At 33.8% G+C, this 286979-nt stretch overlaps 7 protein-coding genes across 9 annotated transcripts; 3 read left to right on the plus strand and 4 right to left on the minus strand.

The window, feature by feature from the left end:
• Positions 1-2802: 2802 nt before the first annotated feature.
• On the minus strand, positions 2803-28353 carry MS3_00002892 (uncharacterized protein). Its single transcript, XM_051210546.1, has 9 exons — positions 27960-28353; positions 25926-26076; positions 23521-23667; positions 20826-20935; positions 19102-19323; positions 14053-14200; positions 11523-11662; positions 5280-5803; positions 2803-3357 (listed from the first exon to the last, which is right to left on the minus strand). The coding sequence occupies exons 1-9, from the start codon at positions 28239-28241 to the stop codon at positions 3201-3203; spliced, it is 1881 nt and encodes a 626-aa protein (XP_051070552.1). The 5' UTR covers positions 28242-28353; the 3' UTR covers positions 2803-3200.
• An 11393-nt stretch (positions 28354-39746) lies between these two features.
• On the minus strand, positions 39747-135045 carry PDE4A (cAMP-specific 3',5'-cyclic phosphodiesterase 4A; the record flags this gene model as incomplete). 2 transcript variants are annotated; one of them, XM_051210547.1, is made up of 14 exons in its annotated part: positions 134489-135045; positions 107820-107975; positions 102827-103039; positions 80970-81025; positions 71151-71263; positions 70174-70267; positions 66652-67052; positions 61847-61948; positions 58786-58950; positions 56520-56619; positions 48515-48669; positions 46873-46995; positions 45012-45194; positions 39747-42038 (listed from the first exon to the last, which is right to left on the minus strand). In XM_051210547.1, the coding sequence occupies exons 1-14, from the start codon at positions 134503-134505 to the stop codon at positions 41817-41819; spliced, it is 2100 nt and encodes a 699-aa protein (XP_051070553.1). In that variant the 5' UTR covers positions 134506-135045. The 2 variants fall into 2 exon arrangements, with proteins under 2 accessions (XP_051070553.1, XP_035587082.2); XM_035732558.2 differs by lacking the exons at positions 107820-107975; positions 134489-135045 and having other exon boundaries at positions 41817-42038; positions 102827-104381.
• A 23871-nt stretch (positions 135046-158916) lies between these two features.
• On the minus strand, positions 158917-185908 carry CBLL1_1 (Cbl proto-oncoprotein, E3 ubiquitin protein ligase-like 1). Its single transcript, XM_051210548.1, has 10 exons — positions 182469-185908; positions 177948-178153; positions 175642-175939; positions 172609-172822; positions 169548-169869; positions 167788-167877; positions 166010-166439; positions 165312-165516; positions 161056-161210; positions 158917-159944 (listed from the first exon to the last, which is right to left on the minus strand). The coding sequence occupies exons 3-10, from the start codon at positions 175832-175834 to the stop codon at positions 159775-159777; spliced, it is 1779 nt and encodes a 592-aa protein (XP_051070554.1). The 5' UTR covers positions 175835-175939; positions 177948-178153; positions 182469-185908; the 3' UTR covers positions 158917-159774.
• A 3933-nt stretch (positions 185909-189841) lies between these two features.
• MS3_00002895 (uncharacterized protein) lies at positions 189842-192032 on the plus strand. Its single transcript, XM_051210549.1, has one exon. The coding sequence runs from the start codon at positions 190783-190785 to the stop codon at positions 191398-191400; it is 618 nt and encodes a 205-aa protein (XP_051070555.1). The 5' UTR covers positions 189842-190782; the 3' UTR covers positions 191401-192032.
• An 11949-nt stretch (positions 192033-203981) lies between these two features.
• Positions 203982-223775, plus strand: CUL3 (Cullin-3). Its single transcript, XM_051210550.1, has 5 exons — positions 203982-204016; positions 211281-212896; positions 215670-215985; positions 220823-221062; positions 222257-223775. Exons 2-5 carry the CDS (start codon positions 211290-211292, stop codon positions 222536-222538), a joined length of 2445 nt encoding a protein of 814 aa, XP_051070556.1. The 5' UTR covers positions 203982-204016; positions 211281-211289; the 3' UTR covers positions 222539-223775.
• Positions 223776-243148: 19373 nt separating this feature from the next.
• Positions 243149-262424, plus strand: EIF4A3 (Eukaryotic initiation factor 4A-III). Of its 2 annotated transcripts, XM_051210551.1 has the most exons (9): positions 243149-244180; positions 250303-250471; positions 250506-250578; positions 250632-250761; positions 253997-254132; positions 255112-255364; positions 256661-256915; positions 258266-258630; positions 262328-262424. In XM_051210551.1, the coding sequence occupies exons 2-9, from the start codon at positions 250360-250362 to the stop codon at positions 262345-262347; spliced, it is 1344 nt and encodes a 447-aa protein (XP_051070557.1). In that variant the 5' UTR covers positions 243149-244180; positions 250303-250359; the 3' UTR covers positions 262348-262424. The 2 variants fall into 2 exon arrangements, with proteins under 2 accessions (XP_051070557.1, XP_051070558.1); XM_051210552.1 differs by lacking the exons at positions 243149-244180; positions 262328-262424 and adding an exon at positions 251196-251374 and having other exon boundaries at positions 246009-250471; positions 258266-260155.
• A 109-nt stretch (positions 262425-262533) lies between these two features.
• Positions 262534-275057, minus strand: MS3_00002900 (uncharacterized protein). The gene is made up of 2 exons (XM_051210556.1): positions 274244-275057; positions 262534-265651 (listed from the first exon to the last, which is right to left on the minus strand). Exons 1-2 carry the CDS (start codon positions 274257-274259, stop codon positions 264678-264680), a joined length of 990 nt encoding a protein of 329 aa, XP_051070559.1. The 5' UTR covers positions 274260-275057; the 3' UTR covers positions 262534-264677.
• Between the last annotated feature and the right edge of the window lie 11922 nt (positions 275058-286979).

A 286979-nucleotide genomic window follows, 5' to 3' on the forward strand; every position in this document is an offset into this window, starting at 1 on the left:
TTCAATAAATAAGATTTTTTAAATTTGTACAACTTCGTTCATAGTAATTTAAGAAGTATATTAGCTTTATGTACAACAGAATGACAGTACATCACCAAGTATTCAGAGTCCAAGTATCAAAAGCTAGTTTGAAAATGGTTTAAAAGTTGAAAATGAAAATAATTTACCCACCATTAGTGTGTTACGTAATTGCCCACTTGATAGATATGAAGAAGAAATGAAAAGTGTGCTTGGGGATTGATGGTAATTGCAAGTGGATAAAAATCATGAAGAACTGTAATGACATCTGATGACTGAATAAGAGATAACCTGAAGTAAAAATTACAACCAAACTACTGTCAAGAAACACAAGAACAAGTGCGAACCGCACTCACTAGGTAAATACTAGTGGAATAAACATGAGTTACCCATGATTGTCTTTGTTTCCAGTAAAGCATATTATTCGTCTCTCTATTTAAGTATACAACTATCTTGACTAAACTGGTTATAAAACCTGTTTATGAGTTCTACATTCATGGATAACTTGGGAAACCAATGTTTCTAGTATCATTTAAAAGTAATTATACCTACATCAAATAATAATAAAGAATTAGGTTGGCACATTTACAAATCTTGCTACCTAACTTTATCTTTGTCTACAGGCAAGCCTAAACAATGCATGAGCTAAGTGAGATTAAAAACAGACATTTCTTTTCACATACATATAAAGAATAAATATAAAAAGGTTCTTTAAGCATTGGTAAAATATTCGATCTTAACTTTTTAATTCATATATACATTGGTTGTTTGGATAAGTGAATATTTTATCTTGTTATAGAATACCCCAGAAAAACATACTTATGACGTTTATTTCAGTAAATAATTGTATGTACACTGGAAACACATATCAGGGTGGAGACCTCGGTAATCTTATGAAAATTTATGATCGACAGTCACCCCAACCCAGGGCACAATATTAACTAACCTATAACATTGATTCTGTTAACATTTAATGTTGTTTGCAAATGTTTATCACTGTTCAAAAGTAGCATATTTATTTATAGACATGAAAGCTCTTCACTAAATCTGCTATAGGTATTGGGGTTATGCAATGTGTATATTTCTGATTTATTATTAGTTCTTCATGTCATGTCTATTTCCATAGATAGCCCCATTTGAGCTATGCAAAACAATTCTCTTTACGTATAGAAAAATATGATAAGAATTGAGTTTATAATCAGGTATATAGTCAAACAAAAGGATCATGCAATCAGGTCAACACGAAGTTACCACGGTAACACTAGAATGATTGTTATCTTTCTTATACATAACTTACTTTTAAACTGTTCCATGGTAATCGCAAATAACAATTACAATAATAAAAATACTGATTTTGTGCATTTTAATTAGTTTAAATGTAACATTCACATATCTGAAAATGTTGTAGATTGATTAAATGCCAACAGACTGCAAATGTTAGTGATCGAAAGCTTCTTTCAACCTCAAGGCTCTCAGAACCTATTGGGAGAAAGGTATATTAATTCCTTCATGCACTCTCTACGATAGGCGAAGATGACTTTTCTGACTCAACTGTGAGTGGTTTGCTAGTAAATATTCATCCATTTTCGGCTGGTAGACAACGTGAGTAGCAGTTTGCACTTTAGCAGTGTTAGTAGTTGGGGTATTTATGTATGGTAATTTGTTGTTTACATTCTGAAATATATTTTCACCAAAAGACAAGTTTAAGTGAATAATGTTCTCAATTGAATTAGTACTTATTTGCTCGCTATGCTGTTTTCCACATCTTTGTCGACAAACTTTTTCAACTACCCACGTGTAAACACATTTTGAAGGGCTTTACCACAAGTTTGTCATTCAGTGAAACAAAATAACTTGATCAATGCCTAGTCGTAACTAATTTAGATATAAGGCAGTATTGGTTTTTAATTACTGACAAATCCCGGTATTATTATTACAGCCGCTCTGTTAAACTACAATGTGCCTGGAAATTTGTTAGTAGAAAAATTCTTTCTCTCGCTTTTGATGCTATCTCTTATTCACCAGATTTCTGTACAGTATTACCTTAATGTAATGAATTCGTTAAAAAAATTGTATGATAGATCTTTTAATGTGTTAATTGCTATTGCTTGTTTAAGCCCTTAAATGTTCTGTTACCACTCAGGATGAAGAGATTTCACTCTTTCTATCTAAGTGCTCTTGTAGGTATGTTGATCAAGAAAATAGTTTTAACAAAAGCAGATTTCCGGTGCTTTAACCAGGTTGGTAGATAATGAAAGGTCTCTCTAAAAGAGTTGGAAAACCCTGATAGCAAATGATTGGTGTACGTGATCTCACGGATCCTGATTAAACAAACAACTTGTGAATCTATTCTATTTGTCTGATACCATGGGACACCGTCTACCAACCTTGCCTTATAGCCTTATGGGTCACACTTCTTGGTTAAAGACCTAGGAACTAGCTGCTTGAGAAAACCACATACTTCGATTTGAGTGTCCCAATAGAGACGCAGCCTATATATAAATCTGATAGCGATTATTGGTAACGAAAATGATTTTATTTCTGCATGCTAACAGATTATGTCCATCACAATGAAAATTTATAATTAGATTATACAGGAATGAAATTGTACGAGTTAATCTAAAAACCACTGAATCCCTATAAACTTTGTTACTAACAGATTGTCGAAATTTGTAACGGCATACTAAAGAGGTAACATGGATTTCACGTGATTGAGTAATGATTTTTAATAAATATTAAATGTAAGCTTAATATAAAAAGAAATTAACGAACTATCATAATTTTCGTATCCCAATATTAACATCATACAAAGATTTAAATGAAGTAGAATTCAGCTGTCATGTTTAAATCCTATAAACGTAATAATGTTTGCATCAACAAATAATCTACATCATCTTTCTATCACATGCTTATCAAAAGTGTCGAAAGCTAACAGATAAAGAAAACTGTATATTAAAAGAAAATTAACAATATTAATGGTAGTTCTAAAGTACTGACTATTATTGAACATAATGAATACTAATAATTAATTTGCCTAACATGATTTACATTAAGAACAGGTGTAATCACATTTTACAACTGAATGGATCAAGAAACATTTTCATGATTTATTGTACTGAATAGTTTGTTTGCTTTCAAAAGTGAAATTATAAAGTCGAAAGGCATTTCTTATATATATAGTTTCAGCCCATCATCAAAGATAACTGTTGCCAATTTTCATGAATTATATATTTGGCTAACTGATTTCCAATAGCCATTATAAGTGAAGCTGGATTACCAGTTGGAATTTTTGAAATAACCGATGCATCTCCAACACGAACATTGCTCACACCGATTATTCTGTAACAGGAATTGGAGATAATAAGAAGATAAAACTTTAGGACAAGTACATATGTTAACAAAATAAAAGTGATCTTTTCCATTGTAATATGTGGATTAATATTTAGTTTTCAATTTGCTAAACCGAGCTGATTGATTTTTATTAGTATAGGGGTTTTGTAAGGATTGTTAAATTTGCATAGTTTATATAAAGAAATGATTTGTCAGATAACCATTAAAAGTTAGGATGTGCCTTACAGCTATTTCGTCCTGGTATATGACTTTTTAGAAGTGTGCATCTATAACCCCTCTGTAAAGGATTTAGACCAGGACCAGTGGTTTGGTCGTAAGTCCTTGACCTCTAGGCCACTAAGCCGATATATGCAATTATATTTTGTATGTATCAAACTTCAATTAATTCAGGATATCTCATGGCCATCTTTAATTGCTTGAGGTTAATAACTGTTTTGCGTTCAACATGGTTGAACTCCACTAGTTACAGCTTCTCACTAAAACTCATCGTCACGAATTAGATTTCAGAGTTGTTATATATACATTTATATCAACGAAGAAAACATTCTCAAATCACACTGCACTAAACACTCAAACGAACTCTGTCGTAAAAACCATGAACTGTCGAAATTCCGAAATTTCTTTGGGTTTTGTAAATGTTTATTAAGATAACTAAGTCACGTTGAGACAGTAGGAACAATTAAATTTACGATACCACACTAACGAATCAAATTTAAGCGATCTATCAACCGGTATTACTTAAATAAATTGTTCAGATCACGAAAGCTACTCCGCTGATTAAATATTGTATACAGAGATAAATTTTTTACATTTTTTGTAGGTTCGTTTCTCTATTTATGCTGCGTTTATTGCAAAATATTTAACTACACTATAGGTTATTTGAATTCAACTAACATTGTTTAAAACGACTGTAAATGTCAAGTGCATCATTTCTCATTTTCTGTATTCGGTAGTACAATCTTAGTAATATAAATAATCTCATAAGGTTTCTTATCGAATAAGAATAATTTCGATAGATGGTTAATGATTATAAATGGTTATTTCATACATTTAGTCATGGGAAAAATATTTTTAAAAGTGTAAATGAGTGTTATTATTCATCACGACTTGGTGGTGTGAAGGAATGACTTAGGTTGTTGACATAAGGACTGCGTGACTGGATGCTTCGTTAACGTAATGATAATACTAGAATGAAGGTACTTGTATTTGACGAGTCCCAAAAGTTACCAAATTCACTCTTTAAATTTCACTTTTAGACAGTATTCAAAAATATGGAAATTAGAATCTTCCAAGACTATCAGAGGAAATAGAATTCATTGTTTGTTTCTGGATTGCCTTCGAAGAATATTAACAAAAAATTCATCTTACATATCAAACCAAATTGAAAATGGTCCACAGATTGATAGTGTAAGAAAACTAAATATCCGAAATAAACGAGAACACTAAATTAACTACAATATGCTTGTAAATTAAGGCAATATCGAGGCATATGCACAGTATGCACATATGCCAATAAGAGACTGATCAATTTCAGTCCTAAAACATCAGTGGGAAGATTCAAGTAAAACAATATCAAGTGAATTAAACTTCACCCCATTGCACAAGCAAGTGGCTATCAGGACTCAGTAGCTAAGTGGGTAACGCGATGGCGTTTGAAGCGAACGGTACTGAGTTCGAGTCCCAGGGTGAACATCAACTCTGAGATGCAGGTACATCCAGCTGACGAGTCCCAAACAGGACGAAACGCGCATCCTGGATTCCACTGCTAGCCACTATCCATCTTTGCTTTTAACTACAACATGGTTTGTATGTCATGCAAATTTTCTAAGTTTAAACGCTTTATATGCATCAAACATTTTATGAAATATGTAACATAATCATCTGACTATAATACCTCACTTCAGACATACTTTAGGTTCTTGTCTACAACAGCTGAATTATTTTTACTAGGTAATTGCATTGAACATGTTCCAACTAGATGGTAGTTAGACAGAGTTATTGACTTGATCAAACATTCAATGGCTATTTTCAATTTCTCAATAAATTCAGCCTGTTCAAAACAGTGTAAATATTCAGCTTTAGGAACTTCGGGACATCCAGAAAAATGAGGGAGATGAAGTTTTATGACAATTTGCCGTTCTTTATTTAATTCTTTTAGATTGAGTTTATCTATCTTCTCATTGATATAGTGCATAGTTTTGTAAATCCAAATAATACCTTCAACTAATCGATTAACATCACTTAATTCACGAAAGTATGATGGATTAATTTTCACATTTCCAGTTGGTTGACCGCTGTCATCGTATTCCATAGTGATTGTTCCTCTGGAACGCGGATTAAGTAAACTAATCAATAGAACTATGGGATTTTCAAAATCTTTAGAATTTTCATCCTTCATGTATTGATACCAAGTTGATGGATTGAAGTTACCTAACTATTAAAAAAATCAGTGTATTTTAAAGTTTTGTGTATAATAAATGAGTTACATTCTTATTTACTTAATGACAAAAGAATTTATAACCTAACACAAATTGAAAAATGGAGACTTGTTATTATTTGTCTTTTGCTCAGTAAAAGTGTTCGCTATCCAAGGTTACGTTATGATGCACAAATACTCATTCATATGTACGTAAATCTCTATCTCTTAGAGTATCGATCCGTGTCTTAGCCAGTGATATCCACCTGTCTTACAGGTCACTAATGGATGCCATTGATTGACCTTCTCATTTGGCTACTTTTGATTGGCTAGCCAGCTCAGGTTAATTTTTATTAATTAAGGTCAACATAAAACGAAGAACATGTAATAATAAATATTTAATTAATTGTGCATATTTCGCTGAATTTCTAGTAATGGAATTCTATTTGAGAATCATTAGTTAAATGTATAGGCATCTTGGAGTTAAGAGAACAAATTACCTATTACTTCAAATGTCAAAGATATATCTGCTAAACTACTGATGCCCAAAACTCCTCCTGTAGCTCTTCTAGAGTTACTGCCGGTCCCAAGCCCGGGTAAAGGAGGAGGGTTGGGCATGGGATTAGCAACCCCGTAGAAAACTAACTCGCCAAAAGACGCTAACCAGAAAAAAATTATTCACACCATTTAAACTCTGCCCTGAGATTCAAAAGGTCTTCATTTAGAAGAAATATGACACCTCATGGTGAAAGCCGAGTTCCTTCGGAAGTCACGAGGCCGATGCCCCTTCTGACAACCTGAGCAACAATTTTTATAGGTACATGGAACCTCCGGACAATGTGACAGGCCAAGAGGACCAGTCAAATAGCAACGGAAATGAGGAGATACAATTTGACAGTATTGGGAATCAGCGGAACCCATTGGACCCAAGCTGGACAACAAAGGCTAAATACAGGAGAGATGCTGCTATACATCTGTCACGAAGAGGAAAATGCTCCACACACCCAGGGAGTTGCTCTAATGCTGTCCATAGTAGCACGGGATGCACTTAAAGGATGGGAATCTCACGGATCCAGAATCATCAAAGCATCTTTCAAAACAAAGAAGGAGGGGATCACAATGAATATTATCCAATGTTATGCACCTACCAATGATGGCAACGACGACATTAAAGATCAATTCTATGAGAGGCTGCAATCAGTCATAAAGAAGTGTCCGAGAAAAGACCTCACCATTCTGATGGGAGATCTAAACTCAAAAGTCGGAATAGACAACACCGGATATAAAAATATAATGGGACGGCATGGACTGAGGGAGAGAAACGAAAATAGGGAAAGATTTGCAAATCTGTGTGCATTCAACAAATTGGTCATAAGAGGCACAATATTTCCACACAAACGTATACACAAAGCTACATGGATCTCATCGAACCACACCACAGAAAACCAAATAAATCATATTTGTATCAATAAAAAATTCCGAAGGACAATGGAAGATGTGAGAAGCAGGAAAGGAGCTGACATAGCTTCAGATCGCCACCTAGTTGTGGCCAAGATGAAACCGAAGCTAAAGAAGAACTGGACAATCAGCACTAAAAAGGTTCAATACAGCCTTCCTTCGAAATACTGACAAACTCAATGAATTCAAGATAGCTCTCAACAACAGGTTCCAAGCCTTACAAGATCTACTGAAGGAAGAAGAAACTACCATGGAGGACAACTGGGAAGGTATCAAAGAAGCATTAACTTCAACGTTTCAAGAGGTTCTGGGCCTCAAGAAGCATCATCATAAGGAATGGATCTCCATAGAAACACTGGACAGGATCAAAGAAAGGAAGAACAAGAAGACAGCAATTAACAACAGCCGAACACGAACAGAGAAAGTCCAAGCACAATCTGAATACATAGAAGCAAACAAGCAAGTGAAGAAGAGCATTAGAGCCGACAAGAAGAAATACCTGGAAGAACTAGCAACGACAGCGGAAAAAGCTGCAAGGGAAGGAAATATGAGACAACTTTACGATACAACGAAGAAACTAACAGGGAAATATAGTAAACCAGAGAGACCAGTCAAAGACAAAGAAGGCAGGCCAATCACTGAAATTCAAGAACAGCGGAACAGATGGGTAGAGTACTCTGAGGCAATCCTGGATAGGCCGGCCCCAATGAATTCATCGGACATCGAAGCATCACACACAGATCTTCCTATAGATGTCAATCCACCAACGACGGAAAAAATCAGAATGGCCATCAGACAAATCAAGATCAGGAAAGCAGCGGGACCCGACAATATACCAACTGAAGCACTGAAGTCAGACATCGAAGTAACTACAAACATGCTTCACCTTCTATTCAAAAAGATTTGGGAGGAGGAACAAGTGCCAAGGGACTGGAAAACAGGACACTTCATCGAGATTCCATAGAAAGGAGATCTGAGCAAATGTGGAAACTACAGAGGCATTACACTACTGTCAGTACCAGGGAAGGTCTTTAACAGAGTGTTGCTGAACCGGATGAAAGACGCAGTAGACGCCCAACTTCGATGTCAACAAGCTGGGTTCCGTAAGGATCGATCGTGCACAGACCAAATTGCGACACTACGGATCATCGTCGAACAATCACTTGAGTGGAAATCGTCACTGTACACCAACTTCATTGATTACGAAAAGGCATTTGACAGTGTAGATAGGAGAACGTTATGGAAACTTCTTCGGCACCACGGAGTTCCTGAGAAGATTGTCAATATTATCCGGAACTCATACGATGGACTAAAGTGCAAACTCATGCATGGAGGACAGCTGACAGACGCATTCCAGGTGAGAACCGGAGTTAGATAAGGCTGTCTACTCTCTCTCTCTTTCGCTTCTTTCTGGTTTTCGACTGAATTATGAAGATCTCGACATCTGACGGAAAACACGGAATACAATGGACAGCTCAGAATCAATTAGACGATTTGGACTTCGCAGATGACCTGGCCCTCCTATCGCATACACATGAACAAATGCAGATCAAGACAGTCAGTGTAGCAGCAGTCATTGCATCAGTAGGCCTCAGCATACACAAGGGGAAAACCAAGATCCTCAAGGCAGTTCTACTGTTCGGAGCAGAAATTTGGAGAACTACTACAACCACCATCACGAAGGTACAAGTATTTATAAATAGCTGTCTACGTAAGATACTCAACATCCATTTGCCGGATACCATCAGCAACGGCCTTCTGTGGGAGAGGACAAACCAGCTTCCAGCTGAAAAGGAAATTAGGAAAAGACGATGGAAATGGATATGACATACATTATGCAAATCATCAAACTGCATCACAAAGCAAGTCCTAACTTGGAATCCTGAAGGGAAGCGGAAAAGAGGAAGGCCCATGAACACATTATGTCGGGAAATAGAAGCAGATATGAAAAGGATGAATAACATCTGGAAAGGATTGGCCAGGACAGGGTTGGATAGAGAATGCTGGTGAGTAGCCTATTCTCCTTCACGAGGAGTAACAGGCGTAAGTAAGTAAGTAAGTGAGTAACTGATGCACAAAAGCCAGACCTTATTCAATAAACATTCTATTTACCACTCTTTATAATCAGGAATGAATTTAGCACATCTATATCTCGACGTGCAATTTTTATACGGTCTAAAAGTAAAGTGTACAAAGTAGAAATGCGTCAAGCCAATGATAGTGCGTATGGAATAAAATATCTAATGAAGCATGGATTTATCATATAATCAGATACGGTGTACTAAAGTAACATGAATGAAATATGCACGCAATATTTTCATTTAAAAACTGAACGGATTTCTAATCGAAATTTTCCCTTCTCTCCCATTCATTGCCATACAATTTAGTTGGTTTCTTTCGCTGTACTGCCTATGAAGTAATCTATTCCGAATAAAAAAGAATATTTCATGGTTTTCTCGATAAACTTAAGCAAAGCAAAAATAACGTACATTATGGTACGAAGTGAATTAATTTCGTCTAGTGTGGTCCAAATCACCTACATACACAGTGATTTGTACAAATATATGAAAGGCTTGACAAATGTAATTATACATGCAGCGTAGAAAATCCATTTAGTTCACTAGTGAAAAAAATATATATCTAAGTATTTTTCCATATTTATACAAATTCATTATATAGATAAACGGACTAAACAAAAAAGGTGTCATAAAGTGATCAGAAATGGAAAGCTTTGCCAGGTTTTAATCACAATTGTACAGTTCATTTCTTTTTGTGAAAATCAGTGCATAGGTGGATAACTTAGAGCACAAAAAATGAAATGAATTTACTTCATTCCACAATGATCGTTATTCATGCTTTATAAAAGAGAAAATATTTACCGATGAATACATTAGTGAAAAGAAGTGGCATTAATAAGTAACATTTATATCTCCAAGCGATATAATAATAAGAGTGGTCAGAATAAATAACCTTCACCTAACTCACAAATCAATAATAATAATAATAATAGTAATGATCCTGTCACAAGTAACTTTGGAAAAATTTCAAAAGTCTTAATAAAAAAGCCATGACTCGGGTATAACCAATGAAATTGGATGAAGGTTCTAATATACAAATGCTGGACCGAAGTTGTTAATGTGCACCGTTGAATGCAAACACGTTGATTTAAAGAAAACGGAGATAAATTAAAGTCTGAGGGTACACTATTTGGTAACTGGTGAGGTCATAGGTTTTCACTGTCAAGGAGTCCAGAGCTAGAAACAAATGGAGCCTCTTCGCTTCATGTCTTTCATTAGTCTTCTATATAAAGACGCTCCATGATATAAAATCCTTACAAAAATCAGTGTGAATTTCAAACTAAAGGATAGTATTCTTAGACATCAGAACCTATAATCATTAGAACACTTCAGACTCATCTATTTAGCACTCTTTTCAATAAAAAGACATTATTAGTAACGTTTTTAGAACAGTTAGGTTCTGGTTACCAGTGAAATACAGGACGGCTGTTTCGTTCTACTCGTAAGTCATCTGCCTCAGTTATCCTAATTACGAAGTTGATGTTCACATCAGAATTTACTAATGAATATAAGAAAGGTATAACATAAACCCTTATTATTAACGGTTATTCAAAAACTAAAAACAAACTAATACTTAAAATAACACTTTGTCGAAAATTATTTATTGATTTTAAAGTTATATTCTATAAATTCGAAACCACACATCCTTATTGTTGGATTTTTCACCGTTTACTCAAGAACAATATATCTAGCACGAAAATTTTTAGACATGTTGAATTATTGTTAATTATTGACAATAGATTTACAGCATGATCTGTATTCTATATATTTCCATGAAGTTTTTAATTTATTAGAAGTAAACAGTAAAATCTGATTATGAACACCAATTCATTTTAAGTAAATTTGATTAGGATAAAGAAATGGTGTATATTCATTTTTAAACGGACGTTAGTAAAACTTTGATCGATATTTTCCATAAAAATTTAATCACTACTGAAAGTCATTTGATACTTTGGCGGGCGTGGTTATTATTTCTAGAGTTTAATCTGTTCAGTTTTGAAAGTTAAATAAAAAGTATACGCATTATCCGACTAAGCGCTGACAGTATCTCTACATTATCAAGTTATATTTTAACCCCGAAGATCTTAAGGTTTATTCGTCTCTATTTTCAAAGGTTATCTAACAGATCATCCCGTAATGTAAACTATGAAATAAGGTAACTTTGACCATTAATGACAACAGTAATCAAGATATTTACTAACATTTTCAAAAGTATCCTTTTCAAATGGTGAAGCTGAAATAATCGTATATTGTATATCTGGTCGAGAATCACCCTCTAATTTTTGATAACTTGTTCGATAATAACCAATTGAAGTTAATGCTGATGCTTGTGAAAGTAAACCTGTATGAGAAACAAACAGTTCAATAATAAAACAGTTTAATTCTCGATCTCGTAATAATTTCATAAAAAATCAATATTAGAAAGGATATAACATATCTAATTGTTGATAATCATGACTGAATTTTGATTAGTCTTTGTCAGCATATGTTCATCTTTATCGATTTACCGATTTTGTAATCTTGATTGAGACCGGTAGTGGAGTAAAAAAACTCGGTTTACGTCCTGTCTGATACTTGTCAATTGAATGTACTTAGATCCCAGTGTTGATGTTCATACTAAAACTCTGAAAAAAATGCTGATTTCAAATTCATATTTTCTCTAACTTATCACTACTTAGTTTGGTTTTAAGTAAAGATTCATGGATGATTTATAAAATGGTTATTTGTAATCTTTGTAAATATAAACTGTAGTGAACGAGAACTCAGGTAGGGAAATTTAAATTATTGTTTAATGCAAAATCACAGTGGCTTATGAAATCATACATCAAATACATCATTTGCACAGCTTCTTTGCATTATCCTTTACATACTCCACTATTCCTCCAATTCTTTTGTTATTTTGATTGTTTTCCGATTTCCTTTCCTGTTCTCTTCTTTTCAATCTTCTGGCAGGCATTGAACTTCAAATTGCCGCCACATACTACTCATATCTGTTAAAACAAGTAACATACACTCGGACTGCTTATTTCAAAATGAATTGCTTCATATGTGATCAAGCCTGCAATTAAGATCGATTGCATTTTGGAAATCTTAAAAGATTCATTAGAATTCTTATAAAAGATTGTGGCCATTTACAATTAAAAAATTCCGCGATAAAAGTCCTTGAGAACCTTAAAAATAATCGTCAAATGATCATTTCATTTATTTTCTTACTGGACCTAACACTTCATGTCTTATGTTTTAAACGGGAGCTTTTTTAGGCGATTGCAAAAAAGTTAAGCGAACGCAACACCTGGATTGCTGGAATTTTCAGGGATTACTGTTTGCCTAGAGCTTTTATTATTTGTAAACGTTACTACAATAATAAATATAAAAAGCTAACTTTGGTAGCCTTATGAGATGACTATGGATCTCTGGAGTGTAAACAAAGTTGATAATTGCCAGAACGTTTATTAAGTACACGGCTTTGAGACATACTTTTTGTGTGATACCCGGTTATATCATCAAGCTTCGTAAACCGAATTAAGTGGAATATTTTCTATCTGTAGCCTACTGTATGAAAGCTGAATGCTTTAATCATTAAGCTACCGATTCATTTTCTTTTGATGTGAAATGATAAATATGTAGTATCCCTTAATACTCATAGGTTGATGTATTCCATCATTATTGCTAATTAAAAGTGAACAAAAATTATACACATAAAAAACGATGTACCTAATATAGATTTTTGGTGATAAATTGTAAACATCCAACCGATTTTCAACAATTTGATTCATGTACTACTTCTTAATAGTTCACTAAACTGGATACAACATAATAAATCATTGAGATTAAAATAATTGGTGATACGAGTATTGTGACAGTTATAGTGTTTAAAAAGGAAGGCAATTGTGGCGTACACTACTTATGCGGACAAATTAACTAGCAGAGGGGTGAAGTAAAAAGAAAAGATGGGGAAACAGAGAGCAATTGGAATAACAACCAAACTGGAAGAATGGAAAAGTATGTACAGGACAATTGAAGGAAAATGTGAAAATAGTGTATTTAATGTATGATTTTCATATTTTACCAGGGCACTGTTTGATTTTCTACACCTGAGTTTTCGTCCACTACACAATGAATTCGAGTCTCGATAGGGATATCAACATCGATATGAATGTATAATCAACAAATAAAATTGAACATCTTGGGTTGAACCACTGTACACAATTTAACTCATTTTAAAACTTATAACAAATGTCTACATGAAGGCAGTTCCAATGGGATGCATATATGACGACAAATGCTGATTGAATTTAGTCACGAATATCAACAATGTAAACTCTGACTAAAAATATAAAACAATATGACTATTGAATATGTAAGTGTCTTTCTGAACTCAGTAACTCAATAGATAACGCTTTAGCGTTAAAAACGAAAAGCAATGGTTTTAAGTTTTAATGACAACATCAACTGTAGAGCAGCGATACGTCTAACTGATGAGTATAAAGTAGAACGATACTCTTGTCGTCTGTTTGCTTCACACTAAATTCATCAAAATATCTTGTTATCAAGTGACTTATTCATATCGACAAATTTTATGGATAATGTTAGTGTGATTATTAAGATCAATTTAATTTTATAGTATAAAGAAATAAATAAACATCTTTCATTTAAACTAAATTGATAAGAGTAAACTTTAAACGCTATTTGCAGTATTTACTATCTTGTAGTTCACTTATACATGCATACCTTTGCCTTGCCAATAGTATTTGAATATTTCTAATAAAGTTAAACTTTTTGTAGTCACTGTTGTTCCATTTAGAACTGAGCATATTAAACCAATCATTGGATGGTCGTGAAGATTTTCACCTACTGGCAACGTGACATGTTTATGCTCCTTAATAAGATAAAATGAAAACGAATAAGATGAATATAAGTATCCATCGAAATGACATTTTTGTTTACATTGATATATACATACAGATATTTAGGTTATTTGGGGGTAACTTTCATTATTAACCCGAAATAAGCAGAGTATCGAATGGTGTATTTATTGGAGATTAACTACTTCAAATTTTCATCTACAGATGAACATTGGATCGAATCCACAACTTTGATAAAAAAAATACAACCGGCTTTTATTGAATATTGGAAGACTTCCTTAAACGTATTACAAACGCACTCACTGCAAAAATAATTCAAGATAATCTGTGGAACGAATATAGTCGGAAATGAAACTGCTAGTCATCTTTGATAAAGGATGATGGTGGCATTTTATTATTGAAAAAAACTTAAACTGTAAACATAGACTATTCATTTCTACAATTGTTATCTCAATAATATCGTCTCCATCAAACGATAACCTCAAGAACTTGGGCCTGACACTACGCAATATTGTTTGTGTACACTATTCTGGAGTTCACTGTTTGCAACTATATATCTATCAAATGTTACTTCATTTTCAGTAGTTGACTTGGTGGTAGTCGATAGGAAACCTTGAACCTGGGTTTCGTGCTACTTGGCACTTGTCAGAAATGTATACCTGTATTCTTGAGGGAACTGATGACCCCTGACGGATTATATCTTGTGTCACTCAGCTTCCGGGATATATAGTCCATTGGTAACGTCTCTGACTGTGAAGTTGAATGATATGGGATGGAATCCGTTAGGGAACATCAGCTTCCTCAAGATTAAAGATACACATTGCTGACAAGTGTCAAATAGCACGAAACCTAGGTCCAGGGTTTCCTGTCTTCTACTTCCAGCCACCATTTCATCTCAACACAGTTCACGTAATGTCAAGTCACCTAGACTAGTGGCCACATTGCAACTCGGTCAATAGAATTTGGTCTGCACTAAGGACACACACGACATTGATCACTACCCAGTGACCAGTCATTTGTAGATGCTAAACTCTCACATGATAAAAAATCTCTATACAACTGCTTCATTACATTAATATACATGAGTTATTCAGGTAACAACTTGTTACACAGATTTAGTCTTCCGACTACATGCATAGACAAAACCACATGGGCTTCACCGGATCACACTACGCAAAACCAAATCGATCATATCTGCGTTAACAAAAAGTTCAGGAGGACAATGGAGGATGTGAGAACCAAAAGAGGAACTGATATAGCATCAGATCATCATCTGCTGGTCGCCAAGATGAAATTGAAACTCAAGAAGCACTGGACGACGGGGTGGACAACATCACAAAAGTTTAATACGGCTTTTCTTCGGAATGCTCACAAACTCAACGAATTCAAGATAGTTCTCAGCAGTAGATTCCAGACCTTTCATGATCTAATCAATGGAGAGCAACTGAAAAGGGATAAAAGAGGCAATTACTTCAACATGTCATGAGGTTCTGGGCCGCAAGAAGCACAACCACAAGGAATGGATCACTGTTGATACACTGGATAAGATTCAAGAAAGGAGGAACAAGAAGGCAGCAATCAATACCAGCCGAACAAAAACAGAAAAAGGCAAGGTACAAGCTGAATACACAGAACTAAACAAGCAAGTGAAGAGGAGCATCAGAACAGACAAACGCAAATATGTGGAAGATTTAGCAATGACGGCGGAAAAGGCTGCAAGTTAAGGAAAAATGAGGCAATTGTATGACACAAAGAAGCTCACTAGAAATTATCGTAAACCAGAACGACCAGTGAAAGGTAAGGAAGGCAAAGTAATCACCAACATTGAAAAATAGCGAAACGGGTGGGTAGAACACTTCAAAGAACTCTTGAATCGACCAGCCCCACCGAACCCACCCGACACTGAAGCAGCATCCACGGATCTCCCAATCGATGTTGGCCTACCAACAATTAAGGAAATCAGCATGGCCACCAGACAATCAAGAGTAGCAAAGCAGCAGGATCAGACATTCCAGCAGAGGCAGTGAAAGCAGATGTAGCAGTAAATGCAAAGATACTCCACATCTTCTTCAGCAAGATTTGGGATGAGGAACAAGTACCAACAGACTGGAAAGGACACCTCATCAAGATACTAAAGAAAAGCGATCTCAGCAAGTGTGATAACTACAGGGGCATCACTCTTCTCTCAATACCAGGAAAAGTCTTCAGCAGTGTATTGTTAAACAGAATGAAGGACTCCGTAGGTGCTCAACTTCGAGACAAACAGGCTGGATTCCGTAAAGATCGATGATGTACAGATCAAATCGCAATACTACGGCGTGCCTCAGAAGATGGTCAGTATCATAGAGAATTCCTATGATGGGTTAAACTGCAAAATCGTGCATGGAGGACAGTTGACAGACTCGTCTGAGGTAAATACCGGTGTTAGGCAAGGTTGCTTACTCTCACCCTTTCGCCTCAGTAACAGTGGGTCTCAACATACACAAGGGAAAAGCAAGATTCTCCGATGCAACACAATATGCAACAATCGAATCATACTTGACGGAGAAGATTTGGAAGATGTAAAAACCTTTACATATCTGGGCAGCATCACTGACGGAGTGGATTGGAGAATGCTGGTCTACGGCCTATGCTCTATTGGGAGTAACAGGCGTAAGCAAGGAAGAAGTAGAGTTAATAGGAGTAATATTAAGACAGTAACCACATTTTTTAAAATTAGGGTGGTAAAGTTGTTTTTCTTAAAAGGAACTGAAGAAATTCCATTAGTTTCACAGAAGGGATTTCAACTTAAGTAATCAATCAAACTGAAATCACAGTGTTCGAAATTCAGGCAAGATTATAAGATAGTTGAGATCATGAGTCAATTGAAGCTAGACCACCATGGAAAACCTGGAAGCACTGGACGGCCGTTTCGTCCTATCATAGGACTCCTCAGCAGTGCGCATCCATGACCCCGCCTCGCGGAATTCGAACCCAGGACCTATCAGTCGCACGCCAGGCTCTTAAACAACCCGTTTTGATGATAAGATAGAATGTTTTGCATTACTTTAGCACTATTTAAATGAACTATCTAGCACACAGAAAGTTTGTTTACTTATCTTTTAAAAAAACGTCATGACTGAAATAGATTAAATTACTTTCGACATCAACAAATTTATACACTCTACTTTATAAATTCCATTGTTATTAGTATCGTCAGTATTTTAGTCTTCATTTGAAATCAATATTCACCTTATCGGTTGTCTTAGAATATACATTCGTATCCCACAAATATGCCTGGTTGACATAACGGTACCATAAAAGTATCGCTAATTGACTAAAGTTAGACTTCTGCTGGACACGACTCATTGGTCTTATAGTTAAACATTTACCAGAACGCACTGCGTTCAACCTTTGTTGGGGTAGTGGATATTCTTTGATAAAAACCCACATTCCAGAACAAAACAACTCATCAATTCATTGTTTTCAATGGTTGTCTGACTAAGTTCGGTTTGTGGTTCAAACGGTACAATCTAAAAGCGCTAAAATTCACTGGCAATGAGAAGGTTATGAAACATGAACTGATAAGTTAGCATTCAATAGGCTCCATGTGTATGGTAGTTGGAATTATTTAGATTTCTGTCTGTAAGATAATTATAAGGCTAATTAAATCTATCGAAAGCTTTTGTCTAAATCTTGTGTGAAGTTCTGGTTACGAACTCCTAATGTATTTTAAACTGAGCTAAAACAATCATGCAGAGTTTATTATTGTTTTATGGCTTTTCTACCAATCTCAATTTAAAATGAACTGGGCAAATTTAAAGGATAAAGTGATCAAGATGCCTAGAAAAACAACTGTGTAGCAGAATGATTATTGTATTAAAATAGGTCTTTATGTTTTACTAAACAACTTAAGTACATACTTTAATCTGTGATAGGGATGATAATGTTGTTCTTATGTTCGAAAACCATGGACTTTAAAATCTAACCAATATGGGTAGAATCTAAATATACAGGCTATCCGGATGAGAAGAATAGTTTATGACCTTGAATAATTTGGATAGCGTTATTTTGCTATGATAATAGACATATCATTTACAGAATTTTGATTTGATGACGTTATATATTTCGTTTTCTAGATTATTAGGAATTTGTTCTGAAAGGATTCGGGTTTCATTCAGATTTTTTAACCTAGTAGCTTTCTTAACGTTAATGAAAGAATTATTTTCAGAGTCAGCTTTGTATGTCAAACTACAACAATTTTTGGTTGTTGAAACGCAGCTTGCAGGGTTGGTTTCCTAAATGAGTTTGTAGATCATTCAAAGGCTTCTTGACCAGGATCGAGTTTATTCTGCAGACATTACTTATTTATTTTTAATACAGCTCATTTATCGGAAATTCAGGTTTATGAGATTAGCTTTGAATAAAACTACTAGTGTAAGGCCTGGTAATACTATAAAGTTATTTATATCGAACTAGACGGAGAGGGGTTCAAATCTATAATCTACTGGTTGTAAAACATGTACTATAAAAATTAAGCAACTACTTACAGTTTCTTAGTAAACATTTAATTTACTGAGAATTTTTCCACAATGATAAAAGATTCCCTACCTTTCGAGAACCTGTGAATATGTCAAACAATCTGTATAGTGTATTGTCCCCTCAAAATGATGTTAGTCCTCATGGTGAGAATTTTCGAGTGCTTAAATATATTTGTTTGCTGATGTTGCGCCTCAGGAATCTACCTTTTAATTTAGGAAAGAGAACAGAGAAATATAACATTACATAATCTAGGAAGTCGTTAAATATTGCCAACATACGGCTGGTGAATTTCTGAAATGAAATTATTTTCAAGTTTACCATGAATTAGATCAAACTCAAATACCTTTCATATAAATTTATAAACCTTGAAAATATACCCAAACATGTCTCTCACTTGATTAAAAACAGGATAATCACGACTGGGCCCCAAACCGGAGCGTAGTAAAATCTCTGGGGTTTTTACTGTACCAGCGCTAAGCAAGATTTCAGGCTTTGGCCATATTTTTTGGTCTATACCTGGATTAGTTTTCAGTTTTATTGTGAAAGAACGATTTTTATAGTTAACTAGAACTCCATAAGCAGATAAATCTTCTTGAAAGCCTGTCTTGAAGAGTATCTGTGAAAACCAAAAATAAACAATGTAGCTCTGCTAAAAGGATATGTAGCGTTCATCTAAAAATCTAAGGATCCGTAGTAAATAATCTCAAAACAATTAGAATACATTCAAAATATTGATGTTTTAGAGTTGTTGTACGATTCGAATGAATTTTAAAATCTAGGCTGTTGTGGTCCAACCTACCAGTTTAAAATTATCACTTGGTGGGTTGATGTCAAGTGAGACTGTAAAGTTGTATTATTGAGGTGCTAAGTAATCTATGCTTTTCGACAGATTTCTAGATGACATAGGTTTGTGGTGAAGATCGACCCTCAAATTAGACTTTTTCTACATACATCATGAAAATAATCTACGAACACAAAATATTTTTCGAAGTACAAAAATGACGCACATCGTAAGATAAGGTGAATTCACTTCATTGTACGTGCTGTATATCCTTCGAAATGCACTAATTTCATAGGATATTAAAGGAGAATTTTATATGATAAATGCCTATAACAATTTATTTTGCAGACGTAAACTAATCATGATTAATGTTCAAAATCACTGGTGTTTACTTTACAGAGGACGTGTAAAATAGTAACCGGTGGATTTCAGTCAGGGTAGGAGTAAGGCAGTAGTTAAAGATTGTACTAAAAGCTGTAGTGGTATATCGAGAATTCATTGAAGTCAAGCCAGTGATCTAAAGAATAAATGGACTCTGACAGATTTGTAGGTCTTAGGTTCGATCACTGAAGAAGTGGATGGTTTCCACTTTCGTTAAGAGTCAATGTAAGGCTAAACAGTTGTCCAGTAGTCACTGGTTTTTAAATATATTAGGACTAAATTCAGTCTAAAACTAAATAGAAACAATAATGAACTGTACGAAACCTCTCAGATATTATTTATGGTACTTCAAAGTGGTATAAATATTTCAAGGTGTTAAAACTTAGATGGCAAGATTGATAACACATCCAACATTTTCCGATAAAACTTAAAATAGTCTCTTATACGATCCGGTGTCATTTTGATCAAAATGTATATTAAGCCATGACAGAAATTCACGCCATTTGCAAGTCATTTTCGTCACTAACTAACATCATTTATTGAAATAATAAAACCAAGGACCACTGAACAGAAATTTCAGCTCGGTTTTAAGTTTCTCGGAATTGTGGATTGATAATCTTCATGCATTATGATAACCAAAACTTCGAAAGATTATCAACCAGTAATTCAGTAATATATATTTCACCTATCAGCCATTTGTCGTCGGACACGATCTATTTTCAATGCTATCAGTGAGTTGATATCTCATCCTTCACTTTGTAGGCTAAACAGAACACGGATTAACACTAGAATGCCAAGACATTTATCTAGAAGTTAACGTGGTTAGACATTATTTATATTGGATGCTGGCCTAGTGGTCTGCAGGTTAAGAGTTTACTTGAGTTTTTTTGATGAAAATTTGTAAATTAATATAGTTTTGATTATACAGACAAAGATTTCAGATAATAATAAATTACCTTTTCAACTTGTGTTTCAGTGAGAATTGTCAAATCGGTGAACTTTTGTTTAGTCAACGGTAAAAGGCATTCACTATATGAACTAATACGTTGAGCATTACGAACAAAAACTAAAAAAAGTATTATAAAGATATAATTTACCAATAGAAAATCACAATATTCATCATTTTACTTAACAATTGAAGCTCACATATAATGAGAAATAATTCCTAGCATAAAACATTACGATAACTCTCTTTTACGATGCATTTTGTTCATTGATAGTATTTCAAATCCACCACATGTGTTCGGAAAGGTCGAAACATGTCTTCACCAAAGCAGTTTGTTTATATTCGATCGTATAAGTTGTGGGACAGTTTTACAATAGACATTTTGATATGTACCCAAGACTAACTTTTTCAAAGCATAAACAAATGGAGCAATGAGAATAAAATGAAATTTCTAACGTTTATTCACTGTTATATTATTAATTTTGAACAAAAAGCGGAACTACTAGCTGTTGTCAGTGGCAGGTAATGAATAGAACATATTCATTAATTTAGGTTCAGTAAGGAAGATGGGAACATTTGAAGGGAGACATAACTAGTTCACATGAAAACCCAGAAGCATTGGACGGGGTTTCGACTAGCATGGGATTCCTCAACAGTGCGCAGGCCACGACATGTGTTGGGTGTGAGACACTTATCCACCTCAGACAATGGAAGATGGTCGCGCAATATCGTGAATTAGTTAAAGTTAGACATTAACACTGTTAGATGCCGGCTCAGTGGTTATGAGGTTAAGCGTTGGCACAGAACCGAAGGTCGTAGATGTTCACTGATGAAGACTCTCATACTAGGACCAAACGGTCTTCCTGTGCTTCCAGGTTTTTAATGCTGATCTAGCTTAGATCAACTCGTGAATTCAACTGCTAAAAATATTACAATTCCCACAACTTCCTTATATATACATGGCACTGAACAAAACCAGTACAAAATTTAGTATTAAGAGTAAAATGAATTAATTATTCTGTAAAATATGATATTAGGTAGGATAGTTAAAATCGGTGCGTTTTTGTGTGTTTATGAAAATTAAGTCACAATTACTATCAATCAGTTACTAAACAAGCTTGTTGGCAGTTAAGCAGATGCTCAACAGTGCCCCTGAATAATGGTCTTACGTTGAAATACAAACCATTGGATGTTGACTCAGTGTTCTACAGGCTAAACCGTTCCTGAGATATTTGCATATCATTGTTCTAATCCTGGATCTTGTGCTGTTATGCTGACGAATCAAATACTTGGAAGAGACAACGATCCTGCTCGTCCTGACTCTCAGCGACTGTCTAGTCACATTTGGTTCATGATATAAACTATAAGATTCACCGATCTCCATGTTTTATAGTCAAAAACATCACATAAACTTACTGATGACTAACCTTTACAGGTAATTATGTTAAATTTAGTGAGAAGCTGTGACTGGTGGGGTTCACTAACTTTGTGTCAATCTTATTATTCTACCTATCCTTCATGAAATCTCACTACCTCCTGAATATATGTCATGCAGAAACAGATCTTTCATTGACACTATGGTGTTAATTGTTTTCATGTTATTGTTTATCATAGTTCATAACCAATGTCGTTTGCAAGTAGACGTTTCTCAACTCTTCATTAAATAATTCAGGTAGAACACTTCAGCTCTATTAAAAAACATTTTCACTAGGCGAAGTTCGTAACAAACACCACGCGTAGCTCTTCTAGTGTTACTACCGGTAATGGAGGAGGTTTGGGCATGAGGTCAGCAACCCCATCCCGTAGAAAACAACCTTCCTAAAAATCGCTAATCAGTCTGTTTGTAACTAAAGCGATGATAATAGTCATAGTAGGTTTTCTTGACACTTTTTCAAATTATTACGGTCAACTGAACTTTTATCATCTCATAAAAATATACGATGGATCGTCATGTTGTATATCAAGCCAACCAATAAATACAATTCTAATGTACGAAAGCTTACTAAGTATATTTTCATGTAGTCTAATTGTTTCATCTAACTTGTTCACAGGAGATTTGCAAGACTCCAACAACCATAGAACTAATAAATACAATCATGTCATTTATTTACCCTCAGGCTCACCTGTTTTCCCTAAATAATTCGTTTATTGTTTTAGAACCAATGATATGAAATGTGGTTCATTTTCTTACATTAACATTGATAACTGGAATTAAACTGATGAAAATGAATTACTACTTGATTCCGGTCAAAAATGCTTTCTAATCATTTTAAAAAATAGTCTAAACTGGGGTTGTTCATTGTAAATGTTTCAGTGTCGTAGTAGCACTGACATGGATTGATTGTTGTTGTTAAATGTTTCTTACGAGATGAAACTTGGTGTTTGTATGATCAAGTTATTAAAACTAGTTGGGTCATTCATTGCTATTTTAATTAACACTTAAGCGTATTGCTACAGAGTTACTATGGTATTAATAAAGCTTGTGTGGAAGCAATATATTGTAGTTTTGAGATAAACACTTTGTAAGATACATAAAGACAAAAAGCAAAGATCTTGGTGCTTGGTAAGGACACGTCGTTATGATTCTGTAAGGAATTATTATAACCTAAACATTTTAATAATATGAACCATAATTTTATAATGCCGTTTATATCTTACAATGCCTCACTCTTGATGAATTAACAGACATTTTATTAATGACTTACCCATTGGAATAGTCAAACCTTCAAAAGACCACCCTGGAGGACTGGAATTCACTTTTAATCCTTGCATCTCAAAGGCTTTTGCAAAATATGCATGAATTAATTGGTTATGCTGTAAATGACGAATCGCTTCGGGTTTTAGATTACATCCTTGAGAGAAAGTGTTTGAAAAAATTTTCTTTAGGGAATATAATATTACATGAGAGATCAATTTAAAATTAAGACTGAGTTTTGTCACAGAAAGATATCATATGTGAAACTATTGGACGCCATTAACCATCGCTTAGGATGTCACTTCCCATCATTGTACACCCATGAATTCATCAGAGGTTAGACTTAGGGCTTTCACGTTTTATGGATAGAGCATTACCTTCTCATCAGTGGACTGGAATCCCGAAGTTCACAATCCCAAATCTAATCAACTAATCGCAGTGCGACACCATCTTTTGCTCTTTTTAAACATCCGCCTCATCCCGGATGTGAAATTCACTAACAATCAGCCTTAAGATAAAAATGAGGAGGTCCTAGTGAAAAGTCTCCACTCGTGCAGTTGGTAGCTAAGACAAACAAATGTTTTTGTTCTGTGGTAGTAAAGTTCCTCCAAATGATATCCATCAGCGACAATACCCAACTTAAATCTGGACTAACCTCTATCTATCTTACATCCAAACCATGAATTTTAAAATCACATGGAAATAATGCATTGGAATAAGTTATGTTCGCTTGTGAACTGGTAGTCTAACTTCGTAAGTTAGAATGAGGTTTTAAGAATCAGAATTACTTTGAAATTTTGGATTTAAATTATAATACCCTATATAATCGAAATTCAATCGAAAGGAAGTATATTTCTTCAGTAATAAATATATCAGCCTACTGATAGTTGAGATAATCAAAAATAGCTACATTTGAACTTAATGGATAGTCATTGACCAGTAATCATCAGTAAACAAAATGATATTAATTAATTTTAGATGACCAACCAGTGTGCATAACTTAGTTTTATAGGAGGTTAGTCAAAACACAACGACTTCAGTGACAAAGGTTTGGCCTGTAATACCATGTAACATAGGCTTATATCCAGATGAGAAGTTATTTTTTATTGAAATTTGAAAAATGCCTTGTTATCAAGTTTCACATTTCATGGAAAGTGTGCTTACGGCTTATTACGTATAGTATGCAATCCACTAACATCAGATAAAAGTAACTAACACAAATCAAAAACGTAACTATTTTGGAATATAAACTTGTGGAGATTGTAGTAAATTTAATGGTTGGATTCATGAATCAATCTAAGCCAGATCTTGCTCAAACCTTCATCTTGGCCCTGGGTTCAAGTCTCGCGTGCGGGATCAAGGATTTTCACTGTTGAGAAGTCCCACACTAGGACGAAACAATCGTTCAGTGCTTCCAGGTTTTCAATGGTGATCTAGCCTAGATCGACCCATGAATTCAATTATTAAAATAACTTTTTGTTGGTTTGTTGAATTTATTAACCAGATTTGGCTTCATTAAAACATAAAACTGTTTGTTTAGTGAAGTTTCGAAAAAATAACTCCGTAGAAACAGTTGAATCTAAAGTCACACAAAATTTGTCTTATTTGCTTACTTAACAAAATCATTGCAAGATGCGAAAAATAGTATTTGTTTCCTCAATTCTAAATGTCTAAGTTAATGCCTCTATCCTGCGCTTTGAAGAAAAAAATATCATCTGAAAACATCAAATTACATAACAATGCACTACCTTCCTAAAATTTAGCTATGCTTAACAATTGTGACATATTTAGGAGATAAATATGGTGTAGTGTCTAATTGACTCATTTTTAATGTTTTACTGAAGGCATGAAAGCTATATCACTTCAAAAACTAATTGATGCAAATTGTTTAGAATTTGTCCACTATCTACTTTGATTTCATTTTAAAGTGAAGCAAAGAACAATTTGTAACTATATTTATAGAAGAAACTTCTTGTGAATAGAATACGTTTTCCCGGTTAAATACCAAATTATGATTAACAATTGATTATAGATTTTTTCAACATTTTGACGTTAAATGGTTGAAAGAGATAGGAAATAGACCTAATTTGATCTAAGTTTTGTATCAGTTAGCATTCGTCGGCAAAATAAAAGATATTTAATCTCCCATACATCGTTTGACATCATTCTAGAAATCCAGCCAAAGAACCAACGAGGCGAACCTCTCAACCAACTTTGTATTCTGATAGATTCGGTCATTCACAACTTTAAACCTAAGTTGTGCGTGTAAAAGGGATTCGCTAGATCATTTTCTTTACCATGATATTAGCTTATATAATTATTTTGTTTATTAAATTGTACCTTGTGTTTTACATTTAATTTACATTATAATTTATTATTATTATTACTATGCGAGAAGAAAAATATAAGACAAACCTTCCATTTTATCAAATAATTCAGAGAGGAATTCTTCATTGCTATGTAGAAATTCTTTCAATAATTCATCATCTGGATGACCATAAGAGAATATCATCGCATTAAGTAGTGCACTACCGCCCAAAACATGTCCGCGAGGTAAAAGAATCACCTGTACAATTTTACGATAAACAGAGCAAATCTTTAGTCATTCGTTATAATTAGAACAAATGTTGAGAAAATACAAGTTTTATTTCTATGAATCGCTCATAACGTGATTGCAATGCCATTGCTCTTTTGATTGTGACGATCTCATATGTAGTGTGCGATGTAGCTGATAATCTAAATGATACCAATTTGCATAAGATTTTATGAATCTCATAACAAACACAATCACAATTAAGAAGATTTATTAAGCTACTCGATATGTAGAAATTTTGATCCTGTTATGATTAAGAAATAAGCACTGCTAAAGTCAGTGGCGTCACCACAAAATAGATGAATAATGCTCCATAAATTCCAATAGTTATCCTATCATCAACTAATCTCAACTCATCAAGATTAACACATCGAAGTCGAAATCATCTCAACAATCAACCAACACAATAGTCATAATTAAAAATCAGGTCATTTAAATTTCCAATACGTAATATCGCTAATTACTACTAACAGATATTATCATCATTATCGTCAGTTTTCATGCTCCGATCTGCAAAATACCATTGGTCATCTCATTTAAAAATGAGTTAAACTTGTTCTTAAATAAAGGGAAATGATGTTACATTAAAAATAAATAACCAATCGCTTGTATAAATGTATATGAATAATTGATAGTCAATAGTTGAATGAGAGATGAAAGCTGGATAATCTGGATATCATTTCAAGTAACTTATTAAAACCATGTATTCAGTTCTAGGGAACTTGTTCAGTATTGTGCATTGATCAAAGTTAGACTTGTACGCTATCGAGTCTTAGCTCTGTATTCTAGTGGTTAAGCTTTTGCTCAGGTTACTGAAGGTTTTAAGTTTGATTTCCGGTGGGAGTTTAGTGGGTACTTACTACTGAGGAATCCTGTACTAGGATAAAACGGCTGGTCAGTGCTTCCAGTTTTTCGGTGACTGCACGACTTATATTGGTTCGTGATTTTAGTCAAAATATTAAGTTTTGATATAAATTGTTTACTAGTAGTCTCACTGACTGCGACACTAAAACGTCATCAATTAGTTCGATAGTTGAGATCACGAGTCAAGTGAAGCTAGACCGCCGTAGAAAACTTAGAAGCACTGGACAGCCGTTTCGTCCTATTATGGGACTCCTCAGCAGTGACGATTTATTGAAATATACAACTATCGATTTTACAAAATGCAAATGTATATGTACTTAGAAAGGATAGGGAAATTTATTCTCTAATCTAACCAGTGAAAGATGTTAAGGAAGACAGCCGTAGGTCAAAGTAGCTCTCAAGAATTGACACGAAAAATATTTACTTTGTTCATAACAAAATCAGAAGGAATTGAAATATGAAAAATAATGTTTAGTCGATTGAATATGATCAACCTCGTCAGCCTATGGGCTGGTTGAGAAAATACTTTAATATTGATAACAAGTACAGTTTATTTTCGAAATTAGTCTAGGAATGGAATTCAGAACGTATGTTTCATCCTGTCTGGAATTCATCAGCTGGGTATACCTACAACTCAGTGTTGTTGATTACAACGTGACTCGAACCCGGTATGTATCACCTTTCGCTCTAAGGTATTTATATGCTCCGTGTGTACTCAGTATAAATAATACAACTGCCATATTTGTCTGAAAATTTTAAAATAAAACCACAACATTCAGTCAATTCAGGATGAAGGGAATCTCCAAAATATTCCAACTACTTTATTATAAAACAAAACTATAGCAAATTGAAATACTCGTAAAATCTCTTAATTTCTATCTGATCAAACAAATATGATAAAATATTTAGCAGTTGGGCTGATAAATTAAATACAGAATATATATGTAGACAAAAAAGATAGAGAGAAATCAAAACTTTGTCAAGTAAATTACTTTTTCTTTTAACTTTAAGGCTGATGATATTTGGGGCGTAGTTTGTTCAATAACATCAATTCCTCGTCCATACAATAATGGAGCAAGAAGGGGTATATCACTAATCTTCTTCGTTAACCAACTGATTTCGGATCCAGATTCGAGTAACAAAATCTTTGGTCGATAATTGGAGCAAGTAATTTTACATATATTCACATCATCACTAATACTGTATAATTTATGATTCTTAGTCACTCCTTCTGATGAGCATGATTTGGCTTGCTCTAAAGATTTACATTGCATTTTTTGAAATCCATCCCATAATTTTCGAACAATAATTGAACCTGCTGTACCGCCTCCAACTAAATGAATCAATAACAATTTTAAACATTATATGGTTCACTTTTTTTCTATCGTGCCTACTACATTTATCATAAACATGAACATTATCGATCAAAAACTGAGAAATAAGTGACTATAATATTAATAATAATAACCATAGCGTATTATTAACATTATTTATCTGAAAGAAGCCAACATTGTGTGGTAAGAGGCAATACAAGTTGACAGATTTAGGAAAATGATGAAATCTCATTTACTTTACAAGTCAAAATGATAGTAATAAAACGAAATTGTGTGTTTCATTTGATTAGATGATGATATACTACTACTCGTTATATGTTTGGTCCGCCTATGACTAGAGATGAGATCATAACCAACTCACAAAACTCAATAAAAGGGAGGTTTAATAGTCGACGAAATGAAAAATTTAATGTGTGGATAGCTCTAATGAACTCTGCATAGGTTGTTTATAAATTTTTATTAAATAGGAAGTACCTAACCTCCGAGTATAAGTATCATACTTTTGCTTGTCCAATGGCTAAACAAAACTGATAAATTGCAGTTAGATCTTGAATCGTCACAAAACAGTACACATACTAACTGTAATAAATATCAGTAAAATATATCATTGAATTTTTCATGTTTTTAGTTGTCAATTGAAATTAACGACGATAAAAATTTTTTGAAGATCATATTTTTTATAACCTAGTTTTCTATTTGATCAATTGGGACGCAAGTTTATCAGTTTTAATGCAGAAAATTTACCAAGGTAGATGCGTTGTCTACATGACGGTAAAATCCATGATGTGAAGTCTACGTTACTAGATATAACCTAAATTGACAAAATAACAAATCTTGCTCTAAATGTCTACTGGGAGGTAAAGTGTTAGGTTGATTTAAACACCCGACAAATTCATATAAGTACAATTGAAACGCTTTTTAAAACCAGTCATAGATTAAACATGAATGATTAGGAAGAAAGTACTTTTGGTCTCATGATAAATAAAGTATATCTTCCATGGGAAACTTTTGACGTGGAAAATCAAGATATCGAGTGGTTTTGTCAGTTTCAGCTGTTTGAACATCCTTCAGTAAACCAATAGTTTATAAATTTCAATAGACCTATGAGAAAATGAAGTTTATAAAAGGGACTAATTGTTTCAATGGTTTATATTCAAATGTCAGTTACATTTATTTATTCAAGAAATCAAGGCGCTAAGCTCTTTCTCAACTGCTGTTAATCATTAATGAATAAAGAAGGGCTGTGAAAGGTCAAGGATTGATTGAAATTAGACACTAGGATGGAACGGCGTCCAGTGCTTCCCGGTTTTCAATGATGGCCTAGCATAGATCGGACGGTGATTTCAATTGTGAGAATAATGATTTGACGAGAATTATTCTTAGTTTATTTAACCTATACAACTAAGTCGTCAATAACATCCTGAATCACTTACCTATAATAAAATCAAACTGTGCGTTTCGTAATTTCCAAATTATCTCTTCATCATCAGCATAGTCATAGTTAAGCTCCTCATCACCAAAAGTAATATCCAGTCGGTATCTATTCCTTATGAATAAAATATACATTATAATGATTGTAATCAATGATAAAGCCAATATTTTACTCCGGTTCATACTAAATCGAGTGAAAAGAATACATAAAAAGAAGAAAAGCTTTTTTTATATTGTTTTATGATATAATTGCGCACACCAGAAAACTATGTCACGATTAATCTTTTATCTATGTGTTATCGAATGATTAGTTCTATAAGAACTGAATACATGATTTTAATAAGTTACTTGAAATGATATCCAGATTATCCAGCTTTCATCTCTCATTCAACTATTGACTATCAATTATTCATATACATTTATACAAGCGATTGGTTGTTTATTTTTAATGTAACATCATTTCCCTTTATTTAAGAACAAGTTTAACTCATTTTTAAATGAGATGACCAATGGTATTTTGCAGATCGGAGCACGAAAACTGACAATGATGTTGACGGTATTGAAAGGAAATAGGTCCATTACCACTGTGATCGATTAAGACAAGATGAACTTTGCCACAATTTACTTAGTAGGACTTAACATTGAATAAATTAACATATTTGTTAGTGTTAATTAGCAATATCACTTGTTGGGAATTTAACTGACCTACTTTTCAGTTATGACTGTTGTTTATGTCGGTTGATTGTTGAGTTGATTTCGATTTCAATGTGTTAATCATGATCTGTTGACATAGTTTGGTGATAGGTTAACTATTGGAATTTATGGAGCACTACACATTTGTTTTTCGATGCCATGATGCTGGTCAGTAGTGAGTATACTTAACCGGAAATGCTCATATCTTCATTTAAGGACAATTTCTTGAAAATCCCTGGGTTTGAATTGGTTGTTATATATTTCCAAGTTTAACTGACTGCCAATACAGCTTGATGTTGATAATTTTTTAACATTAGACATGAATGAAATCCTCAGGCTCAAGTTATTTACAGATGAGACTGATACCTATAACTAACCATAAAAATAATGATTTATATAATGACGGACTCAAAACTTAGGTATTCCCATAATTTGTCCATCTCAGAACAGTTCTCTAAATAAACGTCCAAGACTCAGTGACCTCTATAAGAAGTAATTCACTTATTTTAATGGACAAAGTATGTGCTTGAACCCTATTCGAACATTGCAATTTTATTCTTGATGGTATAAACATAAACGATAAGCTAAAATTGGAATCTGTTCAGTGATAAATTATACTTCGCATTCTAGAGAACAACTGTACCTTAAACTACAAATCCAGATGTAATAAGCTTAAAAATGACCCTCTATAGAAGCGGAAAATTAAACTAAATTTAATTTGTTTCTTTATAATACTTAGTAAACTATATTTTAAATCCACTGATACTATCTTATAGTTAAGACATCAGTAACTGTTTTTTATTGGCAAAAAGTCTGTTAATAAATCTTCTCTCTATTTGGATGCGTTACTAGTAAATGTTCGAGACTCTGGAATGACTTGCTGCAATCTATCCGTGAAATTAAATCATTACTATCATTTATTCGTTGTTACAATGTTTACCTCTCTTCTCATACTGTCTTAAACATTTCTCAACCTTCAAATATATCTCATTCTACTAGTGAAACTATAAGGACCTTAAATGTCTAGTCATTATTATGGCTGAGCGTTTCCTAGTAAACTTCCATTACTATAGATATTTCATACTTGCACCGTTCCTGATAGATTGAACTAATTTTAACATTATCTATCACAATCAGTAGATCATAAATCAACTTGGCATTTGCATTACGACTTGACTATCACGGTCATTGTTTTAACTTCTGCTTATTGCTCTCTAATTTTCTTTTTCTTCACTTCCTACATACTTATTTACTTACTTACGACTGTTACCCCTCGTAGAGGAGCACAGGTTACTCATCAACATTCTCCATCGAACTCTGTTATTCCCTCCCAGTTGTTATTCATTTTATTGATGTCTGCTTTCAATTCCCAACACAATTTTTTCCACGGTCTTCCTATTCTCCGTTTCTCTTCGGGATTCCGAGTTAGGGCTTGCCTCCTCCAGCACCTTTTCTTAGTTTCCTCTTCAGCTGGAATTTGGTTTGTTTTCTGCCCCAGTAGGCTGTTGCTGATGGTATCCGGTCAATGGACATTCAGTATCTTGTGTAGACAGTTGTTTATAAATGATTGTACGTTTTCGATGATAGTTGTAGTAGTTTTCCAACTTTCAGCTCCGTACAGTAGGACTGTCTTGACGTTCGTATTGAAGATTCTGGGGTCGATGCTGGTTGACAGTTGTTTTGACTTTCATATGTTCTTCAACTGAAGGAATACTGCTCTTGCTTTGCCGACCTTTGTCTTTACGTCCGCATCAGATCCTTCTTGTTCATCGATGATGCTAACCAGGTACGTAAATGATTACACCTCTTCCAGAGCCTCTCCATCAAGTATGATTAGTATGGTGTTCTCCGTGTTGTACTTGTGGATATTGGTTTTTCCTTTGTGTATGTTGGGGCCTACTGGTACGAAGGCTGTTGCTATACTAGTTGTCTTCATCTGCATTTGTTTTTGAAGTCCAAATCATCTAGTTGCTTAAAATATGTTCATTGTATTCCATGCTGCTCCTCAGATATTGAGGTCTTCATAACCTAGTCAACCACTAGAAGAAAGAGAAAGGGTGAAAGTAGGCAGCCTTGTCTGACACCGGTCCTCACTTGGAATGCATCTGTCCTCCTTGTAATACTTTACGCTTTAGTTAGTTGCCCGAATTCCGTATGATTTTAACGACCTTCCCAGGCATACCATAGTGTCGAAGAAGTTTCTTTAAAGTCCTTCTATCCACACTGTCGAATGCTTTCTTATAATCAATGAAGTTGATGTATAGTGGCGTGTTCCATTCAAATGATTTTCAACAATGATGTTTAGTGTTGCTATTTGGTCTGTGAACAACCGATTCTTACGGCATCCGGTTTGTTGAAATAGAAGTTGAGTGTCTACTTTCATCCGGTTCAGCAACACTCTGTTGAAAACTATTCCTGGTACCGATATTAATATGATTCTTCTGTAGTCCTCACATTTGCTCAAATCCCCTTTCTTTGTTATCTTGTTGAAGTGTCCTTCTTTCCAGTTTGTCAGTGACATGTATGTTAAATTACGTGTATATTTTATAAATTTTACATTCAACCACAGATATATATTTCGAATAATTGAATTTTGACATCTCCGTTCCTAATTATTGGCATAAACTTAGTGATAATTAAATGTAACTGAGAGATTTAAATAGTAATGGATCAGGTCAATATATCTATATGTGTGTAAATCAAAAGGTAATTTATCTCACCGTCTGATAAGAAGAATGCTGACATTCTTATTTTAAAAAAATCATAAAATTATGGTGATTGCATTATACTTCATCACTATCTGTTTGTAGACTCTGATGAAGAATATAATTAGTCTAGACACTTTGATATTCTGCAGTCATTTCATAATGTTCTATCTCTTATAGTAGTATCTTTGTATAGCTTTCATAATGGAGAAATAGTTTTCAGTATTTACCAGTGATTTATAGTATTATTGAAGTTTTCTTAATAATAAAGATCAATAGTTGAATTGAGTCAGTTACTCTAATCGACTAGTCGACATATTTGTTTTTACTATTCTGCTGTTATTTCTGACAGAATTGTATAATTCCTATTCATTACATAAACATCTTGTAAACTGACTTTGATTTTAGTGTTGAAGTAAGGTTAATATGAAAATATATTCTAACTTTCAGACAAATTAATTTACCGATATGTATTTTCAAACTAGTTTCAGCTACATCTCTAATATTTAACTTAAAAACATCAACTAGTAATAATTCTAAACGACTACCTATAGGCAGGTCGTTAGTCTATCGAAATCACAAGCCTAAAAAATTAAGTGCACATCGTCAATACATAATTAAAGCTGTTAATCTTAAAGATTTTTGAGAGAATGAGTTAATGAAAGAATATTCAATGAGATATAGTGACACAGACTATTAACGGTCTTCTTTAAAAGTACATTTGTACACACATGCATTACATTAGAAGAATTCACTATTTTATTCTTGATGTTAGTATCAATCGAACAGTCTTTCAAATTAAATAAATCTTTCAGAAAATACTAACTCAGGTGGTTTCGAACAGCTTTCGAAATTTTTTACAGCCAGCCGAAGAGACTAAATATGGGTAACCAATATGTGAGTAAATTCAGTGTAAAAGAATCCTTGTCTTGAGATTTTTGCCAGTTCATATGAATAAGGATATATTGAATACATTAGTTTTCACTGATTAAATGCCTTCCTATCAGTAACATTTACGTTCAGCGTTTTCGTGAGATTTGAGTTTCCTGTTCTTTGTGATTTGAATATTTCAATCACTATCAATCCACTTGATCACCGAGTTTTGACCAGTACATGTAATCAGAATTGAATAGCAAAACATCAGGATAGCTGTTATCTGATAATTATGCATTATCACCTCTACCACACTCAGAGACCTTGATATTTATCAGTATACAGTTGTGGAGATTATTGAATTTCATTGTGATCATGAATCCACCAATATTCTTGAAAGTAAACGTTAACCAAGACAAACTGCAAGGTTTACTTTCTATTTAGACTCTGCCTAAGTGACCGGAATGTTTATTCACATATTGGTCTAATTTTGTCTTGTTCATGTTTCTTCTGGATCATTGTTGATGAGATTTCACAAATAACGTTTTTTCGTACTTATGACACTAACTCGAAATGTCTACTACACAAGGTTGACTACTTATAAGTAGTTAAGATCTTTCAGCCATGTTTTATTGAGTATAAACTGAGTATAACTCACATATATTTATTTTCGTTTTGATTCATTTAATTTTATTTGGAGAAGTAGTTGGTACGATTGATGAATAATTGCATACCCAAAAGAATAAAGAAACCGAATCTAAAATCCACGATAATTTTTAAATGATGAGATCATGATTTTTACATGTCCGCTTTGTAATTAATTCCTTATGATGATGCTTCTTGCTCTCCAGAACCTACTGACACGTTGAAGTCAGTGCTTCTTCTTCGATACCTTTACAGTTATTCTCCATAGTGCTTTCACACTCTCCGAGTAGATCTTGTAAGAATTGATGATTATTGCTGAGAGCTATCTTGAATCTGTCTAGTTCGTCAGTACCTAGAAGAAGAGCCGTATTAGACTTCGTAATGTTGTTTGTCCAAATGTTCAATGCTTCTTTAGTTTCAGTCTAATCTTGGCAGCCACCGGCTAGTGGCGATCTGAAGATTTGTCAGATACTCTCCATGTTTTCACGCCTGCCACTGACCTGAATTCTTCAGTGATGCAAAAATGATCGACCTAGTTCTCTGTAGTGTGATCCGGTAAAACCCATGTAGCTTTGTTCATACATTTGTGAGAGAATAACGTGGCACCTATAACCATCGTGTTGAGGGCAAATAAATTTGCTAATCCCTCACCATTCTCGTTCCTATCTCTCAGTCCATGTCGCTCCATAATATCTTCATACCCAATGTTGTTTATACCAACCATTTGGATTATCAGTTTCTTTTCCAAACGTTTCTCTCCAATCTAATTCAGTTTCTCATATAACTGATATTTATCATCTTCATTGCTTTCATTGTTGAGTGTATAATAATGGATAAAGTTCATTGTGATTTCCCTCTTTTCTGTTTTGAATGACGATTTGATGATTGTGGGTTCATGAGACTCCCATCCTATAAGTGCTTTACATGCTTCGTCGGATATCATCAGTTCAGTTTCTCGTGTGGATGCGTAGGATTTTCTTCCTTATGACCAGAGTACAACATCACTCATTTCGAATGTAATATTTGAAGTCCAATTTGTATCCAATCTGCTTCACTTATTCCATTTACCGTCAAGTTGTGTTTCCTCATTTCCATAGTTATCTGATTGGTCCTTCCATTCTCCCACATTGTGCCAATATTCCAATTACCTATGTTAGTTGTTATTTTGGTTGTCGGAATCGGCATCGGTCTAGTGATAACCAAAAAATCTCGGATCTTATCATGTAGCTTCATAGTTCTTTTAAATGAAGATAGCTTGACTACTATGACAGAGTTCAGATGGCTTAAATGATATTTTATGGCTAGCTTTGTTTAGAAGTGTTGTTTTCTTCTGATTGTTGTTACTATCTCCATGCCCTACCTTCACCTTTTCCTAGACTTGAGACTGATTCAGAATTTTGGCGATACTTATTTCACTCACATCAATACAAGTAAAGATATATCAAACCACTTGATTGTTTTACCATGATCGCAGTTTCAGAGATTTTTCGGTGAAAGTGTAACATGCTAACGAATTATTACTACAGTAGTGAAGAAATTTCAGCAACATGACAATTTGGTCATTATATGCTAGTCGACTATGAAGGCATAACAATCGATGTCTTATACAAAATGAAATTTAAAACTATTAAGTTACAAAATAAGCACTCTATCATTCTTCCAGTATATATTCATTAATAATTTCATCCAGTTGTCTTAAAAATTATTTAACCTAATAAGTTCACTATAATAAACTTCGTGTATTTTTAACAAGCTAAGAACAATATCCATCGAATAAGATTAAACTAATTATTTTTTCAATGCTTCTAATATACCTGAAACATCGAAGATATAATGTTCCAGAAAAATCACACCAAATCATAAATATTCCCGTTGTCTACAAAAACAAATCACACAAGGATAAAGTAGAAATTCACAATTGATTGACCACTGGGTGGTGATCAATGTCATGTGTGTCAAGTCCTTATTAGTACAAATAGAATGCTATCGACAAAGTTGCAATGTGGCCACAAGTCTAGGTGACTCGGGATAGAATCCGTCAGGGAGCACCAGTCCCCTTAAGATTACAGGTACACCTTGCTGATAAGTGCCATGTACCACGAAAGCCGGGTCCAGGGTGTCCTGTCGACTACCTCCAACCACCATCTAAACTAGAAATTATTAGCTGTAGTCTTTCAGATATAAAATTTAATTTAAAATTATCCATAAAGATTGGTCTGATTATATTAAACTAATCTATCCAATATGTATGTACTTCAACTTAATCAACAGAATTCGACAAACACAAATATGACATTGATCACTATTCAGTGACTAATCAATGGTAAATATCTCAGTTTTATAGGGAGTCAGTGGATTATAGAAACACACAGTGGTAAATTATCAGACTGTGAAACTGAATTTTGCGGGTTTGAATTTCCTAGGGAGAACCAGTTCTCTCAAGATAATAAATACATCCCAACTAGAATAATGTGTTCAGGAATTCCTATAGACCACCTTCAGTCATCTTACATTTCAACACAGCTCATAAAATATTAATTCACTTAGATTAGTAACCGCATATCAACGTTATCATTTGAATTTTAGTAGGGCTTAAAAAGACTAGAAAACTATGACATTAGTCACTACTCAGTGATTAATATATATATACTGAATTAGTCCAAAAATATTTTTCCATAAACATAATTAAAGCTTTTTCATTGTATGATATTAAAAGCCGGAAATGAACAATCAAACAAAGTCGTTGGAATATTCTAACTAGTATCTCATAAATCCGATGTATAGAAGTCAAGTTTTAAGTGAGTAACTAGAAAGCTTATTAAAAAGAGAGATCAATAGAAATAGTTTTAAATTACCTTACAGTTATAAATTTTAAGGAAAAAATATTTAGAATATCAAGTGAATATCTATATATGTATCCTTATTTGTAATAATATTTCGTTTTATCCGATAAATGTTTTCATGTTCTCTTACAAAACGGGTGAAATAGTGTGTCACATCAATGTCGATCACTACCTGATTGTGCTGACTGGGTAGCGTGGTGGTTAAGCGCGAGACCTATAGGTCCTGGATTCGAATCTAGCGAGGCAGGATCGTGGATGCGCACTGCTGAGAAGTCCCATAGTAGGACGAAAAAGCTGTCTACTGCTTCCAGGTTTTTTATGGTGGTCTAGCATCAATTGTTTCATGAATTTAACTATTGAACCCGTACGATCATTTATACTGAAAACATTAAGACATCAGTTCCACAACAACATTGAGAAGACATTTTCTGTCAAAAAAGAGTAAGAATGTTGAAATGGGTTTGGATCAATATTAGCAATTTATAAGCTGAATAAATAAATGTATTTGTGAAGGAGTTACTCTTAATTATTTACATTCGAATGTCGCATTCGTCAAGAATTGTTGTCATTTAAGTCTCTTGAAGATCAGCCGAGGATGATAGAAAATGATCTCCATTTGTGACATTTCTTAACAGTAAATAGTCATGGCGCCTCCAATGACTGAGTTTACGACCATCATGTCCTGCAGCAAACCCTTAACCTTGAGGTTGATGATTTGAGGGTTTCTGGTCCAACTCCAGTTAAATAACGATATTGTGAAGTTGATACCAATCACTGGCGTGGTGTGGCGGTGATGTTGTTCTTATCAGATTAGTTGGTAAAGACTTTTCTAAGGAGGCTTATGTAGGATTTTTTGGAATGGATTTCGTGTTTTCAAGGCTCACAAACCCATCGCGAGGATGCGCTTTCGTGGGGAACCGTGACCATGCGGGTCTTAAGGTCTATCTTAGTATCATAAGAAGGGCAAGCGTCCAATACAAGAGATTGAGCTTGTTATTATTACTATTTATGGTAAATGGTTGATAAAACGTATTGGTCTAGGTAACAACCTCATCACTAATCGTATTGTTTGAAATTGTGATTCAGTTCATGATGTTCAAAAATGTATGATTCTGTTTAAAATATACATCTAATGCTAAATTCCATTTATAAGCCTATCATATAGTAACAAGGTATTTCGTTTAGATACCATTTATTACATTTTTCCTTTTTGAAATAAAACCACCACATAATATTTATTGTAACTTGTTTGTCAGAGACGCTCATCACTAACTCAAAGCATATTGTTCTTTATGATCAACAAACAATTAAGTATACTTAAGAGCTGCACACACTTGTTCATTATTGCACTAGATAAATCTTTAGGTACCTCTAAATTGTAGAGAATTTCCACAAAATCTACCTAAATTCATAGTAAACATGTTTGTAGTAAATAAATAAAACTCCAATAAAATTTGGATAAGGAACACAAAATTAATTATACATCAAATGAAAATTACAGAATTTCGACTTTTCATTGAATAAATCTTTTATTTATTACGGAGCCCGAATATCTATATTCTGTGTTTATTCGAACTATGGAACGAACTTACGTAAATTCATTATTTACGGACATTACCTAAATAAAAGTTTTGGTTTCTTTGTGTTGACTAGCTTTACAAGATATTTAGTTATTTAACATGTAGTTGTGTTTATTGTACAAATATATTTGATATCAAGATGAACGCTATTCAAACTAATATTCATAAGAGAATAATTGAAAACCAAGAAGCACTATACAGCCACTCCGTTCTGCTTCAAGACTTAGTGATAAATAATAATGATACCACCATAGACTGTACTTAAGATTTCAAGTTTCCTGGACAGTGATTTACTTTTGAACTACATGCTTGGGACTAATTGATTTATATTCTTCATATTAAGTAATTCATAACATAACATAGACTGTTTTTCAAAGTTATAAGAGATGACTATTTCACCCCACGATTTGTTTAAAATCACTAGGATTTTGTCTATCACTTTCCAAAGCTAATCGCTATTAACTACAATGATTTATCTAGATTATGAAGATTAATTCAGTAGGAAAAGAGATTTTCGTCATCGACCGATATTGATTGTGAATTAATAATGCTCTAAACCTCTGTTTTATCCTTGTTTTCAACCTGATAAGTCATATCTTATGAAACATTCCATAATATTTATATTAACCTACCATTATAATGACTGTACTACTGAATTGCTTTATTTGTATATAACAATTTATTAATTTTTAACTTAATTAATAAAGTTTATTGCCTTGAAGAGGAACGGATGAACATCATACAATAAACGATGAATTATATTGATGAGTATTCTTTTATTGCATGCAAATACAAATGAATGGTTGTCATCATCAATAATATTTGTTTCCCTCCATTTTTATTTGCTTGCATTTTCACAATGTATGGATTACCAATGAAAATATCGATCCAACAATCAAATCTTATTAGAACAGAATGAATGACAATAACAATATTTCTGATTATAAGAAACAGGCACATTCATGCAAAGAGAGGGAGGGAGGGAAACACATTTCGGTTATTTTAAAAATGAAATACAAAGCAGTATTTTATCATGAAGGATAAAAAAAGAAATTTTTCAAGCATCATAATGTTTTTTCTTTCTTTTTTGGTCAGAGAATCGGAAAAAAGCGATCAGTTGTCTAGAATCCATACAGATTATCTTGATAATTATTTATGCTTAAAGTACAGAATATTCTGTCGGTTCATTTAGCAAGATAACTACATACAATTTACGTTTTCACATAATTATCGATCGGTATTTTAAATTAGCCTTTAAAGAGGATCGATATGCAAGTCATCTATAAGATGATTGGTAGATAGATTACATCATATACATACATATACATTTATATATACTTTAAAAAACATGACTGTAAAAGAGACACCATTATATAATCCATTATATATTAGGCTGTGACTATCAACGTATGTGAAAAACAATTTTCTGAACATTTTGAAAGAAACGATCACGTGAATATATTAACAAATATACACAAGGCAGTAGGCGCTATGACAGTTGAAAGATGGAGAAAACGTTGATGAGAACTTTGATGGAAATATAATAACTTTAATTGATCAGATAATTTAATGAATATACCTTTTAAGCGATCATTTCAGTCTTTAATTTTCATATTGCCGATAGATAATTTATAGGGATAATTAGTGAAGATCAAAATAAAATAATAAAAAGCTCCATATCACCGAGCTTCTCAGTATTATTTATTAGGATCAATAGTTTTCAGATGTAGTTATTCGACATTTCTGATTATGGATTTAATTAATTTTAATTTCAAACTTTATTTGATAGAGAAAGAAAATATCATTTCAATGTTTAATGTATGTGTGTTTTGTTAAGAAAAAATAAAGCATAAAAAGGCAACAGAAAATCTTTAACAAACAAACAAACATGAATGAATAAAATAACCATACTGATAAATGAAATGTAAGTATGGAAGGGAATGACGGGGCAAATAGATTAGGCAGTTAAGAACATGTCCACCATATCTGTTTTAAAATGAAATGCTTTCTAGATTTCAGTGCACATTTTATTATTTCTGTCTCCTGTATAAATTTGTAGAAACACAAATTGTTTAGTTTAAGAAGTACAAAAATGAGAGAAATCATTTGCTGAAATTAGAAAATAAAACAGATGCTGTATTTTTCTTTTCAATGGGTAGAATTTTTGCACATGTAAAGTATCTTTCATTTTTTTATTATTTACGTCTCTTAGTTCACAAAAGTAACTGAATTCATAAATGTATTAAACGTTATTGAATCATTTAAGTATCTTGTTTAATATATATATATATATATATCCATAAATAAAGGTAAAATAGATAAGTGAATGAATGAATACATGAATAAATAGTTAGATAATATCAGGAAAATCAAAGAGATGAAAATATATTATACGACATAATTGAATAATCAATAAAACACTTCTTTGTTTTTCATTCGTCTGTTCGTCAAAATCAATAACAATTATAATCATATGAATGGTTCCTACATTAGAAAGTTAGTGATATTTTGATTGATTATCGTTTATTATTTTTCTAATGTAAAAAATATTTATTATCAATAAATATATTTGACAATTATACTTATTTCATTTTGGTTGGGTGGATATTAGTGTAATGTAGATTGTTAAAAGACATATTATCTGAATATTTACATTATTTTTGTATATTATTTGCAATCCTATATTTAATTTCATCTGCCCCCTTCCCGCTCATCTTTTTCTCAATAATTATTGACTAATAAAACTTATGTATTTCCTGAAGTTGTAGAAATTTCTTCATCATCTTCTGCGGCAGTAGCTAATTTTGGTCGAGCTAACTGAGTAACTTTTATTTTGGATTCTTTTATATGACATTCATACCAGTCACGATTATCTTCTAATGTATCTAAAATTAACTGAGCACAGGGGTGTACTAGATCACACCATGTTTCCCATAATGGGTGACACACAAAATCAATGAAACTAACCTAAAAATAGGAAAATAGGATAGATATTGTAAAAAAGAGGGTTTTAAAGGAGGAAATTATGGTAACACATAAAGTGGAACTTTGTAAAGATTTTCATTTGAACTTGAACAAAGTTTCATAATAGTTCGGTGTAGAGTTCAGAATGAACTTGAAATTATTTATAGATTGCAAATCAAATATCTATCAATTGTCTATTCGGTGATTGGGATGCGACAAATATTATATTATCACTATGGGATTGTGGAGATTGTTGAGTTTCAATTGAGATCATGAACCGATCAATGTTAAGTCACCATTGAAAACCTGGAAGCTCTAAATGGCTGTTTTGTTCTAGTACGAATACACATTGTTGAGGAGTCCTATACTAAGACAAAACGACCATCTAGTGCTTTCACGTTTTCATTGGTGGTTTAACATTGATTGGTTCATGATCTCAATTGAAATTATACAATAAATCGAGTAGCGTTGAAAAATGTGAAATGATTGTACTACATCATTTTCATTGAAAATATGTATATCATTAATCAGTTTTTACATTGGAATTCAATTATTTAAAATAATTACAAATGCAGTGGCTATTCTGGATATTCCATTTAAATATTTTAGGCTTCAAAAAACACTAACTGTAGTCTTGTAATTCATTTTGTAGAGAATAAAGACTTGGTGATGTAAATGTTTTAATGCAAAATTACACAGCGCCTTTGTAAATTATGAAAATCAAACATTATATATATCATCTACACATCTTTCAGTTGTCCTTTACATACTTCATCATTCTTCTAATTCTCTCGTTATTCCGTTTGCTAACTGTTTTCCTTCCTCTTCTCTGTACATAATATCCTGCTGGTAAGCATTCCACTCCCAATTCCTGCTATATAGTACTTATGTCTGTCCTCATAAGGAGCGCACACCACAACATCATTTTATTGCATTGTATTAAGTCTTAGAAATAATGTTATTTTGTGAGTTTGACAACGTTTCATTCTATGAAACACAGAAACTAACACAAAATAGTTCGATATTGTTGTGTTCAATATTGGCTCTTTATATTAACTGAAACTTCTTATTGTTTCTGAGTTGTACTTCATAACTAAGAAGTTAAAAATAATTCTGTTTTCTTTTATGACATTTTTCTGTTCATTCAGTAAAACACTGTTATTAGATAATCGTTCTGATTAACTGACATAAGCACATTGGTTATCTAGGTAAATATGAAGTTTTATTGCTGATAAATAATACTTCAACAGTTGTCAATCTGTGACGAAAATTAGACAAAACTTTCATAACTTTCAAAACAAACTGTAATCATATATTAATTAGTAACTAATTTAGAAATGAGTTTGTGATGTTCAAGACGTTTTAAAAACAAAATTAAACTACATCAGGTGTGAGAGACTTGGCACAAATTGAATTGGATGATCTCTGCTCTATATCAAAAACTATACGAAATCGAAAATATGAACCAACGGATATAGAATTGTCAATCATCAGGGAACTGATAGCCTTTTGATCTCTAACCAAATCATGGACATGTATTTTAATAAACTCCATTTGAAGACAAAATGATTGTAAATTTGTTAATCTTTGTCCTGACAATCTTGGGTAGCCATAATTACTTGGTGGTTGATCTGGATCATTGTATTACGAAGCTTCTTTGCTAAAATTAAACTTTATAGAATTTAAGTATCTGGCACCTGACTTGCAACATTTGGAAATATTATTTATTTGAATTTTGGCGTTTGAAAATAATACTGTTGTGTTTGTTAAAATAGTTCTGGGCAGTTCTGATATTCTCCACTTAGTCAGTCTTCTGTCAACTGCAATCAGGCGAATCGGTTGTTCTTGACACTAGTTCTCCTTCAATTTCACTGCTAGAAAGCTAATTATTAACGATAACAGTATAGACACAATTATTAGTCTATAAATTAACACTTTTCTCTCCTGAAAAGAAGTTGGTAGTCCACTCGGTTGATCGTTTGAACTAGAAAAAAACCTCCATGATTGCCACTCCACAAAATGACATCACATTTGATTATGTTATTCTAGTCGGTAAGGAAATGGCTCATTTTTAACAAATAGATTCCGGGTTCAAACCCTTCTCCCACATAATCTGTTAGAGCAGCTAGGTAGTTTTATTATTAATCTTTGTATAAACACTGCAGCTCAACGAGAAGTACATGAGCACGTAACTCGTCAGTGGGAAACATAATTGTCATTATCTATTGCACTAAATATTTGCACCTACACTATCAATCATGTCGGAATATTTTATGGGTTGTAATAATAATTTACTAAACATATCTATAGAAATAATCAATAATGGTGTTCCGAATAACACTAATAATAATACTATCTATGTAACTAAGACAATTTACTGTACATACTGTTATTATTTTCGGAAAAACAATCAAGCTTTCAGTGTGATGTAATAGTTTACTAAAAAAATCAACATAGAAACTACACAATCATAATTCGTTAGTGAAGAGAGATCAGTCATATTGTTGGACAAGGAGAGAAGCACAAAATATTCTTAAAATAACAAACATTAAAACCAGATAATATTCTTCTTTACAAGTTAATGTTAATAAAAAACACTTTATGTAGTTTTCAGTAATATCTGTCATGAATATTCAGAACTTATAGTATTGCTTATGAGTATCAAGCATTGATATGGTTTTCGTTACAAGGAAAATATTTCTACATAAAAATTGATTAGAACTTAATTGTGAAGTATAAATAAATATATCGGTCTATGAGAAGTACTACGGGAATGACAGCTAGTGATATTACCCAGTTATCGTGATAGAGTTAAGTGGAGTAGGATCTAAATTCGTGATTATAGAGGACAAAAGCTACGTTGTGAGTTAACTATCAAACTATTAATGTCATTGCCCTTATAAAACAAATTTATTATTGCTCATTTACACGGTTAAAAACATAAAGAATTTGTACACACAAGAATTAACAACCGACCTGAGATTTTTCAACTTCTACAGATTCACGATCACACATTGGGCTAATTTCCAATGATAACTTTCTTTCTTTATCCCCCTGTCTAAAAAATTCCTCAATTAAACGTCCAGTCCATTTACGATATAATCGTAATGGTTTAGCTGGATTACTAAGATCAGCACAATGAATCATATTTTGTAATATCTGTGCATTATTTAGGAAAAAATAAACAATACAAAACATAAGGTTGGTAGAATTACATGAAAGATATACTTTCAGTTGAATGAGACATAATAAACAATCTAAACTGAGGATATTGGCTTTAAAATGCAACAGAATTTTAATAAAAATTAACATAATACTACTGAACCATATGTAAATACATCTTTAAATAAGAATGTAATAAATTACTTATCATAATTATCAGGATTAGAGAATTGTGAAGATTTTTCAGCTAAAACGTTAGAAGATCTAACTACTATGGGAGACTGATGATGATGACTATGATGATAAATGATCCAAAACTACTGCTTTGTTTAAGGTTGTGATTATGAAAATTAATCATTGCAACTTGTTACATTGACATGCAGATAGCTAATCTATAAAATTTCGAAATAACCCTATTTTTCGCCCATCAGCTAGTAGTAAACTTAGGTATTTTCGGATCTCATAACATCACTGTACATTCGGATGACTGAAAAAATGTATCAAGTGGTACTTTTGAACATTATTCAACAGTCAGATAATTTCCGATTATTTTACACAACACAACCTATTCTGACTGTTCCATAAGAAAATAACTATGGAATAGTTTGTTTTTTATTCTTAGAAACAGTTAACAACTACAACTGATGAATTATTATGTTCATATGTTATCTAATGTAGCAATCATATATGAAAAATGATATTGACTCTTGAATTTTGATCTCAACAAATTTGTTCCCACTTTTGTAAATAATTGTTAAATTAAATTATCGATGGTACCTTCATTATAGGGGAGTTTTAATGATTTGATAAATTAAGGGATATGATATTGATGGAATGTGAAACTCAGTAACACAATATGGTCGAGTGATGATTGCTCATGAAACCGAATTATTGGTTTAAGTCTTCCGAATGATTTATGTTTGTAGATAAGATCATTAGCCTGAATAATAAAGCTATTCATCTAATAAAGTAACATACTGATAGACAAGATATTAACAAACGAATGTCATAAACAATTGAAAAATATTCCATTTTGAAAACTCCTCACTCTCCAATGTATTAGGACTATCAAAATTATGTGAAACGTGCCTTACAAAAATGTTTGTCAATTTTCCAAGATTAATCAATTAGCAGTAAATTGTCTATAACCAGGAGGAAATTAGTTAGATCACTAGTTAAATCAAATTTAACTTCGATAAGTATATATCTGGATGGTGGTTTATGAAGATTGTAGTAATTTTAATAATTGAATTAATGAGTCGACTCAGTGATCTGGAGGTTAAGCGTTTGCGCTTGATATTCAAGGTCTTGGGTTCGAGTCCCTCATGCAGGAACATGGATATGCACTTCTGAGGAGTCCCGTACTAGAACGAAACGACCGTCCAGTGCTTTCAGATCTTCAGTAGTGGTCTAGTTTATATCGGCTCATGAATTCAACTGTTAAAATACATATCTCCAATTTTATCTGGATCTTAGCCTCTTTCGCCTTAATCCTAGTTTTTAATACATACTAATCAGTTATTATTACTACCTCTAAGTCTTATTTTTCGTCTCATATTCACATCAAATGAATAATGATAAGTTTTATTTCATACCAAACTGTAACTTTTTAATCATTACACAATCTTATTTGGATGAATGAAATGTGAATTATTCAACTCCAACAATCACATACCTGTATACGATCAGCATAATTATCCAAATTCAACATACCGGATCCAGAAACTTTTTTAGTTTCAACCATTGTTCTTAAATCAGCTAATAAACTCATATGCTTAGACATATCTGTTGCTAACACCTGTATACGTAAAATGATTATACAAAAAAATATTTAAACAAATTGATAACTATGAACAAAGTCCAACGGCGAAACTCAATTCTGCAATTTTGCATTATTAATATAATTTAGTTAAACAGTTATTTAAAATAAGGAAGTACCGAATGTCTGTTTCGTCCTATTATTGTACCTCTTTGCAGTAGGACTCCACGACCTCATTGGGCATCAAACCCAAAAACTTTAACTTGACATTTACATCTATGGGTCGGTTACATTTCAAACGTCAGTCCATACGCTATATTGTGAAAACGTATGTTACTATCATTAGTGATATTCATCTGACGCCAGACATAGTTGAACACCATGGTCAGTATCTGACATAAAATTTCGAAGTTCAGCAATCTTTTGAAACCTCCTATAAACTTCAATTAAGCCACATTCAAGTTGTAATCATTGTTAAAGGTTATCAGCAATGCATCTTATTGTGTGTCTATTTTTGAGTCTATTAGTTAAGGTCAATTAAAATAAATCTCAGTATATAGTTTAGAAACTTTTAAAACCAAGTGTCATTTTCCTGTTTTAATCCTAATCAACTTGGAGATATCTAAATAGGGAAAAATGGTGAAGACTAGTTCACGATACTTAAATTTGTATTTCCAAATTTCGTTTAACTATCTTCTGGTATTACTGATTACCATTAGTCTGAGTATCTATTGTTATGGCCCTACAATTTACAGCCACGTAAAATAACAGCATAAATATCACAAAGCGAGTAATTAATAGTTGATTATTAAAAAACCAGTCATCATAAAGAACAAATGTTATCAGATGACATCGTATTGCAATTGAGTTACGTACTTTATAAAATGAAGTAAGAAGAGATAAGCGATAATATTTTAAATCCTTGGTTGTTCTGTGACGCATTAGTCAATCCTCTATTGAAGAATTTGTAAAGATGAATAGCCTTATAATCAAGGTTTTCCATTTGATTTTTAACCGACAGAAGTCCATCATATAAATGATAGTGATTACTTGTTTATTGATAACTAGGACGAACTCATATAGCTCATGTTATCAATCCATTTTGATCATTCTACTTAATTTAAACCCTTAGGAATCAAAGCAACGTTTTGTTTTCATAAGATGATCTAAGCAACAAATTTTTTCATATGATTATGTATGAGTTAACCATATAATCAATCAGTTTGTTTTGGGTTTTCTTCCAATTGCTCTTAGTTTAACATTACCGCTTACCACCTGTTTATTTGCAATTAATAAAAACTTCAACAAACTTAATTTTCCAATGTGTACGTTTTAAGCTTAAAGAACACGATCAATTACCTTTTACGTGTAGCAAGAGATTTATTTCGTTCATTACACTTTATTAGCCATAGAAAACCTAGAGACACACTCATAGATACGTTACCTTTCAAACGAATCGCACATCTAATGACAGTTTCACTATGCAGTTTTTTTTATTTAGTGGCTTTTGTATAAATATATCACAGAATACATAAATATAGTTAAAAATCAAACGTACCAATTCTATAACCATTCTACGTAAAGTTTGACGTTTTTTTCCACCTAAATTAGCAAATATATCACAGTCTTTTTCGGTTAGAATTTTAAATGCCATATAAAGATGATGATTTTCCAGAACGGATGCATCATTATATTGTAAAGCCAATTCATGACCTTTATAATAGATTTTAGAAAAAAAAATACTAAGAAATGAAAATTAAGGGATTTGTGCATATGATGATTTTATAGCAACCCACGTGCAATTGAGTTTGTTCACATTTAATTCGGTTAAGTCATTTTGTTTACTTATTAACGAACTGAGTCATCCGTACAGCAACAGTTTATCTATATCATTGCATCTTTATTATTGGTGAGAATGTGTGAACATGTGTGCTTGAGCATTGCTTACTGCCCACGCATTTATTCACGCTGCTAGCCTTACTACTAACCGCTTAATTGATTCGATGATTCATTCATTTCACTATGTATGTATATGCCCATGTTATTCATGTTCATTGCTCTCTCTCGCTTAACTGTACTCGTATACTCGTACTCATAATCGCTGACTCACTCACTCGCTCGCTCGCTTGCCTGCTTGCCTTTCGGCACAACTCTTTCATGCTTGTTTAACGCACGTGTAATTTTGGATATCTGTGTTTGGTTCCATAATAAACGTAATCAACACTTCGTATTCGCCTTCTGATTAATATACCGTTGGGGCGTTACCTAGTGACGGTTATCAAGACGAATTGTATACGAAGTTTAAGGATTATATTGAATACCGACCCCCACAATCTTTTTTTAAATTTTAAATAAAATAATAGATCTTATCATTATTTGTTAGTGAACTAGGTTATAGTGTATTAATACTCAAATTATAGAAGCATCCCTATTGTGTAAAATCGTACAATGAATATAAACGAACAATATTGTATGCAATTAGATCCTCACTAGGCTTTACTTTACTATACAGTAATATACTTACGTGCATATACGAAAAATATTAAACTAATCAAGACAGTTTATGCTACGGTGACAACAATCAAATGGATTACATAACCTAACGTAATAAGTAAAGATTACAAATTGATAGTAGCATGACAAGCATACCAGCAGTTGTGGTAAGGATAATGAATGGTTGAACCAATGCTTTAAATTCTCAGCAGTGTGCATTCGTGACACCATATCCGTAAATCGAACCGAGGACATTGGTTCTCTCATGTAATCCTTGACCTTCTTTGTAAGGTCATTTGGGCAGATTGATTTCACTCAATCTATAAGCCATCTATCAGAGTAAAGGCGGATGAAAATTCAACTGAGAATAATACTGTTAACCTATATGTTAATATTGAAGTATGTAAAGCGAATATCAGAAATACGCAACTACAGAATAATAAAAGATGTCTAGACGGTCAGTCAGTCAGTAACAACTTAGAACTTCGTACGTACATACATCAGTTTGAGTTGCCATACCACAGCACAGAGATGCAGTTGTCGACTCAAATTTCGTAGTGGTAGGGATAGTAAGAGTATAAGCAGTAATCCGAAAGATTAGGGTTTGAAGATGTTATTCAAGGAGTATAATCCAATGAAATGAATTTTGAAAGAGAAAAAAGAAATGGACATGAAGAATTCAGAAGACTAGAATTTGGGAGAACACAAAGGGTGTATGCACCTGCGCTATTGCAAACGATTTTGAGTCATGTCATTCAACGTCTCAAACCACAGGTGGCTATCATCTCGTGGATCCCAACCAGGTAGTCTACACCTACCAACATGGCTCAGTCCACCTGTTAGAGACTTCATAGATTTGTGCCATGTTTCGGTCTGGCCACCCCTAGCTTTCTTCCAACCTACTCCTACACCATAAAACATCGCACATCGGGGCAATCGATGGTTGGGCATACGTAACACGTGTCCAAGCCATCTCAACTGATGAAGTTTCACTACTTCATCAATTAATTTGTAATCCTTACCTAGCGCCCGTTTCCTAACAACTGCATTACTTACTCGGTGGTCCCAGGATTTACGAATAATGCTTCGAAGAAACTTATGATCGAATACTAGTAAACTACAAATATCCTCTGCTCTTATCGGTCATATTTCACTACCATAAAGTAGGACGGAACGAACTGTTGCACAGTAAACACGTCCTTTGGTTGATAGACGGATATCTTACCTATGCCATAAATGACGGGAGTTGGCAAAAGCTAGTCGAGCCTTCTGTATCCGTGCTGAGATTTCGTCACACACCAGACCACAAGGGCTGGTGAGACTTTCAAGACTAGTGAAGCGGTCGACACTCTCATCTACTTCACTCCCTATCATTGGTTCGGGTGTCGAAGCAACACTTCGCATTTCGAGAGGAGAATCGCATCCCGAACATGCTTGCATTGTTGCTTAGAGTGGTCAGAAGACTTTGCCCAACCTGGAAACAAATAGTGTAGCATATACACTGAAGAATACTCGTAATTAGTTAATCATAAACAATTATTAAGAAGCTTTGCACACAGATGTTTATAAATGACTTTAGTCAGCAAAGGACATTTGTATTGATGATAAAACTATTTATATCTCTAGGTTTCAACAATACTGTGCTACAGTCAGAGTGGTTATCGACCTGTTATCTAAAATGTATCCGACATTGCAGGATGAAGATATTTACTGTGTCTGATCACCAAGTGAAAACAAGTGTCCACCCCAATGTCAAGTTACCTAGTCTGGTGATTATATTAAAGCTGGGCTGAAAGCATTCAAGTAACAATAAAGACTTAGCAATTATGACATGGATTACCATTAGGTAATCAGTCAGTATAAACATCTAAGTTATGATGGAGATCTGTCATTCTTGATCCAAATCACCTTGTAGTAGAGTTTCTGTCTGTGATACCGGATAAAAAAGATCAAGAATCCCTAGGAGAACGCCTGTTTCTTCATTATCCTAGATACACCTAACTGAAGAGAGTAAGTTAGCATGACATCTGAGGCAAAGGAATCCTGTCAACTGTTATCAAATATCATATCTATTATTACCTAGCGATCAACCACCATGAATTTGTAGGTATCAATACCAAGGTCGGACTTGAGCATTGGGTAGAAACTTAACAATGTCGTTCATTTATTTACTCTGGAGCAGTGGCTGACATTAGGTCACAAAACGTCGGAAATACAATTTTCTACTCATTATGATATAACAAAAAATATCTTCATCATTATGAATGCTTTCATAGTATGATGGATCAACTATTGTTAGTAATCTTTAAAGTGGTTACCTATGTATAAAACGAAATTAAGGTGATTACAGTTATGTCTTTTAGATCAATGATTTTATATAGTTTATTTAAAATATTATCATCTGGTCGATGTAATCATTAAAATTAAGATGATTAACTAATTAAATTAAATCTGAAGTTTAAATCCCTAACGGCTTAAATATCATTAACTTGGCAATATATTATGATCACTCATTCATTGTCAGTTGTGAGTTATCGTTTTAAGTATGATATGGTTAACTTCTTGATTTTCACTGGTTGTACGATTAATGTTTCTCTAAAGTCAAATGTTCCAAATGTTTAGCTGATAATTTTTATTTAAATAATATCCGTATACTTCATTCTCTGATTAAACCCCTAAAAATATTCAGCAATTATCTGGACTCTGTAGTCAACTAGATAGCACGTTTCGTGTATGAAGAGAAAAGAAATCGGTCCGAGTCCCAATGTGGTCTTCAACACTAGGACTCAAGTACACCCAGCTGACGAGTTTCAACATGAATTCAAATGTTAGCCACGACTCATGTATTCTAAGAAAGAACGTTTGATTCAATACCGTATAAATCATTAAAAGGTGATATGGTATTTCGTTATTTAATGATGCTAATTATGAAAACACTAAAAATCAGGAAGCGCTGAGCTTGGAACCACTCAGCAGTAAACAGTCAAGACATTACTTGGTATCAAACCTTGGAACTTTGGTCTGGTTTCCACTAATCTTCTTATTAACCATTAAAATATTGAGTGGCATCATGACAATATATTATAATTAAAACACCTAGCTACTGCTCCTAGATTTCGCCACTGAAGTTTATTATTTATGGTGTATGAATAATTTACATTCTGCTGAGGGAATCAAATTCAATACATACGGTAAGAATTAATTTCACTGAACATTTATAAATTGCCTCTTAAAATATTCACAAATTAAGTCAGGTCAACAGTTAAATTATGATATTTAGGAATTAAATTCATTTTAATTCAATGGTATATTTAAGGTAACTAATCCTTAACTTACACGTAATATATATATATATATATATATATATATATATATAAACTGTACGTGTTATTAAAGTGTCTGTTCATTTATCGAAGTATAGCACTAAACGACATTATATTCAAACATACTTATATAGACGGACTAATTAGATCAAATAATTTCCTAATAACGAATTAACAGGATCAAATCTCGATTGTTAATGAACCTTATAAAATGTTCCATACTTCACCTAACCTTTCGTGATATTATTTACTAATGTACACGTAAATAATTGTATATTTTAATTTAGAATATATTACGTTGATTTATGTTAACGCCAAGGAATCCATGGTAACGAAGTTAAAACAAATTATTTAAAAAAATTCAAAGAAAAAGAGAAAATCAATTCGTAAAAATCAATAAAATCATATTTCTTTCCCATTTTATTCACTTGCTTGAGTCTTTTTATTTACCTTTTGTCTAATATAACAAATGATTTTGAGTACAAGCTAAAATTTTATCAAATAAATAAGTTCAACAGATTGACTAAGATAACTCACAGTGAGACCACAACCTTTGATCGACGCAAAATGACCTTGAGAATGTCCACCTACAAACTAGGACTAAACCATTGTAAGGAATTAGAAATAAGATTTACAGTTGGTGGTTAGGGTTAGGAACTAGATTTAGGGTCTCTATCACAAACCGACATCAGCTAAAATTCCTAAACACTATTTGTTCAAATTGATGAATGAATTTCGCGCGAGAATCCAAAACCTGTTGCACTATAGTTGATTGGTTCGTTCATAAATTATAGTCTCGCCTAACTTACATAATCCAATGTATATTTATGTTTTATACAACCTTACCACATAGTCAAATAATCAGAACTCTATTTTTCTAGTCAATGAAAGAGTATCTAATTCAAAAATTATGATAATTTATAGAGACAACATTTGAACATTACAGTGCATAAATAATACCACTGAAAACTTTTCCATATGTCGGTAAAACTGAAAAGTTCAACACATACCACAGTTTGTTCTAGATTTTTTTCTAAACAAATGAAATGTGCTGACTACATCACAAAATTATGCATTTCAAAAGCCGAAATTATTAGTTTTGTTTTAAACAGGAGAGTTAAAATGAAAAGTGGACGCTGAAAACCACACGTACAATCCGTCATAAATCGGGTAAAAAATGAGTTTTACACCACGAAAAAAATATTAGTTTTTAATCATTGCTAACGTTTGAAATATTCACCGATATTATTTTTAGAAAAATTATGTTTCATTTAAAAATATTTTCTTCAACTGACTTTTTTGACTGATCATAAACACTAGAATAATATTTATCAAGGAACAACAAAAGTTTCTGTTTTTCTCGTTGCACTACTTTAATAAAAAACCCACTGATACAAGAATGTTTGTCATGATGATCGTATACTGATGATAATATGGATTTAAGTACCATAAATTCTAACAGTTGAATTCAAGAGCCAATCTAAACTAGACCACTATCGAAAACCTGGAAGCACTGGAAGGCCTTTTCGTTTCAGAACAGAACTCCTTAGCAGTGCGCATCCACGATCTCTCACGTCGGACTCTAACCCAGAATCTTCAATTTCGCATGTGAGCACTTAACCTCTAAACCATCGAGCAGGCATACAACGATTTTAATGTCTGACTTCAATTGATCCAAGGTCTTGCGAAAACCATAACATAATTGAAAGCCAGCTCAGTGGTCTGGAGGTTAAGCGTTTGCGTGCAGGATCGTGGATGCGCACCCCTTACTAGTCTTATTCTAGAATGAAACGACTATCTAGTGCTTCCAGGTTTTCACTGGAAGTCTAGCTTAGACTGACTCGTGAATTCAACTGTTAAAATGCTACAATCTCCACAAATTACCACATATTTGTCATTAAGTTGGATTCATAGTCTGTTTTCATCTTTTTCATGTTTTTTGATTGCCTAAGATAATCAGCGATATTCTCCAGTTATATACAAACTCTTACAGATAGAAGAAATTCGTATTCTTTCTGGATTGGTTATAGTTGGTTTAGGTTGAAAACCATGTACCCTGACCCAAGAGTACACACTCAAAACTTCAAGTCTCTATACAAGTAAATAACTTTTAGGCCATAGAATAGTTCCTATTTCGGACTGCAACCAGTCTAGGGTGTGCCTCTACAATCATCCAAATAACATTAAAGCGACTGTGATGTAAATTTAGTATTCTCACTAGCCGACACATTGGTAGATAATTTTTCACACCCTCCCCTTAGCACTGCTCAAAGGGATATTCATCGACAAATTCCGCCTATCTACTACTTAACTAAGCTGAAATGTTCGTTGGTAAGAGGCAGTTGAGAGGAGTCTCTGGTATTGGAGCTTACAAACAAGACCCACCTGAATTTTCGTCAGAATATCTCTGTGTTCAAATCCGATAAGAAGCATCAGTCTTCTTAAGAATATAAGACATGGCTTGTTGAAGAGTCCCGACCAGCACAAAACCTAGATCCTTAGTTTCCTACAGACTTACTCCAATCATCTTAATACAAAATATGATGAATACGATGCCGAGTCCCTGAAACTCCCGAACATAGCTCAACTGAATAGATAAGATTAGGTTTCTATTAAATGTCTGACAGACATAACATTGGTCACTATTCAGTGATCAATCAATTATAAACTCAAATTAATCACTACATGACATTGTCACTCTTAATTTAGACATCAGAGAACAAGAATAACAACAAAAAAGAAATTAACTTAGAATTGTTATCAAGCAAAATGTTTACAGTTAATAGTGAATGACTAATTATGTCGAGCAAACAATTCATGATGGTAGTAATTAAAGTAGTCAGATGTTGCTGATACATTCAGCGTTTGCTTCAAATCTCATAACAATCTTGTTTGATGTTGGTATCGTTGAACCTTTGTAAACAAGTTTGTCTAAGTTTGTCTAAGTAAGAAGTCAAGCTCTTACACTAGCATACTAGTAATAATAATAATAATAGTCTTATAGGCTTTATTTCTAACCAATGCACATAACGCCCTCAGAAATGATTTAAGTTTCTAATTAGAATAAGTGTTACTTAGGACATGAAGTGTTTTGATTTAATGTTAGACCATATCCTTTTATTCATTTGATTTTGTTGAACACTTAATTATGCTGAATGATTATTCCATGATTTATTGTACAGTCTATTATTTTTTGGTGTTGTTCATTTATCTAAATAAATTAACAATAGTTATAATGATAATTTATTTGTTAGTAAACATATTTCAACTTCAATTATCTTTTATACTTCCGGGCATTGATGATTTTCACTTTCAATTATGGACTTGAATAGACTGTAAAATACATTAACCAACGAAACAGTAGTTTCTTATTTAATTACTTTTAACCTACAAGTGACTGTCTACTCATTCTGCTGCTGAGAAAAAAGCGTGACAAGTGACATATATTTTTCACCCAATGAAAGGTTTTATCACAGCTATATGAACAATAACATCAAGATAAATCGCTTATTGAAAACAACTTATTTCTTGTGAACTAGTCTGTTCAAGTTAACCCATGTCCAGACACATATCTGTTTGTATTTCAAAACATCATAATCTATTATATTTACAATTCTGAAAAGTACCTCCATTAGGTTACTAATGTTTTTCAGAAGTTTAGTGAACTCAAAAAGTGTATTTGTCAAATGTAATAAATCCTCAAAAATTGATATAAATATTCTTTATCTTCTTACTTTTCTTACTTACCAGTATTGATTAGAAATTGATTAGTTACTCCAGGATGATCTACGTCATGTATAGCTGCGGCAAACAGAACAGCTAAAATTTCCAAGTCACTGAAAACATCCTAAAGAAATTATTGAAGAAACAATGTAAATAATTATTGACCTAGAAAACAATTTGGATAAGGAACTCTGAAATAGAATGATTTTGTTTTACAAGATAGTTAGCTTAAAGAGAAATCAATAAATAAGGGCAGTCAATTGAGTCTATTAAGAACCGTATAAACTCAGTCTCACTGAATGTTTTGTAAGTTGTTGATCAACTTAGTATATCCTGTATGACTAGTCCTATTTACCTTAATCAACCTTTAGTGTAGTCCAGTTTATTAAGTAGATTCTCATGATTGTTTCCATCTCTGAACACAACCTTCTGTTGTCAACCGTATTCATCAATTTAGCTGGAATGAAAATATCGATCACCACTGTTGGATTGTGCGGTGCTAAATCTGAAGTGTTGTGAACAAAGAACGTATATTCTGTATAGTGTCTAAATGTTATCAAAAAATAATTCATGAAAGAAACACGTTTATTTATTTGTAATGAAAACGACTTGAAAGTAATAACTTTACCGCGAAATTTAAAACTCACTTTGATTAGTACTTCATTCAGATATAATATATTGATTAGTCCAAACTAGTAATAAATCACTACCGCTGTGGATCAAATATACATTTGGGTTATAAAAGAAATCAATTTCATCCTGTCATGTTCATGAATACGGCTTAAATGATCTGACAATAAACTGTACATTATCAAGATCCATCGCAATATCAGTGAAGAAGTATACTGGACTTTTAATTAACTAAAATTCTGAAGCCCTACTGATATAAATGATCTAGTCTTTCAATTATGATGTTCACCCACAGAGTTCGGACCTACGAGTATGTCCAAAGACCAATGTAAATAATAATACTACTGATCAGAATTAAGAGATGTCTTTTCATAGTCATTCGGCTGAATGTTGTTAACTTTATTTTTCTACAATTGAAATTAGAAAGTGTTTGGTCTAAAATATTACAGTAAATATCATTTAACTCATTTATAATTTTCTTCTACTTAATAAAACTCTGTAATATTTATTGGAGTGGTAAAAATTTATATGAGAATTTTATTTTAAAACAGAAATCAAAGCGAAATAGGAAATATCTGATGTTCAGAATTATTTTTTCATTTCTTTGCCAAATAAATTAGTTTTGTAAGTTTTATGGTCAATTTTGTCATCATGATTATTGGGAAGACGGGAAAGGAATTGATGCTTTAAAACAAACGCCAGTGTCTCAGACAGTGTTAACTTGCCTATAAAAAGTAAGTCTGATACAATGTATTTATTAACTATGAATCAGACATATAGATATATACTTAGTGTAAAATGTAAACCGATTATGGTTAATGGTAAAAGCAGGATGCGCCTTTCATCCTATGTGAGACTAGGCACTTGGATGTACCTATATCTCAATCTTTGTGTTTACACTGTGAAGCAATTTAGCACTTTTTGCTTTAAATAACTTAGAGTGACAGGGTCCAAACAGCCACTAATTGGCTGACAAATTCGGATTTAAACAGAGCTAACTTCCTGAATTCCAATGGAAGTTGTGGTCCATATATATCCCATGACTTGATATTAAATGGTGTGCAAATTTTTTTATAAGCCTGGTTTAATTTTGGTTTTGAATATGAACGTCGGGATAAAAAAAACCCTTACCAATAATACAGATACGTTATTTTTTTAAAATTATTCAACAGAGAATTTAACTTTAAATTTAACTCTCAAGGAATAACTGATGAATGTGATTTTAAAAATAAACCTTTGCTTTTCAAATTAACTCAATATGACACTTCGAATTTTCTTCATATTCTTTTGAGTTCATGATATCTTATTACTCATGAATGTTGATGAAAACTGAAAGTAACTGACGCACTCTCAAACCACTAGTATCCATCAATTCAAATTTGAAATAAAGTCATTTGAAATCACAGTTGAAGTTTTAACCACTAAGACGATTCAAAATCTTTTGTTTTAATTAGGTTTTTGACTCATTTGCTAGCATGATGTACTTTACTATTTCATAGGCTTTTAATAAAGTTAACTTTCAATGAAAAATACTTTTAAATCCAAACAGATACTTTGTTTTCACCCGAAATACACATATCTAAATTTTTAATCTGACTATAAATATTGTTTTCAATTTCCCAACAGATATTTATAAGTCCAACCGATTCATACGACTTACGTCTAATGCTTCCGCTTGTAACAAAAAATGTGCTGTTTGAAGAACATCGGCTGCATGCATTGAGTTATGATAAGGAACATCAGCATGGTAAGTTGATTCAACTCTTAACAGATAACGTACAAAAACACGAGGATCAATACAAAATGTTTTGAGTAAATCACGTTTCTGTAAAGTAAAATATATATGTACATATATATACATAGAATTTTCATAGTAATAAGACAGAACTGAAGATGTACATAAATTTGGTTTATTAAAAAATTTACTGCTACAAGAGGTCGATAAAGTTCGCTCGGTACAAACCTGACATTGGTTACTCCTCATTGACCAATCAGAATGAACATTACAATCATACAAAAGATCTCTGAGCGGTGAGCAGCACATGAATAATGTATTTGACCGTATAACCAGATAATATTGGTCCATACCTTCCTGAAAGCATCTACTGAGTTAAGAGTGCTGATAGGTCTCGTTGAGAAAATCACACGTCTAATCGTCTAGTGCTGCCGAATCCTATCGATTATATTGTAGTTCGCCAATCAGTCTATGTAAATCAACAACTCGTGAACTATGTTTTAATTGACAGTAGTTGGACGAAGTCGATCTAGAACTCTGTAACCAGGTTTCCTGCTAGTTGAAACTCATCGACAAGGGGTTTCTCTAGTCATGAGAAGAATCTGCCAACTTGAATTCCTCAATAACCAAGTACAATAAGCACTAAACTTAAGCTAGAAGTGTCCTGTTAACTACCTTTAACTATCTAATGTCAGTTCATTTTATATTTGTAGGCTAAATACTTTGTTGTAGTATTCAAAAACCTTAAATTATCAGTCAGTTCAAAACAATAAACTAGTTTTGAAAATATTGACTTCAAAAATCTTATCATGAACATTGATTCAGAAGAAAACTCAATATAAACCAATGTTAAACATTTTGTGAACAGATTGACAAAATGTCATTATTACTTAGTGTGATTTTACCAGTCAACAATGATTTATCTATCAACATCTTTATGCTAATGAACTAACTGGTAAAAACAAAAGTCAAAAGCATGATATGAGAACAATTTCATAGGTGATTGAATCTACCAAACAAAAGGAAATTAAAAACCAATAGTGAAACAAATAAACAATGATGCCGATCAATGTTCATATAATATATTTCCTCTCACTCCATTTTTTTCTAAATGATTGACTATGTATGATATGATAGTTCTGCTTTGATTATTTTATTGTGGGAAAGAAATACAATATCAATTTTCATTACATTGTGAACAAAACAAATGTTAGTCAAGATAGTCGGTACACATACGCACATACACAGACTTTTTTTTAGTCAACCATATTATTCGACTAAATACTTCAACTTATCTTCCAATTAAATGCTTTAACTAACTTCTTCTCGCAGTAGTATAATCAAAAGTCTTTAAAACTAGTATTGTTTCATATGTATTGTCGTGTATTTATTCTAGTTTTACTAATTAAAATTCATCCTGATAATTTCAGCTAGACGTGTTCGTGTAGTACAATAGCTTAGACAGATGTAAAAATGTGTTAGGTTCTACATTTCTTACGATTAACTGAATGAATTCATATAATTACAGGCAAAAACTAATGAAAAGCTGTCCACAGTTGCACTCATTTCATTGGCATAACTGACATTAATAATAATGATAGTTGAGTTAATGTTAGTATCATTGATAAATGTTACGTACTAATGATCCGATATTTGTTGACGTAAGATCTATATATACATGATTCTTTGATAAACACATTTGTTAACCTTTCAAATATATATAGTTACTGAATTCCTATGGTCATTTTATAGAGAAACTATTGGGCACTATAAATATCGGTAAATGATATGACATAAAAAACATGACACACTTCCATTTTATGGCTCTGAAACATTTCAGTTTTATACGGGCATCATCGGAAATTTTAAGAGATTCACTTATTATCCTGCTCATATCATATTAATTTAACCATGAAATTTTACATCAAGTAATGCTTACATTCAAAAAATGGTTTCTGATAAACCTATAAACTTTATTATTAAGAATTTGTGTTGTTTTCTCCCCATTAATTCAATTTCATTTTCATCTGAATAACTTTCTACTCGATTGGTTGATTTAGTGAGTAAAGTTTAAACTAATATTTACGAACTGTTATCTAAGGTCTTTCAATGATCAATAAGTTTTCATATCTAATGAAAACTGAACGTTTTTGACTAATTTATCTGTTCATGTAGAGCCTGGTGTATTAGTCGTTTGATACGTATTTTATCCAGAAACATTCAAGAATATTACCCATTCTGACTGAAAGAAGGTGGAAATATCGAAATAAGAAGCTCAATACTCGAATACCCTGTGAATACAGATCACTCAATCAAAGTGCATTATGTGTTTAAAGTCATCTATAAGGTGGGTAGAAAGCTTCCAAAGGCATTTACTTATTTCTGCAGAAAAACTAGCTATATATCTGGGACAACCAGAATTATATGTCCAAAAGGAACTGGTATAACTTCTTCTACTATGGTCTGAATCTATCGTGATTTTTTCATGCTTCTTCATATTTATCTACTTTCACAGACATCTGCTTCTCTTCTATCTTCTCTATAGACCTTTTACACCAAACTGGTCTGTTTCTGTTTCGATAATTCTCCTGATTACAGTTCATCTCAATTTCAACAGCTTGTCTTATCATACTGAACCTTCCCCTCCCTATTAGAATTTCCTTATTTATCTTTATGATGAATATTCGAACACTCAACAACAAAATTATTATTAGTTTCGTTGGTAAATAAAATAACCTTTAAATACCATTGTTTATTCTTTCTCACTGTTATCGGTTTAGCGAAATTTCATTACCACTATTATTGTAAATTTCATCATTTTGGAAAATAAGTATATACTTGCGATTGTACAGCTTTGGAAGTGAATTTGCCGAAAAGTTATCTCTTCACAGAACCACTCTTTCTTATTTTATATTTCAATGGGTATATTCAGTTTACAAAGTTAAACAAGTTGAAATATGAAGAAAATATGTATTTTAAACAATACCTGAAATATTCTATAAGCAACTGTTGTAAGGGCATGTCCATTAGAAAGTCGATCAATTTCAAAGATGTCTAAACCCCATTCATCCAAACACTGCGAGAATCTCTAAAACCAATAGAGGCAATAATGTGAACATTTTGATTAAAGCATGATGAAATAAAAATTGAGAAACTAATTTATGGATGAGCCAAATAAATTTATTGTAGTTAGTTTTGGATTTCGGAGGGAAATTTTTTTCATCAGTAAGGCTAAATAGTATTTCGGTATAACAGGTAATATCAGTCCGTAATGAAAACCCTCACTCTAATTCCTAACCGTAACTTCTCACACTAATGTATAGTCCTCTGAAGACCCTAGTAGGTAGGTGGGTTTTCTCAAGGTCACTTCAGTGTCAAAGTTCTTCCATAAATTATCCTCATCATAAAAAAGAGGGAAATATTAATTACTGAAATGACACGGTATACATTTAAATTATCGAGTTTATAGATAAAACTGTGAATTAGACTTCCGTTTCGACATATTTACCGAGAGTACTGACGAACAAATCTTCAACATAAGAAATTTTGACAGGCAGTAATTTCATAAGACCATGTTTTGTTTGAAATACATTTTTACCAAAGTAGCTTTGATAATTTACAGCTAAATAACTGATTAGTAAAACAGAATAGTAGTCGGACATTTCTTTCTAATTTGAATTTCCCAGTATCAAACATCCTCACTTCTCGATCAGATAAACACACCACACAACCACAATGAGTAAGATAGAATCAAACTGTATACATTATGAATGTTAAACAATTTGTGATCTGTAGGGTTGCACACTGTTCCAGCATCCTAAACTCAAATTAAACAACTAGTTGATGCCATCTGATTTTCATTACTTTATCAATGATGATCAGGTCTTAGTGAAATTTAAAAAGTGTACGTTCCCAAGTTTTACATCAGTTTATATTATTTATTGCAGTGAAACTGAAATTTAGCCGATTTATTTACAAATATCTTAAATGAGCTAGATTTACAAATAAACAAAGAAATATTTTGTTATTATTCATGATTAATTGTTTCCGGTGCATATGATTTTAATGAGAAATTTTTTTTTTTATTGATTTAAGGTAATTTGATAACTGAATTAGACATCAAACTGTTTCTTTATTTACACTAACTATCATAAAAACATTCAATAATTACCATTTTAAACAACTGCTAATAATCGTTAGTTTTTTCCTGCTGCATGCAATAATCTGTACCATAACATGATGTTTAAGTTTTTTTTCTTGTTTTCGGATTTATACTGTTTCAAAATGGAATGTTTCATACCTTTTACTTTATTCTCTCTTGACTAGACAACTAATCTTACAATGATGTTACATTCGTTAAGCTAGATCAGTTATATCTCAGTTACATCATACGAAATGTATACTTTTAACAGTTAACGTTTGGCTAAAGATCAGATATGGTTATTAAAAGTTCGACCAATTTTAGTTACCATTATCTAATTTGAAGTCTACTTATTCAATACCATTGTGATCAAAACTTATGAAATTTGTAAGAGAACCACCATCAATCTATCTCATTTCCGACCAACTTCAAGAAAGTGTTAACAAAAAGTAGATAGTTAGAAAGTTAACTGGCCTTAGCGATTCCGCATTTAAATTAAGTTTTCAAGAGAATTCACCAAAGCACCATGAAAAAGGATATTCCTGTAAGTTATATATTTTAGACATTTAAATATCTAATCTTAACGCTTCATATAAAAATGAAGCAAACATGCAAATGCTAGTGAACTTTGACAGAGGAAATATTGAAATAACGGATTAATGCAGCCAGCATAATTGATACGTTGTCAGTAAAAAGTAAGCTTACATTTTATTCAACTTGTAATACGAAACATACGTAGATGGCACATTATATGAGAAGGTTAATTAAACTTCAAATTTGCTAAACGAGACTGTTTTATATTGTTTGTGTAGACTTTTGGATTTCATAGTCAGCATCACAAACCAGTTAGAGAAAAATTAAAACCAAGAATTCATTTAGTAGCTGTAGTAATAAAAGACTCCTCGGCTGTAAGTATATACCATCGCGCTCAGATTCGAACCCAGAATCTTTGTGTCCTACGGCAACTTCTTAATCTTGACAGAATCGTCATCTAATAGTTTACCTGTCTAACATCATTTAATTCGTAGTATTCAGCAACCATCTTCCAGTGTTGGAACTTTATTGGTCATGTCTCCTCACTAAAATTCGCGTAATTACTTATCGTAGTCACAAGCGAGTACATGGTTATGAATACTACAGTGGTTTGTAAGTGCAGATGCTGAACATCCAACAATATCTGCCATAATAATCAAGGGCTCACTAACTGAAAATTTCAAGAGCTAATTCTCTGAGTCTTAGTGAGAAGTACTTACCAGTGGTGTTTAAGCATGTCAGATGTGAGGGAGATAATTACGCAATATATCCAGTTGATTGAAATTAGACATGAAAACCAATGGATCCTGATCAAGTGTTTCGAGTCTTAAGTAATCGCCGTAAAACATGAAGGCCCTAGGCTTGATCCTCAGTGGTATCTTGATGTAGACTAGTGAATAATCCCATACTCTGACATAACAGCTATCCAATGCTTCCTGGTTTTCAATGAATGTCTAACCGGAGTAACTCTGTTAATATCAATTATGAAGGAACTGTTTTGCGTTGTTTTTATTCTGATAAGAAATTCAATGTACAAACATTGAAACTGAGAACTCACAATATACAATTTACATTTTACTGAAATTAATGCGAATTCATACATAAATCTACACAGAAAGATAATTATCAGAGTAAAAATTCCAATTTTGCTAATCTCAGAACAATCTATCATTATTTTCTTCTATTTAGTTTTCGTTCAGTTGATTTAATTTGTGTTCTCAACATAAATCATGAAAACTATTCTACATTCTTGACTTTTAATTCTTTATGGCTTTGTTTATTTGTGAACAATCTATTTCCTCAGTAAGCCACTTCTTCAGAGTAGCAAATAAATAAATAACCTAATTACAAAATCTGCATAACTTTCTCCATTATGTTACATGAATTTTCGTGCAAATAATTTCAATTATATTTAAATAAGTCAGGATGAATATGGATTTCTCCTTTTGATTTGTTAGTTACTTGATTTATTTTTTTATATACTCAAAGAAATGATCAAGAAAGGTGAGCTACAGATCCATGAAGTATTCAAGGATAATTATAGAGATTTCCAGTTGTAGAGAATACAAGCATGATGAAAGGCTAAGACCTACCATACTAATAAGAACATCAAATATGTACAATCTTTTGTGTTATCCGCATGTGAGTTTACTGTTTGAATTATTGTTGATAAATTGAATTTGAAGAGATCGTTTGTCTCTACATCTTTGGTAAAACATTTGAAGTTGAAGCAAATGAAGAGACTGATGTCTAAAGACATCTGAGGATATTTCAATTCATATTAACGAAGATAGACCAGGTGTATCAACAAGAAATGCAGATAAGATTAGTGTATCCTAAACTAATTAGATCAAAAGTTTCATATGGAAGCAAACGAATTGAAAATGAGATAATGAATCATAGAGGTCTAGTGATGATGTTCACGTTGTAAGATAAATTGGTTGATTTTTAAATGTATTGCCCATATCATACTAACTTAATGAAATAATAGTTAAACCTTCCAATGCATGACTATTCAGTATTGTAAATGTTATGGAATGGGGAATGCCTACTTTTACAGTCCTAGTCTAAAACAAAATAACTGTGAAGCAGATCTTAGTTTCCATCTATCATCTAAATGTAATTATTTTACAATGAAAAACTAGTTGCCGAAAGCTAGTGATCTAAATGAATGGCAGATACCAAAAAAAATTCATTCTTACTTAGATTTGCAATAAATTAAAAACATTTAATAATGAAAATCTTGTTAGTGCTTGTACTGATTTGGGGAAAGATTCGTACGTCTGAGAAATATTCGATATTGAGAGTTGGAATACCTCTTGGCTATCGCATATAACTAGTCAAAATGCATGAAACATAAAATTCAACTAGTAACGTAGAATTAAGGAATGATGATTAATATCTAAACATTTTAAGTAAGAAAACTTTACACTTACAGTTTATGGGATGGATGCGTCTATTATTAGTGGTAATCAATGAGCGTAGCAATAAACTTACGGTATCTAGTGAAATGTACTTACCAAAGAATCAAGTGGTAATGACTGTACTACCTACTGGGATCCACCGAAAAATCCTTCAAAAACTACCTAGAAATTATGTCATGTTGAACTGCAATTCAAAATGATACTAGTGAATAGCATGTTTCATGAATAATGTCTTTGTAAATCTGTTTTTTTGCAAAACCGTTTGACTTTGATGAGAAACAAATTTATATATCAGGCTTTCATTATTAAATCTAAATTATTACTTTGAATGTTAAATGTCGTTAAAGATAGGATGGTTGTTGGATGGCGAAACATTGTATTTTGTAACATGTTTGAATGTGAGTTCCACATAACTTAAAGATGTTATTTGTGTAACGAAGTGAAGAATTAAAATATTGAATACTTAAACCTATCAACATTTTGCAATGCTGGACATTTATGTTCAAGATCACTTCCACCGGTGGACCTAATTATTCTCTTGAATACAAACATATCTCGGTTAATCAAATAACTATATTGTCTACCTGAATATGTTTGCATCTCTTTGTTTTCAGTGTTGGCAATTTCAGATTAGTTTACATGTTTCAAAACTAAACAAGATACTATTTTACCACACCAACTGTCCGAACTTACTTCCTCTAACTCATTATCATTGGGCGTTTCAACTCCATGAATTGGTAGGTATGGCCCATTACCATCGTCTACATTTTGACTCGTTGACTTTGAACTGGATGACAATTTTGTTGTTAACAAACCACTAGAATCATTTAGTTGAGCGCTTTTACGAGATTCAGTTGACATACTTCCAGTTGATCCTAATCTTGTCTTTATAACTGATGAGGAAAGGGAAGAAGTAGTATCCGGTGTCCTTGTATTGGTTACATTAGCATTTGGATCACAAGTTCCTGAAGACTGTCTTTTACTTGTAGTATTCGTATCTTGTCCACTGGTTGAATTGTGCGACTGACCACTACTACGTCGTCTTTCCAGCATAGAATCAATCTCTTCATTGGTTTCAACGTCTTTTTCAGTTTCTGCTTTTTTTCAATAGACCCATCCGATATAGAAGAAAAGATTGATTAGATTTGGAATAATAAACATCTAAAATCATCAAGAGTTAATAGTGATTTAGATTTTTATTTAAGTGTTTATATACACCGATAAGCTAATCATTAGGAGGGGCATACAGAGTATAAGCTTTGAAAGATAGATATTTCAAAGTAGTGTAAGGGAGTAGTAGAAATTTATCGAATGTGCGCTTTAGTAAAATCAGTAAGACAAACCTTCATATGGACGAATATCTATTTACGTATTACGAGGTTTGACAGATGAAATAATAATTTATAATTACGAATTTAAACACGTTCGCAGTATACTGTTTAAGCTTACTAGACAGGCATTCAGTGTTTAAAGTTAAGTCTTATCTCACAGGTGTTGTGTATTTATGTTAAAACTACAAGATCCCATTAAAGTACGAAGAAATGAATTACACTTACCGAAGGAAAAAATATATTAGCTTAGCTTATCTGTAAATTACTTGTGTCTACACAGTTCAGGAAAATGCAATTAAACACATCCATATCAATTAGAAAAAATCTGTGAATAAATCCATGTTAAAATAGTAATTTCTCCACTGTAGGGGTGCGCCGAAGTAAATAATATGCATATTATATTCGATTTCAAACTACTATAAATAAACTTGTAGTACCAATCAGATATTACTTAGAATTTCTGGTAAGTATTGTAGTAGAAGCATTAGTGTTCACTTCGTAGGTAAGTAAAATAACCAATATGATCTCATTTGAGCGAAGATAAACTGTGCGACACAGAGTTACCTTCCTTCGAGAAAATTTGATAAAGCACAGAAATCAAAAATTGTAGAATGCGAGGAATTCACTTGATTTAATGAGTTCAAATCTTCCATATATACACTGATTTATTAAAAAAATACATAGACTATTTTATAAATGTATTTTTTAACATGAATAAAACCATTTAGTTCAATAAAGTTTCAACAGGGTCGAAGAACTCTAACCATCACCTTGCATCTCAACATACTGCCCGAAATGTTGAGTTAGTGAGACTAGTGATCAAATTGCAACTTGATGGATAGAATCCTACCAGCACTAAGAAGAAATTGACATACATGAGATTGATCACTAGTAAGTGATCGGACAGTCGTGAATACCTTTACATAAATGAACATATACAAATATGATGTTGTAGACAAAAAAACTGGAGACTTTGGACTAGACAATTCAGATTTAGCGTAATGCATAAGTTGCATTAACGGCGGTCATGGGTTTGATCCCCTGGCACTGTAATAAGTGCGTGCTATCGAAGAGTCTGAAACAATATTAAAACATTAGTTTCTGGCTTTCATATGATTTCCAGTTGATCCCTATTCCTAACAATTCCTGAAGATGAATATTTTACTAAGGTTGATAGACTTAAAAAATTAATGATGAAATTGACTTTATTAGAGTAATCGGATATTTTTATCTATATAAATCAAAATCAGAGGTTTGAAAGTCTTCTTTTTGTGATTTCCGTTTGTGCATATGTTGATGATCTCAGGGTCGAAGGGCGTATTATAAACTTTGTCCTCCGTAAAAGTCAATTTAGACTAATAGAAATAATTTCAGATAATTATATTTCAGGCAGTTACCCGCTGAAGATAGTGGAAGGTGGTCGCACAATATCTTGTAATATTTAGAGTTAGACATTAACACCACTGGGTACCGACTCAGTGGTCTAGATGTTAAGCGATCCAGGGTTTGAGTCTGTGGTACGGGATTGTGGATTCTCATGGCTGAAGTGTTATATACTAAGATGAACAGGCGGTCCAGTGCTTTTATGTTTTTGGGTGGTGATCTAACATTGATCAGTTCATGATTTCATATAAAACTCAACAGTTTCCACAACCATATACTGATAATTATCATATGGTCACTAGTAACTAGCTTCGTGAGGTAATTTTCTAAGTTCTAGTGAGTAGCTGTGATCACACACCAGCATTCTTAGTGAAAGGCATGTTAAGTGAGTAGTAATTATCGAGGGTTTTCATATTTATCCAGCTTTAACTTTTTTATATAGATTAGTAGTAACTAATGAAGCAGAATAATATGAATTCATTGTGTTTTACTGGACTTTGTCGGTTACTTATAATACTGGATTAAAAATTTACAAAGTGTATCTACTGAAGTGAAAGATAACATAATGTTGCATAATCAAACTTAGTGACCGTAGTAAATGACAAGTGTTAAGCATGAGCTTTTGCCGCAAACAAACATATATATATATATATATATATATATATATATATATATATATATATCTGCATATTTATATGTAAATCGTGTCGTAGATGCTTTACAAAAGAAACAAACCGTATGAAATAGTGACTGGTAGAAAAATTTGAAACGTTAATAATGTCGCTTTCATAATTTCAATAAAAAATGATACATTTTGTTAATTTTATGTAGATGTAAGCCACTTGTAGGAATATAGACATTCTAACTGACGTCTAGCATTTAGCAATATCAGAAAATTCTTGATACTTATATTTCTTTAAAGATTTAAAACTTCCATATATTTTCAAATTACTTATGGATAATTATATAAGTACTGTTATCTACTAACTACCTTGTTTTTCCAGCCACAGATTTGTAAGACGGTTGGTATTGTTTGAGTTGCTGATATTTTTTAACTAAAGTGACCAGGCTTATTAAATGAATGTTTTAATATGCATTGTCAATATTACAGGCAAATCATATGCCGCTGAATACATTTTCGAAGTTTTAGAGACTTGATAGGTGTTTGAAGCAGAGACCTCTGAGTTTGATTTTCAAGGTAGATATAATCAGAATGGGTTTTGTGGAGATTTTAGAAATTTCAATCTGTAGATATAATCGTTGGAATGCACTTACGTTTAACTGAGCAGTTAACACCGGAACAAATCTAGAGTTCTACTACTATAATCATTTTTGGACGAATACATTATTGAAAGATTTATTCAAATATCTCTTCAAAATCAACATAAATTCATTAGTGCTGACCAAAATATCACTACTTAAAAAAATACAATTAAAATGAACAACTGCTCGATTGGTTTTATAAACAGTCGTTAATGGTTATTGATAATAAGTCGCTTACCTAAAAATGTTTCACAAATATAGGCAGATATTTGATGTCTAGACTTATCAGCTTCACCAAAACTATTCAACTCTTTGTTGAGTAGACGTTTAAACTTTGTAAAACAAACAAATAAAAAAAATAGAACTGTAAGTTTAAAATTATTAGGTAAAAATGAAAGTTAGAGACATTTATTGATTATAGTTACTGTGGGTTATGTATTTCGACAAGCGACATTCGTTTTTTGTTGTTGTTCGCTTAAAATGTTTTCTGTGCTGTTCGTAAATTTATGTAACGACCAATTAACTGACTTCAAACACTTACTTCACTACTTACGCCTGTTACCCCTCGTGGAGGAGCACGTGGCGCTCACTAACACTCTCCATTCAACTCTGTCCTGGGCAGCCATTTTCAGCCGCTATTCATCGTTTTCATATCTACTTCCAAAACCCGACGCAGTGTGTTCTTTGGCCTTCCTCTTTTTCGTTTTTTTTTCAGGATTCCAAGTTAGCACTTGCTTCATGAGGCAGTTTGGTGATTTCCTAAATATATGTTCTATCCACCTTCAACGTCTTTTCCTAACTTCCTCGTCAGTTAGAACCTGGTTTGTTTCCTCTCATATTAATAGGATGTTGCTGACTGTGTTCGACCAACGGACATTCAGTATCTTATGTAAACAGTTGTTTATAAATACTTGTACTTTGTGATGATGGTTGCAGTAGTTCCTCAAGTTTTATCTCCGTACAGTTGAACTGTCTTGACGTTCGTATTAAATACTCTGACTTCAATCACTGTGATAGCATTATTAAGAACTATAAAATTACTACTAATAATAAAAAATATTGTTATGCGTCCTTAAATAGAGTGTCGCATAATGCTGTTATGTTCTTCCAAGTGAATGCAATAATTAAATAACTATTTTATTGTGATATTCGATAAAATTAGCCTACTTTAAATGGTAATAATCATGTTAAATAATTTGTCACTGACAAACTCACTTTTGAAAAAGCCATATCAGAGACAGGCCTTTTTGTCTGAATATTTTCCAATTGTTTGAGACACCATTCCAATTCTTCAAGTGTTTCATTTGCGATTATTTTATAATCACTACCTTCAAAAGGATTTAAAAACAAAATATACATTTAGCCACAAATTATATGTCTAGAAAAGTTGAAAACTTATTAACAAATTCCAAAACAAAATTTGTTGACATGATTTACTAAATTTTAGAATGTAGTTAAGTGTTAGGCAGTTAGTTATAATCACAAAACTTCTGAGCAAATGCCACTTTCCATATTGAATTTGATTTATCAAAATTTAATAAACCTTTTCTTCTTTAACAATATAAATATGACACAATAGAATCAAATCATATTAGGTAAACAATGAATTGTTTATTGTGATTTCTCAATAGATTTACATTCTTTGATTCGTCCTTTAGTGTTAGGTGTGTAATGTCACTTATACCTAATGAGGGTTTGAAAAATCTATGTTTTCTGATTGAAATCCCTTTGGTTTGTAAAGAATTCTGAACTCTGTTCATTGTATTCTGCTTTTCAATACTTATATTACCAACATTTGTTTGTAATACTTTAAATTTTAAAAAACTATGTATTTGTTAATAAATATTAGGTAGTATATCACTTGGTATCAAAAATATCTATGTAAGTAAATAATGATGCCTGAAGGTATCAAATCATAAAAGCGGTATAATTGCATTTTTATTCAGCTACGATTTCTTTCATAAAATGAAAAAAAATGTTTCAACGGAATATTCGTCGTACGTTAATGTTGCGTGAAAAAAAAATTATTGAAGCTTAGATTATGACGTTTAGTTGTTACTCAGTCAGTCAAGGAATCATATGCACATAAGACCTGGAATAAATAGACGTTATCTGAATTTATTATACCAAATTAACATGACTAGATCGATCAAATAGTATGAATATTATAAGCCTTCAACATTAACTAGTAGCAGTGATAATGAAAAAGGCTTAACAATGTGAATATGGTTCGAATGTGTAAAGTGGAAAGGCATGTATAACGAAATACTGAAACCCAAGATAATTTGAATGCTGATGCATTATTACCGATATCGAGCTAAATAAATCAACATCTCTAAACTCTAATAGCAGTAACCGCTTAGTCGCCAACCAGGAAGTCTACATCTACATTTTCTAAACAGCTTTAAAGTAATAGAATTTATGGACGTCATAATTATCAGGATGGTGATTCGTGATCATAGTTTTAATAGTTTAATCAATGAGTTGATCTAAGCTAGACCACCTGTGAAGAGTCCCATACTGGAACGAAACGGCTATCTAATGCTTTCAGGTTTCCTATGGTGGCCTAGCTAAGATCGATTCATGAATTCAACTATTAAAATTTCATAGTTATCAACTTTTTTACTGTTAAAATTAAGGTTTTTATGTTTTCAATGTACAATATTACTTTGTTAGATTAATTTAATTAATCAACTCGTATAATAATTACATGGAATAACAACCGGCGAATTATTCTTACTAACTTGAATTCATGAAATTCTATGAAAAATAATAGGATTTAATGAATGTTAAATTTTGGTTCTGTTGAAAGCATTGTAAATTCTAAAAAACAACAACAAAGGAATGCCTAAGATGTAAGTACGATATTTCATAAGGCTATCAGCTTTGTTTTATCTTAAAACTGGACGAAAACTATTTGGGAGTAGTGTTTTTTATGTACTGTTATTTTGTAAATTGACACTCATTCATTAATATTTAATAAAGTTGTACAATTTATGCTATCCTAAAAGATGTTAAATTTAGTCACTGAGCAAAAATAACCATGGAACCAAGAAATCTTGAATGTTTGCATCATTTGTTTACTATTTTGAATTATTAATCAGAATTCTTTCTATGTCAATTCAGATCTCTCATACCAAGAAATCTGTGGTTATATCATACCTTACAAACCAATTCTGCTTGTGTAATCTCATAGTTCACCCTACATCTTTGCATCAAACAATAATTAAAATTATGATAATTTATAGTTACTCTGTTACTCTTAAAATTATAATCATAACGTTGCTGATTCATTCATCTCTATTTGTGTTTAAATAGATTGTAAGCTAAACAAACATATTAAGTCATTCCAGTCTTATTAGTTATTTGTATTTGTTTACAGATTCAATAATTAACATTTATACGTGTACAAATTTTTAAGTATAGGCAAATATGCACATTTGTATCCTTATTAATTTATTGTACTAAATGTATATGCATATAAACTAAGTTAACAATTCATACATTGATTTGACTGTCCAGTTAATCCAAATACCACACGCCTAATTGTCTAATCAATCTACACTAAATACGTGATACACGACTGTTCCTTAATTTAGTCTATTCGTCACACAGCATAAAATGAACATAGTCCTCAATTCCACAAATACTACACATTATACATGTAGTTTGACAAATTAGAAGGTATGGCACAACCTGTTCGCTACAATTTTCCTGTCACATAGAAGGCACAGATATATGAACAAAGAATATTCTTTCAATCGGTTCTCTTCGAGTTTTACAATTACATATCAAAATTCATTTAAAAAGTGGCCAATTATAAGATAAATAAATCACAGAAAATAAATTCCAGATTATTTGTCAAATAAATTTATGAACGTTGAGATGACCAGAATGGAATGTTAGTTTGAATGAATTTGTGCGTTAGATGAAAAGATTACTAATCAGAACGAATATGGTTAATATGATGTGAGAAAAACACTAGTGAAATTACGAATCATAAAGTGCTTGGTCAGCAATTACGTAATCTGAATCAGTTAAGAATTGGTAAACAAGGGTGTGCTCTAAATAAACTTTTCGAAATGTTTGCAAGCGTTATGCTAATAATGATAATAAGATGCATTAATGAGCTTGGGCTGTGAAGATACATAGAGGAGTGTTGGATGTACACTAATCAAATTGTGATTGTTAAATAATTACTTATTAACGCAAACCTCCAACTTTTTGATCCGAACAGCTGTCTTCAGCCGTTTACGTATTCTTACTCTGATAGATTTAGTAGGACAAGTATTACCATAATTTGTAATTACATTATTATGTCTCTCATCACATATTACCCATATTCACTTTGATCATTAAACTTAAGATTCCAATATGACCTATAAAATTGTTAAAATCACTGGTTCATATTATTTATCTCGATAGTGATCGAAACGTTGAGCGTTTGAGTGGTTCAATCCACACTCGCAAGAACGTAGACGTGCACTGCTAAAGAATTCTATACTAAGATGGATTGGCGGTCCAGGGCCTTCAGCTGAACACTGGTTGTCTAACATTGATTGGTTCATGATTTCAGTGAAGTTAAACAATCTTCACAATCCAATAATGAAAATTTTATTTTATTTTACAAATAATCTGGAATACATTGGCTGTGATTTTAAGCCGTTTTAACCTTATAATTAGCCACTTTTCAGATAATTCACTTTGATATATAACCGCAAAACCTGAAGAGAACTGACTAAAAAAACATTTTTCATTCATTTATCTGTATTTTAGATATACTATTCCTAGCACATTTCACGTTAGACTTTACATGTCAAATGGTCTTCTGAATTTTTTACACTACGGAACACGTCAAGAAAATGTATGAAATTCAACAAGATTCACAAACTAACTAAACTTACAAAGTGATCCAGTATCAATCCATAATTCTAGATAAACTCAGTGAAATTACATTCTGAAGATCGTAAGATAAAAAGGTTTAAACTATAATACAAAACAGAAATTTTACAATAGACAACAGTTTTCGTCTTCAATAACAACTAAGGTGACCAAACAAACAATCAGTAGTTAAGTTTCCGATCGAAAAATATCTCCAAATAACTATTTACATAAATTGTCATAAAACAAGGTCAAATCAATAAGTCCTAACATGCTATTTTGGTCCTTAGTACTCTTAAATCTTTAGTTTATTCCATTCTTTTAAAACAAATAAATAATACTAATATGTGTATTTACGCATTCACTACATGCAAACAAATTAAATTTTAACAATCAAAACACTTTTCAAAGACAATTTTCTAGGAAATGATGAAGAAAAAAAAACAAAGAAGAACATTACAACAATTGATTTGAAAGAGAAAAAGTGATTAACATGTAAATTTCTTGTTCAAAGCAAAATAGGTCATAATCATAGATTTCGTTTTTGTAAAGAATTTGTTAACCAGACTACTGGAGAAAAGAGAGGCTGTCAACAGAACATTGGAATTATTATTTTTATGTAAAAATAGTTTAATAAGTTGTTAAGAAAAATCATGTAGTTACTAACACTTTTGTAAAAATTTTACTAAAGCACATGTTAACATTTTTAACTAGCCTACTTTTATTCATAAGCCAGGAAATACTTGAGTATATGAATAATTTAAAAGCGTTACTTCATATATTTATATTGGCCGAGGTTTGAAAATAATTTAAAAAGATATTTCTGAAGATTAATTTGGATTTTTTTATATTTCAATGGATTTATATAAACTGAACAATTAAGAAATAGAAAAAGCACTCAATTTCTCTTTTATACTAGTTTAGAGATTTCTCTACAATGAACATACATCAGTGATTGCAATGATACATCAAAGAAATAAAATTACAGAAAAAAACATCATATTTATTTTGTTACATAGTCAGATAGAAATAGAAGATTGATTTCATTTTTTTATAAAGTTTAGATTAGTTTTTGAAGTGGAAACAACCTAAGCTAGTAAAAGCATTGTAAGCAAGACTACACTGAACTGAATAAACGCAATAGTTTGTGCCTACCGAAGGGTACGTAATTACAGTTTTACATAATACCGAAATGGCCATCACCATATCTGGTGAACAGTAGTGCTAGTCCATACAGCCAAAAATTCATTTTCTTAATAAAAATGATGTAATGGTTTTAATCAAAATAGGGGTTTCTGGAGATTGAAGTATGTTTAAAGTTATATTCATGAGTCGGTCTAAGACTGAACATCGTTGAAAACTTGGAAGCACTGGATGGCCGTTTGTGCTCCAGTACGAAACTCTTCGGCAGTGCACATCCACCATATCTCACACGGGACATGAACCCATGACCTTCGACTTTCCTCACAAACGCTTACCTGCTATACCACTGAGTCGGCATCCAGTGGTTTTTAGTTTCCGACTATTTTTATTAAGGACTGTAAATGGTCAGTAGGTAACATAGACATTTAAGCGGAAACTAGTCAACTCTGGTCTTAGCGAGTACATTAACATTAAGGCATATCATCTAAGAAATCCAAGATAAAATTAAACAGCCTTCTACTGCTACCCAATATAGGTGGTATATTTACTTATTTAAACACACACATATTTTCGATTGAGATCATGAACCGATTGATGTTAGACCACCGTTAGAAACCTGTAAGCACTAGGCGGCCGTTTAGTCCTATTTTGGGACTCCTCAGCAGTGCGCATCCATGATCCCGCTCGCAGGAATCGAACTCAGGGCCTTTATTCTCACGCGCGAACGCATAACCTACTTGACCACTGAGCCGACATCCAATGGTGTTACTGTCTAACATCAACATACATATTTGTACAAGAAGGCTTCAAATATATATGCGCCACACGAGTCATTCAATATACGTGAGGGCTGGAATATTGCCCGGGAGTCCAAACCGAAGGAGGTATATATTGTGAATATATTTCTACCGCTTATTATCAGTGTATAGTATAGAAGCAATTTACTATTGTTGGGAATTTTCTTTGAATTAAGTAACATTTTAATAGCGTGTAAAGGAACGACAAATGTCATGGATTCACTGAATTTGTAAAACATCAAACTATGAAAGTCGGTTTAGAGTAATATAACTTCCTTTATGCAAAGCAAGAACAACAGACAAACACAATTTAGATGAATTTATCTTTTTATTTCGTCTGCCTTAAATCTTCTGCATACACACTGATCTAAATAAACAAATGATACATTTTGTAAATTTAATTCCTTGTGTAACTAGTAAAAAGTCGTTTGATTTATTAATGAATCATAAATTTAGTTACTTTTCACATGCATAAAACTCCAATTTATAGATCAAAGAAATAATTGCGGAAGATAGAGACCATGATGTACAGAAAAAATATGTTAACTGTTATAATTAGGATTGAAGAAGCCATTAAATTGATGGTAGTTATTAAAAAGACGCTCTTACACCAATCACATTATTGATGATAATAATGATAATAACAATCTGTATGAGTAGTGGATATTGTTAAATTTTATTGAAATGCCGAACCAAAGTAAAAAAACCATTAAAAACATAAAAGCATTGGACTGCCTCTTTGTCTTAGTATTAAGCTCTCCAGCAGCGCGCATCTGCGATTCCGCACGCGAGACTCGAGGCCAGGAACTTCGGTTTGGCGGAAGCGCTTAAAATCTAGACCACTGAGTCGCTGTCTAATGGTTTAATGACTAACTTCAACCAACCTATGGCCATCCTGTTGTATCTGAATGAAGGGCGAATGAATGGTGACTATCATTACATATATTCTCATTGGATAATAATTAAGTAACTAGATTACATATATCTTCATATTTTTATTATCATGGGCTATCACTTGACCTATGGACTACTATTATATGATACACTATTCTCAGTTTATTTTCAATCTCTTAATTACAGTCTCTTGTACTCACAGCCACTTTTGGCTCAACCATGTATAATCAGTATTTTTAATTTTATTGTGTGATGCGGTCTGGTCTACTTGTATATGAACCACGTATGTCTGAAATGTATGATTTACACAACGGAGGCTGATATTTATTTTCTGAACTGGGCAGGTTGAGCTACGCGAAAAATTACTATTTTCAGGATCACTACGGACTCAAAGTTAAGTCAAGGCTTCTGGTGCTAGTTGACGTGTGATTGGTGAAGCACGAAGACAAGGTCATAGAAAGTGATAATCTTATTGACGATTTTGTCACATGATATTCAACGGACCATAAGACATACCACGTAAAGTGTTTTTAGATTTTCAATGTTTGTCTGACTTAGATCAGTTTATTTCAATAACACTAAATAATAGCCTGAAAATGTATTTAAAACTTTCTTCATAGCAACGTGCAGTAAATGGAAAGAAAGCAATGTATATCATTACTTCTAACTAGTCCTGTTCTAACTGAGTGATCCCTTTTTTCTTTACCTCATCATTCTTTGTCAATATAAATTAGAAACGACATGTTTTGAAGAGAATCACATAAAAGTTAAGAAATCAAATTCTGATGAATTTTTAATGAGATCTTATGACTAAAGAAGTTTAGTCATACCGTATTTAAGACTTGCACCGTCGATATTAATAAACGATAATCACATAATGTCTCAAATCGTTTCAGGTTCATAATATGAACCAGAATGTAGAGATTTTGAATCTGGTCTCTGATACAGTTGAGGGTGCTCACTATTGATTTTTTCATATTTAACCATAGAAACTAACTTTTTTTAAAAATTTCACAGGTTGAAATCATGAGCCAATTGAAGCTAGACCACCATGGAAAACCTGGAAGCACTGGACGGCCGTTTCGTCCTAGTATGTGACTCCTCAGCAGTGCGCATCCACGATCCCGCACCACGCGGGTCTCGAACCTAGGACCTATTGGCTTCGCGCGCGAGCACTTAACCACTAGACCACTGAGCTGGCATCCAACGGTGTTAATGTCTAACTTCAACCAATCCACGAAGTTGCGCCACCGTACACCATTGTTTTCAGTGAGTTACTATTTCACAACAGACCTGGTTGAACTCCACTGGTAACATCCAGTGCTTCCAGGTTTTCCATGGTGGTCTAGCTTCAATCGACTCATGATTTCAACCTGTGATATTTCTAAAACTCTCCATAAAACCCATTCTGATAATTTTTTTAGTTATGCAAAAAAAAACATTCCGGCTTTTTTTTAGTAAAATCACTTTACAGATCATTAAGGCGAACACAAATTTATGCAATTTAAATAATACGCTTTTATTCATTCAATTTTAACTTATCTGATTTTATTTTTAAAAGTAAACATGTATGTGAATTAATGAATGAAATAATTTTAAACATTTTTATTCTACTCTTTGTTTTTGTATTAAAAGTCACAGAAATAACTCAATGTGTTTGCGTGACTTGATTTGATTACTAACATTCTTAATTTTTTTTTAAAAAAAACAAAAATTCATTATTTTTTCGTGCTTTCGATATTGTTTATTATTATATTCTCTTTTTATTTATTCAGCAAACAGTTTCCTAGTTGAAAATCAATGTGAAATACAAATAAATGAACTTAAATTTGTTCCCTCATATATGTATATATACAGTTAACATGTTATAGATAGCTAGGGAGCAAAATTATCGTTTTTTCCTTTCCTCTTTGTTATTTTTTTCTCTAGTTCATTTTATTTCGCCTCATTTTTTGTAAAAAAAGAAAGGAATCCATATTAATACATTTAATCGCCTAATCAGTTATGCAAATAACTAACATTTATTTTAATCAAACAATAATTAATAATCCTTTTTATGATAAACTTTAGTTGTTTACATATATCTCCTTGAATGACTTATGAATTCATGTAAATACAAATAATAATAATAATATTTATATTGAAAGTTCTAAATGGATATTTCGTAGATATAAATCATAATAAAATAATGTCTTCTTTTTTCCTTTTTCTTTTTCTAAAACAGAATATCATTGATTCTTTTTTCATGAACTTTGTATTTTATTTATTTATTTTTTTTTAGAAAATATATTCACCCTAATCATATTGTTTTACTGTTTTAAAATTGTACTTTTAAAGAAGTAATAGTAATTACGATTATATTATGTTCATATTATAATATCCAATAAAAAAATCAACCAATCAAATTCAAGTAATTGATTAAAAATGCCTATAAATAAATCGATATTTTAAATGATTTAAGAATATACGCTGATATACATTGATTTATTATTCACTATATAAAGTAATATTTCTTATGAAATATTATTTTTTGTTTTGTTTTTCAATACTACTTAAATCTAGATAGCACATCTTAATTAAATCATTTTAACTATACTTTTTTTCCTTTTTTTTCTTTAATAGAATTATAGTATCGAGATGAACCAGTCAAAATCGAGATGATTTGCTCGTTTTCCCTATAAAGTCTGAGATACATGACTTTTATTTAATATTACATCAAACAACTAGTTGATATACTTTTGTTTGCTTGTCAGAATTTGTAAAATGATGACAGAATTACTTTTTACTATCATAGAATACAATCGATAACATTATATTCATCATATGGTCAATTCATCCTGAACAAATTGCATAAAACATGCAAACTAACCCTTTTATTAAATAATGGCCCTAAATACTTAATTCTTAACACATAATCTTAAATCTGTAGTCGTAACAATGTGTGAACTCGCAGAAATCCATCTGCATCCTTTTAAATGTTTTAGAAGACAGATAGTCTATATTTGTATAAATCAACTTATATATCTATGTTTTTCTTAATTAAAGATAAAACAACCTGTTAGAAGTTCTAGTGGATTGATTATTTATGCAAAGTCTGTCTATCTTTTATAGTGTTACTGTCCATTTTATAAAAAAACAGCTGATTTACTAGAGCTGTTTCTTGACTGACTGGCAATTTGTTAAAATGTGTAACAGTTGTTTTTTGGTTCATCCCTATAAGATAATCCTTTTTTAATCAATTTTAACACCGGATAAGACATTTTTGTCGCTCTATTTGCTATGAAGTTATAAAATGATACAGAAAATCACTTTTACTTACTATCTGGTGCTAGATTGCCAGTTGGAACCGAATCAAATACGGTTGTGATGTTATATCTGTAAGATAAACAAATAAACGATTGAAATCAATTATAGTTAGGGAGTTCAAATAGAAACAAAGTAATAAAATTTGTTAATACTAAAGGTTTTTTACAGGGAAAATTAAAATGTTAATAAAATACGAAAACTACTTTGACTGACAAGTAATGTTGTGCTTGAGTTGAAGTTAAATTTGAACACGAATTTTCTGCAAACTGTTGAAAAGATGAGACTTTAAAAAACTTGATGGTATTAGATAACTAAGTGAGTAAGTGATCAGTTATTAATTGAAACTAAGGTATTTTTGTGAATGAAATGCAAAAGAAAACTCCCTTTTGAAAACCTTGAATTTCTGTGAAGCAAGTAAATCATTTTCAAAAAATATCTTACTGATATCTTCCCATGAAAACTTTCTATTAATTTTCGAAGCTGAAAACGCTGAACGCGCTCAAAGACATTTATGTGTGTAACTCCTCAAGAAGACTCTCGTTAAACAAGCTCCAACCTTGCTTCATTGAAAGGTTTAGGTTACGATCTTTTTTCCTTCAGTATTTATTTAAGTCGTTTGGTCGAGATATGAAAAGCATCGAGGACCATTAGTTGAAAAAATAAGTCACTGCCACATTTTTGCAGCATACTAAATTGGATTCCATGTAGTTATTGTGGTACAACTCAAATTTGTTCAGATACTTACCTGCAAATGTATTTAAACCGCAATGAATATCATCAACTTGCTAACATCTCTTTGGAGAACAACTACTCTTTAACAAATACCGTTACACTAAGAAGTTATGTGCTTAGTTGGTCTATACTGAATAAAAAACATCCTTATTATTGTTATGAAATCGTCAACAGACCATTTTGTATGAATGTAAAGTTCACGATTGATAGAAAAACAAAACTAGAGCATCATTCCATCGACTTAACAGATTTTGAAACTGATTGCTAGTCAGTATTTCAGTACTATTTATTTTGAAATTTCAAAAATTGTGAATAAATAGGCTGAATGCAATCGAAAATAGAGATTTTCAGAAACAAGAAATGCTTCAATGAACAGCTGTTTTCAGTAACTTCATTATTAATCAATTTCAGTATGTACTTTATAACATAATGCTTACTTCAATCAAACTAGAACGAAACATAGTATTAATTGCTAGCTGATTTTATCCATTCTATAAGATGCTTATAGTTATTAATGCTAGGTTATCTCAAATTATTCCAAATATTTCAACTAATCCAACTTAGTAATTATTATATAACATTAAATGTTAATCATTGTATCTTGATTTAAATGAAATCAACTGTAATTAAACGTCTAACAAAAAGTAAACGTTTTTGATTTTTTCTAAATATCTAAATCAGACTTTAATCATGAATAAAACAAGATAATAATTCAAATAATATCAATCATATAAGCTTAGAAAATGATTACCGAACACCTGTGGTGATGTAATTAAAGATAGTAGTTTTAGTGGAAACTATTGTTGGGATACTAAATAGATAAATATTCAATATTTTCGGCCAAAACGGAAAAACCATAAAATTTTCGTAAGACAGATTTTTTTCTCATGATTACAGACAATGGTTAGCAGTACTTCGGTAACAAATTTGAATTTACTACGAGACACTGATTTAAAATGGAATTTGATTCATATAAGTGTAAGACGTTTGTTCAAGACACTGTTGCTGATATTCAGGACTAAAATCGGATCAGTCTACTCAGATATTCGAGATATTTGAGTAGTGTTCAAAACGATCTAGACTTTGCAGATGATCTGGTCGTCCTATCGCAAACGCAACAACAAATGCAGGAGAAGACGACCAGTGTAGCAGCAGCCTCAGCAGCAGTAGGTCTCAACATACACAAGGGAGAAGCAAAATTCTCCGATACAACACAGCATGCACTAATCGAATCACACTTGACGGAGATTTGAAAGATGTAAAAACTAGAAAAGAAGTCCTAGGATAGTGTGGGTTGGAGAATGATGGTCGGCGGCCTATGCTCTATTGGGAGTAACAGGTGTAAGTAAGTAAGTAATAATTTGGTCATTGGCTATCAACCATATCCAAGACGTAGATATCATTTTATTCAGAATGACAAACAACTGACTAACTTTTAAAATAAAAACACGAGAAATCGAGTGAATTTGCGGCTAAAATCAATATATAAAGAGACGCTCACTCAAGGATCTCATAGTCTACGAAAGACGTTAGCAGTGTAACAAAATGACTAGTCAACTTCATATAACGTTTTTAATATAAATTCTTGTAACCGTAATTAGTACACAATACTAGTATTTTAAGAATATGTGTTATTTAACACAAATCAAAATCAAAGAATGTAGTGTTAACAAACTGTTGTTCGATCATAAATTTTACTCCCAAGATAGAAGTTCAATAAGTAATCAGAAAATATGGCATACATTGATTACGTAACAAAGTGTTGGTATGACTAGGACATTTCAGATAAGTGATCATCATATAATTAAACATTTTTACTCGACTTCTAATCTTAAATTTGTATATATAGTCATATCATTTTGTTCGCTATTCCATCCGCCAAGTTTATAGTTTTACATTCATTCAATGTTTTACATCTCTGACACTTGTTTCCACTTGTTAAGCTATCAGTATATTTGAATTTTAGACGAATGATTTTCAACCAACTTTATTCTCATATGACTGAAAAGTATCACGTAGTTATGTGTTCATTAGTAAAAAAACAACAGCTGTTCACAGCTAAAACCCTATTTTAAATGTATCGTACACATTTGTGGGCAATTAAGAAAACTCTCGATTTAAGTAACATGCAAGTTTTTACTAGTCAGCTCTTAGTATTTCTAATCTTCGAGGAAATCGATGTTTGTAGTAGGAATTCATCTAAGTTTCATAGTCAATGATATTATCATTACTATTTTATACACAATCTAATATTATTTATAATGTTTTTTAATTGGTAAAATTTAGAGAAAACAAACTAAGGTCTGTTGATTTGATGATAAATGTGCTTACTTATTTTCTTTTTTTTTAAATGAAATTTTTTAGAGCATTAAAAAAAAATTCAACTAATTGTTTCCTTTAAAGAAAATAAAACATCATCCATTATACATTGATTTATTTAATTTACAGTGAAATGGAGAACAAACAAATTAGGAACTAATTTCTACTAATCAGATACTATATTAATTATGTAAAAAAATAATTTTAATCTGATCAATTTTCAATGCCAGCGTTACTCTGAAATTGCATATGATTAATGTTATTACTTGTTTGTTTGTTATATTTAAACGTTTGTCGATTTAATTTTATTTTCATCTAATAAATTAACTATCTTTTTTTTTGTTTAAATTTGAAATATGTTTTAATGATAAACGTATTTATGCACAATATAAACATAAATAATAAGTTAAACTCTTATTTTCAATTTAGTATAACAATATAAGTTATATATATATATATATCGCTCCCCTCAGAGCGTCCTTCAGCCACTGAGTGTTTACATTCATTACCTACTAATTTGTAAGCTCATGGTGTATACTTGTATTTACTTCAATGCTTACATGATACATATATTTTCTCACATATGCCATGTCATGCTGTCAGCCTGATGATTCAGTCACTTATATATAAACTTATTTTGTGTAAAACTTACCGAAATTAGAAGCTTTCGATGACAGGATGAAGTTATCGAGAGTCACATCAGACTTCAGTTGACATGAAAATTATTACTTTTATTTGAGTAAATTTGTTTTGCCAATGATAAGTAAAATTGGATAAAAATGCATCTTATGTATTGCTAAACGAAGGGTCATCCTGCTGTCTTTATACCCTTGATTTGGTTCTGTATTATTTTTGCAGCCTACTAGTACTTGAGATGTAGTTTTGATATATTTTCATATATCTATATAGTGTTTGCTCAATTTCCATGACTTTTATTTTAGTATCGATTTCTAATGTGATAATAGATTGAAAGATATCAGATATCATTGGTAAACTGAGACAAACAGTTGAATGTTCTAAAAGTGGGTGATATAATAGTTTACGAAATAAAAAATTGACTGTTCACTGAGTAGTAAAAACTGTCATCTCTGTCATTTCCTCCAGTCCTAATATACTTCCGTTGATTAAATTGCAGTTTGGCCACTAGTTGAAATCACTCAACGTCTCGTGAATAATTTTGATATGTTACGCAGTTGGAGATAGTGAACAGGAAACATCGGAATAAAGTTTCATGCTAGTTGACACTCGCCAGCAAGGTATATCTGTAGTTGTTTAGTAAACTGTAGACATCTCAGTCCTATGAGAGATCGGTTACTGCCTAAATAGATCGGCAGTAATATTTTATGCTATGAAAATGGTCGACTCGGTTTCGATTCAGCTAGAGAGCATCAATCCTCTCAACAATGCATCGACACCTACTAGGCACGAATGTTCGGGGATTCTTGTAAACTTCTTCAACTGTTTGATATTTATACACCATATCCAAAAATAGTCTGCATGTCTTTTAAAATTAAAAAAACTACAGATTTTCCCATATAAGTTCATACAGTTTTATAAACGACACATTAATCTGAAACGGTTTCCCTATTTTACACTATAATACACTAAGAGATCTGCTGAAAATATATTTAAAATTTAGCTGCTTATCATATAGTGGCCGGTTTTCTTTATCCATAACTCAATAAAATTTAAATAGAATGTATAACAATTTACAGCTGCTAAGCATAATCAATACACTTTAATTTTCTTCCTACTCTACTTCTTCAGAGAAATGAATTCAAAGGCACACCACACTTAAATTGAAAATAATCTGGAAGGTAATAATGAAAATGACTAAGCTATGATACATTTATTTCACGTGATTGTTTTATGAATATATATTACTAGAATTATAGAGAAGATTTGAAGCTCAGGCAGATGGTTTTGCTGGTGTTGGGATCTTTTTGCTAGATGTTTCAATTGTTTAGCTTTCACTGTCGTTATGCACAACAACTTCAGCGTCTGACACTACACAACAACACCAAAGTATCTATTATGGACTACCGTTTTGTTATTCTACATGACTGAATCAAACCAGTGAAATCGTAGAGGAAAGGAAACATTTCAGTCATTAGTTAGAATAGATAGATTAAAGTAACCAGTGCAATTCCTTTTAGGACCAGTAAGTCCTACATAACTGCATCCTACTGTTGATATTCACATAGGAACTCGACCCCAGTATATGTCGCTTCAAACTCCAACGGCTTATCCCCTAAGTTATGAAGTACGGATAATCATTAAGGTGTACAACCAGCATAGTACTTATTTCATTATCAGTGTGATTTTGAATTACTCTACTAATGATATTCAGGACAAGCGTTTGATCAGCTTATATACAGGCACATCCACTCAACGAGTTCCGAATGAGACTAAACGAGTTACGTTGATTCCACTGTTAACCATAATCTATCTATTCTAAAAAACCACAATAAAATTGTCGAATCAAAGCAATCCTCACGGAAGACTAACAAAAATCGACCAAAAATTTAGTCTGCACATAAAAAAACTCAAAATCTTATGAATGATAACAACAATCACTTATTTTGCTACTTATGAGTATTCTGAATAAATGTCATTGAGCAATGTTTAACGACTATAACTACCATCCCTAGATTTATTATAAAATATTACTCTCAAAGATCATATATCTGGATAGGACCAATCAGTTTTAAAGCTGCCAATTTAAAGTGTAAATAGAATGAACGTTATACCTTCCATAGCATATATACACTTTAAACGATCAAAAGATTTAAATCGTTCATTCATATCAGTGAATAAGCCTTACAAGTGGTCTCTTAAGTTTACAATTATGTTAATGCCTAACTTCAACTAATCCACGATATTGTGCGACTATCTCACATTGTCTTCGGTGGGTAATCGCTTCACACCCTACACGGTTGAACTACGCTAATCATGTCTTCCCAACAGAACTCCGTGAATTACATCTCAAAGCTAGTCACTAGTGAGCACATCCCCATACTGAAAATATTCGGTCAGTTTCTAGACTTGCTTCAGTAATCCCAGTCATATTTTTTGTGTAATGCATTTAACAAAAAATGTGCAATACATTTATCAAAAACACAAATCGATTTAAAGACATAGATCTTTACCAAAACATTTAAATTTATCGTTACTGCCAAACGGTCAATACGTCATGTAAAAATCATAGTTATAAATCAAATTGATAAGTTCAAGTTAACGGTCAATAAATGAATCCTCGGTTAAATATCTAAAGAAGAAATTAATATAAAGTCTATGAAAAAATCTTTTAAATTTGAAAGTAAAAGTTCATTTTGTTGTATTCCCTCATCTTTTTAAAATAAGTAAAAGGTATTTTTTGCTTTGAAATTCTGTAAATTAAAGTCCACCTCATTAGAATGATGTTTTTTTAAGTCTATAGGTGTACTGTTGTAAATTAACTGTAAATATGAACCTTAATCATTATGAGATGCTAACTCAATAGGCTCACAGTAATTCATCACTCACAAAGCTTAAAATTCTCGAATTCGATTCCCCACTGAAACGTTTGTGATGGTAACTATTATCAAGTTGGATAGTCTTTAAAAATATCGCCTTATAATCCAAGAAAACGGGAAAATGTCACTTTACGAAATGATCTTAGTTAGAAAGCATTTGAAGACCAAAAGATTGTGGAAAGTTCTTTTGACCTAGTATGACACTCCTGAATGTAATTTATGAAATTTCACAATCTCCATAAACCCCCTACATTAGTTGTAGGTTTGCATTATTATGGTGGACAGATTACAAACTATGGATGACATGTGACCTCGGAGAGCTTAAAGCACTATTTAGATTCCTAATAGGGTCATGAAACGAGTTAGAGCTAAAAGTTATAGTTAAAAGTAAAGCTAAGACTTAAAGTTAGTACTCTTACAAGGAATAAACGTCAGCTAGAATGCCGGAATTCTATTCACCGTACAAATAATGATTTTTTAAAAGTTCGGGAGAATTCAATTGATTCGATCATAAATTACAGTCTAGTCACAACACTTGATGAATGAAACCTACATTTTAATTTATAGAAATATGTAGCCTCATAAAGGAAAATACTTGCAACTGGAAATTAAAATAGTGACTTGAATATGAAAGTATCAAAATGAATAGAATTTATCTTTATAATTCATAGACAAACATCAAAAACCTGGATCACTAAAAAGACATTTCATCCTGGTATAAGGCTACTTAACAGTGTACATCTTTCACCCAGCCACCGTGAATGGAACCTAAGAACTTTGGTCTATCACAATAACCCTTAACCTCTCTGACGTTTCATCCAATAGTACATACATTCACCTTCGATTGGTTCTCGATCTTATTCCACGGTCTTATTAGTTAATGACAGTTACCAGACTGTAATATTTCTATACTTTGAGTAAAAACTGAAACTCGTCATGATAATATTTAAAAAAACCAAATCGTTTTTCAGACCAGTTGACTATAATTTAAGCATAAAACTTTGGTAAAAATGACAATTACTCGTTTTGTCGTGATGTTTAATTATTCCTGTTGCTCAAAGTATTGATTCGCAATGAAATTCTTTTATATTCGTTTTACACAATAGATTCAGTAAATAAAAGTGTGTGCATGACATACAGTAATGATTCATTCTTAAACCTAATTTAATGATTCTTACATTTTGTTATGTGATCAATCGATTACAAGTGTTTCAGTTTTATAGTAAATCATAGTTCAAACAACACAGTGGTTATGTCTCAGATTATGAATCTGAGTGATAAAGGTTCAGAAACCATATGGAACATCGATTTCCTCAAGTTTGTAGCTACGCTTTAGTGACAAGTACAACCTTGCTCGAAAGCTAGAAACACAGCTTTTTGTCAGCTACCTGCAAACACCTAAAAACATTTGGATTGATATACGTTTTAAAATATATTGTAAATTGAAATCCCCTTATATATAGTAGTGAATAAAAAGGATGATAGATATCCAGATAAACATCTCAAAAAAATCTAGTCATAAAATGATAGGAAAATAAAATAATTATTAGCGATAGAAATATTGTTAAATATTTATAGTTTTTTAGATGAACTGGATTTGAAATTGAAATCAAAGAGTTTTATGGTTATTCAAACCCTTGGAAAAATACGTTATCAACGTCTGCGATCGCATAAACAATGAGTATTAAAGCTGATATTCAATATTTCTCCTTACGGACGTTTATTAACAAAACACAATAGTAAATGTTTGCCATTATCTGATTATTACAAGGCATTAAATGATTACACTGATCGTTGTAGACAATCTGAATAAACGAGGGATGAGAAGAGATAATTCATCAAATCAATCGACCATGTATTCTACCCTTAAACCATGAAAAAAGTGTGTTATCATGCGAAAAGTTTGTTTGTATTTCTTTTTTATAAAGACCAACTTTTATTCACCTACTATCATTGTTAAATCACTGTATTTTCTATTTGTAAATTAATATCAAAATATAACTGTTATCAGTTTTTTTTTCAAAAAAGTTAGTTTGTATTCATTGAAGTTGATTATAGTTAGATTAAGCGGTGACTTCAAAGTTTCTTTGTTGATATTAGTTCCATTGAAAGAAACAAAAGAATGAATAGAGGAAAAATAATACATACTTTAATCGTATCTATGTTGAGTAATCTTTTAATACTTCATAACAATCTCCTAACAAGAACCAACTTCATATTGAGTTACGCTAAATAGCATTCAATTTGTTTCTTTACTGAATAAAGTAAATTTCCAAGAACTCGATACAAATGAATGTTAGTTCTGTTATCTCTAACTTAATATATTAAGAAAATGTTGGTAACTTCACAATTTGACTCGGCTCCAACTACTAAATAACTTTCAAACTGTGAAAAACAGCAAAGTTCAAATGGTAAGTCACTGTGAAGTGACGAGTAATATCTTTTTTCTGGTACTTAGTCTTGGCGGAGTTCTGTTAATCTAGTTGAAATGATGTTACTAGTATAAGTTACTTAACATTTTTTGCACAATGATGAGATATTTGATGATTAGAAGTAGTTGACTGTAAACTTTGGATCTAGGTTTCGTCCTGGTAGGCATTCAATACCATGCCCTATCTACTATCTTATTGGAGCTGATTCCACCTAGTGGTTTAGAAGTTGAGTCATTCAGTTTCAAAGTCTGAAAAATTATCGCTCATCTTCTTGAGCTATCAATGATATCCTATATGATAGGAATATTAACAACTGATCAGCTACTATGTAATGGTTAACGGTACTTTTTGAGGACGAGTGACAGCTAACATAAAACCGAAGGTCAGGGTTTCCTGTCAAATTTCATCAGCTAACTAACAGCACAGCCCAAACTAAGTTTTGAAAAAATGTGGTTATCCTACTCATATAGTTTTATTTTGTTAAACATTTAGGATAGGATCAATGAATTACACAAATAGACAAAAGTTTGAACTATATACATATTTTTTTTAAAGTCAATCATTTAGTTTTAGGCCATAAAATTAACCTATTTTCTTTTACAAACAACTGAAGTGAGTGAGCTATTTTCCATTTCTTTTAGTGAATTTCTATGTACCCCTGTACTTATTTTGTTTCTATATCCAATGGAAAATACAGTAAGCAATCCCTTTTTATTCAAGGAGAGAAATAGAATATATTTTTAATTTTAAAAAATGATTATTTCCTGAATTCAGGGTCATTATTTTTTAACCATAATGTAGTTCATTTATAATCCGGATGATTTCTTAAATTATTGTTTACAAAGTTATTGTATAAAAACACATTCAAATATATATATATATATATATATATATGTATATTTCTATACAGATTTGATTCGTTTCTTGGATTATTTAGAATTTGATTAGTTTTATGTACAATAGAAAAACAAGTTAGTTACCAATAATATGAATGTTCGAAGAATTATAAAGATTCACATTTTTGTAATTTGAATAAATCTGCTTTTATTCAAACGCTTAAAAATGAGGATACCCTGCATGGACTGTTTCATAATCAACGTTTATATGTATTTGATTATTTGTTTGGAAATTTGTTATTATATTGATTTCAATTGTAATCCTGATGTAAACCTTAAATGCTTTGCATAAAAATCCATGTGAATTAATGGCAATATAGAAGCTACTTGCGCAAGATAAATTTATAGAAAAAGACTCATCAACTGCAGTTCTAAATACTAATGGGAAGATTTAAATAACCAATATATATATATATATATATATATATATATATATATTATGAGAAGGGGTTTGTGGAGATTTTAGAAATTTCACAGATTGAAATCATGAGTCAATTGAAGCTGCAATCGACCCATGATTTCAATATAATTATTTGTTTAATCTTAGACAGTTACAACAAAAGATCCAATAATTTTCAATAGTATTGAAGAGGATATAAGTTTACTGTCCAGCTTTTGAAAAAATAGCCACCGTTGAGGACATGGTAACGGTTGCCTAGTTTTCTTTTGTTTTCGAGATATCTATGATGTCACTTGATACATAAGTTATCTCACAGATTGAAATCATGAGTCAGTTGAAGCTAGACCACCATTGAAAACCTGGAAGCACTGGACGGCCGTTTCGTCCTAGTATGAGACTCCTCAGCAGTGCGCATCCACGATCCCGCACCACGCGGGTCTCGAACCCAGGACCTACTGGCTTCGCGCGCGAGCACTTAACCACTAGACCACTGAGCCGGCATCCAACTGACTCATGATTTCAATCTGTGAAATTTCTAAAAATCTCCACAAAACCCATTCTGACATAAGTTATCATTTAACCATAATATTACTACTCTATACTTGATAATCAATATTCGTTTTTGATTTTACAGAGTTATGTCACAACACTTACAGTTGCCCGAATTCACCCCATATCATGAGATCAATTTCATAAAAACAACTATTCTTAGTACAAATTTTCAAAAAAAAATCCATATTACTTTTCTCCGCTTGATAATTCATTACTTTTCATCTTGGAAACGCTCTTTTTATACAAAAAGCTAATGGTTAATGTTAACAACAATTATGTCATCACTTACTCGCCATGTTTCATTTCAATGAACCTAGTTATTAATTATCAGACAAGAAATAACATTCAGTAGTATGTAATAAATCATGAAAATCCTCTTAACATCCAATTAAGTTTTATTTATTAGATATTATTAAATAGTCACATGAAGTAATCAGTACAAACGGATGTTATGTTTGTTATGTTAAGAAAAAGAAAGTCATTTAAGATCATTCACTTTACTAAAAGAATAACCAGTTACTGTAATTGCAATGACGATTATTGTTTGTAATAAAAAAACTATAAGGTTTGACTAGAATAAGATGATTTTTCTAATTTTCAAAAATTTCTATGCTGTAGATCGAATTTCAAATAAATGTGACTATACAATAAATTCAGCATGTGAATATGGCTTTTATCAAAACATTTCGGATAGTAATAATACATCTTTCTATGTATTTACAGAGTTTAGGTTTGACCGTGTTGTTGAAATTAGACACAGCATTTGATTAATCACCATTGATAGATTCGCATCTTGAGTGGATTGCCTAAATATTGTCTTTAAGCATAGGTTTTGGTAAAATTGGATAGTGACCAGAGTATTATGCTCTATTTGAGACTTATTGGATATTTATGTCTATATTCCCCTTAATATCAAGGTAATCCGTTTAACATGTATGTATTCTAACGGAGGTAGTGCTTATTATGTACATCGATAGAATTGAAATCCTTATGATTTTAAGTTCATAACCATTGAACTAGTCTGTGCTCATATGCTTATGTGAACTCGGTGGGTAACGCGCTGGTATTTGAAGCTAAAAGTGATCATGTGCATTAAGATGCAGGTAATTCCAACTGACTAATCTCAAATAGGATGACAAATACAGCCTGAATTCCAATGCTGGTCAACATTCAACATTTGTAATGAATAACATTTATGAAAATGTTCACCAATACTTTCATCCAATAATCCCTACACCGGCAGACTTTAGTTTCAAGTGTTATATGAAATATAGAACGACTGGTAATCCTGATCTTGCTTTCTTTATCTGTAATTTATCGATCATAATATCACAGTTGCTTTATTACTTCTACCTTAATCTGTTCTCTATATTTAAGGTCATTCAAGGTGACTGGGAGAAAACCTTAGATCCACGCTTTGTGCTATTAAGCACCCATGAGAAAGCTATACCTGCAATCTTGAAAGAACTGGCGTACTGTGTGTGAACTGAATCTCTGTCACCAAGCCAAACTGTTTAAACAGTTGTTGCATTGGATACTTTCATCATGAACTTATCACCTCTTTATTATTTCACATCTGGAATAATTCATTATGCACTAGTTTATTAGGTTCATATAATTAATCTGAATTAGGAATAAATCGAGTAGTGCTCCGATAGGTTCGTGTTCTCTTTCTTTATCGCTTGTCAACCGATCGTATAGTGGGACATTTTTCGTCACTCTGCCCTCAAAGTTGTTTACTCATTACTAGCATTACTAACCTTAAGATGTCATTGCCTTAAACTATATCAACATGAATTCTCTGTTATATGTTAGTGGCCAGCCGGATCAAGGAAGTTACGAAATCCTTAAAAACCATTACAATCAGCTTTAGATCTATATTTCATCTCAAAATAAAATACATGACCATAAATTTGAGGAATAAAAAATGAACGATCTGAAATAATGTAAATCAGAGATTTTACGAAATCCCCAAATAAAAACACAGGATATGAGTTGGGTTAATTCGCTAATTTATGAAAAATTTCATATCGAAGCTTTTGAACCTATGAAGGTTTAATTACATTTTGATAAAATCAGACTCTATAAATTCAGATACCTAGAAAATAAATTCAGTGATGACAAGTGACTTTATTTGATGTTAATTTGTTATTGTTCATGAATTGATTAAATTCGAAATGTGATATGTTGCCTAGCATAAGAAATGAATAACCGGGATTCGATGTTATTTGTGGTTACTGTTGATAAACAAAGACAAATAGTTGTGCACAGTTTATGCACTTCGGAAAATATTCTTCACGATTCGTATCAAATAACTAAGAGTATTTCAATCATCTACAATTTGATTTAAATTAAGAAATATAAATATAAATGGATTAAGGACAGAAAGAATACGTTCATATTATCTAGGTTCTTTTTAACTGAATTCCAATATAAAAACATGATTATTAATTTCCTATCAACCCTTATCAACTGACAATCCAAAATGTAGTTATCATAAATATGAATAATTGCCTGCCGTTACGACCACCTATCTTCACAGTTTTGTTAAGTGTATAGACCGTAAACCGTTTTTTTCTCATTTCAGTCGTTTGAATTATGGTACTAAGAAAATTTCGAAACATGAATGTACTAAAATAGGGTCATGTGAATCATAAATACATGTATTTTTAAAAATTTCTTTGAATTTTCTCAACTTCAACAACTACAAACAGACTAGAAAATATCTTTCCACCTAATTAAACTTGTTCAGTCAATGAAAATACAAAAACTGACCATTTAATGCACTTTTATTACATTTTACTAAAATCATTTCTTGTTAACCATGTGTATAATATGAATTAAAGGTGCATGCATATAAATTATATGTGAACATGTAAGATTTATATACCTCATTAATGATATTATGTTAATATTGATAAATGAAATTTCTTGTTTCTTAATTTTATTATCAAAATAGGGGATTTTGGAGACTATGACAGTTGCATCCATAAGTCGAACTAAGCTAGACCATCAGTGAAAACCTAGAAGCACTGAACGACTGTCCCATCCTAGTATGAGACTCCTCATTAGTGCGCATCCTCAACCCAATACTGTTAATTATCATGTGCACACTAGTGGCTAGCTTCAAGATGAATTTCCCGAAGTTTTAGTAAGAAGCTGTGATAATTGGAATTTAATCCGTGTAGGGTATGAGAGAGTTATCCACCTCAGACAATGGATGAAGGGTTGTGAAAGATCATGGATCAATGGAAGTTAGACACCAACACCGTTGGACATCAGCTCAGTGGTCTAGAGGTTAAGCGTTCGTACGCGAGACCGGAGGTTCTGAGTTTGAGCACTGCCGAAGAGTCCCATACTAGAATGAAGTGGTCGTCCAGTGGTTCCATGTTTCCAATGATGGTCTAGCTTAGATTGACTCATGAATTCAACTGTTAATTTTCTAGCATGAATAAAACATTCATTGAATATTTTTTTGCACAGCAGACACGTTTTATTGTATATACAGATGTTAAAGGGGAAAAATTGAATTTTTATTTCAATATTTATGGTATATGTTATCTAAATGGACAGAAAAATATAATATGCACTTTGTAAATATAGTAAATTAAACATAGAATCTATAATTTCAGTCAGAAACTTATGAAGATGATGAACTGCAAGTATGAAAAAAATTGATCTGTGTTAAAAAGGGATAATGTCTTCTGATAGTCAGTGTATGTAAATGATATATAAATCAAAATGTAATAACCTATGGCAAACACACCTAATACATATCAAACATTCTGCATAAACATTGAAGGTAAGAAGCTGCAATGGTTAACCATTGCTTAAATTACAATTCATTTTTAGAAATAAAATGCATACATTTTAAAGTATACATTTATCAGTTACACAGATCGATCACTGAGTAATGGCCAGTATGGACTACTTCTAATAGTTCATGGTTTATCAAGTAAATGAAACTAGTGTCCACATTGCAACTTCACAGTCTGTGAAAATGAGCGAGATGGGTTTGAATCCACTAAGATCATTAATTCCCTTATGATTGTATATACACCATTCTGATGAGTGCCAACTATCACATAACCAAAGTCCAAGGTGTCCTGTCAACTTTCTCCTAATGCCCTCAAATGCCCTGGTACGGCCGAGAGTGGAGAGAGTCAGATCATCCTCTCGAAATGCTCTCACATAGTCACGCGTATACAGTCAATGGCAGGGGAGTCCTACTCACTGCCTTTTCGCACCACTGCTTCGATTTGGGCACGCGGGCAGTATCACAGCCCGCACACAAATCGAATGATTTATGTAGCGCATATCTATTTGGTGCCTCCCTGTACCAATGTTTATATGTTTAAATAAATTAATTAATTAACACAAACAACAGTCTCACAGCTTGCCGAAATTGATAATATTTCCGTTCAAAGACTTTTATGGATGATAGTTGAGGCAATACACCTGTATATAATTATCACCTTGTCGATAGCTTAGAAAATTCATTTACGTTGCTTCATTTATAAATGTCATCTTAGTATGAAATGGAGCCTTACTTCGGTGAATCCTGGAGATTAGTTGCTATCTAGCTGAAGTCAATTAGTGACACAAGTTTAATTATTCTGGGAGATTGCATTTTAAGATCATTTGGTTAAAAAATAGTCCAACCTAAATAAATCAGTACGACAGAATAGGTTGAGTTATTTTTATGTGGCTACGTACTAAAAGAAATGAGAATGACAAAGAATTGTTTTAAAATCTTAGAAAACCCAAGTCTAAGTTAGCATTTTGATAACATCAAGATATACGAACAAAAATAGCTTGGGATTAAGATTTACTGTAAAATTAAAATAGTAAACCGTAATAAAGTAAAATATACCTTAAAAATTTCGAGCTCAGTACTACCCTATAGAATTTAGCCTAGAAATAACAAACAAAGAGAAGCTTTTGTTTATATTTTGCATTATGTGCCACATGGCCTACATTTTGTGTGACCTTAACTAATTTGATTTCACTTTCCACTTCCATAGCTCAAAATATAACTGAATATATATATATTCAATGGATCAATATTCGTAGATCATTCATTTGAACAAATTCGGAATCTTTTTCTTTATTTTCATTAAAAGATATATCATGATTAGATACAAGTGAATATTTGAGCGTAATTTATAAAATTAAGAAAAGTTTGTTATAGTTTTTTTTTCAAAAAATATGTACAGAATTCGTGGTAAAAAATAATAAACAATGATATTAATGATTATTTACAAAACTCCATAAGTGTACAAATTCAGGTTAAGAATATTGATTTCATAGTAATTTTCCGCTTGAACTCTATATTTCATACATATATGAATCAGAGAGGGGTTTTGTGGATATTATAGTAATTTTAATGGTTGAGATCATGAGTCAATTGAAGCTAGACTACCATAGAAAACCTGGAAGCATTGGACGGCCGTTTCGTCCAGGTTTTGGGTGGTGGGCTAGCTTTAGTTGACTCATGACCCCAACCATTGAGTTTACTATTATATCCACAAAAACACTTCCGATATGAATTAACCTATGTTCACTAGTGACTGGCCTCAAAAGATATTTTCTGGAGTTCTAATGAGAAGCCGTGACCAGTTGGGTTCAACGGGGTCTATTGTGAGATAGTGACTCACTGAAGACAACGGTGGATGGTGGCGCGATTTCGTGGATGGATTGAAGTTAGATATTTACACCATTGGATGCCGGCTCAGTGGTGTAGATTCTAAGCCTTCGCAAGCGAGACCGATAGATCCTGTGTTCGAATCTTGGGAGGCGGGATCGTGGATGCACATTGCTGAGGAGTCCCACACAAGGATGAAAACCGCCGCCCAGTACTTCCAGGTTTTCTATGGTGGTCTAGCCTTAATTGGCTCATGAATTCAACTATTAAATTACTTTAATAATAATCACATTGGTTGGGTTTTATGCGTGCGAAATATATTTGAATTCGTTTTTTGACTTTAGGCTTTAAAATTGTTATACAAAAATTCTGTTTAAATTGAATAAGGCATGTGATATGTTTAGAAAAAAAAACAGAACATTTTGAATTTGGCTTTATTTGCTTATAATATATAGGTGAAAGCAGGCTTGACGTAATTAGAAATATCGAATACGTAAGTCATTTATGATAACACCATGACATATCGTTTAAACCACAATATTCTTAGAGTGTAACCACAACAAGTCAAAATAATAATGATCTAGGTTAATGCCAACTGTCATCTAATTATAACTATCAAACTAATCAAGAATATCAGCATGTCTACTGCATGAGGACAACGTCATTTCTCATGATAAATACAACCTATCAAGTGACTGACGATTATAAAGTTTATCCTTTAATGCACCAAAAACAATATGTTTTGAAGTAGGGTTGGATGGTGGATAAAAGTAGAACCCAAGACACTCATATCATCCCATTCGGGACAAGTTAATTGAATGAACTAAACATCTTAATGTTGATGTCCAAATTTGAAATCGAGCAAAATTCCTCTTATTTCAAACCTCAATAGGTTTGAGAGTGTGCTTAAACATGGATTTCAGTGTATTATGGTAGTTTAGATCATTTTCAATGTTTATGCCTGACTGTAATCTCTATAAATTAATTATTATACCTTGAAAAATGTGGAATTTTTCAATATTTGTAGTGCAGACAGATGATAAACTAGAAATTTTAAAGAAAGTGAATTTTCAGTAACTTAATTTATATGCATTCATCACGCTCAACGTTAATGTTGTAGCCGTTGAGCTTGATTACGATTAAGTGGACCAATTTTTAATTTCATTAGTGTAAACAATGTATGGCATAAATTTTTTATTAGATAACTAGTACAAACACCCATTATTACCACAGTTTTATAATTGAATTATACATTTCACCCCATTTATAACGAAATTCATGGTACTACGTTTTTTTATAAGACTTATTCTAAGTACAGAATTGAGTGACAAACTAAATTCAAGTGATTTTTGGCTATAAAACATTTTTAAATATAGCTTGGATCAAATACATTTTCGTTAAACGGTTATAAAATATAAAACAATTAGCCCCTTTGATAAATTTCGATAATGTAATAAGAAGCCGAAGATTATCAGAACTGGTTACAAAATAACCAGATTATTGTATTTTTATATTTTCCTTCCTCAAATCATGGTTAATTAATCATTTGCTTTTTACTCCATTCCATAACACTTACACCTTGGTTGTGCATTACTTATAATCACCTAATAATCATGAATTGTGTTCTGATGGTTATTGTGTACAAGCCTATGAGTGTTTTAATCATGATGATTGACAATAATAGGTTTTATTTTTCGGTTCTGTTTCGACTACTGAATGGCTACTATGGCTTGAAGGGTGCTGCTTTCTGAACCGATATTAGTGAGATTATTCGTCTTAGTTGTTTAAGACTAATTATTGTCAATATAATCATTTGACTAATCAAACAGAATGTCATTTGTTTAATAGGCCCAAGGTGTACACATCATTAATGGCCCATATAAACAAACAGCCTGATAACGTGGGCCACAAGAGTGACAATATTTCATAATACATAAAGATGCACATATTGATCTATGTATGTACAGTTACCAAGCAGCGAATATTTGATTTTTCTACGTTATACTTCTAATTAAACACAATACTATAAATAATTATTTACGATTATTATTTACTTAATTATTTTTCATTTTATGTGTACAAATTAATCAACAAAAACCATTTGATTTTAAAAGGTAAATCATAAAATTTCTACATGTTTACAGAAATGAGTAATAATAATAATAATAAGAAGAAGAAGAAGAAGAAAATTGACCTGATTAACAAGAAGTCACACGTAACTAATTATTTGTGTACCCAGAAGGTTCTTGTTCACATCCACAAATTGACCTGTGAATGTTCTCGAGTTTCATAATAGAAATTAATTCTTCCATTCTTTATTTATTGTAATTGACCTCATAATATAAATATCATTATTACTTTCTTAATAGAAAAATGTAATATTTTCTTGTTCCAGTTATAATAAATAAATGAAACTTAAATATCATAGTGTACTTCGCGAGCTGACCTTATTTAGATAATCACTGAACAATTGTTTCACCTTAAAATAGGATTACTTAGTAATTCACATCCACGACACAACCTGTAAAATAATCCAGAGTTTTCAAGTCTCACAACGTATGCTAAAACTATTGAGCTGGCACAGAGTGGTTTACATGTCTAACCCTAATTAATTCATGATCCTACGAATGCTGATATTCGTCTTACTCCTCAAACGGCCATGGCTTTCACTAGAGCTATATCAAGAAGTTAGTCATTGGTAAGCATACTGAGGTTATGATCATAGAATACTGTGGAAAGTGCTAAACTTCCATAGTTTATATCGCGAACCGATGTGAAACTAGAATAAACAATAAAATTCCTCCTGATGAAATCAGTTTTTTTTCTTTTCTTATAATTTTGATATTGTCTGACAGCTGATATGTTTTCCTGTATATTCAACCCGATCAACTTAAGTACAACTGAAATTAAAGATTAATAGTTTTACATACAACTAGTATTAAACATTGAATTACATTAAAATTGACTACCAGTTTAGTATGTTGTTTAACACAGATTGTTAATGATGTAAAGTTAGTTTGTTAGTATGAACGCGTTTCGTTTTAATTTATTCCATTTATATTCCACCTAGTTCTATATCATATTCTATAAACTTCATTAGTACATGAGTGACAGAAATAACAACACTAGTGTCAAAAGTTAATTGTAATCGAGAAATTAATACAATTTTAGAGAAAGGTGACTAAAGCTATACAGTCGTATTTATGGTTCATTAATGTACATAAGTATATATTATGATAAATTTACAAATATAAACAGTTTTACAATATGAAACAGTTATAAATATGGTGTACAATAAAGTTAGTAACATCGTATTAAATGATTACTGAATTAGATTACAACGTTACTAAATATTTCATTATAAGGAGGTGAAATAAAATTACACCAGTTATTCATATTTTACTTTTCATATTTAAATTCATCATTACTGACTAATAGATGGTCATTCTATTCGTAAAGTTCAAACCTAAGTTTCTAACTACCGAAATTCGATTTATGTCTTATCCTATTAACTATTACCTTTACACCTTAATAATCGGCAGAAAAATTCGGACATAAGGCCTCCTCTCAGCGCTGCTGGTTAGTACAGTCAACCTTGCTGGCCAACCTAATCGGTCAATGGACCTATGGGACCGTGATTCTCCACAAAATCACATTCACGCTGTGGATTTGTGAGCCTTGAAAACATGGAATCCATTCCAGAAGGACCTGCATAGTCCTCCTCAAAAAGACTTAACCAACTAATCTGGCTGGAACACCGCCACATTATTACACATATGTAAAAAAAATTTAAAAAGTATGATTGTTTATTTTCTGTATATAGAATTTTGTAAAATCATTCAATTCATTATACGAAAACGTTTGTGTGCAATACGCATTATAGATTACAATAAAAAATATATGTGAACTCGTTACGTAACTTTTGGTTCATTTGTCTGCTCAATATTATATTAAATCGACGACTAAAGAGAATACAATCCATCAAACATTCATGTATAGTAAAAGATATATGTTTACTCATTTACAATGCACATTTAAAGACCTATTGGGTATTATTAATTGTTCGACTGTCCAGATCGCATTTATGATCAGATAAATCAAGTAGTAAGTTGGCGGATAATTTTTAATCCCATATCGTGATCAGTACTTACAAATAAATTACTGGAATATTCAAGCATTGGTTCACTTTTCCAATGTAATTGAATAGAACTAATAAAATCTTTTTACAAATTCTACCATTTCTTCTCAATTTCTATTTGCTTATACGATAATGACATTAATAAACTACCTATCATACAAAATTTAGATAACTTAACAAGGTACCACTAAATTTCGTTATTCAAAATCAGCTGATATTTTCATATATGTAGGCATCTTTCAACAACTGTCTACATAGCATTTGAATGATTAAGTTTATTTTTCCTAATTGTGACTCACTTATATTATTTCATAAGTATCATTCCATCTAATTTTGATATCTCACCACTGAATTCGCGGGTTTTGCCGATAGAATTGCACATAACCAAGAATTTGTAGCTGTTCTTTTCTATCAATCTGTACTAAGGCTGTTCGTTTTATTAATTACTGTTTAATAGAATACAAGTTATTGCTGGATATAATTCAATTTAGAATGGCTTACATTAACCTATTGTTGATATTTTTGACTGAAATTTGATCAATCTTGGTTAGCATATGAGAATCCTAAGCGAACTATCTCGATATATGCGACGAATCCCAAATATAACGAATCTCACATCTTGCACAAGTGAGTGGCTATCTCTATTAAGTAGCTAAGTCGATAACGCAACGGCGTTTAAAATGAACGATATTAGGTGCCGATCCCATAGTGAAAGTTAACCCTACGACCCAGGTACATCCACCCGATGAGTCCGAAATTGGACGAAGATTTCATCGTAGATTCCAATGCTAACCATATTCCATCTATTCTAGCTCAACATTTATCTATTCGTCTAGTGAAATTCAAAACAACCTCTGCTTAGATTAGTTCACCTTTCATTATATAGGTCCTGCTTTGGCAATCTGATAACAGGGCGAAATTTTTTATGTATGAATGTATAGAAGTCTGTTCAAATAAACATGATTTAGTGAAAAAAGTCGTTATGTGAAGGTGGTTCCGAAGCTTGAAAACAGAAGAATATGACGATGAAGAGTACCGATTCGTAAGCGTAATAAGAATAAAATATTATCTAAATGCTAATAAATTCAACTGACGAGTTTCTTAGGTGGGAAAGCAATGTATATCGTCATATAGTCTATAATATCTACAATTAAAAATAATGACATATTGAAGTGGATGATTTTGAAAAAGGGAAACAGTATCATATACTTTATTGATATCGTAAAAATGTTAAGTACTCACCTATTTGATACTTGAGCAGCGGTCAACCTGATAAATGCATTCCGTATTCGTTGCATACTAACAAGCACTTGAGCGAATGGTGTCACAATCACACCTTCAACGGATGAATCTGGTAAGACTCCAGTTATTCCATTTGTACTTGGTGAACTGGTACTAGTTGCAACAGTTGCCCCACCTGTACTAGATCGACCCAATCTAACAATCATCGATCCTCTACGTATAGGAATTTTTTTATTCATTAATTGTGATTCAAATGAATTATTTGTGATCGAATATAAACCATTTGATGTTGATGTATTTGGATCAGTTGATGTACGTGGTAAAAAAAATGTAGGAGAATTATGATGATTACAGTGAGAATAAGCATGATTATTCGTTGTGAAATGTATATTGGAAACAGATCGCCTAAACAACTGGTTAAATGGCCTAGTGCCTTCCTCATCTTTTCCAATTCTGTGTACAAAAGATTCTAATTGTTTACCTGGACGCATTATTACAGATGAACTAGTTATAGTAGACAACATGAGGGGGGTCAGACTATTATCTTTTGATCCATGAGTATCGCCATTATTTCTGTCGTTGGCATCAGCAGTAATGGCAGAAGTAGTAGTGATATTTACAGTGTTTTTATTCATTGGATTAATCTGTGATGAATGCTGACTATATTTACCGTTAGATCCAGGTTGATATAAAGTTATTTTACTTAAATCTGAAGTTGTTATGCTATTAATGGAAGTAGGAGTAGATATAGTAGCCACACCGGTTGTTGTTGTAGTGTGAGTAGTAGTTACTGTTGTCATCATGCTTCTACGATCACTACCGTCTACCATATTCTGAGTCTCCACTTGATAATCTCTACTGGTGGTCATAGAAGTGGTCAAATGATCACATTTTGAATTTACATTATAATTATTTTCTGCATGTTTTGTATTTGGAGAATTCACTAATAATAAAGACCGACTATGTTCTGAATTTGTTGAAGGATGCTTAATTGCTTTCGATTTCGATGTATTCTTCTGGTTTAATTTCGCTTGAGAATGATGATGATGATGATCACTACATTTTATACAGCTTATAGTACAACATTTCTTCCACATGACGCCTTATATTGTCATAATTATTTAATGAAATTGTAAACCATTTACTGACATAAATTGATGATACATTGCGATAAACATGAACAATGTATTAATCACTTGTTTTTATAAGTCATCATAAAAAAGGTATGTAAACATTAGGTCTAATAATGTTCAATGAATAAATCAATAACTATGAAAATACTTCCATGAACATTACATTTCAATATGTGTAATGTTTGTTAATGATAACAATAATAATGTTATTTTAATTAGTTTTACAGAAATGAAGCAAGTTAGAAACGAAATATTATACTGAATAATAAGTAGTATGTAACAAATATTTATAAACAATTACGCATAGGAATACATATATATATATATATTTATATATATATCTACGGGTGGGTTTTCATGTTTCTATGTCATACTATGTATGTCTGTGTTGATCCGTATATATTCTTCATTCGTTTGTTTATTAAAAGTTCACAATATATATATATATATATATATATATATATATATATATATATATATCAGTCATTGTCGAGAAGTGGATTGATTATACAATATATAGTGTAACATTGATGAAATTTACAAATATGGAATAAAATAAGCATAATATTTGAATATTGTTCAAGTTCATTATCTAAGGACAGGTATAATGAATGTTTAAAATTAATGGTTCATTTATTTCGGTTGATTGTCTATCTGACGATCAGTATTCCTTTTAAACAATAATGATATTAATAATAATTATGATTAGCTCCATCTTGGTAAGTGGGGACCGAGGCAGTTATTCATATAAGATACAAGATAAGGAGATGGATTATATAACGAATTGTATTCTGTATTTAAAAATTTAAGTTTTTAAAATATATTCTCCTTAATCAAACTAATTATCCATTGTATAACAGTGTGTTTATAGTGCCAAGAAATGAAATAAAATTCATGTGTCTTCCCATTTTTAATTTAGTTCATCAGTTATAATAAAACTGTTTATTATTATTTGTTGGAATTTTTACGTATGGTGTGATCATGGTATCATACTAAAATTCTTATTTATATCATTACTGTACTATTAACATTATTAACTGCAATACTGACATATCTGGTCCACCTGTTCCTGCTATCTAAGTATTTCAACCAGTCATCCGTCTTTGTTTGTTTCAACGCATCATTATGTTCATTTGTTGCAAAACCCATTCAAATGTGTTTATGAAACGTTTACAACCTTTCGCTGTACAAATTACAAAAAAGTACTATCATAAACATCGTAGCGGCTGGCAATATGAATTGAAAAGAATAAACCTTATTCGGATATCGATTCCTCAAACTGCTAACTTATAACTTGGAATCACTCACTATTTGTCTTCAGGATCGATCAAGAAATAAGAAAAGGAAACTTGTTGAGATACTCTGTGCTGAGAATTCTATATTGTACCAAAAATTTAATATTAAATAAAGCCATTAATAATAATATATGAATTTAAGGTATCTTTGCATACGCAGCTTTAAGTTGTAGGTCATTTTGTCAACGATAAATTGAGTTCATCATATCATAATAAACTATGAAATATTTATCAAGTCAAATCAATAATGACTGTTGAATTAAAATGTGTAATCTTTGTTTCCTTATTCTCTATATCTTAACTGTCAAAAGCTGAAACATTGCTAGAAAGCTCTTTTATTCCAGTTTTCAACTCCTTCACATTTCAAATTGTGACTCATTAGCCGAACAGAATAGCGTTACGTTGAGAGATTAAGATGTCTATCAGCTAGAAAAAAATTGTAAGCTCGGACAAAACACGTTTTAATTTTTCGCTTGTTTTCAGTTGATATAAGTATGTTGTCAACACCTACTTTGAAACAGAGTAGATAAGACACAAAGTAAGCAATAATTATATGCACTGTTAATGCCTACATCTATATGCATAATGTACTAAAATAGTGATATGAATACATTTTAGTAGCCACGTAACCAGATTATAGAGTCAGGTTATGAAGAAATGTACAATGGTGCGCCGTCAGATGGTTCATGTTATACTTGTGATTAAAAATCATAAGCGATATACCACAAAATTAACTCCTATCGTAAAGATTTATTGATTCTATATTAATCCGTAACTTTTGACGTTGATGACTATTTCGTACGGTTTGTCTCTCGAACTGACTGACTATTTCTTAAGTATATTTCCTATTTTTGATTGTTCACTATCTTGAATGATACTATTTGCTTAACTCTTCTGATTTTCATATAGTTTAAACGTTTTGCTATTGTGATATGAAGTGAGATTAACTAGAATGATATGTATGTGTTCTTGGAGTGATCTTTTAACTTATAGTGTCACTGGATACTTTTTTACCTATTCACCTTTTTTACTAATTTTGTTTATTTCTTGCTTTGTGTTTATTGAACCGTTATTTGTGAGTGTACTGCACAGATATACTTTTAATTTTCACGTTTCAACAGCTTGATTGATACAGTGTTTTTCTACATTAAACTTATCACTTAACTATTGGATAAATAGTCTATAGAACTCAAACAAACACTGATTTTAGTGGACACTTGCTGGCAATAAATCCAATAGTAATGATTAAACATTTATACCAAGTCAGATATATATGCGTATAAGGACGACAATCTAACTCCCTTGATAATTTACATATTTTCGCCAATCAAAAGAATGTAAATAGTTATAACAATGAATGATTGTTATGCTTGATTATCTTTTTTTATTTATAGATAGTACACACTAACCAACTAAATTATGCATAATTTATGCAAAGTTTTGTTTGTCATATTTACTGTGGACTTTTATTTTACTTTTTCTAAGGTATTTTTTTCTGGATTCTTCCAATAAAGCCTTTTTTTAGTCTTGAATAGTCACTATAAATTAATAAGACAGACATTTTGCATAAAGCATATAATTATGATAATTCACTATTTTGTAAGTTAAATAGATTTGTATTTTACCTAGCCAAATATCAATAGAATATACTGTCGGTTTATTATTGGGTCCTTTACTGCTCATACATAGAAATTAACAGTGAACAAATTAAGATATGATTATGATTATATGAATATTATATAAGTTTACAAAATTATTTCAATTTGGAATGTATTATGTTTGAACATGTTTCACTGGTCAGTAAATCCACTGTTTAACAGCTGACTAGTGTGCACAGTCCCATCCAAATATACAATACAAGACTCTATATCTGTAAGATAAATTAGTATAATTGAGTTGGTACACTGTAAACTATTGTTTTGAAATACATGATTTCAGTTTGTTTCTCAAAAAGTTACAACGGCTAAACGATATGATGTGTTCATCATAGAATGTGACTTGTTTAAGAAGATAGGTAGATGACAATAATCACAAAACTAGGAAGGGTTATCAGATTCGTCTATACTCTAAAACAATTAATTCTCTATCAAACTACCTCTTTTCGTCATAAAAATTGTAAACAACTGCAGAGCAAAAATTTTAAAACACATTGATATGTTTTGACATGCTTTGCGTAATAAGTGTCCGTTGAAAATGACAATAACAATAAAAAAATTTCATAACAACAATTTACTTTTACTATCCTTAAAAAATCTAATATGTCAATTCATTTTATTGCCTACCTTGATCATTGTAAATGGAGAGACGATGCGAATAATGTGTTGCTCTTTAGAATGATGTTCATTGAAAAGAAAAAAATCTGTCTGTTACTATTTTCGAGGTGACTAATACTTTTAATCTAATCATATGCTTCATTAATTCTATATGATGCAAAATAATTACCATGGTAAACTGCTAAATTATTTAAAAGAAAAATGTTTTATAGCCTCAAACTACTGATTAGCTTTCTTGACTATTAGTTAAATCAAATGAATATGAGGTGTTTTCATCGACACTCTAACTTACGCATTATCTGTTGATAAAGTTGATGCACCATGTTGTTCCGCTGCAAGTGCTGAAACAAATATGGATCCACGCCGTGGTTTAACAACTGCTGGAATTTGTGGGGACGACTGAGGTTCTTGACTCGAAGATATTGCATCATTTGATGGAATCCCTTTTCTAAGACATACCAAAAAAATGAAAGAAATTCAGTTATGACAAGTAAATATGACCATAGAAATATTTAATAGAAAGTGTAATCTAATCGTAATAATCTTTCATTACAATAAAGCTTATTCAAAACATTTAACTTATCTTGTTATTTTAACACTTGGATTCATGTGTCAATCTAAGCTAGACCATCGTTGGAAACATGGAACCACTGCACGGTCGTTTCATCCTAGTATAAGACTCCTTAGCAGTGCACATCCATGATACTCCACGCAAGACTCAAACTCAGTACCTTAGGCATCGCGCGTGAACACTTAAACTCTAGACCACTAAGCCGGCATCGAATGGTATTAATGTCTAACTTCCACTGATCCATGATCTTTTACAACCCTTCATCCATTGTCTGAGGTGGATAACTCTCTCATACCCTACACGGATTAAATTCCAATGATCACAGCTTCTTACTAGAACTTCGGGAAATCCACCATGAAGCTAGCCACTAATAAGCACATAATTATCATCACTATGTGGATTTGTAGGGGGTTGCAGTTTTTTAACAATTATCGTTTGTGACTTTATCAGCTTTTATCATTTCAGACTAATTTATTAATCCTATCAGATAAAGTCTGAGATATGTGATAAAACTTTCCCATTTAAGCTAAACATTTTTTTTCAGAAATAACTTTTACTTTTCTGAATCGTCATTTATTCATTTTTCTATTAACTATGAAAGAAAGTATCTTTCACAAATTCATTTTGTTCAGTAAATTAATTTGTGAATTAATTAACTCTTGTTCGATTTGTTTGTTGGTGATCTCTCCATTTGTTTTAAATGTGTGAATACAGATTTTATGTTGTGTTTTTTTTGTTGTTGTTGAAAATAATCAACGTCTGATCAACAAACTGAGCATTTCATGTATATTCCCTTTGTTCAATTAATGGAGAATGTAATGGTTATTATTATCTGATTTAAATGTTATCAGAAAAATCAATAAGAAGAATGGAAAATTGTAATTATTCCTTCCTACTACAAGGGTTTTCAATTCATCTCATTATTTGAATTAAGGTTGGTAATCTAAATATTGGTACTTTAAATTACAATTGAATATACATGAAATAACAATTTTATTTTAAAAGTCTATGATACATCAGATTTATCCTCTTCAACATAATTCTTGTTTATGGCAAATATATGCTGCATCTTCAATTAAATTATTTTAATATCCTTAAAAGTATAAGACTTCTTTAAAGAAGTTTTATAACAGGATGAAACGGCCATCCAGTGCTTCCAGATTTTCAATGGTGATCTAGCTTAGATTAACTCGTGAAGTTAACTGTTAAAATACTACAATCTCCACAAATCTCCATAGTAATTTAGTATATTTTGAGAACTTTTTTCCCAAGTACAATTCATTGGTACTCAATTATTAGATGATCGTTGTCCGGCTAACAATAATCCAAAACCTAAAACAATCTTTACAAACTAACATGTTATAAACATAGTTCTATGATTAGTACTAACTTATTATATTTTAATATTTCTATAAAACAATTGGCTTATAAGTAATAGGTAATGAATTACATAATCTTAAATGAGCTTTCACTTAAACACTATCTTGTTGCTACACATAAAAATGATTTAAATGATACTTCATAACATTTAAATCAATATTTCATATCCCAATTGATTAGGAGTATCATTTAATTTCGAATAAGCACAATGTTTCTTTGCCTTCATGTTGTCTTTTTTTTTCTTAAAACGGGTGATTAGTAAGCAGCCAAACTCCAGTCTTCTGAAGTTTGCTGAAGCCATTGCCATCAGGCGTCAAAAACCTGACCTATGTATTCAAAACGAGACGGTGGTTAATCTTTCCTTGCCCTGATGACCAATATTCCTTCACTGCACCATAAAATTTTATTTTTTTCTTTTTTCTTTTGCATTTATTACATCATTGGTTCTAATTTATTTTTTAAACTATCTTTCACATTAATAATCTTTCAACTGAACTCTACTCACTACATTCCTTCAATGTTATTCATTATGTAATCGATTGTTTCTAATCCACTTTTGAACTGTTGTCATAATTAATATTGTAGAATATTCTCTCACATTAGGTATATATTTACAATATTCAGTTAGCAATTTAAACCCATTATGTAATTATGATTTTTAAATATCACAGGTTGTAAGGAGCTGACGAGAACCAACGAAATAAAAATGAATTCATGCTATTCTGCTAGAATGTTTGTTCCTGCTCTTTTCAAAATGATAAAGGGAACTATGTGTATGAAACTTAAAAAAATGATTAAGTTTTACTGTAAAATCTAATTTTCTTTAGTTCCTGTTTCTTACAGTGGAAATTTAAAGAAGAAAAACGTTAATCTTTTTTTTATTATTTTTAAAAAAATTTTTAAAAAAAAATTAAATTTCATTTACATTTGATGAACTGGTGTTAGTTTGTATAATTTTATACGTTTAACTTTTTCGGTTAACATTTAAATATCCAAAAATGATTTATAATGCATTTAGAGAAAAATTTTTTAATGGGAAAGCTTGCATTAAAATGATCTATATAAATGAATAAATAAAGAAGAAAACGGTAATAATAAAAAACATGGAATGATATAAAACAAATAAGAGTTGAGAATTCAGTTAACAAATATCACTTGGTAACTGTGTAATATAACGATTGGTAATTGTATGATACATATTTTAATCTTACATACAATCTATCCATATATATATATATATATATATATATATATATATATATATATATATATATATTAAACCAATGTAATGAAGAATTTAGATATTGACAACATCTACGGACTAATTATTACGCTGAAAAATTATGAAGGTTGCATTAATATTGAAATGACCAATAATAACACACCTATGAAAGTAAACGGTATCTTTTCTTTAGTAGATAATACATTTGAATAATTTGGAACAACGATTTTATCAAGAATAATTCAGCTTAGCAGTCAGATCGGTTCTTTTTTAGTACAGCTATTCACCTAAAATCAATGTTTCTTGGTATTGCACCATCTTTCTTACCGTTATCACCATAATCATGTATGAATTTTTACGGAAACCTTCCAATTTTATCATCTGAATAAAATATATGTACAAAGTTGAACAGAAGCTAATGAAGTTCAGGTATTATCCCTTCGATATATGTTTTTGTTAAAAAATATCTTGTCAATCAGTCGTGTTTCGCTTTATACCGTGATTTAGAAAATAAAAAAGTGTGGTCATGATCTTGAAGCTGTGAAAATTTCTACACCTATAATTGCTGTCTTAGGTGATTAGTTAGTTGAAAAAATGATTTTGTAATAGAAGGAATACTAAGAAACGTATCAGGCAACTAAGCGGGTCATACCATACTAGATGAATTGTTCCCGTTACGATTAAAGCTCATAGTCATTAAAATTTACAAATGTTAAAACTAGAACATTTCTCTACACAAAATATACCAGCGTAAAATATCTAAAATTCAATCGCATCCAAGTATTGCATTTAATCAGAACACAAATAACATAATGTTTTTTTGAAAATAGATATTCTTAACCTACATCTTGTAATGAAATTAATGGATGGTATAATTAAAAACTTTAAAACTGCAATAAATTTCATTTATTTATCCTCAGTATGATTGGTTACTGTCGAAACGACCAAACGTTGATGCCTCGGAATATAAATGCAAATGTTTTCATCATTGAATTTAGTCAATGACCCCAAATGTTTGATTTATATATATATATATATATATATATATATATATATATATATATATATATATATAAGCCCGTAGCTTAGTTTTCCGACAATAAACCATATTCCTGTTAAATAATTCAATCAGCAAACGTCTATAATTATCAATCGACCATTACTTCGACTAACTTCAAATCATTAGGAATGATTAACATTTGTTTCATAACTCTCTTTACAAAATTAGTATACATTTCAATATATTTTAACACATCAGATTTTTACTTGAAATCTCTTATTCGTTTTATACTAATTGTAAGTCATGCGAAACAGCTCAATAAAAATTATTTTGGGGTTTTTCTCAAAGCAGCTACAACATTAACTAAACAAGTTTAATATTTGTTAACAGGATATTTCTGTTTAAAACATCAGCCAGTGTTGATTTCCTCACAATAAATATTGCTTTGACAATGTATGTAATTTATTATTAGTTTGGATTCCTAATAAATCATGTAGGAAGAATAGCATTAAGACTTCATTAACACAAAACTATTTATCAATATAGGGTTGTGGAGATTGTTGAGTTTCATTGAAATCATAAGTAGACCAATGTTGGATCATCAATGAAAACCTGGAGGCCTTGTACGACCGTTTTCTCCTCATTTCGGGCCTCCAGATGTGTCCGTCTGCGACAACACTCTAAAATCAAACCTCTATCCAAGAGACTCAGCGTTTTTACCAAAAACCAAAGGCCCTGGGTCCGATACTCGCGAGCGGAGCGGTCAATGTGTACCACTGAAGAGTCCCATACTAGGACAAAACGTCCTTTCAATGTTGTCAAACACTGAGTGCTTTATGATTTGAATGAGGCTATTTTTACATTTTAATTAGTTATACACTCCTTAGGTTAGGGAATCTAGAAATGAAGTTATCTGAAGGTACACCGAAGCATTTGTAGCTGTTAAAGACAATGTATTCTTATAAAATATCTATACTGTCGTTGAGTTAACCAGTAGATATGCTTGGCCTTAATGATATAAAGAAAGTGATATATCAGCTTTAACTTTATTTCTCACCAGTTTAGTCATTAATAAAATGCTACAACCCTTTTATAAACTCCCTTTATCAATAATATAATGTATTATTTTGTATAATATTGTATTAGCGATAAAGAAAAGAAGTAAGATAGTTAAACTAGTACTCGAGAGTTAATATCATATTTGTTCCATTAAAAATTAGGCGAACTATACTAGTGTCAAGTATACTCATTAGAAGTCAGGATGAATGTTAATTATTAGGTTTAGTGATAAGTTCAATTTAATTCATATCCAGACTTATCTTTCGTGCTAGATAGCACCCACCATAATTAGCCGTCCATAATGTCAGGTGTCTACGACAAATAACGTATTTACCTCATTATTCATAACTCAACGCCTTAGAACAAATACAAAAACTTCCTGACCCACTACTTATTCATAATTTTTGTTCAGAACAAGCTGCTAAAGAAAGTGAACGGATAACTTTCACAGAATAGAACGAACTACTTTTAAATATTTAAGTAGAACATATTCTTTTTCAATATTTGCTCTTCAGTATAACATTGTTTGCTAAACGTGAAAGTATGATTTGAACTTCAAAGTCAAATTATAAGTGACAAATCTTATTTTCATTATACCAATACATGAGAGTTCATTTCATAGCCTCATAGTTCCCTTTATCATTTCTCATACGTTTTCCAATATACCGGCTACGAAAACTGATTACTTACGAATAAGTGTAATGTTTAGCGTAAAGGATTTAGCTTGGTCAAAGATGGTAAGATTTTGATAATATTGTAAATAGAGAGCGCGAATTAGTAAAGGACATTCAGCAGACGAAAGCATAAACTCAAAACAATATAAAAATAAAGTTACAAAATCCTATGTTACATAAACTTTCTTTGAAAGAAACTAATAACCAATGTCAAGAATTCCGAATTGGGTATATTAATCATCAGAATTTTGGTTCCTTTTATTGCTTACATAAACTTCAATCAGCATTGTAACACCTCGTTTATATATTCACCTAATAAGTAGATCGTATCAATTGAACTCAGAATTCAGAATGTTGTTGTGTAAAATTTATTTAATAGTTTCTCGTTAATTTTACTGGGGATGAGAAACATCAAAAATGATTTTAGAATTTATCTTCTCCATGTTTTTGGTATGATTAATGAAGTGCTATTTACCATCATTTTTAAAATGACATTTATTTATCTTTCACATGATAATGTGAATCATAACATTGAGAAATGTACTGGTGGTACATGTAAACCATGAATGTTTATTTAGTTTAATTTTATTAAATAAAATACGAATTTTTTATTTAAAAAATTATTCATCTTAATTGTGTTCTACCATAGTGCATTTTCTGAAATAAATTAAACGATCCACAGCCCTAACTATACCTCGATGCTATTTATAAGTAGTTTCAACATGTTGAATATATACGCTCATAACAATCTGTTCAACTTAGAATAAAATTACAAAAAAGATAGTAAACAATTTTAATCATGCAGTGATATCATTCGAGGAGTTATTAGGAAGCACTGCTCAGCTATTTCTCCACAGAGTACACTCTTTTAACAGCGCAGCCTATAAACTAATACCTACAAGATAATATTTAGACTATTTTACTGAAATTCAATGCCCAACGTTTTTAAATTAGTCAAATATTCATAAACCACTGAAACGGATGTGAAGAACCATGCACTGAATAAAAGAAGTCAGTCAGCAATAATTTGTAATTCGTGAGTTAATGATGACTTGGAACATTATGTATAGAGTTGAAAAAATTCTGTATGCTAATAATTTGCTTTAGATATATTTTATATGTTTGTAGTAACTTATTTAGTTCCACGAGCTTGACATTTTATGAGTATCATTACAACAAGTATCTATGTCACATAAAGGCCCTGATTGATTTTATAGAAAATCTTCATCTACGACAAACAAATATGACTTAAATAATTGATTCCCTTCACCATCAATCACATGCACGCAGTGGGTTTGTGAGACTTAATATACACGATACGCAATTCCAAAAAATCAACATCAACCTCACCAGATAAGCCATTACGATCCTTAAATGGCTGAGAAACCGTACTTAAATGTTTACAAAAACAAATAAAATCAAATGAATCTGAAAGAGTAGATGATAAACATCCATCGTTCTACATTGCCATAGACAGTTGAAACAGATCATAAGATTGATATTAACTCGGTTTTTATGGTGTTGTAAGAAATTAGATCAGTTATCTACAACATAGTACCGGGCACATATATGCATCGGTACACGCTGCAATACCTCTTTAGCACAACATGATGAACACCAAATTCATCGCAGTTACTTTTCTCGTGATAAAAAAAGTTTGATGTAAGGATATGATACAGGAAGAAAGAATTGGTTCGTAGAAAAAAATGTATAAATTAATTTTTATCTCAAGTTTTAAGGGAAGACGAAGAGTCTACACACCTACGCCATTGTGACCGATTCTGAGCCATATCACCTAGTCTACAACCATTGGTTACGATAGTCACGTGAAACCCAACCAAATAGTCTGCATCTACCAACATGGCTCAGACCAGAAATTAGTGACTTTATGAGCTGATGCCACGTTTCGATTTCTTTCTTTCTATCCGTCTACAACACTAGTCGGCATTGTGGGCAGTGGTAGTCGTTGCTTTGAAATGCGTAATACGTAGCTAAACTATCTCAGTCCATGTAGATTCACAATCTCATCAACTGATTTGCAATCATTCCCTAATATCCGACGTCCCTAATTACCCTGTGATCCCAGCAGATGCGAGTAACTAATTACTATAAAAATTCTGGTTTTATTGTAAATTCAAAATTCAACTGATTTAAAATACAAAAAAAGTCTTTCGAAAATAAAGCACTTAAAAGTAATTATTATTCAAAATCAGAAAATTGGTTTTCTTATTCACTCATAACAAGTAATACAATGTTCACTTTCTAATAAGAACTAAACAACTTGAGAGAATAAATTTTGATGAATGAAGAATTATGAAAAAAACACTTAACTTTATTAGTTGTTAGAGTTTGAGTTTTTGCATGTTTAATATTCAGAATTGAAGTAAGATTTCGGTCTCTTTGAAGTTTATCAGTTATGAACTTGTATACTGATTTGTATTAAACAGTTTGGTATATTATACTTTACATATCACCGAACAAAAGCCTTCTTAATTAATTATTTTTCTTAGGTTTATACAAACATTACATTAAAAATTAGAACGCAGAAATTAATTGTCAACTTAAATTTACTGTCTATTTGATTTGAATTATATGAATAAAACTGAAATGAAATGAACTGCTTTGAATATTCGAATGTTTCCTCATGTTAATAAGTATTGAAGTAATACACCGGAAACCTGGTGGATTATGTTTTCTTGAAATACTATTGTACTATAAAATTCTATGGATGCTACCACAGACAATATTATTACTGACCTGAAACGAGGGGCTAATGGGATGAGTAACCTATTTTCAATCAATGAGTCTCATTGTCAAACTCAACCTCTCCTATTGTTGTTTAAGTACCTGTAAGTGTCTCTAGTCTACGCACAAACTGAGTGATTGAGTCGTGTAGATATAATTGTATTTAATAGTTTAGTTTCCACTAATGCTATGAACAGCCTTCAAACAGATTGTATTGACCTAACTAAGGTTATTAATGGGATAACATTCAACTGTGAATTCTTTATTCAAACATTCTTTTTCAGATGACCTCGAACCGAACAGGCTAAATATTGATTATGATTAAAGTTATGCAACTGATTTGAGGAAATTCTGAATGTTCGTCAAAGTTAGTTGACATTAGTTTTAGTTAAGAAAATAATTATTAACCTAATATGTTGAATAAACTTCGAGACTGGTACAATTCAACCATGTTAGAAGAAAGATTATATCAAGGATACCGATAGCTGATCATCACATAATTGCCAAGGTAAAGATAAAAAATGTAATGCTGCATTTTTACTTGATATTATACAAATATAATGCCTGTCAGAGTGATTGCAGGTTGTGGGTCTAGTCCCACAATATATCTTTAATATACATCACTGAAGAGCACCAGGTTAATACGAAACATTAGCTTAGTACTTTCCGGTTTTCAGTAATATTTAGTTTGTAAAGTAATTAGACTTCAAATTTTGAAATACTCAAAGTGCCTTTTTGATTAGTAGGGTTCTGTGCTCAATTTAAACTATTTTCATCAATGCAGTAACATGATATGCGGACATTTCTTTTGTCACATTATTTTAGCAAGTAAAGTTTGAAAACAAACATGAATTAACATACACTTTATATCATAATCAACCCCTCCTTCTTCCATTTGAATAAACTGTATAATTTGGGCTTTTTAAAATAAATTTTCATTCGCAAAAATCGTTGAGCTGGTGATAGGGATTCTTAAGACTGATGACAGTTAATGCTATCTGACGTTATTAAAAAGAAAGTTTTACAGAAAACTGAGAATTTAATCTCGTTTCATTGAAAACTGGTAGATAATTAAGTGTCAGACTTTTAAAATCTATCTTAGGATGATTTAATTTAAGCCAAGTAGTCTTTCAGTCGGTTCAATAGTTTAAGGCAGGTATGTTTGGGAACAGTCTCGCAATCAAATAAGCGATAGAACACTTTACGCACTACAGTTATACTTCTGTAATTTAACCACCGATCGAAATGTTTCAAAATAATTCGATTGAGTATTTCGTGGCAATTCACAGGCTTTCGAGAAGAAACTTTTCTATGTTTCAGAGGGTGCAGATGCAGTTAGTAAGGTATGTAGTGGATCACTTGATGTCATTATAAATGTGGATACGTACTGATATTTGAGATCCTGCAAGCTTCTAACAAGAATTGTTTCATCAGATACTAACCAGCCACTCTATTCACGTCTTCCTTTCTATATGTCTTCCGGTAGGACGTCAATACAGTAGGATCGGTTTATGTAAGCAAAAGTAATAAAGATCTACAGTGCCCCACCTAGCGCATGCATGCGACGAACAAGTTGTAATATTTGACCTAATCAAAAACTTCTATTCTTGAAAATATCACTAATTCTTAGTTGTATAGATACTTATTTTTTTAAAAATATTTCATTTAATTCTACATAATAAGTTTACTTATACAACGTATATATGCATGAGAATATATTTCGTCTGATATGAGATAAATATAAAGAACGTTTTGAAATACCGTATTGGAAATAATATATTGTAGTAAGCATAAAATTGAGTACAGCTATCAATATTATTATTATAAAATACCACCTCACAGATAACGGGTAGTGATGGTACAGTGTGTTATCCACACTAATCTCATATGTTTGGTACACAATATATAATATTCAGTTATCTTAATAACGAACAACTGTTTATTAAGATATGTGTCAACTTAGATTATTGACGAAAGTGATATTGGTTTTTGAGGAGACTGATATTTTAGGTTTTTCTTTCTCAAGAGTGAAATTTTTAATCAATGATTTGTTGATAGATTTGTACTTTTGTTATTTTTAAAAAGCAATCAAGATAAATTTCTTATTTTCCAATGTAGTTATTTCAGATGAGGGTATCAAAATATAAATATTCTCAATAATTTTAAATATAACTGAGTGTATCTATTGTGATGTTATCAGAGAATATAAATAATAGTGAAGGGTAATGTGAAAAATGTAGGTCTAAAGGATAATGATTATTAATAATACATAAACTGTTAGTCAGCTGAGTGAAGTAAACAAATGGAAATCATATGTGTTTGCAATGATCTACCATTTTCAAATCATAATTTAGGCATTTAGATAAATCATGACTTCAATTAAACAGTTTCCTTATTTTATTACTATAGGGTGATAGTGGAAATTGTTAGATTTCAGAGGTTACATCATGATGTGTTCTTAGTTATCCAACAGTGAATCTGAAAGCTAAGAGCTTAGTACAAGATCACTTCTTGGTTTGTAACGGTTGTTTAGATAATGTAAGTCCGTAATATAAACTAAGAATTGTGTTATTATTCACTATTTTATATAATAAACATTGTAGCTTTTAAAATGAAGTTTACATTATACTTCTATGAAACAAATGAATTTTCAACATACCAATCATCCGTAAATACAAATAATTGATATTACATTATATAAAATGATAAAACCAACTTGTCTTCAATGATGAAACTTTTTGTCTTAATTCCCAATGCATAATTACATTGTATCCAAATATGTATTATAATCAATCCAATAATGATTATTATTCATTTACAAGCCGTCAATATTCATCACTGACCAATTTTGATTGTTATCTATTATTTTTTTCTTCTTAACATAATTACATTCATTAAATACAAAAAATAATCTTATTCAATAGAAGAGATTATTACATTATGTAAAACACATAACTATTAATTGACAAGGAATAGATTGGTCATTATGAACAAATGAATCGAAGTGAATAATTAAAATTGGAAAAGAGAAGAAAAAAAAGAAAGATTAATAATCTTTAACTAGGCCTCTTATAAACAATATTGATTATTGTCGTTTATGGTATACACCTATATTCTATTGATTGGCTAGTATTTATGGTGTACAAAGTATAAAGTCAATAAATCAGCTTATTCAAACTATTTACTTGAAAAGTAAAAGACAAACAGACAAAGAAGCATTCAATTGACCAATTGTTTTGTTTGTTTGTTTGTTTGTCTTTTTTCTTACTTTTATTGTTTTCTTAGATTATGTTTAAATTGATTACTGATCTGAAATGATATAATTAGTTATATAATTATATTTGAATATAATGAATAATGTACAAAGGTAATTAATGATCTTTGAGTAAAATTCAAGTGAACAGTTATTTATTCGGTTTATTTCTTGAATAAATATTCACACCATTTTATATGGAACTAATTAACGAAACAAGTCATGACATTTTTTTCTGGTTAGCGTTTTTTTAGCGGGTCAGTTTTCTACGGGATGAGCTGGCTAACCCCATGCCCAACCCTCCTCCTTTATCCGGGCTTGGGAACGGCAGTAGCCTCCGGAGGGACTCCAGGCGGAGTTTAATTGATGAAATTGATATGTATATATATATTATTCCTTTTTTGAAAAAAGAAACAGTATGAAATGAAAGATTTGCATGAAACTCAGTTTCTTACTTTATGGGCATAGAAGACAAATGAAAGTTCTTTTTATACACAAACAATGTGGTTGACTGACATAACTGTGTATATCTTGGAAAGTCCATACTATTTTTGTTTAACTTGATAGATGAGTGATTTGCACAACTCATATCATTCAATTAGACACTTATAAAATATTTACTATTCCGTTAAGAAGCTTGTTATTTATTTTATTGGATAAAAAATTCAACATTCTGATTAGTGAAACTATTTTTGTCTATTCAAACATTTGTATCAGGTCTTCGATTACGTGAGTAGTTATCAGTCGATGATACCATAACACCTGAAATCTATGGATCAGTATTCTGGTTATTACTTATACAAGCGATAACGTTGGTAATAAAATTCATTAATTAGTGATCTATCATCAATCATAGCTTGAATAACTATCATTACTAAAACATTTATCAGACTATTACGGTTTAATATTGATAAAATATACTATTGAACGATATACGTGGAGATTTATGGGGCTCTACACAAATACCAAGCAACACAAACAGAAATAAGACATATAGACATTGAGTTCAACCGGGTCCCTTATGAGATAGTAACTCACTGAAGACAATGGTGGGTGTGTCGCTCATTTTCGTGGATTGATTGAAGTTAAACATTACCACCGTTAGTATAGTAGTTAAGCGCTCGCGCGCAAAACTGATAAGTCCTGCGTTCGAATCTCGCGGGGGGTGGGATTGTGGATGTACACTGATGAGGAGTCCTACAATAGGACGAAACGACCATCCAGTGCTTCCAGGTTTTCATGATCCTAACCATTAAAATTACTATAAAATCCACAAAAAAACCCTTCTGATAAGACAGTCAGTTTACATTAGTAGATATTGCTTAATATTTAGATTTTTTTTCGTCATACAAATAGATATCTGATCGTATTCTTTTAATTCACTCTGAAATTATAACAGACAATATAGAAGTTCAAATCATTAGTTCAATTCATTTACTTTATTCAACATCATGTAATTCAATTATGTACACACTAGTTTCCTATCTCAATCTAGATTTCATGTTTTTCTTTTTTTTTTTCTTTTTTAACTTAACAGAATGTTATGTAAACAGCTGTTCATAAAAATTAAAAATTTTATTATTTAAATTGAAAATATAATTTACTAACAGTTTTCTTTTTTTTTTCAGTTGAAAAATATGACTAATTTGATTTTAAATTTAAATTTCAAATTTTCTTAATCCTTGTTAAACTCATGTATTTCTATAAGTATAGATTGATAGTGATTAGCAGTGGAATCTAGGACGTGCATTTTGTCCTATTTGGGACTCGTCAGCTGGATGTACCTGCATTCCAGAGTTGATGTTCACTCTGAGATAAGAACTTAGTACCATTCGCTTCAAACACCATCGCGTTATCCACTGAGCTACTGAGTCCTGATAGCCACTTGCTTGTGCAATGGGGTAAAATTAAAACTCACTTGTTGTTGCTTGCTTGAATCTTCCCATTGATCAGTCTCTTATTGGCATACTGTGAGTATCGCCTCAATATTGCCTTAGGTCACAAGCTTTGTAAATAACAATGAGAAGATACAAACAAACAACACCAATTAAATTTAAACTTCACCCGGATACACAAACAGGTGACTATCAGGACTCAGTAGCTAAGTGGATAACGCGATGGCGTTTAAAGTGAATGGTACTGAGTTCGCGTCCTAGAGTGAACACCAACTCTGGAATGCAGGTACATCCAGCTGACGAGTCCCACATAGGACAAAACGCGCATACTGGATTCCACTGCTAACCACTATCCTTGTTTGCTTATTAAGTGGAAAGGTTTGGCGATTTATCAATTTCCAGACAACTCTGATAGCAGTCTTAATAGACGAGATTTAATTATCGTTAATTTTATTGATTTCAATATCAATCATCAGTGCAAAGTGAGGTGATTTCATAGAAATTGTAATCTGTTTAGTTCAAACATCACGTGAGTAAAACAGTTATCATACATGGTACTGAAAGATCCTCAAAGTGTATTTTGAAATGACTGAAGTTGAATATATAACTTCAGCTGTCAACTGAGGGATTTATTGCTCGAGCGCTTTCAGTGAAAATTAAAGAGTTAAGATTCAGTCCTTGGCGAAAAAGTGTCACGAGTCAACTTTCCAGTTCCCCTTGGTTTAGAGTTGTTCCTTAACGGACATCAGTCCATGATATATGCAATCAATATTTTATCTATAACATAAAGAGTATCAACACAGTTTAGATAATTTACTAGTTGTATACAATTTACACGAAGGTTTTCAATGTATACCAAGTCATATAAGTTTAATACGCCGGAATAATGGTTGACAAGATTTGACATGGAGATTTTCTTCTTAACGTGCTATAGACATATACATTAAGCGAAATTGAACTCTATAATATATGCTATAATCATATACGAATAACTGATAGTCAACATTACTACTGAAAATTGTAACATTCATAAACTGAATGACTTTTAAATACAAAATCACATTCCTTACATCGAATATTGTCACTGAAAAAGGTAAATGAACGTAGATTTGAGCAGTTGCAACAAAATAGATCGTACCTGATAGTAGTTTAGTTTAGCATCCCATGAAATATCACCTTCTGCATACATGTCAAGATTTATTGTGCAGAGATTTGTATAAATCGAACACTGGATAAACTAGCGAACATCATTGAGCATCATTTATTGTTCTCTTCATGATATAGACATTCTTAAGCATTCGTTTTCTTTAATGCTTGTTTATAAACCGATTATAGTTTAATTTAATAATATTTTGATGTACTGACGTTTTAGATGTTAAAATAAGTAAACTATACCTTGAAAGTTTTATATTATTATTAGCTTTATTCCATATTATATGTTTGGTAAAATATAGGATTCTCAGCACAGAGCATTTCAACAAGTTTCCGTTTCCTACTTCTTGGTCGATCCTGACGATAAATATTTAGTGATTGCTAGTTATAAGTTAGCAGTTCAGTCAATCGACATCTAAATAATGTACATTCTTTTCGCTGCATACTACCAGCAATCACGATAACTCTTATTGGACCTTTTGAAACTTGTACAACGAAAGGTTGTATACTTTTCAGAAACGTACCTGAATAGGTTATGCCATTATTAGCCATAATGATGTGTTAAAACAAACTAAATTAGATAACTTGTTGAAATGTTTAGATGGCAGAAACAGATAGCTCAGACGTTCACGCAAGCCGCTACTGATTATTATTAATACAAGGTATTCAGTGTTTAATATATATCAATATAATTAGATTCAGTAATTTGATCAGCTAATGAGGTTATAAAATCATCTGAAATTTCTTCTAATGATATGCTTCTCATTTTTTTGATTATTCCAAAATGGAAATTACACATAACAACATTATTCAAAGAACTAAGATAGTTACCTTTTTACAAAATAAGAATATTCCTTAATTAATTATTAATAATTTCACTTTCATTCCATGTACCAAGTTCCTTATTATAATTATTATTAATAAATGATAATATCGGCTAAAGCTGAAAATTTATTGAAACGATGGGAATTTAAAGAAACTGTACACATCAGGAACTTGGGAATTATTGATTTCATTATTAACTTAAGGGGATACAAAACATAAATTATCATTTGTAGTTTTGATTATTTCATTTTTTGGCTTTAAATTTGATTATTATTATTATTATTATTATTACTATTCACACAGAATATTTTTGAATTCAATCGCCAATGTTTAGTTTTCCTGTTGTTTTTTTAATTATATTTACCTTAAGATTTGAAACGTCAAAAAAGTGATTTTCAACTCGCGCTAAACATAAAGAAGAAAATATGAAAACCAAGTCGGTAATTACTAACATTAACTTAAGTTAATATTTTGCCAAGGTTATTATAATGGCGTCCAATTTTAGAAATAGAAATTACTTTTGAATGAAGCATTAGATGATTGTTTTCACACAGTGTGAGAACTAGTAATAGTAATATTTATATTAAGTATATTTTGAGTGAATTTTCATCAGTTTAGTCCCATAAATCTTTATAAATATATACATATTTCTTAACAGCAGGAACTAAGACTACTGTGCCACATTCATATACAAGTTGTACACCAGATTCGTAGGGAGGGCTCTTTAAAACTGCTAGAAAATTATTTGTACCAAATATTCAAAAAACGTTTTGTATAACAAACGGTACAAAAAGATATTCTTATGAAATGATCGATAGCATCTATGATGAATAAATTCGAAACTTGTTGGTTTATTAGCATTTTATGAAGATCGTTTACAATAAACTATGTACAAGAACGTTCACATTTAATACAATGGAAAAAATAATGGACAAATTTCATACGGTTTATTTATGATTGTTTAAAAACACGTTGATACTTTCAGTCGTTATTTTTATCGCAAACATTCATAATGCACTAAATGGCTGACTTCATAGTCTCAGAAATTGAAAAGATATAAGAAAATAAGACTTCTATTACTATCTCAGGGAAAGATGAAATGTTTAGGAAATCTTTTGGAGTGTTATTGAGGATGCGAGTTTCATAACATCAACATACAGGGGCTTTTAAAAATGTTAATGGAGGTACAAAAAGCTTCCTCTATGTTGATTCCAGTTACATATTTTTTAGAAAGATGCTGTGTTTGAGACAAGATTTGATCTCTGAATTGTGTACAGTCAAGGTTTTTTGATATGGCACACTTTTATTACGTCACTGACACATAATTGTACTTGTGTAACTTGATGTTGAAGTATTTCTACAAAAAGGTAGTAAAGAAACTGAGGTTTCTGATATTTCAATATGAAGATAGAGAAAACGTTCTCATGCAGAATAATTAATTAATTAATAATACCACATTTTTAAGTGTGTAATAACGAAATGAATACACATCAAAATCAGTTGGGATATTTTTTAATAACTAACTAACTAAGGGAAATATAGTAACTTTTATAGGATATTTAGATTTTACGCAGCTTAATAAAACCATGCAGGTATCACGAATCAGTAAGCAAATGCTCAAGTTCCTAGTGATATTTATTTCGTTAATAAAAACACATGAAACCCAATGGAAACGCTGTACGGCAATGGTAGTATTACTGATAAAGTCATGTATCATTTTGTTCAATATACAACAACAGAGGTCAAATTAGAGTCGAACGCTTCGCATCTAACAACTTCCTAAGTTGTTTTCAAGTTATGGTACTAATTAATGTCCTCTAAAAAATCAATATCCTTCCAAGTGCTCATCCTTTTTAAGTTTCGCTAATCACATAATCTATAACTACATTTTTAAATATTCGGTCATTTTATTCCACTGATCACCTATATTAAATACATCAATTTAAAATTGTTTATCTGTTAATTAACATTTGAATAGATTCAGAAATTACATTCTGGTCCAGGTAAATTATTTTGACAATATCAGATGTGAATAAAGTATCTAGAAAGAGTTTGCGTTAGAGCATTCTATTCACGGTATTACATATGACGTTTTTTTACCTTACAGATTGCTACTGTATAAAAATGGACTGTAAATAGAGTTCTTTCCTTTCTAACAGTCAACTGATATATACTCATTTCTTACTCAACTCAATATCCCTCTGGAATAAATATAACTGAATCATTTAGGCGGCCTGTTTAAATATTTGGGCTACCTGTTCCTGCCATCTAGATATTTCAACAAGTTATCTGTTTTCTTGTTTGTTTTAACACATCATTGTGTCTATTAGTCACATAACCCATTCAAGGGCGTTTGTAAAAAGTTTGCAATATTTCGTTGTACAAGTTTCAAAATAGCTCAATCAGAGACATCGTGGTTGCTGGTAATATGCAGCGAAAAGATTGTATATTATTCAAATGTCGATTCCCGAACTGCTAACATCTAACTGGAAACCACTCAATATTTGTCGTCAGGATCGTCCAAGAAGTAAGAAACGGAAACTTGTTGAAATACTTTATGCTGAGAATTCTACAATACACCAGAAATATAATATTGAATAAAGCCAATAATAATAATAATAATATTGGGTCATTTTCCAGTATAATGATTCAAGTCCCACTGGCTTTAATGTATACACACTAAGTAATTTTAATTGTTCGCTAGAATCAACTTAATAAAGTTCCAGTGAATGTAATGACTGCTTTTATTCTCATCATTTTGATTATCTTCAATTGATGTAATAAGTTAAACTTTTCTATATGATTTATAAAACCTTCTTGTAATTGTGGCCAAAACTTACCCTTCACCATCATTCGTATATAAATTTACATTTTTAGTAATTTTGTTCAAACAAGAAATGTAGACTTTCGAATTTTATCAGTAATATCAATCAAATCAATGTATTTATGAATAAGAAGTTGATTACCAATTTCAGTTTCCTAATAGTGTAAATTCAAAGTAAAGATTCTTAAAAGAAACTATTCATATATTGAAGCAAAACTAAGTCAAATACATTCCTACAAATTAAACCATGTACACACGTAAATGTGTCGGATGTTAGTTGTGTTACTTTGAATTTTTACAAACCATTCCATAATGAAATTCATTCATACGTAATATTAGAAACGTTTTCTATGTAGGCAGATTCCATTTCATGTATATAAGAGCTGATTCAATTTATTTCTATTATGATTAAACTATTTTTAGCATTGTAGTTTCTTTATAGCTACGTGAATAAACTTATGAACTTTTTATTGCTGTTTTAGACGATATTGACAGCCTCTATATTAAGTAGAATTCAGTACTTTCTAATCATCTTTTGCGGGGTGTAATTTTACTCACATCCCTATGTTACTTTATGATGTTGTTTACTGATTTAACCATCTATACAAAGTGGATGTTGATGATGTAATCCAGAATAACAACGAAAGCTTTGGAACCAAGCTATCCACCTCAGAAAATATAACTCCAATGAATATATCCATTTAAGCTACATTTACGCTTATATATTCACATGTAATGTATGCTACCTATTTTTCAGGAAAAAAAATACTAATTATAAGTAACTATTGATATTTTGACTTAATGTAAACATGACTTAGTCTTACTTTAACGCTTGCATTTGACCAAGTACAATTTCTAGTGTTCTAAAATCGACCATGTTTTCTGTAGTCATATGATTCACTAAATACAAGACAAATCATCAACAGTTGTTATTATTTAGGTAGTAAACATTCCTGCGTTATAACTAGAAATCAATCGATCAACAAGATCAATTACGGAACCTACGTCAACTAGATTGATTTCGTAAAAGTATTCATAACATTCTTGTTATCCCCTAACTGCAAGTCATTATTGTTCTAAATCTGATTGTACATGTTTTGCAGTGATAAGATGTTTCACAATATCATTTACAGTAAGTAAGTTGTAACCTAACGAATAACAATAAATACATTTTTGTTATATCCCAATGGGTAGAAAAATCGTATTTCTGACGTTTCGTGACTTAATGTAAGCCACTTTTTTAAAGTAAATAAATGATCGGATTAAATTAACACAAGTTTTAATATATATATTTATTGGTGTGGGGTTGTAGAGATTGTTAAATGTTTAATTGGGATCATGAATCATGTCAGGTAGAAACAAGTATCTACTTCAGACAATGGAAGACGGGCGCGCAATTTCTTCGATTGGTTGAAGTTAGGAATTAACATCTTTGGAATCCAACTCATTGGTCTGGAGGTTAAGCGTAGGCGTTAGAGATCGAAGGTACTGAGTTCGAATCCCTCATGAGCTATCGTGGATGCGCAATTCTGAGGAGTCACATACTAGGATGAAACGGCAGTCCAGTCCTTCCACATTTTCAATGTTGGTCTAACATTCATTGATTCATGATTCTAATCAAAAATACATATATTTATTATTAACTCTACACACAATGCTCAAGTTATTTGAAACTATCAAGTCCAAACTTGGCACTGATACCTAACGAGTTATAATTTTAAAATATCTGAACTATTCATCATGTTTAATTAATTAATTATTTTCAGATTGAGAATATGTGAAGATTGTAGTAATTTTAATGATTGAATACATTAGTAGATCTAAGCTAGACCACTGATGAAAACGTGGAAGCACTGGACAGCCGTTTCGTCCCAGTATGCGCACTGCTGATGATAAATGTTATCAACTATATATAAAGTCATAATGAAGATTTTTATTTTACAAAATATCTAAAAGGACAGATATCATTTGTTCAATTGTTTAAAACGTATTTTAGTTATTTTAAATATCACAATAAATATTGAGGAGTGAGATATATTTAAGTTAAACATCTTAATGAATAATACTATCACTTTAGGTAGCTTAAACAGATTACTGTATTACATCCTATGCTAACTTCCGGGTAAATGTAAGATAGGATTACCTTCAAAATGTGTTATAATTATATAAAATATGCAAGCCAGAAAAGCTCGGTTAAACGGGAGTAGTAGTGTGGTGAACTAAGAACTCAGATAAGGTAAGTCAATTTATTTTTAATGAAAAACATACATTGAGTGCCTAGTTTGCACATATCCCATCAGTTGTCCTTTATATGTCTCATGATTCTTTACATTTTGTTGTTATTACAACTAATTTCTGTCTTACTTTCTGTTCAATTAAATCTCAATCTTTTACTGGCATGCATTCCATTTCCGATTATTGCTACATACTACTTATATCTGTTAACATTAGTGGCATACACCACAGTAGTAGTGGCATTAGTTAATGACCAAATATTTGATCAAGAAATAACCGTTTATTTATATGTCACTGTAGTACTAGTGGGACTGAACTTTTTACAAGTAAACTATCGTAAAAAGAAAACTTATCTCATTCAATTGAAAAAACGTTTTCCCTGTTTACAGCCTGATAAGTTATTTCTTTACACAATAATTAGAACAATTAGGTAAAGAAAGCATAATTATTAGCAAGCTGTAGTAATTCAGTGAACAGAAGAACTCATTATATGTAATAAAAAGTTAATCCAACATGTGAGTGAGATGTACTTAGCACTCCTTACATCATCATAGGTTATAGTGATTCTTATTGACAGTAAAATTTGTTTACAGTTTTCCAGAATTTTCTAACGCATCGTCTGACTCAATTTAGACGCATTATTTCTATCGATCTAATTGTACAACTTGAACTAGACATTAGTAATAATGAGTTTTGTTTAACTTCTTGTCATTTAAAAAAAATCAGTTTAGGGTTGTGGAGATTATCAAGTTTTTGATTGAGATCATGAACTGGTTGATGTTAGACCACCATTAAAAACCTGAAAGCACTGAACGGTCATTTTGTCCTATTGTGGGACTTTCCAGCAGTGCGCATCCACGATCCCGCTCACGGGATTTGAAACAAGGGCCCCAGCACAATAGAAGATGGTCACGCAATGTCGAGGATTGGTTGAGGTTAGACAATAACACCGTTGGTGGTTTAGAGGTTAGACGTTCTCGTGCAAGACTGAAGGCCCTTGGTTCGATTAACACCAGCGGGATCATGGGTGAACACTGCTGGGGAGTCCCATAATAGGATGAAACGGCTATCCAGTCCTTCCAGGTTTTCAATGGTGGTCTAACATCAATCATTTCATAATCTCAATCAAAAATTTAAAAATAAGATTATTTGAAATCTGTGAAAAAGTGAAGGGTTAAAAAAGGATCACTAATTTAATCAATTGGATCAGTTATATTTGTTTGTTATAATTGTTTCCAAGCTTTAGTAAATTAAACACTTAGATACTTCTCAAACAATAAATAGAAATTTATTTCGAATTTAGGTGGTGATCGATATTTCATAAATAAACACACAGAGCTGAAATGTAAACATGGTATCAATTTAACCTACACTTCAGTTATATCGAATAACAGATGTCGATTTTTAGTTTCCGAATACAAACATTGATATTGTATCTAACTTAAATAAAAAATTAATTGCAATGAAATCTGGACACATTATTATTCATCAAACCACCATATGATCATGTCAGAATCTAAAGTCAAGAAAGGTACAAACATATAGTGTCATATGAATTAATATATCGTTTTTCGCTGTTCTGGGAAATGAGTAAGGAAAAAAGAAATAATTATCGAATAATTAAGTAGTTCGGAGTAAATTCGTTAAGAAACATAAATCTCTTGTCATTTGTTCTCAAATGAATAACCAACAGTAGTAGTCTGTAAATTTCTGTCTCTTTATCATTTAACAGAAGTATTTTTATACAGTATACAGCTCAGACAAAAAAACTCCATGAAAATCATCTACCCGAGCTGCAAATCTCCACCATCTCATAGTATATGGTTCTATAATTAACCTATTGTCTCAATTAATATGTGGTGAACTCGAAGTATTGTGTTTCTCATGCAGGTCTAATAATTAAATTAATTAAAGTCATTTATATGATCCGCAATTTTGAAGTGACGAAAATATTAGGGATTTTGTAATTTATAATTTTCATTTTGACGTCAATTACACCGGACGACGTTATCGACGGGCTCACCACTTTAGTGTCCTGAGATCTGACTTCAGTTGGATCGTATGAATGATTATTGTCAAAATATACATCTTGTTTATCCTTGCATATAATTATCGACTTAACAGGATTAAATAAGCCAAATACGAGAATGGATTTTGAATATGTATATTTTATCCACTCATTATTAATTTGAACAGGCAATCAAAGAGACGAAACAAGGAGGGAAGAACGGAGAAGATTGAAGAAGGCAAGTGAGCCAACCGCTGTTTAAACAAGCGTTAATCAATATTTATAGTCACACAAAAATAAGTTACAAGCATGTGATGAATGGGATAAGAAGTGCACACGTATACGCTCATATAAAAACAGCCAAGGTTGGTAAGTGAATAATCAACAAGGACAAAACCTGACTTAAGAACTATAGATAAATTTACCTGTCCAGAAGCTAGAATAAGTTATTTGGACCTAAAATAGCAACCAACACTGCAAATGTCTCCTGAGTAGATTATCAAAATAAACTATCATTCTAGTCAAAATTGAGATGTTCGCCAAATTATTCAAGTCATTTATACACAAAAATAGCCCGAAAGGAGAATCAGTATGTATAGTTTGTACAGTTTTGATTAAATGTTGGTTCAACGCAAAGCATTTGCTTCACCTATACACTTCCTAAATAAATGTCATAACACACGTAGCAAATTTATCATTTGGCAAATAGATAGAATTATTTTGTTTACTTTCAGAAAAGCTTCATGAATAGCGTTGCACTAAATGAAATCAACATTCGGACATTCCAAATCATTCAAGTGTATATTGAAAACTTTATAGTCTAAGGCTTTTAGTTAAAATGACAAGATGTATTTACCACTATATATAGTGTATATAGTGTTAACTGAGTTATGGAATTTTCATACATTAAACTCAGTTTACATATGTTTAAAAATCTGAAAGTGCAGGAAACTTCCCAATTTTTTTTATTTTAAAGCGAATCTGTAAAACACATTTAATGATAAGTACTGGATGAAAGACTAAACATTCGAAAAATACTTGGTCGGAATCCAATGATTAGCTTCTTTCCAATTTTCAGTTTATTGAAAATTAAACACAACTATAATCATGTAACTATTACCATCAACACACCTTTATTTCCAGCATTATTGAAACTTCCAGTTATGGCTTCCTTCTAGGATTTCAGCAGACAATCCAGGAAGGAAAATTCTAACATTATTATGGGGTATTCTTAGTGTCTTTACAAATTAACTGAATTACAGCATAAACTGATAATGAGTATTGTATCTGATTAATGCATATTAATCATATTTTCGATGTTACTTGATGAAAAACATTCAAAAACATGCTCTGAAGAAAAATTTGATACTAGTTGCAAATCGCCAGCAAGATAGGTAAACAATATTTAAATGATTAACTTTGCTGTATGGTTGAAATCCCTTGAACAGTTTTAAAGTCAAAATAATTCACACTTGGTTTTTCTTTGTATTAACATACTCTAGTACAGTGAATATGAATTTATTTATTGATAACCTAAGAAGTGACCAAAATTATGTTGGTTTTTTAAGAAATTTATAATCCAGTTTACAAAATACAAAATCACTGAGATCCGGCTAAGGTTAACAGTAATACATTGATTTTACATAAATATTGTTACTCACAGAAAATTACATAAATTCGTTTAAGACTAAAAACAATGCTCATTTGAATCATGAGTAATTATATAATATCGAGGCAATCTGCACAAGATGCACATATGCCAATAACAAACTGATCAATCGCCGTACTAAACATCAATGGGAAGATTCAAGCAAACAACAACAAGTAAGTTTTAATTTCACCCCACTGTACAAGCAAGTGGCTATCAGAACTCAGTAGCTAAGTGGATAACGTGATGGCGTTTGAAGCGAACGGTACTGGGTTCGAGTCATAGAATGAACGTCAACTCCGAGATGCAGGTACATTCAGCTGACCAGTCCCAAATAGAACGCAACGCGTGTCCTGGATTCCACCGCTAGCCACTATCCATCCTTGATTATAATGTATGGGTAATTATGTTGATAAATATTCAATTTACATCTATTTATACATAACTTATGCATAGAATAATAAACATTTTTGTAAATTATTATTATTTACAGAATTAATGTTCATAATCTGTTCAAATTAGATATAAAAAAAAACATATTTATTTATTATATGTAATCTTAGTTTACAATCACTAAACTTGTCTGCACTTTATTCATTCACCCAGGAATAAAAAATAAACAAAACGTTTTTTTCTAGAAACAAAACTGTTTATAATAAAATTTAATTTTATCTATTGATTTTTTTAAAATATTTTTTTTTAAAAGGAAGTTTTATTAATTTTATACATTGATTTATAAAAAGTGCACAAATATTGATTTATTCAATTGATTTTTTTAAATTTCAAATTTTCAATTTGATCGAAAGTCCAATTACCATTTTTGTCATTTTATTGGTTGTTTTCTTTTTAATCAATAATAACTGATCAGTATTGATTATTATTTGTTGGTATTCTGTGTAAAGTGACTTACTGAATGATGCAATGGTATTTTAGGAGAAATATAATGGCTTCTAATCCCAGTGAGAACATTGAATTTGAAATGAAAAAACATGCAGCCAAAGTGTCCTGAATTCCAATAAAAGGCATTAAGCGAATTTACTAACGAAATTCTGATGCTTTAAGTTACCAGTCAAAGTATATTTTAAAATATACCTTTTGAAATTTGTTTTATCAGATGAATCATAATTTGAATATCATAATGTTATTATTTGTTGCAGCAAATAATTATCGAATAATAATTAAAATGAAGCACTTTTGCAATGAATTTGAGTTGCTTTCATTTCATTAATGTACGGTTTTAACTATTCATTAGGTTAATTCAGTTAAGAAAAAGGTTGTGCACAGTCTTTTGCACATATAGATCTAGTTTTTAGTCTAAACGACTACTGTTGCTGCTGTTTGAAGGATTTGGAGTCTAATTGACATAGGCAGGGAATTAACTATCAGATAAATTATCCAGAGTAGTTGACTTATGCTGGCACTATGAACAGTTTCGCTAGATGGGTTGTTATTGAGCTGTTTATTGTTCTGGCTAAACATTTAACACTGTATATTCGTCATTCAGTATCAACAAATTTGTCTTATATTACGAGCAGTAATCAACTAACATGCGATAATTTAAATGACATATTTGCCTTATTGATTCTAGTAAATAACTTCGGAACATGGAGAGAATTTATTAAAAATAACTTTCTTCGTTCAATTAATTTTCGTTGAATATCTTTACAAAATAAACAAAAGTGATGATTACCCCATAATAACAACGATCATATGCTCACTAGTGAATAATTTTGAAAAGTAATTCTAGGAGTTCGAAGGTCAGAAACCCTGACCAGTGGATTTCACTTATGGAAAATTTGCGAGAGTTACCAACCAATGAAATTGGAGAACAGTTGGATAACTCCACAAGCTGATTCAAGTTAGATAATATTAATAACTGAGTTCTCGCTCAACGGTCTAAACGTCAACTGTTCACTGAGAATCCCAAAAAGTCCTGATTTTCATTACCTTTAGATCTGTGGATGCACAATAGTCAAGAATCCTATACTTGGATAAAACAGCTGCCCAAGACCTTGTAGTTTTTAATGGTAGTTTACCTAAAGTCATTCTATGATGTAATCCGTAAACTTTAACAGTCTCCACAATCCCCTAGTGTAATAATAACTATTGACATTTACAGATATTAGCCAATTGCCTTAACAAATACATAACAAAAACACAGACAGAGCCTTTTTTTCAACAACTATACAAATTTACGCTTCATTGTTTTGTTTTGATTACGTGTTCCGACTTCATAATTTAGTTAATATGACAATGAATCCGCCAGTCATCTTAATAGTTTCATACTATAGTGTGTTTTTTAAATCTAGTATTTCTGAATTGTTTCTCTGAATCCCGCTTCGATTCACTTCATTAATTTAAGTCAATTACAAAAGACATGACATTTATTTGATTAAATTGTTTATCATCACAAAACAAAGCGTATAATAAAGTATGAACACTAAGAAAGCACTCTTTGTATTTCACTTACTCGGTTCGTAACTCCATTGATTCAATGTATCATGTATTTCCGGTTTTTTTACTTGATTCCATACATGTATTTATGTTGCTTTTTTTTGGAATTGATCTTTTGATTAAATAATTTGAAATAATCTCCTGGTTGAAAAATGTTTAACAGCTAATTACAGATTTTTCAAATGTAATATAAGTAGTTTAGTTTAATATGAGTTAACACTATAATATCGATTTTTAAAGTATCCAACTAAACATTATATACAGATATATACATACGTATATATCTGGGTACTAATTATACAGCATTGGCTGTATATACATTGTATCATCCCATCAAGTCTTAGAGACAGAATAAATCTAGTAATACTGAAAAATTGTATGTTTGTTTAGAAAATAAAATCAAAAACCACTTGATTGTGATAATTTGCTTGAATTATAAATTTAATAAAAATTGCTCTTCAGATAATAAGAATAACCCATTGTGTCATTGAATTAAAATAGAATAAAATAATGAAAAACTTTCTTTCTAATGAAAAATTGTTCTAAAAGAAATTTATTTTCGTTTGAATTAATTCTAATGTTAAATCATCATAATAGAATTTCTCTGTTTGAAATTAATTAACCAATCAGAGTAATACAGTCTCTCTTCAATTTGATTGGATGAACACCAGCCTCCAATAAATAAACATTTACATAATTAACTTAATCCAGATGACATACTTCACTAAGACACGGAAATGTTGTATTGTTTATCATTGTGGATGATATTTTTTATGCATAGACTAAGGATAGTTCATATTTTATTTATGAAATGGATAGTTTACACTGTCAAGTCAGTGTGGATGATATGTTATGGCTGTTCTGTAAATATATGGCATTATTAAATATAATTCAACTTGATAAGTTAAAAGATGTTTTTTATTTTGGGTCGGCATCTGGCTACGAATTTGTAATGAGTCTGATACTATTTGCTTATATTGTGGGTAGGTGGAATATATTTAGCGATTTTTTAGATATTATCAGCATAGGGCTGTGGAGATTGTTAAGTTTAGTTTGATATCATGAATGGATCAATGTTAGACCACCATTGAAGACCTAGAAGCATTGGACGGCCGTTTCTTTATAGTATGGGACTTATCAGAAATGCGCATCAACTTTAACCTGAAGGATTATCTATAAGATTATTTAGTACATTACATTTAGCCACAAAATGAACAGAAAGTATCGGATGCGTTACAAAATTACGACTGAATCACATCAGCTTCATTTTGTCAACATTAAACAGATCATTACATTAAGGTAAAAAATAGTAAACTCAAAATCGACTGGTTACTCAGTAATAACCTAATTCATGTTTAGGTGGTCCTTTCTGTGCCGACTGAGTTCCACTGAACAATTTAAAAGCAGGACTATAGTCTAAACATCTCGACATTATGTGTACTATGTTAATATATTAGGTGGTTGTAAGTAGTTGATAAGCAACCTTGATCTGAGGTTACGTGCAAGTTTACACTAGACAGAAATGTCTTCCTGGAGTCTTAAGAGGATTAATGCTCCTTGTCAGATGAGGACTTACTTATCAGTCCTACAGGTTGTCGAAATGGCTCAGTGTTTACGTGCTAGACAGTGAACCCGAGTTACAAATGTCTAAATTTCACAGGAATCATAAGTTCCTTCATGAATGCATGTATACCGTGTTGATTAATTGCCACTAACACGAAACTCCAGTCGATGCTTTCTAGTCAACTACTTCTAACATATGTCATAAATTTTCTACCGTTTATTTGTTAATAAGATAATAAGGGAAAATTCTACAATATACCCAAATCCCATCTTTATACTTTGTTCAAATTTCTTCAAACAAGCAATGGAAGTACATAAATACACCATTTAGTAATTTTTATTGAGATCTTGAACCGATCAATGTTAGAGCACCATTGGAAACATGGAAACACTAGATCGGGACTCCTTTGTAGTGCGTATCTGTGGTGGTCGGTATTCGATATATCCCTTAAACTTCGTATACAATTCGTCTTGATAACCGTCCTATTTAACCCCAACGGTATATTATTCAGAAGGCGAGTACGAAGCGTTGATTACGTTTATTTCGAGACCACACACATATATCCAAATGTACAAATGCGTTAAATAAGCATAGAAGAGTTGTGTTGAACGGCAAACAGGCAAGCGAGCGAGAAAGCAGAGTCAGAGTCAGCCATATGAATAACATGGACATATATATAGCATGTGAAATTAATGAGTAATCGAATCAAATAAGCGGTTAGTAGTGAGACTAGCAGAGTGAATAAATGCGTAGGCCGTAAGCAATATTCAAGCATGCGTATTTCATACAAGCACAAAATAATAATAAGGGTACAATAAATTGTTATAGTGCGGATGGCTTTGTCCGCTAAATAAGTTAGCAAAAGGGCTTAACTGAGTTAAATGAGAATAAACCCATTTGCACGTGAGTCGCTATAATAGCTCCACCCTGCAAACAAAGATATATGGAAAATGTCTGTGTTTGCACAAAAAAATAGTAGACTGAATAGGGTAGTTTCAATTGTTTGAAAAAAAATGGCTTATACAAAATTAAGATAAAGTTAGTGTGTGCTGTACATTTGGTTTGTGCCCATCCGTGAGGTTACATAAAATAATAGCAAGAAATAGAAGGAATGCGGTATTGCCTTTACATTTTAAACAAAAATTATACGCATAAGTGTAAGGGTACATAAGATACGTTGAGTTTTATAGCGTATAACACGAGCTTAATAATGCATGTGTATACAATGAGGTAGAAGTTATAATTAATATTTAAAATAGTAGATCATTAATAAAAAATCGTAGCAACATATTGTTGGGGCCATCTTACTCTGCGGCCGGATCTTGTTGTTATCGGAGTCTTGTCTTTTTGTTGCGTTAACGTCGTTGACTCTTGCGACTTGTGTTTCGCTGGTGTGACCATCTTAGATGAGTCTGTACTTGTTGATTATCGCTATCGATGAAAGCTGGCTTTACTCGATCGATGCTAATTACATCTGTCTTCCCAGCTTTTTCTATGGTAACCGTTTTATTTGTCCTCTCTATCACTTTAAATGGGCCGTCGTAACTCGGTTGAAGAGGTGGTTGTATTTTATCTCTTCTGATGAATACGTGAGTGCTGTTATGTAGTTCCTGTGGTATGAATACTCGTCGTTGTTGTGGTCTGGGAGGTGTTATTTTTAAATCGCTCATGTGCTTTCTCAGGCGTTGCACATAGCCGGTTACATCAGTCGGGACACTTTTACTTGAAGTGAAAAATTCTCCGGGTAACCGTGGAGTAGTTCCGTAAACTAACTCGGCTGGACAACATCCCATGTCTTGTTTAATTGTTGCTCTTAGAGCTAACATTACTAGGGGAAGTTTATTAGACCAATCGTTGTTGACGATGACGGCTGTAAGGGACGCTTTTAATTGCCTATGTAGGCGTTCGACCATTCCGTTTGCCATTGGATGGTACGATGTCGTTCGGATTCGTTTAATACCGAGGAGTTCTGTAAGCTGTTGAAAGAGTCGACTTTCGAATTGTGCTCCTCTATCAGTTGTGACAATCGTTGGTACACCGTAGTAAGAAATCCAATTTTCAACTAGGGTTTTAGCTACCGTTTCAGCTGAGGTGTCTTTTATCGGTACTGCTACCGGCCATCGTGTAAACCTGTCGATGCATGTAAAGATACAGTTGTATCCATTTGAAACGGGCAGTGGTCCTACAATATCGATGTGTATATGTTCAAATCTAGTGTCTGGGTGTGAAAACGGACCTACTGCAGAGCTGGTATGACGATGTACCTTAACTTTTTGGCACTTCATGCATGCCTGTGTCCAATTACGTACATCGTGATTCATGTTTGTCCATACGAATCGTTCACTAATCAACTTTATCGTGGCTTTTATTCCTGGGTGCGACATGTTGTGCATGCTTTCGAATATTTTGTGTCGCAACGTTTTCGGGATAAATGGTCGCGGTCGGCCTGTTGATGTATCGCAAATTACTTTCGTGTTACCAAACCGCACCTCTTCGAGTACTAATGATGTTGAACCACCGGATCTGAGTTTATTTAACTCGATGTCTCTCTCCTGCAACTTTGCTAGGCCGTTATAATCAATTCCACTTGCCATAAGTGTGCTTATCGTTGCTCGTGACAATGCGTCGGCCACATCGTTTTCTTGTCTTTTAACATACTGTATGTCGGACGTGAACTGTGAAATGAACTCTAATTGTCGGATCTCTCTAGGGGAATAATTGTCTTGTTTTGCACTTAACGCTTTCGTTAGTGGTTTATGGTTTGTATAGACGGTAAAATTTATGCCTTCGACCATATGACGGAAGTGTTTTATTGCTAAGTAGATTGCTAATAATTCTCTTCCAAACGTACTATATCTCGTTTGGGTAGGATTTAATCTTTTCGAGAAAAATGAAAGTGGCTCCCATACACCGTTTACTAACTGCTGTAAAACGGCTCCTACTGCTAAGTTCGATGCGTCTGTCATGACGGCTAATGGTGCTTCGTTCTTTCGTCGTACCAACATCATCTCGTTTAGCGCTCGCTTAGCGTTCTCAAAAGCCTGTATAGCATCCGCTGAAAGACGGAATGTTCGAGTATGTCCTCGCATGGCGTCCGTCAATGGCTGTAATATTGCTGCGCAGTTTGGGATAAATCGTCTATAATAGTTTATTAGCCCCAAGAATCTTCGTAATTTTCTTTGTGAATCGGGCAACGGATAATTACGAATAGCAGCAACTTCTGTCGGAACTGGCATGATACCATGTGAGTTTATCATATGACCTAGGAATTGCAATGATTCCTTTCCAAATTCACACTTTTCCACGTTAATAGTGACGCCATGTTCTTGAAGTTTCGTAAACAACTGTCGTAGATGTTGTAGATGTTCTTCCCTGGTAGCGCTAGCTACTAGTATATCATCGATATATGCGTGAACTCCTGTCAAACCCCTGACGACCTGATCGATGAATCTTTGGAAGGTTTGGGCTGCATTAGTTAATCCGAAGGGCATTCGCAAAAACTCGAATAACCCAAATGGAGTAGTTATAGCCGTTTTAGATATATCTTCTGCCGCTACGGGAATATAGTAATAAGCTCGAACGAGATCGATTTTCGAAAATATCGTGGCACCTTCCATATTGGTAGTAATGTCGTGGATATGTGGTATCGGATATCTGTCTGCTATCGTTTGCTTGTTAAGGGCTCTATAGTCTCCGCATGGCCTGATTTCCCCATTCTTCTTCGAAACCATATGCAATGGGGACGCCCAGGGACTATTAGAAGGTCTTATGATACCAAGCTTCGTCAACTTTTCGAACTCTCGTTTCGCGACATTCAACCTTTTCGGGTCTAGCCTTCGTGGTCTTGATTTAGTCGGTGGACCTTTCGTTATAATATGGTGCTGTACCGTATGTTTAAGATCTCTGTTATGGTATGATACCTTCGTCAGATCGGCATACTCGTTTAGAAGCGATCTATATGGCTCGCTTTTGTCTTTTGACACTACTAAATTCATGGATGCGTGATCAGTCGTCACTCCTCTTATCACTACTGAATGGTCGCCGTTCACGAGCCGGTTTCGTCGGGTATCCACTAGTAAGTCGAAATTCTTTAAGAAATCAATACCAATTATAGGTACGGATACATCTGCGATAATGAATTCCCAGCGGAATGAGGCAGTACGACCGAAATTCAAGGTTACTTTTCGCTTGCCATATGTTTTTATATCGGATTTATTTGCTGCCTTAAGCGTTAGCGCTGTATCGATATTTCGTGTTTCGTTACTTACTGGAGGCACGACGCTTACTTCTGCTCCCGTATCCACTAAGAATTGAGCGCCTGTTACTCTATCCTGAACGTAAAATAAACTACTGTTTTTAGGAGCTGTTGTAGTTGTTGCGGCGGTTATCGACAATCGGTGTGGTCGTTTGAATTTACATGGTGGTCTACAGTTTCGAGCTTTATCGCCGAAAGTTTGATGGTACCAACATATTGTAGGAGCTGAGCGTCTCCTAGAACGTGATCGACTTCTTTCCCTTGATCTACTTCGTGACCATCCTCTTTGCGTATCGCTCTGATTTAGTTTCATCAGCTTGTGGCATAAAACATTAATCTCCTTTTGTAATGCATCGATTCGTCCATCTATTGTGGTACTATGCCTTTGCGGACTCGTTTGTTTCATTCTCTCATAAATCCTATCGGCTATTTTAGCAATGTTGTCTATATCGACATCGCTGTCCTCAACCGCAAGGATCTGCTGCACGTTCGCTGGAAGTCGTCGTAACCACAACTGATAAAATATGTTTTTATCTACTTTTCTGTCATCGATTATGCTTCTCATGTAGTTTTTTGGTTGAGATGGAGTCCTATCTCCTATCTGCACTTGACTGAGAAGTTGTTCGATGGCTTGCCGGTCGCTTAATGAGACGGCTTTAATCACTGCCTGTTTTAATGCGTCGTATGGCTTTTCTATGTCTGGCTTGATTAAAATCTCTCGTACATTATCTACTACTTCATCTGGAAGTAGCGAGCTCGCGTGGCCATTTTTATCTCGCTGTGTATGAACACGATTAGCTACAAAGTAATGTTCAAGTCTGATAAACCAAAGTTGAGGATCTGTGACCTTAAAAGGAGGAATAGTTACATTAATGGACCTCACGGACGGCGTTTGGGAAAGTTCTATTGTATCGTTACTTAAAGACATATTTATAAAGATCAAAAAGTACACGAATATAATGCGAATGTCACAGAGAAAAGTGAGTCGATAAAAACAATGATAAAAACAAATGGTACAATTTATAACAAAGAACGGACTTACTAAATTGCACCAAAATATCAATTGTTTGTAAAAATATCGTTGTTTATTATGAATATTATCGTTATGTTCTATAATGTTTGTGAGATAATGTACGTATAATTAAAATAATGAGATAATAAATCCACAGTTATAATTATAATCCAAATGATAGTTACAGTTGTAATTGAGTACGTTGGATTTTAAGAATTGGATTATGTCGTTCAAGATTGTTTCGTGTTCGCGCGTCGGGATCGCCAATTATGTGGTGGTCGGTATTCGATATATCCCTTAAACTTCGTATACAATTCGTCTTGATAACCGTCCTATTTAACCCCAACGGTATATTATTCAGAAGGCGAGTACGAAGCGTTGATTACGTTTATTTCGAGACCACACACATATATCCAAATGTACAAATGCGTTAAATAAGCATAGAAGAGTTGTGTTGAACGGCAAACAGGCAAGCGAGCGAGAAAGCAGAGTCAGAGTCAGCCATATGAATAACATGGACATATATATAGCATGTGAAATTAATGAGTAATCGAATCAAATAAGCGGTTAGTAGTGAGACTAGCAGAGTGAAATAAATGAGTAGGCCGTAAGCAATATTCAAGCATGCGTATTTCATACAAGCACAAAATAATAATAAGGGTACAATAAATTGCTAAATAAGTTAGCAAAAGGGCTTAACTGAGTTAAATGAGAATAAACCCATTTGCACGTGAGTCGCTATATATCAACGATCCTGCACGTCGGGTTCGAAAAAGGGACCTTCGGTCTCTAGAGTACACTTAACCTCTTGACCATTTACCCAGCATCAAGCGATGTCAATGTTTAACACTAACCAATCCACGATATTGCCTTATAGCGACTCACGTGCAATTGAGTTTAGTTCAGTCAAGGTCTTTTGTTGACCTATTTAATGGACAAAGTCATCCATGATATAACAACTTGTACTGTTATTATTATTGTGCTTGTATGAAATACATATGCTTGAACATTGTTTAGCGCCTACGCATGTATTCATTCTGCTAGCTTCATTATTAACTGCTTAATCTATTCGCTGACTCATCCATTTTCCTATACATATATATATGTGTACATATGCACCCATTCACTATATATGTTCACTGAAACAACGGTTTTCTTATCTATTCTGTATATCCAAGTTTATCTTGTAGGATTAAACTTCAGACATTTTAGCCCATATTACATTTAACGTGATACAGAAAACCACAAAAACTGTTCCCAAAATAACGTTGCATTTATTTGAATCTTACTTGTTTTACAGCTTAAAACACGTATCTAGATAATCATGTTGAGGATTGAATTTTATGTTTAAAACTCATAAATTATATTTACAATTTCTGATAAATATTCAAGGTCATTCAAAGAGAGATATTGCTATTATAAACCAGGAAAAATAAGTTCGATTTATAATTTATAAGGGTTAATATTTCAACGTTATTTGCACTGGAAACTGTAATCAACCCCTATTTTGCAGCTTACATCTATCCTTAGATGATTGCCTATAAATTTCCGTTTAGTTATGCATTTTATTAAATTCCCATAGTGGTTATGAATATTCTTTAAAATGAGTGTTTCCATTTATTTCGGGCCTCTCAGCTGACGTTTGAACCTGCGTCTAAACTCAGTGTATTTCGCATGAAACGCACATGTTATCCGCCGAACTGATGAGTTCATATAAAGATTAGCTTGCCTGCCGAGTACGAATTTATTTTGTACTAGATTTCATCTTCCCGTTGATGTTAAAGCTTGCAACTAATCAATCTAAGTCTTAAAACCATCACTGAGATGCATCCACTTCACAATAACGAGTTTCAGATAAAACGAAACATGAGGTTTGGATTGCACTGTTAGACACTGAAGAGTTTCACTAAAATGTTTAAAGCTTAATTTAGCGAATTCGCTCAACTGAAGATTATTATGCGGCTAAATGCAACTAATTTCCTATCCATGAATATTTTTCATTACAATTATTGAATTGAGATTGTTCTTTGAATCTACAATCCAAAGCGTCTAATTAGTTTATAAATTATGTTTATTCCGATAAACACAATCATACAATCTACTATTGTTCCTTTTACACCAAACACTGAACATTTTTCATCTCAGTATATTCAATTAACTGACCAAGAATCAAATCAATGACAGATACAATCAATATAAAGAAATAGACAATAACAGGTCAAAATTCAACAATAAACAATCAAGATCGAAGTCGACAGGAAAAGCTGTGAGTCATATGTGGAGGACTTAGAACATCTCACATTTACATAAAGTTCGCTTGGATGATGTTGTCCAGAGAAACAACTACATCTCCACTTTCAAACCATCCAGCTCAGAGTACAAAACTCCACTGAAAACGTATTTTACTGTAGTACATTTCGAATGTAAATAAATTCTTTTCTTCCCACATTCAATTACTAATTTTGATTATGAAATAAACCAACCACTTAATGTAAAAAGAATTTTATTTTTGAAAAATTTCAATTCACTGCAAACTACATGAATTCATTAAAATTCAGCTTTGAATGAATGTAGACACTTCAGTCAGACAATATTATTAATGAAGTGAGTTAAATGACTTGATGAAAGATTTTACATACTTTATTATTAAAAATATAAAGAGTGAAAAACTCCCGTTATACTTATAAGTAGAGATGGATGATGGCAAACAGTGGAATCAGGGATGTGCATTTCGTCCCACTTGTGACTCGTCAACTGGATGTACCTGCATCCCAGAATCGATGTTCACTCAGGGATTCGAACCCATATATATTTTCATACATATATTGCACTGACAAATTTCGCCTAGATCAAAGTCGAGAAAGGTTTGTACTCTAAAGCAAATTCACTCGATAATTATTTTTAAAATATAGAGCTTTCTCGTACAAGTTAAGTTAAATATTTAGAGAATGGTAATAAGTGCTATGGAAACAATTTGACATTGTAAAAATTATAACAAGTCTATTAAAGAACATATTTTGTAGAACTATGAGATCGCAAAAATCTTAATGTCAAACTGTGTATACCTGCAAGTCAGAGGGTACATTGGCCTATCCTGAGTATCAAACAAATTGTTAACCTCCACTTCGAACCATCCCTCAGTTTGACAAATGAATAAACATTATCAAGAAAATTTTAAATAACTGTGCCTTGCTTTATTCAAAAAGCTTAGTAATGTCGTAGATATAACTACCATTTCATCCAGAAAACGAGCACATACATCGGTCAACATAACTTATTTGATGCCAGACCTTCATCGAAAGATTTTATAATACAGAAGTGTATTTCACTAGTTGATCTTATAAAGAAATATTTAAAAACCATGGAGCTTCACTTAAAATCAAGTAAATAGTTAAATCTATGAAATTGAGTTGTTGTACATGCTTGCAATAAATATCTATACGTCCCTTTGTAAGTAATTTCGAACACAAAGTGGTGTATCTCATGGTCTGTTTTAGTTGGTTTCCTCCAATAACTTTAGAAAATTGTAGTGGCTGGTGATATGTCAAACACGCATAGGTTATTTTAGCTTCTGTCCAGATCAATTTATTCATCCTTCTCAAGCTATATTTTGATATTGTCAGTTGTTCGCTCATTAACATTGACTGGTTTTCTGTGATGGTATGTGGTGTTAATTGCTAACCCTATTCATCACGTGTCTGTAACCTGTTTTTGTCTGAATATAAATATTGAGTTATTCTTGGTCAAATCGAGTTTGCTGGTTTGCCTTCTCCACTGCGCGTCACTTTGTTTCATTTCACTTCGCGTTGCTTGCTTCGCTGCGTTTCCCTGATTGACTGTTCAGATCAATGATTGCATGAGATATGCGTATTCTAAATTCATTCTCGTATTTGGTTTATTTCAATCCATTATTATCTAACGCGAATTAAGTCGATAGAAAAAAGATATGAGGATTGGCGACATGTATACTTCGACAACAATCAGCATACAATCTAAGTGAATTCAAATATCGAGCCGTTAAAGTGATTATCCTGACGTGCAAACACGACGCAATTTTCCACTATCCGATCTAGTTGGATTCAAATTAAATAACTACAAGAAATCATTCAAATTTACTAATAAATCAATAAAAACTTAGACCGGCCAATATGATTCCCTACCACCCATTTTAAAAAAATTGTGGGGTGTGAATGAAATTACTACAATCCCCACAAAAACCCATCTGATTGGTGGACTTGTTTTGCAAGTGTGTGCTCAAGTGATAATGAACAAACATTATGTTACCTTTAATAATTTTGTAATTGGTCGTAAACTGTTCATCTTTGTAATCTGATTAGTTGAAATTGAAATCGCATCTAGAGCTGTGATTGGATGTCAGAATTTTCATTTTCTTACATTTGAAATTTAATGATAATGAATAATTTTTTTTGTGTAATCTTAGTCTTGAAAAAAATTTGGACTTTTGAAGAAAAAGACATCAACTTAATTGCATTACCGTGCAATCCTACTGTTAGTGAATGTGTATTGGGATAAATTTTTGTTTTCCGATCAAGTATACCTTGAATTGAAGTCGTTAGTTATCTTAACATGAATAATTATATGTATCTCAGTAAAAGAAAGTTTTTGGGAAAAAGCAACTGAAAACCGGTTTGAATATTTGATAATAGTGATTACTGAATGAGGTCGTTAGTCAAATGTTTAACACCAAATTAATAAACAAATTATCACCGAAGTGTTTGCATAGGTTTTTTTATGACACATGGTCTGTTAATCGGAGAAACAAATCAACATATCAATAAATCATCATGATAACTTACTGGTTACAATATGTATAATTCAGGTGAAGCAACCATAGACCATCATTTAATGAACTGACTTTGACAGTAAATGAAAGTAGTAATAAATTTTCCGAAATAGACACTTAATATTTAGTAAACGATTATTTTGTAAATGGTCATTCATAATGAGAATTAGACAACGTTAGATTTAAATGTGGTTAATTTGGAAATCCATTGAAACGGTTCATTATTTTCACTTGTAAATTATTTGTAGTTCTGGATTTTAAAATTAATTTTTTTTGGTCGTAATAAGAACTAGTGTGTTTAATCAGTCATGTGTGAATATTGTTAACCGCCGTAATATGAAACCTGAATTATCTAGACATAACGAATGTAACCATTTTTGACAAGCATTTGAAATATCAGTTTCATGAAGTGTCAATGAACAAGCCTACGTCGTCTGACTGACTCAGCAAATATCTATCGACATTAAACGTATAAATATGAATAAGGTCAAGTGTATCAATGAACATTTACAATTCTATTATTATTTATTTTCCTTATTATTATTATTATTATTATGTCAATTGACAAGATTCAATTGTCATACTATGCATTTCATTGACACAAAATTCTTTGCATTTTCAATTTTCCTATAATGCTCTTCCATTTATTGTGACTGAACACTTTACTGCAAATAATCCAGACCTTTATTGAATGACCTTTCTAACTAGAAAATATTACAATTTGTAAGTATATATATAAATATATATATATATCGTAACAGATGTAAACGTTAACCATTGTTAACACATTACATTGTCAAATTCATTAATGCCATGCCTTATTTTTGGACTTTATAAAATATTAAAATTATGGACTTATAACTGTATAGTGTGATGATGAAGTTTATGAAAACGATTGTTCGTTAAATTGTTTTTTATTTTTGAATATTTTATGAGAATTTTTATTACTGCTACAATCACATTGTAGCAGTAATTAGTCGTTATATAGATGTGCAAATGAATACGTTGATATAATCAGTAGTTATGAATTACAATGAAGGCTTAGTTGACGATCAGACGTACTTCTTACGTATGCATAGTTCTGGTTTCAGGAACTTTTAATATAAAACAAGAATATCAAAATTCTTGTTTTTTGTATTCATGAAACGGATAATATTCTTATTTTTTTTTACACTTACTATATGACCTTTTATCACATGAATCATTTCAACGATGATGGTTTCAACTTGTTTTATAATGTCATTATTTTATTCATAAGTAAGTTAATTTTCTTCATTGTGTTTACTTCTCTATGAGCTTTAATCACATTCATCTTCGTAATGATAATCACTAATAAATGTTCTCATAAACTTATTTACCTAATGAGCAAATTAGAATTTTCACTACATTGCAATATTCCTATTAAAATTGACTAAAATGTACTATTATTAGATAGTTTACAAAAGTGTTACTAAAACATGAACAGTAATCACATTATTTTAAATATAAAATTACTAGATTAGTCTTCATTAGATGACAAAATCTTGTCTACGTTTTCTTAACCTTTATATCTAATAAACGTTAGAAACAAGTTTACGAATACATGAGCGATAATCGCTTTTCTATTATTAATCTCTAATGGATATCTAAATTCATTAGATATTAATAAGTGCTTAATCACTTGACCTTTGCCATGGAAAAAAAATAGAGAAAAAATAATGGTAATCAAATTGTGGGTGGCCCTGAAAAGGGCCTTTACTCGTTCTCGCTGTCGGACGTCGTAACTATTAGTTTGTAATGGCACCACAGATAGGACAGTGCACTGCTCGTACGTTCGGTGATGAGTCATAAGCACAGAACCTATGAAACGTTGCTTCACAAGGACAGGAAACCCAACCCACTGCATCACCAGTTTCACACGGCGGCTGTGCAAGATTACAGATGTCACACAAACGGTTCTCTTCATCTTCTTCATTTTGGAGGTCCCGTTCCGTTAACACTTTGTACCGCAAATTACAGACATCTTGATCAGTCAGACGTTTCCCATAAATTGGTAAACAAAATTCTTTATGTGGAATGCAGTGGTACCAGATATCAGCAGCGGTTTCACAGTTCCAAACTCCGGATCTGTTAACCTTCGCACCCATGGATTACCTTGGTACCTCAGGGAATCGCACTCATGATTGTGATGCACATTCCCACGTACAACAGTCCAGTAGCCGTCTATAATCTTACAATACATGAAGGCCGGACATTGAGTGTTCATGGAAGCCCTTCATGACAAAAAATGTTAATAACATTAATAAAATTACCTCCTCCGTCTGATCCGCTGTGACGAACCGCTAGATCTTATACGGCCATGTCTCCAGCACACAAATTTAATATACGAGTTTTCATCTCTGCTCAAATGCGAATCTCGAACTATATAATGACTGTAAGTCGACCTTTCATAATTTGTGATAGCGGACTTCAACGCTTCAAGCGATGGGAACGCAACGAGAAACAATGTAGTCAAAAAGACTTCCTCCATTTCCGTTACGTTAGAAACAACAGCGCTTGTACTCGGAACGTTACTCTCCTCTATAATGATGATTAAAATGTACTTTGTCGACAAGTACTGATATTTTATAACTATTTGACAATACATGACTAACCAATTGAAACGAATTATGAAAATAGCCTTTTCATTGGACGAAACAGGATGAAAAATATTGTAATTTTGGGGTTGAAAAAAATTTTAAAAAAAGGGTGGGGTTTTTTTTAAAAAAAAAATGTCGTAGGGATAATTAAAAACTGGGACCCCGCTCGCGGGATTCGAACCCAGGGCCTTAAGTCTCACGCCCTAACGTTTAACCCATTGTACACAGGTTCATGTTAGTAATAAATTGTAATGAAATGTACATGTTATAAAATCACATCTTTTTTGTTACCTTTAGAAATCCAGTCTATTATTTCCTCAAATATAAATATTGAAGTGGAATAATGATTGATAGTAATTTGTGTTGAAGTTAGCCAATTGACATTTAATATTCTAAACAAGAAAAACGTAATTACATCTAAACATGCTGTTATTATTATGTAAACTATTTTTCTCAAAAAACATTGATAACCTCTTACTGTTTATCCTGTAACATAATTAGTTAGACAAAACATTTAGTATAAATTCATAGAAATTGATTTTCACAAAAATATCTACCATTCACTCATTTCTCTCAGTGTTGTGAAGCTGATTTTAAGTATCTAAACTACATTTAAATATTTTAATAGCTGAATTCATGGGTTAATTAAAGTTAGACCACCATGAAAAACCTGAAAGCACTGGACGGCCGTTTCATCCACGTATGAGACTCCTCGGCATCGCACATCCTCGATAATAATAATCATGTGCTCACTAGTGACTGGCTTCAATAGGCGTTTCTTGGAGTTCTAGTGCGAAGCAGTGACCAATGGAGTTCAATCCGGTCTGTTGTGAGATAATAACTTACTGAAGACAATGGCGGACGGCGGCGCAATTTCGTGGATTGGTTGAAGTCAAACAGTAATAATGTTGGATACCGGCTCAGTGGTGTAGATTTTAAGCGTTCGCGCGCAAGATCGACAGGTCCTCGGTTCAAGTCTCGCATGCAGAGTTGTGAATGCTTACTCCTGCGGAGTCCCATACTAGGACGAAATAGTCGCTCAATGTTTCCAGGTTTTCTGTGGCAGTCTAGCTTAGACTAACTCGTGAATTCAACTGTTAAAATACTACAACCTCCAGAAAATTCCCATACCGAAATTAATCTTTTCTTGATGAAATAAGTTTATATTTATCGATTAATCGTTGTCCAAGGTTATATGTGAAAGAAATTAGTTTCTACCTATTTTGACTACCTATTCACAAGGTCAACGGTAGAAGAGAAAACTTTAAACAATATTTCATGAATATTAGGAAAATATAATGATTAATATGTTGAATACATTATTTAAGTAGAAAAAAATTGATCTTACTTCCAATCTAACCACGTGTTGTTGTTTATCTCTTGTGTCAAGATTATGAAAAACAGAAAGAAAAATGAATGACTTAAAGGTTACTACGGAAATTATTTAAGAAATATAACCAATGAGTAACTGAAATACGATATTAGAAAAGGTCAACAGATTTTAAATTATAAAAGTTGATAGTTGTCTTGCAATGTTGTTTTTGTACAAAAATGCCATTGACTTGAGATTCGTTACAGTAGTACCATATAGTTTGTTTTAAAAAAAATACATTAAAAGGTAACAAAGTAAATGAAATACTATTTGACGAGCAACCTTCAAAAGTAAAACCTAAGTTTTTCCAGCATAAATAAACAAAATATTTAATTGGTAGATGGGAGAATCATGTGTTCTATTTGCACATTTCCTTTAGCTCTGTCAATATTAGATTAAAAGGCTCTGAATTTCCTAACCGTCAAAGGATACCGCTCTTTGTGTAGAAGTGCTACTAGATGATTGAGTTTGAGGAATAACTTTGGAAAATATTACTTAAAGCTATCATAAATGTGATGTGAGTAGATTCAAAGTGATATCATATACATAAACCGGATCATGATCATAAAAATGTTCCATTTAGATGAAGGGTAAATCAATTACTATTAATATTAAAGGATAACGACCATATAAATCGACTTGTTAATTAAATTCATTTGAGAATACATTTAATGGTGTTTTCCAGCAGTGGTCACCAGATGTCAGTAAATTCACTTGATGACTGTAAGTAGCACCAACCTATCTAAACCTCTTGTTTTATCAATTCATTGTAAATAATGTGTGCTATTCTCAACTGTCTATCATTCCAGCAATCGACTGCCCAATACTGTTGAATATTTTGACCTATATAAAACTTCATAAGTTCCTAAATTACCGCTATCTAAAAATATCATTCGACTCAATGTTTGATATTGATATGTTCCAACTATCATCAATCATTCTAAGTCAATAAAAATCAAACAAGAAGCAATTTATGATGGGTTTCAGAAAAGCTAAGAACTTCACTCCTGCTGCATCTCAGTAAACATAGTGTTATCTCTGAACAAAGAGAAAATGAATGGTGACTGCTAGGAATTATTAATGGACTATTATTATATATATTCTTATTGGATAATAATTAAGTAACTAGATTACATATATCTTTATATTCCTATTATCATGAGGTACCACTTGACCTATGGACTACTATTATATGATACACTATTCTCAATGTATTTTCAATCTGTTAATTACAGTCTCTTGTACTCACAGCCACTTTTGGCTCAACCATGTATAATCAGTATTTTTAATTTTATTGTGTGATGCGGTCTGGTCTACTTGTATATGAACCACGTATGTCTGAAATGTATGATTTACACAACGGAGGCTGATATTTATTTCCTGAACTGGGCAGGTTGAGCTACGCGAAAAATTACTATTTTCAGGATCACTACGGACTCAGAGTCGAGTCAAATCTGCTGGTGCTGGTTGATGTGTACTTAGTGTAACATGGAGACAAGGTCATAGAAATTAGTATTCTTATTGACGATTTTGTCACATGATATTTAACGGGCTATAGGACATAACACAAAAACGTGAATTTGCGAACTAAGTGTACAAGTATGGACGAGGAATACCAAGTACATATACCATGAATTGTTTGATTCTCAGGATGAAAATAAAAAACAGATTTTGTTTTATTTGCTTTTTTCTTTCGTTTTTAATATGTTAATTTTTTAGTTTAAATGTACTATGGAAATAAAATTTAGTCTAACGTCATTCCTTTTAGACAAATTATGTAGAGACAGAGTCACAGAGGGATAATTAACAAATTGACATGGATAAATAGAAGACTAATTTCAAACAATCGATGAAATTAACCTGTAACTCGTTGAATAGTACAATGTACTATAAACAATTTAATCTTATATTTCCTTACACCTGATAATCACTAGATAATTAATGGATACATCTTTTATAAGTCTCAAACATTGTGAATTGAATTAAATTGATATACTACTGCAAAACAAAGAAGCTTTTCACAGCACACGTTTATCAATATCAAATATAATTGTTATGAAAATATCAACTAAGTAACTACATTAGGATTTATCATCTGTTTGCACGTACTACTACTGTAAACATAATAATAATAAATACCTAGTTACAGTACTTTAATCACGAAAAAAATCCCAAAACCTTCCACCAAAGTTGTGGAGTGCGATACATATGTCGACAGATATAAGTAGTATGTAACATCAATCAGAAGTGGCACGCCTGGCAAAAGAAGGTTGGGAAGATCGAATCAAAGAGAACAGGAACAGAGAGTTATTGTTATAGGAATGAAGAAACGATGAAGTCCGAGACAATTGATAGAGGATTTTCAAATAAAGTATTGAACGTATGGTTTTCACATTTTACCAAAAACACTCTAATTTTGTGTCAAGATGACTAGTCGTCCCCTCCTGTGTTCTCGTTCATTAGAAGATCAGGTGTCTCTCAAACCACAAACCCAGAAGCTATAGACATTGCCTTAATTGACACATTTAATACTATTAAGTGGTAGAGTGACATTTCTTTTTTGTTACATTTATGGATGCTGTCAACTCCTATGATATTGTTGGACCGGCAAGCTCTGTTCTTCTAATTTTTGTATACAGAAGAAATAACACCGCAACTGACCATCTACGTCACGCTGCAACTTTGCTTCGTCTTTTTGCTGGGACGTGTGTGTGCTGAAAAGGTTTCAAAACTATTAAGTCAATATTTTAATAGCTATTTAGCAAACCTGGAAGTTTTGAATGCTTTGACACGTGGCCACTCATACTGCACTGATACGCTTCCAGTACATTTCGTAAGCGAGATCATTCACAACAATGCCTGCAGCTCCCGACTACTGTCCGTCTGATATTCTGTCAAACAAGTGGCCTGACTGTGGTAATCAGAGCTGTGAAATCCTGTTCCTTTATACATCAGAAAGTAGGGTCCTTATTGGACAAGCAGAACTACGTTTCTGATCGGTCTGAGGGTAAGGAAGACAGTGGTACAAGGAAATGGAATTTCACACTCTAAATAAGAAATAAATTATGAATTTGAGTTAATTGCAGACTAGATCTCGATTTACGGATATGATAGGGTTGACAATGAAGAAAATAGAACATTTAAATAACAAAGATACGGGTGTACATTATCATCAATAAGGATAAGGAATCCCAAAAACATGACAATAACGTCAGCCACATCTTTTAAAACAATTTATCTTAATATCTTTGTTGTTTACATATTTCATTTCTTTCTGCATCGACTGACATAATTGCCAAAGTTATTGTGATTCCTTGAGCCTATTGATGAAAACTTAAGGGTATAGTATTATTTTTAATAATAAGTGATTGTTTAGCTTTTCTTTCAAAATGTGTGCTTATGTAATTAAGACAACACTATTACCTGTCATAGTTCATTAACTGGCTGCCAACGGTGCATTGTTGCAGTCTCATCAATTGAAATCCATCTAAACTAAACTACTTGGACTGGGTGACTAAGTTTACCTATTCACATCATAATTTTGTTTCAACAGAAAAATCTGTCAGACGGTTTAGTTGTTGTGAAATATTTTAAAAAATGTTACATCAGTTGTACTTGAACCTCATATGATACTACTGGTTGTTATAGACATTGATATGGAGAGTGGTATAAATTTTCTTAGCGGTAAGGTGGAAACAGAACTTAACTTGCTTTGCCATGTCCACTCAGACTGCCAATTATCGTGAGACTAGAAAATTGCTAAACATCAAGTGCATATAGGTTCTGTGTGAGTAGAACGACAATATATACTTTATCCAAAGTGAACTAGAATTAATATCAGATGGGTTTTGTGGATATTATAGTAATTTCAATGGTTAAGATCATGAGTCCGTGGTTAAGTGCTCGAGCGCGAAACCAGTAGATCCTGGGTTCGAACCTCACAGGGGGCGAGGTCGTGGATGCGAACTGCTGAGGAGTCCCACAATAGGACGAAACGGCCGTCCAGTGCTTCCAGGTTTTCCATGGTGGTCTAGCTTCAACTGACTCACGACCTTAACCACTGAACTAGAATTGTTAATTATTTGTGGGCTATGGTCGTGGGTTTCTTATCGACAGACACATATCTCAAATAACAATAGTGATTATTGTACCTGAAACCTAATCAACTCAAATATACATTGGTACAACCTCTTCTTCTACCATAGTTTTAATATCTCATAATTCTTTTCTTCTTCATACTTTTCTTCCTTCACAGCCAGCTACTTCCCCTTCTATCTTCTCTATAGACCTTTTACCCCCAACTGGTTTACTTCTGTTTCGATAATTCTCCTGATTACAGTTCATGTCAATTTCAACAGCTTATCTCCTCATACTGAGCCTTCCCTTCCCAGTTAGAATTTATTTATTTATCTTCATGATGAATATTCAAACACTCAACAACAAAATTATGATTAGTTTCTTTGGTAAAAAGAACGTTATATCACTTTTGTTTATTCTACCTCATTGTTACCAGTTTAACTGAATTTCATTACCACTATTTTTGTAATTATTACCATTTTGGAAAATAAGTATATATTTGTGATTGTACAGTTTTGAAAATGAATTCACCGAAAAGAGAACTCACAGAACAAGTCTTTCTAATTTTATATATCGATGGATATATTCTGTTTACGTCATCACTTCACATTTATACTGAACTCCTTAATCTCATAATTACTCAATATTTATTCTTATGTAATGAGCTGATATAATGAACTTATTATGTTGTCTCATCATTGGGTTTTATTTTGAATACCCCAAGTCTTTGATCAGTTACTATCTTTAGAGATAAAATTCAAATAAATTGTTAGGTTGATCAATCATTATTTATTTATTGAGATCGTGAACTGATCAATATTAGACTATCTGTGAAAACCTGCAAGCGCTAGATGGTCGTTTCGTCCTAGTATGCGACTCCTCAACAGTGCGCATCCACGATCCCACATATGAGGCTCCAACCAAGGACCTCAACCTCACGCGAACGCTTAACCTCTCGACCACTGAGTCGGCATTCAACGATGTCAATGTCTAACTTTAACCAATCCATGACATTACGCGACCGTCTTCCAATATCGCAATATTGTGGATTGATCGAAGTTAGTTTTTCACCGTATTTCAACTAAAGCACCCTAACACATTATTTCGCATTGACAATATTGTGATATTCTTTGAGCCATATGGTCTTATTTTCAAGTCTTTCGTTTCCATTCGGAATAATATAGACTTAAACTCAAACATAAGTTAGTCTTTATAATTACTTTGAAATAACTGACATTGTTACGAAGTGTTATTCATTTTTAATGAGATCAGGTTTCCTGTGCATAACAGTCTACCACTAAAAATCTCACTGTTTTTCTAAATAGTATCCGTACAAAAGTTAAAAAATGTCTAATCCGTTTATTTATAAGTAACAAACAGATCATTTTGTCGACAATAATTTCTTTTAACAACACCTTGGTTATCGATATCTATTCATTCATTTTGATTGTTTATTGATTCCTGAACTTACTACAAACTTTTTATCATTTTCTTAATGCTAAATATTATTGGTTTTGTCTTAATATGTCTGTTAATTGTTGAATGATCTGAGTCCTGAGTTGCTAGATATTTTTACCTTTCTTTATATTGGCTTTAAAATAAGGTTCGCTTTGTAGTTTCTTCATCTCTAGAACTCAAATACAATTCTTTTCATTATTATATCTAGTACTTCTGATGATCTATTCCAAAAAATTTATTCTTACAGACTAGAAAAATAACTGGTTATGGGTTGAAATGGAAAAGACCACAAGGTTCTGTACTGGATGGTTTACAAATTTCTAAATAAATGAAAGAAAGATAACAAAATAGTCATTCAGTAAACTTTTGTATTTCATTCTTGAGCTTATATTAGATTGTAATGAACACAAAATAGATATTAAAATGATTAATGTTATGCATTTAATGAATAAATTGCAAATGTTCATACTGATATCAAATATATGTATCATTGAAAACTACGAAACACTGGATAGTTGTTTCTTTTTAGTACAGGATTCAGCAGGGCACAACAAAAATTCTACCTAGGACACTTAGGCCTCATGATGAGTGCCTAACTTTGTGATCATCAAGTTACCATAAAACGGTATACATTCCTAACTTGGATCAAGTAGATACCTATTCAATAACTGTTACTACTCAACTTATCATTAATCATGTATCATTACTAAGGTTTGATTTGGTAATTTCGAATAAATTGAGCATTGGATAGGTTGTTATAAATAAATAAATAAATAATATATTTGTAATACCCCAATGAGTAGAAAAATTAAATTTTCTGACGTTTCGTGATTTAGTGCAAGTCACTTCTTCAGAGAATAAGTAACCAAATCTTATTGCCCTAGAATTTTACGCATCAAATGCTTTCATATCATATTACATAACAAGACATAAATCTTTTTTTTCTGATAATGAAAAGAAAAAAAGTCAAGTGACAAGTATTTTTTGAACCATGTAAACAAATAAGTACTACTAAATATTAATAAACTTATATGTAAATATACACAATAGTCCATAAAAATAATTCAGTTTAATATACCGCCTATTTCTTTTATATTGTTAATGATTTATCCGATAATGTACTTTAAGGGGAAAAAATAAACCTCTTTTTTTAAAAACATGGAAAAACAAAACTTCTCTAGAATAAGTAATTTTTCATTTCAGATTAGTTTCTTTAGTTTGTATTAATTTATCAATAATTATTTTGACTAAATGAAAAATTGTACTTCATGCAAATCCACTATAGTTTAGGTGAGACTATAATTTATGGATGACCTTTAAGCGGCGCTGAAGTGACCTTGAGAGTGTCCACCAAATGGCGGTTATAAACCAGTGTGAGGAATTGGAATTATGATTTACAGTTGATGGTTAATGCTAGAAATTATATTTAGGGTCTTCATCACGAACTAACATCAGCTATAATGCCAAAACTCAATGTATTCAAATGGAGGAATGAAAATCGCACCCAAATCCCAGACCAGTTATCTCTTACCTGATTGGCTCGCCCATAAATTATAGTCTCGACATAGTCTGTTTATTATTGTCTGTACATAATTACAACCACTTCTGTAGTTCCCATTCATGACTGATTATAAATTCAATCTTAAATAATGTTAATATTATTTATGATTTATATCTATAATAATGGACAAAATTATTGGCATAATTCGCTTATATTAAATGGATACATTACTTAATGATATTATTATATAAAAGGAAGTGTTTAGGTAAATCAAGAAAAAATTTATTTGTCTAAAAATATTACGCCTTTGGGCGAGATTAGTTAAACAATATTTATCGTTACCTATCTGAATATAGAAAAAAAGCTTTAAAATAGTTAATATGTGTTTTCCAATGATAATTAATGGATGATAAGATATTGATTAATAAGCGGTACGTTTGATCTTTGCGTTACAATAAATACGGCTTCTGATATAAAAGTATATGGTTATTTTTTAGTCCTGGTATATAGCATATACATAGACATTAGGATTACCATTAATATTAAGATGGATGGCCTATCGAAAAAACGAGCCCGGAAGAGTCCTGATACTTCGAGTAAAAACAACTCTGTTATAAACTTTATGCCATGCCAGTTCAACTACCTTTGCAACAGACTATGTTAGGATCGTACTTACACCACATATGCCGCTGGATGACTCAGTATCTAGTTTACTAACGAGCTCCACATGAAGATCCATTAGCATAGGTAATATATGGAGAGAAATAGATAGTATTTGTGAGCAATTAAGTGATAGGAATTCTAAAATGGAGTCACCTTCAGACTCTTTTAGTCTAATTTTAGTCCATGTATTATAAACGTAGATTGTCAGAAAATGACATTTCCTAATAAAGGACATAATTTTCAGCTAAGCAAACTAACTGGCTGAATATTAATGTAGAGCTTTTATTGAATACACTAATGACAAAAACACTAAATGGTGAATAGATTAGACGTTTCAGGCAGTATGTTCATGTATGATTAAATCGTGAAAGTAAAAAAATGTTAGAAAGAAACTCCCTCTGTTGAGTCTTTCAATAGCCATGTATAGCCTTGATGGTTCGAATAAAGTTTGGAGATGATTTTCTGTCGGATTAATTTCGAGAACCTAAACAATGAATGCAGTTTAGCGAACATTGTAAACTTCACCATGATACTTCGTAACACTTCCTCATTCAAATAATTGAAGCAAGTCGTCAAATGGAATTTAAGTTCCAGTCATTTCTAATTTTCATAAGCTTTATGACGAGTAGTTTATTTAAACTTACAGTATATGGAACGAGTGCTCTCAATATTTTTTGGGTATGACTTTTGTTTAATATTCAACAATAATGAAAATATATAATGATTCCTGTCGAACAGCCTACACATTCATCAAATTGTCGAAATCTTGGTCAAAATAAGAATGACTTGAGTGAAAATAAAACCGGAGCTGTTCGGAAAGTACAAACATGTAAAGAAAAGCAGTTTTAAAACATCTTTTATCTATGTAGAGCTTGTGTAAAAATTTAACAACTCCAAGGTACACATAAATGGCTTCAAAATAGACTCACCAAAGTTCTTATAAGAGCAGGTTACCTATGGAGACAGAATTGCCTAATTTAAGGTGGTCAAATCATTACATAGTAGATTATCTACATTCGTTACAACTGTAATAATAAATAAAAACAATCTTTTAATATGGCATTTAATGGCCCAATATCTGACCCCAGTTATATCAAATGATTACTATTAAAAGATACATCCTGGCTACCGTTGTATATAATCATCCACTTAAATCACGTTGGTTAATAATGGGATTAAATAATTCAAATACGAGAATGGACTTCCAATACGTACATATGTCATACACTAATCAATCCAGAAAGACAATCAGAGAAACTGAACGAAATTACGCGCGTTGGAGAATGCGAATGAACCAACTCGTTTTGATAAAGCGTGACAATATTTATATTCAAACACATATATATATGCAAACACATAATGAATAGGCTGAGCAATTAAAGACATACGATCATATAAAAATTCAAGGCTAATAAGTGAATTATTGACGATGTCAAAATATAGCTTGAGAAGAATGAATAAATTGGTCTGGACAGAAGCCAAAATAACCTATGTGTGCTTGACATAGTACCAGCCATTACAAGCTTTATCATATACACACATAAATGAAATATATTATTTTAATCACTGATATCAGTCGACAGTAGACATCAGTCATTCTAAGACAGTCTAATAGATAGTGATTTGTAGCGACTCCAAACATTTCTAATAAATTAAACGTTCAACCATTAGATCCTTCAGCTATCCATGAAACACCATTAATTTGGCATGAAATTATTTCTTCTTCATTACATATTTGTCAGTCAGCCAATCATATGACATAGTGAAAATCGATACTCATTACTACATGATACTGATGAAACGCTCACCCCCCCTTTCAGTATGGGTAATGTGTAACCATATTAATTATTGAAAATTATATTACAACTAGATATGAATACAGAGTTAAATTTTTGTCTTTTTTTAAATACAAAATTACACATTAATAATAAAGTTTCAGTTCATTTTCTGAACTTTAAACATTCAAAAAATTTATGGTTTATAATAAACTGGTGGTTATAGCACAACAATTTGAAACAAGATATGGTAATGTTTGTGGTAAAACCGCCCATTCATTTGTTTTTAAATTGTAAGTTTGAATTAAATTTGATGGTTCCATATTGTTACGACCACCAATTAAAAAGATATAATCATTCCATATACGTGTAGCTAATTATTCAACGGAAAAGAAAACATTAAATATAAATCCTTAAGTTTTAAGATTTAATTTTATTGATGAAGTTTTGTTCTCTGAAGTGTATGGTTTGGCCGTGGAACTCTCATTGTTTTTCTGAACGACATTATCAGCACAAACATCAGGCTTTTACCTGAAGCTCCACGACCAGATCATCTAGCTCAGAGAACAAAACTCCACCTGAACTACAAATCTTCTCCACTACTTAATTTGACATTTAAAAAATTAGGAAACCTTGTAGACAGAATACTAATTGTTGATACAAACTTAACTGTTATAATCTGTCGTTTCTGATTAATTTGTCAAACTAAACAGTGATAAATCTAATTTGAGGTTTTTCTTCAAAGCATCTCTCTACAAAACTAAAAAAGTAAGTTCTTTTTAATCTACTTGTTGTTAATATTCCCTGTTCTTGAGATAAACTAAATACAAAATCGTCCAAGGTCATAGGCACGTGCTGATGATCAGTAGCAAGTTAGGATGAAACGTCCCTCTCAATTCATCTCGATTCCTAATGGTTTTTCAACTCAGATCAGTCTGTTATCTTCAGTGAGAAATGATCACTATGAAGCTCCAAACTATATTAATACATATGAAAGATTAGACATTAATGTTTAGAATATCCAGGTCACCCATAGTTAATCAGTACATTTTATAAAATTCTTCATTTTAGGATTTTTCTCATTAAAAACTATTTCTAATTCAGTTTATATGATAAAACAACTTATATCAGGCTTGTTTGTCGACCGATCGTTATTACATAAGAAACAGTTGATTTGATAATTTGATTAAAAGTAAATGTAAATAATTAAAATGAATCGAGTTTAATTCATTCGGTGTCATCTGACGACTTTCAACCTGAATAAGGCATAATTACGAATGTTTTTCTAGACAATAAATACAAATAATAATATGCCATAAAAGATTTTTGATTTCAGTACAACGACCTAAAAACCTAGTACTCCTAGAGTTAGCAACTGTTGAGTATTATTTTGCAGTGTAAACCTTATGCGTTCTTAAAGAACAAATTGTATTTTATTCAATGAGATATTAGATTAATATTAATTGACAGTAAAAATATATTACCAGCAAATGCCCGATGTAAAATCATTGGTTTGCCTTTACTCCAAATTGTAGTTTTCAACGAAAATATATCTGTGGTATTTACACAACCAGTTTCATTAGCTCCACCGCATACGTATACACAATCATTATGAATAAAAACACTTGAAGCTTCACGTCTAAAACGCATGGAAACAAGAATAATAGTAATTATTGATGATGATGATGTTGTAAACTATAAAATTCGTTAATCTCTGCATACCTTAACTTGAATGAATTATATACAGTATTTGTTAGATACAAGAGTTATTTTCGCCACATAACGACGAGAAATAAAGACAAAAAAATGTGTCTCAAGCATTGTAAACAAATATGTATGGTGGCTAGCAGTGAAATCTAGGATGTGCGTTTCGCCATATTCGGGACTCGTCAGCCGGATGCTGATGTCCATTCTGGGACTGGAACCCAGTACCATTCAGTTCAAATGCCATGGCGTTTGTTGTGAAAACTTCTCGAATTTAAACATATACAGCTACATGGACTCGGGAAGCAACTAAAATGCTGTATAAATTCCGACAAATATCAATATAATGAAATAATTTCACATCAGTATATAAACATTATTAATGAAACAGTCACAAATCAATTTATATTGTTTATCTTACTTGTGGACAATACTTCATTCTGAGCTCAATGATTGATCTAATTTTATAGTTTGTTTAATTTCAGTCTGCAAGTCACGTGTAGATATGTGTGACGTTACAATAAAAGATAATTCATATGTAATCATGAATTGATCGCAAGATAATAAATTAAACCTTAATAGTGTTACATGTTACGATCAGATATTCCGTGAAATCTTTATAAACAACTACTGTTTAACTAGAACTTCATTCATCATGTAAGCAACATGTATTATTTATAACCCGTAATAATTATGATACAGCCTATAAACTGACCGATAAATATACTATTAAATTTATGGTTGTCCTAGAAAACTATTACGATCCTATAATCACTCCGACATTCATCAAAACCTGAAGTAATTTCCATATGATATTTGGTATTACATCTGTCTCTTCAGCAGCAATCACTTATTTTAGTGAATCACCTATTAATCAATAATCAATATGAAATGAAGCCCAATCAGAAATATTAATATTTTAAACAATTACTTCCCATTAACATTGAACTATGTTTTAGTGCCTATTTAGTATAGTATGGTATAATGAATCTCAAAGAAAATGACACATAGATTACAAAATTTTCATGAAAACATATAGTATCACTATAATTATGATTTCAAGCAGGCGGTAAAAAAATAATTTATTACAAAGCACAAGTTTGTCACTTTTTATTCATATTAGCGATTGTTCATTAGAATTATATCACGATGGTAACGTTGTTTCAATTTTACCTAGAAACATAATCATTATATCTCTTTGTTGTTTTCGTTTCAACAATTGCTAACTCTGCTAAAAACCTTTATGACTTAATGACAGTGTTGAGACAATTCTCTTAGGATGTACTTATGCCAAGAAAGACTGATCATTTACAGTTCTTAACATCAATGACGGGAAGATTAAAGCACCCTTGATAACTGACTTAAAATTTATCGCTGTTGCACGAGCCAATAGCTGGTGAAATTCAGTATTTGGAGTTTAAAGTGAGAGTAACTGGATACGGGTCCTTGTGTTAACATCAACACGGGCTCAAAGATATTTGGTTGACGAGTTTCAAATAGAACAAAACAAGCATCCTAGACCCCATTATCCAACTCTGTTTAAGATTTCTAATTGTTGCATATATATGCTTGCTAAACTTAAGCATTGAAACAATATAAAACATTTCCTTAATTATTCATGTTTAAATAATGCTTACAAGAAATAATGACTTTTGATCTAATTTGACTTTAATTTTACACGTAACCCTTGGTTGTAATAATTCCAGTTTTTTATCTTATATTCTTCCATACACTTGAATTACCAAACACACATTTATCTTAATAAAATAGGTTTTAACCAAACTGTCTATCAAAATTAAAATAGACTGAGAAAAACATGACTTTCATTTAATATGAATAATTAATTAACGTTTGATATAAAAGATTGATAAATACTCTACCATTCCTGTGAGCCTTAGGTTTACCAAATGCATAGGTTACGGGTCAATACAGCTGAGAGTTTTAAATAATCTAAAAGGAACTAACTTATCAGTTCTCTTTAGTTATTTTTAAATTGTTTTGCAGTTCATACAAAACTACAGACGAGGTTCATTTTCGTAAAATTTGATGAGGAAAACGTACTTCTTGTCATATAAGACTATCAATTCAGAGAATAGTTGTAAACTATAAGTCTATATTTTTAGAATTTATGCTTTTTGTCTGATACAATTTGAAAACAGTATAAGATTAGACTTTGGTTACTTACAAAAGTCTAAAAGTAGTAAGGTTGGTCAAAAATAATATTTCATCGAAATCATGAATCGGCCAATGTTAGACCACCACTAAAAACCTGGAGGCACTGGACGGCCGTTTTTCCTAGTGTGGGATTCACCAGCAGTGCTCATCCATGGTTTTGTACTCGAGATTCAGACCCAAGACCTTTGGTCTCGCTGATTACCTGGTCGGTATCGAATAGTGTTTATGCCTTGAGGTTAAGCGAAGACGTGAAACCGGAGGTCTTGGGTTTGAGTCTCGAGTACGGAATCGTGGATGCGCAGTGCTGTGGAGTCCCATACGAGGACGAAATGGTCGTTCACTGCTTCCATATTTCCGATGGTTGTCTAACATTTGAATTAAATTCAATGATCTCCACAACCCCAAACAGAAAAATAATACAGATAATACCTTATTCGTACTTTTTCAGTTTATAGAGACCAAGGTAGAGGAAATGTGAGAATACATAGGAATCTTTACAACCCAGTCATTTAATACGTATATTTCTGACTACCTACCCATTTTTTGATTAATAAATGTAACATCTCATATGTTATTCAGCGAATTAAGAGAGAATACTTTGACACTTATCAAATGACCTGACAAACTTCATATCTATTGATGATGATTTTATCATCCAACTACTTGAATTTGTAAGCACCCATTTCATCAGTGGACAACTTTTGTGCAAACCATTAATTATCCAGATGACTAACAGATTGACTGTATTTAAAAAGAACAAAATTTTATCATCTGGACAGTATTTTGAAGTAAATATCTAAATGCAATACAATAAATCATATACTTATTTCCAAGTGAATTATGTTTTGATAAAGTTTCTGTTTTAAAAATATGGTTTTCTAAGGTTCATATCCAAACAGAGTGTATCTTTGAGTGAATATACAGTACGTTCTTTACGGACATTATCGAATTATTATGGATTTCAACTTAAAAGAATAATAACTTTCTCACATTTAAAACGGTAAAAGATGACATTAAACTACAGTAAATGATTAATTTGTGGTGAAAAACGATGATTTGTAATGATTCTCATTCTTCATCAAATGAACATATACAAAATAGTTAATGGGAATTTATTCTGCACCACCATAATCAAAATATATTGCACTGTTGAAGCAATCATGTTTGGGGTTATGTCTTTTAGGTTGTATTATAAAACTCGGGAAAGATTGTTAGCATTACTGTGTTAATATATTTCATTACAAATAACTTTGCAGATTGAAATCAATTTACGGCTATAGGCAACATCGCTGTATTCACACACCATGTCCACGTGTTATCAGATATCGATAAGATGTATTCCTGAAAATCAACAGTGAGAAAATGCTTACCCTTAAATATGATAATGAACTATGTTAGGTGATTTCCTAGCTCTAGACACACTAGAGCTTTAGACTTTCTAGAGAGAAAGCTTGACTGATGGGGTTCAACCAAGTCGGGAGTGAAACAACTGTCTCCAACACCATAACTAGCCTTACACGACTAATTAGCTAGGCTAAAAAATTGTGTATCAGGTTCCACCTTACAGAGCTGGGAATAAATTATAAAATTCTGTTCCAGATGCGTGTGATCCTGTGGAGTTTTCTGCTCTCAAAAGTTTAGTAGTTTGGCGGCTGGTATCGTTATAAACCTAAAGCGTTCTCCAGCTTTAACTTACTACTAAAGACAACCCGAAAAGCAATATGATGATTAGAAAAATAAAGTAAGCTACTACTTCAGAGATCTACTGTAATAACTCCCAATGAAACAATTTGAAAAAACTTTGTTCATCTTACTTTGGTATAATAAGATTTGTGCTAACAAAATGATCGTGAATACTTACACTTCAGTCATTTTCGCTAAAAACTGCCATTTTCCTGACGTAATATCATACATCTCGATAGTTGAATCGCTGACCCCACCAACAACTATAATTTCATTATTGGTAGAGCAAACGCTACAACCAAATCGTGGTCTCAACATTGACGAACATGATTCCCACTTATTTACTCGTGGGTCCAACATCTCAACGGATGATAAATTTTGATCTGTAGAGATAAAAAGAAACAAATGAATCAAAATGCTGGCAATGAGCGTTTTGAATTTCTAGTCAGGATTGTACTCAACTGGTCGATTTAAAACGGTGGTAGAGAAATGTTTTGTGACCTAACTGAACAACACCTGTAGTTAATACTATAGATTGATCTTAGTTAGACAATCATATAGAATTATGAGACAGTGGAGAGTGGTTCCTTCTTAAATTAAAACTTCTCACCATCTTGCATACAAAACCCCATAAGGAATCAAATCTATGACTTTCAGACCCTGTAGAGATCATGTTACTCCTATACTATGACGTCTATACCTCGAGCTTTATACTTCAAACTTAATTGAATTCAAGATATTGTTCGAACATCACCCACCTCTATTAATAATATCTGTCTGAAACTCAAATCGTTAGGTAATATTTAGAAACCTACATAGTTAATTTTAACACCTACATACATCCTTATTCACTTAAATTATTAAAAAAACGCTTACCGTCTTCTCCGACACCTCCTATAGCATACATCACACCATCACATTCCGTAATTGAATACCAACTTCGTCCAATATTTAAATTTGGTCCACTAGACCATAAACCTAATGAAATATCGTAAATATTAGATGTTTTCATTGAACATTTGGGTTTTCCACCAACAAGATAAATTTTATCATTTAAATTGATAGCCCCAAAACCTTTTCTTAAAGAAGGCATAGTTTTTAAATTTGGTAAAATTATTTGTTTTAAATAAGGAAATGTACATGATTCCATATAATTATTATTTGAATAATTTTCATCAATATTATAATTTTTGCACAAATTTTCATCCTGATTAATAAATGATTTCATTTCAAAAATTTTATAACATGTTATATTTGATGAGAAACTTTTGTTACATAATCGTCCTCCAAAGCATATCAAAGATGTCTGAAGTAACAAGAAATATTTCTTTTTAAAAACAAAATAACATCAGAAGGGTTTTTTGTGGATATTATAATAATTTCAATGGTTGAGATCATGAGTCAGTTGAAGCTAGACCACCATGGAAAACAATAGGACGAAACGGACGTCCAGTGCTTCCAGGTTTTCCATTGTGGTCTAGCTTCAATTGATTCATGATCTCAACCATTGAAAAAAATAACAATTAATGCACAATACTGTTAATAATTATCTACCGATAAAATTCTCAAATGAACACCATGATGATGACGATGATGGTGTTGAGTCCTTCAAATTGAATGACTTTTGCCATACTTCAAATGGTTAAGGATTGTTAAGGTCCTGTACCCAATAGACTTGATGCTCTTTATTCTCTTCTTTTCCGTACCTCATTTGTAGTCCACAGCTATGGAGATTCTTACGCCCGATACACAAACCTTACGTACGTGTTCTTCATGGTCACAACTTATACTAAGTGCCTTTCAATCATTACTGTAAACTTATCAAACAGTTCTACTATACAAATAATTTTCAAGTAAACCTCCTTGAACACTATCCTGTAAATCATTGCTGATTTCTGAATGCTACATCTTAACAACTCTGTTGGGCATCCACTCTATCTGTAAACACTTATTGGAAACCTCATCATACTTGTAAAAATGGTGTGTACCCGCTTTGTCGGAAATATATTATGATTATTCATTGGGAAGCCGTCATTGATTTTCTACATCACTTCAAAAGTGCTTATTTTAGGATTCTTTCATTTGTACTAATTTATAGCGATCAGAACCCAATATTACTTTTGTCCACAAAGCACATATTTAAATTAACACATTTTTAACAGTTCCGTTTATCTTCTAACGAATTCTGATCGAAATGCAACTGAATTTTAATCAATTTATTTAATTGCATAAGAAACATCTTGTGATGACAGATCGATTCATTTATGTCTTGGTCATAACGATCTTATGAATTTAGAATTAAATACTTTATAAGTCATGAATTAACATGTTTGATTATTCGATTTGGTTGAATTATAGTCAGTTACTCCGGGAATATATCTGTTGACAACTGTCACTCATTGTTAAAGTCTAATAACTATGTTATATTCCTAAGAACATAATTGGAAATACAACGAATCAGGTGATTTGATTAACTTTCATTTATTAACCCTATAATAAGTTATCTATATGTTTAAACAAAACTTCGTTAAACAATAATATTAGATAGAATAACTAAATTGGAAGTAGATGCCTTAAATACTTTGAATACTTAAAGAAAAACAAAGTGGTTTGGTCAGTATTAGAATGTTAAAATGTACTCAAAAATGACTTACATTTTCTGTAGTTTGTTTTGGCGAGTCACTATTCAAATCGCATACCGGTAAATTAGTCAACGTCAACTCTTTGTCTATAGAATGATTTGACTGAAAAATATGTATGATGTAAATTATATCACTAGTCATTCATATGTATATAAGTAGATTCTTACTTGAATAGATGTTATATTAATTTAATTTACTTTTCATGTCAAAGTAACATCATTTGAAGATCTTTTAGTAACATAATATTATTGAGACATAAGAAAGATTGGTTCTGTGAAGAGTTCTGTCCTCGGAGAATTCGTGTTCAGAAGCTGTACAATCGCAAATATATACTTCTGTTTCAAAATGATAATAATTACAGTAATAGCGATAATAAAATTCTATTAAACATGGTAACAGTGAGTTAGAATAAACAAAGGCAATAAAATGTTATAGAGGTCTCTATAGACTTTTTACCCCCAACAGGTTTATTTCTGTGTGTATGATTCTCATGATTACAGTTCATCTCAATTTTAACAGATTATCTTGTCATGCTTAGCCTTCCCTTCCCAGTTAGAATTTATTTACTTATGTTCATGATGAATATTCAAACACTCAACAACAAAATTATGATTAGTTTCTTTGGTAAAAAGAACGTTATATCACTTTTGTTTATTTTACCTCACTGTTACCATGTTTAATAGAATTTTATTATCACTATTACTGTAATTATTATCATTTTGAAACAGAAGTATATATTTACGATTGTACAGCTTTTGAACACGACTTCTCCGGGAAGAAAACACTTCACTGAATCAATTTTTCCTGTTTTACGTCTTAAGGGGTATATTTCGTTTGCTTAATGATAATATTGAGCAATAATTTTACCCTAGTTTATGACGATTTAAAAATGAACACTCATAACCTCACATAGACTCAGACTTACGGAATTAACTAGTTAGTATCGAGTGGTTTACAATTGTCATCTTCTGATAATTCGTGATATAATGCGCTTCTCAACGAATATGATAGGTGGATAGCTGGTTCACTTCAAACCTGACCAATCACTACTATATATTTGAACCATCGGATAACACTTCACTGGATGAATGATGTAAGACTGGCCGTTAAACTTCAAAGTCCTGACTTAATTACAAGACAGTTAGACTTATGAGATGAAAAACATTTTTCAACGGTGGTATTAGCAAATATAATTATCCTCACTGATATTTAAAATCTTAAAGATTAGTGAGTTTTTATCGTTTAACACTAAAGTCTGACTTTAGTTAGATAACCAATTGAAAACAAGAAACAGTGGACATCTAGTTCGTCTTAGTATAGAACTCTTTAACGGTGCTCACCCGCCCCCAAACATCGATTGGTCTTGGTATCTTTATTTCTCATGGATAGAGCTTTTTAAAATTTTGGTAGTATATTGATCACAACTTTTATTACACTACACTGTCCCTAACTTATAGGTACTTACGAATAAACTTTGATAGAATTTTCACATTTGAAGTGTTTTGCTGACATTGTTTAAATAAGTTAACTTGTTGCTAATGAATTTTCCATGATAGCAATGAACAGTTTATTATATACAAACAATTTACTTAAATGAATATTATGTAATCTTGATTATTATATATATCTAATAGCACTGAAGTGCTGTGCGAAAATGCCAACTCCACTGAAATATAAACATTTGCTTAATATTGCTTATTTAAAAAGAAGAACTAGTTGAATATTGCAAGAAGTGTAAAATACACATTGATAATTTTACCTTACTAACTTACTTTACGATTCCATTTGGCTATTGCTACTGACCTTGATAACTGACCTAAATCAATAAGCGCGTTTTTTACATATGAATGAAATATATTCATCTCTTGATTTTCTAATATATCAAGTAACTTCATTGTGTCTATCAATTGAAAACGTATATGCTCACATAGTTGTTCTTTATATGTGTGACGATTGTCATAATCCTTTTTAATCCATATATGTATAAATTCCAGAAGTTTCCATTCATCTTGAACTTTGAAGTCATCTTGTTCTAGTATTGCTAATAGTTCTTTAGGTTCAATGTTCATAGTCTCATGATTATCTAACATTTTGCTTCAAAGATAAAAAAAAGAGAAAGAAAGGAGACAGTGAATACGATGAAGGTAAATAACTTTACGTAGAAGTATGTTATTTTAAAGAACACTTCATAAAAAGCCAAAAACTTTATGCAAAATCAGTCTACGATGAAATGTAAAAACTTGTTTTGTTATATAAGTAGACTAAAGTAATCGAGTTTTATTTCTCACTAACATAATTAATTATTTTTAGTCAAATAAAAATTTTCGACAAAATGATGCAACTGTATGAATTAATCTGAAGAAAGTATTGGAATATTATGATTCAACACAAATTTGCTAATAGGTTTCAGCTTGGTTTTTATAATAAATGAGAAGTGAGCGATTAGAAGTTTCATCCTTGACTGTAACTACTTAACTAGCCTATTTATAGAATTCGTCCAAATCTACTAACTTTGTTAAGTAACAGAAACTTTAGATAACCATCAGAACAAGTCTGAACATTCATGTATAAAAGAAATTTATTTTGAACTTGTCTTTAATATAGTCTTACCCCATGATTATTTTCATTTGACTAAGTGTATACTTAAAAGTGTATCCATCTGCTCTTGTCCTTCTAAATTTTATTAATAGCCATATCCAGTATGATTTTTTTCAATTCTTCTAACGCCTTAATTATTATAATACGAACTTTTCAGTTATCTTACTTTATTCACATTATAATTTGATCGTGGATTCACTCTACTGAGGAGTCCCACGGTAGGGCGAAACAACCGTCCAGTGCTTCCAGGTCTTCCATGGTGGTCTAGCTTCAATTGATTCGTGATCTCAACTATGATAATAATATACTATAATATCGACAAAACCCCTTCTGATATTTAACTAGTTAGTTCTAGACTCCTTCCTTCGCTTATAATCTTGTGTTATTTATTATCATCTGAATTATATAACATAGTATCAGGATTTATTATACGCTTATTGGTTGTCTGTATTTCCTTACATAATCCAGCCTTATACATATATCTGCTAACTGGATACACGAATTGTGGACTTCAGACTTGTTTTTGCTATAAACATAGAAATCAAATATGTGACTACATATTCATTTGAACTTAGCAAATTCTACATTAAAATAAATAACAATATAATGAGTATGGTCAAAATTATATTTTCTTTCTTTTCAATTAAATACAAACTATTGATTTTAGTTTCAATTAACCTCCATATAGCAAATGGCTAAGTGACTAAATAAACTCAGTATCACAAATTATCAAAATAAAATATCATAAAAATCAATAGTGTTTTTCATTTGTTGTTTTTTTTCTCTACGTATAATTTACATATTTTCTCAGGTTTTTATTTGTTTTCATAGAACCAGTAAGTAATAAGTAATTGTTAGTTCACGTACATAATTCAAGAATTAACTGTAAGTTTTATCATTTATTGATTTAATTCTTGAAGGTTAACTGATATCATGATTAAGATTGATGTCATCAATAATAATGAATGATCGTCGTGAAGTATCATAAATTCATCAAAGTTGACACATAACTCAGTAATCTCAAGCTAAATGATCTAAAGTTACTATATTCACCGGGAAACCTAAAAGTATTCCGGTTACATTACGTATGCATTTGTAAATGTTCACTGTAGAGATGTACCAAATGTTTTTTATATTTCTTAGCATTTATTGGCTAACATCAGTCAGTGAAAAAGGTTTACCTCCAAACAATTAAATAGTTCGATCCTGTTTCTTAATACTTCATGGCTCATGACGTTTTTTTATTTCAATACATAGTATTATAGTATTTAGGGAGTATATCTTCAACCTATCTACGTAGTTACCATCCAACATATTTTGGGTTACATCAAAAACTGATATTTGGTAGGCCATTGATTCTTAGAATCGGACTCCACGTCAACACACATCCACTACCGTATTAGGGGTCCAATACACTTTCTTCGTGGCACAATATAATAAGTTGACATTTTAATCAGTGAATCAATGTCCGGTGGTTCGCACATTATTTGTTAATTATTACTGTGCAGAGTTAGCATTTTTATAAAAATTCAAGAAGTGATTACTCTATAGTAAAGTGCTTAATACCTGTATTTTTTTAACATAAAACAGCCAAGCACTGTTTTACTTCACGCTTCTATGATACTTTATATCCCATGATATTTTACCAAATTCAGTCAACGGCTTGCTCGAACAGAAAATTAAACTCTTTAATTACTGTTATAAGGTAATAGTCAGTCAAATGATATATCGATAGACTTAATGTTTTTTATCTTGTTCTTACTCACTATTATTTGGTCTATTTGTTCCTAACAATTCGAGAATCCTTATTTATCAAAATACGAGTTTATCTGGTCTAATAACATATACATTAGGAGTTTATTATTGTCAAAATTGATACACTTTGCAACATTTAGTGAGACTATAATTTATGAAATACCTTTGAGTGACACTAGACTGACCTTGAGAGTGTCTGCTACTAAATGAGGGTTATAAACCTGTGTGAGGAATTATAATTATGATTTACAGTTGATGATTAAGATTAGAAATTGTATTTAAGCTTCTCATCACACACTGACATCAGCTATAATGCCAAAACTTTATTTATCCAAATGGATGAATGAATTCCACGTTAAAATCCAAGATTTGTTATCTTATACATGAATTGTTTCATCCATAAATTATAGTCTTACCATTTATAACATTTTATATTAATAGTTAATGTTTCAGATTATCTAAGTTTACTTGTATACTTACTCAAAATGTTTTGCTGCATGTTTAATACATTCATTAGTTAATTGATTTACTTCACAATTATTTACATTATTATTTTGTCTCATGAATATTAAACAATTATTCTCATTTAAACTTGTTTTCAAATAGTTAATACATGCATCTTGAATAAATTGTATGTTTAATAAAACACCAACATTGTACAATTCAATTACAGTTAGATCATCAATTGTAATCTCTGGATAATGAAACATATTTAAAAAAAGGTAAAGAAGTATCAGTGTAAACAGTCGAAATATATTAAAGAGAAGTGTAGAATTTATTAAAATTTTATCAAAGGATCATAATTTGATTCTACTGGGAATGTGTTTTATTACTGATTTTCAATGGTATTTCACTTGAGATTATTCAGGAATATGGAAAGCTTAATGAAATAACTTTTTGTGGTTGGTTTTTTCTTCAGAATAACTAGTTTTTGAATATGTAAAATCGTGAAGACGGATAGTGGCTAGCAGTGGAATCCAGGATGAGGGTTTCGTGCTATTTTGAACTCGTTAGTTCGATGTACCAGGGACGATACAAGTAAACAACACCAGGTGAATTCAAGATTGTGTTTTACAATTTTTTTAATAACATTCAGTGGAACTAGTTAATAATCAAACATAATGTCTCAACACATACACAGAAGAAGTAATATGACTTCATTTTGAAAGCTGTAAGAACCGATGTCAGTGGAAATTACACAGAATGATACTCAATCAGAAAATTTGCACATCACTTACATCTTCGCAATAAACTAACATGACTACCAACAAAAAACAGCACATCTAAATCCATATATCTCTAATCTAGCGTAAATTAGTAATCCATTAGGTAGAACTTCTTTTTCAACACGACAACACAAGATCAAGTGCGCAATAATTGTTTTGAAAAAGAAATCATAAATCACTAAGTTTTTCAAGGGGGTCAACTGACTATAAATATATACACTTGTCGTGTTCGCTTATGTTAAAAGTAATGTGTTCACAAGCGAATATGTTGAACTATTTCAATGGAAAATAGAAGTTTGAAAACATCTAAGGATTCTGTCAGTAATAGTGGCAACAATAACGTACTAATACATCAACCACTAAAACACTTATAATCTACCTATTTTTGACATCCTGGAGTACGAAAACATCCTTTAAAAATAAAATACTCACTTTAAGGTGTCCTCATAAGGCTAGGATTATTAATCTTCTTTCAAGAATTTTGCAGCTACTCAGTTACGTTGATCTTGTTGGCGGTAGTAATCAGATCAATGAACTAGCTAAGATGTTTTGCTTGTTCTCTTTTTCCTGCTTATGACATATGTGACCTATGTTTCTACCAAGAAATCTGTTTATAGCTCATATTACAGATGTTAAAGTTAAACTCCATCTACCTATTTTCTTTACTTAATTCTAGTTAACATTTGAGTTGTGAACTATGTAACTAATGAGATTGACACTTAAATAGGTATATTAGATCAACATCCCGTATTATATTTTAATATCTGTTTAATTACATCAAAGTTATGAAGTGAACTATTAAATTTTTTCAATAAAAATACATGAAGTGAGATAATAGATTTTTATTTGTAAACATCATTAAACAAAAGATAAATCACACTGTACTTAAATGGATAACATTTTGTAACAATATAAAGACGTTTTCCCGTCTTTATTCAACTAATAGTAATTGGAAGTTGTGTCATATTATGTCCAATAAATGCTGGAACTCAGACACTGAAAACCTTATTTCGTAAAGTCTCTACTCATCAGATTTAGCATCTTATGATATTGTTTCTTTATTTCTGGATCACAAAACTGTCATGTAGAGAGTGATACAGAGGTAGTGAGATGACGAGGAGACATGAGACATAAGGCATCTGAAGAACATGACTTCTAAAGACTTCCAGAGATGAGTTGAATAACATCTGATTGTCATAAGTAGGTAGTATTGTAAATAACTATCTGGCTAATATGAATTACATTTCAGAAAATGAACATTCAATGATCTCAGGTAACCTGTACGCTTTCTACATTGGAATTCCTTAAAGGTAAGTATAACACAGATTAACTAAATTTACTACTTTCCATTATTATTTATCAATAATATAACCAAATGAAACATTATACTAGCAAATTTGAACGCAATCGTTTTTAAAAAGGACAATTATAAACTCATTATAAACTTCATAATTATTGTGTATTTAATAATAACTGGAGTTTGTCTTGTCCTGAGAGCTGATGAAATTCTATCGACATTATGTTGCAATGCATCCACTAGAGTAAATGAAATTATGTTACTCTTTACTTTATTTGATACTACGTAGTCAATAGAAATCTATGTATTCATGGTTAATACTACTTAGTAATAATCAGTAAAACATATTTACATTCTTCAGAGAACTGATGTCAAATTGCGATTGCTAAAAATAGAATGGTAGACAGTTATTTTAATTGTTGTTATAGCTACAGAGCATTTCGGAATTATATCTAAAATCATAACCTAAAAAGTAATGAAGTTACCTTGTGAATTTACAGACATTAATACAATGAAATACATTGAAGAGGAACTTATCCCACAACTACATTCAAATTGTTTTCACTGTGAATAAAAAAAATCAACCAGTAGAATCTTGGATTTCTTTTAACTAAACTCAAATGTACTGAATTTTATTGTCAAGTGAATAGAATCATCATATTGATTATTCATTTGAATCGATACCTCTATCACTCAGAAACTTAGTAAATCCTTGAAAATATCACATGCATAACAATCTCATTATAAAACACATCTTCTAAGCTATTAAAGACAATCTAATAACTTAAAATTGTTTCTTGAATACATTAACTTATTACATCATCATAGTCTTTACAATAAAAAAAGAAGAAAAACTCAGTCACATTCTGCCTATACAGAAGAATATTTTCAACCCATTTTATTAATTGGCAGTGCTTATGTTGTTCACAATAATCAATAATCAATATTATCAATAACCATTTTTGAAAGAAGAAAAAAACACAGACAAACCTGATTGATAAATATATTTTACAAAAGTATCCAATGTTTTCGCAGATATACGACCTAAATAAAATGAATTCTTTGATTGTTTTACTGTGTTACTAACGTGATTATTATTATTATTATTATTATTATTAATGTTATCATAACAATTTATATTAATATTATCAGTTGAACATTCTACATTTTCTTCTTCTGCCATACAGAATTGATCAATTTTTGTTGAGACAGCACGTAATACACATTTGTGCACTATTTGACTATGTGATTCACATTCTAATAAAAACCACAATCATTTTGTTTAGTTCTAAAATAGTAAAACAAAGAATAATTGTACATATAATCATATTAATAACATTTTATTATAGCGAATTGTTTGAAAGATATTGAGATATACTGAGACATAATATCAGTACGAGAAACATGCCATTTCTATGATTATACATATACATACTTGAATGACATGCGTATACTCAGTGATAACTTCTTATTTCTCATCTCAATGTTATTCATATCACATTCAATGATATTGAAATAAAATCAGATATTGATTGGCACATTAAGGTGAAATCAGTTTCCATTTTATGAAATTATTTAAGAAATTAACAAAGTGAAAATTAATTTACAGACAAAATGTATTATTTGAGTATAGTTCACCTTAGAATAAGAAGATTTTCCAGAATTTAAGTTTTCAATGTAATAGAGTTCATTTACAAACACGAATGCTTTTACTCGATAAACATAATATCATAGAGTGTCGCTGATGTAAATAAAATTTTGTATTTTAAACATTATATTAATCTCTATAAACAAAGATGGATGACGGCTAGCAGTAGAATCTCGAAAGCACGTTTTGTACTAGTCTAAACTCGTCATCTGGATCTACCTGCATCTCAGAGCTGATGTTCACTCTGGGATTCGAACCCAGTGCCGTTCGCTTCAACTCTGGAATGCAGGCACATCCAGCTGACGAGTCCCAAGTAGGATAAGACACGCGTCCAGGATTCTACTGCTAGACACCATTCATCTTTGCTTATAAAACTTGTGACTTAAGGCAATATCGACGCAGTTCACACAGGATACACACATGCCGATAAGAGACCGACCAATTGCAGTCCTAAACAATAACAATATAAAATTAAGTTAAAAATCAAAACAGACCGATGCATAAACCCACCATCACATCATGAAGATTGAAATATATAAGAGATCAAAAATCAATAAGTCACTGAGTAATTTTAGTTATATACTAATGCAGACTGTCTTTATTTTATTGACATCTCATCACTGAGTTGAATTTAATGTAAATGAAGATGATTCTGTTAAAATTTACCAAGTGATAAATCTGTAAATATTGCGACCATGATTGACTGGTAGTTGTGTCAAATTTTAGACAAACGTCTTTACATAGAAATGTTATATTACCCCTTCTTGATAACGATAGTGTTAATCAATCTTGAAAGGAGCATATTGATGGGTAAAATGAACATATTATTTGTCTATATTAACTAGTGTATTCATTTGAGAGTCAGTAGAATAAAAAGAGATCCTTAAAGATTTTTTAACGAAAGTAAATACACATCTCAAAAAATTAAAAACTGGAATAAATACCCAATTAAACTCATAATGTATTAAGATATTTGAATTTGCAGGTTTATTTTATTCTAGATGACATTGAAAAAAATCTAAAGATTGTTTAGTAAAATATTCTATCTTCAACATCAGACATACATGTAATATTCTCTTGGATAAAGACTTCGGTACATCCACCGTAAGCTAGTTCTCTTATACATGTCATTAATTTTGTTATTATTCTTTAGTACTAAATGGTGTACTGTAGAAAAAATTCACTTTAAGTAAGTCATTTGGGTGAGACTATGATTTACGGACGAACCATTCAGATTTAGGATAACAGATCTTGAATTTTGGTGCGAAATTCATTTAACCATTTGGCCGAATAGCGTACTGGCATTTTAGCTGATGCCAATTCGTGATGAAAATCTTAAATCTAATTTCGAACCCTAACCATCAAATGTAAATCATGATCCTTATTCTTCAAACTATTTTATAACCCGCATTCGGTCCTAATTAGTGGGAGGAAATGATCAAGGTCGTTTTAGCACCGCTCAAAGACTGTCCATAAATTATAGTCTCACCATTCCTTGTCTAAAAACTAAGAGAAAGCACCGAATCTCAACATGAAAAATATTTAAATATTTTCAGTCACCAATTCAAATTTGTTTAACTTTTATTGATAGGCTAAAAAAGGAAATCATCTTATTAATTCTTTAAAAAAAAAGAAATAAATAACTAACCTTTGCTGTTGATGTAATTTTTGACAAATATCAAATGGACCCATTGAATTTACAAATTTTCCTTTCATTTCTACCATTGTATTTGTTTATATACATCAGAAAGACACATACATATATGTGATAATGATACACAGTGAAGTGTTTTATGATACAACAATAATTTAAATTGACAATACTTCAAGTTTTAATTCCGAATATAATTGCTCCTTTAATAAATATAAAATAAACATCTTTATTATTTATTCACTAATACACAAAATATTATTCAATATACATAACTTTTCGAAACGTGAAATCAAGCCTATCAATATGTTTTATACAATTTAGTGTAAAAGTACACTTTTGATAGAATGATCTATGCACACAGACATACATATGAAAGTAAAATCACCTGGTCCATTGAAAGTATCACATGATTTTCACGTTTATATAGTGCTTAAAATAATTGTCACTAGCATGGTTACAAACAGATTGTTTAACATAGATCAATAAATTTTGTTTAGGCTTTAAACCAATAAGCATACTTTCTTGAATAGAAATGTTTATGAGGTAGCAGATTTTGTAAATTTGAGTACGTTATAGAGATTACTTTAATGTGATTATATCGTTCGGTTATATCGCTAGAGAATGATATCAACTTGTGAAGTATTGAAAACCAGGGGATACTAAATTACTTGTCAGTTGCAGTTTGAGACTCCTCATCTGTTCTCAATCACGATGATGCCGTCAACAAAACCGAATAATTTCGAAAGTGAAAAAGCTATTACGGATGAAAATTGGTGTGGTTATACAAATTGAAGTTGTACTTAGTTGCCTAGAGGTAACCCACTTGATACTTTCTAGTACCATTCATAATATCGATACTTCCACTGCTCTTATACTTTTCTTGATAACTGCATCTCGTTGTGCTGATATGCTGTGGCAACTCAAATCCATGCATATGTTCTAGGTTCTACATTGCTTATGGTTGTATCACTGAGAAAATTCTGGGTCCGATCTCTAGCGTGTCTGTTGGTTAGCACTGTTAATACGTTCTAGACAAGAACAAAAGTACTGTCAAGTGTCTCTGGTCTTCACTTGTCCCCTAGATTATTTCAGTCCTTTATGAATAAGCAATCTATGGAAAGTAGAATTTTATTAAATGAATAATTGGAACCAGTATATCATAAGGGATCCAGAAAGTATTATATTCAGCATTAATAACGACAGATACGCAATAACAGACCCCTGAGGCTTTGAGTGACAACATCAGATGCTTATGTGATCACTTATTAAACCGGATATTCATCAGATACTAAGCCTGTCTTCTTGTTATCTACTGTCTATTATTTAGTTGTAGAAAGTAATGTAGACAAGATTCATCTTCCAAAAGGCTAGAAATATGATTCAAACAAAACCGGTAAGTAACCTCGACTTAAATTTAGTTTATGTACATCTCAAATAATTTAACTTTAGGATATTACTATGTTAAGTTTCTCCTGAAATACATAATTGTATTCACAATATCTTGCAATATTTTGCAAATAAACCTTTATGACCATTCATTGGAAAGAATTATTTGAATGAACTACAACGTTTGATAAACCTTTCATTAAACCATATACAGAGAAACATTTTTATTAAAAGACCAAAATGGAATAAGATATCAATCCAAGCTAATTGAACATACAAAATGTCAAAATATTTTTCAATTATGGTAATATTACGTAACACAGTGTTACTTCTGCTCCAAATCCTTATTTATGTATTCTTTACCTTTGTACTTATTTTGATATTGCTCTTTTGGTTAAATCATTTAGTACTTCTATGCAAAAATATTAGAAATATTGTTTTTCAATCCCGGTCTCAATGCACTAGGTATTTTGTCTTGTTTTGTTTTTTAAAATGGAAATTATTGTTTTACTCATTTACCCAATTTTGGTCTTTGTATTTTTTTTTTAAAAGAAAAAAGAATGAAATTTATTATACAATTAAAATATCTACATATTCTCAACTCCCTTCGCTAAAAAGCAAACTATACTCGATCTCATTTACAAATGATCTCCGGTTACAACTGTAATGAACTTTGTTTATTTTTTAGGATATGAAAAATTGAAATCAAATTGTCAAATGTGTATCAATAATGAATTATTTTTCAGATGGAAATGCCCTTGAAACTTTTGTTTTCTATATGGGTTTGGGGTTGTAAGCAGCGAGACTATCGGTTGTAGGAGTTTACTTTGGAGGTAGCGTCATGAGTGATTGAAGTTAATAAATCCATGAATAAAACCAGGTAGTTGTTCAATATTCCCAATTTTTAGTGATGATTGGATTGACGTAAAATTGTTATGATTTCTGGCCTGTTAATTATGACGTGTCTAATTCGCCAATTAGAACACGACTGATATGACCTTGGTACTGTACCAAACCAAGGATGCGTTGTTCAGTAAGAGCAGCCTGGTGTCGACTCTAAGCCCTTATTAGTTCTTCCTGCCCAGTCCTGTCCGTGAGAGTCCAAAATAATATCTCAGCATCCACTGTATGAATCGTATATTCCAGACATACGTAGTTTGTATACAAGCAAACCAGGCTGTAACTAATACATTGCGAATAACTGAAAAATAGTAAATCGTATAATAGTAGTCAATAGGTCAAATAAAAGCTTATGACAAATGGAATATAGATATATATAATCTGGTTACTTAACAAGCAAATATAGATAGTGGTTAACAGTGGAATCAAGAACGCACGTTCCGTCCTATTTGGGACTCGTCAGCTGGATGTGCCTAATCAATTGCAGTCCTAAACATCAATGGGAAGATTCAAGTAAACAATCCCAAGTGTAGCTACTTAACAGTTATATAATACCTGCTTATGCCTGTTACTCCTCGTGGAGGAGCATAAGACGTCCATCAGGATCCTCCAACATACTCTGTCATCGGCTGTCCTTCCCAGTTGTTCCCAGTTGCCATCCATTCTATTGATGGCTGCCTCCGATTCTCGATGCAACGTGTTCCTCGGTCTCCCTTCTTTCCTCTTCCAGTCAGCATTCCATATTGTGGATCACCTCGTGAACACGTTTCATGATGTCTGCAAAGTATATTCTATTTCCTCTTCAGTTAGAAGCTGATTTGTTCTCTACCACAGTGGACTGTTGCTGATCGTATGCGGTCAATGGATATTGAGTATCTTGCGTAGACAACTGTTTATCAATACCTGTACATGTTTGATGATGGTTGTTGTAGTTCTGTAATTTTCAGCCCTGTACAGTAGAACTGTCTTGGCGTTTGTATCGAAGATTCTGACTTCTACGTTGGCTGATAGTTGTTTTGAGTTCTATATGTTCTTCTCTCGTATGAATGCTGTCCTCATGCCTTAACATCTGTATCCCATCATCCTTGTTCATCAATGATGAAAGCCAGATACTTGGAAGCTTCCACCTCTTCCAGAGCTTCTCCATCAAGTATGACTGAGTTGGTGTTCTCCGTGTTGTATTTGAGGATCTTGCTTTTTCTCTTGTGTATGTTGCGGCCTACTGATACAGAGGCTTCTTTCCCACTGGTTTTCTTCACCTGCATTTGTTACTATGTATAAGATAAAAGAGCTAGATCATCTGCGAAATCCAAACCGTGTAGTTGCAAGTTATATAATTAAGACAAAACTATATAAACAATAAATCGAATTGAGCTTTAAATGTAAGTATTAAACCTTTGAATTCATCATTTTAAATAGATTGTATCAGGCTACATTTGTAGCTTAATATTAAGGATGATGATAGCTGATTCTATAAATAATTGTTAAATGCACATCAATTTACAGATATGATCAGGTTAATATAAATGGAGAGGGATTATCTAGAAAATATAAGGTTTCATTGTTTTTAAGGACATGATTCATAAATTATTTTTAATGAGCATTTATCACAAACATTTTAATATTGTAGAACATAAAATCAAAGTTAAATTCATAATCTAAGGTGCAACAAATTCAGAGCACAGCATTATTTTCGAAATGTATAACGTGATTTTCATCAATCTTTTCAGTGAAAAGTTCTCTTTAATAAGTAGTGTATGAAAAAAAATAATTAATTATTGAACGGCATCACTACAGCGCTACCTGCATTTTGTAAAGTGATAGATGCCGCATAAACCTTAATGAATTAAATAGTTTGTTAGATAGTGAAATTGTTTTTTGTCTCGCAACACTGTTATGAACAGCATTACTTTGGGGTTATTATTACTCTCTAGGCCTGATAAGATTTAATTAGTGGTAGTTGCTTTTTGGGGAAAAAAGAATTTATTGAGATATCATCTGATTATGGTGTATCGTGGTTATGATATTATACAAAGTGATATATTTGGTTTTTCCACTGTTGATAGCCACAAGATGCAAGATATTAGGACCAGTATTCTTTTCGTTGGAGGACTGAAGTGTCATTTCTTCAGAGATAAAATAATTGGTGATTTCATGATGAAAATAAAATAGATATCACGGAAGAACAGGAACAAGTAATCACTGTAATATGTTTATAGTATGTCTTACATTAACTCCATCTGTAGACCTTCGGAGGTAAATGCCAGTCCCAAGTTAGGATAAAGGAGGAAGGTTTGGCAGGGGGTCTGCAACTTCATCCCGTAAAAAACACCATCCAGAAAAAATCACTTATACCATTTAAACTCTGTCCTGGGAGTTGACGGATCTTCCTGTAGAAGAATTACGATGTTTTATGGCGAAAACCAAGATTCTTCACGACGACGATACCCCTTCTAACAATCAGAGCAACGAATAATATAGGTACATGGAATGTCAGGATAATGTGGGAGACAGAGAGGACCAATCAAATAGCTGAAGAAACGAGGAGAAACAACCTGCAGGTTCTCGGAACAAGTAAAACCCATTGGACCTAAGCTGGACAGAAAAGATTAGCTTCGGTAGAGACGTTGCTGTACTTTGATCATAAAGAAAAACATACTTGACACACAAGAAGTTGCATTAATGTTGTCCACAGTGTTATATCCTAGCAAAAATTAAATTGCGAGTAGCTTCTGAGGCCTATTGATGGACTAATATTATCTATATATTCTTATGGTACAACTATTCAGTAATTAGATTATGTATATCAACATTCCCCTGATTATAAGCTTCGCTTTGATCTATAGATTATCAATGAGCGATTTACTGTTCTTTGAACTTCGCAGATAACCCGACTCTTCTATACCATACACAACAACAAATGCAGGTGAAGATAGTCAGTGTAACAGCAGACTCACAAGCAGTGGGAGTCAACATACACAAGGGAAAAGGCAAGATCCTCGAATACAACACGGAGAACACCAACTCAATCATACTTGATGGAGAAGCTCTGGAAGAGGTGGAAGCTTCCAAGTATCTGGCTTTCATCATTGATGAACAAGGATGATGGGATACAGATGTTAAGGCATGAGGACAGCATTCATACGAGAGAAGAACATATAGAACTCAAAACAACTATCAGCCAACGTAGAAGTCAGAATCTTCGATACAAACGCCAAGACAGTTCTACTGTACAGGGCTGAAAATTACAGAACTACAACAACCATCATCAAACATGTACAGGTATTGATAAACAGTTGTCTACGCAAGATACTCAATATCCATTGACCGCATACGATCAGCAACAGTCCACTGTGGTAGAGAACAAATCAGCTTCTAACTGAAGAGGAAATAGAATATACTTTGCAGACATCATGAAACGTGTTCACGAGGTGATCCACAATATGGAATGCTGACTGGAAGAGGAAAGAAGGGAGACCGAGGAACACGTTGCATCGAGAATCGGAGGCAGCCATCAATAGAATGGATGGCAACTGGGAACAACTGGGAAGGACAGCCGATGACAGAGTATGTTGGAGGATCCTGATGGACGTCTTATGCTCCTCCACGAGGAGTAACAGGCGTAAATAGGCAGAAAGTAAACAAACAATATCTCACAATAAGTCTAAATAAATGTTAACTATTAAGTCTCGCTGTTTGCTCATCAGCAACGTATCTTGGGAACGAAATTCATTCGTAATGTTTTTATTTTGTTTGTAGCTTTCAGGCATAAGAGATGAAAGACTTAAAAATCAATGATCTACAATTAAGTAAAATATGCAAATAATGTGTTTATTATTAAATTTCTTTACTTAATATTCTGATTTTTATGGCCGCCAACGAATTTTCAAGCGGTAATGCTATTCCTTAGATGTCTATTCGTGTTTCGTGTCTTTCTATCTCGTCGAGCAAAGGTTCTACTTAACTTTTATGCAGTTGATATGTAGTTACTACTGTGGTGTAAAGATTCCTAATGAGTATGGTCGTCTTTTTGTCATTATCAATAATACTGTATTCCAACACATTGTATAAGTGTTAAAATACTGATTCTCAACACATTATATTTTGCATTGATTCTAAATTGATATAGTATGTAATAATAATTTCAGGAAAGTCTATGAAATTACTTAAATACACACATGCTAAATAAATTCAATGTAGTTTTTCAGCCTTTATTGTTCAATAGTATCACAATGTGTCGTGCCACCAACCTTAATTAAGTTGATTTTTCGGTCAAATGTTTTTTTCACAGGGACAAATATGAGAAATATAACAGAAAAATGTGTATTGCCTTGTAGAACATAATTTGTAATTTCCTTGTCAGTTTGAAGTGTTTTAGTTAGTAGTTTCTTTAGTCATTGAATGCAGACTAACCAGAGATTATATTTATTATGACAGTCAACATACTTTGTCTGTTAACTATTAGAAATGATAAAATACTGGAATTAAGTTTCAATACTATTGAAGTTTGTGGCTGTTACAAAATTAAATGTGTGTACATGGATCAAACTCTTACAATATTATCATATTTTCACTTTTCTTAATACCCATCTCCAGATATGAATCCCAGGTATCTTCCGAACTTTGTTCCATTACTTATCGAGAATTCTTAAAGATATTAAACTTACAAATAGACTGTAATTTAGCTTTCACTAAACAGAGAGAATTAAGAAACAAAGGTGAATACGGTCAGTGCTCCATTTCGATATCAAAATGATATTCCTACAACTAAATGAATAATAGGCAGAATGATACATTTTAAATAAAAATGTGTAACATTAGGTCCCATAAAATCAAATATTGACAAAGGACTCACTATAGACTAGAACTCTTACGGATGTTATCTGTTATATTGTAGCGGTAAATAAATCCCTAAAATAAATAGCACTGTAAGTTTTCGACATTGGATGCTGACCATATGTTTTAGTGGACTCATCTAGCTGAAGGCGCTCGGTCAGGCATCCGCACCAGATCACTTGTGGTAACGCCGTGCTCAACATCAACCGCAATCGCTAGCCAGATTAGATCAGAGAATTCCGATATATTGGTCATCGCCAAATATACTCTTCCGATCTCCTCGACTCTGTCTTTTGATTTCTCTGGGTGGGAACGAAATATATTAGAAGGTGTTACTGGTAGAAGCGTTGTCAAACACTGAATACCTGTGACATCATCAATATCATTATCTCGTAATCTAAGTGTACGTTATACTCGATAATGAGGTTGCTGTATATTTTACGAATATTATTTGCTTTATTTTAAAAAAATTATATGAGTAAGTAACAGTTGGTCAGAAAAAGACTTTTTTACTTTGGAAAATATTCAGAAAATGGAATGAACGATAAAGTACACATTTAATAAGTAAATATTAAAATAAACCATTGAGTCTCTCCAATCAGTATGTGATAAACACATCATAGTTCGTGTAAACAATTATGGAGAATATAGTAAAATATATGGGGTAATTTGTTGTTATTTCACATCAATTAGCAAATCTATGAACGAAATTGGGCTAACATCCAGAAAGTAGACGTGTTGTAGCGGTAAATAAATCCCTAAAATAAATAGCTCTGTAAGTTTTCGACATTGGATGCTGACCATATGTTTTAGTGGACTCATCTAGCTGAAGGCGCTCGGTCAGGCATCCGCACCAGATCACGTGTGGTAACGCCGTGCTCAACATCAACCGAAATCGCTAGCCAGATTAGATCAGAGAATTCCGATATATTGGTCATCGCCAAATATACTCTTCCGATCTCCTCGACTCTGTCTTTTGATTTCTCTTGGTGGGAACGAAATATATTAGAAGGTGTTACTGGTAGAAGCGTTGTAAAACACTGAATACCTGTGACATCATCATTGGTGAACCCGACATGATCTGGTACACCTAATTGCAACTGTGAGTCTGTTCCTTTTTGGGATTTTTATATATCATTGCCTTATTTTTTATTTTTATTTAAACATTGTGATTATTTTTTCGTGTTTTTTTCTTGGATATATATATATTTTCCCCTCGTTCATTATCGCCTTAGACGAGCGAGCTGCATCTGCCGACCGCATTCTAGAAATTACGAAACCTTCTACTACCGAGGTATTTTCAGTCAAAGAAAAGCCTCACACGACTCAGAATGATATAACCGACTTATGTCACACACTCACGCGTTATCTTAGTCTTCGTACCGACCGTAAGAGATCGCGCACACCACGTAGAAGCATTTCTCGTAAGCGATCTGTCTCTAGACCACGAGAGACAGATAACCCCGACTGGTGCTGGTATCATAACCAGTATGGAAAGCTTTCCAGAAATTGCAGAAAACCCTGCAATTTTCCCAACACGAAACCGACTGATTCAAAAACAATTCGGGAAACTTCCAGGCCGGCACGCGTTAACGGCAACCGTAGCCGGCGAACAAAGCCGTCTGTTATTCGTCACAGATGTGACAACGAGAGTTCGCTACCTCGTCGACACTGGCGCAGAAGTTAGCGTTCTCCCAGCAAATCCTAACGACCGGCTTCACGAATCGACCCTAAACTTACAGGCGGCAAACGGAAAACCGATCGCTACGTATGGCAAAAGGTACGTTTACCTTAACGTGGGTTTACGCAAACCCATACACTGGATTTTCGTTGTTGCAGATGTTTCTATACCAATCATTGGTATGGACCTTCTACAACACCACAATCTGATCATCGATACGCGCAAACGGAGGCTAGTAGACGGAAACACTAATTTGTCCGTTTGCGTAACTTCTTTTACTGGTTGTAGAGTATCCCCAGTCACAGTTAAACATATGATAGACCCACTCTATCAACCACTACTCGATAAGTACCCTGGGATACAACAAACTCAACCGAAACTACCGTGTGTAACCAGCAATGTTACACATCACATCACGACTACAGGACCACCTGTATTCTCTAAAGCACGACGACTAGCTCCTGAAAAGCTAAGGTTAGCGAAAAACGAATTCGATCACATGATGGACTTAGGAGTCATACGACCGTCAAGTAGCCCATATGCATCTCCGTTGCACATGGTCCCTAAAAAGGACAGCAACGATTGGCGTCCAACTGGTGACTATCGGCGATTGAACGTGAAAACCATTCCCGATCGTTACCCGTTGCCTCACATTCACGATTTGACAGCTACCTTGAAAGGTACAACTGTCTTTTCGAAAATCGACTTGGTTAAAGCGTATAACCAAATCCCTATGGCTACTGACGACATACCAAAAACAGCTATCATAACTCCTTTCGGACTCTATGAATTTTTGCGAATGCCTTTCGGTCTAAGGAATGCTGCTCAAACATTCCAAAGATTCATAGACGACGTTTTTCGAGGTCTCAACTTCGTACACGCGTATGTTGATGACTGTCTAATCTCAAGTCCGGACAGAGAAACACATCTCAAGCATCTGGATCTTGTTTTCGAACGACTTCAAAAACATGGCATTACTGTAAACGTTCAGAAATGCCAATTCGGAACCGACTCGTTAGACTTTCTGGGACACACTATCGATGCTCAAGGCATTCGACCTCTTAGGACCAAAGTGGCGGCCATTCTGGATTACCCAGAACCGACCACCGTCAAGCAATTACGCACGTTCAACGGCCTCGTAAGTTTCTATAGACGTTTCATACCCAAATGCTCATTACTTATGAAACCTCTGACCGACCAACTTCGTGGAAATGCGAAATCCATTAATTTGGACGACACCGCACGAAAAGCATTCTCCACAGTTAAGGAACTGATTGCTAAAGCAACAATGCTCGCACATCAGGACACCCGAGCACCCATTAGCATCGCAGTAGACGCATCCGACTCAGCAATCGGAGGAGTCTTGCAACAATGGGTTAACAACTCCTGGAAACCATTGGCATTTTTCTCTAGAAGGTTGCTAGACACCGAATCGAGGTACAGCACATTCGGTAGGGAACTCCTAGCTATGTATTGTGCTGTACGGCATTTCCAACACTACATCGAAGGTCGTGAATTCACTCTTTTCACGGACCATAAACCGCTCACTTTCTCGTTAAGCTCTCCTTCTGACAAGTACTCTCCCCGTGAGTCTCGACAACTGGACTACATTTCGCAGTTTACTTCAGACATTCAACACATCTCTAGAGCAAACAATGTAGTTGCAGACGCTTTATCTCGCATAACTTCCTTGAACAGTTTCCAAGGAATCGACCTTCTTAAACTCGCCGAGCTTCAAAAGAAGACAGTGATCTTCAGCACGAGTTATCGTCCACAACACTTAAACTACGCATCAAACAGATGGGAACAGGTAAGGAAACCTTACTTTGTGACACATCTACAGGTAGGGATCGCCCAATCGTGCCGAAACATTATCGACGCAATGTCTTCAACACATTGCACAAACTTTCGCATCCAGGTGTTCGTGCAACCATCAAGCTTATAGCAGAAAGGTTTTGCTGGCCTGGAATGAATAAAGACGTGAGGGAGTGGGCACGCTCCTGTGTAAGCTGCCAAAAATCTAAGGTTATCAGACACAATAAATGTCCCTTAGGCTCGTTTACAACTCCCGATGCGCGTTTCGCCCATGTTCATCTGGATTTGGTAGGACCTTTACCAGATTCAAATGGATACTCTTATCTCTTAACCTGCGTAGACCGTTTCACTCGATGGCCAGAAGCAGTACCTATCAAGGACATCACTGCTGAAACAGTGGCTCGCACCTTCGTCGAACGATGGGTAGCAAACTTTGGCTGCCCTTCAACCATCACTACAGACCGCGGACGTCAGTTTGAATCCGATCTTTTCCGTCGTCTGACCACACTTTTAGGAATCACTCGTTTCCGAACGACCGCCTACCATCCACAAGCAAACGGGTTGGTAGAACGTTTTCACCGACAACTGAAAGCTTCGCTATCAGCAGCAAACGTTTCACAGTGGACCGACGCTCTTCCACTCGTCTTACTAGGTATCCGCAATGCAGTGAAAGCTGACATTGGATACACTGCGTCTCAACTCGTTTATGGAACGACACTTCGACTTCCAGGAGAATTCGTGGATCCTTCATCCTCTTCAATGAACATGGATCTAACCTCCTACACGAACAGGCTTACAAACGCAATGCGTTCAGTTAAACCTGCTTTCACTCGACCTCAATCAACTGATGTTTTCGTTCAACCTGACTTACGATATAGTACACACGTTTTCGTTCGTCGAGACTCGCATCGACGACCATTCGAATCAGCATACGAAGGACCCTTCAAAGTTCTTCAACGTGAATCTAAGTACTATATAGTCGATAAGAACGGAACCAACGATAGCATCAGCATCGATCGCTTAAAAGCAGCGTATTTAGAAGGAAATCCTATCTACGTGGATTTTCCTTCGGTACAACCGAACGACACGACTCCGACACTTATAATACCTCATCCGACAACCAACACACACGAAGATACTTCGACAGTATCGGAAAATAAACTTAAAACGACGCGTTCTGGAAGAAGGGTGAGATTTCCAGAACATTTAAACGACTATTGCACGTAAGGCACTTCTCGACATTTTATATTATTTTTTTAAAAAAACAATTTCAATATGCTTATATATTTTTATTTCTATTAAAAAAACAACAAAAAAAATTATTATTTTTTTAACGCTATTACGTGTTCATGAGTTTATTTTCCATTTTTTTTTCCGCCGACATTGTGTTTTTACGCACATACGAGTGTATTTCGACATGCACTTACATTTTCTTTCTTCTTTTCCAGGACGGCTGGAAAAGAACGATGACATTTATGAGTATCCGAAATTTTCATTGTACATTTTCTTTTTTACTATGTTGAACCTCCGTCCCATATAGTAAGGAAAGACGACCAGACGCTGCTAAATTTAGTAAGCTATCAGAAGAGTGTTTACCAACGACAAACTCTTTGGGTTTAAACTTCTGGCTGGCCACGTCTTAGGGTCGTCACTGCCCCACTAGGGGGCGTGATCTGTAGCGGTAAATAAATCCCTAAAATAAATAGCTCTGTAAGTTTTCGACATTGGATGCTGACCATATGTTTTAGTGGACTCATCTAGCTGAAGGCGCTCGGTCAGGCATCCGCACCAGATCACGTGTGGTAACGCCGTGCTCAACATCAACCGCAATCGCTAGCCAGATTAGATCAGAGAATTCCGATATATTGGTCATCGCCAAATATACTCTTCCGATCTCCTCGACTCTGTCTTTTGATTTCTCTGGGTGGGAACGAAATATATTAGGTGTTACTGGTAGAAGCGTTGTCAAACACTGAATACCTGTGACATCATCAATGTGAATCATGGAAAACTTGTGTATCGGTTTGCCATAATAAGAATTCAAACACTGGTATTGCATGCTGATTGCCTATTTCTGTAGACTAACAAAAACTCATTTGAATCCGAATGAGTTAACTGATGGCATATTACATTTTTTCTGGTTAGCGTTTTTGAAAGCAGACGTAGCAGTAACTGCAAGGATACTCCACATTCTCTTCAATAAGATTTGGGATGAAGAACAAGTACCAAAAGACTGGAAAGAAAGACAGCATCATTGATGAACACGGTGGATCTGATGCAAATGTGAAGGCGCGGATCGGAAAAGCAAGAGCAGCATATTTACAACTGAAGAACATCTGGAACTCAAAGCAACTGTCAACCAACACCAAGGTCAGGATTTTCAATACAAATGTCAAGACAGTTCTACTATATGGGGCAGAAATCTGGAGAACTACGAAAGCCATCACACAGAAGATACAAGTGTTTATTAACAGTTGTCTACGCAAAATACTTCAGATCCGTTGGCTAGATACTATCAGCAACAACGTACTGTGGGAGAGAACAAACCAGATCTCGGCGGAGGAAGAAGTCAGGAAGAAGCGCTGGAATTGGATAGGACACACACTGAGGAAAGCACCCAACTGCGTCACAAGACAAGCCCTCACATGGAATCCTCAAGGCCAAAGGAAAAGAGGAAGACCAAAGAACACATTACGCCGAGAAATGGAAATAGACATGAGAGAAATGAACAAGAATTGGATGGAACTAGAAAAGAAGGCCCAGGACAGAGTGGGTTGGAGAATGCTGGTCAGCGGCCTATGCTCCATTAGGAGTAACGGGCATAAATAAGTAAGTAATATTACATTTTTACTTCTACAATAAATAAAACCATACAACACTTAATGAAACAAGGAATGCGCTTAAACTAAAAAATTATTGTTGTATTATAGCAAAGTGAATACATCAGTTCGCTCGCTTAATTTTGTAACATAGTAAACAGTAATTAAATAGACAGTGTTAACATCCAAAATTAATTACTGAAGGTTTGTATCCTACAATTATTGGATGATCAAGGAAGTATATTTGGAAGTATTTTCCAGAGTGCATAAACGACATAATATGAACCACTATCTGGAAAGGAAGAAATTAAAACATCAAGTACTTGATATCACTTCCTTTCCACTGAAATTATGTATTCACTTGCCTTTGGACAGAAAATACTTATAACAATCAATGTTCTGATAGCTTGGATAATTAGAGTGAATATTAAAAGCCCTCTTCGGGAAACAAAAAACACAATATTAAGAAAAGATGGATGGTTTCTAACGGATGATCTTATCCGCAACGCAACCATGTAAACTTAATGTATCGCACACTGTCGTTTGTGCATTCAAGTAACCACAGATTTTGCCATTTCATAATGTATTTTTAATTAAATAACCAGATTATGTAGTTAATTTTCTCTGTTTTTAATTTTTATTCGCCACGTCCGACTGCGTTACACTGTACGTCCATTGCACGCTGAGATGATATCTCAAGTCATAGTGAGTTTATTCACATAGTTGATTGTTTCTAGATAGACTGTCAGTGCATGATTTTACTGAAGAAAGGTTTGTTGTACTGTAAACTGTGTTTCTATGATCAATTCCCTGTTGTCTTCAGTATGAATTCATACTGAATAATACTTTAAAGCAGTATATATGTATCCTTTTTTTTTCTTAGGTAAGTTCAACTGGCCTGTATTTCCTGTTTTGGTTTTATCGGCTTAATTATGTCCATTTACCTACTTTGAGCAACATGTCTTTGCAATTGAAAAAATAACTATGACACTTGCCTAGTTTAGTGTTGATGATGTCACAGGTATTCAGTGTTTGACAACGCTTCTACCAGTAACACCTAATATATTTCGTTCCCACCCAGAGAAATCAAAAGACAGAGTCGAGGAGATCGGAAGAGTATATTTGGCGATGACCAATATATCGGAATTCTCTGATCTAATCTGGCTAGCGATTGCGGTTGATGTTGAGCACGGCGTTACCACACGTGATCTGGTGCGGATGCCTGACCGAGCGCCTTCAGCTAGATGAGTCCACTAAAACATATGGTCAGCATCCAATGTCGAAAACTTACAGAGCTATTTATTTTAGGGATTTATTTACCGCTACAGATCACGCCCCCCCCTAGTGGGGCAGTGACGACCCTAAGACGTGGCCAGCCAGAAGTTTAAACCCAAAGAGTTTGTCGTTGGTAAACACTCTTCTGATAGCTTACTAAATTTAGCAGCGTCTGGTCGTCTTTCCTTACTATATGGGACGGAGGTTCAACATAGTAAAAAAGAAAATGTACAATGAAAATTTCGGATCCTCATAAATGTCATCGTTCTTTTCCAGCCGTCCTGGAAAAGAAGAAAGAAAATGTAAGTGCATGTCGAAATACACTCGTATGTGCGTAAAAACACAATGTCGGCGGAAAAAAAAATGGAAAATAAACTCATGAACACGTAATAGCGTTAAAAAAATAATAATTTTTTTTGTTGTTTTTTTTTAATAGAAATAAAAATATATAAGCATATTGAAATTGTTTTTTTTTAAAAAAAATAATATAAAATGTCGAGAAGTGCCTTACGTGCAATAGTCGTTTAAATGTTCTGGAAATCTCACCCTTCTTCCAGAACGCGTCGTTTTAAGTTTATTTTCCGATACTGTCGAAGTATCTTCGTGTGTGTTGGTTGTCGGATGAGGTATTATAAGTGTCGGAGTCGTGTCGTTCGATTGTACCGAAGGAAAATCCACGTAGATAGGATTTCCTTCTAAATACGCTGCTTTTAAGCGATCGATGCTGATGCTATCGTTGGTTCCGTTCTTATCGACTATATAGTACTTAGATTCACGTTGAAGAACTTTGAAGGGTCCTTCGTATGCTGATTCGAATGGTCGTCGATGCGAGTCTCGACGAACGAAAACGTGTGTACTATATCGTAAGTCAGGTTGAACGAAAACATCAGTTGATTGAGGTCGAGTGAAAGCAGGTTTAACTGAACGCATTGCGTTTGTAAGCCTGTTCGTGTAGGAGGTTAGATCCATGTTCATTGAAGAGGATGAAGGATCCACGAATTCTCCTGGAAGTCGAAGTGTCGTTCCATAAACGAGTTGAGACGCAGTGTATCCAATGTCAGCTTTCACTGCATTGCGGATACCTAGTAAGACGAGTGGAAGAGCGTCGGTCCACTGTGAAACGTTTGCTGCTGATAGCGAAGCTTTCAGTTGTCGGTGAAAACGTTCTACCAACCCGTTTGCTTGTGGATGGTAGGCGGTCGTTCGGAAACGAGTGATTCCTAAAAGTGTGGTCAGACGACGGAAAAGATCAGATTCAAACTGACGTCCGCGGTCTGTAGTGATGGTTGAAGGGCAGCCAAAGTTTGCTACCCATCGTTCGACGAAGGTGCGAGCCACTGTTTCAGCAGTGATGTCCTTGATAGGTACTGCTTCTGGCCATCGAGTGAAACGGTCTACGCAGGTTAAGAGATAAGAGTATCCATTTGAATCTGGTAAAGGTCCTACCAAATCCAGATGAACATGGTCGAAACGAGCATCGGGAGTTTTAAACGAGCCTAAGGGACATTTATTGTGTCTGATAACCTTAGATTTTTGGCAGCTTACACAGGAGCGTGCCCACTCCCTCACGTCTTTATTCATTCCAGGCCAGCAAAACCTTTCTGCTATAAGCTTGATGGTTGCACGAACACCTGGATGCGAAAGTTTGTGCAATGTGTTGAAGACATTGCGTCGATAATGTTTCGGCACGATTGGGCGATCCCTACCTGTAGATGTGTCACAAAGTAAGGTTTCCTTACCTGTTCCCATCTGTTTGATGCGTAGTTTAAGTGTTGTGGACGATAACTCGTGCTGAAGATCACTGTCTTCTTTTGAAGCTCGGCGAGTTTAAGAAGGTCGATTCCTTGGAAACTGTTCAAGGAAGTTATGCGAGATAAAGCGTCTGCAACTACATTGTTTGCTCCAGAGATGTGTTGAATGTCTGAAGTAAACTGCGAAATGTAGTCCAGTTGTCGAGACTCACGGGGAGAGTACTTGTCAGAAGGAGAGCTTAACGAGAAAGTGAGCGGTTTATGGTCCGTGAAAAGAGTGAATTCACGACCTTCGATGTAGTGTTGGAAATGCCGTACAGCACAATACATAGCTAGGAGTTCCCTACCGAATGTGCTGTACCTCGATTCGGTGTCTAGCAACCTTCTAGAGAAAAATGCCAATGGTTGCCAGGAGTTGTTAACCCATTGTTGTAAGACTCCTCCGATTGCTGAGTCGGATGCGTCTACTGCGATGCTAATGGGTGCTCGGGTGTCCTGATGTGCGAGCATTGTTGCTTTAGCAATCAGTTCCTTAACTGTGGAGAATGCTTTTCGTGCGGTGTCGTCCAAATTAATGGATTTCGCATTTCCACGAAGTTGGTCGGTCAGAGGTTTCATAAGTAATGCGCATTTGGGTATGAAACGTCTATAGAAACTTACGAGGCCGTTGAACGTGCGTAATTGCTTGACGGTGGTCGGTTCTGGGTAATCCAGAATGGCCGCCACTTTGGTCCTAAGAGGTCGAATGCCTTGAGCATCGATAGTGTGTCCCAGAAAGTCTAACGAGTCGGTTCCGAATTGGCATTTCTGAACGTTTACAGTAATGCCATGTTTTTGAAGTCGTTCGAAAACAAGATCCAGATGCTTGAGATGTGTTTCTCTGTCCGGACTTGAGATTAGACAGTCATCAACATACGCGTGTACGAAGTTGAGACCTCGAAAAACGTCGTCTATGAATCTTTGGAATGTTTGAGCAGCATTCCTTAGACCGAAAGGCATTCGCAAAAATTCATAGAGTCCGAAAGGAGTTATGATAGCTGTTTTCGGTATGTCGTCAGTAGCCATAGGGATTTGGTTATACGCTTTAACCAAGTCGATTTTCGAAAAGACAGTTGTACCTTTCAAGGTAGCTGTCAAATCGTGAATGTGAGGCAACGGGTAACGATCGGGAATGGTTTTCGCGTTCAATCGCCGATAGTCACCAGTTGGACGCCAATCGTTGCTGTCCTTTTTAGGGACCATGTGCAACGGAGATGCATATGGGCTACTTGACGGTCGTATGATTCCTAAGTCCATCATGTGATCGAATTCGTTTTTCGCTAACCTTAGCTTTTCAGGAGCTAGTCGTCGTGCTTTAGAGAATACAGGTGGTCCTGTAGTCGTGATGTGATGTGTAACATTGCTGGTTACACACGGTAGTTTCGGTTGAGTTTGTTGTATCCCAGGGTACTTATCGAGTAGTGGTTGATAGAGTGGGTCTATCATATGTTTAACTGTGACTGGGGATACTCTACAACCAGTAAAAGAAGTTACGCAAACGGACAAATTAGTGTTTCCGTCTACTAGCCTCCGTTTGCGCGTATCGATGATCAGATTGTGGTGTTGTAGAAGGTCCATACCAATGATTGGCATAGAAACATCTGCAACAACGAAAATCCAGTGTATGGGTTTGCGTAAACCCACGTTAAGGTAAACGTACCTTTTGCCATACGTAGCGATCGGTTTTCCGTTTGCCGCCTGTAAGTTTAGGGTCGATTCGTGAAGCCGGTCGTTAGGATTTGCTGGGAGAACGCTAACTTCTGCGCCAGTGTCGACGAGGTAGCGAACTCTCGTTGTCACATCTGTGACGAATAACAGACGGCTTTGTTCGCCGGCTACGGTTGCCGTTAACGCGTGCCGGCCTGGAAGTTTCCCGAATTGTTTTTGAATCAGTCGGTTTCGTGTTGGGAAAATTGCAGGGTTTTCTGCAATTTCTGGAAAGCTTTCCATACTGGTTATGATACCAGCACCAGTCGGGGTTATCTGTCTCTCGTGGTCTAGAGACAGATCGCTTACGAGAAATGCTTCTACGTGGTGTGCGCGATCTCTTACGGTCGGTACGAAGGCTAAGATAACGCGTGAGTGTGTGACATAAGTCGGTTATATCATTCTGAGTCGTGTGAGGCTTTTCTTTGACTGAAAATACCTCGGTAGTAGAAGGTTTCGTAATTTCTAGAATGCGGTCGACAGATGCAGCTAGCTCGTCTACGGCGTTGTCCTGGAACGAGACCAGAACTGCTTGCACCTGTTGGGGAAGTTTTGACAAGAAGAGTTGTTTGAATATACCTTCGGCGAAAGTTCTTGGGCCCATAATCTCTCTCATCCCTTGCAACATGTCCGTCACAGAACCGTGTTGCAGGTCGATGTTATTGAAGAGTTGATCTAACCTTTGTCGATCGGTTAGGTCTCCTCGTTTAAGAACCGAGCGTTTTAAGATTTCGTAAGGATCGGAAACATCACTAGTAAACATACTAGGTGTTACGTACCTGTTGAATTCGCGTGGTAGTGCCTTGACTACTGCGAGGAATTGTGCACGTGTGTCGATCACGCCGTGCTCGGAGAAGTCGGCTTCTGCGTAGCAAAACCAGGCTTCGATGTTGTCGGGCCAGAAAGGCATCAGTTGAAACGAAGGTATGGACAAAGTCTTAAGCTTGAGTACTTTAGGTGTCTGTTCAGTCATGATGAAGTATGAAGTACGATAATGAACGAGGGGAAAATATATATATATCCAAGAAAAAACACGAAAAAATCACAATGTTTAAAAAAAAATAAAAAATAAGGCAATGATATATAAAAATCCCAAAAAGGAACAGACTCACAGTTGCAATTAGGTGTACCAGATCACGTCGGGTTCACCAATGATGATGTCACAGGTATTCGGTGTTTGACAACGCTTCTACCAGTAACACCTTCTAATATATTTCGTTCCCACCCAGAGAAATCAAAAGACAGAGTCGAGGAGATCGGAAGAGTATATTTGGCGATGACCAATATATCGGAATTCTCTGATCTAATCTGGCTAGCGATTGCGGTTGATGTTGAGCACGGCGTTACCACACGTGATCTGGTGCGGATGCCTGACCGAGCGCCTTCAGCTAGATGAGTCCACTAAAACATATGGTCAGCATCCAATGTCGAAAACTTACAGAGCTATTTATTTTGGGGATTTATTTACCGCTACAGTGTTCTTGGTTATCGTATCATTCAGTTTAGTTGAAAGAATTATGATATACTTAAGTATAGTGCTTGAAGCCTGTAACGAAACAGATCAGTTTAGTAAGTAGAGTTGCCTGTTTCTAATGTGTATACGGATTCAGATCAGTCTGATTAAAAATAGGAAAAAACGTGCCTTTGATGCTGTTGCTGTCATACATTATTAGATAGCGATAAGTATGTTTGGTGTTTATTTCTAAACTGTACATCTATCACTGACCATATTTCATGATCACTGTCATTAAACAATTTCCCCAGCAATAACATCGGTAGCAAGTTAGCTAAGTGTCTGAGCTTTTAGTTGCCCGCAAAACAGCAGTTTACAGTCTTAGAAGATGTTCTGTGTCTCAATTAAATGCAGCTGGCTGTGGGCAAATGTTAAAAATCTTTTTGACAACTAGGACTTTTAGTTTATCAGACACTTACTCTGCTTGTATGTTTTCCTGTTAAACTAGACGCAGATGCATGGGAATACTTAAATGGGAGCAAAATAATACAAGCATTGCAATACGGTACTAAGCCCATGTTATGCTTTGCGCAAGTAATAGTAGCTGACCTTATCTCATGTTCATGAACTCAAGTTTAATCACAACTGCATAAATTCTTTGCTAAAAAACATGTAATTTGGTTATTTATCTACTCCACATTTCTGACTAAATTCATCACCATTTTTTCATTTAGAATGCAACAGGAGTGAGTCTTCGCAGATCATAAAAACTGTTTCGCCCTTAGAACTATGGCCCTATGGAACTGTTTACGGGAGATCCAACGAACAGCAGATTATAAAAAGGATGCTGGACGTCCATTTTAGTCTCGCAACCACTTCCAGTATTTTTTGACTTCTTTTACTCTTTCGTTTGGAAAAATACAACAAAAACTGCAGCTTAACATTACCAATACAACTTTTAAACGGGAACTTGGTTTAAACCTTTGTTTGATATTCGATTCTTAATGAAAGTTCTTGAATAAATTTTTGAATCTAATGTTACTTTGTTTTATCTACATAATCGTTGCAAGAAATTTGTGATAAGTGAGCCTCTCAGCACCTAGTTCATGTGTTCAAATGGTTGTGGACTGAATAGAAGAAGCTTTCGCTTAACAGGCTTCCGTGTCTGGTAGCAGGGGATCACCAATACCTCAAGGCAGGAAACTAGGTATGTTAACAATAAAAGAGGAAAAAGAAATCGGTAAATCATAGTATGATACTATACTTAGTCCTTAAGAATAAATCCAGTTGCCTCTTAAAGGACTCCTGGGAAGTCGCTTGGACTAGCTCGGCCGGCAGAAAATTCCAGCATTTGACAACTCTTAAGGGATAGAAGTTGTGCTTACAGTCCATTCTGCTATGTTGTGTCTCTAGTTTCTGGGTGCTACCCCTTAGGTTAGTGTTGGAACTAAGCTTAATTAGGTGTTTTAGGGGATGTCCAGAAGTGTCAAGGTTATTGTAAGCCATTAGGTCACCTCTAAGACGTCTATACTGTAATGAGTAAAGGTTAAGTGATTGAAGGCGCTCTTCATAAGGTGATTTGGTGCATATCCTCGTCATTTCCTTGGGAGACCTACAGACTCGGGTCCTCTCATAGCTTATTCTAACCACCATGGGTTGTCACACCAGCTGACGGATGGACACGCGTTACACATACTAACCGTACCTGCTTCTTATCTTATAGCTTCTAATTCAAATGCCATATGACAAGCAAGCAATGCCCCTACCCGCACTAATGCAACACTAGTAACTCAAATGCACCCCGTATGGTACCTTACACTGGTTTACGCACTCGCTTAGCTCTTTAGTGAAAATCCCACGAGCCCCCCTACCTCCATCAAAACAAATAAGTCTGTATTTGCAGCATATAGCAATTTTATTATTCAAAAGTAAGATATAACAGTTAGAATTGGAGTAAAATGGCAGTATACAGCAGATGCACGTGGTACATGTCTTCATCGATTAACTGAAATAGAGAATATGGATATTAGATTAACAGGCTTATTTAGAAAGACTAGTGTCTAATTTAAACTTACTGCGTGAGAAAGTTATACTGGAACTACGAATGTTGTAGAAATAGAGTTTCTCGGGGCGTACGAAGCACTCAGACTGTAAGACAGTTGCCTCAAAATATTTCGAATATGGAGGTGAAAATTTGCAGGTACTTTTCATCGTGAGGGTGAACATATTAGGTACCAGTTGACATCATACCGTAAGAAAACGCATATTTGCGAGTGGTGAAATATGATCTATAAAAAAGTGGGCTTAATAACAGTTAATTACCTTTTTACTCCCTGATCATGACCCTTCGGCTTCCTTTTATGGCCAAAACAGCAAACATACACTACACACTGGTAGCAGATTTCCGGCTTTTCAATGTTAAGCTTGCTTTAACGCACTGAGTAATGAGTACAACCCCTCTATTACTGTTATATGGCATATTTTTCATAACAAACCCTCTGCAATAGATTGGTAGCATCTGTGACTTCATCTATAGTTGTCGGAAGTCTGGGTCCTTTCGAAATCAGTACTGATATACCCTACTGCTGGGCACTCTGTATTAGTTTGACTCGTTGGTGGGATAGTGTTGTCCATACTACTGAAGAAAATTTAAAAAACGCAGACTGTTTCCTTTCATTTTGCCGATAACATCATAAAGGACAGTTAGTAACGAACATGCTAACAGTTAGAGTCACAGGCGGCAGCAACAATTATTTTAGCTAAACAAAAAACGAACTTCGGCTTCGGATATCTAGAAAACAAGGTAAAACATAACCGATTGTCGTTTGAAAACGTAAGGTCTTATGTTAGTACTAGCCAGCTTAGCTGAATAAATACAGTGACTTCATTAGCAGCAGGTAAAACCCAGAAAACAAAGCAAAATCAGGAAAAACTTTGCTCCAACGTTCAGAGTATTACACTAACTTCTGAATTTTAGCACACTGAAACATCAAATTCCGTAGCTACACAAAAGAAATAGTTGAAAGAAGCACAGAACGAAGAAAGCCGACCGCCATTGCTTACGAAGATGGCGGATGTAATAATTCCCGCCTCATTCTGATTGGTTGCTAAGCTGAAGGGCACATTTACGAAATTGAGTTGCGTTTAATTGCAGCCGTTTCTAACAGTATAATCCAAGATAAGTGTTTTGTCCCATTTGGGACTCGTCAGCCGAATGTACCTAAGGCAATATAGAGACAACCTGCATAGGAGACTGAGCAGTTGCAGTCTTAAACACCAATGGGAAGATTCAAACAAACAATACAAAAATGTAGTGAGACATAACATTGTTTTTAATTAGATTACCAGGTTTTACTAGATGTAGATCATCGTATTTTACATGAGCCTAGTAAACCACCCTCTGGGTATACATCAAGGGATAAAAAATTTACCCCTTATTGTCAGCATCAACAGCGAGAAAATCTATAGTACATGTATATAAAATCTAATTGCAGCATTGCTAGATGATACAGTTATTCGTAATAGCGGCTAGCCTTATTCTTAATGCAATCACAAAGCTGCCAGTTTATATGAATTGGATTAAACTTAATCTGTTTAATAGGGTACAGATATGTCTTTTAATGGCTAGCAAAATAATAATAATCGATTTCAGCAGAAAACAAAAAAAAACAATATAGGAGTTTAGTGACCCTGTATCTAACTTCAGTTCGGTCGTGTGATTATCGTTATCGACTTATACATATCGCCATTCCTCGTATATAATCATAGAATTAAATCGCGTTGGTGAATCACGTAATTAGATAGGTCAAATACAAGAATAGATATCGACTACGTGTATTTTATGCAATCATTGATTCATACAAACGATCGGAGAAGCGAAGCGAAGTGACGCACGGTGAAGAATACATGAGGACAAACTCATTTTGACCAAGCGTGGACCTATATTTATAGTCAAATAAAAATATACTACAGACATGTGATAAGTTAGGTGAGAAATGCAATATAGTACGCTCAAGTAAAATAATCAAGGTTGATAAGCTAATAATTGACAGGGTCATAATGCGGCTCGAGAAGAACGGATAAACTGGCCTGTCCGGAAGCTAGGACAAACTGTGTGGGCTTGACATAGCAACCGACAATACATGAGAATGAGCATTCATCCTACTTGCTTTGGGTGAACTGACCACACTTCACTGTAATCAAAACAACATGTATAAGAAAAAACATGACGCCTCATGGTGACGTCCACACGACGACGCTTATCCCGACAAGCAAGGTAGCAATAAATATTAAGAGAAGGAAAGTTCGAACAAAATAGGAGTGCAGTAGAAGTACTGAAACAGCATCAGAGATTTGAATAGAGAAAACGAATGTGTCCGCAATGAGCGGAACACATCAGAAGATCGACTGGAAGAAAGCACTACCATGAAGAGGAAGCGGGAAGGCACTAAACAGAAAGTCACTTCAACATGCCAGGACATTCTTGACCTTGCGAAGCAACAGAGAAAAAGACGGATAGTTAATGATACTCCACAGAGAGGAGAGTAGGTTCCCGAACAGGATCCACCAACATATTCTGTCAGCGGCTGTCCTTCCCAGTTGTTTCCACTTGCTATCCATTATATTGGTGGCTTAATGACCTCATGTGAGATATTGTTTGTTTACTTTCTGCTTATTTACGCCTGTTACTCCTCGTGGAGGAGCATAAGGCGTCCATCAGGATCCTCCAACATACTCTGTCATCGGCTGTCCTTCCCAGTTGTTCCCAGTTGCCATCCATTCTATTGATGGCTGCCTCCGATTCTCGATGCAACGTGTTCCTCGGTCTCCCTTCTTTCCTCTTCCAGTCAGCATTCCATATTGTGGATCACCTCGTGAACACGTTTCATGATGTCTGCAAAGTATATTCTATTTCCTCTTCAGTTAGAAGCTGATTTGTTCTCTACCACAGTGGACTGTTGCTGATCGTATGCGGTCAATGGATATTGAGTATCTTGCGTAGACAACTGTTTATCAATACCTGTACATGTTTGATGATGGTTGTTGTAGTTCTGTAATTTTCAGCCCTGTACAGTAGAACTGTCTTGGCGTTTGTATCGAAGATTCTGACTTCTACGTTGGCTGATAGTTGTTTTGAGTTCTATATGTTCTTCTCTCGTATGAATGCTGTCCTCATGCCTTAACATCTGTATCCCATCATCCTTGTTCATCAATGATGAAAGCCAGATACTTGGAAGCTTCCACCTCTTCCAGAGCTTCTCCATCAAGTATGATTGAGTTGGTGTTCTCCGTGTTGTATTCGAGGATCTTGCCTTTTCCCTTGTGTATGTTGACTCCCACTGCTTGTGAGTCTGCTGTTACACTGACTATCTTCACCTGCATTTGTTGTTGTGTATGGTATAGAAGAGTCGGGTTATCTGCGAAGTTCAAATCGTCTAGCCACATCTAAGCTGTTCATTATATTCCCTGCTTCGCCTCAGATATCGAGGTCTTTATAATCTGATCGACCACCAGAAGAAATAAATGAGTGAAGAGTAAGCAGCTCTGTCTGACACCGGTCTTTACTTGGAATGCATCTATGAGCTGTCCTCCACACAAAACTTCACAGTATTGGCTTTTGTATGAATTACGTATTATAGTGACAGCATTCTCATGCACACCATAGTGTTGAAACAGGTTCCATAAGATTTTCAAATCCACGCTGTTAAACGTCTTCTCATAGTTGAGGAAGTTGATGCATAGTATGGAGTTCCATTACAATGATTTTTCAATGATGATCTGTATTGTCGCAATTTTCAATACTCCATCGACCCTTATGGATTCCAAATTTTGGTCTCGAATTTGGGCATAAGTCGAATATTTCATGGATAAGTTGAGAAGCGTTTGATTTAAGTTGGTTTTTTATTGTGAGAAATGCGCAGCACGACCTAGTCACTCGTGATCTGATGCGGATGCATGATCGAACGCCTCCATCTGTGGTTTGTTCAGTGAAACTAGTGAGTCCAGTGTCAACGTCGTATACATAGAAAACTACATATTTTTGAGATTTAGTTACTACTACAGCTGTTTACAGTGATTGCGTAGGCCCTTTTAAAAACAATCAAGAGTGTTAATGACACGTTGAAGCATCCTTTCTGCATTCAAGAAGTACATGTTAGATGTCTAGCTACATCATCCATCCCCTACATTGGGATATTCTTTGCAGCACCATTCATAACAGAATATCAGTATTCCATTAAGAGTAGGAAGAGAGAAGTTCAGATAAGAGATCTTATTTTGTTCAAAGGAAGATGAAGACATTCTAAACAAATTTGATTTATTCATTAATGAAAAGATTATTTGTTTAGACCCGTACTTGGGGCGCGACTTACGGTCTCAGACGTTGGTGTGTTACCAATTCAGTTAGTGTGGTATATGAGACATATTACAAGTGATACTTAACATTGTTTCTTTAATCACTGATTCATGTTCATTAGAAAAGTCCCCATGCAACTTTGTTCTTTGAAAATCTTCAAGAGGCAATCGTTTGCGCAAGGCTTATATTAGAATATATATGGAACCTAGTTTTAGTTCCAAACAAAAATTTAACAACTAGTTCCCACTATCTAAATATAATCATAGTTCCCAGCATAACTTGTAAACAGCTCTTACATGCTTGGCTTCTCGGGCAGATGTTATGTAAACTATATATCATAGTAGGTTTATCTCACCTTTACCGAAAAGAGATGCAAGTAGTTGGTTTGAATTTCGGTCTCATATTCATACCCCATCTATGTGCAGACTGAAGTCAACACCTTTCCATCTTTCTATGGATTGGGTTTTTGAGAATTAACACTACCAGCGTTAGTTAACTAAAAAGTTAAGTCTAGTAATGAAAGTTAATATGTAGATGACTCTATCATTAGTCTATGTTATAACTGGGGAAAGCATAAGTAATGCAAGGATATAATTATTTAAGATGATAAAAAGCAGGTTCTGTGCATGTATATGAATGTTTGTGCTTGCTAATGATGACTATCCTGACCCCTGAAATGTATCCATCAAAACATTTGCATTTATTATTTTTGTATGGGTCGCTCATTTTTTGTTTGACATTTTGGACTACTCCACTGCTTAATAAGCATTAAAATATTGATAAGCACGGCGTTCTTGCACTTCCGCTATAAACTTATAATGAGCCCCTCATACATGTTATATAGTAAAAAAAGCTAATTGTAGTGGTCTCTGGTCGACGAACGGTAGTCATTAAACATACGGTCAGCCCGCTTTGCGAGTCACTTCTCTCCTGATCGATCGCCTGACACTCTTGTTTCATCAGAAAGTAGAGTTCGGTCCACTAATTAGTTGTACGTGGCGTTCCAACCACTCAAATATTGTCACGAATCCAGATTCTACTTGGGTATGGGCAACTGTGTAGTGCGACCAGCTTGCAGAAAAGTATGGGCTCAAATCTGTACCAGGTAAATAATTTACATTCTAATGTATACGAGGTGTAAGGATTGAAGCAAAACTGTTTGTAGATGTAATTCAGGAGAATTTCCTTTTGACAATTAAGTAGTACGCTGTTAGTCTGTGGTTCTAAACTCTATATAGTAGCTCTTTGTAAGGCTTATTTTCACCCTCCTCCCCCCGTGTGCTGTGCATCAGTTGAAATGGTCAACCGGAATGCCTCCATTCATGTCACCTGTGTACCTATGTTCCGTATCATCATTCCAGAATGTAATGACTTAGTACCCTATCACTAAACATGATGTATACATTTTAAAACTCAGGCACAGGTTCTTGTATGCGGCGTTTAATCACTTCTCTTTATGTGAGGACTAATGGCACAGCCATGTTGCTCAAAATGAAGTAGCTAGCCCCAGGTTTGAATTCCTAGACCAGGGTTATAAAGTCAATTGCTCTAAATATTAACCCACTACTCCATATAACTGAGACAAAATGGGGAGAAATGTAGTAAGACACCATTTTGTTTGGCGGTGTATTTGGATAGTCAATGATAATACTTAGTATGTAAAGTTCAAGACATTAAGGTACAGATAGATTTTTATGTTCTAAACGCTCAGTAATACTAATACTTGCTTGGTATATTGGCTGTTCTTAAAGATCGGTAGTATTCACTGAACGAAGTTTAGCTCATCCCTTAAACTGTTATTGGTTGTACATTGCTAACTACAATGTTTTGTTCGTTAATTGGACTCAAGCATTGTTTCACAATAACCTTCCGAACATTTATTGTACGTAAGTCCTCTAATAAACATCACTACCCCTTCGATTAACAGTTTACGCTAAGAAACTTCATCAGTTGAGATGGCTTGGACATGTGTTACGTATGCCCAACGACCGACTGCCTCGACGTGCGATGTTCAGTGGTATAGGAGTAGGTTGGAAGAAAGCTAGGGGCGGCCAGATCAAAACATGGCACAAGTCCATGAAGTCACTGACAAGTGGTCTGAGTCATGTCGGTAGGTGTAGACTACCTGGTTGGGGACCGCGAGATGATAGCAACCGATGATTAGAGACCCTGAATGACATGGCTCAAAATCGTTTGCAATGGCACAGGTGCATCTACTCTTTGTGTTCTCCCAAATTTTGATCTCCTTGTCTCTTTTTTTCTCCTCTCAAATTTATTTCACTGTATTATACTCTTTAAGTAACATCTCCAAACACTAATCTTCCCGATTACTGCTTATACTCTTATTACCTCTACTACTACGGGATTTGAATCGACCACTGCATCTCTATGATAATGTGGTGTGGCAACTCGAACTGATGTACGAATGTACGAAGTTCTACGTTGTTACTGACTGACTGACCTACGCTAAGAAGTTTAAGGACACATTCAACATCTTGATCTTTTCCATCTAGTTGCGCTTTCAAAACTGTAAATCTTAACTCGTTCCACTAAATGGTCATTAACAACCAACTGGAGAATCCCGATCCCAAGGGATACTTACTTACGCCTGTTACTCCCCACAGAGCATAGGCCGTCGACCAGCGTTCTCTAATCCACTCTGTTCTGGGCCTTCCTTTCCAATTCTGTCCAGTTTTTTTCATTATTCTCATGTCTATTTCCATTTCTCGGCGTAATGTGTTCTTTGGTCTTCCTCTTTTCCTTTGGCCTTGAGGATTCCATGTGAGAGCTTGTTTTGTGACGCAGTTGGGTGCTTTCCTCAGTGTGTCCTATCCAATTCCAGCGCTTCTTCCTGACTTCTTCCTCCGCCGAGATCTGGTTTGTTCTCTCCCACAGTACGTTGTTGCTGATAGTATCTAGCCAACGGATCTGAAGTATTTTGCGTAGACAACTGTTAATAAACACTTGTATCTTCTGTGTGATGGCTTTCGTAGTTCTCCAGATTTCTGCCCCATATAGTAGAACTGTCTTGACATTTGCATTGAAAATCCTGACCTTGGTGTTGGTTGACAGTTGCTTTGAGTTCCAGATGTTCTTCAGTTGTAAATATGCTGCTCTTGCTTTTCCGATCCGCGCCTTCACATTTGCATCAGATCCACCGTGTTCATCAATGATGCTGCCCAGATATGTAAAGGTTTTTACGTCTTCCAAATCGTCTCTGTCAATTTTGATTGGATTGGTGCATGCTGTGTTGTATTGGAGAATCTTGCTTCTCCCTTGTGTATGTTGAGACCTACTGCTGCTGAGGCTGCTGCTACACTAGTCGTCTTCTGCATTTGTTGTTGCGTTTGGGATAGAAGGGCCAGATCATCTGCGAAGTCTAGATCGTCCAACTGCATCCTAGATGTCCATTGTATCCTGCGTTTCCCTTCAGATGTTGACGTCTTCAAGATCCAGTCGACCACCGGGAGGAAGAGAAAGGGTGAGAGTAAGCAACCTTGGATGATACCGGTCTTTACCTCAAACGAATCTATCAACTATCTTTACGGAACCCAGCCTGTTGGTCTCGAAGTTGGGCGTCTACGGAATCCTTCATTCTGTTTAACAATACTCTATTGAAGACTTCCTGGTATTGAGAGAAGAGTGATGCCCCTGTAGTTATCACAGTTGCTGAGATCGCCTTTCTTTAGTATCTTGATGAGGTGTCCTTTCCAGTCTGTTGGTACTTATTCTTCATCCCAAATCCTGCTGAAGAGGATGTGAAGTATCTTTGCAGTACTGCTACATCTGCTTTCAGTGCCTCTAGTGGAATGTCTGATCCTGCTGCTTTGCCGCTCTTGATTTGTCTGATGGCCATGCTGATCTCTTTAATTGTTGGTGAACCAGCATCGATTGGGAGATCCGTGGGTGCTGCTTCACTGTCGGGTGGGTTCGGTGGGGCTGGTCGATTCAAGAGTTCTTTGAAGTGTTCTACCCACCCGTTTCGCTATTTTTCAATGTTGGTGATTACTTTGCCTTCCTTACCTTTCACTGGTCGTTCTGGTTTACGATAATTTCTAGTGAGCTTCTTTGTGTCATACAATTGCCTCATTTTTCCTTAACTTGCAGCCTTTTCCGCCGTCATTGCTAAATCTTCCACATATTTGCGTTTGTCTGTTCTGATGCTCCTCTTCACTTGCTTGTTTAGTTCTGTGTATTCAGCTTGTACCTTGCCTTTTTCTGTTTTTGTTCGGCTGGTATTGATTGCTGCCTTCTTGTTCCTCCTTTCTTGAATCTTATCCAGTGTATCAACAGTGATCCATTCCTTGTGGTTGTGCTTCTTGCGGCCCAGAACCTCATGACATGTTGAAGTAATTGCCTCTTTTATCCCTTTTCAGTTGCTCTCCATCGTAGTCCCCTCTCCATTGAGTAGATCATGAAAGGTCTGGAATCTACTGCTGAGAACTATCTTGAATTCGTTGAGTTTGTGAGCATTCCGAAGAAAAGCCGTATTAAACTTTTGTGATGTTGTCCATCCCGTCGTCCAGTGCTTCTTGAGTTTCAATTTCATCTTGGCGACCAGCAGATGATGATCTGATGCTATATCAGTTCCTCTTTTGGTTCTCACATCCTCCATTGTCCTCCTGAACTTTTTGTTAACGCAGATATGATCGATTTGGTTTTGCGTAGTGTGATCCGGTGAAGCCCATGTGGTTTTGTCTATGCATTTATGCAGGAATATAGTGCCACATATGACCAGTTTATTGAAAGCACATAGGTTTGCAAATCTCTCAACATTTTTGCTCCTTTCTCCTTATTTATTTATTTCGACACATAAATATTGGTACAGGAGGGCACCAAATATATATGCGCCACACCATAGTTGTGTGTGTGTAGTCTGTGATACTGCCCGGGTGCCCAGACCGAAGCAGGTGGTTTTCTTAGGGGACCACACCCCGAGCCTTTAACCTAAAGGTCTGATCCACAAAGCAGTGGAGCATCGTGAGGAGATGCATTCCCATGGTAGCCGGTGACCAACGATTGGTTCATACGCCATTTGTTCCCGCAGGATACTGGAGCCCATGTGCACCATTAGTTTGAGATCCGGTTAAAGCGCCGGACATTCGCTTTTCGTCCTCTCATTTTCGTAAACAACACCCCCGTCCATGTCGTCCCATGATGTCTTCATATCCGGTGTTGTCCATTCTAGCCTTGGGCATTTAGGTCTCCCATCAGAATGGTCAAGTCTTTTGTTAGGCAGTTCTGGACGATTGATTGCAGCCTATCGTAGAATTGATCTTTAACGTCTTCATTGTAGTCGTTGGTAGGCGCATAGCATTGGATGAGGTTCATTGTAATGCCCTCTTTCTTTGTTTTGAAGGAGGCTTTGATGATCCTTGGTCCATGAGATTCCCATCCTATAAGTGTATTTCGTGCTTGTTTGGATAGTATCAATGCAAATCCTTGTGTATGTGTGACATTTTCTTCTTCATGGCCGGAATATAACAGAAGCTCCCCTGAAGCTATTCGTTGTTGTCCAACCTGTGTCCAATGTGTTCCACTGATTCCGAGCACCTCTAGGTTGTATCTCCTCATTTCTGCAGCAATTTGTAAGATTCTTTCGGCCTCCCACATTGTACGAGCATTCCATATACCTAAATGAATGGTTGCTCTGGTTGTCAGAAGGGGCATCAGCTTCGTGATTTCCGAAGGAACTCGGCTTTCACCATGAGGTGTCATAACTCTTCTAAATGAAGACCTTCTGAATCTCAGGGTAGAGTTTAAATGGTTTGAATAATTTTTTTCTGGTTAGCGTTTTTTAACGAGTTGGTTTTCTACGGAATGAGGTCGCTAACCCCATGCCCAACCCTCCTCCTTTATCCGGGCTTGGGACCAGTAGTAGCCCAAGAGGGGCTCCAGGCGGAGTGTAATCGTAATTATTTTATGAGTACGTGATATTTACCGTATACTCAGTTGATATCAATTCCCCCCTCCATAAAGCCACAGTAAACTAGACTAAACGTACCTGAATGTCATCGCACTTAATTGCCTGATACGTTTTTTTTTAGATTCCTTGACTCATTATCAAGAGTAGTGAATGAATGATACTTACTCCATTTCTTAGTAGCCAAGATTCTGATTTCCGAGTAATATATTGTTCTAACTCGTAAAAACACATTTTCGTGATAACTTTATCCGTCTATGTCGACTTAATAAAGACTTTATTATGGTTCAAAAACTTTGGTACATTTAGTTTACTCTCGAAAGACATTAGGTACTATTTGTTTCTAATATACCCTTGATAGATCTTTAATTGCTCTAGTTCTGTTTCGATCAAACGTATCACCTAAGCTGTTACAGTTTTGTTGAGGTATAGTGACTTAACTCACTGACGTAGTACAGATTTGTATACTCAACTTTGAGCCACCTTGTGCGAGGATTAGTGATGCTATCAGGCTGACCAAACTGAAGTAGGTAGAGTGGTACTCAAATTTGTGGTGTACTGACAAAAATTCGAACATTATTTGAATTGGCCATTCCATGTAAATGCGTTTGTCTGTAATTAATCATAGTTACTTTAGTCCCAGTTTTTACATCTGAATACCAAATACTGTTGTTTAAGACTTGAATTACATATTTTTTTGAACTCCAGTTGTAGACTTAGTGGAGTGGTTGTTTATTGTTTAAGGCATCCAACTTATGGCCACTAAGTCCCAGGTTCAAACACTCCCCTACCTTTCTCAGTTTGGGCAACTGGCTGGTATCATTATTCCTCATATAGAGTGTACTTTATACCCAAGTACTCGGAGTTCACCTAAAGCTTGGTCTTGTGTAACATGTCCAGAAATTTAACGGAAAAACCTTTCCTTTACATATAAAATCCATCCCAAAAATAGGAGAGCGAGACTTAGAATCCTCCATATCGAGATTTTTCGCTGAGGTTCTATATCAAAACAAAATTAAGTAAAAAGTCGGTATTCAGTTATGTAGATCGACTGTTGGTTGTCAGGTTTAATATTATCAAAATCCAAGAAGTAACTTTTCATTGGCGTCAATTCAAAATTAAGAAGTGGACAATTGTCCACTGTTTTAAAATTTCTTGCATTTTACACTGCACATATCTCACTAGAATTAGAGGTATTAAATAACCTCACTTGTGACATCTCCATGTACAAACCTCGATAATCGTAGGTTAGTTAACAGCTATCCGTAGTGAGTTTGAGGATATTACGATTACCTACTGAGTCCATAAAAACGAACTCATTATTGTATCCGATATACATCATTGACTAAATTCAAGCGGTTATTCTTTAATGTATTTTTTGCTTTAGAAACCTGATATGTCTACAGGCAGCAGTACTCGTCGAACTGAAGTGACAAACGCCAAAGTACGAATCAAAGCTTTTCCTCCTTCGATAGATGAGAGATATGCCAATCAGTTATGGGATCAGATTAAAAGTGCGATAATCGAGATTCAAAAGAAAAACAACAGTTGTTTAAGCTTTGAAGAACTCTACCGCAATGCGTACACTTTGATATTACAAAAACATGGTGAACGTTTGTATGCGGGGACAGAGGCTGTTGTACGTGAACATATGATCAAGATCCGCGATAGTATTGTTGAAAATCTAAATAATAAGTTTTTAACTTACCTTAACTCATGTTGGAAAGATCACCAAACTGCTATGGGAATGATTCGTGATATTCTTATGTACATGGATCGTGTCTACGTCGGCCCCCATAACCTGGATGGAGTTTATAAGATGGGAATGACTGTTTTCTGCGATCTCGTCGTACGTTATCCAATTATTAGAGAGCACTTGCAGAAAACTCTGTTGGATATGGTGCGCAGGGAACGCCGGGGTGAAGTAATATCCCGTTCGCAGATTCGCGATGCCTGTCAGATGTTTGTGCAGTTGGGGGCCGGATCATTACGTGTTTACCTTGAAGATTTTGAACAGCCATTTTTGGAGCAGTCAAGAGAATTTTACCGCACAGAAAGTGAAAATTTTCTTTCTGAGAATACTTCTGCTTCCCTGTATATTAAAAAAGTCGAACAAAGAATCGAGGAGGAAGTTCGAAGAGCACATCATCATCTTGATCCATCCACGGAACCCAAAATCGTCGTCGTATTAGAAGAGGAGCTTATAAGTCGACACATGGAAACTATTGTCGGTATGGAAGATTCAGGATTAACGTACATGTTAACTCATGATCACTTCAGTGATATCGCTGCTATGTATAGCGTTTTAAGTAGGGTTGAAGAAGGACCAAAAATAATGAGTAACTACATTAGCCTGTACTTAAGAGAGCAAGGAAGAAATACTGTACGTGATACTGGGTCATCAACACCCCAACAGCACATTCAAGATTTGCTTCAATTACGCGATCGCGCTAATGAATTACTAACGAGAGCACTTAATAATCAGACAATATTTCGTAATCAAATTAATTCTGATTTTGAGTACTTTGTCAATTTAAATCCTCGTTCTCCCGAATTTCTGTCATTATTTATTGATGAGAAACTAAAACGTGGCACCAAAGGTATGGCAGACCAAGATGTAGACGCCATTTTCGACAAGTGTATTGTATTATTCCGATATTTACAGGAAAAGGATCTATTTGAAGGTTATTACAAGAAGCATCTTGCAAAAAGGCTGTTATTAAGTAAAAGTCAGTCAGATGATCAAGAAAAGATTATGATATCCAAGCTTATGGCCGAATGTGGTGCTGTATACACAAGTAAACTAGAAGGAATGTTTAAAGATATGGCAGTGTCTAAAACCCTCATGGATGAATTCAATGTAGTACTATCTAATGGTAATCGCAATCTTAACCTAGATCTGTACGTTCGTGTACTAACTACTGGTCTTTGGCCAACTCAAGTAACTAATTCGAATGAAGCGTTACCAGAAGAAGCTGATACAGCGTTTAAAGTTTATAAAAAGTAAGTCATTTTGTACACATGTGTTTTGCATAATAAACACTTACTATTGTTATTATGATCGTATTTAGTTCTAAATGTGTAACTAAGTTTAAAACATAAACCACCTCCCTAGAAATGAGTCACAATTGGTATGCTGAATGCTCCTAACACTGAGTTTCATTTTATCAGCGAAACGGTCTTTTTAGTAGCTTAAGTAATATTGGTACTTTGGTTTTCATTTAATAATTATATTTGTTTTGGTGATTAGAAATTTTGTACTTAATAAAGCATCAAATAATAAATCTGAAAAGTCCTCACACTAGTCGCTCACCAGATTACAGATGTACCAACTAATAGCCTTTTGTACGTGTTTCGTACAACTTCAACTTTCTGGTTTGTTGTGCACCGTTTCTTTTGTAGATTTTTAAACAATTATTATTAAAAAACATCGCATAATTCTCAGTATTTCCTTCCATTTACCGCCAGAGACAATAGTTCAGGTTTGATTTTAAACCGTACAATCATATAAATTGTGGACAGCGTTGAAGTTGCCACGAATTTTCAGCAGTTTACGTTACCATATCACTCTTCAGCCTAACAAAGAAGGGAAAATATGAAATGACAGTGAGTTTCAAGATCTATGAGGAGGTAGGAAATAAAAGGATTCACGCAATTACTACCAGTTTTTGACATTATTAGCTTTTTAACTCCAGAATACTTGCTGTCGTTGTCTCTCAAGATATTCAAAAGGCTATGTTTCATCAACATCTCCGCATGGAATATGAGTTTCTGAATATTAGAATAACAGTCTCTTTCTCAAACAACTGTGGTATAATCAAATAAAGTGGTTACTGAATACCTCTGGTAAACACCACTTGACGTACCGAATTCTACAAACTCTGACTTAAATAACAGCATCCCCGTGAAGAAATTCACTCATAAACATTTCTACTAAACCTTTAAGAATCCCATTTTTAGTTTAAGGAGTATGATCGCAGTCTGATCTTGGTTAAGAAACTGACTGTGTTTACAAAGGTCTGGGAACTAGAGAGTGTACCAACGTCATGGAATGAGTCGATAGTTGTCCCTATCTTTACAAAGGGTTCACGTCGTTCCTGTAACAAATATCGGGGGATAAGTCTACTTCCGATTGCGTCCAAGCTATTGGCTTCCGTCATACTTCGTAGGTTGTTCAAAACCCGAGAAAGATTGACTCGCGAGGAGCAGGCTGGGTTTCGTTCTGGTCGAGGATGTATTGATCATATCTTCACCCTCCGCCAAACGTTGGAACACTGCCATACTTATCAAAGGCCAACAATCGTAGTGTTTCTTGACATCAGGGCTGCCTTCGATTCGTTGGATAGGACTGTTCTCTGAGATTGTCGATTGAAGAAGGGTGTGCCTGAGAAGTTCATTAACATCCTAAAAGCCCTATATACAAACACCTCAGGCAGAGTGAGGGCATACAACCACCTCTCTCCATTGTTCCATTCGAGTAGTGGGGTTAGGCAGGGTTGCCCAATCTCACCATTCCTCTTCAACTTTGCCATCGATGACATTCTGGAAACAGTTCTGATGGATGTAAGTAATGACGGCGTGGATCTGCTGCTTGGAGAAAGACTTCTCGACCTTGAGTATGCAGATGATATTGTCTTACTGTGCGATAATGCCCAAGGCATGCAATCCGCACTTAATCAGTTGGCAATCAGTGTCCGTAGGTACGGTAGGTGCTTTGCACCTTCAAAGTGCAAAGTACTTCTACAAGACTGGCAGGATTCTAATCCTGTATTCACCCTGGATGGTGAGCAGATAGAAGTAGTCGAGGAGTTCGTGTATCTGGGTAGCTGCATAAGTGCTGGTGGGGGTGTGAGTGATGAGATCAATGCACGTATATTGAGAGCCAGAGCGGCTTATGCCAATCTGGGCCACCTTTGGCGCCTTCGTGATGTTAGTCTGGCTGTAAAACGTCGGATCTACAACGCGTCGGTGAGAGCAGTTTTGCTATATGCTTGTGAAATCTGGCCTCTCCGAGTTGAGGATGTTAGACGACTGTCTATGTTCGATCATTGCTGTCTCCGAAGGATTGCTGACATCCAGTGGCAACACCATGTTAGTAATGCAGAGGTTCGGCATCGTGTGTTCGGGTACAGATACGATAATGCAATTAGTGTCACCATCTTGAAACACCGACTTCGGTGGGTTGGACATGTTCTCCGAATGTCGTCCCAGAGAATTTCACGTCGTGTATTATTTGTCGACACTGGGACTGGTTGAAAAAAGCGGGGAGATGTTCAGTGTATGGCATGGTGTCGTGGTATAAAAGAAAGCTGCAATGGGCTGGCTTGTGTTGGTCCTTCACGACTCTCTGGCTGGGGTCGGAGAGATGATGTAACACAGTGGCTAGAGACGTTATTAGATATGGCTCAGAATAGAAGTCAGTGACGATCCTGCTGTAACCTTCTTTTACTTCCCTCATAAAAAGTGGTTGTATGTTCGTTAACTGAAAGAATTCTTCTGATTGTACCTTTCCGTTACCACCATTATTATTATTAATAATACACTACCTTACACTAATCTGTTCTCTTTTTTCCATATACGCACCTTTTTTTCTCTTCCCATTCTCATTGTTTTGTATGGCGCATATATATTTGGCGCACTCTTGTACCAATATTAATGTGTTCAAATAAATAAATAAGAACAATCAGTGATCGCTCTCAGTTTAATTAAATTACACCCAGCTCCCAGATTTTAAATCGTTGTAACGAAATTTTTTGTTTGCAATTTTATTATTCAGCTTTTATTTAAGCAAGCATAACGGTCGGAAAATCAACCTGCAGACAAACATGGGGTACGCAGAATTGTCTGCTGTATTTTATGGTCGTCCTAATGCAGATATCAATACACCTCAGATCTCTTCTGTTACTGATTCTCATACTCACAGTTTCCTTATTCATGGCTCCAGTTCTGCGTCTTCGAATCAAACAAGTCAAAGTAGTCAACAGACGCCAATCAGTGGATTACCAGGAAGCCCAGGAGCTCCAAAGACACTTGATCCTCCCAACTCAATTAGTACTTCTAGTCGGTTGAATGTACGGAAATATTTCTTACAGGTAAATATCTTTCCATATCTTCAAGAAATTTCACAAATATGTAATTAGCTAATAAAACCGTCATAAAACTTCTACTTTCAAAGTAAATACTGACCAAAACAATGTGATTATTCACACTTTGACATTAAGTTTTGCGTAGGTTGTCACTGTAGCGGTCTTAAGCGTATGTATTGTGGTGTCATTGGAACATAATAGATTTATGGTTAGCTAGTTATTTTAATTACTTTAAATCCACATTTTTATTTGATCAGTCAACCATTTAATTAGCAGCGTCATAGTGTCCCATACAAATAAACATTAAGTGTAACTTCCTAGTCTTTTTAATGAGACTAACGGGTGAAACTATTATTCATGGACGACCCTTGAGCGACGCTAAAGTGACCTAGAGCATGTCCACCCACTAACTAGGACCGAATGCGGGTCATGAAACAGTTTGTAGAATAAGGATCATGATTTACATTTGATGGTTAGGGTTAGAAATTAGATTTAGGGTTTTCATCACGAATTGACATCAGCTAAAATGCCAATACGCTATTCGGCCAAATGGTTAAATGAATTTCGCACCAAAATTCAAGATCTGTTATCCTAAATCTGAATGGTTCGTCCATAAATTATAGTCTCGCCATATAACTCGTATTAGTTCAATTCGCACTTGAAATTAATTGAGTTTTCAAACCAAAGAAAATGGGATTCTGGCTATAGAAATTTTAAGTGACAATATACTTAACTCCCAGTATTTATTTTCCTGCTCGTTAAGATGTTTAGGGTCGATCTAATGACGTTAACCATGATTCAAAGTGTTACTGCAAAACTTCAACATTAGAATAATACTTGAGACTTCATGGACAATAATATAAATGATATCCTTCATTTAAAAATCATTTTTTAAATGTATTTTAATTATAACAGTACCATAAAGATGGAAAACCAAAAATAGTCTGTACCAGTGAATACTGATTATAGTACATTATATTACACACTGTCCGATACCAAGGTTCTTCTAAATACATAAAAATACTTTGATTATGATAAGTCAAATCAGAGAACATCTACATACCAACTGTCTACCGGATAATAAATCAGTTTGCTATTGAATCACTCAGCTTTCTTATTCGGCTACATATAGATAACATTCATGTTGCCCTTTTATGATAAATATACAGTCACAGAACTTACATCTAAACATTTTATTACTTTGCTCCTAGTCATAAATTTTATTCCATGCTTCTAGAATCCATTTTATATCATTTAATTCTACTGTTTTTAAGCTGATAACAGCAGTGCGTTTAAAAACACTATATTTAATCCGAGTTTTTCTTATTAGTTAATATCATGTGTTTATACCACATGACATCACATATATATAACCCCGTATAATAAATTATGTACCTTGGTATTTAAAAAGGTATATTCATTTATGAATTATATTTCAACAATAAAATCCTTAAGCAGTGTATTATTATGACCCCGTACTCTACAACAGATATTTCAGATGCACTTAAAAGTGAAATTGACAAGTTTCGTTTGTCTTCTGTTCTTCCTTGCTAGTATTTACATGTAGGACTTGCTAATCAACGTAGAAGGTAATATTGAGAATGTAAAAATGCTGAATCTTTTCTTCAAGAAAAATAACCATTCCTTCACGTCATACAAAAAACTTCATCGTATCCTATTAGCTTTGTTCTTACATTACTGTAACATCACTATTGAAAAAAGTGAATTATTGATATTAATTTGTTATTCCGTGGGAAAAAACGTGAATTTAGTTGTAATAAGCTTTCTGATATTCACGTGAGATATTTCACTCTAATTTGTAGAGTAGGGTTAATTGATCAATTTTTATTTACTTTACAAGTTGAAATTCGTTTGGATTCTCCATGCTTGCTATACTTTAATACTAGTTGAACATTGTCATTATTCCAAATATTCCAATCACACTGTGTGTGTTTTATTGTTAAAGTTCTTAAAGGCTTCGAAAAAGTATTTTAAATTGTTAAAAGAATTACTCATGTATATATTCAGTTATTAGATCATGTAGTATATTCTGTTGACCGGGAAAAACAGTATTCTACTGCTGTGTATATCAAAGTTCATTGGGTCATTTCCACTTCCTTATTAAGTTCTCAGTCAACTTAGAACCTGGCATATATTTCCATTTGTTCAATTTGCTACACCATATCAGCACAGTGACATAAAATTATTGCGAAAGATTGCTCCGTGTACATTCATATTACATTTTAGTAGTAATTATTTGATGATCACAGGAATTGTAGTTTCCAACGTTAGAAATAGTGGGATTATCACCTATTATGCTGTTGTCGTGTTTCTCAGTCTATTTTTTCAGACTTGGTAAGCGTAAGTCGAAGTAATTTACGCGATAAGTATAAACTAATAGAGCAAAAACAACTACAACAGGAAAAGCCATCATCCTAACCTAACTAATTGTTTTTATTCGTTTTGATTCTATTAAGTCATTCATATTTCCCATACAGACTGATTTATAATCAGCTTCCTGTGACTAGTAGCCCTTTTTTTATAATCTTCATTTCCACGTTCAATTAATATTAAAATCAGTCGGTTCATGGTAAATTAACAGTGAATTTGTAACTTTATGTCCCAAATGGTCAAAAATAATTGTATTATAGTTTATATCACAACATGGTGAATTACAGTTATTCACACTTCAGAAATAATTCCGAATTAATCACTATCAATTTTTATTTATAAAAAGGGATAGCATCTCATTTGACAGTAATCTCATAGAGCTATTCAGCTTAGCTTCATAAAGTTTGTTTCAAGAGGGTCAACTTACATGTTAAGCAGTTGGTCGCTGACATTAGGTCCACTGTAAGTTGCATTATTTTTCGTTATTGATAATAGTAAGCTGATGGTTGTAATTAATCTAGTTAGAAATTATTGGTAAATTTACCAGTAAATCAACTGGGTGGTACCTGAAAGCACTGTGTAAAACTCAAATGAAATATGACAGTATCGCTTATAGCCTTCATTATATTCAGCGCTAGTAATCAACTCCTAGTTTTTTTTTACATCTATTTATTAAAGATCATTTGAATTATGTTGAAATTGATCACCTTGCCCACATAGAATAATTAATGATCTTATTCACCAACTCTGTATTTGCACATCCTTGTCTCTAAAGGATTGCTGATATTCAGTGGCAACACCATAGTAGTAATGCAGAGGTTCGGCAACTTGTGTTAGACCACAGTGATGACAATTCAGTTAGTGTCACCGTCTTGAAGCACAGTCTTTGGTGGTTAAGATGTGTACTACTAATGTCGTCCTAACGAATTCTACACCGTGGATTATTTCCCAGCGCCAAGACTTGTTGGCAAAAGCGAAGAGGTGATCAGTGTATGACAGTGTCGTGGTATTTAAAAAACGTACAAGGCTGGCATCTGTTGGTCTTTCGCTGCTCCCTGGTTGGGGTTTTAAAGATAGTGCAACTTAGTGGCTTGAGACGTTATCAGACAGCTGAGAACAAAAGCCAGTGGTTGTCTCACCGTAACTTTATTTTACTTTATTCATATAAGTGGGAGAAACTTCTTTAACTGGGGAAATCCTTTCTTGTCGTATTTTCTCAATTGAACTGCTTCCCCCATTCACTTATTTTTGTTCATTTATTGTATTTTTTTATGCATTACCTCTTCACAATCTCATTGAGTGGAGCACATTTATTTTGATCCCCATTTGTATCAAAATTTATGTTTAAACAAAATAAAATATTTACCACAAATCTATGTTTTAATCAGCTAACTTGTGTTAATGAATCGTTTTCATTCCATCATTTTGTATTATAAACATTAAAGAAAGCAAATAAAGATTATTGTTTGGAATGTGATGGAAAAGATTTCTAAGTTTTATGTTTTCGTAAGTGTTATCAGTGCATCTATGGTTGAACAATTGATATGCTTGACTTTCAAACACTATATCACTAATTCAAATCCAACTCCGTCCATCAGGATTTGATCATCTGTATTTTATTACTAACCATTACTCTATGGATATAGTTTAATGTCCAAACAATGAGTCTGCTCTTAGTTACTAAATATCATTTAATTGATACGTGTGTTTCAGCAGCCGCTTAATACGTAGATTTTAATCTTATTTAAATAGTGGTATCATTTTACCTCATAACTCGACTATCAAAGCCGACTAATTCACCACTACAATGGTTCTTCATATCAATCATCTCTTTATTATACCAGAATATACTTATTTTCCAGACCAGTTATATAGTTCATAGGTTTCAATTGTGGTCTACCTAGCTTGTTTTACCCAATCACTTGACATCTCTAACTCTTAGAGTTTACTAAAAACTTGTCAACAAATGTGTTTTTATCAGCGTATGATTGTAAAGACTGCTGAATTCTATTGAGATCACGGACCGAAGGTCCTAGGTTTGATTTCCAGCTTCAGGGTCGTGAATGTGTACTACTGAGTCCCAGCTTAGAATTGCGTGACCATCCAGTGCTTCTAGGCTTTCATTGGTTGTCTAAATAAAGTTGTTTTTGCTTTCTTTTCTTCATCTCTTTTGGTGAATAATAATGGTTGAAATCTGACTAGTGAATTATTCAACCGTTAACAGCTTACATATTTCCCGTTAGAGGTCATCCGCCTCTGAAATCGATCAAGCGAAATTCTTGGAAACTAACATGCTTCTACTCTTCGATATATTTCTTTTTTTAAATCAATTGTTTGTTATTCCAGTTTTTTAATGGAACTCATAATAATTCTTGTATGTGTTATGTTTATGTTTACATGGATTTACTAATGTATACTTCTTATAATATACCTTTTTATTCTCAATTTCTAGGTCTCCACATATCAAATGATTATATTAATGAAATTCAATCGACGAAATCGTTATAGTTTTATTGAATTAGCGAGTGAAACAAATATTCCTGAACGTGAATTAAAACGTAGTCTTATGGCTTTAGCATTAGGTCGTTGTAGTCAACGAATTTTATGCAAAGAACCTAAAACACGTGATATAGAGTCAACTGATATATTCTATGTCAATGATTCATTTGTTTCGAAACATATTAAAGTTCGGGTATGTCTAAACTATATATATAATTTGTATGGTTTATTTATTTAAAACTTATTATTACTAATTCAATCATTACTAGTGTGTTGAGGTTTCTTACGTTAGATTTATTTGTCGTGATATTTATACACATGTATTGTGTGATTATTCTGAATTTTACATTTTCAACCGAAATGATTATTTTTAGTAATCTGTTACCAGAAAACAGTACTCCAATATTGTCATTAAATAATATTCCTGCATTTGTAATTTATTACAAATGTATTTGATTATTGATTGATTGTAAAGAGGAATAAAATTTGAATTTAGGTCTTGTTTTTGACTACCCTCAATCATCCGATATTAGGTATCATATGCATATTAAGATGACATTTTACTTCTTGGATAATAAAAATTTTGAGCATTAGTGTTCCTTTCAGGTGACGACAATTTCTAAATTTATGATTTGATATGATTATGAAAGAATATCTTCGAAACATAAAACTACTTAGTCTGATAATTTAACTTAAAGTAGTGTTTCTAAGCTGCTTTGTTCACGGTGAATTTATTTTTGAACAAGGTATTAAATTTTCAGAAACCTACTTCATTTTGTCTTGCAGATCAAACTAATAGATTCCCCTAGATTAATTTTAACAACCCTCATATTAAATATCACATAATGCTCTGTTTCTACTCGTTTACCGTCCCCGCTTCCAGTTGCGGATCCGCTGTACGTCGTGTTTTCTTCTATTCTTAGTCTTTTTTCTAATTAGAACACCCTCTTGTCTGTTCATCGATTTCAGCAAAGTTTGTGTGCAAACTCCTAACATACTGAATTTTCTACAACCTAAATAACTAATTTTAAGTTACATGAACCCGACAGTGTTTCACCCATTCTTTTCCTTTCACTAGTTTTAAAATTAGGCAATCTATTCATATAACTATCTTTTTTCGGATTAGTCTATTCAGACTTAATATTAATTAACCGTAACTGATCGCACATAATGATTTCATATGTTCCACTTTCTCTACTCCTCAGTCTTCATGACCATGATTGAAACTTCTAACAAATTTAATTTACCACCTCCAACCCATCACAGTTAAGGATAAAGCAACTCGCAGTAAATAGACTAATGTATTTTCTGCATAACTAGCTACTGACTCGTTTAACTGTGTACTGATTCAAACTGTTATTGATCTTTCCCATATTTTTATCTTTAGGTTCAAAGTATCACTGTTAAAGAAAGCGAACCAGAACGTCAGGAAACGCGGACAAAAGTAGATGAAAATCGACGTTATGTGATTGAGGCAACAATTGTGAGAGTCATGAAAGCTCGTAAAACTTTAAGTCATGGACAACTTGTTGTTGAAGTTATCGAACAATTAAAATCGCGCTTTGTACCTACCCCCCTAATGATTAAACAACGTATTGAATCGCTTATTGAACGAGAATTTCTTGCTCGATTAGAAGATGATCGTCGAGTTTATAAGTACTTGGCCTAATCTCATTTTGTAAACCAAATCTAAATACAACCTGTATCTTTCAAGTCCCATCCTACCATTCCTTGCGTCTATTCTCTCCGCTGTCAAAAATTTTCAAATTACTCCTATGATGTGTTGCAAGATGATGAGCTTTAAATAATGATCAGAATAAATCTGATTGCTCATTATCAATTAATTGAATAAATCAAATCATTGTTCTCAATTTACTACTACAAACCTAGTCTTCATCAACTTACTACAGTTAAGTTATCTATGACTTTTTGTTTCCTTTGCAAATCTCATGCTTCCATTTCAGTTTTTTTATTAAACTACTAACCTTACCTACATAAATTATATATGATTCGTTATTTTGTTTATGTACATATTATAATTGCCTCACTCTTTTAAGTTTATGCATTCTAAAATTGATTCATTTTATCCTCATTCATAACTTTTGGAAAATGTGGAATCAATGTTAATTACTCATTTCTTTGTTTCTTTCTCCATTCAAATGTGCAGTTACCCACAGTACTAACTTATATCATTTGGCTAAAAGCATCTCCCTTGTTACAGTAAATAATACGATTATTAATGCGACGGGCAACTTCACATATTTCGGTGAGTAAATGAACTTACTTCTGAACAAGGAATGAAGCAATCGGCTGTGTCAAACAATATGTCTAATTACTTCTTCAATCTTATGTAGTTTGTATTAACTGTACACATTTTGAGCAGTTTAAATCTGCCATGCAATGAATGCTTTTATTTATGGTGGAGTATTTCTCCTTTTTGAGTTTTAGTCCTACACAAAGCCCTGTCCACATTATTTTTTGTGTAAGCTACATATATGTATCCACTCAAGTAAGGCGTATTTTCTCGCCAAGGTTAACTTTTCTCTCAAGGTTTTATTTTCGTATGTTTACTTTCTCTAGGTGTTGCTTTAAATTGTAGCACATAGTTTTGTGCAGTATATTCAAGGTTTGACTTTAAAACTACTATGAATTCAGTGCTATCCGTTAGCTTGTTTTCTGTATCAATTGATATCTTGAATCAATCAGTTTATCAGGGTGCACTGTACACTGTCTGCTATTTATCAATGTTCTGATGGTTGGTCAAAATGATACTAATTTATTTTCACTTATTTTCTAAATACGAGGTAATTTTACCATAATTGTTGACCTCATAAACAACTCGGTCGCGTGAGCATTTAAAAGTGCTATGAGTTCGCAATTAAATTAAAGTAACAGCTAAGTCTATATTATTATTTTGTGTTTTTAGACATCATTTACTAATTTGCAAATTGGATACGTTCGTTAGACACTATCAAAATTGCATGTAAAGGTAATTAGTAGTTAACTCGCAAAGTGAAATATCTTGTCTGGATAACTTTAACTGAATGCGTGTTCTCGACTACAATGAGTCTCAATACTTTGGACGACTAAGATATTTACTAGGTTATGACAGCCGCTTCATTTTAAGGAGTGTTTTCGTGTCCTGAGGTGACCAGAACTGGTAATTACTGAGATATCCCATTTGTCTAGTCCTATGATTTAGTGAAATAAGATTCTTTAAAAGGGATATCTGCACAGGATTTCTAATGAGTTCACAACAAGAATCCAAACCTACCCCAATATGAAAGCTATGAAAGGTGTATAATTTGGGGTTTCATGAATCAGCTCTTATGCAGAATCTAATCCATTATCGAGAGATTGTATTTTCCGCATTTAAAACGGGAAGAAAAATTGAGGTTTCTAGAATTAATACAAATTATAAGGGGTTTCGCCTGGATGAAACAGTTCAGTAAGATAACGTATTGGAACTTGCTTTTTTCTATGCAGTCACTTTTGATTGGCGCATACACTTTGCTTCGCACTTGAACTCTGGCTCTTTAATCCTTGTTTATTCACTGTAGCAGAATAAGGAAGCAGTATGGTAGTAAAATTCTTATTAATTGCTTACTTGTTTCTCAGAGATTATATAGTTGTCTTTGGTGGCAACCGTGTTGTTTGATCGACTTGTCAATTATCGTAAACAGCCAGCGTTACTCCTGAAATAAAGCTCGTCGTCAGTCAAACGCTCCGTTAAACCTTTAGTTGGATCATAGTCTCGTGACTCCATATATCGAGCAACTGTCTTATTCGGAAGGCCGGAAGTGACTATATCTCCAGTAAAATAAATGTGTTAGCAGTCGTATTTTCCAGAAATAATGACAAATGAGATGGATTATTCAGTTTTTTTAAAAATGTCCTACTATTTCTTGAGCAAGATGTCATAAGGTCCCAGTTACTGCAAATTACATCTTTTTGCATAATCCATGATATGGTAGGACCCTAATTTTCGTCGTATAAAACTTTGAAATATCTTCCTTACTTGTACTTGGCAACGTTCATTCTAAAAAAGAAGAATTGGTAGTTGTTTGTAGTGAATTGCATACCTAACACAGATGAACCAAGCTTCTGTCGTAGCATTTGACCCTTTAGTAGTAATAACGAATTTCCGAGTAATCAGGTATACGCTATTTTTAGTCATGGTCACTACAGTGCAAGACTTATTGACAAATTGAATATTATCAAGGCTGGGTGGTGGTGTCCAGTACCATATCAAGCCCACATGAGTTATTCTAGCTTCAAAACAGACCAATTTATTCATTCTTCTTGAGTCACATTATGACCTTGTTAATTATTCCCCTGTCAACATTGACTTTTTATGTAAGCGGATGTGTGTACATTGCTTATCCTATTCATCACGTTTTTAGCTTATTTTTGTTTGACTATAAACGTCGACTGACGCTTGATTAAGTTGAGTTGGCTCACTTGACTCCTCTGATTCGTTTCGTTTCATTTATCTGATCGTCTGTTTGGCATCAACGATCGCATATCCAAATTCGATTCTCGTATTCAACTTATTTAATTCCGTTATTCGCTAACATGATTCAAGTCGATGATTATATATGAGGGTAGCCGAGACGTATTTTTCAATAACAGTCATTCATTCAATCACCAAACGACCTAATTGAAGTCAGATAAATGACTACTAAAGTATCATGCAGTCTCCAACCAACAGCTGCGATGATACTGAAAAGAGGTAGAAAAAAAGTGAACAACAGCGCAGAATAACTTGTTATAACTGCAAAAGTAGAGCTATTTGTAGCAGAAAAATATGACATGTAAAATAAGTTGACGAACTTAACTAAACACTAGGTTAACTGTTATTCAAACATTCTCAGATAAATTACAGAACAGTAGTAGTCAACTAAGTTAAATAGAGTTCAAACTCATGGACAGAAAGATCAAGTAAACGAGTAGGATAACTGTGCGGACTTCGGAAATGTGATCTAAATAATAGATTTTATTAAGCTCAAATCTTTATTATTTTTGAACAACCTGCAAAGTCCTAGCATATGAGTTTGTTTTTATTAGAAAAATGGTGTCCCAAGTGAAACCAGTGTGAGGTTATAAATATGATATAATATGAAGTAAACACCACGGGAGAACGACACTAGTAACAATGATTAGTCCACAGTACACACTTTTGTCAAATATGCAGATGATCTCACTATATGTATGCCTATCTCTTCCTCTTCACAACCCACAGGAATGAGTTTTTGTCTCGTATTGATTGTTGGTCTGTTGTTAATGGTGTCATACTTAATCCGTCTAAATGTCAAGCTGTTAATTTTAGCATAAGACATGAACGGCATCTAAACACCATTTTGAGATCCCATAATGCTTGTGCCATTGGAGACTCTTTGATAAACATAGTGTCGAAAGTCAATTATCTTCGTGTTACTTTTTCCTCTGATCTCTCTCGGTCTTCTCATGTTTTACTGTTATGAAAGAAAGTCTTCCGTTTGACTTACTACATAAAGAGATTGCATGCTTTTGGGATTACTCGTCATTTACTCTTACAATTTGTCAACTGCATATTGCGTATTATTCTTTGCTGTTCTCCATTATTCTTTCCCGGGTTTTTGAGAAAAGACTTTTCTGCATTGCAGAGAGTACTGAAGGCAGTTAGCAAGATGTGTGGTGAATTTTTTTTGGAGGTCATAGTTAATTTTGTTGTGGATAGACATCTAAAGTCATGCAAACTCCTGGCAGGTGTTATCAGATACTAACCATCCTCTTCACTCATATCTTTCTCCTTGTATATCTTCTGGTAGAACGAGACGTAATTACATTGAAATCCATGCACTCAAGCAAAAGTATAAAATTTCTATAATACCTTACCTAGCAAATATACTCTGTGACGAACAGGTTGTTAAAGTTAACCTAGTCAATAACCTGCATTCTTGACATTTCTCTAATTTGGAGAGTTGTACAGTTTTTCAGATTTTTTAAACCGTTTTTCTGTCTTTGTTTCTGATTTTTTGTATAAGAAAATTGTTGAAATACCCTGTGCTGAGAATTATATATTGTACTAAAATATAATATTGAATAAGGCCATTAATAATAATAATCCTTCTAATTATAGAAATACGGAGATTCAAGGGAATAAATCCTTATTTCTAATGAACTTAAGTTTACCACGTAAAACCTAGAAGAAGCTAACTCCAATATGCAATATATATGTCACGAACTTGTATAAACCGATTAATTTATTTGCGCTCGCCTCTCGTTTTGATACGGTTTCAGGTATTTGGTAATGTCCAATGAGTAGTTCTCTAGCCACTTGACTGCACTAATTCTAATCAATTTAATAGTTATTTGTGTATTTATATATCTTGTAGTTTGAGTGGGTGCATTTGTCTAAGGGTAGTAGGTTTCTGGAGACCGGCAGCTATCACATTACCAGACAGGAGGTCGGTTGATAGCAATGCGAAAAACAATTGGTAGAAAATTTGAATGCTGAGTGAAGACATTTGTTTCAGGAAAGAAATAAACAAGTTGGCAATACAAACGGTGTGGGGAGATCAAAATGTAGGAATTAAAGGCGAAATGGAGATGATGATAGGTGATATAGGGACAAGTAAATGATATGTGACACGAACAACAGTAAGTAAGTTATGAGACATCCATCAGACACAGCCGGTTCAAGTGAAAGATGTTAATTTGTGGGTGGGTGTGTGTTCTTCAAGTGTCCTCTTGAAGTTGTCTCCTAGGAGGAGGGCTGGTAGCACTACACCATTGTGAACATTACAGTCGGGCTGTGCGCACGTTTTGATGAGATTTAGGGGCGATTCTGGGATTATTGCGTGAAGTTTCCTCCACATAAAGTGAAGGGTTGCATTTGCCTTGACCTCATCTCCTGTTAGTTGTGTCCATAACCAAACAATCAGATCGTTGCTTAAACGCCCACCACGTCAATCTGGTCTGACGTATCTGTAGCCTGTCTCTGTTACACTTGACCTACCAATTCAAAAACATTATGGTCCTGTCATATCAGCGTGACTCATAATTTTTGTTCATTTCGACAAGACACGCAATGCTAGTCGGTGTGTTTGTGCGTTCCTCGTAATGACTATAATTCCTTCAGTTATTGTACTAACCAAATTGTTTTTAAATTTAGAAACATAAAGTTCAAAGCCAAGTTGTTATTGTTCTAACTATAGCTTTCACATAGACTCTGGGTCGTCAGTATCATGTTTTGCAGTTCTAGTAGTATATCTGTAAGACGAATTAAATCCTATATCCCCTATGTAGTTTGAGCTGATTTCTAATATTTCTGTGGTCACTAGCTCGAGATCGCGCTCTGAGGAGACAGTCGGAAGCGGATTTCCATAGAGGGTGCAAATGTTTGGCACCAGATGAGACAGAATGTTCATGACTCGGTATTTCGGTAGACCAACTTTTAATCTATTGTCTACTGCACATTCCCCAGGTGCTGTAAGACCCTTTTGAAGCTCAAGTGAATCCTTTTCGTTTTTTATGGACTTCCAGATCTTCGCATCATGTTCGCTGATCGATATCACCGAGCTAATTGTGTCTGGCTGATTGTTAATAAAGATCGGAGACAGGAGTTTACCTAAGTTTATCCCTTGTGAAACTCCTAATATTTAGACTCCCCAACTCACGTGCACTTTATTTGCCTCAGTGCGAAACATACCGTTCACCAGGTAGCTTCGGAGCTAAAATAGAATTGGGTCAGTGCATCTCATCTTTTAAATTGCCTCTATGAGAATTGCTTGGGTATTTTGTCTGCTGTTCTTCCGAAGCCAAGGTCTATTGAACGAACTGACATATTTTGGTCCTAGAAGTTTTTTCAGCATTTGACGATTTCTCGGCGTTCATTATCTTTATTTTTACAGTGCAAACTCATCCATACTTTCAAAATTAAGTCTTCTGGTGGGTGTTGAAAAGGATTTCTGTTAAAGCTACAAGTAGTATGAAAGACCTTTCAAAGTACGTTTATCTGGAAGGACGCACTGAATGTTTTATTAGACCTGCGTTTAAATATTAGGAGGATGCTTTCAGGTGTGAGCAGTCAGTACGGTTAGAAGATTTATATTCAGCGAAGAATTAAGGAGCGGTAGCTGCTAAAATTAGTTAGTGGAATATTATACTTCTTGTTGTTATGATGTAATTACATAGTAACTATGATAATACCCACAAAAATACCTTTTATAATAGGCTTTTGATTAACCCATCAAGTATCATTGTGTGGCATATCATTCCTGATATGTGGACAGTTTATTATCCATTGTTACCCTTGGTCACAGTCATTTTTAGGTCTGATCGTATATTGTTGTTATTTTTTCACTTTATAGTGTGATATTATTGGGAATGTCTGTAAGTAGACTATGTATGCTTGAAATATAATATTCGCATAGTGTAGGCTACTTGCTGTGTTCTTGAATTAACAGAAAAGGGTGGTAGCCACCAAGTTGAAGACCAATAGCAGCTCAGTGTTGACTCAAAGTTATTGATGATGAAACAGATTCCGATAAGTCACAAGAAAGGGGTCTTAAAAAGACATTAACTAGTATGTGTGACTGAGGTATCTGGAGTAAGAATCTCCTGTGAAGTCGATCTTTGGATAAGTATTAAAAATAAATAAACCATCGCCTTCTAACCAATGGCTATCACGTATGACCTGAATTTATCAGCAACAAAAGTTTACACAGGATTATCTCATCACTATCTTAGTATAGAAAAAGCAACTGTAAATCAGCGCAATTCAAGTATGAAACAAAATAGACCAATCGGTTGATCTGACTGATAAATTCTGAAAAACTTTAAACTAGGACCAAAATGGTCGGTCGGTCGGTCTGCCATCTATTTTACTTATGGGTGTAAGTTTAGGTAACAAACTGAGTAATTCATTGACTTATTACTGGTTCCCAGCATTGAAACTACTGTTATGAATAAAATACACACATATAATCATGTAGAACCTCATATCACCTATCAATTTCGTCATAACTCCGGACTACAGAAAAAAATAGAGTAGTTTCAAATGGCATATTTACAAGAAATGTTGGTGGTTCAATTCACACATAAAATGTAAGGAATGTTAAAAGCAAAAAACTTCAACGTAGGAACAATACTTCAAGTGATATGTACTAACAAATCTTCCCTTTGATGATACCGTAGTTCTACTACTTGGTTTAGTAATTTACTACAGAGTGTTTACATAAGCGTTTGTTCTGTGAAAATCAAGGCTTGCAGGTGAACAGTAACTCCAGCGCTCGTTCTCAACGACTCCCATTAATTCTATCATAACACATGAAATCTATGGAAATACTATAATGTTTTGAATTCTTTGAATTGTAGTATGAACTAGGAATCCCAGAAATAACGCAATTGAATTAAGAAGTGAGACACAATCACAAACGAATGTATTATATTTGGAATTCGAAATCTAGCATTCAACAAGTACAAAGGTATTATTAGTTCGTTCAAACACCACAATACCTTGATCTAGTTTTTGAGTTATGTCGACCAATAAATCCCTAAAGTAAATAGTCCTGTGTGTCTTCGACATCGATTCTGACCTAATGGGTTGTACTGGACACATCTTGGCTGGAGGTGTCTGGTGAATCAGTTTCACCAGATCACCATGGAGATTCCGTACTACCCACCCCTCTCAAAAGGTAGTCAGCTCAGCTCATATATATATATATATATATATATATATATAATATCCGGTCGACGGACCTGGCATAGAAACTTTTACTCTTTTGGTGATGGTTGTAGTAGTTTTTTAAGTTTCAGTTCCATACAAGAGGATTGACTTGACATTCGTATTAGAGATTCTGACTTCGATGTTTGCTGATAGTTGCTTTGTGCTCTATATGTCTTTCACTCATAAGAATGCTGTCGTTTCAGCTTCACTACCAAGTGTGATTTGGTTGGTGCTCTCCGTGCTGCATTTCAGGATCTTGCCCTTTCCGTTGTGTATGTTGACGCCTAATGATTCAGAGGCTGCTACTACACTCGTTATTTGCTACTCAACCATGTGGAACAGACTGCCAGTGAATGTGTAACAGCTTAGGTTGGTTGGTTAAGAGTTGACCCCAAACAACTAAGTATATGCCAAAACAGTATTGTTCAAGTATTCATTCACTTCCTTGTTTTGTATAAGCATTATATTCCCTATTATCTTATATTGAATGTTGAGAGCCTTTGTTTGTCTGAACAGATAATCCCACGCTCCACTGTGACTGCGCTAAGATCGAAATAAAGACCTATTCACTACTTGTCTGGTTTCTTCTATCAATAGCACGAGGGTTACCTATAGACACGAAATTGGTGAGCCCTTTTGAACACAAATTTAACCTCATTTTTGTTATTAATATTATATTTTTTGTACTCAATCGTAAAAGTAGACCTGATTATCCGTAAACTAAGTTGGATATATAGTTTTTTTTCTTTTTTTTTTTTAATTACCTTAAGTTATTCGTGTTATAGAAACCATTTTTTCGTGCTAACTTTATTGCTATATTTGTCACATACCTCATGTCAGACTCAATAGAAACCCATAATCTGGATGATTTGTCACCAGTGGAGATAGACACTGTTATGACTACGAAATCCCGACTTCCAGAATTTGATCGTAGTGATCCTGAGTTGTGGTTTGCTCAACTAGAGCATTATTTCACGAGACACAATATCAAATCTGAAGGGATTCGCTATAGAGATTTGTGTTCTATCCTTCCTCCTTCAGTCGCCAAAGAAGTCCGTGACTTGATTTTAGATCCACCATCACCACAACCATACACCATCTTAAGACGAGAGATAATGAACCGTTTATCATTATCAGATAGTCAAAGAATTCAAAGACTTTTTCAAGGTGAAACACTAGGTGATCGGTCGCCGTCACAGTTTTTACGTCACCTCCAAGTCTTAGTGGGTGATAACACAGTGGGTGAAGCAGTCCTAAAACAAGGATGGATACAAGCTCTCCCATGCTACGTCCAACACTGTTTGGATGCACAAGATCCTGAAACCTCATTATCTCATTTAGCGCGTATAGCCGACAGAATAATGGAAAGAGGTCCTCCAAGTGGATCAGGCACAATAAATCACACACAAAAAGTAGAATCAGCAAAAGACCCCGTAATAGAAGGACTCATTGCGAGTGTTAAGAGTCTCACTGAGGCTGTCACCAGAATGCAAATGGGTCATAGAAACAGGAGCAGGTCACCACAACGACCACGATCCAAGTCACAAAACAGGTCACAAATGTCCAGACAATCTGGGCAGTTTTGTTGGTACCACTGGAAGTTTGGTGTCAACTCAACCAAGTGCATGCAACCATGCGCCTGGCCTAAGCATAATCCTAAGGCAGCGGGAAACGAGTAACCCCTCCCCAGGTCGCGACGACTGAGGAGGGGCGCCTAAACAGTCGCTTGTTTTATGTTAGAGACAGAAACTCTGGCTTGAATTTCTTGGTGGATACTGGCGCTGCTCTTAGCATCATCCCTCAAAATAAAACTGAGATTAGTCGAGAAACATTATCAATTACACTTCAAGCTGCAAATAAAACTAAAATCGCGACATTTGGGCAGAAAACTTTAACCCTAGATTTGGGGTTCAGGAGGCAATTCCCTTGGGTTTTCACGGTAGCCGACTTAGATCTGGCAATACTGGGGATGGACTTTCTAGAGAGATACGAATTTCTAGTTGACACCAAGAAACGGCGATTAACACTAAAAGAAACTTCGTATTACACAAAAGGCAAAGAAAGTCACATCAGCTCTCTTAACTTGATTCAAACTCCCCCAGTAACAACAGCGAAATTCCAAGATATACTCGCGGAATTTCCAAACTTAGCTAAACCAAACCCACAGCCTTCTAAAGACAAACTAAAAGTAAATCACACTATCGAAACCGAAGGTGCACCGGTTTTTGCAAAACCCAGGAGACTAGCACCAGATAAGCTTAAAATCGCTAGGGCCGAGTTTGATTATATGCTACAATTGGGTATTATCCGTCCCTCTGATAGTCAATGGGCATCCCCTTTGCATATGGTCCCAAAGAAGAATGAAGGTGACTGGCGACCGTGCGGGGATTACAGAGCCCTAAACCGTCAAACCGTACCAGATAGGTACCCAATACCTCATATCCAAGATTTCACAAACGGTTTACAGGGTATGAACATATTCACTAAAATTGATTTAGTCAGGGCATATCACAATATCCCGGTGGCTGATGAAGATATTCCCAAGACAGCTATTACTACACCCTTTGGCTTATTCGAGTTTGTACGCATGCCATTCGGCCTGAGAAATGCGGCACAGACATTTCAAAGATTCATAGACAACCTACTTCGAGATATGCCATTTGCGCAGGGGTATATAGACGACTTGTTAATTGCCAGCCCCGATTTGCAATCACACGAACAGCATGTACAAGCAGTGTTGAAAAGACTGGATGAACATGGAATAAACATACATCAAAGTAAGTGTGTTTTCGGTGTTCAAACTTTAGAATTTCTCGGTCACACAATAAGCCCAGAAGGGATTAAACCTATCAAAAAAGAAGTGGATACCATCAAACAATACCCCATACCTAGTTCTCTAACATAACTGAGAAGTTTTCTAGGTCTAATTAACTTTTATCGCAGATTCATACCAGGTTGTGCACAATTAATGCAACCTTTGACAGATTCACTTAAAGGAAAACCAAAAGAATTCAAACTGGCTTCTGACGCCATCGAAGCTATTAAACAGCTTAAAGATAAACTGGCTCAAGCGACTACGTTGATATATCCGAATTCTCTTTCCCCACTTGCTTTGATGGTGGATGCCTCAGATAAAGCAGTAGGCGGTACCCTTAACCAACTGGTTAAAAACGCCTGGAAACCAATTGCTTTCTTCTCGAAAAGACTCGCTCCAGCCGAAACAAGGTATTCTACCTTCGGGCGAGAACTTCTTGCAATCTACCTGACCATTAAACACTTCCGACACATGTTGGAAGGTAGGGAATTTATAGTCTTTACGGATCACAAACCATTAACGAATGCATTAAAAGCGAGAGCCGATAAATACTCACCTCGAGAAGTCCGACACCTTGACTATATATCACAGTTCACAAGCGATATCCGACATGTCAAAGGTCAGGACAATCAGGCGGCAGATGCTTTATCCAGACTAGAAATGAACGTGCTACAGCAGTCTACAGTAAACTTCGAGACGTTAAGACACGAACAAGAGCAGGACCTAGAATTGCAAAACCTACTTAAAACAAACAATTCAAGTCTTAATTTAAAACAATTCCCATCACCTATCGATGGTATTCTAATTTATTGTGACACGACCAAGGCAATGCCGCGACCTTTCGTTCCCAAAAATATGCGAAAGTTGATATATGATAACTTTCATTCTTTGTCTCATCCTGGCGCAAAAGCTTCAACAAAACTAATCAATGCCAGATATATATGGCCGAATTTACAGAAGGATGTACACAAATGGGTTAGAGAGTGTTCAGCATGTCAACAATCAAAGAGTAATCGTCACACAAATTCACCCATAGGTGTTTTCTCGCAACCAGATGCACGTTTTGCCCATGTGCATATCGACTTGGTAGGTCCTTTACCACGTTCAAACGGTTTTAATTATCTGTTTACATGCATAGATCGATTTACCAGATTCCCTATAGCCATCCCGATAGCGGACATCACAGCGGAAACAGTAGCCAAAGTTTTCATGCAGAACTGGGTAACCATTTTTGGTACACCCATAACAATAACGACTGATAGAGGAGCGCAATTCGAATCCGAACTATTTAATAACTTGGCTAAACTTCTAGGCTCCAATAGGATACGCTGCACTGCATATCATCCTCAGGCTAATGGGATGGTAGAACGTTTTCACCGTCAGCTAAAAACCGCCCTTATATCTCACTCAAACCCCAATCAGTGGACAGAATTCCTACCGTTAGTTATGTTGGGAATACGAACATCTGTCAAAACTGACGCACAGTGTTCAGCTGCGGAACTGGTTTTCGGAACAACTCTGAGACTACCAGGTGAATTTATTAACCCTAATACTAACAGTCAAAAACTTAATTTAGAAAATTATGTAGATCAACTACGGGACCACATGTCTAAAATTAAGCCGATTAATACTCGTGAACAATCGCGCGCCGTATATATACCTAAAGACCTAAGCAATTGCACACACGTCTGGATAAGATGTGACAAAATAAAAGCACCACTCAGTCCTCCATTTGAAGGTCCTTTCAAAGTCGTCTCAAGAAAATCTAAATATTTCGTGACAGAAAAACATGGAAACATCGACACAGTAAGTATTGATAGGCTAAAGCCGGCTTATCTAGATCATGAACCACCATACGTGTTGTTAGATCGTTTAACTGACAAATCCATTACGGAATCGAAATGTAAAGATAATAAATCTTTACAAATGACTAAAACGGTTCGCTGGGCACATCCAATTAGTCAGTCAAGGATGTTGACAGTTTCGGCTGCAGGATAAAATCTAACCACGCAGCTAATCACACCCTGCATCTACTTAAAAAAAAATTTTTTTCCTCATTCCGTCTCACAGACAACTCCCCAGACCTTTTACCTTTGATATATACGTGTTATGTTAAATATTTTTTTAAAATACTGGACACATAAGCTAGGTATTCCGCAACGATGGCTGAGGATTTTAATCAAACTCATACAACTAACACTGGCAAATACAACGAATTCAAAAAGCAACCCAGGCGAGTTTTATAACTTCTTTTTCTGGTTAATTAACTATGTTGGCTGTACTTCTTATATATTTATACACATTTTTCACGTAGACTGGCTATACATATATACCATATGAACTACTTCTAAAAGTTTTCGGTTGAGGATATGTTTAGTAGCTTGATACAATTAATACTACCATTAATAAGTAGTTTTCTAGACAAAACATTTTGGATTAAACCATAGTCAAGTACTTATTAAAGTTCTCATCATTTTTTTTCATGTTTAGGAAACTTACGTAATGACTTAACCAGTTTCCCTGCAGCATGCTTTTTAGTGTGATCATATAACCCATCTTTATTGGCAATATTCAGATTTTCTTTTAATTTCTGACATTTAAGAATCAATAACCGTGAAGATATAGTACAGTGCGTTACTGTAAGGTTACTATGTCAGCCGCATTGATTCCACATACCTAATTTTAAACAACTTATAAGGGAACTGTTTAGTAATCATAACATTGAACTGACAATATGAATATCACGACTATGCTAACGTTAAACCAATTATTATTAGCGGCCCATACAAAGTCCTGGAACTTAACATTAGCGTTATAAAAAGAACATTTTATGTCAATAACTGATATATATATATATATATATTCGTTAGTTTAAATATAACGTAAAATGGAAATTTACTAAACTTGTAGTTTTTTTTCTATAGTGATAATATTCATGTAAACAAAGAACTTATACTTTTCCAATATGGCACTTTGATATATCAATCTGTCCTCTTGTCATTTTTTTCTCTCATATGTGCGCGACTTACGGGCAACAAACATCGTATTGAAGGTGGGCCTGGTGAACAAAAACGCAGGCTCCACACGCACTCGAACCTCTGCCCTCCTGAATGCTAGACCGCGTGCTTAGCCGTTAAGCCACATCAGACCACGGAGAAAGTGACTTCAATATTTCCTTACACCAATTAATCACTCATAATACTAATGAGTAATAGGACTTACACACTTCTGAGGTGCAAACCAATTCATTACTTGGATGAATTGACGATATATTGCTTCAATATATCATGCATACCTAAATCAAACAAGAAAAGGGTATTTGACACAACTGTACTTGATCCGCATACTCTACACAACTTTTTTTGCTTCTTAACCGTATATTCCTTTCCTTTTCGTGGAGTATTCTGATGCACCCTTAATTACGCACCTAGTTGTAAAACGCGGTCGTCACAGGCTCAAGGTCACGCGTTTGATCGATTTTGTTAAAGAGTCCAACTTCTAGCAAGTTTACCCTTTTAAATATATGCATTACAAAAGAGTATTTTTTTTGTTTTCATGGTTTTTCGTGCACAAGATATCTACACTATGTCTATTCTCTTCCAGAATACCAATCCGTTCTGGAGACCAAGCACTTACATGGAACCGAACAACTATCAATTACATTTATGTATTTCCATTTTGTATCTTATTATTTTATGCAGGCAGTGGAGCAGTTCTTCAGGTTTGCTTGATTTTCACCATTACCTTTGAAGTAGATTCTTCTTTACTTCTTACTTGAGGGCGACTCAAGAGGCAGGTGAGTAAACACCTGATAGCCGGTCTGAGCACGGAAAAATCGTACCTCACCAACATGGTGTTGGGTAGCCCGCTCGCGGCACTTCCTCAGATATTCTTATTCCACATTCTCACACTTTCTCTTGAAAGCACGCAGCAGACCGTCGTCGATAGTTGTAGAGGAAATCACATGCTACAAAATAAGATGACAAGCTAGTAAAGAAGAGACATCCATGGACTATCGTTGACAGCGTCAGTCGTCACTGATTGTAAGTCAAACAGTGAGGGAGTTGATAATTTTCCCTTGGGATGAGAAGTAGAACTAAGGTGTTTTCGATAGATAGGTTAATCGAACCGACGTTCCTACGGGAGTCGATTCTAGGGGGAAGCTAATGTAACAGCTTAGGTTGGTTGGTTAAGAGTTGACCCCAAACAACTAAGTATATGCCAAAACAGTATTGTTCAAGTATTCATTCACTTCCTTGTTTTGTATAAGCATTATATTCCCTATTATCTTATATTGAATGTTGAGAGCCTTTGTTTGTCTGAACAGATAATCCCACGCTCCACTGTGACTGCGCTAAGATCGAAATAAAGACCTATTCACTACTTGTCTGGTTTCTTCTATCAATAGCACGAGGGTTACCTATAGACGCGAAAAATCTCCGTTGCAGTGAAACTACAACCCGGTTCAGAAGTCTCCTTGATGATTTTATTTCCGAAAGTAGATTGTGTCACCTATTGAATATCAATGTATTTAGTAATGATTCTTAAGATTACGAGGTTTGTAAGTAAGACAATAACTTGTGTTACACTTAAATTAACTTCTCAGACTTTTTTATCTTCACTATGTATATATGACTAATACATGTTGATATTTGGTTGTCCTTTTCACTCAGTTGTGACCATCATAACATCACTCCAAACTATGACTGCAAAAACACTTATTCTAGAGTCATATTTTACTGCGATAATAAGTTGTTTTTTCTTGATTATTTTCTATTTTATTTTTGTTATTAATTTGACGATACATACATAGTCGTTTATTCTTTTTCTGTGTTCATAAACACTCTTATTAAACTACTTGCGTACTTCACATATCCTTTATCTCTATTGCCTTATTTTCTCCCTTTCCTTCTTCAAGCTCCATTCAATATTCTTCTCAATTACACAGACACTGATTTATTATTATTATTATTCTATCATTATTACCCTCTTTTTCAAATATGACGAATATAATTCTGGCATTATTGAAACTTGTGTATTATTGCGTTTTGGAAGAAACACAAAACGGTTTTCTTCACAACACTTATGTACCCATAAGATTGTAGTGACTCACATTTATCACGAGAACACGACTGGTTTAATAAAAACAATTATTATTATAACCAACTGTACCAGTGCCTGTTTTAATGTGCTTTTGTTTGACTGTGCTAATGACAGCTATATTGTGATTGTATTCTTAATCACACACTTTGATTGTAACTTCGCGCGAATTCGGTTACGTTCTGTAACCAAGCTTGTATCCTGGCACAATCTCGGTATCCTTTCGATACCACGAGATCGCCAGCAAATATATATCTCGATTTGGTCCATTAATTGCTTTCTGGTATTTGGCTTCTCGGAGATTTCATGGACTTATTTGGTTACGTTCAACCTACGCCTTCTGATTTACTTGGCACGTGTTTCTTGGTAGCGGTGTTCATAGTCAACCGCGACTCGAAACCACGCTACAAAATGTCTGTGAATAATAATAATAATTTGCATTTGTTTGTATGTATGAGATTAGAAACTTAGGTCATCTGCGAAGTCTAAATCATCGTCTTGCATTCAACCTGTCCATTTCATCCCGTGCTTCCCCTCAGATATCGATGTCCTCATAATCCAGTCAACCACCAGAAGAAAGAGAAAAACGGAGAGTAAGCAGCCTTGCCCGATTCCAGTCCTCACTTGGAATGCATCTGTCAGCTGTCCTACATGCAAGACTTTGCAATGTAGTCCGTCTTGTGGATTCCGTATGATGTTGACGGTCTTCTCAGGTACACCACATTGTCGAAGAAGTTTCCACAAGGTCTTCCTGTCTACACTGTCAAACACCTTCTCGTAGTCAAGGCACTTGATGCATAGTGAAGAATTTCATCCAGTTGATTGTTCAACAATGGTCTGCGTTGTCGCGATTTGATATGTGCACGACTAATCATAACAAAATCCAGCTTTTTAATTTCGAAATTGGGCGAACATTAAATCCTTCGCTCGGCTCAGCAACGCTCTATGGAAAACATTTCTTGGTAATGACAGTTGTGCAATGTCACTATGATTCTCACACTCGCCGAAATCTCCTTTCCTCGGTATCCTGATGAGGTATTGTTCTTTTCAATCCCTATGATCGATTTTAGCCCCTCAACTACTACCATTTGTGGGTGCATAGCACTGGATGTCGTACATTATGATCCTCTCTTCCTTTATTTTGAAGGATGCTTTAAAGATTCTAGATCCATGAGATAACCATCTTATAATTGCTTCACGTACTTCCTTGGGCAGAATCAGTGCAACTCCATGTGTGCAAAGCATTCTGTTTTTCAAGACCAGAGTACAACAGAATCTATCCCGAGGCTTATCATTTATATCCAACTCTAGTCCAACGGGTTTTGCTTCTTCTGAGAACCGTCAAGTTGTATTTTCTCATTTACAAAACTATTTGACTGGTCCTAGAAGTCTCCTACATTGTCTTGACATTTAACGTACCTATACCAGTCGTTGCTCTGGTTACTAGAAGGGGTATCGTCCTCGTGAATAATCTTGGTTTTCACCATAAGGCAATGTAATTCTTCTACATGAAGATCCTTCAACTCCCAGGACAATGTTTAAGTGGTATAAATGATTTTTTTGGATTACGTTTCTTATCATGACTGTTTTTACGGGATGAGGTTGCTGACCCAATGCCAAACCTTCATCCTTGTTGGTATATACACATTCTAAATAACTATTGTGATCAACAGTATTAGATTTCATTTCGAAGTTCTACTAATGTCGAACAGTGTCTTGTGCAAATTGATTCATTTGTTTGAGCAACAACATACATTTAAATATATAAACCGTTCTTCGGCCGACCAGTTTGTTTTGGATTCTTACTAGACAAGATTACCCGTATCTGGAATAACCTATGAAATATTCGAATTATTGTATCAAATAGGAATTTCCGAAACAGTAGAATTTAAGCCAAACAGAGCTGGTGAGCACAAACGAATTTAATGTATTTAGAATTCGAAATCAGGCGGGCAAATAAGCACGAAACAAACATTAGTTCATACAGACACCACATAACTTCAAAAGTTATCCCTCGTTCTAAACTGATTTATCTCTGAATCTACAGTTCCGAACAAAACACGGTCACTGTCAATACCGACAGCTTTTCTGCTGAAAACTGAAGTACTCTTCTTGTTGATAATCTGGTGCATGGTTCGAGAAGCCATCCATACATCGAAAATATCCTAGCTTGAAACTGATAAATGGTAATGGGGACAAATTCGACGAAAAATCCCCGTTGACAAAGGAAGTGACTTTTGATATTTTTGTGTGTCATCGTTCAAATTTAAATAGGGGCGATCATGATAACAGTGACACTAGTTCTGGTACAATATTAGATGATTTCAAAAATTTTAGTTTAGGTGGCAGACAGAAATCCAAAATACTGCAGTAGAATAGGTAACAAGGGAAAAAACTTTACAGGATAGACGTAACGTAAACTTAGCTAGGCTTAACGATTCTTACCGAAATTTTTTATTTTAACAGTCAAAGAGAGACTCGTGAGAATTCGGAAATCATTTGGACAGTAGAATTACTGAAACTTATTACGTCAGAAGCCATTAAGAATAAATGTTGCCCTCCGTTGTATTAAGTCCAGATCTCTATGGGGTAGATTTTAGTTACTTGAGACGAACATAGCGTCAAATTGACGACAAACGATAGAAAGCCTATCTTTACTGAGCTGACCAAGTTTATAACGTCCCGTCCTAAGGTCGCTAACACTAGATTCGGCTTTTGGCAACCTGTCCTAAATAGGATACAATTGGAAGATCAGTTGTTATTTCTAATCTGGATACCGTAGTAGTTCATTCGTAAAACGTAGATGCGGCATATGCTTAAATGATCAGGATATTTATTAATCCTCAATTTTTTGTCATTGACAGTGAAAGATCGATGGTCGCAAGCAAGGGTTAAGGGTATATGTCTCGGGTAATGTCATAGAATCAATGATTGCAGGTCAAAAACGCGTTATAGCGTTGAAGAGTGTACAAAGAAACACAACTGTCTGTTAATTATTGATCTATCAGTCAACAGCTCAAAAGAAATATCAGACACGGAGAGTCATTGCGAATTTACCAATCACCTAAGCAACTATGCATGCTTGGGAGTGGTTCTCATACGACTAGGACAAAGAGGAGCTGAAATTGTAGTTTGTGTTCAGCTGGATAAAATTTCTGACACAAAGTAGATAAGGTCAGACTTTGTTAAACTGGGTGAGACTATAATTTATGGACGACCTTTGGGCGACGCTGAAGTGACCTTGAGAGTGGACGCCTACTAAATAGGACTAAATGAGAGTTATAAAGCAGTTAGAATTCTAATTTACAGTTGGCAGTTAAGGTTAAAAGTTAGATTTAGGGTTTTCATCACGAACTGTCATCAGCTATAATGTCGAGACTCTATTTAGCCAAATGTATGGATTAATTTTGCTCCAAAAAGTCGAGACTCCTTATCTCATATCTGATTGGTTCGTTCATAAATTATAGTCTCGCCGTTATAAATGCACTTTTTGAGATGTATTCACCAGACCAAATTGAAAATGTTAAAATTAGAGCAGCCTTTGTTATAGAAAGAATACCAGTATGTAGGCAAGCCAAGTTTGCAATGAGCGATCAAAGTAAGTGAATTGGTTGTGATGTACCGGAATCACCTTTGGCGTTATTCTAGCAGTTAAGGAGAAGGAAACGCCCATTTGCCACAAAAACGTAACAAAGGTGAGTTATTTTTTATCCACGTCGTATACTGAATTCAGAAGAGCAGCAGAAAATCATACTTTTTAAAGTGATGATAGAAAGCAGTTACACAAGCTTTATCACAGGGAAAGTCATCAGGATGTGATATCTGACCTATAATCCTGAAACAGTGAGCGGAATATACCAGGCACATAAATGAGACATGCTAAAGGACAAACAAGCATCTTAACTACCATAAAAAGAATGGACACGGGCTCTCTAATCTTCAAAGAAAAGATAGAAAAAGAAAAGTCCATGTAGTAGTTCTTGGCTTCGGAAGAACAGCAGACAAAATACCCAAGCAATTCTCATAGAGGCAATTTAAAAGATGAGATGCACTGACCCAATTCTATTTTAGCTCCGAAGCTACCTGGTGAACGGTATGTTTCGCACTGAGGCAAATAAAGTGCACGTGAGTTGGGGAGTCTAAATATTAGGAGTTTCACAAGGGATAAACTTAGGTAAACTCCTGTCTCCGATCTTTATTAACAATCAGCCAGACACAATTAGCTCGGTGATATCGATCAGCGAACATGATGCGAAGATCTGGAAGTCCATAAAAAACGAAAAGGATTCACTTGAGCTTCAAAAGGGTCTTACAGCACCTGGGGAATGTGCAGTAGACAATAGATTAAAAGTTGGTCTACCGAAATACCGAGTCATGAACATTCTGTCTCATCTGGTGCCAAACATTTGCACCCTCTATGGAAATCCGCTTCCGACTGTCTCCTCAGAGCGCGATCTCGAGCTAGTGACCACAGAAATATTAGAAATCAGCTCAAACTACATAGGGGATATAGGATTTAATTCGTCTTACAGATATACTACTAGAACTGCAAAACATGATACTGACGACCCAGAGTCTATGTGAAAGCTATAGTTAGAACAATAACAACTTGGCTTTGAACTTTATGTTTCTAAATTTAAAAACAATTTGGTTAGTACAATAACTGAAGGAATTATAGTCATTACGAGGAACGCACAAACACACCGACTAGCATTGCGTGTCTTGTCGAAATGAACAAAAATTATGAGTCACGCTGATATGACAGGACCATAATGTTTTTGAATTGGTAGGTCAAGTGTAACAGAGACAGGCTACAGATACGTCAGACCAGATTGACGTGGTGGGCGTTTAAGCAACGATCTGATTGTTTGGTTATGGACACAACTAACAGGAGATGAGGTCAAGGCAAATGCAACCCTTCACTTTATGTGGAGGAAACTTCACGCAATAATCCCAGAATCGCCCCTAAATCTCATCAAAACGTGCGCACAGCCCGACTGTAATGTTCACAATGGTGTAGTGCTACCAGCCCTCCTCCTAGGAGACAACTTCAAGAGGACACTTGAAGAACACACACCCACCCACAAATTAACATCTTTCACTTGAACCGGCTGTGTCTGATGGATGTCTCATAACTTACTTACTGTTGTTCGTGTCACATATCATTTACTTGTCCCTATATCACCTATCATCATCTCCATTTCGCCTTTAATTCCTACATTTTGATCTCCCCACACCGTTTGTATTGCCAACTTGTTTATTTCTTTCCTGAAACAAATGTCTTCACTCAGCATTCAAATTTTCTACCAATTGTTTTTCGCATTGCTATCAACCGACCTCCTGTCTGGTAATGTGATAGCTGCCGGTCTCCAGAAACCTACTACCCTTAGACAAATGCACCCACTCAAACTACAAGATATATAAATACACAAATAACTATTAAATTGATTAGAATTAGTGCAGTCAAGTGGCTAGAGAACTACTCATTGGACATTACCAAATACCTGAAACCGTATCAAAACGAGAGGCGAGCGCAAATAAATTAATCGGTTTATACAAGTTCGTGACATTTATATTTTATATTGGTAGCAACTTGTCGTAAGTACATTGAACATTTAAGAAGGGCCAGGCATTCAAACCTAACTCAACAAAGTTGTGATTGCTAATAGATTCCCAAGTTAAAGGCATTGTGTATTCGGTTTTTGAGTTCCATTCTTTTGCGAATTTCTTATTTTAAACGTGTGTGTATTTGTCCAGTGTCTTTTGATGTTTTTGTTCTGTTCTCCTCTGTTTACTTGATTGTCAAGATAGAAATGCACAAACGACCTTCAGCTGATTTCAGTTCGAAGAAATTGTTTCAGTAGAAAACTAAATATGACAAAGAAATGTAGTGAAGTTATAAGTGATGAAAATAATTAACAAGCCTGCACATGTAAATCATCTGGATTCTTACTACCAATCAATAGTTACCACTATGCATAGTGGTGGAGCATGCTCCACATCTGCATCAGACCCTCGTTGTTTATCGATGATACCGACTAGGTATGTACCTTTGTCTTGCACCATTCCTCACTTGGAATGCTTACGTCAGTTACCCTCCATACGGAACTTCGCAATGCAGTCGAAAGTAGGAGTTCTGTGTAATAGTAACGATCTCAAGTATTTCAGTGTCGAATAATATTCCACAAGGTTTTCTCATCCTCGTTGTCATATGCTTCCTCATAATCAAGGATGTTGATGAAGAGAGAGAAAAAGTCACTAGGAATTTAGAACTTCAGAATTTGGGGGAAGATAAAGAGCTGATTCACCTGGGCCATCGGGAACGATTTCGAGCCATGTCATTCAAAGTCTCTAATTATTGGTTCTGATATTCATATGGACCCTAATCAGGTAGTTTGCACCTATACTAACATGACTAAGTCCAATTGTCAATGACTTCATGGACTGATGACATGTTTTTGGTTAACCCGCCCAGTCTTCAGTCTTCTGTAATAAGGATAGGAGGTCTGTCGACCTATATTAATCCTTGCAGTTTGTAATACTGTGGAGGTCCAATCTCGTTTTGAATATATTAACAGACGGTGCTGATATTACGTGTTCCGGTAGGGAATTCCAGTAATTCACTACTCGGTGCGAGAAACGGAACTCCAGACGTAAACGGTTTGATCTCGGTTTTTGAACTTTCTTCGAATGTCCTCTCAAATGATCGGTTCTAGACGGAAGCAAAAGGTAAGACATGTTAATACCAAGGTCATCGTTCAGTATACGATAAGCCAATATTAGATCACCCCGTACTCTACGGTAAGATAACGGAAATAAGTTAAGGTGTCTCAGTCTGTCTTCATAAGATAGGCCAACTAGACCTTGTACCATCTTAGTAGCTCGTCGTTGGACTCTTTCTAGCATATCTGCTTCATATTTGAAACAAGGACTCGCTGCTTGAATCCCGTATTCTAAATGTGGTCGCACATAAATCGGGTATAGTAATCCAAACATTTCATCATCTAAATACTGAAAAGACCTACGAATTGACCATAATACCCTATAGCCTTTTGCAGCAGCAGCCTTACAGTGACTAGTCGTTTTGAGATCATTGCTTAATATAACTCCTAAGTCTTTATAGTTTCTTGCTTTGGGTAGCACGAATCCACGTATTGTATAGTCATACGACTCATCAGAGTTATTTAACTGCATCACTACACTCTTATTAGGATTTACTTCTAGTGACCACCTGTCTAACCATGCCACCAATGAGCTAAGATCGTCTTGTAATACTATTCTATCCGACATACTATGTATGGGTCTCCAAATCTTTATGTCATCAGCGAAGAGTAGAACGGATGATTTTGCTACAGTTGGCAATTCATTTACATAAAGTAAAAAGAGAAGAGGACCTAGGATTGTGCCTTGGGGAACCCCACTTTTTACAGTTACCCACGAAGAGAGAGCCCCATTAACCCTTACCCTTTGTCTCCTGTCATGGAGAAAGTTACTTATCCAATCGACGACTGTGTTATGGATTCCAAAACGTTTCAGTTTGAATTTAAGACCAGAGTATGAAACCTTATCAAAGGCTTTACTTAGATCTATGAAAATTACATCCACAGGAGCATTCCGATCCTTTGCCGCGGCCCACTCTTCTCGTGCAATGAGAAGATTTGTCAAGCAAGATAGGCCTTTCCGAAAACCATGTTGTGCCCTGGAGAAAAGATTTTGCCCTTCAACATAGTTTATAACAGCTATCCGAATGATTTTCTCCATCAGTTTCACAACTGCACTAGTTAAGCTAACGGGTCTATAGTTACTAACTAAATCCCTACTCCCAGCCTTATACACTGGACTTATTATGGCGTCTTTCCAGTCTCTAGGATGTCTGGACTGTCTCAGAGACATGTCGAATAGTATCGCTAATGGTTCAGCAATTTCATCTGATATGGCTTTCATAATCCTAGGATGAATATCATCGGGACCACTGGACTTATCAGGTTTGAGATGCTGAAGTAGCCTTAAAACAGTATCTTTCTCAATGACTACAGGATCCATCAGCGAGCCGTCACGGTCACGATGAATCATTGGTCGTTCCTCATTACCGATAGAAAACACTTTACTAAAATATTCCGATAAAGCTTCAGCTTTTTCGGCATCATTCTCTGCTAAGATTAACGGATTGTCTCGTATCAAAAGTGATGGAATTCCATCGCTTCTCTTAGTTCGCCTTTTTATATACGAGAATAACCGTTTCGGACTATATCTAGAATCCCTAACCAATTGTTTTTCGTATGAATGTCTAGTCTTGCTTATTAACGCTTTACAGGCATTCCTAATCTTACAATAACTGGATCTGTATTGTTCTAAGCCAGTAGAGATGAACATATTCCAGTGATTCTTCCTTTTTCTAAGGAGTTTCCTGACCGTTTTAGTTATCCATGGTGGACTATTATTCGGTCTTCGCGGTACCAGGTATGGTATGAACGGGGACGTAACTAGTCTAAATTTACCTTTAAATACAGACCATGCTTCTTCAACTGATATGCTAGTATCTACTAACCAATCTGTCTTAGCAGCGCATTCCTGAATGGCTGATATGTTAGCTTTCCATACATTTGGGCGCGGTGTAACCTGATCGTATAACATGTCCCTAGTTCTAAACGCGAATGACAAAACAGCGTGATCGCTGTTTACTAACGGTGGAAGAATATTTAAGTCGACAATATCCTCAGTCTCATGAGTGATTACCGAATCCAGCAGAGAAGAACCCTGGTTGACACCAAAACGTGTGGGTTGGGATACATGCTGCACTAGTGCATGCTCCATTATTGTTATCAGTAACCTACTATCAAAGGAGTTTATAGATCCTTCTGTGGTCATATCAGTCCAACTAATATCAGGTGCGTTAAAGTCTCCTATTATCAAGCACCTGGTATTATCACTCCAAAGATGAATGTGCTCTAAAACAAAGTCATCAGCTAAGCAGATTGGGCTCCGATAAATGACACCTAGTATAAATGTACTACATCCTATAGCCAACTTACAGCTAATGACTTCACAAGTGCCGCTATCATGGGATTCGCTAGTAGAGGAGCGGATATTTATGCCATTGGCTATATATAACAGGACGCCGCCTCCTTTTCTACATCTATGTCTATCACTCCTGATGCAATGGTATCCGGATAATTCTGGAGTAATGTCTAAGTCATGGACTAACCAAGTTTCTGTCACTGCTACTATGAGTGGCTTTAACCTGTCTACTAGTGCTTCTAGTTCATAGAACTTATTTCGTAAACTACGAGCGTTGGCATATAAAACTCCTAAGTAGAAAAGCCTATCCACACAGGCCTTGGTAGCATTCGCTTCCAAGACCTGACTATCCGAAAACCCACTAGTCGGAGATTTTCCTCGCCGTTTTGCCGACGGGTTTCAAGTTCAGCTAGTGCTTTCTTCCTTTTTATTCTATCTTCGAGAGACATGTCAGGTCTAACTCGGATGTCAGAATTGTCGTGACAACGAGCGCTACTTAACAAGAGATCCCGTTGCTTCTCCGATCCTAGGATTACCTTAAGGAGTCTGCATGGACGGGGTTCAACATTGTCCTCGGTCCTCTTGCCTATTCTTACCAATTTTTTGACCTGAACTCCTCTGGAGTTATCTGGTAAAATACTACGAATGTATTCTCCTAGCTTTTCTAAGTCATGCGCGTGTCTAATTTTCGGATCAGGGTCGTTTGACTCCCGCAATTTGCTCACAATAATATTCGATGTTATTAGATTTTTCTTCTCAGTCACGCCAGGATGGGTTTCACTCTTACCTTCAGATTTTGGTAGTGCAATTTGTGGCTCACAATTTGAGTCCACCAGTGAGTTACTAACTACCTGTGTACTGCTTACAGCTTTTTTCGTTTCGTTTCCTACGTACCGTAGTCCATTTTTCATCCCTCATAACACTGGGACTATTTGGAACGGTGACTGTTTTATCCAGATCTTCGGTTCCCATTAAAAGTGCATTATTAACCATGTCAGTACCAGGTGGTACTACTCCCCCTGTTAATGTCAACGAAGATTCCACTTTTACGTCGGTCAGAGTCGGTTGTTTGAGGCGTCGCGTAACAGCAGGTACTACACTGACACATTCGTCGCTGTCAGTGCCCGTGTTGTCAGTGCATATGCCATCCTTCTTTTTACAGGCCAAAGCCAACAGGCTCATAGCCTCCTGTATTAGTAATGCCTTGTTGGCACAGCAAAACATGCAAAGCCAATGTGAGTTAGGCTTCGAGCATCTTTTGTATGCGGTGGGACTTAAGCGGGTGCACATTTTGTGGAACCACTTATGGCATTCGTCACACTGCATCCCCTCTTCCACAGGGAACAAACAGTTTGGTTGCCCACATTTGTGAGTCTTACCAACCATTGTAATTCGATTTAAAAGGTTTAAAAACAAAAAATGATAACAATGTGAACACAAGTGTTAGTCAAGGACTAAAAACAGGTACTCAGGACAAAATGTAGCAAAAAATTTCAAACTTTAACCAAAGAACTCTTAGTTAAAGTCGACCAAGAATGCTTTTTAGTGCAATAAGTACCAAAAGCAAGTATAATCACCACAAGTACAAAATTCACTGCCCTTTGTGAAATTAGCGCGCCTACTCCTACACAAGAAAGCATCCCCCGTCAAGATAGACGGTGGCTGAGCATACGTTACACATGTATTCTGTCAATGAAATTCCAATGGGATCACTAGTTTAAGTAGCTTGGTTTGTGTACATTGCGTTTTGATGTTAAGTGGTCGTAGACATTTGGTAAGAAATTTAGACTACTTTCACTTGTCTAACATATTAGAGTTTATGTTAAATTTACATGAAGAACTTACTATATCTCGACTCGCACGTTCCCATTAAATGGTTATAAATGAACCAGTTATAGTATTATAATTTCAGTTTAGACTCTTCTTACCCCTGTCATGTATCTATCTCACTAACAATTAGGGAGAACTATAAATTAGACTTTACCCCATAAGGTGTTTTTAACAGCTTTGGAAAACCCAATAGCCCGGCTGAAACTAGTAATTTAGACCACGTGATCGTGACTAGGTTTTTATTTTCTAGTTTCGAGTTCCCCCCTGACGATGTATTGCCACTTACTTAACAGTTGTCAGCATATCTGGTGCCAGGTTCAGTAAGAAGTAATCGTTCAAGTAAAAAGTCTTTTCTGAATGCTATTTCCCAGCTACCTTTGTAGGAATGGCCTTTGGTATCAGTCCAATTTTATGAAATAAAATCTGTGGCTATTTGATATTTTATCCAATACTTAAACTCACAGTTCACTTTTAAATAGCTAATAAAGTTGCGAAAATGATCAAGTTCTTTTTTTCATTAGAGGAACTTCTATTATACTCCTTTGGACTAACTTTTATATACAAAAAAGGAAGCACAATTCTTTCACTAGCCTAGTAGCTGCAATTTTATTTTGTAAGGCAATTTCATTTTCTGTCAATACCAATTTTAACTAGGTAATTATTTACTGACTAATATGGTGAAATGAAACCATACTTATTCTACTAACCCTTTGCTAAAAAGGAAAGTGGTTGAAAGTTGAGTGCTCTAATCAATCAGTTATTATCCGGCTATGGTTCAAAGTTCACTCTTATAACCTCAATAAATAGGTGGGATTAAAGTGGAGACGTATTGTGTAATTAAGCGTTATTTGTTATCTGTAGCATCTATAAAAACCTTTCTGTTTTGATATCGGATGATACACGCTGTAGCTACCATTTATGTAACCAACATAATCGATTATTTTCTACATTTGGTTAGGCACATTGTTTGTCGGGAGTATTTACGACCTACTCTCAGATCAACGGATTTTCGGAAATGGATACGTTATCCGAAAGTGACTTCAATTTATCCGAATCACTGAAATCTTATCCAACGTTTGCTTCTATGGGGTTAAAAGAAAACCTTTTAAAGGGGATTTATGCCTACGGTTTGTTGCATTATTTCATGTAATTCTTCTGTAGGATTTGAAAAACCCTCCCTTATTCAACAGAAAACTATCAAACAAATAACTTTAGGGAGAGATTTGATTGCACAGTAAGTTCAGCACATTTACAATACATAGAACAGAAGTTACTTTTGAATTTCAGAGCTCAAAGTGGGACTGGAAAAACTGCAACATTTAGCATAGGAACTTTGCAAAACGTTCTCCCCGAGATCTGTCAAATTCAAGTGCTAGTCTTGGCACCCACACGCGAATTGGCTTTCCAAATACATCATGTATGTTTCTGTCTGTATTTCACTATTTTCCGATATGATAAAACGAAATATGATAATGAAAACGAAGCAACTATCGAAATTATCATCTGATTTTTAACAACTCAATAAAAAGTACTATCCCCTTTAAAAAAAACCAAACAGAGATTTTCAGCTGAAATCTTGAACCATATAAATAAGTTTTTTCTGCCACTAATTCGAAAGTTTTAACAAACAATGGTTTTTTAATGAAAGTGTATGAATAAATTAAAATTCTTTAGTTTCAGTAGCTAATTTACCGAAATTCTCGCTTATTATTGAATGACGGATGATAAAAGAAGGATCATCATTATGATCTTACAGTCCTACATTAATCTGTTACTTAAGTCTAGCAAAGTAAACACATAACTGTATTTTCATATTCTTATTAGAGCCTATTTATCCATACGTAATTTTAGACTACATCCCAGTGATACTTGTTAAATATCTTAACAGAATGTCATTGAAGCTAGTTGGAGGTAACTAACTGTACAACAACAATGAATATGACACTGTTGATTCTCATCTTGAAAACTGGTTGGTTTGCACTTCTGGATTACTCCATACTATAAGAATATATTCACTTGTGACCAACAATGTAGGTTCCAATGTATCATTTAGCTTATCGTAAATTATCTAATTTGCGTCAAATTTTTCCACGGATGTGTGTACCTAAACCAGAATAACTCATGTAATCAATCAAACTAAACTATCTTCTCATTTTAGTTTTACGCTCAGTCTGTCATATCCTGTTACTCCCGCACAAATTTTGTGGAGTTTCCAGTATGAGTGGCATTAACGCCGATTGGAACATTATAATCGGCACGTTATTTTACATACCATTAGTACCCATATTGTCATTTTTACGTCAAAACTTCACCGAGTTCAGTAGAAGCTTTCACTACTTAGCCTAAACTAAATTGTCACTTATCGATTCCACTTGCTTTCAGCATAATAAATCCAGCTGAGATACTATAACGTTATCAAGTGGAGAAGCGTCCCTATTTATTTCAGCGTATAAATTACTAGACTTTCACACGCTACTTGTTTATTCTACCCAAATTACATCAATAAGCCAACTTTAGACAAAATCGTCTTTTGTCAAGCGATCCAAGAATTCTTCCAGTTATTTTGGTTAGATATTTCCGGTTAGGAACAGTCAATGCTATTTTTTACCAAAGAGTATATTGTATCCTTAGTTTAACTGTAGAAAGAACAAGACGGATTTTATCTACAAAATAGAACGTAGTGAAAAATACCAGGATGTTTGGGGTGAGTTTCTCCCCCTCCAAATGCAAGTTGTTACTCGAGGACTGGCCTGTGTCAACACCTGAACTAAGGATAGGTAGTTAAGTAGTCAAACGCGATGACAACTTCACTTATCTTGGGAGTCTGATCAGCCTTAATAGGTTGGTGTCTGACGAAATCTCAGCACGGATTCGAAAAGGTCGTTTGGCTTTTGCCAACTTACGTCACCTATGGCGAAGGTGAGATATCCGTCTGTCAATTAAGGAACGAGTATACTGCACAGAAGTTCGTTCTGTTTTACTTTACGGCTACGAAACGTGGCCATTAATAGGAGATACTCGTAAGCTACTACAGTTACCCTAGAAATATTGCTCGTGTCTTCTGTGATCACCGGGTAAGTAATAGTGAGGTTAGACACGGGGTATTATGGAATGATGGTAATTCAGTTGATGAGGTTGTGGATCTTCACCGACTGAGATTGTTGGACCACGTGTTGCGTATGCTTGAACACCGATTACCACGATGCGCAATGCTGACTAGTGTTGGAGACGGTTGGAAGAAAGTTAGAGACGGTCAAACCAAACGCGACATTAGTGCTTGAAGTCGCTAACTTTTAGTCTTGGCCATGTTGGTATATGGGGACTACATGGTTGTCAGTCAGTCAGTAACAACGTAGAACTTCGTACGTACGTACGTCAGTTCGAGTTGCCATACCACTTTAGCACAGAGATGCAGTTGTCCATTCAAATCCCGTAGTGGTAGAGGTAGTAAGAGTAACCAATCGTTGGAAACTCTGGGTGACATGGCTCAGAATCGATCGCAATGGCGTAGGTGTATACACTTAAACCGTGAGATTAAAATTGCTTTATATCTTTCTTCCTGTACTTTATCCCTATATGCAATCTTTCTTTTATATATTATCACCATTGAATTAACTATGAATTCGGTGTTCATCTTGTGCTAATAAGGTATGGCAACCTAGACTGGTGCATATATGTGCCTGGTCCTACGTTGGGTCTAAGTCACTGAGTGGGTAATGTTACAGCGAATTTCGGCTATTATAGTTCGTGAAATTAATTTATCTTGTTGGTTGAAGCATTTGGCTTCCAACTACTTGGTCACAGTTTAGAACACTAGACAACTAGGTAGTGTCACTATATCTAAAACAAAATATTGCTCAAAGCTGAATACATGATATTGCCCCCAAATGTCCTTGTACGACCGGGGGTGGGGGGAGTCAGCTCCCCCTCTCGAAATGCTCTCACATGGCCAAGTGTATACAGCTTCTACCAGGGAAGTCCTATTCACTGCCTTCTCGCGGCGGGGGTGTTGTTTACGAAATTGAGAGGATGAAAAGCTAATATCCGAAGCTTTAACCGGATAGGTGGATATGGAGGATCCACGTAGGGGAATCGAAATACCCTGATTACAAACCAATGGTGCATATGGCCTCCAGGATCCTGAGAGAACAAATGGCGTATGAAACAATTATTGGTCACCGACTACCATGAGACTGCATCTCCTGACATTGCTCCACTGCCTTATGGATTAGACCTTTAGGTTAAAGGCTCGTGGTGTGACCCCCTAAGAAGACCACCTGCTTCGGTTTGGGCACCCGGGCAGCATCACAGCCCTCACACAAATCGGATGATTTTTGTGGCTCATATGTTTTTGGTGCCTCCTTGTACCAATGTTTATGTGTTTAAATAAATAAACTTGGTAAATAAAATACATTGATGAGTCTGCTAAGTTTTTATACCACAGTAAATGTTACACATGAAGTTTTAAGTTTATCGCATTTTCAGATTACTAATCCAAGGTTTATCTTTGCAGTCCGCTACTGCTTTATTCGATTGATAGTCATTAAGCTATTGACTGTATATTTGAATAATCGAGTCTATCTTCAGCTAATAAGAATAGACCATATTACCATTATTGTAATCATGAAGTATTTATTATCTTATGCTTTTAGGTTATGTCATCATTGTCTGATTACTTGTCTATCAGATGTGTCTCCTGTTGTGGTGGGCGAAACAATACTATGCAAATGGCTCGCGAACTTGATAAGGGAGTGCATGTTGTCGTTGGTACTCCAGGTCGAATATTGGGTAAATTATTTGGTTTAGTGTTCTTGAAATTTACTTACATCATAGCTGAATTACTACTTCTAAAATTTCCCTTAGGCTTGCTTACATAACAAGACAAGTAGGGTGTTCCAAATAAAAAATATCCATTTTCAAATAGTATAGTATGTAACTTTAGTGTTCCCTTAGACACACTTATAATCATTCTAGCATTTATGTTAATCCATTTTATGGTTTATTTTAAAAATAAAATGAAACAACGGTCCATCACTACGTATTTTTCAGTTAGTTTTTGCGATAGACGTTCGTTTTGGTAATTTCTATCCAAAATAAACTTATCAAACTATTAAATGATTTCGAGTCAATTTATTTGTCTTTTCAAGCTACATTATCTTTCCTCCTGTTCATTGTTTTCACGTGAAAAGCTTGAATCAGTCACTACGTAAATAATCAATCAACCACGCAAAGCAGAATTAATTCAATTAGTAGGCAAACTGCAACCGTCTCATTTTCTTGTTTAAAGTAACCCGTTTATCAAGTACAAGTTACACTATGTTTGGTCGAATGGAACTACTCGGCTATTCAAACTCGAAGTAAGAGGAATTGCTGGATTTGAAACTACTACATACTGATTGGAAGCTAAGTGCCCAGTGACTCTTCCACTTGTAGAGTATTTTGTATGCATATATATTCAGAGTATTATCAAGTAAATAAAACAACATAGAATCTGAGGTCTGTACAAAATTCACATTCTTACTAAGATGTAATTATTGATGCTACATTAGAAGTTTGATTGTGCCTGCAATCATGAAAGTTACTACTTTTCTGTAAGAGATATTATTTTTAAATTGTTTATAAAAGTGGATATGTAGTAAGTATGCTAATTATTTTCACAGCTGTTAAACTTCTCACAGTAACATATCCCCACTTTAATATTCTTTTTTGAGATTAGTCATCATCTGGTAACGCTCATTACCCAATTCCACTGATTTTTGCTTCTTAGAGCTTCTTCGACAAGGTAACATACGTTTAAATAAACTACGTTCTTTGGTTTTGGATGAAGCTGATGAAATGTTAAATAGAGGATTACACGATCAGTTAGAGGAGATATATCGCCGCCTCCCATCTCATACTAATTCGAATAACAAAAAGTCTCTCAGTTGTCAAATTGTTATCATCTCAGCTACAATGCTTAAAGAGCATTTAGAATTGTTTCAAAATTTCACATCTAATCCTGTTTGTGTTCTTGTACCGAGGTAAATTATATTATTATTATTATTATTATTATTATTATTATTATTAATCAATTGTGATACTTTTGTATAATTACTTCTTATTTTAGTTCCTCAAAAAATCAATAAAGCAATCGTATTCCTACCTTTTGGACGTCTACCACCTTTGAAATAAATAGAAATTGTTCTGGCTTTCATTTTTTTCTTTTATATCAATTATATGTTTAATTTCATTTATTCATCTATAGTTAATATTTTTACAAATTTCACTAACTATATAGCCATTTAACTTGCAATAAATATTAGAATCATTGATTTAACATGAGATTAGAAAGAAAAATGGGTTCTGTAGAATTGTATAAAAGTGAACAGATCCAAAGCAGTGGTGGATGATTACATATAATTCTCTCTTTTCACTTTTTATCTTTAAAAAACGAAACTTTCGTGTGATATACTTTTATGATAAAACAAAACTACAGTTTCCTAAGCGTAAATGAAAATAGACTAAATTTAGTTGCATAACATAGTATAGGTTGTGATGTAGTTGCCGTTGAGTTCCAGTTTATCTTTGAGATCCAGTAGTGTTTCTTGGTTTTTTATGTTGAATTAGGTGTAAAAGTTAACAGTTAAATAATGTTGCAACATTAATAGTCGAAATAAATATAGATATTTTCACAGTTGAAATCAGTCAATCTAATCTAGACCACCATTTAAAACTTGGAGACACTGAACGCTGTTTCGTCCCAATGTGAGACTCCTGCGTGCGGGGCTCGGACCCAGGACCTGTTTGTTAATGTCTAACTTCAATCAATCCATGATCTTGCGATATCAACAAATTAGATGATTTAATCGTAATATCATTAAAAGTTATACTACTTGGTTGATCCAATTAATTAGTGGGGATTCATATCATTTCATTCACTTATTTATGATATCTGTGATAATAGCAATAATTGGTAGTTACAGTTTGATACCAGTATACCATAGCTCTTTTTGCAATCTGGACTACTCTAAAAGGTAAATCTTGTAAGGAATACTTATTCAGTAGAGGCCAACGAGGATTAATTCATGTTGAAGTTGATTTCATTGTACACAGATTAAAGTTGCTGGCTGTTAAATTGTCACACAAATTTAATACAAAAGTCAAAGTAATTGTAATCCCTCTTAAAACGGTACATAATCTTACACTTGATTTCTTCCAAAATATTATATTTAAGGATTTCACACTCCAGGTAGCTTCATTTGGTAAATTTTCACTATACTAACTGACCTTTTCAATACCTGTTGATTCCACTAATTTGTCTTAAATTTCATCTATAGAGACGAACTTAGTCTTTCTGATCTTCAACAATTCTACATCGATGTTGGCTCAGAGGAATGGAAATTCGAAGCGTTAAATGATTTATTTTCCAGTGTTTGTGTTTCACAAACTGTTGTCTTTGTTAATACTCGACGAAAAGTTGAGTGGCTTGCAAGTCAGTTGAAACGAGAAGGTTTTACAGTGGCTGCTGCTCACGGTGATCTTGATCAAAGCCAAAGAGAGTCAGTTATGAAACAATTTCGTTCTGGCGAATGGTAATTTTCTTGTTTTTCTTCGTAGATACTGTCATAATAGAAGATTTATGTAAAAAGAAGAAAGCCTTCTAACTTGTTAGCTTGGTTCTCAAATTTCAAATCCCACTGAATTTATCAGGTGTTTAGTGATTAGTGCCTTCATGCAGTGGTTGAAGCTCATATACCTGTATGCATTATTGTCAATACCAGCATTCTATTGATATCGTTAATAATTCTAAATTAACTTTGGCTACTCTTTCTTTAAAATGTTTGCCTTTTTACAAAATGCATAAATGTGTTTCACTTTTTTATTTCCCAGAGGTAGACTGTATAATGTTTTAACTAAAATCACAAATCAACTTTCCCGTCCACCGTTTCCACTATTCATGATAGTAACCAAATTAAATGCTCTCAAACATACTGGAATTTCTTTTACATAATAACTCACTTTTCATGTCGTAAAACTAGATATTAAATGACTCCAAAATTTCCGTAAAAGTCAATCTGTTGTCATTATTTCAACGAAGTGTATATTATCCACCATACTGTTATTCACATGTTATTTCAAACTGAAAGTTGTTATTTTATAGTATACATCACGACTTAATCTTAGTCAAACAACTATTAGAAACCAGTAGACATTGAACAGCTGTTTCGCCATAATACAGAACTCCTCAACAGTCTGCACCTAAGTCCCTACTGAGGATCGAACCCACGGTTTTCAGGTATCTGGGCGAGCACATATCTCGAGACCACTGGGTCGCTCGCTTTGAGGCCTAAAACCTTTGAGTTCGATCTTCATCAGAGTTTTCGGGGAACATTTCTGAAGAGTCCCATGGTAGGGCGAAATAGCTGTCCAGTGTTTTCCGGTTTCTTGTGGCGATTAAAGTTAGTTCATAATGTAGATTATGAGATTTAACAATCTCCACTAACCCCCTATACTGATGAAAGTTGTCATCAAAAAGCTTTAGTAAAAAAGTAACTGGGTTATTTTTGTCGGACGTTCGACGGAATTAAGTTCAAGCTCCACTTTGGTCTAAATGGTTGATTTATCCCACTAACTTCTGCGTAAAGGAATTGCGGCACAAAGCTGGGTACATGATTCTGTACTTCGGAAATGATGTAAATTGATTGATTTGTCAAGTTTATACCACAGTAAATACTACTTATGATGTTAAAATTCTATCAGATTTTCTAAGTTAATGGTTCAAGAGGTATTCTTTTAGTCCGCTGTTTTGTTCAGTTGATAGTCCGCAAACTGTCGCGCTAGTTTCCTTTTAATTGTTATTGACATTACTTGCAAATAATTTCCAATTTCTGTACACTATATAATGCTATTATTTTCTTATTACATCATTTTTTATATTTCAGTCGTATTTTAATCAGTAGTGATATGTGGGCTAGAGGTATTGATGTTCAGACAGTGGGATTAGTTGTGAATTTTGATTTGCCAATGAATACCAGTGAATACTTACATCGTATAGGTCGTTCTGGGCGTTTTGGACGTACTGGTTTGGCTGTTAGTTTTATTGCCAATGCTGAGGAACGTAAACAGCTTTTAGAAATTTGCAATTATTATCAAATTGCTATTCCACCAGCACCAGCTCGTTTGGATAAAATGTTAGTCATTAATAATTCTGTACACAGTTCACCCAAAATAGCAAATTCACCATGTAAATCTGATACAAGCAACGGCCAACCTGTAAAACACCATCAACTTGCGAAACATTTAAAACGTAAGAAAAAACAACACAAGAGGAAAAAAAAACTTGAAAATTGCAAAATAAAATAAACTTTGTACATCTGTTTCTATAAATTTAATGCATATGCTTTTTAGTGTTTTGAAGATCAAAGGTGTTATGTCTAATCTGTAATTGCTTTCATGAAGGTTGTTAATAACAGTTCAAGTCCAGTCTTTCCTAGTAAAAATGACAGTAAACGGTATCTGTATATTTCAAACCACCAATAATTTCGACCAAATAGACATACTGTCACCTTATATGCAGGTGATAATTTCAATATTATCGACACTACTTCATAATTAAGATATAGAGTCTGAATATATATAAATATTTTATTCATATGTTTTAACCCCGTACAAAAATTCGAAAACATTTGTCTATCGATTATAAACTTGGTCGTGTTTAATTTACTCTAAATCATCCTTTTCCACTACTATTTAATCATTACCTTCGCTAATGTACTCGAGGTCAATCAATCCTATAGCTATCATTTCCTAAGGTTTACGGTTTTATAATATTGTTCAGTGTCATGCTTAAGATTGGTGGGCACCCAGTGACCGGTCAACATCATTATTTCAGTCCTACAGGAGGTCATTCTCTGCTGGTACTTGTGAATGGTGGCATCCCAGACTGAAGCTTGGTGACGTGAACTCAAATCACATGATAAGTACCAGTCCCCTTATGAGTTCCTACTAAAACCTAATGTAGGTCCAGGGTTTCCTGCTGACTCCGAAGGAATATGTAACACCAGATACCCTAGTTACAGTATCTCAGTAATATTGTCAAATATTTCCTGTAAAATTTTGATGACTCCAATTCGTTGCGCCTTAGTATGTATCTCCTTTGCGGTGCGCATCTACGACTGTTACTGGGGACCGAACCCGAAACCTTCGGTCTCGTATATGGACGTTCAACCTCTAAGCCACCAAACTGGGATCCAGTGGTGTACACGTCTAACCTCAATCGATCCGCGATATTGCACGACCACCTTCTATTGTCTTCGATGGGTAGCCCACTTCTGGCACAGTTGGACTCCATTGGTCACGGCTTCTCACTAGAACTGTGGAATGTTCCCTTCGACGCTAGTCACCGGTGATCATACAGAGGGGGGAGTTTTGCTGTTTGTTGACTATTACTGAGATAATGAGCCGATCTAAGTTAGATAACTATTGAGAACCTCTCAATTATATCACATAACAACTAAGGAATATTGAATTAGGTTAGCCTTTCTTGTCACTACACTAAAACTGAACACCATAGTCCAATACAGACATCATCCGAACTGCTAATAACTTACATTATTTACCTTCACCATTTAACTCCTTACGAGTTTCACTTACAAATTTAGTAGGCCTAATTGTTTTAGTAATCTCAGATTGCTTGTGGAGTTCCTTTTCAAGAGTCCTCCTACCTTAAACTTGATAACTGATATTACAGAAAAGGGTGTGAGGAAATTGTTTAATACGTAGTTTTAGTATCACTGGTTGATCTTAATCTCATATCTAGTTATTTTATTGCTTGTTTTAATCAATAATTAAAATAAATCCAGTAATGGTTGTTAAAAACGTGACCAACTGAATCGTTTATCTTCAAAACATTCACTTCTATCCTAATAAAAAAGCTACATTTAAACCAATATGAAATAAATTCACTGTACAATTTCATGGTGATTCGTATACTAATTCTCATTATACATTGAAAGTGTTAAAAGCAATCATGGTATTAAAATTGAAAGAATGTTAAATCCACATGCATTACTTTTACTAACAAAATACTTGGAAATAGTGTTACTACTACCAATGCGATGTGTGCTACCTATGTGGACAGATATACATAGTATGTAGCAGGAATTGGAAGTGAAATGCTTATCAGTAGAGGATTGAAATAAAGAGAAGAGAAATAAAAACAATGATGGAATATGTAAATGACAACTCAAGGAAAATGTGCGGATGATGTTTTTAGTGTATGACTTTCATATTTTACAGAGGTAGTGATTTTTGCATAGAAAAATGAGTCTGTTCACTTTATCTGAGATTTCATTCACTACACTACTACTACTGTACACAAAATACATTCACCTTAAATGAAGTGAAGATGGTAATTATTTTAAAATGGAAGTGGTGTTGGAGTGTCAAATATGATGTGAAAGCTAGAACTAGAAATGATATATTTAGTGAGAATCATACTCTTATATGCAGTAGTTGCTCACTAAGTAAACGGAAAAATGCTTGGTATCGCACACATATTGAGAAGCAGACGCGCTACAAATTCACATATACTATACCAACATCATGGTAACTGCAGACTTCTGAAATGTTGGGAGCGGAGTCTACTAATTAATTAGGTTGAAAAATCTAATCTAGTTGTGAAAAAATATAGAATTTCCTGTGATTTGGAATTCACTGACTGAAGACAGTATGAACAAATGAAACTAAGAAAGTTCACTTTACAAAGAGTTAGTTGTCTACATTAATTCTCCAAGACTGACTAGTCATTGAAACTGATTCATTCAGATTCGTTAGTGTCAATAGATTCGAAACTTTGTATAAGGATGGTTTATTGTTGAAAAGAATAAGATAATTTTTGAGTATTCTTACGTAGACATGAGTTGCATGGTTTTTTAATGGCTAGCGATACTATAAAACGTTTCAAATTGAATTGAGTACAATGAGATAGCATACTGTAATCTACTTTTGATTTAACTACTAATCCTCTGTTGCGCTTGTTAACATCCGTTATTCTCTTCTTCAACTCCCTTTTTGTGTCTATTGGTTGCGTAATATTTAAGCATAGTCATAAACTTGTGACATTGGATTTATTTATCGTTTTGATGGATCATAATATTTACGGTAGTTACTTTCAGTTATTTTGCTACGTTGAATGTATGTTTATTTTTTCTATATTTGATGTTCTTCGTTCTGATTCTTATATTCTCTGCCATCGTAATTTTGACACAGTTATTGGCGGTTATACATATTACTGTATGTTGTTATAGATAGCTCTACATATTGATTTCAGGAAGTAATCTCTGATCATGCACGAATCTTGTAGACACTTTATCAGTTAAGTTTTATAATTCACTACATACACTTTGGTACTAACAGTGCCATTTGTGTAGATAATCTAGCGTTGTTTTGTTCGTCGGATTTTTACTAGTTACTCAATCGACAACAAGTACCTCATGACATGATTATCGATAGTGTCACAAAATATCAGTCTCCATTAACATAAACCAGTATTTATTTTAGCTCATAAATCTTTTTGAATATTAAAAAAAATGCAGTGAACCAGTAAGAGGATTGTGTTATTTTAGACAAAAACACACACATTTGTACATGTTATATCGTTTATCTTGATAATCGATAGCCGAGGACCAACGAACTAGGTGAAGAACACAAATGTTCTTGAATATACATTTCAGTAAATAAACTCACTACAATATACAGTAGTAAAAAACAACCATTAGTAGTAGTAGTTTCCGATGATCATATTTTCGGCTTCGTTAAATCCCTCCCCTGAAGCTAACTCGTACTATGTTGGTTTAATTTGTGATTAACTGAAAACATTCGCCACAGTTGTTTGTGGGTAAGCTTTGTGTTTTTCGGACTGTTTTAAATGTTTTTAATATATATATACATAACTCCTATCAGTAGAAAATACCCATTTCGAACTTCTACTGTTTACTTTATAGGCTGCATTGTGCGACAATAATCCACTCTACTAACCTCTGACAGCGGTATGTCAAACGACTCACCTTTATGGTGCCAGACTTAAACCCTTGTAAATAACAAAAAGCAAGGTTTAGTGATATATGTTGTCATGTGTTTTTAAATGTGTATCCAAAATAAATAAACGATTGTGTGATTCCCATTATATCAAAACACAATTATATGAACGAAGAATATTCTTTTCAATAATTTCTCATCAGGTTCTACCATTATAAATCCAAATTAATAATCCAGAGGGAGATCTTTAAATTGTCGATAAATTGTGTTTGAGAAAGCTAACTACTAGTTATTGATCAGTAGCACGAATTTAATGGATATTTTTACTCGACGGAATAACGTGTAAATAGTCATGAAACATAAAAATACTGGTGTCGTATTCTCTAAAAACGTTGGCGATCATAACAACCGAAAAGTGGATTAAAGAAAATCGATTAAAACGCCAGCTTTTGTAAACTTTTGTTTATTTGATTCAGGGTTTCAGAAGTCTTTCACAATTTAAAACGACTTCCTTATGATGCGTTCCTTTTAACTAAACAGTAAATCTGTTTAATCCTCATTCAGTTTAACTTAATGGGTGGTTTATGAGCAAAAAATTACATTAACTTCTTATGGGTGTTGTCCAAAGAACTCTTCTTTCGTTCATTCCGTTTTCATTGTAAATTATTTCTGTGCAGTAACTGGACTAGAATCACAATATGCTAAACGATTCATCTCTCCTCTTTGATAAAATAACATCTCAGTCCTCCTACCGGTCCTTATATGCCGTGTCACTTTGCCATCGAGCATCCCAAAGTCATTAACGTTTTTAGGGATGATGCGATACCTTTTTTGGACTATAGAAACATTATTAGTTAACTGATTAAAGCCGGTTAAGTTTTAAAAACTAAACTAATTTTTATTTTTCTCAACGAATTACATGACCAAATAGAAACAACAGCCTCTACTCAAAGTTGTATAAGGAAGCATTGTGTAACCCAAAATTGTATCACCAGTAATTAAACCATTTAATATGACCTGATATGATATCTTTCATTTCAAAGCGCTCAAAGTTATAGTTATGCACTAAGTGTATTTATGTTTTTAACTCACTACTTATTAAAAACAAATCTATGTTTGCAAGATCCTTGACTATTACGGTGTGCATTTCGTTGATGATATTATATTTGGAAATGATGTTGATTCTGATTAAGCGATCTAAATATATCTGATACTTCACTATAACAATTCCGCGACAAATTTTGTCTAAATAATTTATGACTTATGTCATGAACCTCATATTTTCGAGATAACCCCTCTCCATTTGTATTAACTTGATCATGTCGGTAAATTAGAGTGCATTTAACAATTATTTATAGAATCAGCTATCACTATTCCTAATATTGTTAAGCTGCACATGTAGCTTGATACAATTTGTTTGAAATGATGAATTAAAAGATTAAATAGTTACATATGAAGCTCGATTCAATTTATTGTTTATACAGTTTTACCTCAATTCAATCATCACTGAAAATAAGAAACATTGAACAACTACCTGGTTTTATTCATGGATTTATTAACTTCAATCACTCATGACGCTACCTCCAAAGTAAACTCCTACAACCGATAGTCTCGCTGCTTACAACCCCAAACCCATATAGAAAACAAAAGTTTCAAGGGCATTTCCATCTGAAAAATAATTCATTATTGATACACATTTGACAATTTGATTTCAATTTTTCATATCCTAAAAAATAAACAAAGTTCATTACAGTTGTAACCGGAGATCATTTGTAAATGAGATCGAGTATAGTTTGCTTTTTAGCGAAGGGAGTTGAGAATATGTAGATATTTTAATTGTATAATAAATTTCATTCTTTTTTCTTTTAAAAAAAAATACAAAGACCAAAATTGGGTAAATGAGTAAAACAATAATTTCCATTTTAAAAAACAAAACAAGACAAAATACCTAGTGCATTGAGACCGGGATTGAAAAACAATATTTCTAATATTTTTGCATAGAAGTACTAAATGATTTAACCAAAAGAGCAATATCAAAATAAGTACAAAGGTAAAGAATACATAAATAAGGATTTGGAGCAGAAGTAACACTGTGTTACTTAATGTAATTAATTAGTCGCTGAATTTTGTAGTTTTTATTCACTGATTCATTCGACATAACTACCGTCTGAACTCTGCTTTTTGGGATTTTAAATGTTCATTAATTTCTCATGTTTTATTCTATGATTTCTCTGTACGCATAACCTTATGTTTGACATTTGTAGGAAAGAAAACTAGTCTATTTTAAAATAAAGAATGAAAAATGCATCATCGTCATCATGTTCTTAATGGAGGTTGATCGTGAGAAACAAAATTTACTGTTCTTACATCACCGGTTAACTCTAGTGCTGATGGAGAAGGTGAATCATTCGATGAATCGTATCCACTTGGGGAATTATCAGTTGTAATTGGAGAAGATACACCAAAATAGCGGAATGTATTATGATTATTAACGGGATTATGATTACACTGTTCAGTCAATGCGTTTGTAAGTGGAGGGAGAACTGGATGTGTCATTGATTCTGATAATGATGAGGTGCTATTCCACGAATATTTAGTTGGTGTCGGATAATTATCAGACGATAAGGGTCGATTTAAAAAATGAGCACTCCTCATATTGGCACTGAAATTTAGTATTGATGTCGTTGTAACTTCTTTTGACTCATTATGACAGTTACATGAACACACTTGTCCACTTATCATTATATGGTTGTAACGACAGTCAATACAGAAATTTTGTCCATTCATATTATTTTGGAATGATACAATTGAACAGTATGGAGATACTCCAGAATCATTACTAATAGAATCACTAGTATTTTGTATAAAATTAGGACTATACGTTTGTCTGTAATGTTCAGAATTTGCAACTGGTGGTAAATTCTCGCCAGCATCGTAAACATTTAATGGATTATACATAAATCTTGAAGAATTATGAGAACTGTTAGTCCGGACCACATTCAAATGCTGTCTATCATTATCAGTATGTTCATGATTCATTAATCCGTCAGAAAATCCAAAACGATTAGTTGTACTACTACTACTACTATTACCAGTAGCCGCTGTCTGTTCTAAATTAATAAAATTTGTATCTGATAAGCCTGAGGCCAAAGATGAATTTGATGAAGTTGTTGAGAAAAATGTCATTCGGTTTAATCGATTATGATTGTATAATCCTCCACTTAACGGTGGATATAAATTTTCTTCATCCATCTCATTGACACCGGGTGAGTAAAATCGGTGTGATCGACCTGAATTAATGAGAAAAGTAAATTCGAAATTATGATAATATTGACAAATATAGGCGCTTCTAAATGTTTACCCTTCTTTTTGTAAAAGATTCCACCTATATGCCTGTAATACTATAATAAATTTCCTGATTTCACCAGTCATTTCAAAGTATAGATCACTGTTATTGGAAAGGTTTATGTCGGTAATTTCCTAGTTATCTTTAAAAAAATAAATAATATTTCACAGTATTGAATTACAACTTTCACGATATCACTTAGCTACAACTGAAACCTGAATTAAAACTTTCCAATGAAAATTCACTGAAACATTCATTTCAGTATTTTGCGCGTAAACGATATCCATTCCGAGATAGTCTAACTAGCTTGACGTCTGCCCACCATTTTAACTGGATAAAATATTTGACTAGATAATTGTGTTGAAATATTTCTTAACCGTCAATCTATATGGTTGCGTGGAAAAAAAGCTTTAAGAATCACAAACTAATGTCGGTGAATAAAAGTGAATGTTAAATTGACCATTTGTTCGTTTTAATTTTTTTTATTTGAACACATAGATATTGGTACAAGGATGCACCAAAAACATATGAGCCACAAAAATCATCCGATTTGTGTGAGGGCTGTGATGCTGCCCGGGTGTTCAAACCGAAGCAGGTGGTCTTCTTAGGGGGTCACACCACGAGCCTTTAACCTAAAGGTCTAATCCATAAGGCAGTGGAGCAATGTCAGGAGATGCAGTCTCATGGTAGTCGGTGACCAATAATTGTTTCATACGCCATTTGTTCTCTCAGGATCCTGGAGGCCATATGCACCATTGGTTTGTAATCAGGGTATTTCGATTCCCCTACGTGGATCCTCCATATCCACCTATCCGGTTAAAGCTTCGGATATTAGCTTTTCATCCTCTCAATTTCGTAAACAACACCCCCGCCGCGAGAAGGCAGTGAATAGGACTTCCCTGGTAGAAGCTGTATACACTTGGCCATGTGAGAGCATTTCGAGAGAGGGAGCTGACTCTCCCCATCCTCGGTCGTACCAGGGTATTTAGGGGCCCTGGTTTTAAACCACATCATTGTGTATCCAACTAAATCCTAATTTAAATATTTGCTGATTCACACACTAACACTAGTTTGGTATTGTAGCGTTCATTCAGCTCGCAAACATGATGAAGACCTAATTCTGTAGCAAAGTCTTAACGTCACGAATAACAACATTAATCGGAGAATATTGTTACTATCCAAATGGGTCGATCAAAGCCCAATGTAATGATCAAAATTTAAGGAAATCAGATTTACATCAATGAGTGAGTTATGAAGTTTAAGTTAACCAAATAGATTAAATGGTGGGAAAATTTGACACTACATAGTCATAGTATTCTAGATTTCGAAAGTTGTCTTTAAAAAAAACGAGTTCGAATATCGGTTCCGAACGTGTCTGTTTTTTGAAATTCTATTTCATCTAGGTCCAAAAGGTAGTCACTTAGATTAACACTTGATGATACTCACAAGTAAACTGAGTTTGCTGAAAAACGTTATTCCTTAACCTTTCAGGGCTGTAACTACCTCGTACAATTAGTGAATATAAAGATGGAGAAATTGTTAGGTAATAGGTTTCTAATGAAATTGTACTATTTTTTTGGATTTATACGATACTAGTTCAAGCAAATGGTTTACTAAGTCTAAAATGGATGAGTTCAATAATTTGGTTTGTGCTCTGTCCGGTGATAACTCCGCCTGTAGCTCTTCTAGAGTTACTGCCGGTCCCAAGCCCAGGTAAAGGAGGAGCGTTGGGCATGGGGTTAGCGACCACATCCCGTAGAAAACTAACTCGCTAAAAATACGCTAACCAGAAGAAATAATTCAAACCATTTTAACTCTGCCCTGGGAGTTAGAAGGTCTTCATTCAGAAGAACTATGACGCCTCATCGTGAAAGCTGAGTTCCTTAGGAATCCACGAGGCCGATATCCCTTCTGACAACCAGAGCAACAATTTTTATAGGTACATGGAACGTCCGAAGAATGTGGGAGACTGGGAAGATCAGTCAAATAGCAACAATAATGAGGAGATACAATTTGACAGTATTGGGAATCAGCGGAACCCATTGGACCCAAGCTGGACAACAAAGGCTAAATACGGGAGAGATGCTGTGATACTCTATACACGAAGAGGACAATGCTCCACACACTCAGGGAGTTGCTCTAATGCTGTCCAAGGTAGCACGGAATGCACTTGAAGGATGGGAATCTCATGGATCCAGAATCATCAAAGCATCATTCAAGACAAAGAAGGAGGGGATCACAATGAATATTATCCAATATTATGCACCCACCAATGATAGCAACGATGACGTTGAAGATCAATTCTACGAGCGGCTGCAGTCAATCATAGAGAAATGCTCAAGAAAGGACCTCACCATTCTGATGGGAGATCTAAACACCAAAGTCGTAATAGACGACACCGGATATGAAGATATCATGGGACGGCATGGACTGGGAGAGAGAAACGAAAATAGGGAAAGATTTGCAAATCTGTGTGCATTCAACAAATTGGTCATAGGAGGCACAATATTTCCACACAAACGTATACACAAAGCTACATGGATCTCATCGAACCACACCACAGAAAACCAAATAAATCATATTTGTATCAATAAAAAATTCCGAAGGACAATGGAAGATGTGAGAAGCAGGAAAGGAGCTGACATAGCTTCAGATCGCCACCTAGTTGTGGCCAAGATGAAACCGAAGCTAAAGAAGAACTGGACAATCAGCACTAAAAAGGTTCAATACAGCCTTCCTTCGAAATACTGACAAACTCAATGAATTCAAGATAGCTCTCAACAACAGGTTCCAAGCCTTACAAGATCTACTGAAGGAAGAAGAAACTACCATGGAGGACAACTGGGAAGGTATCAAAGAAGCATTAACTTCAACGTTTCAAGAGGTTCTGGGCCTCAAGAAGCATCATCATAAGGAATGGATCTCCATAGAAACACTGGACAGGATCAAAGAAAGGAAGAACAAGAAGACAGCAATTAACAACAGCCGAACACGAACAGAGAAAGTCCAAGCACAATCTGAATACATAGAAGCAAACAAGCAAGTGAAGAAGAGCATTAGAGCCGACAAGAAGAAATACGTGGAAGAACTAGCAATGACGGCGGAAAAAGCTGCAAGGGAAGGAAATATGAGACAACTTTACGATACAACGAAGAAACTAACAGGGAAATATAGTAAACCAGAGAGACCAGTCAAAGACAAAGAAGGCAGGCCAATCACTGAAATTCAAGAACAGCGGAACAGATGGGTAGAATACTTCGAGGGACTACTGAATAGGCCGGTTCCAATGAATTCACCGGACATCGAAGTAGCACACATAGATCTTCCTGTAGATATCATTCCACCAACGACCGAAGAAATGAGGATGGCCATTAGAAAAATTGAGAGAAGGAAAGCAGCAGCACCTGGCAATATACCAGCTGAAGCACTGAAGTCAGACATCGAAGTAACTACAAACACGCTTCACCTTCTATTGAAGAAGATTTGGGAGGAGGAACAAGTGCCTATGGACTGGAAAGAAGGGTACCTCATCAAGATTCCAAAGAAAGGAGATCTGAGCAAATGCGGAAACTACAGAGGCATTACACTACTGTCAGTACCAGGGAAGGTCTTTAACAGAGTGTTGCTGGACCGGATGAAAGACGCAGTAGACGCCCAACTTCGAGATCAACAATCTGGATTCCGTAAGGATCGGTCGTGCACAGACCAAATTGCGACACTACGGATCATCGCCGAACAATCAGTCGAGTGGAACTCGTCATTGTACACCAACTTCATTGATTATGAAAAGGCATTTGACAGTGTAGATAGAAGAACGTTATGGAAACTTCTTTGGCACTACGGAGTTCCTGAGAAGATTGTCAAGATTATCCGGAACTCATGCGACGGACTACAGTGCAAGGTCGTGCATGGAGGACAGCTGACAGACGCATGCCAAGTAAGGACCGGAGTCAGACAAGGCTGTCTACTCTTTCCCTTCCTCTCTCTTCTGGTGGTCGACTGGACTATGAAGACCTCGACATCTCAGGGAAAACACGGAATACAATGGACAGCTTAGAATCAATTAGACGATTTGGAATTCGCAGATGACCTGGCCCTCCTATCGCATACACGTGAACAAATGCAGATGAAGACAGCCAGTGTGGCAGCAGTCTCTGCATCAGCAGGCCTCAACATACACAAGAGGAAAATCAAGGTCCTCAAATGCAACACGGAGAACAGCAATCCAATCACACTTGATGGCAAAACTCTGGAAGATGTAGAATCCTTCACATACCTGGGAAGCATACTCGATGAACAAGGAGGTCCAGATGCAGATGTAAAGGTGAGGGTTAGCAAGGCAAGTGCCGCACTCCTACAGTTGAAGAGCATATGGAACCCAAAACAACTTTCGAACAATGTCAAAGTCAGATTCTTCGATAGGGACGTCAAGGCAGTTCTACTGTCCGGAGCAGAAACTTGGAGAACTGCTACAACCACCATCGAGAAGGTACAAGTATTTATAAATGGTTGTCTACGTAAGATACTCAACATCCATTGACCGGATACCATCAGCAACAGCCTTCTGTGCGAGAGGACAAACCAGCTTCCAGCTGAAGAAGAAATTAGGAAAAGACGATGGAAATGGATAGAACATACATTACGCAAATCATCAAATTGCATCACGAGGCAAGCCCCAACTTGGAATCCTGAAGGGAAACAGAAAAGAGGAAGGCCAAAGAACACATTACGTCGGGAAATAGAAGTAGATATAAAAACGATGAATAACAACTGGAAGGAGCTAGAAAGGATTGCCCAGGACAGGGTTGGATGGAGAATGCTGGTGGGCGGCCTATGCCCCTTCACGAGGATTAACAGGCGTAAGTAAGTGAAGTTCTGTCCGGTGATTTAAAGCTCTTGATACTCTCATAACACTGATACATAAACTAAAACGCGTTTAATTGAAATTCATTTCGACAGAAAAATACAACTATCCACTTGATTTTTATCAAGGACAATATGTATGAAATGACTGAGGAAAATCAGCATATTCTTAGATCACAGACACACATCAAATCCAACTGACAGCCCATATGAATCAATCAGCCCATGTTGATTTCCACCAATTAAATTTAAATTGCGAACAGCAAGCTGTGATCTGTTTATGACTCAGATTGGTCTGGAAAATAGAAACGTATCAGCATTAAAATCATTAGACACAGTGGGATATTATGCCTTTTAACATTCAGTAAATCAACTTAGATTCATATCACTTGCAATTAAACTGGACTATTTGGTCATAAAATCACATTAACAGGTCAAAATTAACTTTTGCAGACAGCCATCTTTGGTTTAGGGACAAACTGGGGTCAAATAAACTGAATATGATTTAGTCCCATATGTCGTAGAACATATGGTGACAATTTACATGAATAAGATACTGAAACGATGCTTCATTAGTTCTTAACCAATAATGGATTCATGAAAATAAGCAAATTACTATTATTTATATCATTATTATCTTTATTTGTATTGAAAGGTAGCTATTTCATCCTACTTTGGAGTAGCGAAACAAAATGTTAGATAGAAATACGCTAAACTCATATAATTCTATATTTGAAAATAATCGTTTTCAGAGACCTACAAGAACTGTCCCTTAACTTTCATTGGGAATTTCTAGTTTGGGGAACCTTATTCAACCCGTAAGAATTTCATAATCTGGTTGAGAAGCATTCTTATGGCTGGTTTCTATGACTAGCAACTTCATTGGATGAAGCTTAATGCACTAGTTCACAGAAGGTTGTAATTGGGTTTACTATATGAACGTCAACAAAAAGGAAACCAAGGTTCTAAGTTGCTCACCAACTGTCTTCAAACATTAAATGTATACTAATGTTTAGAGAAATATCTATATCAAATTACCTGTTAAAATGATAGCAATAATAAACCACATAAGGTCACTTGAACTGGTGAATTTAGAAAAAATACTCTGTTATGTATCAAAAAACCTTCATCATTTTGTTGGTCTCATACAACAATTCAGTAATACAAACATTTGTTAAAGTGAATTCCAGATAAACGACATTTGATGATTGGTTTATCCTAATCACTCTCCCTATGAGGTCATGACCTAATCTTAACCCGTCCTGAACTTAGATTTGTGTGGTAGGGACAGGAAAAATCGCTTACAATAATAATAATAAAAATGTCATAATAAGTTATGATCACAAACGAAGTTCACTATTCATCATATATAATTGATAAATATTTAGTCAGTTGAGAAAAACGCTTCCTTAAAGTTGCTGTATGTATAACAATCTAACTTATAAATCAAATTGAAAGATGTAAAACACCAACTTATAAAACTCTAATTATTGAGATCTAGTCATGTTACAGAATTCTATAATTAGTTAGAAAAGTAAGAGCATTATTTTAATTAATTAGATCATTGGTCTGAATTTCGTAAGTAATTCAATGGACTATCCATTGCATAAAATACTTCTATGTATATTTGAAGAATGTTTAGTGAAAAAATATTCATTTAATCGGTTCATAATCCGGTGAAATAAAATTGACATAGAGATAATCAGTGTATATGATGGAACTAAAAATTAAAAACATCCAGTCTCCTTTAATTTTCTCAATGTACTAAGAAAAATGAGATGTGGATTGGTTGAGGTTAGACATTAACACCATTGGATGCCGGCTCAGTGGTCCATTAGGTTAAGTGTTCGCGCGCGAGACTGAAGGCCCTGGGTTCAAATCCCGCTAGCGGGACCGTAGGTGCGCGCTGCTGAGGAGTCCCACAGGGGGACGAAACGGCCCTCCAGTGATTCCAGGTTTTCAGTGGTGGTCTAACATCAATCGGTTCATGATCTCAATCAAAAAATGAGATATATTTACAATTGATTGATCACTGGGTGGTGACCAGTGTCATGTATTTCAAGTCCTTCTTAGTGCAGACCGAATATTATCAACCAAGTTGCAATTTGGCCACTAGTCTAAGTGACTCGACATCGCTTGCACTATGCTGAGATAAGATGGTGTTTGGTCAACAGGGACCTTGTTGACTACCTCATTAATACACTAATCTGTTGGATAAACAATTGATTGGCAGGGTGTAGTTGTGTTAAGTTTAGTAAATTTTGGACTTGTCATAACTCTTAAGAATTGTTGTATAACGTATAACTTACAAATTTTGAAACTACAATTCCGTCTGAGCATAAAAGTATAATGTTATTATTTGGCAACCTAGATAGAAGTAACATGAGTTATGGACAATAATTCGAAAAATTACGATACAGTGTCAACAGTACACAATATAGATTTAGACACGCTTATTACGTAAAAGTTGGGAAGATTCAATTGCTTACATCGAGCTCCTATAAACAATAAGAGCGAGAAAAATAAAACCCTATAAAATTTGCTAAATTGTGATACTCAATGAGATGGAAAACCAAAAAAAAAGAATAAATGAAAACAAAAATAAGCATGAAATCTTGGTATCCCAAAAAAATTTTATGAGAAATTCAAGCTGACAGTGAATATATCAGTGCTACATCAGTTGATCTTAGTCATGTTACCCAGGATCTGTAACCAGTGACAGAATACAAAGAAATACTATTAAAAAGTTAAACCGTGACATTTTTAAAAATAATTTTCTGTAATTCAATCCATTTTCAACATTATGTATTCTTTAGCACATTAATTAGTGGTTTACTAAATCGTTAACTGATTAGTAGTTCACAGGAAAAAATATTGTATTTAAATACAGAAGAACCCTAACTCTAAGCTAAATGTCGCTTACATATATATCTAAGGTGTCACGCTTCACAGAATGAAAACCACACACACATATATAATACTCGCTAATCATTTCATTACCAAACGAAGAGAACGAAATTTTAAGTAAGTCACCCAATAAATCATATGATCACGGAAAAAAAGTTAAATCAAACTAGAGTATACGTTACTAATATCTGATTGAAGTCATTGATAAAAAAGCATTATCAACTGAATTAATTATAATTATGGTGTACATTCTCAGTAGTAAAATAGTTCTATTGAACGTGTTGTATCTGGCATATGACAAAAGTTAATAGATGGAAATTATCTTGGTGCTACAGTACGACAATGTAAAAATTAGATGTCTTGTTTTCATTAACATTGCACTGCCTTAACTGTTGTTGCCCAAGATATTGAAGAAAGTGTTTATGTTTTCAAATTCTATTGACCTATTTGAACGCCAAAGTTAATATTGTGATTTTTCCTGAATAAATGTAACTGAAGCACAATACACGAACACAGACTTAGTTATTGAGTATGTTTTTTCTAGTTGATCTGGTCGTCGTGATTTAGAAGAATTTTCCGAAGCTGATAATGTTCTATGTTCTGTCATATTATTCAGAATAAACACAGCTATCATTATATTTTACGAAGAAACAACTGTCGACAATGGAACGTACCAGTGGCCTAAATTATAATTGGTTAGTCTCAAATATACCTTCAAAAGTACATGAATTCAGAGATATTTTATGGATCATAAACACCAACTTACCGTTAAATTGATCCATTTATTAAGCTGAACCAGAAGTCGCTGTTGTGATATAATATTTTGAAAACCAGAAAAATAAGGACGTAGTAATTTGGAATGGTCCTCTCTTCTTAATGATGTGATTCAAAACATGGTACTGACATTTAGAGCCATGACTTAGCCCATGAAATTAATAAATTAAATTTTTGTTCTTTCAACTCAGCTTCTGATTGGTTTATAAATTTGTTGGGAATTCTGATTTTATCTGGTTTATTCAGATTTTAACCACCTCTCCCCCGTAAATCTCACTTTTAATATTTCAGGCCACTTAGACTGATGTGAAAAGGAGTATGAAAATATACATCCAACCTTCAAAAGTGATTGACCAATGTTGACCTGAAGAGAATGAAAATGGTAAGATAAGGGTACACAATCTTAGCCAGACAATGGACTGATCATGACACATTAATAATTTCATTTGGTTAACAACCTGGATGATGTCATAGTGCTTTATAAAGGCTTATTTGAATAGTTGTTGAACCTAAGACATCATGTTAGAAAAAACTAGACTGTCAAAAATGTAAAGGTTGGTAATCCGATCAGTCATTTCTAACTTCTATATAAATTTAACTAATTGCGTAACTGGTTAGCCAGACAGACCATAAGTCTAATAATAAAAAAATTTCGTTGAACTTGCGAAAGGTTAATATATTTGGTTGATCGATAAATTTCTCCTCAGAATAATTCAGAAGTGAGTACCACTCACTCACTAACTGATTGTACTTATTTCATTAAAATTAGTCAACTCATTTTTGCATTCAATTTAAGTATGGCTTCATTACAATGAACTATTACTAGAAATCGATACTCACAGAAGAGAAAATGATGAAATTCTTTGAAAACATTTATAACTACAGTTCATAGAACTTTCTTAATCCAGTAAACTAATCTAACTGTAAATTCATTTTGTATTGTTCGTTCGAATCTTCACATTGATGTTTAGGACTGCAACTGATCAGTTTCTTATTGGCATATGTGCATCCTGTATGGACTTCCTCGATATTGCCTTAAGTCATGTGCATTATAAGCAAGGATGGATGGTGGCTAGCAGTGGAATCCAGGACTTGTGTTTCTTCCTATTTGGGAGTCCCTGAATGCAGGTACATTCAGCTGACGAATCCCAAACAGGACGGAACGCGCGTCCTAGATCCCACTGCTAACCACCACTCATCTTTGCTTTTGACCTAACTGTATTTTGAAGAGAGGTAATAAATTAGAAATAAAATAGCTATGAGGATGTAACATGTCGTAGGACTTGAAAGGTAATTATTTCATATTATAAATATATGATGAAGTTACGGAACATCACTCACTAAGGTTGCATATTTGAGATTCTTCAGTAGTAAGTAAATCAAGCGTTTGGTGTTATTAACTTCTCAAATAACATTGCTTTATATGGTCTATCCTAATTTATCTAATAGAATGCCCCCAAATGCCCTGTTACGACCGAGAGTGGGGAGAGTCCGCTCTCCCTCTCGAAATGCTCTCACATGGCCACGCGTATATAGCCTCTGCCAGGGAAGTCCTACTCACTGCCTTCTCGTGGTGGGGGTGTTGTTTACGAAAATGAGAGGACGAAAAGCGAATGTCCGGCGCTTTAACCGGATTCCAAACCAATGGTGCATATGGGCTCCAGTATCCTGCGGGAACAAATGGCGTATGAACCAATTGTTGGTCACTGGCTTCCATCTAACTGCATCTCCTTACGATGCTCCACTGCCTTGTGGATCAGACCTTCAGGTCGAAGGCTCGGGGCTTGGCCCCCTAAGGAAACCACCTGCTTCAGTTCGGGCACCCGGGCAGTATCACAGCCCTCACACAAATCGAATGATTTTTGTGGCTCATATGTATTTGGTGCCTCCTTGTACCAATATCTATGTGTTAAAATAAATAATAAAAATCTAATAGAATTGAATATGAGATTTCATAGGTCATTAAAATTAGACGACAATAACCTTTTTATTAAAAGTCGGTATTGATACTCCATACTGTAAAGTTTTATATGTTATCCTGATGGAGGTTATATTTTGTATCACAGGTGTGATTCACTGTCATTTATTATTCAACGCGGTCTGAGATTTTATCTCATTAAGGAGTATTTATTTCATTTATTTATTTGATTCCCTTGTCTTCTATTTGTTTGTCTTCTATTTAAAATAATTTCCTGAGATAATTCTCTACTCAACATCGAACCGTGTTTATTTAATTTGGCGATTCTTGAAGCCTAGTATACCTGACTGTATTTAACAATTAACAAAGCTGTTTTACTGGAATGGTTCGGCTCTACATCAAAATATGTTCCTAACTAATTATGTAGCATAAAGGTGAAGTCTTACAGAGTTACATTCATATTTAAGGCTTTTCTAATTTACTTATAATAAAAAGTCACTGTACAATTTTGCCACATAATTAATTCAAAATCCTTAATACTTTGTATTGATACTGTCCATTCATCTGACAATTTATCATGTCGTCGTTTTTTGTTTGACCTCAAATTATTCAGGGGTTTCAAGTCAGTAATTCAACATCGTGAGTGGACATCACTCAGACATATTATACCACTGTGTTTCATATACAAATCATTATCATTTTTCATGTTAACAGTTAAAAATCCATTTATAAAAGCACAACCATTATTTGATTAAAGATAATTTATGACTAGAGCTAAGATCCTATGTCTACTAATTCATTTTATGACGTTTTGAAAAACACCTCAAGATTCTCCTGATGGTATTCAAATTAAGCATCGAATAAGCCAGATAATAAAAAGTGTCTTTTTTAAATACTACCACCTTTGATGTTTGGAAGTGATTTAATGAAGAGTATACATTCAGAAAATGGAATATTAACGTTGTGAGAATGATGCATCTTCAACTACTTGTGTTTAACTGACCTCTTTATAACTTAAACTTTCTACATTTTAACATCAGTAAAACTAATCAGTCATGGACATCGGAGGAAAAAACCACCGAATAGACAACTATAAACAAAGGATCATGTGGATATGCATGAGTTTCATGTTGGTCTACTGAAACAGAATACATTCGGGAAAATTTGTTTAACAGTAACTAGATTACTGTTAGTTGGTATAAATGGTTGCTAAGTTTGATAACTTATGTGATCTTACATGGCGGATTGATTTCATTCAGAGAACCATTAAAAAGCATGAAGCGCACTACAAATGTTTTGTGTGATTACGAGTCCCCTTATCATCATTCATCTGCAACACTACGAGGTGTTGTAGTTAGAATTTTCATGCCACATAGAGAAAGACTAACCTTCAGGTAGTTGATTTAACACTCAATGGTAAACATTCCTATGTTCAATCAATTTGTAATACTGCAGGATCATCATTCAACTGAATATTCCGAGGTTATCATAACTCGGGCAAAAAATCAAACCAATATTAAGAAGTTGATACCTAGTTATTTATATTGTATAAAGTACGAAAGCTATTATGGTTATTACTACTACTATTAGTGGTAGCAGTAGTAGGATAGGAAGAAACGTTATGCCGTTTATCTGACGCTGAATCCTATTTTGCTTCCAGTTGGCTTGATACTTATTACTGGCCCATAATTTAGATAAGATTTGAATTTACTCAAAAATTTTAAAACAATGAAATAAATTTGAGCTAGTTTCAACTTACTGTAATTGAGATTTTTAAAAGCTTGTAAAAAGTAGCTGAACAAAAAACTGTCACTGATCGATTAACTGCATCATGTACTAATTATCAAGTAGCTACAATCAGCGTCGAACTAACGAGATAAGAAGCGAATAGCGAGGAAATATGTTTAACTCCAATAGAAATCTGAACAACAAGCCAAAACTGTCAAGCAAGACGAAAGGATGGAATGTTGAGAACGATACTTAATTCAGTATTTAGAGATGGGTCAGACAGGGAATGGATACAGCAGTTCCAGTGCAAGTGATTTTGCCCCATGTCATCAATTGTCTTCGAACACTGACGATGAGTATCTCTTGAACCTTAACAAGCAGGTCTGTGTCTACTGATATGAGCCAGAATGACAATGAATGACTTAATGGGTTAATAGCATATCATGATTTATTCGATCTTTGAGCTTTATTCAGCCTACTCTTACATCATATAGCATTGAACATCGAGGTAAATGGGGCAGTTAAACATTTCAAACACATGTCCTAACCGTGCATTATCATACATAGATTTCTAATACTGATCCAGACAGATTGATCGGAAATTTCAATACAACCAATAATTTACAGGTTAAAGCCAAATGGGTTAAGCTTTTTATCTTGTCTCTAGACATTTAATTAGAAAATTTTACAATTTCAATACTTGTTTTTAATTAGAATCTTTTTAGTATGCCGCTTAAAAATTACTTTTAATATTGTTCAGTCAAATGAGACAGTATTTCTGCCAAGTTCATATTTTAATGCTAAAAAATTAGTACTTAAGAGAAAAAGCAATACAAACATTTAGAAAACTTGGATAATGGCTTGCAGTGGGACTCATAAGTTGAGTGTAACTGTATCCTAGTTTCGATGAGAACAATATTTGGATAAAGGTGCAACCAACCTGTGAGTCTCAAATACGACAAACCTATATCCTGGACTCCACTACTAGAGCCCGTCTAACTTTGCCGAAAATCTGTGATTAAATGATAATATGAAGATCAACCTCTCAGAATATTCATATACCAAAAGAAATCGATCCTTTGCAATCCTCAACATCGACAACAGAAAAATGTAAACCTCTATTATTTTCAAAACATTTATTATCTTCATTGTTGAAATCACGAATCGATCTAAGCTAGACTATAACTGAAAATCTAGAAGCACTGAACGGCCGTTTCGTCCTAGTATGGGATTCCTCAGAAGTGCCCATCCATTAATTTCTAACACTCATTCAAAGTCAAATTTCACTTCACTGTTAATAAAAAAAGGCAACTCATTAAACACTGTACATACAAAACTCAATACTTACAGATAACGTTATGACCCATACTAATATTATAAACAGACTAATTCAAGATACATGCAATTTTTATATATTGCTAAAACGAAACCATCAATATGATTAGTTTTTTTTTCTGTTGATGTACCAAAATAATTTAACACCTAGATATTAATACAAAGGTCATGAAAAGTTAATTCTTGATAAAGACACTTTATCATATTGTGTTACGTAAGGTGAACTACAAAAATGTCTTATCAATATTATTACTGTTACTTGGCTCTATGATGTGCAAAATTTTTTTTTCTAATTTTATTCTCTTTATATCTTAATCAATATTAATTTTGAGTTTAATTCCGATCATCATTTTAAGTGAAATATTGTACATAAATTTTAGTTTTATTGTTTATTTATAAATGTCAGAATGGGTTTTGTGGAGAGTTTTAGAAATTTCACTGGTTGAAATCATGAGTCAATTGAAGCTAGACCACCAAGGAAAACCTGGAAGCACTGGACGGCCGTTTCGTCCTGGTATGGGACTCTCCAGCAGTGCACACTCATAAATGTATTAATATTTCTTATTAATAATGTCAAAAACTGTATATTGGTCAATCGTTTTAAGAATATATATGTATATTCTGAGCAGATTACCAGAACTTAACAATAACAACCAGAAAACCAATAACAACGTATAAATAAACAATAAAATGCATTCCAGTTGCATAAGCTAATTATTATCTGAACTCAGTTGCTTAGTGGATATTTATGTTGAGCTTTTGAAGTTATACGTACTGAATTTGCATTTGTATGTAAACATTTTAATACTGGGATTCAGTTACATTATGCTGATAAATCCCAAATAAGAGGAATATATGTTCTAGATTCCAGTGCTAGCCACCATCTTTATTCTAAATCTTTTGATTTTGTTCACTCAAGAAATGTAAAGACGCTTTTTAATGAATTGAAATAGATTTAGAAAATTTATATTTTTAATACTAAGAAACGATTACAAACTAGAAAGTTGAATTCTTCTTCTTTATAACCTTGGAGCATTATTCGTACTTGAATAATCCCACGTTTTGAACTAAAATTCCGGTTTTTCGTCAAAGCAACCAAACAGATCTATGAATTGATGGTCAGATATGAGTGATTTTCACCTTCTTATAAGCTACAGTATTTCATTCTTCATGGCGTTTGTTGAGGAAGTCCCATAATATTCCTCGTCAAAGCTTTAGAGGCTCAGAAACGGGAGGAAATTATTTTCCAGTCATTGACGAATAGATTCGCCTCAGATATGTATAGAAAATCCAGAATCACGTGTCACGGTTTCGGTTAGATATTTACCTATACTGTTACTATACTTAGTATGGTCCCGGAAATTTCCAAAACCCAAAGATCATGGATGACTCTTAAAGTACCCTCGTTTTTCTGTACATAAACTAGCATTAGGACACACCCTATTTTACATGAAATGACTTTTAATAGTAAACAGTATAAAATTTAAAATGAAAGTAAGAATTTCTACACACTATTAGTGAAAAAAGCCATCATAAATCTACTTGATTTTTCATTTAAATATCGTAACATCAATAGCTGTAGACTTTATGAGTTTGATATAGTTTACATAGGTGAATCTGGAAATAGTGTACTTTATCGTAAACCTGGAGTTCTACAGCCGATATATAATCATGTGTTTCGAAACAGGACAAAACTACTATTCATTGCTGCCTTCTTTTTGAGACGAGAACTACCTTCAATTTGTGTTTCTACAAAGTGGATGTCTATATAACTTGTCCGTAATTATATGTAACAAAACTTTTCTCATGGAAACCTGGTTTTTATTAACGTTTCTAAAATAAAGTACATTTATAGTAAATTCGTCCTCATATGTTGTTGTACATGTTGCATTCTATAAAGCCTTCCAATCAATTAAATGTTAGTTCATTGAACGAGCCTGATGATTCGCATACCCATACACATTTGCTTCTTACATCACATTCATTCACTCGTCTCTCTTACTTCGTGCTTACTAGTCCTACTAAAAAATAAACCATTGTTACATCTTTGCTTCGCATTCTGAAAATGTAAACCATTCGGAGTTATAGTAATGACGCTTGTCAGGTCGGTTAATATGCGAAGTATTAGAATAGTCTTGAAGACATTCCACAACACCAATTTTGTTGCACATTCTTGTTTCCATTTTTAGCAGACCATTCTTCCTTTCGTGCATATATCAGTGTTTGTTGTACCGATTATAGTCATTACTGTTCAGCATTGAATGTATTACAAATTATTTTAATGTTAACCGTGGTAGTTTCGTGGTAATTTTAATTAATGGAATAATGAACCCAGAAAAACTTGGCCTATATTTAGCCAAGATATACATATGTACTGTTAAAGACAGTAAACTGTGTACAAATGTTCTTCCTTTTATTGTCCATTTGCAAAATATTGTAAATGCTAAGGAAATTCTAAGCTTATAAGCGGTTAATCCCTAACATGTTCAAAGCTATGCTCACATTCATCGGAACAACCGGGTAGACAGTTTTTAAGCTAAACCTAAACTTCAGGGTAAATAAGGTCAGTCAGTAGCAGTAGTTTGTTGGTAATCATAAATCTCTCCTATATCCATCGGAGATAATTGGAGTAAGAGTATTATGAGTGAAGAAACTTGAAGATAAAACATTCATTTTCGAAATCTCTGGCAAATTATTTGTCCCTTGTAGAAAATGTTTTCTTTTTACTTAAAATCTGTCATATAACAAAGTCTCTTTCCAAGTGTTAGGTATTTTTAGTAAAATCCATTGCAATGGAACTGTTAAATTTATCATTATGTTATTGTAAATGATACATATTTCATGAAATCATGAAATCTTTATATTCACATATCACTGATGCTGCCATTTTTATTTTAATAACTTTTCTACTGCTGGATTCCATTTACTCTGATAGTATGAAGTAAGATTTCCAACTAGACCCCACTATTTATCAAATTGCATAGACAACTACTGAGAATCAGTGTTATGGAAGATCGTTTCCCTCATTAGAAAGTATCTACCATAGAGGGCTTTTTACTAATAACTCTAAATTTCAAAAAAATATGTGTCTTATCAGAAATTTGTAATGTATTATGCTTTAAGAGTTTGATATGTACATTAATTATTCAAATGTTATTAAATTATAGTAATAGAAGCTTGTGACTTCTTAATACATCCTCTGTTGTCCGTGATTGAAGACCTGGAAATAATGATTTAACGGCTTGTAGAGTAAGTAACTAAGATTAAGAAATTGACATTATTTAGGTCAATATTTTTCGTATAAATTCATCATGAATTTCATCCAAGTTGACATGTTCGAACTTCTTTCAGTGTTACATTTCAAGGTCAATACTTTCTTGTGTCAATTTAGTACAAAGTTTTTTCTTTATAACAAGTGTGAGCTATATTTACCGCTTTCTACAATAACCTTACAAATGTGTTATCATAAAGTGTACGTGAAATTTGGTATATAAATGGTCTAAGGACGATGTGATTTTGGATGTAATTTCATTGTTGTGATTCTGGACGTGATTTGAAACTTATTTGAAGTTGAGTTTTGTAGTCAACAAACTTTCATTGCACTAGTCCTTCGTGCTCTCATTTGGCATCTTGGGAATTTTAGTGGTCCCCATTTTCCGGTATCAGAAGTAGGATCAAAGAGTTGCAGTTATTCCTAACTTTCAAGTAAAAACAGTAAAACTATGGACTTAGAAAATCTGATGCTTACATAACAATGACGGCTCCTCAGGTACAAAAGTTGGCTACTGAGTTACAACGATGGTGACGGAGCAGAAAATCTCCAGTTATAACAAAAGGACCCCTTAATAAATTTGAGAAAAATACTTCAAATGAATCAGATTCTAATGAAACGTCTGATAATGTCATATCAGTAACATAGCTATCATATCTGAATAGCAAAATCAGACTCCAGATTCCATATCAAATAACAGTTCAGTTCAAACACTGAGTGAGAAAGGATTGTTATGGTGTTTCTTAACTCTTCTAAATACTTTTTGAAAGATATCATAGCTTCTAGATGATGAACCTAGTTTTAATATTCGATATATATTTCTTATTTGTAAAACAGAAGTTGATTTTATTGGATGTTTTGGAAGAAAATCATGATCGAATTTCACCATGGAGTAAGTTGTGACCACTAGTAAATCATATTAAACACTTAACTTCACTGTTACAAGCAACATTTTAATTAATTCACATATAAGTACAAGTTAACTGTTTCATTTTTCAATGTTTTATTATTTTAAGGACTATTCTGTTTATTGAATTCCATATGGTCCACTTAGTTAACTTTCTTGCATTTATGACATAGAAATAAATCTTTTTGTCGTTATCTTTGTTGAACTCTTAATCGAAAGCATGAATTATTGGAGCGATAGAAACCAAAATAAATTTTGATGGAGTTTTGTTCTCTGAGCTGGATGGTATCATCCACCTGAGCTACAAACCTTCTCCACCATCTCACCAAACTAAATATAAATGACATATCATTTATTTCATGCAAATTCAACCTATCATTATAATTATTACGGTTGTTGGTATTAGAATAATTATTTTAGTGATAACAGCTTTCTAATTCTGAATAAATATAAATATATAATGCAATATAATGCTAATTAATTATTTGCATATCGTCAGGACTGTATAAAAATGAGAAACTGTCTGAGTGTAAAGGTCATTCAGTCTCTGACAGATTTAGTTGCACGAAATTGGTTTTTATGATAAAGTTACAGCACTATGATGAATAATTAAAATGCAAAAACATTTTTAGACAACTGTTACCCGACATTAGGACATAAAATTTTACATCCATGAATGGTTTGTGAACTGTATCTTGAATTGTACAGTTGTAATACAAACACAAACTTCAGATATGTGCCTTATTAGGATTATAGAATACCGTGAATTATTCGTTGATTTAATAATGCGTCAAATTTTCTGGTATGAACTGACGAGGAGATAGATTTTATTATGTTACTGAATCTTTGACAAGAACAAAACAAGGGTTCTACACTCTTTAATTTTAAACTTATATTGAGTTATGGTGTTAATACGCGACTGTCATATAACCGAACACGTAAGCACGCTTCACTAGATGCAGTAAATGCTCCGACTTCATGGACATAAATCGGTGAACATTAATGGGCATTTGTTAATAATAACAGTTTTGCGGTTAACCAGATTTGTTAAAACACGTATGTGGTCATTTTCGATTTGTATATTCCACTGCTAAGACCACCTGTAGGTAGATTATTTTAAGTATGTAATAAAATCTTGATTATAACATCGTCGAAAAATTGAACGTTGAAAAAGATTAGTACTCTTCAAAGGTTACTGTAAAAACTACGTAAAACTAGTTGATGCGCACTGCTGAGGAGTCCCATACTAGGACGAAACGGCCGCCTAGTGCTTCCAGATTTGTAATGATGGTCTAACATTGATGGATTTATGATCTCAATAAAAAAACTCAATAATCTTCACAACCCCATACTGAAAAATAAGAATATGTCAAGGTTTAAAAGTAACTTCCACCGTGCACACAATTTATGTCCGAGCAAGAAAAATTTTCATTTTGTTTTAGAGATTAACATCTAGGTGAACAGTTTATTCTGATGATAAACTTTATTTCCGACTGCGCATTGCTGGTGTTTTGTATGACACTGTTTACTGATTGTAATAATTGTATGTAATGAGGCAGAGTCTTGATGAAAGAATCAATTAGCATGAAATCAGAAGAATGTTAACTACTAGTATAACAATAAAAGTTTAAAACTAACATTTATTTTACTATTGAAGACAGCCTGAAGAAGATATGATAGACCCATTCTTAAATTTACAGTCAGAGACCTTATACGCTTCATTTATAATGAAAGTCATAGTTGTGATACCAAATGACTCTAATTACATAAGTGAATGGTCGGTTAACAACAAATCACAAAGCCAGGTTATTCACAACCGATAATTTTTAAGTGTGCATGGATGACTCCCGCTCATGGGATTAAAACTGTCTCTATCATATTTGAGTTTTGTAAAGAACTCATACATGTCGTAAATTCACGTCACGTATGAACTATCGGATAATTTGCAGAAATATTGGTTTGGACGCTATTAGACAGGGAGAAAGAAAGCAATAATTAGACATAATGTTTGAATGAGAAAAGCGGTTCATCCTGATTGCTGACTCGTGAGAATTCCTCAGGCCGATCTAGACTTGGTATCTTCTTCTTCCCACCTTGTTTAACAGGCTAACATAAAAAGTTTACTTAGTGACCTTGAGTTTAAAGTCATGGGCAGATTCAAATTGGTCGAAGCATTTTTAGAAGCATGGCATGTTATAAATAACAAGACACCCCAAAGTCACGTGTAAAAGTTGTCCCGTCACAAGATAGTTTAATTCAGGTCAAGGTCACTTTTAAACCAATCATATCGAAATTTTGATGCGTGTCTGGGTTAAGCAATCAAATAGAAGAAGGTTTTATCGTAAATATGATGAGAATTCAAAATCTTTCGAGATTTCGATTGGTGGGTTTCACGCATTTTATGAGTGACATTTTTAGATTCTATGGTTTTGTCGGCTACCCATGTCACATGACTGGTTATCGATTTTGAATCTTAACATTTCTTGTTTTATGAATTTGGCCTATGTATAGATGGTTTAAGTAAAATTTAACGGTAGAACAAGAAAGAACATGAGACGTTTGTTTTGATAAACAGTAATTATTGCACGACCATGGTCTTGGGAATACTCCTCGTCAACACTTTTCTAGGGCTCCATCCTACTTTATATCTCAAATAATTTATGCACGTGATAAAAATGATAGCTGAAATGCTTCTTGGGATTTCCATAATATATTTAGTTTCTTTTCAATGGGATATTTTATTTCTGATCGGTATGATCAGTTCAAGATAGTTAGATATCTGAAATTTTTCAAGCAGACTAATTGATAGTTTGAGGTTTATCTTATGCCTATTTTAGAATCGGGATAAAGTTCCACGAATCTAATTCTAAGTATTTTAAATTCATCAACAACGGAATATAAGTAGCGGTATCGACTAGTGTCGACTGGTTTCAGTGCTAATTTATTCACTTCATAGTCCATTGTTGATAGTATCAAACTAAGTTTTCTGCATCGTTTCGTTGTAAACTTACAATTTATTTGCCATTATACGTGATCTTTAGGAAGGTAGGAATGTGGACATGAGTTTCTTCCTAATGTTATTTCTGAGGGTTTGTTTAATACGTGAACTGTTTTCGTCAAAAACCCATATTTTTCAATTCAAAATGTTGAGTGACTGTTTTTTCTATGTTCGGAAATCTTTATAGGTTTATTTTCTAACATTAAACACCATTCATCTTAAATATATGAATAGTATTAAATTTTATACCAAACGAAGTCCCAGAAAATATATACCACTGAGGAGTATAAGACAGCACAGAATAACTTTCGTTTCTTAACTGAGATCTCTTTATTATCGAAAATCAAATCCAAATAACTTTTTGTTTATTAATTCCCTAAATTGCTATCTATTTACAATTACGGTCATCACTTGCAAATTAACCTAAACAGTGTCGAATTCATACGAATTAGTTTTTCTACGTTTATGATAGCGATGAAAAGAAATGCTTGGCTGTTGTTTGTTGTGAATCATGATATTTTTAAACACTTATTGCAATTTACTATCTCCCATCGAACTTACATATTATTTA

The sequence above is a fragment of the Schistosoma haematobium genome, chromosome ZW (genome assembly GCF_000699445.3).
Source record: "Schistosoma haematobium chromosome ZW, whole genome shotgun sequence".
Classification (NCBI taxonomy): Eukaryota; Metazoa; Platyhelminthes; class Trematoda; order Strigeidida; family Schistosomatidae; genus Schistosoma; species Schistosoma haematobium.

Bases quoted from the DNA above. Each gene is read 5' to 3' on its own strand.
- MS3_00002892 (XM_051210546.1), bottom strand. From the start codon at position 28,241: ATGCAATGTAAATCTTTAGAGCAAGCCAAATCATGCTCATCAGAAGGA. The intron at 26,077-27,959 runs GTAATTTACTTG...AAAATTGTACAG, and splicing joins CCTTAAAGTTAAAAGAAAAA to GTGATTCTTTTACCTCGCGG. The intron at 20,936-23,520 runs GTAAGTCATTAA...TACTTTTTTTAG, and splicing joins AGGTTTGACTATTCCAATGG to TTTTTGTTCGTAATGCTCAA.
- CBLL1_1 (XM_051210548.1), bottom strand. From the start codon at position 175,834: ATGGCAGAAGAAGAAAATGTAGAATGTTCAACTGATAATATTAATATA. The intron at 167,878-169,547 runs GTAAGTTAGTAA...CATATTTTTCAG, and splicing joins TAGCCAAATGGAATCGTAAA to TCAAATCATTCTATAGACAA. The intron at 165,517-166,009 runs GTAAGCGTTTTT...TTATCTCTACAG, and splicing joins AGGAGGTGTCGGAGAAGACG to ATCAAAATTTATCATCCGTT.
- MS3_00002895 (XM_051210549.1), top strand. From the start codon at position 190,783: ATGAAGAACAAGTACCAAAAGACTGGAAAGAAAGACAGCATCATTGAT.
- CUL3 (XM_051210550.1), top strand. From the start codon at position 211,290: ATGTCTACAGGCAGCAGTACTCGTCGAACTGAAGTGACAAACGCCAAA. The intron at 212,897-215,669 runs GTAAGTCATTTT...TTTATTATTCAG, and splicing joins GCGTTTAAAGTTTATAAAAA to CTTTTATTTAAGCAAGCATA. The intron at 221,063-222,256 runs GTATGTCTAAAC...TTTTATCTTTAG, and splicing joins CGAAACATATTAAAGTTCGG to GTTCAAAGTATCACTGTTAA.
- EIF4A3 (XM_051210551.1), top strand. From the start codon at position 250,360: ATGGATACGTTATCCGAAAGTGACTTCAATTTATCCGAATCACTGAAA. The intron at 255,365-256,660 runs GTAAATTATATT...TTTCATCTATAG, and splicing joins GTTTGTGTTCTTGTACCGAG to AGACGAACTTAGTCTTTCTG. The intron at 258,631-262,327 runs GTAAGAAAAAAC...TTTACTTTATAG, and splicing joins ACTTGCGAAACATTTAAAAC to GCTGCATTGTGCGACAATAA.